This window comes from Camelus ferus, chromosome 10, assembly GCF_009834535.1.
Source record: "Camelus ferus isolate YT-003-E chromosome 10, BCGSAC_Cfer_1.0, whole genome shotgun sequence".
NCBI classification, from domain to species: Eukaryota; Metazoa; Chordata; class Mammalia; order Artiodactyla; family Camelidae; genus Camelus; species Camelus ferus.
Window position 1 is genome coordinate 62694862 of NC_045705.1, and position 250396 is coordinate 62945257.

Below are 250396 nucleotides of genomic sequence, written 5' to 3' on the forward strand. Positions count from 1 at the left end.
GGGTTTTCCTATTTTTTAAAAAATGTATTTCCTTTCTCTAACTTCTTTTATCTTTTGCATCCTTCTCACATTTTAGCCTCACTTTCCTTTTTTCTCCTCCATTCTCTACAGTCTAACATCTGACTCACCTACTCAAAGCTCCCCATCGCCCACGTGATAAATTCCACGCTCTTGAACGTGGTATTCAGCCTCCCCCTCCACCCCGCCCCGTGACCTGGCCTTTGTTCTCCTGTGTATCATTAGTGCTGTCGTCCAGAGTTTCAAGTCTTCATCCTACACTCAGACTGGAACACACTTCCTACTCTCTTAGCATTCAGTGTGGCCAGATGGCTGGTTTGGACCAATGAAATGCAAGAAGTAGTGACACCTGTCACTCCCAGAAAATGCTTTGATAACTAGTGCATGAATGGGCACGTGCCTTTCCCCCTGCTGTGGCAACCAGTGACATTGCAGATGGTGACACTTCCATCAGTCTGCATCCCTGGGTGAAGATGTCTCCAATCGGAGCCCCAGACAACTTGTAATGGACAGAGAGAACAAGAGAGGAAGGTTATTACTTTTTAAATGGGCGTTGCTTGTTAACTGCCCATACTAATGTGATGTGTCCTTTACGCCTAAGCTTGCCAGGTGACATACAATCCCTGTAGTCCATTACGATGCCAGTGGTGCCCTCTTTGACAGACATCCCCTCCTCCCCTACACCCACTCAGCAAAGTCCTTTTATCCATGGAGACGCAGTTCAGTTGCTACCTCCACCAGGAAGCCTTCCTAACTTTCCACCCAAGGCAGCATTAGGCGTCCCCTTCCCAGGATGCCGGGGGCAGGTCTCTGTTACAGTTTGGTCTCATTTTTCTCTCTGACTTTTTGTTTCCTGGACTACAAGTCCCCTACTAGCCTATTCAGAAAAAGCTGGCTCCCAAGGCGACTGGCTTGTGGCAACAGATCATGGACTAGACTTCAGAGCACCTTCCTCCTCAGCCTGGCACCTGCATTCTGGACACAGTCCACACACTGTCCCTGCCCTCCAGGGTCCATCTGTGCAACAGGCATTTTTCGGACTCGGCTTAGAGCACCTTGAAGAAATGTTCACTGAAAGAATGAATATTTCCTGGTAGATGAGATCCTTTCTCAGTCCCCCCCATCCCCCACCCCCTCATCAACTCTGCATCGTTTCCTGGTCCCCCAAGCCCAGGACTAAGGAGCAGCTGGAATTTGCAATCAGATCTGGATTCAAACCTTGGCTCTATCACTCCCAGGACATGCATCCTCAAGGGAGATACTTAACCCCTCTCAGCCTCAGTTTCCTCATCTGTAAATTTGGGAAACTCTCAAGTTCTGACAGATTCACAGACACAGAAAACAAACTTGTGGTTGTCAAAGGGGAAGCGGGGAAAGGGATAAATTAAGAGATTGGCAGCTACTACTGCATATAAAATAGATAAATAACAAGGTCTTACTGTATAGCACAGGGAACTACATTCAATATCTTATAATAACCTATAATGAAAAAGAATATAGATACATAAAACTGAATCACTATGCTGCACCCCAGAAACTAACACATTATAAATCAACTATACTTCAATTTAAAAAAAAACACACACACACACGGAAATGCATTCAGTGTCTATGGGCTCCTCAAATGGGTCAGACTCTGTGCCTGGGAGACCAGAGTGGCCCAGCTCAAGCCCTCCTTGAAGGGGAGACATTTGAGATGACACTGAATCTTGAGAAGAAGCCAGCCATGCCAAGAGCTGGGAGAAGAACATTCCAGACGGAGGAAACAGCCATTATAGAGGCCCAAGGTAACTAAGCTCAGTAAATGGCTACTTTCCCACTTCCAATCTTCTTTCCACAGCTGGACACACTACTGTGTGTGGGGACATCCAGGCCACAAGTCACACACCATGAAAGCCGTTACCCTCCTCCCCAGAATGGCAACCCCGGGGCTGCCTGCAACCTGAGGAATGGAGATCAGGGCTGTCCCAGAGCTGAGTCCACTTGGACCCGGGGCTGTGGGGATAAGCTGGTTATCACCGGGGACATTAAGTCCCAGGGACACCACCAGGGACTCTGACCCTCTCAGTGCGCCTGTCCTCCTGGGTGGAACCCCTCAGGGCACTGACAGGGTCAGGAGGAAAGCAAACACTCTTGTCTCCTTCCCCTGTGCGATTCGGGAGCCCCCGGCCCACACTGCTCTCTGGGCAAAGTCCCTTTTCCTCCATTCCTTCTGGAAGCGTGGCCATGGAGGCCAGTGTCAACACCTGACTCTGAGGCCTGGTGGCTGGAACTCCACTCACAATCAGTTGGGACCCAAGAAATGCCCAGCCTTTCCCTGTGGGGCTGCCTGGTCTGCCCTTTTTCTCCAACCAGATTTATATAGCAAAGTGCCCATAGAGCTGGCGTGGTTTCATCCCCATCACGGCCTTCGAAGCTCCAAGGTCTTTCTTGAGCATCTAAGAGGCGACAAGTCCCTTGAGTCCAGGCTATTCCAAGCCTCCTTGCTCAGCCAGGTGTTCCCTGAAGAAAGAGGAAGACATTGTACCTAAGTTGCCAAGGGCTGAACAGAAAACGTTCCTTGCAGTGAACGCGGGCCGATGCCACCCAGTCTCACGAGGATCCTATAGGAACGAGAATAGGGAGCCGCAGGGATGCCGAGCTGGGCACGCGTCAGGGGCTGGCTGCACTTCTGCCTCCTGTCCCACTCCAGCTGGGCCGCCCCTGCTGCGCCTGGCACCCAGGAGAGCTAAGCCCAACATCATTTTCCTGCAAGAAGGCAGGTCTGACAACAGATGCAGGGCCAGAGGAAGGGGAAGAGGAAAGGGCTTCCTCTCTGGCACCTGCAGACCTCTGAGAACTGCCCCCAGAAGCCAGCAGCAGGGGACACAATGAGCTTTCTCTAACCTTTTCCTTCCCAGAGCTCCTCCCAGCCTGATAACCAGAGGCCCTGGGTCCCAGTGCTTCATTAACTTACTTGCAGCCTTTTAGTAAGTCATACCCCCCTCCCCAGGCCTCGGTGTCCTCATCTCTGGGGTGGGGAGACTGGACTTGCTCAAGATCAGCAGTTGCTCCAGACTGAGTACCAATGCGAATTAGTGGACGAGCGGCTGTGGTCAGGGTGCTGGACTCAGAATGGGGAGTGGCAAGCCAGGTGCCACACAATGGCTGTCTGTGAGCTGGAGGACCTCAGGGGCCCTGTCCACTGGCACATTCTGCCGCTCAGGTTCTGTGAAAGATGAGATCAGCTAGTTACGGGGCAAAAGTTACCAGCTGAGGAGGGTGTGGATTCTCCAGCAGGTTTATCCGGACGCTGATGTATCAACTCTCCTAAAGGAACTCTAGGTATGAGACAGGCCAGGAAGGTTAGATAAACCATATGATGTTTAACATGCTTTGAATGACCTGACCTTTTGCTGTCCAGCTTGGTGTGATGCCAAAGGCTAAAGTGTACTCAAAGGGCCCCGGAACACGGCTGCCCTCTTTCCTGAGGCTCACTAGCAGCGGGTCTCTCCACTGCCTCCCTGTCCGGAGCAGGAATTCCAGCAAGAAGAATGTGACCTCCAGCACAGTTCACCAGAGCTGGAGCCCTGGAAGGTACCATTCCTTTCCCAGGGCTTCTCCCTTCCTGGGAAGGAGTCCCTCCTGGTCCCATGCAAGCCGCCCTCCTCTTGGTTACTCAATTGTGAATTCCTCCTCCCTTCCCTCCAAAATATCCCCACAGCCTCACTCCTTGGCTCCCTCCCTACCCAGGCCCTATCCCTTAGCTGCCTTAAAGAAGAGAAAACCAGGGAAGGGGATGCCCAGTTTATTTTTTCTGAAAATATCCTCATCCCTTCTACCTCCAGGCCCTAGTGTGGCTCATCAAAGTCTCCAGCTGGATCACTGAGCAGCCCTGGGGAGGGAGGAAGGGTGGCCTGGTCACAGGAGAAGGTCTGGAGTAATGAACAAGTGGGACTTCAACAACCCAGCTAGTGGGGACCTGCCCAAGTCTGCTTTTCTTGGGCCCTTCCGGGCCCAAGACAGAAAGTTCAAAGTGGACTTTTTTAAAACTTCTTATTGAGAAAACGTTTCAAGCATAACTAAAGTAAAAGAGAATAGTATCATGAACCCTGTATTTCATCACTCCACATCAAAAATGACAACACTACTGTCTTAGTCGGCCCAGGCTGTCATACACTGGAGGCTAGAAGGCCAAGATCAAGATGCCAGCCAACTGGGTTCCTGGTAGGGACCCTCTTCTCAGCTTGCAGACAGCTCTCTTCTTACTTTGTCCTCACATGTGATGGGGAGGGGATGGGGAAGGAGACAGAGAGAACCCTGGTGGCTCTTCTAATAAAGGCGCTAATCACAATCCCATCATGAGAGCCCCACCCTCAAGACTCCACCTCAACCTAACTACCTCCCAAAGGCCCCACTTCCTAACACCATCATATTAGGGGTTAGGGACTCAACCTATGAACTTGGGGGTGGGTACAATTCAACCCATAACAACTACACAATTTTTTTTTAATCTAAACCCTCATTTTAAGATTTGTCACTATTTATTCATTTTTGCTGGGGTATTTTAAGGCAGAGATGATCATTTCACAAAATATATAACCACAATGCCATTTTGTTCCAAACAAAATTAACATCTACTATCCAGGCCATGTTCAAATTTCCCCAGTTTTCTCCAAAAATGCCTTTTAACAGTTTATTTATTCAAATCAGGATCCACAGACTGTACACATATGCTGTGTTTAGTTGCTGTCTCTTGAGCCTTTTAATAAATAAGTCTCTCTCCCTTTTTATGCCATCTATTTGTTTAAAAAGTGGGAGGGGTGGGATCATTTTTCCTATAGAATGTTCCAAGTGTTGGGTTTAGATGATTGCTACCCTGTTATTTTATCTATGTATTTCCTGAAAACTGGTAGTTAGAGCTAGTCTTGAGTTAAAAAAATTTTATTGGATACTTCATATGTAGTTCCATATATTTTTTATTACATCACTACAAGAGGCACAGAATTTCTAGTTGCTCCCCTTTGACAGATGCTAAGATCAATCAGTGGGTCCTGATGTAGCCAACTTCATCCATCCATAATAAACTTTCCCTTCGACTTTTCATCTTATGGTTTTAGCATCCGTTGATGATCTTTGTCCCGATCCATTGTTTCATTAGGATGTTGCAAAACAGAGGTTTCCTAATTCTACCATTTCTTCTGAATTTACCTGCTGGAATTCTTCAATTAAAAAAGTACATCCCTTCACTGATGATTTGTAGCTGCATGAAATATACTTCATACAGAAAAAAATTGCATAAATACTGATGATTTTTTCCTTCTCTCTCTCAGTGATAAGAATAATAAGTTAGTACCCTAACAATCTGTCATGGCGGCAAATTAGATGTTGTATAATATCACAAGGCTTTCTATATATTTAATCTGTTTCAGTCAATTTGATGTGACGCTCAAATTGTCCCACTTTTGACCAGTAGAAGCCTTTCATATGGATTCCTGAGCTTTTTGTCCAGCCAGCAGTGGTCTTCGAAGGCCCTCAATGTTCTGGTCCTTCAAGGTTCCCAGGCTTATGTTGTGCATTTCTTGACACTGCCCTGAAATCAGCCATCTATTCAAGAATCTCTGGATCCTCTAGTGGGAAATGGTATTTAGAGGCAACAAGCCAGGCCTCAGGATAGGCACTCTTTATCAAGTTGCCATTGCTCTTAAGCTTTTCAGTGGCCAGAATTAGAAAGTACAGATTTTCTTAGAAAAATGAAAATAACGAATTAGTACAAAATTCTAATTCAAGTTTTAAGATTGTGGGGTTTTACTTTAGCTTTTTTATTTTACTCTTAAACTGCTTTTCTCCCATCCACTGAAAGACTTGCTTCGTAACAACATTAGTATAATTACTTACTTGCCTTAATCTATAACAGACATACGATACTTTCAAAATCACAGTAATACCAACAGTAAGGTGGTTGCACATAGTTTCAGATTTCTTTGTTTATTCCTTTATTTTTGGTTTTGGCTCTTTTTAGTGGGGGAGGAGGGATTGTTTTTGTCCCTAGAAAATATCCCACTATGAATGTAGAGTCAGAATTCAGTATTTTAAAGCCACTTAAGTCATGTTTTGTTCTTACCAACTTGATACAATTAGGCTCATTTGTCTTAGTCTGTTCTCAATGTTGACAGATACGTTTATCTATTTTTTGATTCTGTAACACATTTTACATGATTGCAAAGTCAAACTATCAAACAAGAAAAAGCTCACTTCTATCCCTGTCCCTCCTTCATAAATTACAATTTTTATTCGTTTTAGGTTTGTGCTGCCACTGTTTCTTATTGAAAATATCCATAGATGTGTATGTAAAAGCAACAGACTATAAGCACTATTCTAGTCCCTCTTTTTTTTTTTTTAAACAATGTACCCTGGAGACCTCACCCATTCCACGCCATTCTCCATCCGCATTATACCCAGTTATGCAGATGCCTTATAACTTATTCAGCACTCCCCCACTGGATGGTCACTTCAGGTACGTTCCTAATCTTTTGCTTTTACAAATAACATTGCAGTGAATAGCTTGTGCATATTCCTTTTTGTATTTCTGTCACTGCATCTTTGGGATAAATTCCTAAAAGTCGAATTGCTGAGTTAAAGGCCACATGTGTGTGTCATCTGCTAGATGCTGTCAAATCCCCTCCATAAGGATTGAACCACCAAAACTGAATTTTGACAACATACAAAAATGAGGAGTAAGACGCAGTGCCCCCCTACTCCATCTATCACCCAAGCTGGTGACCAGGTCAGCTTCCCATTGTTCCACCCAAGGGACAGGCCTGGACAGATCTCACACAGGAACACTCAGGTCCCGGGAGTTCTGGAAAATTCCATCATCTTTGCTTTGGCTGGATTAACAGTATAACAGGTGGCCTGATCATCTCAGGTTGAACAGAAGCTCTGAATGGTGTTTTATTTTTTGGTCTTGGTTAACAAGACACTTAAAAATTATTTATTTCTTTTTATGTTTGGTTTGGCAGACAAAACGTTTCAAGGCATGGATCCTATTAGGGAATTATAGCAGATGCTCAGCAAGTGGAAATTATTAAGTTCATTGGTTTATCTGACCCCGGTGGTCTTTCTTTACACATGGAAGGAAAATTAACACAATTAAGATGCATTCAGTCTCTTATTCATTCAACCAACACAAATTGAACACCTCCCCCCAACTCTGTCTTCTTTCTACTCCCACCTCTAGACCAGAAATAAAACCCTGCAAAGGAATTTGACACAATATTGTAAAATGACTATAACTCAATAAAAAAAGTAGTAGTAGTAGTAGTAGTAGTAGTAGTAGTAGTAGTAGTAGTAGTAGTAGTAGTAATAATAATAATAATAATAATAATAATAATAATAATAATAATAATAATAATAATAATAGTAAATAAATAACCTGCACAGCCTGCAGGCTGAATCCAACACACAGTTGCTTGAGGTTAGGCTCACAATATGTTTTTCGAAAAAAAAAATTAGTTGCTAATATTTAAAATCAGAGGATTTTACATAAATATCCAGACTTCTGATTTCTCTTGAAAACTTGGCCAACCAGCCTGCTTTCCAGCATGGCAGTCGCCGGTTGGAGTTGAGCAGAGGCAGCCCCCCGTGGTGGGGCATGGGCTGCCCCATGCCCATGACACCCATCTAACCCCTCCATTCATTTCTCTTGCCTCCTGGGCCATGAGTTTGTGAGAACTGCCTTGGACTGCAAGCTCCCCAAGGACAAGGACTGTCTGTCTCTCACTTGACTTTAACGTTCCAGCATCTAACCCAGACCCCAACATTTCCTCCGGAAATGGCTGTTGGATGAATAAAATAGCTTTTGGATACATGCATCACCTTCCTTCCGATGTTAAAACTGTACAATTGTAATGTTACTCTAGCCTAGATCTTTGAGGCAGATCAGCCTCCTAGGTGCCCCTGACCTGTGCCATCTGTCCCACCACCTAAAGCCACTCTTGCATCAGTGGGCTGCCTCCAAAGTCTTCACTTTGCCAGTTGACCACTCTTCCTCCTAGCAATCTCCTCCCCAGCTGAGGACAGTGATGCACACATCATGGTGTTGCTAGGAAGACTGCATGAGATCACGGATGTCAAGCATGGCCCCTAGCACTTCTCTTTATCACATTTTGGGCAGTGTTTCATCTTCAAGGTAGTAAGATTCTCCCTATTGTTAGTCCGTGCGGCTTGGTTTGGTTTTTCAGCCAAGCCCCAAGGAAGAAATTATAGTAGAAATGTCTGCATTCTGAGAATTTTCTAGGTGCACTCCCCACGGATACTGATGGAGGAAAAGATCTTATCAAAAGGCTTGTATTTCTTATCAGGTCCACTAGTGGCCCTTTAGGGTAGATTAGAGCATATATAACCAAGAACTCTTGGCCGCCACTGCATGCTCAGAACCCACTCTTTTCTAAGTACTTGAACCCAGGAAGGAAGCATGAAGTGGCTTGGTATCCTTGGGCTGGTGGCTCTCTCAGAGTGCATGATCGTGTAAGTACAGGGACTGGAAATGGCATCACCTCTCTTTCTGGATTTTTCTTGTCATCCTCTTATACTGCCGCCCATCAGGGTTAGAGGGGAATGTAATTCTTCGACTGTCTTAAAGTTCAACTCTCACTTACTGATGAGTAGCTTGCCAGGGGCACTGGAGGGGCCTAAGGGTTTTGGGGTAGGCCTGCAGGGTTGCACAACTCAGCGGAGAAGGGTGCTGGTTCCATCACGAGCTTTGTGAAAATGGCCCTCCTTGGAATTAGTCAGTGCACAGCCTGTGCAACTGTAGGTGTGATTCTATGAAACAGCATTTCTCCTGCATTTGCTTCTAGGTCCTCTGTCTGCTCTCTCTCCATTTCTGTGTGTTATGTGGCTCTGTGTCTTCATCTCTGTATCTCTCTTTTATCTCTCCATCTCTTTGGATGTTTCTGTGCATGCAGAACTCTCTGTGTTTTTTCCTGTTTTGATTCTTCCTAACTTCTCTAGCCTCTTATTATCCTCCGTTTATTCCCCATCCTGTGGCTTCTTCTCTCACCCCTCTTTCTGCTTGAACCCTGGAGAAAGATCAGGAGGGCTACTTCTAGGCCATTTTACCACTAATGAGTAGTGTGACCACAGCCAAGTCACAAACTCCCTGCATTTCAGACTCCTCCCCTGTAAAAAGAGGGTAAAGATTCCCCTTCTACCTCCCTCCCAAAGCTTCTTTGAGAAAGATACAGTGAGATGACATCAGCAATAGTAATGACTGTCACTGTTGAGACTCTCTGTACACTAGGCACATTATATCCATCATCTCACTTAATACCCAAAGCAGTCTATGTCGGGGTGTGGGGTATTATATTTTACTGATGGGGAAACTGAGGCTCCAAGTGATCATATGGCTTACCCAAAGTTACACGACAGACCCTAGGTCTTTTTAAACCTGGGTCTTTGCCATGGTCTTTGCATTGTGTCCAGATAATAAGATGGCATACATAAAAATGCTTGGAAAAAATATGCAGTGCCATTGCAATGTAAGGTGTGTGGGTCACGTTATAACACAGACAGTTAATTGCTGCCTCTTATTTGTTTCCTTTATCCAATGCTCTGTGAAAGAATCCCTCTAACAAAGGTCAAGCCCATGCGAGAAAACCTCAGGGAGAAAAACATGCTGAAAGATTTCCTGGAGCAGTATACTTACCGCCTGAGCGACAACACGGCTCCTGCGAAGAGAGTCTATACTCAACCCTTGAGGAACTACCTAGATGTGAGTGTGTCTTGGGATGGTGCTCCACAGCGCCCCCTAGAGGTCTGGCCTAGCACTAGGGTTCTTGCGGAGGTACCAGCCGGGATGTTGGGGCTGGGGGCTCCTGCAGGAGGCAGAAACACTGGGGAACAAGGACTCCGTCCCCAGAGGAAAAGGAGGTCCCACCCTCAACTCTTGGTCTGTGGTGACTGGGCTCCGCAAAAACCCGGTAGCAGGTAAACCTTCATCTCTGCACCAAAGATATGTCATTGGTTTGAGGGAGATTGTTCTTCCCGCACTAAGTGAACCACTGAGTTACAGGTGAAGGGTGAGCTATGTCTGACCAAATGGTAAAGCCAATTGCCAGTGGAGGTTGAAACCCCAGGCAGAGGGAGGTCAGCCTCCACAGACCCAATAATGACACCAGAAAAAGTTATTGAGTTCCTATAGTGGGTGACACTATAAAAATCTAACATCCTGGTTATTGCTATTGATTGTTAAAAAAAAAAAAAAAAAAAGCTCTCATCTCTTCTTTAAGATTGCATAGCCCAGCCTGAGAGACACGCAAAGAGTAAATAAATGTCAAATAAAGGAGCCAACTGTGTGGTGTTGACAGGACATGTTTTGAATTCGGAGGTAGTGGTCTGGGGTGACCCAGGAGGGCCACCTGGAGAAGGCAGCACTGAGGCTGGGCCTTGACAGGGAGACTGGGGAGCTGCTCAGAGGAAGGCACTGGCTTGAGCAGAGGCTGTGTGGTGGGGCAGTTGGGAACCCCGAGGGAGGCTGCGCCCTGCCCTAACCACCCTTCCTTGGCCCCTTTAGCTGGTTTACATCGCCGACATCAGCATTGGAACACCCCCTCAGAATTTCAAGGTTGTCTTTGACACAGGCTCAGCTAACTTGTGGGTGCCCTCCATCTACTGCGACAGCAAGGCCTGTGGTGAGTGTTCCCGCAGCCCACCCATCTCAGGCTCCCCACCCCCACCCCGTCTGGGTCCTGAGGACACTCACCTCTTGTTTTGTAGCTAATCACAGTGTCTTCAACCCTCCACGGTCCACTACCTTCTCGCTCGAAGGCCGATCTTTCGAAATCACCTATGGCACTGGGAAGATAGCAGGATTTCTCGGCTATGACACCGTTCGGGTAACGTGGAAACCAGAGGCTGAGTCAGGGCTGGCCCTGGGAGTGACCGCTGCTTGCAGGACAGACAGCATCAGCGGGGAGGGCCTGCCTTTTTCAAAGTCCCCCAGTGGCTGACTGCCCGCCTTGCGGGGCTGTGTCCCTGTGGAGATAGTCCCCCTGCTGACATACAAACTCCCGGAATTGTGACTTGGGGTGTGGATTTGCAGCTCCTTTGCCCACAGTTACCTCAAGTTTCATTTTGCTGGGAGCCAGGAATGGGAAAGAAACCACCCACTCTTATATGCTCAGACTGTGCCAGACACTGTGTTGGGCACTTTCACTATAATAACTCGCTTAAGCCTGCAACAACCCCGCACAGCAAGTACTGTTACTATTTCCATTACACAGATGAGGGAACTGAGGTGCAGCGAGCGAGGACCTTGGCCAAGGTCATGCACCTGGTAAGCAGCAGAGCTCGGCTGGCCAGTCAGGACCCATGTAGGTGTAGGGTATTTGGTGGGGAGAGGATGGAACTGATCTGGGGGCCCCTAGGAGCAGCCAAGGGCTTCAGGCACCCAGGCATGGAAAGCAAGGCACCACAGATGCTGGAAGGACTTAATAAATGCATTCTTACTTTAGGGGTCCTTTGAGAAGCTAATAAAAAACTATGGCTTCCTCTTACCCAAAGTGCCAGAGTTCTCTCTCTATCCCTCTCTCTCACATACACCACCCAAAAATGTGTTTCCCAGGCAGAATTTTCATAAGAACCCTTGGCAGCTACATAGAGTTAGAGTTAGGGTTAGGGTTAGGGCAGCTACATTGTATAATGGACATCTGTCTCCCTGGGTGGATGCAGAATCCAGTGAATGGCAATGAATTCACCCCATTTCTGTCATCAAATTGATTATCATGATGCTAAAGAGAACATTACCCTGCCTCTACTCATTTTGCCCTCAAGTGGGAACTATTGTGCCTGAGTCTCAGTTTCCCTACCTGGACAGAAGGCATAGGGCCTACTGGACAAACTTCCGATGACTTTTGCAGGAGGAGCATGTGTGGGTTAAAACCCACCAGCCCACAACAGCAGAAGCTGCCTTCAGGTCCTGGCTTGGTTTAACCATCAGAGGTCAACCCAGAGCACAATCTGGCCTCAGTTCTCCTCTGCAGGGCTGTCAGCATCTCCCCACCACCCTCCTCCCCAGCCCAGCCCCAGCCCTACTTCCCAGACCTTGACATGGGGACACCGTCCTCTCCCACAGATTGGGAACCTTGTCATTGGGTCCCAAGCATTTGGCATGAGCCAGAAGGAGCCTGGTATTTTCCTGGAACATGCAGTCTTCGATGGCATCTTGGGCCTGGGCTACCCCGCCCTCAGCATCGTAGGGACCACCCCCGTCTTCGACAACCTGAAGAAACAACGTCTCCTTAAGGAGCCCATCTTTGCCTTCTACTTGAGCACGTAAGTCCAAGCTGCCCAACCCCTCTCTCTAAGCATCTGTAAGACGCTTCTAGGGGCATGAAAAATTATAGACCACCTGATCAAGAAGTTTCCTGAGCGATCATCTAGTCCACGATTTGCCAACTCTGGCCCCAGGGCCAAGTCTGGCCCCACCACTGGTTTTTGTAAATAAAGTTTTATTGGAACACAACCATGCTCATGGGCTCAAGGGCAGTGGCTTGGTCCAGGGAGGTGGAGGGAAGAGGGAGAGGGGAGAGTGTCAGGATACAGGTGGGAGGAAAAGGCAATAGGATTTGCTGATGGGCTTGATACAGAAGGATGGAGAGAGATTGGCAGGAATGCTTTCCTTCCTCACTAACATTTTCCTGGGAGCCCAGGACCAGTTGTGTAATTTGCAGGAACCAGTGTAAAATGAAAAGGTGAGGGGAGGGGGGGCTTGTTCAAAAAGTATGAGGAATTTCAAGAGAAGGATAACAGAAGCTTGGGCATGGACAGCACCAGTTCCTGGCCCCTGAAGCTAGCCCCATGTGAGCCTGAACCCATGCCCGGAGTGCCCTCGGGCCTCAACTTTTCTGAAAAATGACAGGCTAGAAGGGGCGGCAGCCGGATCCCTCCAGCACGGTGTCCTCTGACGGTATCTCCAGACACTGACCGCCAGAGACCGGGCCCTCTTCAGAAAGGGGATTGGTCAGGAGCCCAACCTGATTCAAATCTCTTATGTACTACTTGTTAGCTAGTGACCACCCTTGGTCAGGGACTCCACCTTTCTGTGCCTCAGTCTCCACATTTGTAAAACAGGGATCAGAGTCGTGTCTCTGATATGTGGATAAACAGAGCCCTCAAACAGTGCCTGGAGTGTCGTTGAGCTTGAGAAAAGCCACCCATTATTCTCCTACAGTGAGTCCTCTCTCTTCCTCCCATCCTCAGCAAGAAAGAGAATGGCAGCGTGGTGATGTTTGGTGGGCTGGACCACTCCTACTACAAGGGAGAGCTCAAGTGGGTGCCAGTCTCCCAACGCCTCTACTGGCAGATAAGCATGGACAGGTAAGCCCCTCCACCTAAGGGTGCCTTCAGGTGATGCCTCCACATGTGCACAAGGACATGTGCAGGCACTCACAGACACACCCAGATACACAGACGCATAAAAACACATACAGAGGCACACACACAGACATGCATATAAACACACAGGGAAAGTCCTGGACAAACAGGGAAAACCGATCTCCTTAGAAAGAGATTCCCCAGCAGTGGAGAGAGGTGAGGTGCATTCTCGAGACCTGAAAGTAAATCATACGAAGAAACATCCCCACTGGCCGCCACTCGCTCCATGCCACCCACCCTCTCCCCTGATCCCAGGCACACAGTGGGGCAGGGGCTGTGACAGAGAGAATCAGAAACCTGGAACCTAGGACTGGCCTGAGAACAAGGGGCAATAATTGACGGGATTCTACGTGATACCCTCAAACAAAAGCTTCAGTGCTCTCTGGAGGCCCTCTAGGCTAGCTCAGGCATCGTCCAGCCGAGGCCTCAGCGTCTGAGCCAGGCAGGGCTGGGGTGGGGTGGGGTGTGTGGCGAGAGACAAGCTCTCCCAGGGCAGCCTGCAGCTCCCTTCTACCACTCTGAGTATCTGCTGTCCCAGAGAACCTCCATCTTCACTATGTGGGTTGACCTATTATTGGTCAAACAGCAGATCCAGGTCTCTGGTTGTCCCTCATTCACTCATTTATTCATTCATTTGACAAACATGCTGCACACCCACTGTGTGCTGGGCCCTTGAGGGAGGCATTGAGAATACACCTTGCTCTTACAGACCGCATCATCTAGTAAGGCAGAGTCACACAAATAGGGAATCACCATTTGGGTACGGGACAGGTTATACAGAGAGTGACCAAGAGAGGAGCGTGACCTAGTCCAGGGGAAAGACTTCCCTGAAAAAGCAACAATTAAGCTGGAACCTGGAAGATGAGGAGAAATTAATCAGACAAAGGGAATGGGGGTATTCTAGGAAGGACGACCAGCAGGTGCCAAGGCTCCGAGGCAGGAAAGAACCTGGTACATTCAAGAACAGAAAGAAAGTCGAAGAAGGTTATGTGACCATAGGAAAGGGAAGCAGAGCCGGGGCATGAGCTGGAGGGCTGTTCTGGAGACAGTAAGGGAAGGGGCAGGAGTGGCGGGAGACTTCAGAGTGATCCTGGTGTCCACTTTGTCCCTCTGTCTCTCAGCATCACCATGAATGGGAAGATTTTGGGTTGTAAAGGCGGCTGCCAGGCCATTGTGGATACCGGGACCGCAGTGCTGGTTGGCCCAACCAACGTGGTCACCAACATCCAGAAGGCCATTAACGCCAGGCCCCTCACGGGTTATGAGGTAAAGGGTCAATCCCCAGGATCATTTCAGGGCTCTCCCCACACAAAGAATTAGTTGAGCCAACCTCTCTCCCTCTTTCTCAAACAGTACTTTATCGGATGTGACGCCATCAACACCCTCTCCGACATCATCTTCACCATCAACGGCGTCAACTACCCAGTGCCAGCTCACGCCTACATCCGGCAGGTGAGGGGCTACTCCTTGAGGCTCGTTCTCAAATCTGGGACTTGCAGGAACCTTTGGGCTTTTGCTGGGAGGAGGGGGCCCTCTGCAGGCCGAGCTGCACCATTACAGCTGCTGCTGAGCCCCATGGCTGGGCCAGTGCCTCCCACAAAACCAGCCTCTTGATAGCAAAGCGCGGTCTGGGATATCCATCGTCCTGAAATAGACATGGTGAAACCAAATAGACATGGTGAAACCATCCTATGATGGCATGGTGCTAGGCACAAGGAGAGGGGAACGTTAAGGGTCTCTGCCCTCAAAGAGCTTCAGTTCAACGAGGGCCCTAGGACGGATGACCACGGAAAGTCAGTTCTAGCAATCTCTGAAATGGGCCAGGTGACAAGTGAGGTTGGCTGGGGACAGTCCTGTGTGTTTTCCTGCCATAATAATGAACAGTCTCCCTTCTCATTTTGAAAGTGGCCTGTTTTGGATGATAAAAGATATGGTTACCCTAGTCCTAGGCTGCAATTTCCCCTTGCTAAGCCCCAGTTCCGCCTCTATGGATTGGGGTACCAGACCCCCTCTGTGGGGGAATTGGATGCTGCCGTGAATAAAGGGTACACAGTGACCACACTGCTCCTGACACGTGGTCGAGGCTTCATGAACGTCAGCTCCATAGGGCCTCAGAGGAGGCTGAAGGGCCTCAAGGCTTTGAGGAAGAGAAAGAATTTCAATCATTCTAAACCTCCAGCCTCATGGAGGCAGGTGGAGGCCTGCTTGGGTTGAGGTAAGTCAGCAAATCTACACGGGGCTCCAAGCCAATGGCACCCCAGGGGGCTTCGCCGAGGGTGCCTGGGGCAGATCCAGCATGATGAGGGCTACAGAAGGGGGAACCCCCAGGGAAGGTCACCCAGTCCAGGCCTGGAATGGCCAAGGAGGGTGAGCATGGGTCCAGGAAGGCTGCCTAGAGGGGGCTGACAGCAGTCTTAAAGAACAGGTTTGTAGTAACCTATAATGAAAAGGAATATGAAAAAATATATATGTATATATCTGTATGACTGAAATGTTATGCTGTACACCAAAAATTGACACAACATTGTAAACTGACTATACCTCGATTAAAAAAAAAAAAACACCAAGAGAGACAAAAAACAGAACACGTTGTGGGGAAGGGGAGAAAGAAAGGCATTCTTTACAGTGAGAGCAGCAAACACAGGCAGAAGGACAGGACCAGCAGTTGTGAGGGGAACTACTACGCCGTTCTCATCCTTGGATGGGCCTCCCGCTCCCGCAGCTGATAATTTGGTTCTTCCCAAAGGAAGGAAATAAAACCAAGAAGCTGCCAGCTCTGGATATTGATAAGGAGGGCAGGTGAGGGCTCAGGCTGACTGGTGTGTATTTCCACCTCCCCCAGAGTCTTGAAGGCTGCTGCTACAGCAACTTTGAAGGAGGCTCAGAGAAGCTGAGCCAATCAGAGCTGTGGATCCTGGGTGATGTCTTCCTGAGGCTGTATTTCACCGTTTTCGATCGAGGAAACAACAGGATTGGCCTGGCTCCTGCAGTGTAAATGTTCAGGTTGCTTCAGGAAACAACCAGATCTCCCTGGCCCCGGCAAACACACAGGCATGCACACACGGGGCATGCCTGCCCAGGGACAGTGGCTTGACCTGTCTGGTGCTCTGCAAAGCCCTATTCTCAGTAGATAATAAAAGCTATTATTCTCAGTGGTGCTAATATGAACAGGTACCTGGTCGGGGAGGAGCATCCTAATCAGGCAGGACTGCAGAATCTAGTCTCAACAAGTGAGAGGAGTACAACTTCAACTGGCTTCAACGAAAGGGGAGGCTTATTGAAAGGACCCCGCGATCCAGGACACAGCGACCAGAGCAGAGCCAAAGAGCTCAGTGCTAAAGCCAAGAAACCAAAAGCCATCAGCTCACTCTTTCCCTCAATCTTTCACATGTCTCTCATCTTTGATTATCTTGGCCTGACAGCTTCCTTTCCTCAGGCTTCTACACATAGTGAAGGACTTTGCAGCCACCTGCTCCAGGGTTTTATATCCCTAAGGCATCTAACCCAGAAGGGAAGAAGCTCAAAAAAGATCAGGGTACAAGGGATGGCTCTGATTGGCCCACCTCAGGTCACGTGTCCAGCCTTGGCCCAACCATCGTGGCTGGGGAATGGGATACTATGATTGGCTTTACTTGGCCACATGGCCTTGAGAAAACTTACTGACGATTTCCTCCAGAACCACATGGCTGGAGCTGGGGAGAGGCAGCCCCAAAGAAAGTGGTGGACAGCTGTTCTAGAGGATGGAAGTATTTGTGACTCCTCCACCAGCTTGGCCACCATCTCATTCAGAAGGATGTTAAGGGGTCATAAAAATTGATTCTATTCTTCCCATCTTAGAGGACCTTTGGCAATGAGGCCTCTCGAGCCGGGATGGTTCCACGTTGTACCTCCACCCCAGACACCGAGATATCTGCAGTGTCCTTTCCAGTCCCACTTCCCAAGTGACAGCCCTTGTGGATGCCTGAGCCATTCTCACTCCTCTGGGGCTCAGCATGGCCCTTCCCTTGGCCTCCAAGCCTGCTGGGGAGGCTGCTTCTCGTTCGTGTACAGGGAGACTCAGGTGTTCAGCCTTTCTGAGCTCCCTCCAGGGGCAGAGCTACAAACCATTTGGTTCGAGCTGCTGCAGTTTGACAAGTTTGGAGGAGAAACATCACTTCTTCCCACCTGGAGACCCAGGCAGAGGCCACGGCGGGGGCAGCAGCGGGCAGAGGCAGCAGGAGGCCCAGATGGGAGAAGCGGCAGGAAAGACTAGATAAGGTGGAAAACACACTCCGACTCAACGCAAGGAAGGGGCTTTACTCAGGAAGCTGAAGGAGTGTCTCCCTTCCTTTGTCATCTTTTCATTCAGTACAAATTAACTGAGTACCGACTATGTGCCAGTTACTGCGGTGAACCCGGGGAATAGAGGGCCGACTAGAAACCCACCAGCGAGTCATGGAGACAAAAAAAGAGACAACCCCCAAAGGTGAGGGCCAGACAGAGGAAATAACAGAGGTGTGGGTAGGAGGCCAGAGGAGTAAGAGAGTTCCTCTTCAGGGAGAGGGTGGGGAGGGCGGGGGACTGACTTCCGTCTTGCCGCCCCACCCTGAAATACACCCTCAAACCCTGCAGTTACCGTCTGTGGGCACATCTACTGTATGTCTAGGGTCACGTGTACCCAGTCCCTTTGGGATGAGCATGAGAGGAGGTGAAAGAGGACACAGAGCTGATAAAGGATGGGGCAAAGGTGAGATCAGAACTGGTATTTTTTTAACAGTAAATATCATGAGCTAAGCTTAACGGAGACTCAAGTGAACAGGCTGCAAAACTGATTTTCCAAGTAGTTCTTTGGATGGAACCGTAAAGCAACATCTCTGCTGGTGAGAAACCACCAGGAAGAATAAGAATGATAGCTCTGGCTGATTACATACACTATCTCGCCGTCTCCCCACACCCCCTGCAAGGCATGGCCCCCATGGTACAGATGTTGGATGTCTCCGAACTTCTGGCTCCGGTACCCAGTGGTGCGCACATAGTAGGCCCTCAATAAATACATGCTGAATAAACTGAATGGATGAATTAGTAGGTGCTTCCATTAGAACACACAGCTGCATCCTTATCCAGAGACATGCATGGTCTCAGCATTCCTTACTGCCATAGCATCACCTGGAAGGGGTCAGGCTTTGCTCCCCTAGATGAGCCTAAGGCAGGGGCTGGAGCTGGTGTCTGTTAATGATCCCACTATTCTTTTTGTTTTCAAGTCTTTGTGTTTTTGTTTTAATGGGGGCACTGGGGATTGAACCAAGGACCTCCTGCATGCTAAGCATGTGCTCTACCACTGAGCTATACCCTCCCACCAACCCCACTGTTCTTGAGGCTTTGTATTTGTAGCCTGTACCACCAACATGAGGATAAATTCTGATCTTCAAAGCAAAAATCCTCCCCCACCCTCCACTTTTATCCTTTACCAATTGCAGACCAAAGTGATTTACAGCCTTTGGTGAGAGACAAGGGAGGGAAAAACAGGAGAAAGCCAGGTTTTGAACACTTCTTGTAAAGCTGTAAATTGGTATCATCTATTGGGAGAGGACTTGTCCTTAAAATATGTGTGGCCTTTGTCCCAGCAATTTTGCTTCTCAGGTTTATGCTTAAGCAGTGGTCTGAAGCACCCACAAACATAAATAGGCAAGGATGTAGTTCTTAGAGCCTCTTTCAAAAGGGACCATCTGGGGCCTCCTAAGGCCCAGTAAACATCAAGTGTCCCAGCATAGACAGTCATCATGCAACCGCCTTAAAATCCTGTTTTAGGAGAATATTTATTGTTATGAGAAATTTTTCCAATATGACATTGAGAGAAATGAACAGAATACAAAACAGCATGATCCCAGGTTTGCTAAGCACGTGGAAGTCAGTGTGTGTACATCCTGGAGCTCTTCTGCCTAGGTTCAAATCCCGGCTCTGACTCCTACCAGACACACGATCCTAGATACATTCATCTCTCACCATCAGCTTCCTAGTCTGTTTATTTGGGGTAAGAACAGTTCCTCCTTCACTAATCATCAGGAAAATGCAAATCAAATGACAATGGGATATCACTTCACACCTGTTAGGATGGGCCATTATCACAAAGCAAAAGATAACAAGTGTTGATGAGGTCGTGGAATCTTGTACACTGTTGATGGGAATGTAAAATGGTGCAGCTGCTGGAAAACAATAGAGACTAAAAATTAAAAAGAGAATTACTATTTGATCCAGCAGCCCCACTTCTGAGTATGTATCTCCCAAAGATTAATACCAGGATCTCAAAGGGATATTTGTACTGTCATGTTCACTGTGGCATTAAGCACAACAGCCAAGATGTGGAAGCATCTTAGATGTCCATCAACAGATGAATGGATAAAGAAAATGTGGTAGAGACATAGAATAGAATATTATTCAGCCTTTAAAGAAGGAAACCCTGCCACTTTCAACAACATTGATGAACCTTGAGGATGTTATGCTAAGTGAGATAAACCAGTCACAGAAGGATGACTGTGGTGTAACTCCACTTATATAAGGTATCTAAAATCGTCAAACTTGTAGAAGCTGAGAGTGAAATGGTGGTAGTCTTGGGCAGTATCTATAGTTAACAGTACTGTATTGGGCACTTAAAATTTTGTTAGACTGTAGATCTCATGTTAAATGTTATGACTACAATAAATAAATAAATACCTTTTTAAAATGAGTAGTCCTTTCTAATTGGAAGGAAGACAGTTGGGGGTTGACTGCTAATATGTACAGGGTTTCTTTCTGGGGTATTGAGAATGTTCTAAATTTAAACCAGGATGATGGCTACAACTTGATGAATATGCAAAAAACCCCACTAAACTGTACTCTTTAAATGGTAGAAATTATGATGTTTGGAATATATCTCCATCAAGCAGTTTTACATATAATGTATCTAGAAAAACAACAGGAAAGAATAGTCCCTAACCTTCTAGGACCATAATGAGGATTAAATTAATCTATAAAAAACCTTTAACACAGTATGCCTACCACATAGTAGTGTGAGCTGTTACTGTTTTATACGCACGCCAGAGAAAGACCAAAAGTGTGTAACTGTGGTTATCTCCAGGTGGCCGCACCGTGGGCAATTTTTCCTCTCGTCTTATGCTTTTCTTAGATTTTTCAGGATTGATGTTTAAGATCGGGGAAAGCTAAGCATTATCTATAAAAGACAGAGGCTTCCAGCAAAGAGGGGACCTTATTTTTGCTGGAGTTGCCAGCTGGAGAAATTGATTCGCAGAAGAAAAAAAAAAACCGTCCTGGAACAGATGGTGAAGGATTGACATCTAGTGGTCAAGGTGGATATTGCATTCACTCTCCACACAGTCTGACCCCTGTGCTGGTGGACCTGGCCAGTGAGTCCATCTAGCTGTAAGGGTTATTTAGCAATACGGAAACGCTGTCACATCAACTCACCCACTTTTAGACCTGCTAATCACACTTTGGCAAATATATTCCAAATATATATATATTTAGCTATAAATTATTTATTAGTTATAAATATTGTCCCAGGGATTTGATTTATACTAGTAAAAGTTGGAAACCACCCTAAATTCTAACAGCAGGGAAATTATCACCAGGAAGGAATCTGCTTCTGGCTCTTAGGGCAGGGAGGGTGGACTATGCTTGTATAAAGAAAAGTGCAAAGCGGAGGGTGTAGCTCAAGTGGTGGAGCGCATGCTTAGCATGCATGAGGTCCTGGGTTCAATGCTCAGTATCATCTCTAAAAATAAATAAATAAATAAATAAATAAATAAATAAATAAATAAACAAACAAACAAATAAATAAATAAATAAACAAACAAACAAACCTAATTACCTCCCTCATACACACACCAATAAAAAGAAAAAAGAAAGAAAGAAAAGAAAAGAAAAGTGCAGCCCGAATCTCAGGTCACAAACACACTCATACCCCTCCTTCCCTTCCCAACAGGCAAATGACTCCTCCTCTATCTCAAATGTCAACTCTCCCTAGCCTTTCTCTGGCTTTCACTTCCCTCCAGCCTCACCATTTCACATAGCATGTCACTTACTTCTTCTTTTTTATTTTTAGTAGAGACACGGGATTGAACCCAGGACCTCATGCATGCTAAGCAGGTCCTCTGCCACTGAGCTCTACCCTCCCCCTTTATTTCTTTACCTTGTGATTATCTGTCTCCTTCCCTGGAGTAAAAATCCATAAGAGCAGTGATCTGGGTCTGTCTTGATCCTGGATGAATCCCCAGGGCGTCACCTAGAGACTGGGACATCATAGATGCTCCATAAATATTTTGGTGATGACTGTTATGTGAAATCAACATTAAGAAAACACCACATCATAAGTTCGTGCTGAGTAAAACCCTGCAAAAGCAGGAGGTGTGGACATGGCTGATTCTAACAGTCTGTTTGGGCCGCAGTAACAAATACCACAGACTTGGTGCCTTAAACAAGAGATATTTATTTGCTCACAGTTCTTGAGGCTGGAAGTTGGAGGGCAAGGTGTCTGCAGGGTTGTTCCTTGTAAGGCCTCTCTCATTGGCATGTAGACAGCCTGTCTCCTTGTGTTTTCATGTGGTCTTTCCTATCTCTGTGCACGTCTGTGTCCTAATCTCCTCTTCTTATAAAGGCACTTATCAGATTGGATTAGGGCCCACCCTGCTGACCTCATTTAATCTTAATCATCTCTTGAAGGACCCTACCTTCAAATACAGTCATTCAGAAGTACGGAGGATTAAGACTTCAATGTATGAATTTCTGGAGGGGGGTGGCGGGGAGGAGACACAATTCAGCTCACAACACCAATAAACACAATAAATCCTGGGACGTGTCAAAAGAACGAGTCAGCTTAATGGACTCCCATGGGCCAAATATGGGACTATTTCAGCATGAAAATAAACAATGATAGTGATGGATTGTAACTCACTAATAAAAAGAGAATCTGTGAGTCCATACTGATCAATAAACACAAACAGATAAACAAATAAACAAAAAATAAATAAGATGAAAGGAAATCTCTTCCCTACCAGAGAATGACAATTTTTAAAATGTAAAAGAAATCAGTGTTAGAAAATTACAATTCTACAACTATCATTTCAATAATTTATTCAGGCAGAAATCTTCAATGGATGCTTAAAATTTGGAGATTTGATGTGCCACAGTTTATGTATACAGTCCTAAAATATCTCTCTGCCGAATACCTTAATAATCACAACCCGATAACTGTGATGGAGAATCTTGGCAGCAGACACCACCTTAACCAAGGAATCAAAGTTAATGTCACCAGTAAAGGGACAAATCAACATCATGTGCCTCCTGATACAGTGCACTGAGAAGGACGCAGCATCGCTTCTGTGATGGTCCTGCTAAAAAACGCACGATCTGAATCTAACCATAAGAAAACATCAAACAAACCCAAATAGAGCAACTTTCTGCAAAACTGGCCTGTACTTTTCAAAGCTGTCAGAGTCAGGAACAAAGGCAGGCTGAGAAAATGTTCCATATGGAAGGGCAGAGAAGTGACCAGATGACCAAAAATAATATGTGATCCTGGGTTACATCCTGGAGCAAAAAAAAAATCACTAAAAGGGACAATTTTAGGTCTGTCATTGAAATTTGAATATGTACTGTGTATTAGATAATAGTATTGCATGTCGCTGTTAAATTTCCTGAATCTGATCATTGTACTGTGATTATGTAAGCAAATGTCTTAGTTCTTTGAAGAATCACACTAGAGTTTGGAGTAAAGGTCATGATGTCTGCAACTAAAATTATTCAACCAAAATGATGATAACTGTGTGTGTGTGTATGAGTGTGTGTGAGTGTGTGTGTGTGTGTGTGTGTGGACAGGGTAAATATGGCAAAACGTCAGTAATGGGTGAATCTAGGTGAAGTATATATGGTTCTCTTCTTGCAATTTTTCTGCAGATTTGTAATATTTTTAAAATAAAAAGTTTTTTAAAAATTTAAACGTTTCCTGCCAACAACAAGAAAAAAGAGAATATTAAAAAAAAATACTTACCTTAGGAAGGGGGTTATGCATGATTTCATCTCTCATAACGTTGTTTTGTTACCGAACAAACGCAAGTTCATGTGTGTTTATGAGGCAGAACAAACTGAAATGTCAGAGTTTGGAGCAGAGAAAGTCTTACTGCAGGGCTAAGCAAGGAGGACAGCTGGCCTGTGCCCCAAAAAACCCTCAAACTCCCCCAAAGGGTTTCAGCAAAGTGTTTTTAAAAGACAGGTAAGGGAGGGGCGCCAGGGTATGTGATCAGCTCATGCACAATTCTGATTGGTTGATAGTGATCAAGGCGCCAGAAGGTCTAGGGGCCACGTGCTCATGATCATCAAGTATGTTAATTTCTTCCATTTGGTGGTGGTTTTTAGCATCTGAAAAACTCAAGAAATATGCATGAGATACTATTACCTGGGTACTTTAGAGAGGAGCTACAGCAGAGGCTATGCGGAAGGGGTCTGTCCAGGGAAGACCCCATAGGGTCCTGCTCAGTTACAGTTCCAGTGCTTTAACCATGAAGAAGGTCACATTTCTTCTGTTCCCACAACAGCAGCGCATTCAAAGGGAACAGCACATGCCAAGACACAGGGGCCAGGGAGGGCATGGCTCACTAGGAGAATTCATATGGCCCAAGCTTACGTACCAGAAGGCTGGAAGGCAAGCGGTTTCAGCCCAAATCATAGCTCTCAGCATTGAACTGGGAACTGTAACACCTCTCTGCCTCCATCCGCCACGCCCATAGGACCCACTGGCAGAGGTCTGCCTATAGCCTTACCTGAGCCAGCCATGGGGGCGGTAGTCTGGGACAGAGGGGCCAGAGGAGGCAGGCTTAGGACTCCCCTCCCCATAATGAAGGCCCTCCTCCTGCTGAGATTGATAACGTGCTCAGCTGGTGTTGCCAGTATACCAGCAGTGTGATGGCTGAGCCTCCAGCCAGACTCAGAACCCTCCTCTACCTACTCTAGCAATCAAAAGCCATTCCAGAGAGTCAGCTGGGGTGCTTAATGCTCAAACATTAGAGCAATGTGTGCCAGGTCCAGGTCCCCGTGAAAATGGGATTCCCCCAGGGGAATTTTAACTTCCAGTTGAAATATTAAGACAGCTCAAATGCCTCCTCTTCCATTATGCCCTCCTGGATGCACCATGGAGGTGAGCTCCTTTTTCTAAATGACCCATAGCACTGTCTCTTTCCAGTACCCTGCCTTAGTTAACTTTTACTATCATTTTCGGTCTCATATTCTGCTAGTTTAAAATTAAGTCTTATTCCTTCCATTCAAATGTGAACCCATTGAGGATAAAATTCACAGCTGACTCATCTCTGTTGAGCTTACTACCTGGCATGTGGAATGAATGAATGAATGAAGCAAAGGACTCGTGAGAGGTCTGGGTACTCAGGAACCCAGCCACGGTGGGTGGGCAAAGCAAGAAGTAAGGGCATGAGAAGGTAGCAAAGACTTCCACGTGGATTGTGACCCCTTCCCTCACCTCAGCCAAGGCACGAGGTCGCCTGAAGCTACTGCTCCTGCTGCAGACCCTTTGGCAGGGAGGACTAGGTGGCCCGGCTGCTTTGAGAATGGCTTTGTCCATCTGGAACAGGAGAGTATTAAATATTCTCCGGTCACACCCCAGCTCCCTCCGCTATAACAAAACAAGATAAAGAAACCAGTCCAAAGCCAGGGCCCAGGTCACCACCAGAAAGAATAGGACCTACATCAAATGAGATTGGATCAGAAAAGGCGTAGAGGATCGGGTCCAGAGCTGCATTTGCCAGGGAGTAATGTGGCATTAGCGATAAGGAGGACAGAAGAGCTGGGGCCCCGTGGAGTGGGACCCATTATCAGTGGAAACTTCACTTCTGTCCCCAAGTGGGGTTCATCCCAGACCGCCATCTCAAGTAGATTTGTGCTGCGGCCCTGGGCAGGTCCAGTTCAGAGGAGGCACCATGAGGAGGAGTGAGGGGCAGCGGGGGCCTTCAGAGAATCCCTGTGTCCCTGCTGTGGGACTTCAAGCCAATGCCTTGGTTATGCTCCAGTTCTCAGGAATTTTCCATACCCTGGTTAATATCTCCATCCTCCGCCAGCCCACTCCCAGGTTCCAAAACATTTCTCTGTCTGCCTCCAGTTAACCCCTACTCTGCCCCGTTCCGAATTTCTGCCTCCCCCAAGCCCTTCTCTTGCATTTTACCCAAAGCAGGTGTCAGAATCCTTTCTGAAGGCAGACCAGCCTGGTTGTGGGAGGTGGGGGTTGAGGCTCCTGGCTATGTCTTTCCCTTCTGGGAGTCCACAGGCACAAACCTCTGCCCCCAGCAACCACTGCCTCCTCTCTGCTCCTTGACTGTCCTCAAGAGCTTGAACCACAGTGCTCTGTGCCCTCCCTACTCAAAGGCCCATAGAGTTGGGGCTATCAGAGCCCAGCATGGCTCTTACTCCCCATGGTCCTCGTCCCTGAAGGCGAGTGGGCTCCTGCTGTTCCCGAGGAGAAACTCATTCATTCATTCATTTATTCACTTGATTAATCTGTGTAGAATAGCTATTCTTCACCAGCTGTCAGATGGAATCTCAGCTTCTGCCTGCATACCTCCCAAGGAGCAGAGCTCACTACCTACAGGCTCCTTATCCATTATCAGCAACTGCATTTGCTCAAGGCTGGACCACAGGGATGGGCTTTGGGAGCTCTGGAATTCGGTGTGTGTCTCATGGGCTTAGGAACCAGACAGCCTGGGTTTGAACCCCAGCTCTGCCCCCGGCCAGCTGTGTAACCTTTGAATGAGTTACTGAGTGTCTCTGCACCCTATCCATGAAACAGGAGTATCTACTTCATAGCCTTGTTGAAATGAGACTTAATTCCTGTGACACTCGTGCCTTTATACATGTTAGCTATTATCATGCTCGCGGGCATCTATGCCTTGCTGTCTTTGATTCTGATCAGCCTCCTTGTACTGATGCCTTGTCTGGGTGGAAGGGGATAAACATTCTCTCTCCCACATGCCACTTACCAGTCCTCGGAGGTCTGGAAGCCAGACTCAATTAGAAGTTTCCTTTCCTGAGGGTGGGGGGTATAGCTCAGCGGTAGAGCATGCACTTGGCATGCTTGAGGTCGTAAGTTCAATCCTCAGTGCCTCTGTTAAGGGAAAAGATAAAATAAATTAAGAACAAAATTAAAACTTAAAAAAAAAAAAGAAAGAAAAAGAAAGAAATTTACTTTCCTTAGTGGATAAGGAAGAGCCAGAGCCAGAATGAAGAGACTACTTGCTCTTTTATTTTTTTTTTATTATGAAGCGTAAAAATCATGTAAAAATATGCTGAAAGCATACATACACAATTTAATGCATCACAAAACACAACAAGTAACCCCACCCAAGCCAAGAAATAGAACAGACCAACCCCCAGAAGCCTCTCACATGCCTCCATTCAAGAGAACTTTCACACTCCTTTCTCCCAAAAATCTCTCAGGCCCACACTCCTTTCTCCCAAAAATCTCTCAGGTCTGGCACAGTCAGCATTATGACCCTCTGAGCAGAAAGCAGAACAGAGGAGTCAGGGACACCAGCTCTGCCTCTCACTGCTTTGCACTCTAGGCAAGCAGCTGAACCTCTCTGAGTCTCAGTTTACCAGCTACAAATCTGTAAAATGGTACCACACAGTCCCCTATCCATCTCCCGGGGAGAAACCATGTGAGTACCTGGTCTGACACATGTAAGTGCTTGACACCTGCAGACACTTAGTATTATTAATTTGGGTGGGGACAACCATATGGTTGTCTCCTAGGGGAGATTTCTAGAAAGGCTGTGTCAGTGGCCTTGAGATCAGTGAAGTCCATGGGACCCAAGGCCACGATCACAGCATGTCTGTAGCACGCAGTAAATAATGACTGTACGCATGCGTCAATTACATAAGATTTAGAACAAAGAAAATAGAAGTACGCATGCGCTAGAGATATTCTATAAGCCTTACAAACAAAGAAATTCACGCTGTGCATGTGCTGGCAGAAACTAGATAAAAAGCAGGACAGCTGCACCATTGCGCACACGTACCATCTTGTGGAAATAGAATAAAGTGCTGTAAACTCCATGTTCATCCGGGTGAAGTCTGTTTTGTGGTATGGCAGCTCCTTCATGCATTTTTTCAGTTGGGCCGCTCACCTCCTAGAATCCCACTTCAGCCTCCCTCGGCTGACACTTGGCACTGTGAGTGGGATGAGGTGAGTACCCCCTCTGAACCCCCTGCCCCTGACAGGGATGCTCAGATGAAAACTATGTGGCCCCCTACCTCTCTATGGAACCTGGTGGCAACCTATTTGCTGATGTGGGCTCAACCTGAGGATTGGGACACAGTGGTGCCCTGGCCAGATGACGTCTGGAGGGCGCCAGTCCCACTAGCCCACTGAGAGGCAGCCAGGAGGGTGGCCTGGATGTTCTTGTCAGTTTTGCAGCTGAGACCTCAGAGAATTGCAGGCACAAGTGGAGCAGTTACAGCGCAGGGAAGAGGAACTCGAGCAGGGGACTTGGCACAGCAGAAAGGTATTCGCAAGGCCCTAGCTCTGCCACCTCTGAGAGGGACTATGCCTGCACAGCTCCAGCCCCACCGTCCCCAAGATGGTAAGCCCAGCCCCTCCCCCCATTCCACTGCGTCTGCTGCCCGTGGTGAGGCAGCAGGTGGAACTGGAGGAGCCCATGGCTCAGGGGGGAATTCCTGCAGGACCACAGCGAAGTGACACGACAAACCACCTATACGTCTTATACACCAATGGAATTGCGAGACCTGGCAAAGCAATGCAAGCAGCATATGGGTGAGTCAACCGCCTCATGGCTACTGCGCCTTTGGGATGATGGGTCTGGCCAGACTGAGCTATCTCCGAAGGAGATGGGCAAGCTGGCCAGCATAACAAGCGACCCTTCGCTGCAGCAGAGGCTGCAAACTATTCCCCAGTCTAATGCTGATGCTGGCAACCATACACTGATAAGCTGGTTAATGGCTGCTGTGCACACTGTGTGGGAAAGTGCAGGGGATTTGCCTGAACATGTGAGTAAATGGACCACGTATTTGGACTTAGCACAAGTTGTCCGAGAAGTGGGCATGCACCAGGTGATGTTTTCTTTGCATTTCTGTAGTTCAGATGATGAGCTCCTTACAGCTCAGATGAAAGATTTGATTTTGGCTAATGGCCCAGCGGGAACGTTTGGGACTATGGCGGCACTACTAGCACCGTATGTAGACCGCCCCATGCATGAAATAACTGAGGCTCTGGCTCGTCTAGGGGACATAGAGGTGTGCCAAAAGGGGGTGCATACTGCCAAGACTCAAGGTAAGTCCAAGATGTCCTCCCGTGCAGTGACTCAGAAAGGGAAGTTCACACAGAGGAGGAAAAAGGGGAATGCTCTGATTTTGGGAGGGCCCCAAAAACTAGATCGCTGGCAGATATGGTGCGATTTACTGGCAGCTGGCTTGGACCATGTAAAATTAGGTGGCCAGCCATTGGAGGTGCTGATGGCCTTATGGAAGAAATTACGGCCCAAGCAACAATATACTCTGTTGCCAACCTCCCATCAGGCCCGAGAGGTGGCCTTTGCTGATTTCCTCAGACTAGGAGGAAGGCCAAGGCCTTTGGGATGTGGGGCACCCCGACAACTGGAGGCCACATGTTGAACTGACTATCCACTGGTCCCCCATGAATAAACAGCGAGTACTGGCACTAGTAGACACAGGGCTGAAATTACATTGGTGCATGGAAATCTGGAGCATTTTCGGGGACCATGGGTTGACACAGAAGGATATGGAAACAAGCAAATGCGTGTTAAATGAGTGACTCTGATTTTGGGCATTGGCCGTCTGCCCCCTGCTGCATATGAAGTGCGTATCTCCCCAGTAGCTGAGTATATTCTGGGGATAGTCATTTTGCAAGGATTGCAAATACAGACGACTCAAGGGGAATTACGCCTGAGAGTTCGTGTGGTGAAAACAGTTATACGGGGGCATCCTCATCATGCACCTTTGATTTTGCCACAGGCCACACGAGTGGTGAATGTCCAGCAATATCAATTGCCTGGAGGCCATGAGGAAATAAGACAGACTATCCTGAAGCTTGAGGAAGCCGGCATAATTCAGGTGACGCATAGCCCATATAACTCTCCAGTGTGGTCAGTGCAAAAGCCAGACGGCTCCTGGAGGATGACAATGGACTATCAGGAACTGAATACAGTCACTCCCCCCGTGCACACAGCTATACCAAATATAACAGATTTGATGGAGCGGCCGTCCCATGAACTGGACACTTGTCACCATGTGCTTGACCAGGCTAACGCATTTTTCTCTATAGGTATAGCTGCTGAGAGCCAAGAACAGTTTGCCTTCACCTGGGAAGGCAAACAATGGACATCTGTTGTGTTGCCGCAGGGATATCGGCACAGCCCCACACTGTGCCATGGCCTGGTGGCCAAGGACCTGGCTACATGGAGCAAACCAGATACTGTTCATTTGTTCCATTATGTAGATGACATAATGCTAATCTCTGATTTGCTTTCAGATTTGGAAGCCAGTGCCACAGCGCTGCGAGAAGCCCTGGCAGGCTGGGGGCGGGCCGTGAACGAGGACAAAGTGCAAGGACCTGGATATTCTGTCAAATTCTTGGGTGTTGTCTGGTCGGGTAAGACAAAAGTGCTGCCTGAAGCAGTAATAGACAAAATCCGGGCATATTCCCGCCCTGCAACAGTTAAACAATTACAGACTTATTTAGGTCTTCTGGGACACTGGCGGGTGTTCATTCCTCATTTGGCCCAAATAGCTAAACCCCTGTATAAACTGATTAAAAAGGGAGAAGTCTGGAATTGGTCTGATGAGACCAAGTGTGCATTTGTTGAATCTAAGAGGGCAGCGGCCCAAGCACAGGCGCCGCACACTATAGATCCAGACCTCCCTTTCTGGCTAACAGTCCATGTGGACAATGCTGGATATGGTTGGGGCTTATGGCAAAAACATGGGCGTGCCCATAGGATTCTGGTCTCAGCTGTGGAAAGGGGCTGAATATCATTATTCTTTGATTGAGAAACAATTGTCAGCAACTTATGCATCCTTGATAGCCACCGAACCCCTGACGGGGAGGCAAGAGATCCAAGTGCAGACCACATACCCTGTTGCAGGATGGGTACAGACATGGGCAAAGCAACCCTGATCGGGAACTGCCCAGACCCCAACTCTGACGAAGTGGGGTGCTTATTTGGAACAGAGAGCCCAGAACACCGCTAGCCCCTTGGCTGCAGAGTTGCAGCAGGTGCTCAGGCCTGTGAGATTTGCTGCGCCTGCCGTACGGACGCTTCCACAACAAGGGATGGACCCTGTGCCCAGTCCCTTTTGTGAAGGAAAAGGGCTACCCCCAGGAACTGCTTGGTATACTGATGGATCTTGTAAGGGCAGCCTGCCCACTTGGGTTGCGGTAGCACTGCACCCTGCCACTGAAGCCTTCTGGTATGAGACCAGAGAAGGCCAGCCCAGCCAATGGGCTGAGTTACGGGCAGTATGGATGGTGTTGATGAATGAACTTAGCCCCCTGCAGGTTTGCATGGATAGTTGGGCTGTGTATCGAGGCCTCACATTGTGGACAACCCAGTGGGCCCTACAAGACTGGATGATTGGGCACTGACCCCTATGGAGACAACAGATGTGGAAACAGTTATGGGATAAAGGCCAAGAAGGTCAGTTTACTGTTTACCATGTACCAGGGCACCACCCAGCCTTGGCACCGAGCAACGATGCTGCTGACGCATTAGCCCAACTTTGCCATATACAGGCCATGGTTCCAGGACCCAACATAGGTCCCTGGCTCCATAAGAAACTTGGTCATGTAGGCTCATACACAATGAGGCAGGCAGCTGACCAGTGGGGCCTACATCTGAGCCACAGTGAAGCCAAAGATGCCGTGTGGCAATGCCCACAGTATGCTAAGCACCACCTGCACTGGCAGCGATGGCCCCAACAGATGGGGAGGATTGCATGGGGAATTCAGCCATTGCAGGTATAGCAAATAGATTACATAGGCCCATTTGCTCCTAATACGGGCTTACGGTACCTGGTGACAGCGGTGGACACCGCTACTGGCCTACGATTTGCTTACCATGTGCCCCGAGCTACACAAGACGCTACTATTACAGCATTGGAAGTTTTACGGGCCTATTATGGGACTCCCTTAGAAATACAAAGTGATAGAAGGACCCCTTTTACTGCCCATCATACCCAGGAATGGGCCCAAAAAAGTGATATTAACTGGACATTGCATGTGCCTTACCGTCCCCAAGCAGCAGGAATGATTGAACTGGTACAATGGCCTATTAAAGGACAAACTGAGGGCTCTAAAACCACAAGGGCGAGGCTGGAACAGTGTCTTGCCACAGGCGGTACATCTTTTGAATGAACAACCTCGCCATACAGGTATGAGCCCACTAGAAAAGTTATTGCAAGGGACTATTCGGAGGCTCAGAGTTGGGCCCATGCAGGATGCCTCCGATGTCTCAACAGTGGGGCACACGTTAATATTACGCGCCCTCAGGGTGTTGAACTCGGGACAACAGGACACCCGGACATGGAAGAATCAGGTCCAGACTGAAGGCCCCTGGCTAGCCCTTTTGGAACCATCGGGCAACACATGCCTCAATTACATAAAGATTTAGAACAAAGGAAATAGAAGTACGCATGCGCTAGAGATATTCTGTAAGCCTCACAAAGAAATTCACACTATGCATGTGCTGGCAGAAACTAGATTAAAAAAGCAGGACAGTTGCACCATAGAGCGTGCGCACCACCTTGTGAAAATAGAATAAAGTGCTGTAACTCCATGTTCACTCCGGGTGAAGTCTGTTTTGCAGTATGGCAGCTCCTCATGCATTTTTTCAGTTGGGCTGCTCACCTCCTCGAATCCCACTTCAGCCTCCCTCGGCTAACAGGCTGTCACCATTTCTCCCCCCAAAATTCCAAAACTGCAAATGAGATAGACACACAGAAGGGAAGGGTTTGAAGAGCATCTATTTCAGGAGGTTTTCAAACTATGTTCCTTCGATTTCCAGGGCTTCAATAGGGGTCTTCATCCCTTCTGCTGCCTGAGCAACTCGGCTGTCCTTTTTCTACAATGGCATCACATGCATGTAAGGTTTTATGTAAAGATATTTTGCTGCTAAAAAAAATTACATTACCAATGTAAAACTCCTACAAATTGTAATAAAAGACAAACACCCTAATTTTTTTAGTGAGCAAAAGACTTGAGCAGACACTTCCTAAAAGAAGACATACAAACACCCAATAAGTACATGAAAAGGTGCTCAACATTATTATTCATCAGGAAATGCAAATTAAAACTACAAGAGGCTATCTCCTTACACCCACTAGAATGGCTAAAATTTAAATGGCTGACATGCTAAATGTTGATGAGGATGTGGAGCAACTGGAACTCTCATATGCCTCTGGTGGGAGTACAAAATGACACAATCACTTTGGAAAACTGTTTAGCACTTTCTGCTCAAGTTAATGTGCCTGCATATCCTATGATCCAGCAATTCCATTCCTGGGTCTACACCCAACAGAACTGCATGCTTAGGTTCACCGAAAGGCATGTACTAGAATGTTCATAGCAGTACTGTTTCTAAGAACCCCCACACTGGAAGCTACCCAAATGCCCATCAACCAGAGAAGAGATAAATAAAATGTATATTTACGTGACAGAAATATATAAACAGCAATAAAAATAACCAATTTGTAACTGCACATAATACCGGGGTGAATCCCACAAACATAATTTTGAGCAAAGAAGCTAGACACAGAAGCATGCTTGTTATATGGTGCCGTTTATCTAAAATACAAAAATAGACCAAAGTAATCTTTGCTCTCTGAAGTTAGAGTAGTGATTGTGCTTGGTTTGGGGGTCTGGGTTCATGACTGAAAGGGATCCTGGGGAGCTTTGGGGGTACTTGTAATGCTGTTTCTTGATCATGGATATGTTTGTGAAAACTAATCAAGCTATTCCTTATATGCACCTCAAGAAAAGTTTTTAAAATAACGATGTAGACTTAAACCATTGGAAAATATGTGAACACTTATATTTCTTTTAAAAAAGGTTGTGCTAGCCAGGTGGAGACACAGCCCCACCTACCAGAAGGCCCTTGAGACTCCCTGAGCCTACAGCCAGCCACCCTGGGACATGGCCCTGTCCACCACAGGGTCTAAGACATACCAGTATTCCAGCACTAGCCCCAGGACCTCAGGGCCCTGCAGCCAGAGACCCTGGAACCCAGTTTTGAATGCTAGTGGGCCAGCATTAGTCCTGGGATCCCCTGGGCTTCAGCTCCACCCACTAGCAAGCTGACCCCAGCTCAGAAACCCCAGGACCCAGCTCTGCCCACCACTGGGCTGACATTAGCCCCAGGGCCAGGCCTCACTTACCAGTGAGTGGTATCCCCTGGGCCCTGGCTCTACCCACCAGCAGGTCACCATCAGCTCTGCAACACCTTGGGCCCCTCAGCCAGCTGCCACAGTATCCCACCATCAGGCTGATACCAGCTCTGGGACCAAGCCCCCAGGCCTTGCAGCCAGCAGCTTTGTGACCCAGCTCCCCCTACCAGTGGCTGGCAGTCTCTGCACAAGGCAGGACTAGGCAACCAACCAGACTGGGGGGCAGCCACAGTAGTCACCCCACAACAGAATAACACACAGCCCAAACAGAGGGCACCCCTAGAGCACATAGCTCTGGTGACTATAAGGCAGTGAGCTGCTGGCATGCATAGGATGTCTCCTACACAAGTCCACTTCACCGAGGTCGGAAAATGCAACCAACCTACCAAATACATAGAAATTAAAATAGCAAATTAGGGAAAATGAGGAGACAGAGGAATATGTTCCAGACAAATGAACAAGATAAAGCTGCAGAAGATCTAAGTGAAGTGGAGATAAGCAACCTACCCTTAATGATCATAATGATGATCAAAGAACTGGGGAGAAGAATGGATGAACAGAGTGAGAAGTTAGAAGTTTTTAACAAAGAGTTAGAAAATATAAAGAGAACCAAATAGAGATGAAGAATACAATAAAACAGAAATGAAAAATACACTCAAAGGAACCAACAGTAGACTAAATGATACAGAGGAAAAATCAGCAAACCGGAAGACAGGGTATTGAAAAGCACTGAAGCTGAACAGAAAAAAAAAAAAAAAAAAGAATGAAAAGAAATGAGGACAGTTTAAGGGACAACATCAAATATACTAACAACCACATTATAGGAGTCCCAGAAGGAAAAGAGAGAGGAAAGGGGGCAGCAAATATATTTAAAGATGTAATAGCTGAAAACTTCCCTAACCTGGGAAAGGAAACAGTCACCCATGTCCAGGAAGTGCAGAGAGTCCCAAACAAGATCAACCCCAAGAGGACCACACCAAGACACACTGTTGCTAAAATGGCAAAAATTAAAGAAAGAGAAAGAAAATATTGAAAGCAGCAAAGGAAAAGCAACAAGTTACATGCAAGGGAACTCCAATTAGGCTATCAGCTGACTTTTCAACAGAAACTCTGCAGCCAGAAGGGAGTGGCACCATATACTTAAAGTGATGAAAAGAAAAAATCTACAACTAAGAATACTCTACTTGGCAAGCCTTTCATTCCAATATGATGGTGAGATCAAAAGTTTTACAGACAAGCTAAACCTAAAGGAGTTCAGTACCAGCAAACCAGCTTTACAAGAAAAGTCAAGGGGACTTCTCTAATCAAAAAAGAAAAGGCCACAACTAGAAACATGAAAATTACACAAGGAAAAACTCATTGGTAAAGGCAAACATATGTAAAGGTAGTAAATCAACCACGTGTAAAGCTGGTAGGAAGGTTAAAAGACAAAGGTAGTAAAATCATCTATATCTGTAATAAGTAATTAAAGGGTACACACACAAAAAGATGTAAAATATGATGTAAAAAACAGTAGATGTGTGGTGGGGGAGTAAAAATGTAGGGTCTATGTTTATATCTGAATTATTTACAACAGCCAAGATATAGAAGCAACCCAAGTGCCCATCAATAGAGGAACGGATAAAGAAGATGTAATATATATAGCGATATATATATATCACAACATATATACATACATATGATGGAATATTACTCAGCTATAAAAAAAGAATGTGATCTTATCATTTACAGCACTGTGGATAGACCTAGAGGGTATTATGCTTAGTGAAATAAGTGAAACAGAAAGACAAATACTGTATGATTTCACTTACATATGGAACAAATGAACAAATATAACAAAACAGAAATAGAGTTATAGATACAGAGAACAAACAGGTGGTTGCCAAATACGAGCCAGGTGGGGGAAGGAAAGATATAGGTGAGGGAGATTAAGAGGTACAGACTTACAGCCGCAAAATAAATGAGTCACAGGTATGACTGTATTTCATACAGCGTGGGGAATGTAGTCAATGATTATATAATATCTTTGTATGACAACAGACCGTAACTAGACTTACTGTGGTGATCATTTTGAAACATATAGAAATACCAAAACACTCTGCTGTGTAACAGGAACTAGTTTAGTGTTTTCAGTCAATTATCCTTCATAAACAAACTCATAGAAAAAGAGATCACATTTGTGGTTACCAGAGGCAGGGTTACAGGCAAAGGGGAATTGGGTAAAGGCAATCAAAAGGTACAACGTTCCAGTTAAAAGATAAGTATCAGGGATGTAATGTACAACATGATAGATACAATTAACAGTGCTGTATGTTACATATGAAAACTGTTAAGAGAGTAAATTCTAAGAGTTTTCAAACACAATAAAAAGAATTTTTTCTCTTTAATTTTGTATCTATATGAAATGATGGATATTCACTAAAATTGTTGTGGCAATAATTTCATGATGTATGTAAGTCAAATCATTATGCTGTACCCCTTAAACTTATATAATGCTGTATGTTAATTATATCTTAATAAAATTGGAAGATTAATTAATTAATTAATTAAAATCAGGTTGCAAAACAATACGTACTGTATTATATGGCCCCATTTTTGTAAGTAAGTAAATATATTAATTTACAACATTAATCATGGATAGCTCTGGGTAGAGGGGGGTGGGGATTGAGCCATTTAAAAATCTTTATTGATCTATAAATATCTACAGTGAACTTACACTATTTGCATACTTGGACCAATAAATGTACTTATAAATGTAATTTTTAAAGCCTGTTTAAAAATTAATTATCAGAGAAATGCAAATCAAAGCTACAATGAGGTATCACCTCACACCAGTCAGAATGGCCATCATTCAAAAGTCCACAAATGACAAATGCTGGAGAGGCTGTGGAGAAAAGGGAACCCTCCTACACTGCTGGTGGGAATGCAGTTTGGTGCTGCCTCTGTGGAAAACAGTATGGAGATTCCTCAAAAGACTAGGAATAGACTTACCATATGACCCAGGAATCCCGCTCCTGGGCATATATCCAGAATGAACCCTACTTCAAAATGACACTTACACCCCAATGTTCATAGCAGCATTATTTACAATAGCCAAGACATGGAAACAGCCTAAATGTCCATCAACAGATGACTGGATAAAGAAGATTTGGTATATTTATACAATGGAATACTATTCAGCCATAAAAAATGGCAACATAACACCATTTGCAGCAACATGGATGTTCCTGGAGAATGTCATTCTAAGTGAAGTAAGCCAGAAAGAGAAAGAAAAATATCATATGAGATTGCTCATATGTGGAATCCAAAAAAACAAAACATAAATACAAAACAGAAACAGACTCATAGACATAGAATACAAACATGTGGTTGCCAAGGGGGTAGGGAGTGGGAAGGGACAGACTTGGATTTCAAAATGTAGAATAGATAAACAAGATTATACTGTACAGCACAGGGAAATATGTACAAGATCTTGTGGTAGCTCACAACGAAAAAAAATGTGACAATGGATATATGTATGTTCATGTATAGATGAAAAATTGTGCTCTACACTGGAATTTGACACAACATTGTAAAATGACTATAACTCAATAAAAAAATGTTAAAAAACAAACAAACAAACAAACAAACAAACAAAAACACCTGTGCCCAGGTTCTAGAGGAACTCCACAGATCCAGGACTGGGAGCGGAAACATTCTCTGTGTTGTTGGATGACTACGTGCCTGGGGTGAGACCTTAATTGAAAGCTCCCAGGGGACCAGCTGTCCCAAGGCCTATCGGATCAGTTCAATAACACTTATCGGGCTTAATGTTCCATCCCAGCCTTGCCATGATTCGGTTCTTTAGATTTCATTCCATTGCTTTATTTAATATGCTCATAAAACATTTCTGAACACCTGTGCCCTTGGCAGGGGACACCCCACATTACTGATGCAGTTCCCAAGGCTCCTCAAAGCCGAGAGCTAGGTGAGGCTAATGGCAAAGTAAATGTTGTTGTCTAATCTTTCTGCCACGCCACTCTGGCACCATGAGATTGCATGACTTCCCTGCTGGCAGCCATGGAACGGCCCTGTCTGACGATTAGACCTCATGGAGAATGCTCAGTCCTGGAGTCAGGATTCTACTTTCCTCACAAGAGTTCCTCTGGGGACTGGAAAAGATGGCTTCTCTGAGTGTCCCTGGGATGGAGGCTGTGGCCATCACAGAATGTCCACTGTACACTTTAATCAATGGATGGAAACCAGGTGGATGTGTGTGGGCACAGAGCCTGTCCCAGAACAAGAGCCTCCCAACACCAGAGCCTTCTAAGACCCCGCTTCCAGTCCCACCCATGTTCCTACTTAGTTATGTGAACCTGCACTGATCACTTAACTCTTCTGAACTGTGTTAATGGGGATAATGCAGGAATAATACTTTTTCAAAAGATCATGTATCTCAAAGCACTCAGAAAAGCATGAAGAGCCACAGAGGGATAAATTAAGAATTTGGGATTAACAGATAAACACTACTATGTATAAAATAGATAAACAACAAGGACCTACTGTATAGCACAGGGAACTCTAGTTAATATCTTCTAATAACATGTAATGGAAACGAATCTGAAAAAGAATATATATACATATATATATTCAGTATAATGATTCAGTTATATATATAAAATATATATATTATATATATATAAATTGCTGTATCCCTGAAATTAACACAACATTGTAAATCAACTATACTCAGATTTAAAAAATTTTTTAATTAAAAAAAGCCACAAAAATGCAGTCCTTGTACTGATGGGAGTTTGAGGTAAGTGGACCAATGACGTTAACTCCCTGCTTCTCAGGTCACTCACATTGCCTGAGCAGAAAACCACCTTGCAGGAGGACACAGAAAGGCTCCCCCTACGGAGAAGAGTGGGAGGCAGCCAGGTGGGTCTTTGTGGCATTTTCTAGGAGGTTTCTAGCCCTGTATTAGTCTTCTCTTGCTGGTGACAAATTAACACCAATTTAGCAACCTGAAACAACTCACATTCATTATCTCAGCGTTTGTGTGAGTCAGGAATCCAGGTGTCGTTTGGCTGGGTCCTCTGTTTTAGGGGAAGGCTGAAGTCAAAGTGTCGGCTGGGGATGTGATCTCATGAAGCTTGACTGGAGAAGGTCATCTTCCAAGCTCACGGGGTTGTTGGCAGAATTCAACTCCTAGCAGGTTGTCAGACTGGGGGCCTCAGTTCCTTGCTGGCTGTTGACTAGAGGCCATCCTCTTTTCCTGGCATGTAGGCCTCCTCATGGGGCCTCTGGCTTCTTCAGAGCCAGCAAGAGGAAAAGTCTATACAAAGCATCTGCTGGCAAGACAGAAGTGACAGTCTCATACAATGTAATTATGAAAGTGACACCTCACCTGCTTTGCCATATCCTGCTAGTCAGAAGCGAGTCACAGGTCCTGCACACGTTCAAGGGGAGAGGATGATAGGGGACCATTGGGGGCCAAGCATAATTGGGGGCCATTGACGAGTCTACCATTTATTGGGAATTGGTGCCACCAAGCATGTAAGCCTCCCTCTAAAGAAGTCTTCCCGAGACTTCAGTGTCTGCATCAGTCCAAGTGCTTCCCATTGGTGCAATTCAAAAGCCTCTCCAGGTGGGAAGGAAGGGAGCCTCCCCCTCTGCCCTCTCTTGACCCAACCACGAACTCTTCCAAGGCATGGCCTACTTCCATCTTCTTCATGGGTGTACCCCCGGCAACTAGAATATGCCTACCGAGCACATAGCAGATGCAAACTGAAAACGTGTTGAATGAATGTGTGCACGGATCCTGCTGGTTACTGCCTGAGGAGTCTTCTTTCTGCTTCCCAAACGTATTTTCCTTCTGTCCAGAATTCCCATGTGGGTCCCACAGACGAGCTGTCCACCCCCGCTCCCCCACCACAAATTGATGCCTAATCTTGGACTCCAAGCCCTGCATGCCAGGTCCGAGATGCTCAGGGGAGCCTGGACACCCCTCCTAGATGGACTCTGGCCACCCCTTCCTTACCCCCAGGATGACATGAAAGAGCCCACCTGGAGGATCCAGCACCCAGAGGGTCTGAGAAATGTTCACAGTTCCAGCCAGCTGCTCAGAGATTCCCACAGCCTGCCAACCTCATCACTCCTCCTATAAGACGTGGAGGAGAAAATCAGAGTGCAGACAGATTTTACTCATGGTTCAAAGGACCAAAATGGAAGCGGGGATGATGAGTGGTGGTTCCTTTCTTTTGTCATTGTCTTTAACGGGATTACAACATTTTATTTGAAATGAATCCAATGTGTCCCCTTCCAAGGCCCCCATGGGCAGAGCCTAGTACCCGGTATTGCCTCTATTCCCCTCCCACCACATCGTCATCACTGGCTGAGCACTTCACCTGCTGTAAAGTCAGGTGTGTCTGGTCTGTTGTCGCTGAGTGAAATTTACCTTTTCAGGCATTCAATCTAGAGATAGAAGATCTTCATCAACCCAAAAAGTTCCCTCCTGCCCCTTTGTAGTCAGTCTCCTACTCCGGCCCCAGCACCTAGAAACCACTGACTTGTTTTCCATTCCCATTATTTTGCCTTTTCCAGAATGTCACACAAATAGAATCCTACAAATGTAGCCTTTGCAATCGGCCTCTTTCACTCAGCATAACGCTCATGAGATTCATCCCGTAGTTCATTTGTTTCTACAGCTGAGTGGTCTTCCATCGTGTGGCTACACTGCTCATTTGTCTGGGGACCAGCACAAGGACATTGAGTTGATTCCAGTTTGGGGCAATTATGAGAAAAGCTGTTATAAATAGTTATGTGCAGGTCTTAGTGCGGACATACGTTTTTCATCTCTTTTCAGTAAATACCCAGGAAGGGGGGTTTCTGGGCCAAATGGTATGTGCATATTGACTTTATAAGAAACTGCTAAACTGTTCTCCAAAGTGGCCGTACCATCTCGAGTTCCCACCTGAAAGGGAGGAAAGTTCCAATTGTTTGGCATCCTCGTCAGCACTTGTCACTGTAGCCACTGTTACGGGGATGGCTGGTGAGCACTCTGTGCCTATGGAATTGGTGGTACTATTGTTCCCATTTCACAGACAAGGAAACTGAGTCTCAGAGCAACTGGATCACCAGCCCCTGATCTTGCTGCTATTTAGAGGCAGGGCTGCAATTCAAACCCAGATGCAGGAGGCAGAGTGTGAGAGAGAAGAACAAATCTGATTCCATATTGGATCTGTTTCTTTTTCTTAACCTTTGTATTCTATTGCTTTTGCTACAAGTTAATCACTAATGAGATGATGCCTGTAAGCTTAAATTATCCATAATGGCCCATCCATCTCTGGGAACCTCGCCTCCCAGGTAATGAGCATTAAGCTAAAATATCTTTGTTTAGCTCACAAGAAACATCCTGACCTGCCTGTGAATGGGCTGCAGGAGGGGAGAAATTAACACATTCCCTCCGGAGGCTGACCAGGAAATGTTTGACTTTACTCCCTCCCCTTTTAGTATAAAAGAAGCATGAATTCTAACTCAGGTTCAAAAAGATGGTTCTTTGGGACACTAGCCCACCATCTTCTTGGTCTGCTCACTTTCCAAATAAAGTCGCTATTCCTAGCTCCAACAATTCACCCCTCAGTTTATTGGTCTGTCATGCAGCAAGCAGTATGAGCTTGGACTCGGTAACAAATGATTTTCCTAAGATTCTCTCACAGCCTCCAGTAAACATCTGTCAGTGGGTACATAAGGGAGCAGACATAGGAAATGACAGAGACCTGGATTCAAGCCCCTGCTCAGTCACTTCTTATCTTTGTCACCTCAGGCAAGTGGCACAACTTTTCTGTGCCTCAGTTTCCTCATCTATAAAATGGGGATAATAACCTCACCTACCACAACGAGCTAAGAGTAGTGGTCGGTGAACCTGAGCTCCCCAGCCTCCCCTCACCACCAAAGAAGAGAAACACATGAACAACGAGCTTCTGTGTCAGTTACCGCAATGGCTGGCAAAGGGCAAAAAACAGCTAATTATGAAATCATGACCCTCCTCTGAGCCACAGTCCCAAACTGCTCTCAGCTAAGCCGAGCTCACATGAGATTAATTAAAATGCTGTGTTGAACACTTCCATGCACCATATAACTCACTGAGGGAGATGAAAGATGAATAAAACACACGTAATGTTCTTCATGGTTCATTCCCCACATCTCAGTCCTGAGGGTTCCCTGACTCACCCTGCTCCACCCAAGCTCAGTTGCCTCCTTTTCTAAGTTGAAAAGGATGCACAGAGCCTCCTTTCTTTCTTTTTTTTTTTTTTAAAGTATTATGAACCACTTCATATATGCGTACCATACAAAATGTAAAGAAAAATGAGTATCCACTGCCCAGAGGAAGACACCAAGTACCTCTGGAGACCCCGCTGAGCTCCCCCAGGACATGACCCTCCCCCACCCTCCCAGTGGGAGCCTTAAGCCAGGGTTTCCATCTGCTGCTCCCAGGACCTAGGCAGGCATCTTCAGGACCATCTTCTCCCCCGTTAAAGTGCTGAGATCTGCCCAAAGGTGTGTGTGTAGATCAAAGGAGAAAGCTCAATGGGGAAGAAAAGAGAGGAGAGAGGAAGCAGGGGCCAAAAAGATGTGAAAATGGAAAATATGGGTCAGTGAACCGCATTTGGGGCACAAAGTCTTAATGAGTGAGTTTGAAATGCAAATGTGCTTTGAACGAACCACCACTGGTCCTGACCTTGAGCTGTACAGCCCACCCCTCCATACTCAACCAGATGCACTGGGGGAAATTTTGAGTTTTTACAGAATATATCTCCCAATGCTGGAAAAACCAGGGGTGGCCCAGGGAATCTGATTTGAGAACAAGACCCGCAGACAGGGCTCCACTACCTACTGGTAACCTCTCTGCCACCTCTCTCACTCCATCACAATTCCTGAATCAAAGTGCTCGCTCCGCTTTGTCCACTGAATAAACCCCACAAAGGAAAGAATCCATTGGGTTGGAAACCATTCTCTTTCAAGAAGCAAACCTTTCTAAGTCCTTCACACCCTAGTAAGAATTTGCCCAGATTGCTTTGCTCCAGTGCAAATGATTCAGTCAAGTTTTAAGCCTGGAGCACCTGGGAGTCAGACCCAGATGGGGTCTCAAAGGTAGAGGCTTTGAGAAACCCGAGAAGATAGAGAGCAGTGGTAAGAAAGAGGGTGCAGAATGTGAGGGGCACGGATTCCAAAGACCAGCTCGGCCTGTTTCAAGTTTGCTTCCTCCAGGAAAGGAAGCCTTTTTCCACTTGCTCCACTCCCTCCCACCTCTGTACAGCACACACCGCTTTCCCAAGACTCAACCCAATTGCCATGAGAAGCAAGTGCAAAATAAGGCTAGTTAGACACAGAACCACCCCGTATAATGACATTTCTGTAGGGAAATGTGTTCTGAGTCCCAAACCGCGGACCTATGAATGTGCTTGGGAGCAGCTGCCACAGGCATGTGACCTGTCACTTTCCAAGAATGCCAGCCGACTGTCCCACCAGGACAAATCGGGGTACAAGGAGCTCCTTTGACATTTCTTCCATGTTAAGTGTGCTTCGGACCAATTTTGTCAAAATATTCAGCTTGTCAATTTTTGATGCGTTATATTACTTAAGAAATATGCCGCCCTGTCATCGCTCCCCCTGTGCAGATCCATTCTGGCTGTGGGATGTGGTCACAGTGGAAAACAACTCACCTGGAAAGCTCCCCAGAACGTGGCTCAGGGCAGGAACAATCATATCAGGAAATTTTCTGTTTGACGTCAGTGTAATGGGTAATGTTTGGAGACGGGTAAGGCCCACCCCCGAGGACTTGGTCTGTATATAAGGAGCGGCTCCTGCCTGCTGCTGTACGCCTTCCATCCATCTTCCCTTCTCTGGAGACTGCAGAGCACGGAAGAACCATGAGGTGGCTGTTACTGCTCGGCTTGGTGGCGCTCTCCGAGTGCATCACCCACAAGTGAGTCTGGGGGACACGCTGCCTGGAGAACTGCTTCCAAAGCTCTCCTTTCTCTGCCCTTTTTTTTTTTTTTTTAATGGAGATACTGGAGACTGAACCCAGGACCTCATGCATGCCAAGCATGCGCTCTACCACTGAGCTATACCCCCCTCCCCACTTCCCTGCCCTTTTGGGGACAGAGCACTGCAGATACGGTTAACCGCCCAGGCTCTGCAGTCCAGCCTGGGTGAGGTCCCCAGCTCCAGCACCGGGCCAGGTGACTTTGGGGGACTGCTGACCCCCTCTGCATCCTTGTGCCCCCAAAACAGGAGTATCTCCCCTCTTGCCTTCCTTCTTCCTCTCTTGGGCCAGCTTCCGTCTCCTTCTAGGGCTTTTCCAGCACCCCATAAGCAGGCCCCTGGCCGAGTCACCCCTCTTCCTCCAAATCATCAGTTTGCAACTGCTCCACCACAGGGTCCCGCTCGTCAAGAAGAAGTCCTTGAGGAAGAACCTGACTGAGCAAGGCAAACTGAAGGACTTCCTGAAGATCCACCACCACAACCTAGCCAGCAAGTACTTCCCTGCCACCTCAGAGGCTGCCAACTTCCTGGACGAACAGCCGCTTGAGAACTACCTGGATGTGAGTGTGCGGGCAGGCAGTGGGCCGGCTCCAAGGCCTTGGCCGGGAGGAGAGAAGGGGGTCCCAGGGGTCTTGGAAGATGGCCCAGGGCTCTGAGCCCCCAGGCAGTAGTAAGCCAGGGGTCCACTCCCTGGATCTCAGAGGCACAGGGAGGCAGGAAAACTCACAGTCAGAGCTGCTGCTCTCATTCATTCGTTCATTCCTCCGGTGCTTCCGTATACAGAGCACCTCCCACGTGTCAGGCACGGTGCTGGGCCCGGGGAAGCAGCAGTGAACAAAACCTCAGGAAGCTCACAGTCTGGTAGGAGAGACAGACGGTAATCAGTGAGCCTCACAAAGCGTGACAAGTACATGTGCGGCAGGTGGCAGGCAGGGACACCTCCCTGGGGCAATGAAGGAAGAGCAGGGGGTCCAGAAAGGACAGGAGAAGTTCCCAGAGAGTTCGATGACTTGTGCTAGACCCTGTGACAGTGGGGAGCAGAGCGCATTTGAGGAAAAGAAGCCAGTGTTCATGTTCAAAGCCCAGTCAGACATACTGGGGGAAATTTTGAGTTTAAGGTCACTTAACAAATATTTCTTTTGGAGGGGGAGGTTAATTAGGTTTATTTATTTAATTTTTTTTAATGGAGGTACTGGGGATTGAGCCCAGGACCTCATGCATGCTAAGCATGCACTCTACCACTTGAACTATACCCTCCCCCTTAACAAATATTTCCAAAGCACCTACCATGTACCACAGCTGGGGAAACAATGGTGACTCAACAAAGATATTGGAGTTTATATTCTGGTGGGGAAGAAAAATAAGAGACCAAGAAATAAGTATGTAAGATAATTCGTGGTAATTACAAGTGTTACAAAGAAAAAATTACTTAATTAGAGTCAGGGGAAGAAGAAGAAGAAGGCAGGGGCAAATTTAGATGAAGTGGTCAGAGGGTCTTTTGGCTGAGTTGACATCTGACTGGAGTTCTGAATGATCAATGTGAAGGAGCCAGCCAGGAAAAGATCTAGAATAAACATTTTCCTAGCACAAGGAAGTGCAAGTGCAAAGGCCCTGGGGTGGGAATGAGCTTGCCATCAAAGAATAGCAAGATCACTGTAGTTGGAACAGAGTTGGTGAGGGAGAAATTGCTTCCACTAAGAATAAAAATTCTGTGAGGATGCCCTTTCTTAAAATCTGCACCCAGATCTAGGAATAAGAGATCTCAAGGGATTTCTGTTTCGAAGGTGACTTGTTTATCTCTTCATCAACAATTTAATGAAAATACACTCTGCTGGGTGCTGTAAGGTTCCACCCCAAACCGAGGGTGTGCATTTTTGAGAATGGAAAGATTAAGACATACAAGGCAAGAGCTTAGGAAGGGACAGTAGATAATTATTACTGTTTATAGTGCTTAGAAGAGAAAAATCAGAGGGTAACAGGAAAGTAATCAGGGAAGACTTCAAGGAGGAGGGGAGAATAGGCTGGGCCTTAAAGGATGGACTCACTGGATAGAGAGAAAGGCAAGGAAGCCAGCGAAGGGGAAGGCAGGAGATGACTGAGAAGATGGCTCAGAGACAGTCCCTGGGGAGACCAGGTTGGTGAGTCCCAAGACAGTGAGCTGTGCTGTCCCCACCCCGGCAGACGGAGTACTTTGGCACCATCAGCATCGGAACCCCAGCTCAGAACTTCACCGTCATCTTTGACACTGGCTCTTCCAACCTGTGGGTGCCCTCCATCTACTGCTCCAGCTCTGCCTGCAGTGAGTGCCCAGCCTGCCCTGTCCAGGCCCCCAGCACCAACCAACCTGGGAGCCCTGAACACTCAGGGGCCTCAAATCGGTCTGATTGCAAGTCTGCTGGAGTCACTCAGGAATCCACTCAATAGGCATTTACTCAGCACCTACTATTTAGGTGCCCTGGAGGATGAAGCGGGGAATCACATGTGGTCCCAGCCCCCAGGGAGTTCAGGGCCATGGCAGAGGGTATGAAGGTGCAAATCACTGTGCGCAGCCATGGGCCTGCTCCACTCAGCATTAGCCTAGGGAGGGAGATGCCGGGGGGGACCCTCGAGAAGACCTTCCATCAGTGAGATGGTCCCAACTGGTCCAACCACACAGAAAAAGGAACCTGGGAATGCAGGGATCCAAAGTCTGGGGAAAAGGTTACCTTTCTTCTCTGAAGCCCCACCCAGAACCAAGGCACCCAGCCCCAGGAGACATCCCGGCCCATGACACTCACTCAGCTTTTGGAGTCTGACAATGTCACGTCTTTCTCTTGCAGCCAACCACAACCGCTTCAACCCTGAGGAATCCTCCACCTACCAGGGCACCGACGAGACGCTCTCCATCACCTATGGCACCGGCAGCATGACAGGCATCCTCGGATATGACACTGTCCAGGTGAGCACCCGCTGGCTGGCCTCCTCATTTCACCCAGCCCTGGGGCCAGCTTCCAGGGGACTGGAGGCCACAGCACCCCCTGCCCCCTGGCCCACACTAGAACCAACTTCTTCAAGCAATATGGGTCTCAGTGATCAAAAATGTAACCTGACCTGGGGCATGCAGGAAGTGGTAGAGATATCACAGACATTTCTAGTGGGGGCAGCAGCGGTACAGGGGTGGGGTGCCTAGAGCTAGAAGCCAGCCTCAGCCCCACCCAAGCTGAATGCTATGGAGGAGGGTGGGGAGAAGGTAGAAAAAGGCTCAGTCCTCTATTTGTACCTCTTCTTCCTCCTTCCCACCACCCTGCAGCCGCCTTGAGTCACAAAAGCTCCCCAAGCACACAACCCTACCCCCTACCCCACTTTCAGGGCTCAGCAGGAGTCAAGGGCTCTGATTTGCCCAGGGTCTGCTTTGCATCCGATCTTCAAAAGCACAAACACACGGTGACCATCTGTTCTGCAGCAAATTCTCACCAAGTCGCAGACTGTGGCCATCTGGAGATCAGCATCAGCTGTTCCCTCCAGTGGAATAACAAGCATTCCCAGGGATAATCCCTCTCCACTCCTTCCAGTCTGATGCCCAGAGGCCAAGTCCTACAAGAGAGGAACCAAGGACGCTCTGCACGCAGGGCTGGCACCCTGCAGGGTTCTGCAAACACAAACTGATTGTGAACATCTTGGTTCCCCCGACTCAGGTTGGAGGCATCAGCGATGTCAACCAGATCTTTGGCCTGAGTGAGACAGAGCCCGGCTCCTTCCTGTATTATGCCCCCTTCGATGGCATCCTGGGTCTGGCTTACCCCAGCATCTCCTCCTCCGGGGCCACCCCTGTCTTTGACAACATCTGGGACGAGGGTCTGATTTCCGAAGACCTCTTCTCTGTCTACCTGAGCTCGTAAGTTGGGGCTAAGAGGTCACAGCCGGTGGCTTTTGAGGGCTGGGTGGGATGGAGAGAATCTTGGCCAGCAGGAGATTGGACAGGTTCATGTCTAAGGCTCGAGAGGTATGTCTTTGGAGAGAATGGTGCCCAATACCCCTCTAATGAACCATCTTCATTGGCTTTACTTTACTAGCGAGAGCTTGCCGTACCCAAGGCAAATACCATTAGCTATTTGTTTTCCAGCACCCCTCCCTCCACCCCACCTCCCCTCATCCCGTCCACCATTTCAAGAGTATCCACTTAAAATCAGGGCCAAAATTCAATAGCAAAAAGTGAAAAGAAGGTTTGACTGAGATTTAACATCTTGAACAATGAAATTTTTCAATAATGAAAGCAATTTCTTGAATTAGTTAACCCAGTCTAGGATCCACGTATGACTATGAGTTAATTCGAAGAATAAATAAAGAAGAAACCGAGTGTTGATGTTCCTTGAGTAGAGGTTCAGGCCAGAATAGCTGAGGGTGTGTCACTGACTTTGCCGAGACCCACACATCCTTCTCTTTTGAAGCGATGTGTCATGATTGATGTTTTTATTTAGTTATTAACTGTTCTACTGTGATCTCATCATATCACATGGACTGTCAAGATGTTTACGGGAACCATGGGGTAGGATGAACTGAGTGGGGTCACAGGCTGCCTGTGACCAGTTCTTTAGGGATGAATTCCTTTCTATCATCTACATTTGCTTCCTTATCTAACCTGAAACTGAAGAGATTGAGACAAGGAATATTCCAGTAACAAGGACTCCTGCCATTACAACAGGAGGGTCCCTTTAACCTTTTTTCCTCTGGACCACTTACTATTCAAGCTGGCTCTTAAACATAATTTGCCTTTAGGGATACTTAGCTATTTCCCATGAAGCCAACTAGATCAGTTTCTCAGCCTTAGCACTATTGACATTTTGGGACCAGATAATTCCTTGCTGTTGGGGGCTGTCTGGGCAGTGTAGGAGGTTTAGCAGCCTCCCCGGCCTTGACCTACTAGACACCAGGGGCTCCCGCCACCCCCACCCAATCAGGACAATCAATAACATCTTCAGACGTTGACAAACCATGAACTTCACTATCAAGGCTTTCAGAGCAGAAGCTGCTGTTCATTCCTCTTGAGGTCCCCATGGTAGCAAGAGTGAGTATGTAGTGGAAACCACACACTTTGGAACTAGAAAGATCTGGGTTCTAGTCTTGGTTGGACAACCTGGCTGTGTGACTTTGGGCACGGTGCCTCACCTCTTTGAGCTTGTTTCCTCACTGTAAAGTGGAAATAATAATAGTGACCATGGCATGGGCCTTGGTGTGAGGATTAAGAAACCCTCTTGGTCACACACTCAGCACAGCCCCTGCCACTGGCAAGAACCCAATCAAGAGGGAAGTGCACACAGAAACTCAGATGTACCAGGTCCAAGGGCAGAGGCAGTGGTTTCATAGGAACCTGGGCCAGGCCTGCCTGCTGGATTTGGAGGTTCTCCTGGGGACGTAGGGGATGGCTGTGCCTCACTCAGGGGGCATAAAAGCTAGTGGTGGATATTCTGGTAGTGTTCATCTACATGAGCTTTCCTGGAGGCTGACATCTTGATTGGATCATTAGCACCAAGACCTAGCCCCACACAACAGCCTGTAGGGAAGCCTCAGGCCGAACAACATACAGGGTGGGAGCACAGCCCCACCCATCAGCAGACCTCCTGAGCCACTAACACCCCTAGACATTGGTGGGCCTTACCCACCAGAGGCCCAGGACCAAGCTTCCCCCAGCAGTGGGCAGGCACTGGCTCCTCTTGCCAGGAAACCTGCATAAGCCTCTAGTCTAGCCTCATCCACCAGGGGCAGATACTAGAACTAAGAAAACAATAACCTCAAAGCCTGTGGAAGGAATCCACAAACACACAGAAAGCTGGGCGATATGAGGCGGCAAAGGAATATCTCCCAGGCCGAGGCACAAGATAAGATTCCAGAAGAAGAAATAAGTGATGAGGAGATAGGCAATTTATCTGAGAAAGAGTTTAAAGTAATGATAGCCAAGATGTTCAGAGAACTCAAGAGGCGTACAGATGCACAGAGTGAAGTTTTTAGCAAAGAGTTGGAAAATATAAAGAATACCCAAACAGAGCTGAAGAATAAGATCACTGAAATGAATCACACACTAGAAGGAACCAAGAACAGACTAAATGAGGCAGAAGAATGGATCAGTGAGCTAGAAGACAGATTAGTGGAAATCACTACTGCAGAACAGAAAACAGGAAAAAGAATGAAAAGGAATGAGGGTAGTGTAAGAGAACTCTGGGACAACATGAACTGCTCTAATATTCACATTATAGGGGACCCAGAGAGAGAAGAGAGAGAGAAAGGACCTGAGAAAATTTTTGGAGAGATAATCACTGAAAACTTCCCCAACTTGGGAAAGGAAACAGTCACCCAAGTCCGGGAAGCGCAGAGAGTACCACACAGGATCAACCCAAAGAGGAGCACACCAAGGCACACGGTCATCAAACTGCCAACAATTAAGGATGAGGAGAAAATATTAAAATTAGCAAGAGAAAAGCAACAAATAACATACAAGGGACTCCTATAAGGTTATCAGCTGATTTTTCAGTAGAAACTCTACAGGCCAGAAGGGAGTGGCACGATATATTTAAAGTAATGAAAGGGGAAAATTTACAACCAAGAATACTCTATCCAGCAAGGCTCTCATTCAGACTTGATGGAGAAATAAAAGCTTCACAGATAAACAAAAGTTAAAAGATTTCAACATGACCAAACTAGCTTTACAACAAATGTTAAAAGACCTTCTCTAGTCATCAAACCATAAGAAAAGAGAACAAAAAGAAGGAAAAAAAAAAAAAAAGAGACCTACAAAAGATTGCTTTGGCTGTTCGGGGTCTTTTGTGGTTCCTTATAAATTTTGGAATTGTTTGTTCTAGCTCTGTGAGGAATGTCAGGAGTATTTTGATGAGGGTTGCATTGGATCTGTGGATTGCTTTGGGTAGTGTGGCCATTTTGATAGTGTTGATTCTTCCAATCCAAGAGCACAAGAAATCTTTCCATTTCTTTGTGTCATTTTGGTTTTCAGAGTTTAGGTAACCTCGTTTACTTCTAGGTATTTTGTTGTTTTTGATGTAATGGAAATGTCTCTGCCAGTTATAAAATTCTAGTTTTTGAAGTGAAAAAGAAAAAGTGAATGAAGGGCTGCAAATGGCAAAATATTCTTCTTTTTTATGGGTGAGTTGTATTCCATTACATATATAAGTATATGTGCTGCATCTTCATTATCTATTCAACTATTGATGTGCACTTAGGATGCTTCCATATCTTGGGAATTATAAATAATACTGTTGTTAATAGCAGGGTGTATGTATCTTTTTGAATTAATTCTTATTTTGTGTTTGGCTTTATTCCTTTGATAACTATGTAAGTTTAAAAAGCTAAAGCTCTAAACATTCTTAGAAACAATGAACAGTACATATATGTAAATTAATAATATATGTACAGTAAAAAAAATGATCTATCAAGCCATGAAAGACATGGAAGAAACTTAAAAGACATATTACTAAATGAAAGAAGCCAGTCTGAAAAGGCTACAAACTGTACAATTCCAACCAAACAACATCCTGGAAAAGGCACAGCTATAGAAACAATAAAAAGATCATGGTTTCCAAGGGTTTGGGGAGAGGGAGGGAGGGAGGAATGAATAGATGGAACACAAGGGATTTTTAGGGCATTGAAATTATTCTGTATGATACTATAGTGGTGGCTACAGGTCATTATGCATTTGTCAAAGCCCACAGAATGTACAACATCAAGAGTGAGCCCTAAATTAAACTATGGACTTTGGTTGATAATAACGTGCCCATGTTAGTTCATCGATTGTACCAAATATGCCGCACTGATGAGGGGTGTTGAGGGTAGGGGAGTGTATATGTGTGGGTGGGGAGGGCTATGTGTGAACTCTCTATATTTTCTGCTCAGTTCTGTTGTGAAACTGAAACTGCTCTAAAAGAATATAGTCTGTTTTTAAAAAAAAAAAAAAAAGGAACCTAATCAAGAATAGCTCTTAGAAAAGAACTTCTAAAAAATAAAGAAAAAGAAAAAGAAGAAAGAAAGAAAAAGAAAAAAAAAAAGAGTGGCTCTTAGCATGCTCATAGCTTATGTTCAGGTGAATGAGTGAATGAATGAATGACTACCTGTCTTCCCCTCCACTTTCCACAGCAATGACGAGAGTGGAAGCGTGGTGATATTTGGTGGCATCGATTCTTCTTACTATACAGGAAGCCTCAACTGGGTGCCTGTTTCTGTTGAGGGTTACTGGCAGATCACCGTGGACAGGTGAGGTCACTGAGGACTGGTAATATACTGGCGTGAGCCCCAGATCCCACTTCTTTACAGACTTGTAGTAAACTCAGCATTCCAGGATTCCCCTGGAACAGCCAGAACAGGGAAATGTGCTCCAGAAGGAGAAGGTGGAATTTGGCCGAGCCAGAGAAACCCAGGGAAGGGCACCTCACCGGAGGAAGCGTGCTGTCTGGGACCCTCAGACACTCTGCAAGGATGAGATAGCCACTTTCCTTCTGGGCAAGGAGGCAGGACCATCTACCAGCATCCCTGGGAAGTGGAGGACCCCCTGTCCGCACATCTCAGCATTTAGGGGGCCTGTGACTTTTGGTCTAGGGTCAGGGTGAAATGGCTGAGACGCTGTTTCAGGTCATTCCCTCCCACCTTCCCCTTCAGAGCCTGTCTGTCCCCTAAGCCGCCTCACTCACCATCTGTTCTGCCCCCAGCTGGCTGGCTAGGGTGACCCATTGCCCAGGTTTGGCCAGGAGTGAGCAGTTTCCTGGGATGCCAGACTTTCACTACTAAAACCAAGACAGTCCCGGGCAAACCAGGGCGCACTGGTCCTCTTCCATCTACCCATGAGAAAACCTCATCAGTTTCTCGAACCCCCGCCCCTGCTGCCCTAGTCTTCATCACTCCCCACCATCCACCCCCTCTGCCTGTGATGTCCTCCTCCAGCTCTTCGCCTCCCTAGCAACCTCTGGGTGTCTGCATTCCTGAGAAGCCTTCTCTGGTTGCTCCCTACCACCACCCTCACCCTGGTTTGTGTTCCCGTTCCCCTGCCATGTGCCCCACTTATCCTCTGTTCCTCAATCATAACTTCTCTTTCCAGATAGAGTGTGAACTCCCTGAAGCCAGAAACTGCAGCCCCCTTGTTTGGCTTTGCATCTCTGGTGCCTAGCACAGAGTAGGCACTCAGTACATCTCTGTTGAGTACATGATGCCTAGAATAAATGCGTGAACAAGAGCAGCTGAAATGTTAGACACTGGCCAATGGATGGGGAAGAGGGACCGTCTGGGGTCACCTACTTCCTCCTTGGGGAGACATACCCCCTGGGGGCTCAGGGAACCCTGACTTGCATCTCGTTCTCAGCATCACCATGGAAGGAGAGTCCATCGCTTGCAGCAGTGGCTGCCAGGCCATTGTTGACACCGGCACCTCTCTGCTGGCCGGCCCAACCGACGCCATTTCTAACATCCAGAGCTACATCGGAGCCAGTGAGGACTCATACGGTGATGTAAGTCCAGCCCTGACTGCCCTGTTCTCGACCCAAGCGGTGGGGCTGCCGCAGGAGGAATGAAAGCCCTTCTAACCCTTGTTCTTTCCAGATGGTGGTCAGCTGCTCCTCCATCAGCAGCCTGCCCAACATCGTCTTCACCATCAACGGCGTCCAGTACCCTCTGTCCCCCAGTGCCTACATCCTGGAGGTAAGGGGGCTCAGGACCTCCTACCTAGGTGTGTCCGCAGAGGATGTGGCTGCATACATACCCCACTTTGCTCAAGGGAAAGTGCACTTCCACAAGCTGATGCTGACAACTGCTCTGGACAACCTCCGGAGAGAAAGAATATGTGAAAAATAACTGCCCGAATGAGACTTTGGGTGCAGCACCCCCTGGGGGAGTGGGGCTGGGGTGGGGAGTGAAGCAAACGCTGAAGATGTGGCAAGAGAATTTCTAGTTGGACTCCTGAGTCCATGCTCTGGGACGCACTCACTAGCCCGTGGATTCTGAACAAGCTGGCAACCTCCCTCAGCCTCAGTTTCCTTGTCTAAAAGCTGGAGCTTTCCCTGTGCTCAGGGTGAGGTTAGGGTAATCACGTGAAGCTGACCACATCAAAGTACAAAGGGTTGGGCAAATGGAAATCACACCCTCCAGAGGGTCAGGGCTTCTGATGCTCTTACTGTCTCTACCAAGCCACATGTCCTTAGTCCGATGAGCTACGGGAACTCTGCCTTCCATTGTAATGCCGGGTGGAAAACTAGTTTTGCCCAATGAGTCAATGTTATTCAGCAAGAAAATCGGATACCCAGGCCCCTCCCCCAGCGATGCTGATTAATTAGGAGGGGGTAGGGCCTGAACCCTGGTTGTGGGGGGCGGGGTGCAGGCATCAAAGCACCCCAGGTCATTCTAATAGGCAGCCAAGTTTGCTGGCCCAGTGACTTAGTGAATAGAAAGGACCACAAGCTGATCCACTTTGCCACTGGACGGAGTCAGAATAATGAGAAAAGGCTGCATCACCCGCACTTCCAAAATCCTTCCCAGCAGCTGAGTTCTCCCTAAACCCCTCAGCTCTGATGCTGATGTCAGGATTTGTGCATCTGCCAGAAACACTGGATAATGTCTAGTAATCCCTGGAAACCAAGAGTGCAGCGAGCAGCTTGTACAGACAGATCCCAGGCCGGCAAGGTCCTCCTTGCACGTGCCTTGCTTATTCCCCAGCGCCTGTCACTGCTGGGTCTGTGTCCTAGCTCCAGTCTTATTCTCCTTTTCTTTCCCCAGAGCGACGACAGCTGCACCAGCGGCTTCGAGGGCATGGACCTCTCCAGCTCCGAAGAGCTCTGGATCCTGGGTGACGTCTTCATCCGCCAGTACTTCACCGTCTTCGACAGGGCAAACAACCAGGTCGGCCTGGCTGCCGTGGCCCAAGCCTGAGTCTTTCCGGCCACTTCCCAGGGAGATCCAGCCCCAGTTCTGTGCCCGCTCTGAGCTGTAGACAATTCTCCTGATTGCTTTTCCCTATGGGATTGGGGAGGTGGAATCTCGGCCCTGTTTCCTGTCACGCCAATAATGTAGAATAAATTATAATCTCCTGAAAATGGCTTTGTGGGGTTGCTTCTTTTCGTCAGTGTCTCCTTCATGTCACCAGAGGAAGACGGACGGGCCTTGGCTGGTCTGACTGGGAGCATCATTCATATAAAAACTTGGGGACCAGAAATGCCAGGCCTGTTGCCTCCTCGTAGAATCGAGCACTTGACTTCTTGGTTGAGAGAGTAACTTATTTTTCCCAAAGCCAGAAATTGATCATGAGAAAAGGAAAGACGTCGAGGAGAGGTAGCCACTGATGGTGACATTCCTGAGTAGGCCAGGTAGGGCAATGTTGTCCATAAGATGTGGGCTGGAGAGGTTACAGAAGCTGACACCCCCAAATCTACCAGGCTGCTCCGTAATGAGCTGATTGATGCAGAACCCCTCAACACTCTGGGGGCAAGACACTGAGCTGATCTGTTTCCCATCAGTGATTTAAAGAGGACGGTTTTCTGATCCCTGAGGAGAGATTGTTGAAAGGGAACTGAGCAGGCCTCTAGCAAATCTGCCCTAGAAAGGCAGACAGGAAATATCCAGAGCAGCATTTCTCAGAATGGGTTTTCATAGCAAAACGTTCAAAGAAAAACAAAGTTTCAAAGTAAGTATGAAACATGCTACATTCTAGGCGCTTCGTGGAGGTTCACAAGGCGCCGTTCCCAATCAAAGTCTCTGAGAAGTTCTGCCGCAAAGTGGTCTGTTTCACTTTGACTCAGCTCAGCTTAATCCCAGTTCCTCTTTTGCTGATAAACCTATTCCAGTCCTGTGCTCCTCAGCACGCATGTTGCAAAAATTCCCATAGCTCCTGCCTCGGCTGGCTTCCAGGCTGTCCACTGGAGACACCAGCCCGAGGGCTGGAGCTGGGTCTCCCTGCTGATGGGGACTGACTTTGGGGGGGCCCAGATCAAGATGACTTTGGAAACTTGTCACATCATTCCCCAATTTGTAATTTATTGCATAAATACAAGATGTTGGGATCGAGGAATGGTTGGGGTGAACTCTCGCACCCAGTGCCCCAGGTCTCCCCAGAGTCACTTCGACCCTTTCCAGCCCATTTTCTACCAGCTGTACAATCTTTTTGAAACATCAGTTTGATCACACCCCTCCCTTACTGAAAACTTTCATTAATGCCTTGCCATTGCACTTGGAATAAGACAATAAATCTTTGGCATGTCTTCCAGGCCCTGTACGCTCTGGTCACCACATACCTTTCCTGCCTCACCTTGATCCCACTCACCCCGAGCTCCTGCAACCCTGGCCTTCGTCCACCTCCACAAATACCCAAGCTCCTCCCCACCTCCAGAACTTTGCACACACTGTTCCCTTGGCCTGGGCTGCTGTTTCCTTTTTCTTGACCCGCTAACCCCTAGCATCCTGCAGATCTCAGCTTACACATCCTTCCCTGCAAAGCCCTCCCGGACCACCTTCTCACCGAGCCCGGCCCTCCTTCCATTTATGGCACTGGACACAGCTGGTGATCTGGCATTTATGGGAGGGTTTATGTCAGATCGACCAGGACAGAGACTGGGATCATTTAACTGTTGAAGTCCCAGGAGCAAGAGCTGGGCCTGGCACACTGTAGGTGCTTGATGACTGAGTGATGAATTCGGAATGACTTTTTAAAAGGAAACAAATAGGATAAGATGAGAGCATGGATCTGATTTGATAGAGGCCATGCATAAGACAGAGAGGGCTCCACTCTCACCCCCAACCGGTATTCTGTCCTAGTCATGTTTGGTCATGAGACAAACAGGTGGCTTTTCAGGTGTCTGGGGATGAGTTTCACCGTGTCTTGGCTCCTCTGCTGTGTTTGTGTTTCTGCCGTTTCCATGCCCCAGCAAGCACCTCCCATGCCCCAGGCAGTATGCTAAGTTCCAGGGATGCAGCCGGGTCTCCCCAGACCCACCTTTTCTCCTGCCCCTGGCCCCATCCTTCCCGCCTCTCAGCACGGGCAGCTGCAGCTCAGCCTCTCCCTCCCAGCCCTGCTTCCGCTCCCTCACCCTGGGATTCCTGAATCCAGACAGAATCTAAAAAGTCTCCCCATTAGACAGATCATTTGTACTAGAAAACTCCCTGCTAACATGTCTGATCTGACACTTTGCTCTGCAAGATAAGATGGATTCACATTCCTTTTCCCCATTCGTCTTTCCCCATTTCCTCAGGGCCTCAGGGCTCTAAACTCAGCTCAATCCATCCTTTCCACTCACACTTGTCCGGACATGTTATTTTCATTTCACAGGTCTCTGCCCCACTCATGAGGGGAACCCTGGCCCTCCCAAGAGCGGATTCCTGCACACCGCTGGTAGGAGCATCCGTTCGTATAGTCCCTAAGGAGTGCCGTTTGGCGCTATCCATCAAAATTAGAAATGCGTATACCTTTTGGCCCACTAACTTCACTTCTGGGAATTTATCTTAAAGACAGACTTGCACACGTGCAAAATGATTTAAGTCGGAGGTTATTCTTTGTAGCATCTTTCGTAAGAGCAAGATTTGAAACAACCCAAATGTTCCCCACCACCACCCCCAGGGATGGTTGTATGACTTCGGCTGTGTGCACACAGGAGCCACCCCGCAGCTGTACAAAGCAAAGAAAGGAGTACATTCGCTAGGGACTGGGGTGCAAAGATCTTGAGAAGAGACTGTCAGGTGAAAAAAGCACAGACAAACAAAAGCAGGTGACAACAGGGCCTACACCAGTCTATCTTTAGATTATAAAGAAAATAAGATTCACTTGCACATACATAAAGGAACCAAGAAAAGACACCCGAGAACCAGGCACCGTAGAAGCGGGTTGTGGGAGAGGATACGGGGTAGGCATGGGAATGGGGACACTCTTCACTGAATACAACTTAATATATTTTTATTTCTAATGATGTGGATGTACTACACAGTCAAAATAAGTTAATGAAAGCATTTTTATATATATTATTTTTATTTTTAATTTATATATTTAAAACTTTTTATTTTAATTTTTTGGGGAGAGGAGGCAAGTAGGTTTTTTTTTTTCTAACAGTACTGGGGATCGAACCCAGGACCTTGTGCATGCTAAGCATGCACTCTCCCTCTGAGCTATGCTCTCCCCAGTGAAAGGTATTTTTAAACCTCTGAAAGTTTTTCCTCATTCCAAATATACTGTGGTTTATCCTCAAGCTGGTTTGTCTAATAAACTCCAAAAGCAGGTCTCTAGAACCAGGCGTGAGCATCTGGCCTTCAGGAACTCCCCGGGTCCAGTGAAACAGACACCGTGGAATGGGCTTCTGGCCCACCCTCCCCATACCCCTGCACTTCTCAGAACCCTAAATGGGGGCTCCTAGGTAGGGGAAAATGCAAGGTGTGCTCACCCAAGAACACCCCCCCCCCCCACCGGGTTGTTGGAGCCCAGGCTGCTGAGAATTCAGACCAGCTCATCCACTCGTTAAAAGTACTATGTACCCATCTCGGGCCTCGAAGGTACTGACCTCCTGGTGCCAGCCAGCCCTGGGCAGGGGGAGTCATACTGGGGCTCACTGTGGGCAGAATATGCCCCAAGTCAGGTCCCACAGGGGCCTCCCAACATGTCACAATGACCCTGCCTGCCCATGGTTGGGGGGAGACAGCTCAGAGCCCCCCAGGGGTCCTGAGAAGGGACTGTGCTGACCACAGTGTGAGGTGGTGAGAGCCCTGGCCCAGCTTGGGGTGCTCTGTAGACAGCTCCTGCACCTCCTGCCCTGGGGCCTTCTTATGCCCTTGGGTGGGGCCAGCTGGATGTGCTGGAGAGCCCACTGCCCAGGAGCAAGAGAGGGACCAGAGCAGCATCCTCAGGCCTTCGGCAGACAATTCTGAAGCGTGTGCTACATGACCTCCCAGGAGGTCCACAGAAGGGCCAGATGCCAATTGCCCACAGCAGTGCCCTTTACCAAAACCTGATGAGCCTTCTTCCCTTCTCCGTCTCCCTTCACTTCTCCATCTCCCTTCCCCTCTCCATCTCCCTTCCCCTTCCCTCACCCTGCTCCCTGGGATCACCTCCCTGGGCAGCGGCTCTCATCCAAATCCCTCTCTCCAGGTCTGCTCCTGGGGTGCTCAAACTAAGATAAGGTGGTCACAGCACCTTCACCTAAACTGCAGCTGTCAACTGTCTCTCTGAAACTCCAACAGAACAACCCAACCAAATGCAACGTGAAGGGGAAAAACCCAGACTAGGAGTCAGACTAAGCTGTGCAAACTTAGGACACCCCTAACCTCCCTAGGCTTCTGTGGTCTCAGCCATAAGCATGCGGGGTTGGGGGCGGGAGCTGGGTGGTCCCAGATAAGCATGTCCTTATACTTGGTCTAACCTGGGGAAGTGTTTACAGCTGTCCTCTAGCCCCCCCACACCCCAGCCCTTTTTTAATGTTCAAAATGAATGCCATTTACTTGAGTTCTATGGAGAGGAGAGACTAGACTAGTATTATACAACTTGAATTGCACACTTTATGGAATTGAGGGATAACGATGAAAATTGGCACTGGCTTTCAGCCACTACCAGGGTGACAGTGGCTTGTTTGAGAAGCTGCAGCATGGAGGCAGCCAGCGTGCTACACTTTCATCCTGAAATCAGACCCCAGGAGGCATCGTGAAGCCGGGTAGGCTGTGCAGGGTCCCAAGCACAAGCCAACAAGACGTACGCAGTCTGTATTGCACGCCACCATCCCAACTCCACGAGGTAGGACTGCTGATAATACAGATGAGGTAGCTGAGACCTAAGGGCCCACAGGACCCCGGACCTCACTCAACCACACCCTTGGTATCTTACCAGACAAGATGGTCTCTAAGTCCTTTGCAGCTCTGAAGCCTTTCGTTTCCATGCTCCTAATTCCAAATTCATTGTTCTCACCATCATGCTCGGATTAGGAGCCCTCACTGCACTAGCATCTGGGCTGGATACCCTGGATGGCCTTCGCAGCCAGTAGCCACCGCAGACACCACCCGGGGAGACGCAGTGAGCAGCAGGGCAGAGAAGGGCCAGCGTAGGAAGGTGTGGGTGCAGTTCATCCTGCAGCCCCCTTGGATTTCAGTAGTAGCAAGTTGGTGACTTGGTGACAGCACAGTTCTCTGTCTTCCATCCCCATCTCATGTCCCCCCATCAGTGTTAGCACTGTCCTCTTTCAACCTGTCGTGGAAACTGGGCTGCAGCGACCAGATGCCCCCCTTCAGGACTGACATGTTTTCTCCCCCAGCTGCAGAGAAGGTGGTTGGCTGACAGCTCTCAGCCGCCAGGCCTCATAGGGAACTGTCCGGGTGGATGCACCCTGCCTGGGGGGACCCAGGTAGAAATATTGGTCAACATGGGGGCACAAGTCCCTGGGCCCTTGCCCCACCTCAGACACTCTGAAGGGCCATCCCAGACTCTGAGCCTCACAGCCGGTGGCTGAGACCTCGGGGCTGCCCGGCCCCACTGCTCCCTCCTGCTCCCTCCCGCCCCTTCCCTCCTGCTCACAGACATGAAGGCTGAACACAGGCACTAAGAAACCACTTCCCTCCTAGTTCATCTCAGACGTTCCCTCCCAGGGAACCTAACCTGCAAAACTGCCTCCAGCCATCTTTTCTCTCCTCACTTGAGAAGGCTCCTAGCAGCAGAGGCCACTGGGTGCTCACAGAGACCCCTCCGAATCTAGCCTCACACTGGTGCAGGCTTTTCCTCCAGGCTGGGGGTCGAAGTGGGTGCTAGGTCACACCTGCGGGCTTAGAGTTTTCCCAGCTTTCCAAAGGCAAGAAAGCGAATGAACAGGGCAGCCTGGGGGACACCGAGATAGCCTTTAATCAGGGAACCTCAGGTAAGGACGTGGGATGGCTGGTGACACAATCCCCATGGAATCCCATCCCCCTCTGACCCTCCTCCTCCAGCGGGAGGACTCAACCGCCCCGACCTTTCTCAAGACAGGCCAGCCGTGCCATCCAGGGAGGATGCTGACTGTGGAGGACACACTGCTGGATTCTCACAGCACATCCCAAATGCTTCCTGGGGACAAGGCTACGTCGGGTCCTGGGGGCTTTCCATCCCCACCAGGAGTCCTGCAGGAGTGAGCCTCCGGCTTCAGCAGCCTTGTCGGCCCCCAGAGCCGCCCTGCAAGCTCCCAGGGCCATTGGCAGTCTTCTCTGTCTGGAGTCTCCTGGGCATGGCCCTGAAATGGAGGCCTGCTTACCCAGCGGCCTCCTCCTCCCGTGAGGTCCCCACGGCAGGCTGCGGGGGGTCCGAGCTGGCCGTGGCTGCAAAGGCTGCGGAGAGTCTGCGAGGCCTGAGAAAGGTAATGGGGCCCTTCGTGGAAAGGGCTGAAGCTTCAGTCAGGACGGTGGCAGGCAGAGAGGGTCGTCTGGACGCCGTGTGGGCCCCAGCGGTTGAGGATGAGGGGTCTGGAGTAACAGGAGGTGGCCCAGGAGCCCCAGGAGAGGCTGGAGGTAGAGAGGAGGCTCCTGGAGGAATTGAAGGCCCTGGTGAGGGCCGAGGGGGCTGGGAGGCCCTAGGCTCCCCTGGCAACTTGCCCCCTGACCCCAAAGGGAACGAAGGCGAGGCCTGGGCTCCTGAGGGGCTCACAGGTAAAGTCTGCATGTTAGACAGGTTGGTTCTTAAGAGGAGCTGGAGCAGTTGGAGCGCTGGCCTCTGAGGTGATGCCGCTGGGGGCCCCGGGCAGGAGCTGCAGTTGACGGGGGCCTCAGTGTCTCCCCGGGGGCTCCGAGCCGCCTTGCTGAGCTCCATGTCCCCACGAGGAGAGAGCCCCCGGCTTTCCTCCAGGGAATCTAGAGAGAGAGGTGATGCAACAAGATGCACAATGGTTCTCCCTGCGGCTGAGGCAGTTCTGGGAGTAGCTGCACCAGAGACAGATGCCCAAGCTCTGTCCTCCAAGGGTCCTTGCACATCTGGGGTTGGGGTGGGGAAGTTCCTGCCTCCAGGGAAGTAGACGGAAAAGGAACCATGAGCAGACAGAGGCAGTCCACCAAAGGCATTGGCTGTGCGGCCTTGTGTAAGGCACATCACTCCCCTGAGCCTCCATTTCCCCATCTGTAAAATGGGCTTCATGGTAACAATGACTGCACAGGGCTACTCAGTGAAGATGGAATGAAATGGTGCTTGACAGATCTCAGCCTAAAGCCAAACATAAACTATGGACTTTGGGGGACATTTATGTCAGTGCAGGTTCACCAACTAGCAAATGTACCATCTGGTGGGGGATGTTGATGGCAGGGGAGGCTGTGCATAAATGGAGGGCAGGGGGTATGTGGGAGCTCTCTGTACCTTCTGCGCAGTTTTGCTGTGAACCTACAATCACTCTAAAAAAAAAATCTATTGAAAAAATTTGTTTTTAAGTCTCAGCCTGGAACCTGGCACATCATAAGGGTTTAATCCATGGTGAGAGAACTTGGAAGGAAGAGAGAATATTAGAGAAAATATTGGAGGAAGGTATGATCAGGGGGAGACAGAGGCCAGCTAACATATTAAAAATTGGAACTACTACATTATTAAAATGATCAAAAGGTAACCTATAACCTTTAAAAATTGTGAATCACTAGGTCATGCACCTGAAATTTATATAATATTGTACATCAACTATACATCAATTTAAAATATATAGATATATAAATCATCAAAAGAACAGTCACACTACTCTGTGAATATACTGAAAACTACTGAATTGTGTACTTTGAGTGTGTGACTTGTATGGTATATAAATTATATCTCAAGAAATATTCATGATCTAAAGGAAACAATTCATACTGTATTTCAATAAAAAACTGTTTCTCCTTAAAAAGAGTTCTCTGTACTGACAGGCATATGTAGGATAGATAAAAAAGATTACACTGTATAGCACAGGGAAATATATACAAGATCTTGTGGTAGCTCACAGCGAAAAACAATGTGACAATGAATATATGTATGTTCACATATAACTGAAAAATTGTGCTCTACACTGGAATTTGACACAACATTGTAAAATGACTATAACTCAATAAAAAATTGTTTAAAAAAAAAGAGTTCTCTGTACATATGACTGAAACATTATGCTGTACACCAGAAATTGACACAACCTTGTAAACTGACTGTACTTCAATAAAAAAAGAATGCAAAAAAAAAAAAAAAAGAAAGAAAGAAAGAAAAGAAAGGGCTCTCATTAGGAAGAGGCACGTGGCAAACGGACGTGAGGCTGATGCTCCAGGAGAAGGAACTAGGCTCTGCATCTCACCTCTTTGGGCTTCAGTTTCCCCATCTGGAGGCAGGAGAGCAGAATGGGAAGGAGCATAGGCGTAAGGAATCAGAGGGACCTGGCTTGAGTCCAACACCACCACACAGTGTGGCCTCAAGACAGAAACTTCTTGGAGCCTCCATTTCCCCATCTGCAAAATGGAGCTAATAAGAGCGTGCAGGCTGGAACGTTCCCAGGGCATTTAAATGAGATCATGCAGGTCAAATGCTCCCTACGCTGCCTGGCACCTTAGCCTCTAGAAAGCAGACGGAATAATACCTATCAGCTTGCAGAAGGGTTTGGGGTGCTTAAGGTGAGATCGACTCTGTAATCACTCAACAGTCCCCAACAGAATGACTGTATGGGATCAGGGTGCCTCCAGCCCCACCAGTCTCGACAGCAGCTCTTCATCCACAGATCTGAACAGCTGCTCTAAATAGAGAACATCCTCTTCAAAAGATCAAAGGAGTTAAAGAGACATTTTATACAAATGGAAATCCAGGCCACAAATCCATGGAAAAATTCACTGTATTGCTGGAAGTTTAAAAAACGTAAAAAAGCCACATTCAAGGTTCTTGATGGACATGTTGAATTAGAAAAAATTAAACTCAAAACACACAGTGTAGAGCTGGTAGGTATGTGGGGAACCAGCTCTCTGTCTAGGACTCCTGTCTGGTCATGTGCTGTCATGCCGGAGGAGTTACCAAACCACTCCTGACGCCCTATGATCTAGTTACTCCATTTAACTGCAGGGTCCGAACACAACTCACAAAATTTGAAAAAAAAAAAAAAAAAAAAAAAAAAAAAAGCTGTCTGACCAAAGGTTTTTCACAGTAGGTCCAAAAAAAAAAAAAGAGGAAAAAGAAAGAAACCACCTAACTATCAACTAAAAAGGCAAGGGGTAAGTAAACCAGAGTATGGGAGCTTTTTTCAAATGGCCAGCTGAGGGCTACAGCAATACTTTGAAACTGTGTGTTACAGTAGGTTGTCCACGTCCTGTTTATATCTCTGCAAAAAGAGCCACGTGGATGAACACTAATGATGGAGACAGACAAATAAATGAGAATAATTTTCAGGAGTCAATGCAGCATAGTAGCTGAAAGCATCAACTCTGGGCTCAAATCCTGGCTCTATCAACCAGCTGCGTGACCTTTAGGATCTCTCGTCACCTCTCTGTGCCTCAGTTTCCTCACCTGGAAAATGCTAATAGGACCTATCACAAAGAGTTGCTGTGAAAAGGGAATGAAACAAGATATATGAAGACAGACAGATGGCCAACAAGTACATGAAAAGATGCTCGACATCACACATCACCAGGGAAATGCAGATCAAAAAACCACAATAAGATACCACCTTACACCTGTTAGAATGGCTGTCATCACAAAGACAAGAAGTAACAAGTGTTGGTCAGGATGTGGGGAAAAGGAAACCCTTCCATTGTTGTTGGGAATGCAAATTGGCGCAGCCACTGTGTAAAACAGTAAGGAGGTTTCTCAAAAAATTAAAAAAGAACTATCATATGATCCAGCAAGTCCACTCCTAGGTCCATATCCAAAGAAAATGAAAACATTAATTCAAAAAGATACCTGCACCCCAGTGTTCACTGCAGCATCATTTACAATAGCCAAAACATGGGAACAACCTAGGTTTCCACTGATAGATGAATGGATGAAGATGTGGTATATATATATATATATATATATATATATATATATACAATGGAATATTACTCATCCACAAAAAAAATGAAATCTTACCATTTGTGACAACGTGGATGGATCCACAGGGTATTATGCTAAATGAATAAATCAGACAGAGAAAGATAAATACCATATGATCTCACTTATATGTAGAACCATTAAAAAAAAAAAGAAGAAGAGCTCAAAGATACAGAGAACAGATTGGTGGTTGCCAGAGGTGGGATGTGAGGGGTGGGCAAAATGGGTGAAGGGGGTCAAAAGGCACAAATTTCCCGTTATAAAATAAATAAATCATGGGGATGTAATGTACACATGACTATAGTTAATAATATTGTATTGAAATACTATATTTAAAAGTTGCTAAGAGATTAAATCTTAGCAGTTCTCATAACAAGAAAAAAATGTTTGGTAACTTTGTGTGGTGACTGATGTTAACTGGACTTACTGTGGTGATCATTTCATAATATATACAAATATCAAATCATTACATTGTACCCCTGCAACTAATATAATGTTATATGTCAGTTATACCTCAATTTTCTTTTACCTTTTCTGTTTTTTAAATTGAAGTATACTATATGTTTTGTTAGTTTCTGATGTATAGCACTGATACAGTTATATGTATATATACATATATATATTCTTTTTCATTATTGGTTATTACAAGATATTGACTATAGTTCCTTGTGCTATACAGTAGGATCTTGTCGTTTATCTATTTTAATATATAGTAGTTTGCAAGTGCTAATCCCAAACTCCTAATTTATCCTTTCCCCCCTTTTCCCTTTGGTAACCATCAGTTTATTTTCTGTATCTGTGAGTCAGTTTCTGTTTTGTAAATATCTTCATTTGTATCATTTTTCAGATTCCACAAATGAGCAATATGATATTGGTCTTTCTCTGTCTGACTTACTTCATTTAGTATGATAATCTCTCTAGGTCCATCCATAATGCTGCAAATGGCATTATTTCATTCTCTTTCATGGCTGAGTAGCATTCCATTGTATATATATCACATCTTCTTTATCCAGTCATCTGCTGATGGACCTTTAGGTTGCTTCCATGTCTTGGCTATTGTAAATAGTGCTGCTATGAACATCGGGGTCTATGTACCTTTTCGAATTAGAGTTTTCTCTGGATATATGCCCAGGAGTGAAATTGCTGGATCATATATACCTCAATTTTTAAAAAAAGAAAAGAAATAATATATGGTGTTCCTTGACCCATAACGGGTGCTTGGTACATATTAGCAATTATTCCCCTGCAAAGTGGATTCAATTCCTAAATTCTAATTTTTAAGAAGGGAAGAGAGCAGAGGAGGAGATTAAGGAAGGAAGAAATGAAGAAGAAAAAGGAACGATAGACAGACTTGTCAGACGGCACGTCACAGGCAGCATAAACAGCACAGATGAGGGTCAGCAAGGCCAGGGCACACTTCGTGCTTGCCGCGTGACCTTGAGCAGGCCATGTTCCCTCTCCAAGCCTGGGTTTCTCACATCCAGTACAAGTTCTGTGTCTCTGGGAAGAAGAGCAAAGTGGAACGAGACGATGGTGAAACTCCACGCTGCAGAGGCCCACTTACCTGGGCAGGAGGAGCAGCAGTCCCCAGCGGGTGTGGAGGGGTCTGAGCAGGCCCTCTGGCAGGGCACCTCCTCACAGCTCACCTCTCCCAGCTGGGGAAGCAGAAGGACACACATGAGAAAGCCCAGAGCAACTCCCTGCCCAGAGCAGCGTCCTCGGGGATTTCTGGCACCAGCAGCTGGACCCACGGAAAGATCCGGGGCGGATGCTGCAGTACCCAGCCCTTGCCTGAACAGGTGAGCCCAATGGAGCAGGGCCACCTTAAGGAAACTTACAAAGGGAGAGGATACCATCAAATCTGAAAGCGTTCTGGCAGGTAATTAAAGTTGAAGAACGGCAGGAGGAAGATGCGGGGATACTGGCTAAGGGGTTCCAAGTTTGGCCAAGGGATGAAAGGCTAGAAGCCCTGGCCAGGAGGCTCCAGGGTCCCCAGGCCCAGCTCACCTGGCATATGCACTGGGTACAGGGCTCATCGTCCAAGGTGAACACCTGGCCATTTCCCACCTTCCTGCCCTCGTAGTTGCAGTCTGCAGGGGCAGAGGAGACAGGCGCTGTGAGAGCCAAAGCCCACCTGGGAGCCCCAGACATGGGGTGGCTGGTCCCACTAACCTAGGCACACCGGGCAGCACTCCCCGTCGGGGTGGAATGGGTAGGTGCAGGTGATGGGGCAGTCCACCGGCGAGCAGGCCACCGATCCTAGCTGCAGGACACAGAAAACACATAAGGCCCTTCATTCAGGGAGGCTGGAAGGACAGTCGGGAAGGACAGATCACACAGCCACTGAGTGCCCATCAGAGCCACCAAGGTCAGGGAAGAGGTCCTTGTCAGAGGTGGGAGAGGAACTGTTCACTGACAGAGTCTGTCCTCCCACTAGAACACAAGCCCTACGGGACCAAGAGCCTGGCCTTGTCTACGGATCTTATCTGTCAACAGGTACCTGTCAAACAAATCCATGAACCACCCAGGGACGCTGAGCACTAAAAACGTAGGAGAAAGGACCCAGAAGCCGAAGCTCCCCAGAGCACATGGCTATGAATGAATAGGGCCACTCAGAGGCCAGAAATGCTCACCCTGAATTTCTCAATCTTTTTGTAGACCTGTCTGTTTTCACACAGCGTCTGTACCCACCACCAGCAAAGAAACTCCATTGGCACGAAACAATTTTGGCATGACAAGCAATAAGGACTTTCTTTTTTTTTTCCATTTTCCAAATACTAAATGATATCCCTATCATTTAGGGGTAAAAGTGTGCTTTCTGAAGCAGATTCAGAATATGAGGATTTGATTCTTGGCACTGTGACTGACTAGTTGTGGGGTCTTGAGCAAATGACTTGTCTCTCTGTGCTGCATTTTCTCACCTAGCAGATGGGGATGGAGGTGGTACCCAAGTCATAGGACCCCCCCGTGGATTAACTGAGGTTGAGCTGAGAGCAGGGACTGGCACTAGCAGAGGCTAAGAATGTGAGTGTATTAAAGATTCCATACAGAGTCCTGGGTTTGAGTGCATCACCCCCACTCTCAGCAGGAATCCCTGGGCCGCATTTTATACCATAAGGAGCTGGCCCCCAAGACCCTTCCTGGTCACCAGAAGGGGAGGACTTTTGCTAGGTAGGGTTAAAAATATTTCTCTGACCCTGAACAAAGATTCACCCTGGGCAGGGCTGGAGGGAGCCGGCTTTCACCATGACCCAGAGTGACCTTTCTCTTGGAGGTCTCTGGATTTTGCCTCCAGGGTTCAGGAGCTGGTGGGAAGATCCTGGGGAGTTTCTGCAGACAGGGGTCAGGTCTGTGTGGTCATACCAGGCATATGCAACTCAGACACGGGTCCAGCATGGATGGGAAGGTCTGGTTGTTGTAGAAGATTCTGCCTGTGTAGGTACAGCCTGCCAGAGAGAGCACGCGGTAAGCACCAGCCGGGGCATGGCCGGCCTTCCCCAGGGCGGGAGTCCAAGGCCGATCTGGGTAGCAAAGGTCAGGCCAGCTGCCTCCCCAGGCACTTGCCCCGGGAGTTGGGGAAGGGACAGAACACTTTTAACTTCAAGATTTTGAAGACAAGGTCCTACTGTATAGCAAAAGGAACTATATTCAGTACCCTGTAATAGCCTATAATGACAAAGAATATGAAAAAGAATATATATATATAATTGAATCACTATGCTGTGCACCAGAAATTAACACAACATTGTAAACCAACTGTATTTCAATTAAAAAAAAGTGATAATGGGCACTTTTAATTTTTTGTTTGCTTTCTGTATTTTCTAAATATTCTATAATAAAATGTTACTTCTGAAATAACAGAAAAGGTAAAAAAAATGACTATTAAAACATAAGGGGTGCTCTTCGTTTCCTCTCCCTGTTCTCTAATCATTTCCAGATACAGTTGCTTGATCACCCCACCTAGGCTGCAAGCTCTGCATATCTTCACATCTGCTTCCAGCACCCAGACAGGGCCTCCCTTGGGCAAACTGCTTTCTGGCTCTGAGCCTCAATTTCCTTATCTGTAAAATGGGCTGGGTCCCCAGGGTCACTGAGAGGATGACCAGAGATAAAGCATGTTTTTTATGGAGAAGCCTGACACAGGGTGAGCCCGGGGGCCGGGGGTTGGGTAGGGATGGCCAGGGAGGGTGCTCTGCTTCTCCCCCACATCCCCGGGAGGGGAATTACCTGCAGAACAGTCCGGGCAGCACTGTCCAGGGATCCGTATCGGGTGAGGGCAGGAGTCCACACAGTCTGTCCTCTTGCAGCTCACTGAGCCGTCTGCCTGAAGGAAGGAGGAACTTCACCAAGAACCCACCTGCAACACCAGTCCCCACCTCCCTTCCCACCCTGCTCCACCCTGCCCGCCCCCCCAAAAGAAAGGTTAGTGCTGCAAACTGGCCAAGATTTACCCTAAAGAGCACCACGAGGCAGCTAGGAGCTGGCAGGGATCCCCAAAGAGATCCAGCCTCTTGGGAAAGGAGGTGTGAGCCTTCCAGAAAGGCGTCCCTCATCCCAGGAGGGGGAAGGTCAGAGCTGGGGTCTTGGTCTCCTCGGCTTCCTGTTCCTCTCCCACAGAGGCCAAGACTGCACTGTGACCCCATCCAAATTCTCCTCCCAGAGTTTCCCTGAAACCCTGGCTCACCCCAGATCTATGGAGTACAATAAAATACTATTTTTATAGAAAGGTATTCCACCGGAAATGTCTTTCAGAGATGAAAGCACCATATACATTTCTTTTTTTCTAAAAGAATCTGAATGTTTATGAACCTTTTATGTTACTTTCTTGTCATACAAATGCCTGAGATCAGTCCTAAAGGAGAAAAAGGCAGCGGATATACTTTCCTCCCGACTCTAATTCCAGTGAAATGTGTCCAAGTTTTGCAAAGGTCTAGGACTTTTTAACAAATGGTGCATCAAAGGGACTCAAAGGCCGTTCTTCTCATAGGCTCATGTGCACGTGAGTCACCCGGGGATTAAAAGGCAGATTGCTGAGTCCGGAGGCCTGGGCAGCCTGAGGGTCTACCCAGCTCCCTGGTGATGCTGATGGCACTGCGGGTGCAGGGATCTCATTTTGAGAAATAAAGCTCTAACCTCTAAGGGACTCAAAACTCCTTTAAAGTTGAAAAGAAAGCCAACCTATACTTAAACATGAGCTAAAATGATGCTGTGTTGGCATTTCTGTCAATCTGACGCTAAAACTCACGCACCCTCACCTTATCCACTTCTGATGAGATGAGGTCACGTGATTCGTGTTAGGGAAGGAAGCCTTGCAATTTCGCAGCTGAACTAGAGGGCTTCGGGCTGCCCCAGCTCCCTTGGTCATCTGTGCCCGGGGAAAACCCGCTACCAGGATTCCTACTTTCATCTCTTTATGCCAGCAGGTCCCCACACAAGCAGTGTGTCACACACCACTCTGAAGACAGACCGCCAAGCTCTGTCCTCCTGAAAGTCTAACGAAGACAGAATAAACTGGATCCCAGCCCCTTCTGTAAAAATGGGATTTGACAGCATGGAGGCGAGACTGGGGCCGCCAGCCTGGGGTGGCCCCGCTTCTGGAGGGGGGAGGGCCGGGAAAGCAGCTGAAGGCGCGCAGGTTGTCATTCACCTGGCAGATGCATAACTCACAGGGATCACCGGGAGACCAGATCTGTCCAATCGGAAACTCAACCCCGTTGTCGTCGAGAGAGCAGCCTGGCCAGGGGACAGCAGGGGAGAAAGGGCGCATGGGCAGAAGTGCCAAGGAGGGTCCTGAAGGCCCATGGGACCGACGGCACTGCCCCGCCAAGGACAGACAGATGCCTCGGCTCACTCACACAGTGTCCACGCAGCCACCTTCCCGCAGCTGCCACCCGCTGGCTCAGATGGTGAATTTTTTCCCTGCCCAACATGCACCCAGTATACAGGGACACACTCACAAATGTGAGCTTCCGTGCACACCCACAAACACAAGCCATTCACACTCACAGAACCCACTCCCATATGGACACACACACACTCACACAGATACAGCAGACACACAACAAAAACACATACACACTCAAAAACACACACAGATACAACTCACACGCAAACACATGGACACACGTACACAAACTCACACACAGATGCCACTCATACACAAACTTAAAACAGACAAATATATACACTCACAGACACACACACATCCTTCCAGACACACTTAATGCAACACACACGGAGAACACACACACACACTAACAGTCTCAGGGGTGACGCTCAGCCTCCCTCCTCTCCAGCCTCCAGACCCGGGGGTGGGTGCAGCCTGGGATGCAGGGCTGCGTGGTCCTCACCTGTCATGGGTGTGGGCTTCCTGCAGGTGAAGCAGCACTGCCCAGGGCCAAGCCACCACTCCTCGCGGGGACAATCCAGTTCTGGACATGGCGTGAAGGAACATTCCACCTCCCCATTCTGGAAGAGAGCCCAGGGGCACGGACCAGAAAGAGCAAAAGAGGAGGCCGGCAGGCTGCCATCATCCTCCTAAATGTGATGAATCTCCAGCAAGCCAGAGTGGAAGGAAGGGCGAGTCCTCCACTGGGGGTTGGGGGTGAGGCTGGAAGAGGGTACAGGGAAGGTGCCGCTGTCTGGCCAGAGGGTCCCTGGCCTGCCCTAGCTGCTGCCTCCAGCATCTCTCCGCCTCACTTCTGCAACAGCTTCCTGTTCTCACTCCAATCCACTCTCACCCTGCAGCCAAAGAACTCTCTTGTGGGTCAACCTGATCTCATCACTCTGCCACTTAAAACTCTCTGGCACCTCTGCCAAGTCCAACCCCTCTGCCTGTCTGGCAAAGCCCTTCATGACTGAGTCCGAGGCAGAGGCTGTCACCCCAAAGTACCACCTTAGCTGATGGGGCTGTGTCCTCCAGGTGCCTGGATGGTTCCTTCAGCCCCACTCCCTCGCCTCTAGACACACTCACCTCTGCAGAGCAGCTTACACTCCAGAGCTCCCCTGGGATCAGCCTGAGACCCCGTCCTCACTGGACCTCTTCCCTTGCCTGTCCTGCTCCCCCCACCAGTGTCTCCTGAGAGCGCACCCTCCGAAAATCACATGAGAAGCCCACCCCACGCCCTGCCTCTCAGAACCCAGCCCAAACTGGATGCCCGCCTCAGCCTGGTCTCCCCTCTCTGGCATCCTGGGCTCCGGCCAGAATGGACATCTTCAGACCTTACAACACGTCGTGCTCTCTCCTGCCTCCTGCCTTCTGCTCATGCAGTGCCCTCTGTCAGGCACACCTGTCTCAGCTCCCACCTGACTAGTCCTCGACATCCTTACCATCTCTGCTTAGCATCCCTCCCTCCTAGAACTAAAGAGCTCCCCCCGGTCACCTGTTCATTGCCCACCTAGCTGCGTGCCCCCTGACAGAGGGGAAGGGGGCTGTCTTGTGCTCAGCTGCATCCCCAGCACTCAGCATTGACCCAGGCATTCAGTAGGTGCTCAGTAAATAGCACTGCTCAAGGACAAACTTCAGGGAGGCAGAGGGGAGGCCTTGGTGAATGCTAAGGTCCCTTTGATCACTTTGCTTCGTCAGTATCCCTTTTGCTGCACGGCTGCTCCTCTCCTCCTGGACAAGGCATCCTGGGGAAGTCCGGTGCCCTACCCCCTCCCCGTCACCCATCCTGGAAGAAGCCCCTACCTGGCAGACACAGGTGGTACATTCATCACCAACCCCGCTGAACACAGCCCCGTCTGCATACCACCGACCGTGGAAATAGCATCTCACTGCAGAGAAAGGAAGAAGCAGTTCACGGTCTTTGCGCAGCTAAAGAAAAGGGGGAGCAAATGGGTGGGGGGGTTGGGGAAGAAAACGCACCTCCATGATACCCCACAGCACTCCTACACCCAGGACCCCAACCGTAGCCCCCCTCCAAACTCTCAGCTAAAGGTACACTGGTACCTAAAAATTGACAGAGAATGAGCCACATCAAAATTAGGTCCTAACTGAGAAGGCAAGGAGGCCCTGAATAATTAGAGTCAGAGAAAAGAAGAAATGAAAAAGATGGCCCTGTTTAATATGGTATTTGTCTTTCTCTGTCTGACTTACTTCACTTAGTATGATCATCTCTAGGTCCATTCATGTTGCTGCAAATGGCACTATTTCATTTTTATGGCTGAGTAGTATTCCATTGTGTATGTGTGTATATGCATATATATATATATACACATATGTATATACCACTATGCTGTACATCAGAACTAACAAAACATTGTAAATCAACTATATGCCAATTAAAAAAAAAAAAAAAAAGACAGCCCTAGACACCTAAAGCAAAGTCTGGGAACGCTGCTGTTCCCTAGAGGCTGGGAGGATTCAGTGGGAGCCTCTCATCTGAAGATCCCCACTCCCACACTGGTAAAAACAGCCTAAAAAACCTGCGCAGGCCCACCTGACTTCTGTCACACTGCTCTGGGTTCAAATCCCAGCTACACAACTCACTTGGGGCAAGATACTTAAGGCTCGCTAAGCCTCAGTTTTCTCATCTGTAAAATGGGGTTAACGGTTCCTACCTCCTAGGGAGTGTACTGCCTCTTCAAAAACTATTTTAACTAAAAATAATATAATATTCAAAAAATAGTATTAAATACACCAGAAATTGACACAACATTGTAAACTGACTATGCTTCAATAAAAAAACAACAGTAACAAAAATAGTATTAAAAAGAACACTATGTGAGGGAGGGTATAGCTCAGCGGTAGAGCTTGTGCTTGGCGTGCACGAGGTCCTGGGTTCGATCCCCAGTACCTCCGTCAAAAAAACAAATAAATAAAAATTTCAAAAGTAAAATAAAAAGAACACTAGCTTTGAAATCAGATAAGCTTGAGCTGAAGCTCTGCTCCTTTACTAACTGACTGTGTGTCTTTGGGCAGTGAGGACCTCTCTGAGACTCAGTTTCCTCACCTATAAAATGGGGCTATTAATAGTACTCCCTCAGGGCTGCTCCATATGGACTCTGAGATCAAGGACTGGCAAGCGCCCCACACAGCCGTGGCCCAGAGCCGGCAGTGACAGCAATGAGGTCATCTCAGGAAAGAGAGCCATGTTTTAACAAAGGACCAACTCATTAGTGGGGAAGGGGACACCCCTCCCAGTCTCGGGACAGAGCCATGCCAAGGGTGGATTCAAACCCCTTCCTGTCAGTGTCGAAGGCACCACCCCGGGCGGGGGCAGGCCAGGCTGTGAGCCCAATCTCGTATCCAAACTACTGTGCACACGGTAGGTGCTCAATTAAAACAGGCACTTTGAAATGCTTCCCTTGATCTGGGTTTCTAAAGCAGAAATCAATCTCCTCCTTCTGTCCTCCACTCATCCTTCCCCCAAAGCACCTCCCCGACACACTAAAAGGCTAAATGCCCTCCCCCAACCAAAGAGCCACTTACCTGGCACGCAAGTACAGCAGTCCGGCTTCGGGGAGGTCTGACAGGGGCCGGGAGGACACTCAGGGGAGATGCAGGACACATTTCCAGCCTGAGGAGGGGAGAGGTGTGGGGAGCCCGGGGGGGGGGGTTGGGGGGGAGCAGGTGGAGGAGGGGCACCAGGCTCTCTGTCAGGCCCTACTGTCGTTCCCTATTTCCACCACACTCAGGTCTCCTGTCCCACACAAAAGCCTCCAAAAGGAAGCCGTCCAAGACCTTTAAATGTCACTATGGGCTCACAAGGATACTGTGCAGGGACCCAGTACCAGGGCTTATTATGGTGTGGTTTAGAATATCCCCCTTTCCAAGATGAGCAGACCGGAGAGCAGAGCAAGCTGCCTAGTCCTCCATAGCATTCCCCCCATGGCATCCCCCCCATGGCATCCCCCCCATGGCATCCCCCCCATGGCATCCCTCCATGGCATCCCCCCCCAATGGCACCCATCCAATAGAACCCCTCCCACAGCATACAGAAGTTCCGGAAGGATGCTGAGGATGCTGAGAACAGATGTTACTCCACCAAAGGCACCTTCCTGTGCATCTGAATTTTGAACCAAGTGACCATATTGGCCAAGAAATTACATTTAAAACTCAATTTTAAAAATTGGAAGTTACGAAAAAAGCCCCAGGCTTGGGAGACAGCCAGACCTGAGGTCCATGGTCTGCTCCTACAAGTCATGTGACTTTTTGGGCAAAGTATATCCCCTCTCTGAGCCTCGGTCTCCCTGTATGTGAGATGAGCTGTGAAGGGCTCCTCAGTCAGGGGTCACTGAGGACTGTGAAGTGTGGTCATGCACACCAGCGTTTGACCACTACACCTGTGTGCGTGGCACAGAGGAAGGGCTCAACAAAAGGGGGTAGGAGCTGTCACCTGCCCCCCACCCAACCTTACAATGCAGCTTCCACCATTCCTGCTTGACCAGGGGCCGCTTTTAAAGATGATCAGAGGCAGTGAGAGTTGGTGGACAGAGCCTGGGTTTTGGATGCAGACAGATCTCTGCTCAAATCCCAGCTCAGCTACCTCCCAGCTTCAGTCTTTTCATCTGTAGAATAGGGGCAGTAAAGCCAACCTGGAAGAGCTGCCAGCAGCCTCAAGTGAGGAACTAGATGGAAAGCACCAAGCCCCCTGCCTGGTACACACTGTATGCTCATAATCCAATCCATGGGACAGCATCTGGCACTTAGTAGGTGCTTGAAGCAGTGGATTTGCTTAAAGCAAAATACTCTTTAACAAGCTAAATCTGGTCATGAGCCTTCTCCTTCCCGATGTGGACACCTTTATGGTGCTGGCAAATATTTTGCCTGGAGAGAAAAACAGCCTCCCTGGTGGGAAGTTTCCGAGGGAGTTTCATCCCCTCCCCTTCCTAGACAGATGGACCCTGTGTGCCTGTTGGCTCTTTTCTGCTCAGCAGAAGCCTCCCTGACTCCACAGACTACAGGCTTCCCTCCCCACCCGACCCCACACTTTTAAATTCAACAGGTTCCGACCAAAATCCACAACCCGAGAACTCTCTCACCATTCAGTCAAGCTCACCTTTAACATCCAGTCTTTCCTCCTTCCTCTAAAACCCCCCAAAGGTTAAGAAAACACCCGCAAGGCTTTGGGATCTTGTGATGCTCACCAGACAGACACAGACGGTGCAGTTCTGGTTGGGAGGTGAAAACACGTCCCCTTCAGCCCGGATGACGCCACTGTGAAAACAGCCTTTGAAAGACAAACAGGAATGGAGGCATTGGACCTCTTCAAAGTAGAGGAAGCTTGAGGGCTTCATTACTTTTCCAGGCAAAATGTACCTGGAGGCTTCTCCTACCAGCCTGGATGCCCCAGGAGTGGCAGATCCACACACTCAGACCTGTGTGGTCCTAGGACCCCTGGGGAACTACAGGAGATATTCGCATAGAATGCCCTGGGAGGACTCCGTTCATGTCTGATAAACCCAGAACCGCTGAGAACATGGCATTTTATTCCCATAAGGCAGGAAAGGCAGCCAGACAGCTCTGGGTTCAAAACCTGGCCTGCCTGCTAAGCCCCCGAGCGACCTTGGACATGTCACTTAGCCTAGGACTCTTATGTCTACCGCAAAATGGAAATACACCACGTGCCCTGCAGGGGGCTTCAAAGGATGCACACCCGCAGATGTAATGCACCCAGCACTTTACATTCAGGCCTTAGTATGCGGTAGGGACACAGTAAAAGATCACAATTATCATTTTCATTCTAACCCCTAGGAAAACTTTTTCACTGCTGCTCAAAGTGCAGCGGAAAAGCAACTGATCATGTTGGGGGGGTTGTTGTTCACAGAAGCACAGAAGCTCAGGCCTGTCCCTAAATCCACTGAATGTGAACCTCTATTTTAACAAGATTCACGTGCAGTGAGTTTTGAGGAGCTCTGCTGAAGGACTTGTTAAGATTTGGGGTCTTTATCCTAACAGCAATGAGAGGCAAATGAAAACCTGTCAGCAGGTTGTTGGAGGGAATCAGAAAGGGGGGAGAATTCATAAATGATTATTCCTGCAGTGGGAGGGGGTAGGGACAGAGGAGGCGACTGCTGAGTGGGTCTGGAGGAACTTGCTGAATGAATGAATAAATGAATGAATGAAGCTCGAAAAGGATCCTCAGGAGATGAAATGTTCCCCCTTGAAGGGTACCTCAGCATAGACCAGTGGCTCTTAAAGTGACTTCTGACTTAGCAACACCAGCATTGCCTGGGAATTTGTGAGAAATGCAAAGTCCTGGGTCCTACACCTGCTAAATCAGAAGCCCCCAGGGGGCGAGGCTCGGGGAACTCGCTTCAGCCTTTCAGCTACAGAAAGGCCAGGGGAGGGTGAGAGGCAGGACCACGTGGGACACTCACAGCCTCCCCCAGACCAGCTCGCACCTGTACATGACGGGCAGCAGCCCCCATCTCCAGAGGGAATCGGGTGGGAACAAGCAGCTTCACACATCACCTTCTCACAGGTCACTTCCCCATCCTAGAAGCAGAAACTGGAGTTCCAGCCACCACCAGGCCCCAGATACTAGACCAGGGACAGCCCGAGGACCCCTCATGCCCACCTGGCACCAGCACTGGGAACAGCCAGGCTCTGTCCAGCGGCTCCCCGACTCATACATGGCTCCCAGGTGCCAACAGGCAGGGGGTGCTGGTGCCAGGCGTGTGGCTTCCGGGCCCCTGGGCATGGAAGGGGTCACCACCACCTTCTCTTGGAGTTGTGAAGGAGGTCTGAGGGTCCACAAGAGAGAGGCACTGGGCACGGGGATGGCCGTCGGGGTGGACAGCAGCTGCGTCGGGGCAGAGGGGGAGGACACGGGTAGTGCAGGTGTGGGGGATGGCAGTCGGGTGGGCCTGACTCCCACTGGGGGCCCTGGGGCCCCAGAAGGAGGGCTGTGTCCTGGGGAGAGGGCGGGCCGGCCTGCCTCTGGAATCAGCAGTAGCATCTTAGGGGGGTGCTGCAGAGGCTGCAGGATGGCTGATGGGGCCAGCACGGCTTTTGGGAAAGCTGCAAAGGAAAGAGAGGTGTCTTGAGGGAAGCGGCAGGGGTCAGAGGCGAGATTCAAGGGGCCTGGACTCAGCTCCAGCGCTGCTAGTCACTCAATGTCTCTGAGCCAGTGTCTTCAATATAATGGGTCTAATACCACCAGTTTAAACTCAAACCGAGGGAGCGGCGGTGACGACTAGGGGAGAAGACTGATGAAAAAGTACCAAAGGAGCAGACAGAAGTTACCAGCTGGTGATGCTGAAGGTCCAGCTGCCTGAGACGCTGCAAAATCACACTCTTCTCCCTTCCCTTCCTCGACAGCCACAGAGGAGACTCAGGTTTCCTGAGCCAGGCAGACCTTCTCTAAGCCCTCAGAGATCCATTCTGGGAATGACCCTTCCCTACTTCTGTGTCCTGACAAGTCCAGAGTGTGTCCCCTCCTCCACCACCCAGATGTGGCTTCCTAGGAGGAGATGCTGAGGTTCAGGGGAAGGAAGAGAGCCTGGCGCTGGGAGAGCGGGGCCGGGGAGGGGCCAGCTCTGGAAGCGCGGGACCTGGGGCCGGGGCGGGGCCAGCTCCGGGAGGGTGGGGCCTGGGGCCGAGAGGGCGGGGCCGGCGCTCACCTTCACAGGACACTCGGTCAGCTCGGAGCCTGAAGCCAGGTCGGCAGGTGCACAGGAAGCTGCCCACGGTGTTATGGCAAGAATGGTGACAGACTCGCCTCTCCAGCGGCCTCCGACACTCGTTTACATCTGCGGGAGAACCTCGCTACCAACGGCTGCCTTGTCCCTGCTAACGAGTCCTTCCTCCATCCCTTAGCCCAAAAGGCTTGGGGGAGTCTCCCTGCCACGTTCTTATGGGGTCCATCCCTGCCCCAGGGTGCGGATGTGACTTAGAGGGCCGGGAGTGGGGCTGAAATCTGGTGCTAGTCCCTTGGAAGGTTCATACATCCAGTAGATGCACCAGTAACTTATGCCCCAGCACTGTGAGCAGTGATTAAGTGCTGGCTGGTGGGGATGGGCCCCACTGGGGATCTCATCTCCAAACCTTCCACCATCCCACTGTCAGGCACTGTCGAGTGGTGTGGGCCCTTCTGAAAAAGTCTCAAAAATCACTGCACTGCTCAGGGCAGGCTTCAGGACAAACACCCAGCTCTGCTAGAACAAGGTCTTTTTTCAGGCCCATGGGACCCCACCTTCAACCCATGAGCCAAGCTCCAGCCAAACATGCCAATCCCTTTCTGGAAATTTCTGCTAATGGGCTGAGAAAACAGGGGTCTCCTTCTAAACCAGAGGAACCAAGACATAACGTGCTTTATTTACCCAGGGGAGCAAAGGCAGCCAAGAAAATGGGTGAGCAGAGAGGAATCCTTGGGGTGTATCTGGGAGAGGGTGGAAGAGAAACATAACAGGATGAAAGTGGCATGGGGCCAGGAAAAGTCCAAGACAGGGTCTTCCATTAGGAGCCACGCCAACCCCGGGGGAAAGGCCGGCTCTGAGCGCTTGCAGGCTCCAGGGAACCAGGAGGTCCAGGCTGTTGCCCTTTCCTTGTCCCTGGGCTCAGCCTGTCCATCTTCCTGATTGGCAGCGTCAGTGCGAAGACAACAGGGTCCCCGGCCTTACCTACACAGGAGTGCCGGTTGCCGTGGAGATGGAAGCCAGTTCGACAGGAACACCTGTAGCTGCCAATGCTGTTTTTACACCTCTGCTGGCAGGGGGTCCCAAGGCATTCATCAGTGTCTGAAGGGAACAGGACACAGCTGGAGCTTATTTCCCCCTGGAGTTTTGGAAATAGGTGGTCCTCCCTGCCTCCCTTATTGACATCTCCTACCAGACTCTTCACCCATCTCCTTCTCACCACCCATATTCAGTCTATCAACTCCTAAGTCCCCCCTGGACTAGTCCACTTCTCTCCAGCCTCACTGCCACACCCGAGTCCACCCAGGGCACCTTTGTCTCTAGCCTGGAAGATAACAACAGCCTTGTGTGTCTCTCTGCCTCTCCCTGTGCTCCTCCCAAGCCACCCTCTACACAGCCTCCTGGATGTTCTGACCAAAGGGCACCCTGATCAGGCTGCTCTCTGCTTAAAACCCCTCCAAGGCTCCAGTAAGCACAAATGCTGCACCAGAGCTCATGAGCCCTGGGCTGCCTTTCCCACCTCCCTCCTTGTCCCTTTCTCTTTACTCTGGCCTAAATTCTTGCCATCTTCTAAATGCTCCTGTGGCCCTCCCCCTTTGCCCATGTTCTCCTTTCTGCTTGGAATGCCTTCCCATCTTGTCTGGCTGGAAAACTTTTACCCATACCTCAAAACCCAGCTTTTAAACCACCTCCTCTGTCAAAGCTTCCCCAAGCCATTGTTTGAAATTATGAAAAACTGGAAATAATCTACATGTTCATCAATAAGAGAAGCATTAGTAAACTATAGATATTTGCATTGCAGAGTACCAGGCAACAGTTAAAAAGAATAAAGCAAGTCTGTTGACCCTGATGTGAAGATATCTTCAAGACAGATTGTTGAAGGGAAAAAAACAAGCAGAGGACCAATGGGGATCAAATCTCAGCTCTAACGTGATTGTGAGCAAGTTCATTTTTTAAGCCTTAATATTCCTATCAGGCAAATGGAAATAAACAGTACCAACTTCACCGGATAATTTTGAGAATGAAATGAGAAAATGCATTTTAAGTGCTTCACATGGTGCCTGGAACACAGGAGTTCAACAACTGTTAGCCACTCATCTCTTATTATCCTATCTCTGTAAATGCACGTGTGCCTATGTATCCCGTACTAGGGAGGGGCAGGCAGGGCACTCATCGGGTTGATAACCAAGTGCTACAGATGAATTATGTTCCCTCCAAATTCATATATGGAAGCCTGACCCCCAGTGTGATGTAAAAGGAGGGGGGCCTTTGGGAGGTAATTAGGTTGAGATGGGGTCTGGAGGGTGGGGCCCTCTTGATGGGATTAGTGCCCTTAGAAGAAGAGCCACCAGAGAGCTTGCAGCTCTCTCTCTCTCTGCCTTGTGAGGATGCAGAGAGAAGGCAGCCTTCTGCAGGTCAGGAAGAGAGCCCTCACCAATAAATGAATGGACCAGCAACTTGATCTTGGACTTCTCAGCCTTCAGAATTGTAAGAATAAATTTCTGTTGTTTAAGCCACCCAGTTTGTGGTATTTTGTTATAGTGGCCCAAGCAGATACTAAGATACTAGGGTTATTCTCTAGGGAGAGCAGAGCTTGGCAGTGAGAGAGAGGGCCTGAGGCTAGGGCCATGACTTCTAAAACTTTTTAAATAATCTACAAAAATTTCAAACACACAGAAAATGGTACCAAGTATCAAGGGGAGCTTCTGTCTTTGCTGCCTTATTAAAGAGAGAATGTTTCCTTGGTTTCTATAAATAAAAGTCATTTTTACAGAATGAGTAATTACTTTCTTTTGTTTTAATTGAAGTATATAGTCAGTTATAATGTGTCAATTTCTGGTGTACAGCACATTGTCCCAGTCATGCATATATATACACACATTCATTTTCATGTTCTCTCTTTCATTAAAGGTTATTACAAGATAGTGAATATAGTTCCCTGAGCTACACAGAGGAAATTTGTTTTTTATCTATTTTTTTATATATAATGGATAACATTTGCAAATCTCAGACTTCCAAATTTACCCCTTCCCATTCCCTTTCCCCCAGTAACCATAAGATTGTTTATTACGCCTGCAAGTCTGTTTCTGTTTTATAGATGAGTTCTCTCATCCCGTTCCCTTTGAAGAAAAGATGCCTTCTCTTCCCTGGGTTCCCACAGCACTTACCCCTCATCCCAGCCTCTTTATTCTTCCCCTGCCCACCAGGTGGGGGCTGCTGGAGGGCAGGATGTTTTCCTACTGTGTGTCTCCAGAGCCTGGCCCAGCACGAGGCGGGTGGATGAAGTGAGTCCATCACAGCGTGCCTCTCCCACAGCCCTGTCCCCTCTGACCTCCTCCATCTCAGCGGCCTCCTCCCTCAGGTTAGTCTGCTCTGCCTGCCCTGAGCTCTCCCCTCAGCCTCTCCTCCACTCCCAACCCCTACCCTGTAATAAAGGCACTAGCAGTTTCTCCTGAGTCGTGATCCAGAGAAAAGACCCTAGAGTCAGACACACCTGGATGCAAGCTGACTCCTCCTCTTACTGACAGAATGGCTTTGAAGCCTCAGTTTCCTCATCCGTAAGGTGAGGATGCTAACAATATCTCCCTCAGGGGTCGGGGTGAAGGTGAGACACGATCATGCCTAGAGAGCACAGGTTGGGACCGCGAGGGCCCTGAGTACAAGGTCAGAGTCTAACAGCAGTGGCGACGCCATCACCATGACCCCTCCCAGAGCCACTCACCTTGGCAGCTGTGGCGGTCAGCAGACAGCTGCATGCCCGGCCCACACTCACACACGAACCCGCCTTCCGTGTTCACGCAGTGGCCCTCGCAGGAGGAGCTTAAACACTCGTCGATGTCTGGGGAGACAGAAAACATTCTTGAACAGCCCACTCTGATCGTGGTTCGGGGGCAGGGAGAAAACCCACCCCATAAGGACTCTGTGTCCACACGGGGCCTACTCTTAGCAGGGTGGAACCCCCACCCTACCCCAAGGAAGTCATCTGGCTACGAGGGAGCCCCCAGGAAGAAGAGGCCGACGGGCCAGGCCTCTTTTTGACCCACACAGAACAGATGACAGAGAGGCTGGCAGAGACAGAATCATTTCCAACGGTCCCACCTACAGGGCAACCCCAAAAGGCAGACGGGAGTGGGCAGAAAGGATGATTAAATTCCCTTAAGTGTTTCTGGAGCACTGCCTGTGTGCAGCAGACCTAGAGGGGTGGAGGGGGAAGCTGCCGAGGACACAAGTGTGACTAAGACACTGCTGACTCTCCAGATGGCTGCAGCCTGAGAATGTAGGAGCCACAACACACGCCCACGAGAGGCCAGCATGTGGCCGGTGAGACGTGCCCCATCACGGACCGCCTGGCCACAGCAGGGGTGCAATGGAGGAGAGCTGGACTGGAAGGTCCAGGAGGTGTCAGGAGGAGGGAGCCGTCAAGCAGAGAGAGTCTAAGAAGCTTCCTGGAAGGATGGGGAATGCTGGGGACTCAGTCTGGCCAGAGATTAGGTTCCTGTCCGAGAAGTGGGAGGCAGAGTTGAGAGGTGGCGGGTTAAGGCTTGGCTGTGGAGCGCAAAGGGGTCGCCAAGCCTTCTGCCCAGGGTAGGGGGACTGGATCCAAGTAGTACTTTAAGGAGGTTCAGATCAGGGGCGGGGAGAGGGGAGACAGCTCTGCATTTCAGCTTCAAGGCATCCCTTCCTATCTGAGAACCATGGCGGCTCCTGAGGGCCTATGGGATCAGCTCTGCCCACTCCAGTCGGCCCCTGAGTCTTCATCCAGCCCCCTGGTCCCACACCTGCTGGTCACCTCCATTCTCCTCTCTTGCTCTTCCCACGGCGGGCCTTTTGGGGCCATACTCACTACCTCTAAGGAGCTCACCCTGACTCACCCCATCCCACGGGGCCCCTCATGGTGGTGGCCAGTGCCCCCCTGCCCTGCGCTTGCTTTGACATTGGGCTCTGGCTTTTCCCTTGGTCCAGTTTGCCTCGGCCATGTGTGTGTGGAAAGGACTTCAACCAAAACTCCTTCATGAGACCCCTGACCCCGTAGTTCTCCTTCTGGGAATAATCAGAGAGGCCAACCAGAAGCCTCTTTATTGCAGCATTATTTATAGCAGCAAAACATTGCAGACAAGCTAATGATGGATGGCACAGAATTAGGGACTTGAATTACAGCAGCCACATCTGGAGCCGTTAAAAATTATGTTGTAAGGACAACTTCCTGCTCATGACACCAAGTTAAGTGAGAAAAATAATGAACGAAAGCAATAAAAAAGGTATGATCCCAATTTTATAAAACACACAAACATGCCTGACACACATAAGCACAGTCACACACACTCACAAACACAGACACACCCAGAGGAAAGGGCAGAAAAAAAAATAACTTCATTTTAGTAACAAATATCTATGGGTAGGAACTTCAGAGAGATGTTTATTTTCATCTTTCTACCCTTTTACTTTCCAAATGTTCCAAAATAAATTATTTTTTACTTTTATATTCAGGGGAAGAAATATTATTTTTACAAAGTTCAAATTGAAAAAAAAAAAAAGGCTTTCAGCTCTCTGGAAAGCTATGTAAGAAACTGGTCACAGTGGCTGCCTCTGGGGAAGGTCACAGACTTCACCCATGGGAGCTTTTTTAAAATACGAACAAATAATACTTTTACAAAATAACCATTGAGTTTCGTTTGTCTCAAGTTTCAAATGTCACTTTTCCAAGGGAGCCTTTGGTGGTCAGACATCCACTCCAGTCCTGGTTCCCTGTGCCCTGTGGGCCCTGGCACCGTCCACTCCACAAGTAACGGTCCCCTCACAGGGGACTGTCATCGTCCTTACTTGTCTCCCTGCCCCGTATTCTGAAGCAACATAAAAGCAAGGACTGCCCCCGTAACCCCAGCCCCAGCTCAGTTCCTGGCCCATAAGAGGAGCCCTGTGAGTATTTGTGAAGTAGCAGAAGGGACAAATTTCATGTGTCCACCTGCCTGCCCACCCACTCTCAAACTTCAGAGCTGCTCCACGCTCAGCTCTGCTCTGGCATCTCTCCGGAAACCATCCTGGCAGGACCGGGACCACCCACCCTCTCCCCACGGTCCCCAGGCCTCTCACCGGTACACCTGATGCCGACAGCTGTCTCTGTCATGGAGAAGCCCACAGGGCACACTCGGGCCACCTCCTGACAGCCGCCATGGTTACAGGTAAGGTCACAGCCATACTCCCCGCAGGGTCCGTGGGCTTCTAAAACAGGCACCGCACCCATGAGCATGCACCAGGCCACAGTCCCAGCAGCCCCCGCCTCCCTGGGCTCCTCCTAAATCCTTTTGGGAAGTTGGCTCTGCAGGCAAACAGGCCTGAGTTTAAATCCAGCTCTGCCACTTGCTGGCCGTATAACCCTGGGCGAGTCACTAGCTTCTGTGCCTCAGTTTCCTCATCTATAAAATGGGAATGAGAATGCCTATCTAACGGGGTTGTTTGAAGACAATATGCCAGGGCACAAGTGCCCAGGGCCTAGCACATAATCTCAGTGAAAACTGAGTTCTTCCCATCAGCATTGCCCCACCCCACCCCCAGTTACCTGGGCAGGTGGCCCCTTGCTCTCCATCCTGGCAGGAGCAGACGTTGGGAGCGATGCAGATGCCACTCCCACAGCCAAAGGAGCAGAGGGCTGAGAGGAGAAAGGCAGGTGAGGGAGTGGGGGCTGGGGTCCCCAATCTGCCCCTCAGGCCAGCCCAGGGAATGAGCGCCCTTCTGTGGAGGACGTTCGGGGCACAGAGACAGGCACTTACGAAGGGTGCAGTGCCCACTGCCCATGGAGGGTGCCCAGCCAGGGCAGCAGCCACTCCCGAACCCTGAGAGGCAGACGTGGGGGCCCAGCCGGCGTCTGCAAGAGAGGAGAGAACACCTTCTACATTCTGTACCAGAGGGGAGGATTCCTCTACAGGGCAGTGAAAGCCTTCCAGCCAGTCAGTGAGTCAGTCAGTCAACAAACAGTTCTGGAGACACCACACCCCTGCCAGAGGAATAGTGGGAAGTTTCCAAAGAAAAATGACCCAGACCATCAGTCCCTCCTGGAGGCAGGACAAAGATAAAGGTGTAGGAGAACAGACACTAGTCTCCTACAGATGCCTGCCACATGAACACAGAGCAAATAGGGGCCACAGAGCTGAGGAGGGAAGACTGCAGTGGATGAACAGCCCCAGGGACGGCTGCCTCAGGGCCTTTGCACTTGCAGTTCCCTCTATGACGAAGGTTCCTCCCCAAACACATAGTTCCGTCTCTTCTTTTACCCAGGTCTATGTTCATGTCACCTTCTCAGGAGACCCTGCTTGCCCACCCTACCTTGCTTTATTCTTCTTCATAACACTTACTCCCTGGGACATTAAATTATGTATTAGTTTGTTGATTTATTCATTGCCTGGCTCCCCAACTATTCCCTGAGGACAAGGGCTTCATCGTTTTTGCTCACCTCAGCACTAAGGGCAGTGCCTGGCACATAGTAGGTTTTCAGTAAATGGCTGTTGAGGGCAAGGTTGAGAAGCAAAGCCAGCAGAAGAGAGGAGGGGGGGGCGGCAGCTCCAAGGGGGCTGGAGAGATGTCATTCCCCAGGTGACAAGTCTGGAGTTGGGGAGGGGGCACCAGCGAGCTGCCCAAAGGAGTGAAGGGGAACCCAGAGCGCCCGAGGCTGGGCGAGGCAGCACAGCCACGAACAAACCACTTTCCCCGCCTTCCAGGGACAGATAGGAACCAGGTGACAACAACATAGTGTGACAAGTGCCACAAGGCAACAGGCTATGGAGCCCCAAGGAGCGTCTGGGTAGGTTTCCTGGGCTGAGGTGGGAGAGAGGAACAGAGGCGGCTGGTGAGAGTGGAGGAGTGTTCCAGGCAGAAGGAGCTGCACGTGCTCGAGCCTGAAGGGGGACGGAGACCATGACTAGAACTGGTTCTGTGATAATGAAGCCCAGCCTGGTTGGAACTGGGAATCCTGGTGCAACAGAACAGGGACAAGAAAACCCTTCCCAACAGTGTTCTACCTGTGTTTGGGGGCTGATGGGAATATTCTGCCAGTCAGGCCATCTACGGAGCACCCACCAGGTGCCAGGCATGGCAGAAGGCACTGGGGACATGAGTGGAGAGACAGACTCAGCCTGCTCTGGGGGAGAATAACCTGTGTCAAAAGTGACAAGTATTCTAGAAAGGGAAACTCAGGGCACATGGCAAAACAGAAACGTCTGCAGAAAACTGTCCCTGGAGCCTGTGAGAGACTTTTCCCTCTCTGAAGTCATCACAGAAAAAGGGGCCCTGGAAAGGGGTGGGGGGGTGCGGCAGGGATGTCTCGCCCGCTGCCCTTGCTGGAGCGATTATGGCAGCAGCCAGCGAAGGAGGAGCCGGCAGCTCCTGTTCCTCAGATGGGGCTTTCAAAGGGACAGGGGTGCCACCAAAGCAGCAGATGGAAGGATGTCCGGGAAGCCGGTGGAGCTTCACCCTTAGGTGGGCGGGGGCCGAGCACCCACCACAGAGCCCCAAGGAGCCTAGGGAGGGTGGTGACAGGGAGACAGGTGGCAGGCAGGAAGGCTCTGACGCGCCGCGGATCCAGGCCTATCTGAGCAGGAACTGGCGGTGGCTGCAGAACACACGTGCGGCTGCGAGCCTCGAGGGGCCGCCCCCCTGCGCGCCCCTCGAGGCCGTGGCCGCGGGCCAGGCCGCCCGCTGACACCGTGTTCCCTCGCTCGGAGCATCACGCACACACGCCCTCGGCCCGCGACGGCACGGCCTCCGCCGGGAGGAGACACAAGGGGAGGGCGGCATCAATTGAGAAAGAGCAAGGGGCAAACACCCCACCCCCGCCCGCGCGCAAACACAGGCGGAAACCGAAACATAACCCAGAGACCCCGGCGGTTCCAAGGTCCACGGCGTGCGCAGAACCTGGACACAGGGAGCCCCTAGTCACAGAGCGGCGGGCGCCGCGGGGCAGGCCAGGCACTGCCTAGGCAGAGCCCCGGGCACGTTCGGGAGCGAAAGGCAGCCAGTCTGGAGACCAGTGGCATGTCCCGGGGTCCCCTCGCCAGGGGTCCGCGCTCCACTGGTCTCAAGAGTGGCTCAGGCAGCTCCTGGATCTCCGTTCCCCGCGCCAGGTCCTAGTCAGGACAGCCCGGCCAGGGGCGCAGAATGGGCACCCGCTCAGAGCACAAACTGCTGTCCCTTTGTCCCGACCCCCTGGGCTGCGCCCGCGCGCGGACAGCGGCCGGTCGGGGGAGCCCCGACCGGCGCCTGCTCGCGGATCCGGGACGCCCCTTCGCGCCTCCCGGCTCTGCGCTGGTAGCGCTCTCGCGGAGGGGCAGGGCAGGGGCGCAGGGCGCTTACCTCTCGGCCCCGAAGTGCCCGGGCGTCTTCCTCCCGGTGTAGCCGCGGGCCGGGGTCCGCGGCAGCAGGAGCGCGACGCAGGCGGCCCGGAGGAGCAGTCCGGCCCACATGACCGGCGGCGGCGGGTCCCCCCGGCTCGGCTGGGCTCCGGCGCCGCGCGCGGGGGAGGGGGCTGCCGGCCCTCGCCCCTCCTCCTGGCGCCGCGGGGAGCGAACCAGCGAGCCCCGAGCTGGCACGCGGAGCCGAGCAGGGGAGCTGGGGACGCCGAGAGGAGGGGCCGGGGGCCGCGAGGGGACGCGGCCGACGACTGGGGGGGGGGGGGGGTCGTCTCTGGCACCTCGGAACGAAACACACAAAAGGCAGCGCCGCCCGCCAGCCGGTGGCCTCCTGGGGAGGCGCGGAGCCCGGGGCGGGGGCAAAGATCAGGGACCCCTGGGGGCGGGGTTTCGTCCTCGGCCCACACCCCCTGCCCGGGTTTGGGAGTCTGCTTCCTGCGACTGGCTGTAGGCGTCATATTGAGGCCCAGAGAGGAAAGAGACTCCGGGAACAAGGCTGGCGCTGGAGGCTTCGCGTCCCAGGCTTTGATGGTCTCGGTGGAGCTTGAGATGCCTGTGTTGTCACGAGAAGGTGGCATGCTGGGTCATTTTAATGCTGGGCAGTTCTAGGCTGGCCCCCTGCCTGACAGCAGGTCTGCACCCTCACCCCTGAGTGCGTGAGTCAGTGGGTCCACCTGCTCCCTGGGCAGGGGGCACTAGCGGGGCTTGAACCCACAGACTCCTCTTCTGCAGCTGCCCCAAGCCACAGTCAGAGAAGGGAAGCAGGAAAGTGGTGAGCAGGTGGTGGATGGAAATCAGGATCATTCAGCTGGGGAAGAGTTGAAAGGAAGACCAAAGTCTACCTTCTGCTCTGTGCAGGAACCTTCCCTCACCACCCAATCCCAATCAGTCAAGCTTTTGCTTAAACACTTCCGGGGATGAAGATCTCACGACCTATCAAAAGGCTGATACAATTTTGAATAACTACCTTTATTAGGAAGCATTTTTTCTTTCCAGCTAAGTAACTCCAGTTCCTTTAGTCCTACCTCCACAGTAGCCCTCCCACTGGCTACCTCAGCCTGTCACTAAGGTCCTTAACATTGGTGGCCACAGATGAACATGGTGTGCCAACAGTCTGGACTCTTGCCTCCTTCCTTCCTTCCAGACACCATACTTCTATTAACACTGCCTAGTATCACTTGTCTTTTGGGGTCACCCCATGATGCTGTTAGTTCATAACTTTATGTTTACAGTAAAGGAAAGCCTCAGGTCTTTTTTGTTGTCATGTTTTTGTGTTGTTATCACAAGCTGCTGAGCCGATCTCCTCACCTTGAACCTGTATGATTGAGTTTTTGCAGATGTTCTAATTTAGGCCTGTTATCTCACCTAGTTAATCTTGATCCATCTAAGCAAACTTAGATGGATCAGCAAGTAGGTTGCCCAGATACTCTGTTATCATAAGATGAATACAACTTCCATATTTATGTCCATTCAGAATCCTAAGGACCCCAGAATTTTAGGGCATCTTTCCTTTCTATTCCAACATCCAAAGGTACACTTTCCCCCTACCACTCACACTGCATTCCTGTTACTTTCAAAGTGCTTCAGTGCCCACCTTCAATGTCCACACCGTCAGAAATCTAGCCCTGAATTCTTCAGTGGAGATAAACATAAAGCCCTTCCTTCACCTGAGCCCACAAAATCTATTGCACCACTGCACTTACCACTCCCACCTAGATCACCACTCAGTAACAAACACGTGCTCCTTCTTGGCCCTAGAAGCTACCCACAAATTCTCAACACATTTACCTAGGACAAGTTTCTATTCACACACTTGTTACCCCTTGTGCCACTGCCTCCCATCCTCCAGCACACCTCAGCCACCTCCATTCTCATCTTGACTACCTTATGTTGCTCCAGCCCCTCCATCTCACCCCTGTGACTCTGGCAGGCTTTGTTCCATAGTGGGCAGTAGGCAGCTGGAATAACTGAGCTGGAACTTTGTGCTTACAGAAAATCCTCAGCTACCCTCAGGAGGAGTTTGGAATATTTTAAGACAGAAAATTCCTACCGGTGAACTTTGAAAGAAACAACTTTCTAAACAGCCCTTGACATTTCTTTCATTTCCTGTTTCTCTGACCTTATGACATTCACCTTGCCTCCTCATGTCAGAAGTTTGCTTCTTTAGTTTGGTTTTCACTATTTTTATTTTTTTTCTTGTCTTTTGGGTTGACCTTGAGGCTTCTCAAAGTTCGGACCCTGAGAGTCACTCACTTAACATCATTCATCTTCCAGGACTAGTCTGGACCCTAACAGTTCTTCAGTGTTTCCTTCTCAGGTCTGTGGCTTGTGGCTTCTCGGTAACAAAAGGGACCCTCCGCCGAGGGTGGAGGATTCAAGTTGTTGTTGGCTGTAGAAAGAAGGCCTCTGGCTTGTGACCCTTCCAAATGGTCATGTGATGAGTCAGTGTTTCTATTCTCCCAAAGGTCCATTCGTGCAGAGGCCTGGAGTGAGACTAGCTCATCAGCGCCTACATGGAAAGGAGCCATTCCAGCTGGCTGCAGCGAAGCTCCAAAGGCAACCTTTCACCCCGGGAGAGGTGATTAATGGTTTTAAGAGGCGATGTGGGAGTGTGGCAGCAGAATGTCAGTTTCCAAAGGATTGCTGGAATTCAACCCGGAGTGACTATACCCAAGATCTTAGGAAACAAAAAACTGCAAGGACTCTGATTTCCAAAATCAAGACTGAGCCACTGGGAGGTAATACCCTTCTACTTAACAATGTAGCAGGTCTCTGTGGCTGCAGGTCAGACCACTAAAAAGCACCAGAATAATAATCCCACCAAATTCTGTCTTTCTGACCTTGGCACTTTATAGTCAATCCTCCTATCTAGGATTAAATTTTTTAAGTAATCACAATCTGGAGACTGTTGCTTGCCTGCCTCATTTAAGCTGGTCTCTGGCGTGGGGGCAGGACTTTTCAATTCAAACCATGACTTGAAGAATTCAAATCACAGTGTTGAGTTTCAAGTTCAAACTGTGGTTTTTGAGAGATGATTACTTTTTCCCTTAAGACCCTTAACCCCCACCCTCAGAAACCCCAGGAGAGTAAGGGGAAAAGAATGGTAATGAAACACAAGGAATGCCCCCAGGGAAGGAAACTTGCTCCAGAAGACCCCCAAAGCAGAGATGCTTCCTTGTTCTTTTCCTTTTAAGCTAGAATCTCTCAAAACCACAGTTTGAACTTGAAACCACAATTTTCCTGACACTGTATCAAAGGCTGGTCTTAAAGGAGCCAGCCAATATGCTTGGGATCAACCCTGCTCTGCTGCTGGGACAGAGAGGCCTTTATTCCCACTGGATCACGGGTGGAAACGTGGGCCCAGACACTGACCCACAGCTGAAAGAAGACAGGCTCTGTTTGCTGGACAGAAGGGTGAACCCCAAATGTGTCCTACTCCTATGTTTTCAAACCTAAGGCATCAAAGGTTTACTCAATTTAACCAAAGGAAATAAAATCAGAATCCAAAGGGCATGTGGCAACAGGCAGCTGGGAGGCGCGTGAGGAACAGCGCCTGGGGGGCTAGCTGGCTGAATGCTGCGAACACATCTGGCTGTAACTGTAAAATGACGTCAGGAAAAGCAGCCCAAGGAACCCCCACGCCCGGCATGCTACTAACAGGCAATGGGGAATCAAACGGTGACCAGACAGTCAAGGGCAACCAAAGACTTCTGTATTTTGAAAACCGGACACTCATCATCCTTGGGATCCCACCAAGAGTGATCATATGGTAAAGAAGCGGTACAGACGTCATTCCACTACTTGAGAGGAATGTTTCAGCAGCAAGGACAAGGGACTGCTGCAGTGGCCATGAAGGAGAAACTGAGCTTGCAGTGAATTGGGCACAGTGTGACTGGGATGCTGGAGAGCTAGGGAGGGGGAAAAAAAGCAGAAACCAATGGATCTTTCTTCTTAGACTCTACTTTATTTGGTAAAACTCAAAAACTAACCACCAATTCACGTCCCCCCACCTTCTTCCCTCTGAAGGAGGCAGTTCCTCAGAGACAAAAAGGCTGTGGTTTGGAGATCATCCACCATCTGCAGGTTTTATACTCAGGCAGCCCACGGCCTGGTGGTCAGGCCTCCAGACCCAAAGCTCTCAGAGGCAATAGCAGAAAGCAAAGGAAGCTCTCACTTCAAAGACAACGAACCCCTCCCGCCCCTCTTCCCCGCCCTACCCACAACCTCCCCACACCCCCAACCTAAATAAAAAGATAGCAGAGGACAATGCATGAGTGTGGGAGACACACACACACAGCGCTTCCTTTCAGCCAAAGAGCTGCAAAATTGCTCCCTGGAAGGAGGAAAACTGGCTACACCAGTCAAGGCTTGGTGGCCCAAGGTGATGGCTAGAATCACATGAGACTGGTAAAAATCCAGGGAGAAAATATTTCACCTTCAGCCCTTTCCCAGGTCTCCAGTGAACTGGTTCGAGTTCTACGAAATCCCCATTTCCACAAAGGTGGGCTGTGGCTTCTGGGGCAGCCAGGAGACAATGGCAGGGGAGGAGGAGGAGAGCAGGAGGGCAAAGCCTTCAGAGAGGGTCTGGGAGAGGGGGGTCCCCGCCCTGGGCTAGTGGATCCGGGTTAACTCCTCCACCACCTTGATCAGGTCATCTGCGGTGGCCTCCCGCTTCATTCCGCTGCCGTCGTCATACTGCAATGAGGGAGGGGTGGCTGTGAGGGCCGAGGGGGTGCTCTCCCTCCCCTGGGGAAGGGATGCCCACAAAGGAGGCGCCCCACCCCACCACTTCCCCAGCAGGGAGGAAGGACTCATCGTTGGAAGCCCACACCTCTCCTTGGGGTCACAGGTTAGCATGGTCTGATGATAGCAAAGCCGCCTGGAGGCTGCCACCTGGTATATAATTTCCCCTCCCCCAGGATGTTCCTCACAGGCACCATCTCCAGTGAGCAATAACCCCAAACTCCAGCACTGTGGAAATTTCTCTTCCCTGCAGGATCCTGACCCTGCCCCCTTCCTGTGGGTCTGGCAGAGATCCCAGACACACCCAAACATGCCCTCGTTGCTCAAGTACAGTGCCCAGTGCCTGGTAGGGGGATCCAGGAGCTCCAGAGACATCTCCCTGCCCTCAGACTCCACCTTCCCACATGGGTAGAAGAAAACTTTAAAAGGCCTGCTGGCGTGTGGGACTCAACAGAGGGGAGGCACTGGAGTTCTAATGGTCTCCTGGCACACCTGACCCTGCAACGGACTCACGTAACTGACCCAGGACTGAACACTGCACAGCTCACCTGTAGGTTTGCCACAACCTCCTGCATCTTGGGCCTGCTTATATCCAGGAAACTCTCAATCAAGTCTCCATCGATGAAGCCTGTGGCTGGTTCTGTCTTTCGTTCAGTATGAAAGGATCTCCAGGTGGACAGGTGAGTTAAGGAACATACCGATTATTTGGAAATAATAGATACCCTTACCCTGAGTCATCCCCACTTCTGAGTAATCACGATCTAAAGCAATCATTGAGATGAGAATTGGAAACAACAGTTTCAATTAAAAATCACATCACTTTTTGGACAGTCTTGAAATTGAAAGACCTGCAAAATCATCACCTAATTAAATGGCTCTCAAATAGGATAATCTTCAAAACATATCTGTTGTTTAAAACACAGCTAAGACTCTTGGTGCAGAGCCTGGATCTGTCTGGATGTTATTTTTACAAGTGCTCCAGGTAAATCAGATGTCTGCTTGGGAAGAACCACTCTAGCCTTAGCCTACATAGATAAACAAACTAAGGCTCAGAGAGACAAGAAGTGTGTCCGAAGTCCTGCTGGTTAGCAGAAAACCACCCATCGGCCTGTCCCCTCCCTCCCTGGCTACAGTTCGGCCATACTGCTTGTAACAGAGCGTGACCAACCGCACAGACTCACAGCAGGAGCCCCTCCCACCTCCTGAGGGCTCCTTATCTTTCTCCTGTAACAGACTTCCAGCAGTACTTGGATCCTGGGTGTCCCGGGGGGCTGCTCCCTGGGCTTCTGGAGTTTGCAGTTTCTTCTCTTTTCCCCTCTTCTTCTGCTAGCCTCTCTAGCGAGGGTCCTCAGACACTGCTGCCTCCAACAAGATCTCTGAAAGGATGTTCCTAAGCTGTGATCTACATTTGCATTTGACACATGACACCAGGAAGGCCAGAGGCAGATACATTTCAGGAACATGAATGTCCATTTTCAAGATGACCCAGTGAAGCTGGGTGGTAAGTACCTGGGGATTCATTATACTAGTCTCTCTACTATTGTGTTTGAAATTTTCAATAAGAAAAAGTTTTAAAAAGCCTTTTCCCCCAGGAACTTAGTCAAGACAGTTTCTAAGCTGACAGTAGTTTCCAGAAGCTGCTCAGGGTAATGCTGTGCTCTGCCTGTGCCAGGACGTGCTTCCCAGCAAGGGGCGCCCCGGGAAGGATATAAGGAGTGCTCAATCTTGCCCACACTTTTGATGACTTTATTGAGTCGATTCTGCATGTCCAACAAGAGGTTGTACCAGCTCTCTGACAGCGAGGTCACCAGGCCTGAAGAAGCAGAGGGAGCAGGGAGCTGCAGGGTGCTCCGGAGCCCACGGTGAGCATGGCCAAGGGCTGCCCAGGCCGCAGCACGAGGAGGCTCCTCCACAAACACAAAGCCCCGCTCTCCCCTCACCCCTTAGGATGGAGCGGGGATCTCAGGAAGGATGCTTGTAGGGGACTATGCCTGCAGGGGTCACCCTTACCAATCATGCCGTTGACCGTGCCGAAGAGCACCGAGCCCTGTGTGGGGGTGGAGGTCTCGCCCAGATTCTGCATAACCAGAGAGCCGTGGCAAAAGACGTTGACAAATTCGCCCAGATGGAAGAGCCCGACCTCCTGAAGGTGCTGCCGCTCCTCGTCAGTGGTGGCAGCGCTGAAAGGCAGTGCAACAACTCACCACCCAAACCTCCCGTCCCCGCCACGGGGCTTCGCCAAGGACCACGTGCAGCGGGCAGATTCCCTGGTAAGCCCACACACTCCACAGCGGAGGACACGCCAGAAAAGGCTCATCTTTGTGGTCTGATTCTCTCGTGAAAACACTTGACCTCTATAAAGAGAAGCAACTGAGTCTGAGAGAGGACCCGCCCCCCGACTCTCCCCAAACCCCCACACGTCATCCACCGCACCCAGGGGCTCCAGCTGCCCCCCACCAACCACTCCCACAGCTGGTCACTCACCTATCCTTCTGACACACAAACAAGTTAAAGGCATTTTCAGCCCCCAGGAAATTGTCATCATCCAAGATTTCCACAGCACTCATCCAGTTGGGGTTAAAGTCTCGAGCAATCTTATGAAATAGACAAGATACAAAAGGAAATACAATGAGCAGTGCTGGGACGTGGCCAAGAGCCTGCCCTGTCCCATGTCTAACAACTGCCCCTCTACAGAGATTCTCCACCAAGTCTCTGGCCAATGCAGCCAATTTGGTTGTAAGTGCCCAGAAACAGAGTTGAAGGTCTCTAAAAATACTTAATGGATACAGAATGCATGCTCCAGGGACAACGTTTCTGCCCCCACCGGGCTTGACTATCCCTCACACAGAGAGAGACACCTGCAGGGGGCCCAGCCTAAGCAAAAAACCTGCCCCTCCCTCAACTACCTCTTCGAAGTTGCCCTCCATGGGCTTGTAGGCCAGCAGTAGCACCGAGCGCATCAGGTCGCCCACCAGGATGAAGTCGCCCTTGGTCTTCAGGTAGAGGGCCATGATGTTGTTGTAGTGATTGCACTCGGTGCGAAGCTCCTTCTCTGTCGTCCACTCATAAAGCCGCACCTGGACGGGCATTGCATTTCTCTCAACCCAAGGGGCCCAGGAGTGCAATGTGGGATGCACAGTGGTTTGGTGTGGTACTTGGATGAACATTGTTTATTTCAATGTTATATATTCACGAAAGATGAAAACAGAGTGAGCACATGAAACTAATAACACAGTTTCCCTTCACATAAAAAAAAGAGGCAGAGTAAAGAAAAATATAAAATAAACAGTAATACAAGTAACACTATGGATGTGACAAAAGATGGTTTTGTGCCCGAAGTTCAGTAGCTGACCTATAGAAATATCTCCGGAAAGAGAGGATCCATCTCCAATTTCCTGACCAGAATGGAACAAGATCCCTCCTATACAGATTGCCTTTTCTGAACCCTTCTCAAAACTCACACATTCCTGGCACCTTTTGATGTGAAAGCAACAAGCAAAGAAAACCAAAGGGGAGAGTCCAACAGAGACCAAAGGACTGAAGCACCAGAGTCTGCGTCCTCCCCTCGACGCAGTGTTTCCTCAGTGGTGAGCACCTCTCCAAAAGGAGGAAGACACTTTATCACCAGCAGACAGACGTACAGATGCTCAGCACAGCACAGCCCTGGCAGAGACTTCAGGGTCCAGGCAACCCCCCCACGGCCTCTGCACATCCGGAAACTCCAGGACAACACATTAAGCCATGATTTCTCAAGGTGTGCCCAAGGAAACCTAGCTCCAGTGTGCACTCCAAGAGCCATCCACAAATTACAATGGCTGCCACACCTCCACCGCTAGGGTCAAGGGTGCCCAGAACACCCCAATCTGGGATGAGGCCAGCCTGGCTGAGCCTCCACACCTCTAAGAGTGGAGTGAAGAAGGAGCCAGGAGTGCAGCACACTCCTGGAAACACACCCCACACGTCCCTCTGCATATTCCCAGCCTCCCCTCCGCTATGGCGATAGTCAAGACCAAGGTCAGATACCACCGAAATCCAAGGCTCCCACTCTCAGCCCATCAGGTCCCAGACCCCCACTGTTAATGTGGTAACCACCAGCCACACATGGCTACAAACACCTGAAATGAGGCTAGCTCAAACTGAGATGTGCTTTAAGTAAAAAATACACACCAGATTTGGAAGTCAGATAAAAATGTAAAATATCTCACTAAAAATTTTTATATTAATTTTTCTATTGATTAACTACATGTTGAAATTTTAGATCTACTGAGTTAAATAAAATACATTACTAAAGTTAATCTCACCTGCTTTTTACTTCTATTCATGTGGCTTCTGGAAAGTTTAAAATTACACATATGGTTCTTTTAATTCTATTAGACAGCAATGGACATCCCGTAATCCCACCTCACATCCAACCCCTCCCCAATTCCTGCATCTGTTCACTGTACCCTCTGGAATATACAGTCACTACTCAGGGGCAACCTGTTCTCTAGCTGGTCCCTTGTCACTCTAACTGAAATGTGGGTCTTTCAAAGGGCCCTGTGGCTCTCTCAACGTGGCAATTCTCTCTCCGACTGTCCTTCATACACTGGGACTGGAGGAAAGGCAGCCTCCAAGCATCTTGCCGGCCCTTTCAAAATTCTATCCTGTCTGCCTCCCAATCATGCCAGTTCTGAAGTTGACACCACCAGACCACTACCGCTGTCATCCCTGGAGGCACTCATCTCCACCCCTACCTACCACGCTCTCCCCACACAACATGCCTGTAATTCTTGGTGACGTTAATATTCACTGACAAGAGCCTTCCAATACCCTGATCTCTGACCTTTTCTGACCCTCTCTCCCCCACCCATCCTGCCCATTCCTATGGTCACCCTTAGAGCGTGTCATTAAAAGCAACTCCAGAATCTTGGGGCCCCAATTTCACCACTTCTCAGACACCGAGTCCAGCACCACAACCCTGGTCTCACAGATTCTCAGCCCCCTTCCCCCTTGATCATGCTCACTCAGCGAAACCAGACTTTGGTGAAATTCTAATCTTCAACTACAAGCTGAGGAAAAACAACCAACCAGGATGACAGGTGTCATTTTAACCTCAAGACCACGCACCTGAAGTGGGCTCCTGTACTTCTCAGTAACTGCCTGTTCCTAGTCCATTACTCTTCAGGTCCTGAAACGGATTCAGACCTCCTTCCCTCGCCTTACAACTCTCGTATCGCCTCTTCCATCCTTCCTCTCAGCAACTTCACAGAAGACGGACACAGTCAGAAGAGGATTTCCACCTACTTCCACCATCTTGAGGCCGACACTGTGCACTCCATCTCTCTCGGACATTCAAAACATGGCTCCAGTGGCTCTTCCCTGACGGACCACTGCCATCAGCGAGAAACCTGCAGCAGTATTTCCTAACTTAAAGAGTTCAAAACTCTCGTGTCCTGACACTCCCTGTAGTTACCCCATTACTCTCTTCTTCACCGCAAAACCCCTGGAAAGGATTCCTAACACTAGCTGTCCTCACCTCCTAGTCCTGGTCGAACCCTCTTCAATCAGGTCTCCATCCCCACAACTCAACCAGAAGAGCTAAACCAATGGCTGATTCTTGATCCTTATGTTACCTGACGTACTGACAGCACCTGCAGTTTATCAGCTCCTTCCTGCTTGAAGCTCTCTTTCCATTGGCTTCCAGAAAGCTTCTCTCTCTCGGTTGCTCTCCTACTTCACTAGTCGCCTCCTCTCTGTTTGGCTGGATCCTCCTTCTCGCCCCACCTTTCAAAGGCTGGAGGGCCCCTGGGCTCAGTCTTCAGATCTCTCCTCTCCCCACTCTCAGCAGACAGCTGATCCCAGGTATCTCATCCAGACTTCCAGCTTTCCACGCCACCCAACAGCTGCCATGCTGGTATCTCCAGCCAACCTCTTGCTAGAACCTATTCTCTCTCTCATTCAGCTACCTACCTGACATCTCCACTAAGATGACTACTGAAGCTCAGCATTTTCAAAGCCAAACCTCTGATTTCCCCTCTTCAACACAAGAAGAAATACACATTTCTCTGCCCCCAGTTCCTGCAACAGAGCTCCTAAAACCCTTGGAATTTCCTAGGTGATAGGAGTTCTTTGTTATAATGATGTGGCTATCTGTAGCTCCTGGATAGCAACAGGATGGGGGCTGGTCATCAGAAAGACCCGGCCATGATTAGAAGCTTGGAACTTTCAGCCCCACCCTCCTCTCCTCCAGGAGAGGAAAAAGGGACTGGAGATTGAATTAATGATGGATCATGTCTATGTGACGAAGCCTCCATAAAAATTCCAAAAGGACATAGCTCGGAGAGCTCTCAGGTTGGTGAGCACAGCCATGTACTAGGAGGGTGGCTCACTCCAGCTCCACCAGGACAGAAATTCCTGTACTCAGGACCCTTCTAGGGCTTGCTCTATGTATCTCTTCACCCGGCTATCTGTCTGTCCTTTATAGAAAACAAATCTAAGTAAATGTTTCATTTCAGCCAACTATCAAATCTAAAGGGGTGGGGGTCGTGGGAACCTCCAACTTCGTAGGCAAGTTGGGCAAGTTCGGGTACCTATTACTTGGGACTGAGGTCTGAAATAAGGGCAGTCTTGTGGGACGGAGCCCTTAAACCTGTGAAGTCTGACATTAACTCTGGGTAGCTAGTGCCAGAATTCAATTCAATTATTGGACATCTAGTTGGAAAACTGGTTGGTGTGGGGGTAAAAACCCCATACACGTGGTGTCAGAGGCTTGAGTAAACAAAGTTTTCCTTTAGCCCCCAAACCTGCTCCACTCACAGTCTTCCCCCTATCGGTAAAGAGCAACGCCACCCCTCCTGTTACTTGGGCCAAAACCCTAGCCCTTTATTCTCCTCTCCCACCCCACCTTCAATCCATCACGGAAGCCCCTTGATACAGCAGAATCTGCAGAATCTGACTACACTTCACCTCCTCTATCAGCACTCTGCTCCCCACGGCTATCAGCTGCTGTCTGGATTACCCCAAGGGCCTCCTAACTGATCTCACTGCTTCAACCCTTGGTCCCCTACAGTCTTTTCCAAGATGTGAAATGAGCTTTTCAAAATATAACTCCATCATGTCACTCATTTGCTCAAACCCTCCAGAGGTTTCCATCACCTTCAGAGGAAACCCTGAAGGGCTTACACACACAGCCAATCAGGCCCCACATGTGCTAGCCCCTGGCTGCCTCTCTGACTTATCTCCCAGCACCCAGCAGCACCCTCCCATGCAGACACCAGGCTTGCCGGACTCCTGGCCCTGGTCTTCTCCCAGACAGAGGCACGCTTTGCTCCTTCCCTTCCTTGAGGAACCTGCCCAAACGTCACTGTACGAATAAGACCCTCCTGACCATGTGACAAAACAGCAACTCTGCCCTCCCACGCGCGCTCTGGCCCGCCTCCAGCTTCCTGCCCACTTTATTTCTCACCATGTATTTTTCATCATCCCCGGTACATACATGCATGCTACTTGCTCACAAGCCCCAGAAGGGTAACTCTTTGTCCATTCTGTCTACTGCTACATTTGGTAGTCTTCCAACTACCAAAACAGTGCCTGGTACACTACAAGTGTTCAGTTAGTATCTTTTGAATGAACGTCTAGAAACCTTCAATTCAAAGCATTTACATAATGCTTCTTTACTCCTGATCGTCTCAGAACCTTTAACATGCTATGATGCACTGTGAAGCTCCAAGAGGGGGAGACAGGAGGCAGCATTTCCCAAATCTGTCTGACCATGAAACTTACTTTAGAAAATATTTTTTGCGAGGGAGGAGGGGATCATGCCAGAAGGGAAGTGGAATATTTCACAGGACTGGTATTTCAGGGATGCACTCAGGATAACCTGGTTTGGCTCATTTCGTTCCATACAGATGGAACAGTCTCATGCCATGACCCATTCTGAGAACAGGGGCCAGCCCCACAGCGCTCAGGATGATAATACACATGGGGCTTGACATAACCAAGTCTGGGGTCTGGTCTAACTCCAGCTCCCCATATTCCCAGCTCCATCCTCCATACCCACTACTTTGTTATCCTTAAAATCTGATACACAGGCAGCTCCAGAAACAAGTGAAAAAATACTCTGTGAACAATGGTGTGTGACCCGAGGCACGACACCAGTGGGACGGGCCTCACCGTGCTGTTGATGCTGGCTAACAGCTTCCCATTGAATTCCACCATGGAGTACACGGCTCCTTTCACCTCCTTTTCAGCCACCGTCTGCAGTTTTCCTGTGGGAAAAATGATACTTTTGAGTCTTCCTTATGAGCCCACACTTGAATCAAAAGAATCTCCATTTTCCCTCTAGTTCTAATTTCTGCCCCTAAAACCACTCACATGAAAGCAGGAAATAGAGTCAGTGAATAGGGGGGGTTATCCACCACCCAAGTATGAGCCCCAACATAATGAGCAGTGATCCCAGACAGTGCCCTCGCCCTGAGACTCCAGATGTCTCTGTCAAGATGGAAACCAAATTCATTCCTAGCCATCTAATCTGAGATTTCGGGGCTGAGAGCTAGTCTTTAGAACTATCCTGGGTAGCAGAAATGAGAGAAGATGTAGAAAAAAAGCACTGATGCTGGGTAAAGGACCTAAAAGGCTGAGCAGCCCAGTGGAAAACACACCAAGGATTCCCTAATAAGATTCCTAATTCTCGTTCTGGTCACCAGTTATCCATAGTTCACTTCTCCCCTTTTTTTCTTCCTTTCAAAGAGTGAAAAAGGAAGAAACACATGATAGATTTTTTTTGTGCCTCTGCTCATACACTCCAAAACTCATTCAGACCACCAACAGCTTAAAAGAAGCACCTTGAGTCACAGGAAATCAACCCAAATTCTTCTCCTTAACTGAGGCTGAAACCTAAGAGCCTGCTGACTTCCCCAGTTTCAAATCTCCCAAAAGCCGGAGACTGTGCTCACTTACCGTCTGAATACTGAAAGACCACAATACGACCCTGCTTGGGCTCTGCCTCTTCGGGATACACCATGGCCGTGCCCACGATGAAGTATGTGTTGGGGTCTTTGCCCAACTTGCAGGAGACCAGGCTGAGTGCATACTCGTTCTGCAGAAACTGGTGGGCATGAAGCACTAGAAGGAGAGTAGCAGAGAGGTGACTGGATGACGACCCCCACACACGCGCACTTGTGTGCTTCTGTGAGGCCCTCACTCAGCTCGAAGCAAAGTACAGGAGGCATCTGCCTCCTGCTATTCCAGTCTCCTCGCAAGCTCATTCTGACATGAGGATGCCCAGCACTCTCGTCTCACAGTCCACTCAGAGGCCCCACCCCTTACTTCTCCTCCTAGAATGGTCTGCCAATGTCTATCAGATTTTGGAGTATATCAGAGCCCAGAAGAGCCTAACTCAAGGAGGACATAGGTACAGAATGACAGAAAGAGCTCAGTTGCACCTTCAAAGGTGTGCTGGTCAATGATAAGGAGGTTATGCACCTCCACCTCTTCTCCAAAGGAGGTCTCGTGAGGGGCTGTGCTGCTGGAGAATAGCTTGCTGGAGCTGACGCTGCTGGACAGGGCCTGGGAACAGAGAGAACACACATCAGCCCTCTCAAAAGCAGAATGGGTGCTGGGAGCAGCAGTGTGAGGATGAGAGAGGGTCAGGGAACAGGGGATGAGTCTGAATGAGAACTTAAGGCTGGCCGGTTACACAGAGCCCAAAGAACAGAGAGCTTCAGAGAGGACACAGGGGCCAAGGATACGGATCCAAATTCCATATGGAACTGACACAGCAGTCCAAAATACCACAAGAATCTGAGAGTCATTAAAGAGCACTAAAACAGTGATGCTACATCAATCAAGCTAAGGAGAAATTCAGATGAATGAATAAAGGGACAGATTTCCACCCTCTCCACGGGGAGAGTAGGAGAGCACTTCAAATAGAAAGAAAAATGACCTTCTGCTCTGGGTTAAGGGAAGAAGCCATACCAGATACGTGGGAGCAAGAAAGGCAGAGAAAACACAGGATAAAATGATCAGCTAACGTCTCCACTGATTCTATAATGTGCAGCACTAGATTCTCCTATCACTTTGCAGATGAGAAAACTGAAGTTTAAACCTTCCCAAGGTCACATAGCTAGCAAGAAACTCTGAAGCCAGTTCTGTCAACTCCAAATCCCATGCTCTTACCTCTTATACTACACTGTTATGCACACATGACCCAAAGTACCCAAACTGATGACAAGAGAAAAAGCGGGGAGGGTACAGCTCAAGTGGTAGAGCACATGCTTAGCATGCATGAGGTCTTGGGTTCAATCGCCAGTACCTCCTCTAAGAAACAAAATAAACAAACCTAATTACCTACACCCCCCCAAAAAAAGTTTAAAAATATTTTTTTTAAATGAGAAGAAAGAAATATCCTGCAAGGAGGAGCAAAATCACTGACTGCTCATTTAAGGGTCTTCTCAATCCTCTAAATGAGGGTGCCAAATCCAGCTCACTGCTTGTTAAAAGTTTTCCTGGAACCCAGTCATGCCCACCTATCAGGGCTGCTCTCACAATGGCAGAGTTGAGTGGTTGTGACTGAGACCAGATGACCTGCAAAGCCAGAAATACTAACTATCTGACTCATTACAGAAAAGTATGCCCCTGCTCTCACGCCATCTTTCTTTGTCCATTGCCCTTACCTGGGTGCTGGCACTGGGCCTCAGAGCAGTGGTGCCCCCACTCGTGTCCTGGACTTCAATACGGCTGGAGAGGACCCCGAAGCACTGGGACACCTCCTGATAGCAGATCTTCCTGGAGAGAGAGTACGGAACAACAGGGCCTCTCAGGACAAGTCTGAAGCGCTCCACGCCAACTCCCAGATCACCACCCTCTGCGGCTCCCGTATGCTGCCCTCACCTGGGAGATTCGTAGAGGGGAACTGTGCGAATGTGCAGCTTCTGGATCTCGTCGATGGTGCCAATGGTGAGGGTGCTGTTGTTGGCCAGTGCCAGGCTGGAAAGAAGGTTCTGGGTTTAGATTGAGTAGACCCAAGGAGGGAAAGGATTCTATGAGGCAACTCCATGAGGGGAAGAAAAACAAGGCAGAATTATACTACCTTACTCCAGGGCAGTGGTTCTCAACTACGACTCTATGCTAAAACACACCTAAGGCAGATGCCTGGTCTGACCCCTGAGATATTCCTGCTTAACTGATCTGCTTGGGCCTAGGCTAAGATTTTTAAGAGCTATTTATTTATGCTAAAGTCCAGCATTAGAATACAGAACAGTGGAAACTATCAAACCATGCTGGCATCAGGATCAACTGGAGGGCACTTTAAACTAGTCTGCTGGGCCTGCCCCCAGACTTTCTGATGCAGTGGGTCCAGGGGTGAGGCCTGAGAATTTACATTCCTACTGAGTTCCTAGATAGTGCCAGATCTGCTGCTGAGGGACCACACTTTGAGAATTCCTGTTCCAGGGGAATAAATGATGAGCCCTAAATCAGGGGTTCTGAAACTTGACTAATTTGAATCATTTGAATCACCTGAGAAGTTACTCAGGATTCCATTTTTGTCAGATTCTAAGAAGGATTCAAAACCCATCTGTACATTAACAAAGGTTTCCCAGGTATTTCTACTATGCAGCCAAGATTTTCTGCTGTACATGTCCCATCTCAGCTATCCACTGACTTTGACATCGGGGAAAGGCTGGAGGGGAAGGGTTTGAGGAAAACATCACAAGACCCTCAATCACTGGCTCTTGCTGAGGAAAGAAAAAGAGGCTCACCTGTCAGGATAGCCATCTGAGTTGAGGGGACACATGTAGTTCACTTCCTTGAGGTTGACATTGGAGAAGACCAATTTGTGGTTGCTGCTGTAGATGACAGTGGGGCGGTCAGAGCAAGCAAAGACGTTGGTCGTAGAAAGAGAACGGAAGGTCCTCAATACCGTGGGCTGGGTGCCGAGAGTCACCTTCTTACGGTCGCTCAACAAGCCTACAGAAAGAATGGCATCAGGAGAAAAAAGGAAGGAGAGGAAACAGGACAAACAGCTGGATTGTGAAGGTTCAAGAGCAGCACCCTGATGCCAGCAACTCCAATAACCCAAAGGGCCCCTCAGTTGAAGTGCTACTCTCACCTGTCTCAATGTTGAGCCCGAAGTAGAAAAGTGCCCCATCTCCCAAGGCACAGAGGAGGTAGTGGCTACTCTCAAACGTGGTCATCAGGATGGAACGAGGAATGATCTCTGTGGGAAAGAGGCACACTGAGCTCTTGTTCCACATTCTGACTCTGATCCCAACCCAGGTCCTCGAAAGAAACACACCTCCACCCAGCATCTCTTTGTGCAGTAGCTCAAAAGAGGGCAGCTTCGAGATACGGGCCGAGATGTCTGTCCAGAGGCCAATGGCACAAAGAGGGGACAGACCATTGCTGTCCCCTAATGGGGTGATGTCCAAGCAGGCCACTTCATGTTCCATCTCTGTGTGGCTGAACAAAGAATAATATGGCAGAGGGAGGAATCCAAGGATCAAAGAAGTCTCAGAGAACAGGGGAGGAAAAAAAGAGCAGAGAGATAAGCACGCACCTGATCTGTCGGAGCTCCTGTGGATGGATCTGCAGGTAGTAGAGGGCCCTTCCCACGGCTACCACTACCTGGTTGCTATTGCAGGAGGCCACACTGATGTTCTTGCCCTGAGGCTCCTTCCATTCACTGACCAGAGCTTTGGGTTCTTGAGAGACCAACCTCACAGATGCTGAAGTAATCTAGAGAAAGAAGAGCAATGTTTCCAGGCCCCTGTTGGGATCTACACAGGGGAGGAAAGCTGGCAAGCACTGCCCTCGTGGGACCCGAAGAATAAGCTAAGTCAGTCCTCCTGGGCCACGTAGATTCATTTTTCCAAAGTCCTGCAATGATTAGTTATGTGAAGATGTTATTTTTAGTTGAAGCCCTGAAGACTGGCTTAAGGCAGCTGACAGCTTACATACCTGTAGCCAGCAAAAGAGAAGGCCTGTTTCATTCTGAGTAAGACCTGGGTAACACAAACTGCACCCTGTGGAAAGGTATCAATGGAGTGAGACCCTCTGACTACCAATCTAGCCATTTCCCTCAACCCAAAAATCAGACCTCTAAAATATCAAAGTTCTTCCATACTAACCATTAAAATTGCATAGAATTCTTTAGTAAAAGCTACAAAACTGTATTAAAATACATTTTATACATTTATCTCATTACTGAAATAAAACAAAAAGCAGGTTGATAATGCTGTTACATATTAATACATCTTACTTCTCAAAATTGAGTTTCTATTTAGAGAGGGAAGCGCTTTAATAAGAGATGTGAGCTGGGGCCAGTCTTCAAGCCACTAGTTAGAAAACACGGACAAAGCAACGAGTCAGGATCTGGGCACTTCCCACACTTGTTCCAAAAACTGACAGAACCTTCCTTCTGGTTTTTACCAAATCCACCACTGCCTCTTGGCTAAAAGGAAGAAGAGGATAAAAAGATGGAGACAGTTCAGTAATCCTCAAGCCCTCAACTGCTTTATCCACCACTGGCAAAAACTGACACTGGTCAGAGTGGAGAACAGCTCAAAAGGTGAGGAGAGTGTGCAAAAAACCAAAGAGCATCTTAGTCACTCCAAACCTAAAGACTGCCGGGCCACTGGGAGGTGCTGAGAAAGCAGGCTCTCGCGGCTAACCATTGCCAAAAGGATGACACCCATATCACAGACAGATTCAGAGAAAAGATTTGAATAGAGTTAGAGCTCTGGATATAATAATTAGTATCTTGAAAGTGCTGCAAAAAGTCTTATATATGGATGCTAGCATATGACTAATTTTTTTCTTCTTTGTGCTTTTCAATATTTTCCAAATAAGTATGCATTATTATTATTATTGTAATGAGGGGGGAAAATGTGTCTCAGAAGACAGGATATAATACATGCTAAAAGAATATCCACCCCGCCCAAAAAAACACATATATGTGTATACATACCCACATTCATATATATATACACACATGTGTGTATATATATACACACATGATTTATATATATGCTTATATATATATATATATACATGGACATATATATACACATATATATACACACACATATATATATGCACATATATACATATAAAAGATCCGAGTCTATAAAAGAAAATATGAATGAATACAATATACAGTCATCCCTCCGTATCTGCAGGGACGTAGTTCCAGGACCCCAGTAGATACCGAAACCCACAGATGTTCAAGTCCCTTATATAAAATGGAGTAGTACTTGCATATAACCTACTCATATCCTTCCGTGTACATTAAAGCATCTCTAGATTACTTGTAGCACCTAACACAATGTAAATAATTGTAAACACAATGTAAACAATGTGTAAATAGTTTCTGGTGTACAAGAAATTCAAGTTTTGCTTTTTAAACTTTCTGGAGTTTTTTTCCCCCAAGCATTTTTGATCCACGGCTGGTTGAATCCATGTATGCGAAACCCACCAATACAAGGAACCAACCATACATACATTTGCAAAGGAAAATTAAGGCCAAAAGGAACAATCCCAAAGTTAAAAGAGCTAAGTTGCTCTCAGTAGTAGGCTACCAGGTAATTTCAATTTTAGAGCCATAAAAATTGACTTAAAATCCAGTGGTGCTCTCTATGGCACTCTAGGTCAAATTCAAGTAAATGGGGCCTGCCTTATTCTCAATTACTACCTGGATAAGTTGTTGATGAGCCACGTTGCCACAGAAGAAAGTCTGCTGATCATCCACAAAACCCATCAGTTCAGTTTCTTCCACTTCCTCTCCGTTTAACATGAGAACTCTGCAGCAGAATGGAGGGCTGGGTCAGCCAGACCAGCTTCCACACCTTGCAACTTTCACATGAGCACCCGGAGCTGGCACCAGACTCATCTTACCTTGTCTGGCCCACAAAAGAGAGCACCAAAGTGTCATCAGTCTCCCGGTTAGGATCGGACCGCAGTGGCCAGAGGCCTGGAACAAAGATCAAGGATTAAGATGCACAGTAAAGGCCAACACTCAGCTCCTCGCTCTCTGTCTAAGGAAAGAGCAGCCTAATCCCACAGGAAGAGCAAGAAATTTGGAGTCATCCTGAGCTAAAAGAGCCTCTCTATTCGTCCCTAGCTTTAAGACTCTGAAGAAGTTAAGACATTTTCAAAACTGTTTGAGCCTGATATTTTAAAGTTTTTCATTTGACTTTGGATGGGAGAATACATTCCCATGACTCAGAATCAAAATTTACCTTTAAAATACTTAACACAAAAGTCTCACCTCTGTACCTCTCCCTCCAACATATCCCCAAAATAAGTAATCAACAACAGATTCCTGTTTATCCATTTTTTTTAACTTGAAATAGGTAAATGCTGTATTGTAAACCGATATAAATATAAAATAGCTCATCACAAACTGCACCTTGTTCTGTCATCTAACATATGCCTGAGCCCTTACAGGACAGCAGTTCCTTGTTTTTGACATCTGCATGCTATCGAATTGTATGTATGTACCAGTTTATTCATAAGTCCCCAGTGATGGACACTTCTCCAGTGTACTGTCGTAACACACAATGCCGCAATGAAAAATCCCGTTATTTGTCATTTTACATAGATGATGGTCTGTGGGGTAGGTGCCCAGAACTGGGGTTGCTGGGTAAATCACTAAATGCAGCTATAGTTTCAGTAGATATTGCCAATGAGCATACTTATTTCCTCACAGCCTCACCAACATAATGTGTTATCAAACTTGGATTCTGGTCACCTAGTAAAGAATGGTATCACTATTTTGTTTTGATTTGTATTTCTCTTATTACAAGTTAAGCTGGTTAACCTGTCCGTTCACGTACTTTGCCATTTCAGGGGGAGGAATTTTGGAGATCTTTCTAGAAATTTTTTTATAAATTAGGGAGATTAGGCCTTTGTCTACAATATGAACTATAAACTCTTTTATCCAATTTGCCATTTCTTCCAACTTAGCTTATAGTGTTTTGTTTTTGCCATGCAGATGTATTTTATTTTTATGTTGTTGAATTTATCAATCTTTTTGGTTTCTGTGCTTTGGGTCATAGTTTGAAAGACTTTCCCCACTGTAAAATTAGAATGGAATTCACCAACTTTCCTCTTTTGTATGACTTCATTTTTTACAGTAAGTCTTTGATCTACTTAGATTCTAACAACATATACATTGTGCAGTATGATGGACCCAAACTTACCTTTTCCAAAATGACACCAGTTATACCAACACCATTTATTAAAAAGAATCATCTTTATCTCATTGAACTGAGATACCACTACTGTTGTACACTAAAGTCCCACATACAATTGTGTCCATTCCTAGACATTTGAATCTGCTCATGGGACTCCTATCTATTTGTGCACCAAAACCACACTTTTAATTACTAAGGTTTAATAGTATGTTTTAATAACTGGTAGGACTAAACCCATCTCACTACTCTTTTTTAAGTTTTCCTAGCTTTTCTTGCTTATTCTGTTTCCCATTCAGACTTTGACTTGTCCAGGTCAAGGAATAAAACTGATTATTTTTATTGAGATACATTAAACATAAAAATCAAAGACAGAAAAGCTTTATGTGTTGACTTAAAAGACCCTGGCATGTCTTTTTCATTTAATCAATCTATCCTTTTAATCCTTCAAGAGTATTTTAAAGTTTTCCTTGTATAGATTTTGCACAATTCTTGTTAAGTTCATCCTTTGGTATTTTACCTTTTCATTGCTATTGTAAATTGCTTCTTTCCCTCTACTATACCTTCTAATTGTTTTTACACGAAAGCTGTTGATTTCAGTACACTAACTTTATATCCTACTTTAATGAATTCTTATAGTCTAGTTTTTCAGTTGATTCTCTTGGGTTTTGTAGTTTTATGATCTCTTCCTAATTTATAAACTTCTATTTCTTTATTAATCTGTTCTCATTCTTTTTTTTTAATATTCTGAATTACATTTTTTTAGATGTGCTTCCTATACTACTTTGAGTTGATTTTGCCTTATGATCCAACTTGACTATCTTTTTTTAGGTGAAGTTTAGCCCATTTACATTTACTGCTATCAGATATCTGATATATCAGACACAGATACTCATACAGATGTTTGGTAACAGTTCCGTCATTTTTTTTAGGTTATGTTTACTGTATATATACTGTAAAAGTCCTCTGCTATGTAGTCTTTCTTTGATCTTTTTTATTAAAATAAATAAATAAAAATTATCTTGGAATTTAGCAAGATTTGTATTTTCAGTTCTAAAAGTTACCTTTATATGATATTTTCAATCTCCTCTTTCTTTAGAGGTTCTAGCAGTTCCTTTATATAAACAACATTAAATTTAACTTGTAATCTTTTCCTTCCCCATTCTTCTACTCCATTACTCATTTGGGGCAATAATATTCTCTTTTTTTAAGTTTACTTTGGTACTTAAGCTTCTACCACTTATTTGTCATTATGACCTTTTTTTTTCTTTATTCTTCATTTGATCTGCTTTCCTCTAGCTCCCACCCAAGTGTCTTCATGACAAGTAATGAGGCCAAAGCCCGGGGTCACTCAAATAAGGTCTGCATCCTATGTCCATCAAACGGCTACCTTTGATGCCTGGTAGGTCAATGCTGGCATGCTCGTGGATTCCAATTCCATTCCGGATGATCCGCAAGGAACCTTCCTTGAAAGCTCCAGAGCAAGTGACCAGCTGCAAGTAGAGAAAAGGTTTCTAAGTAATCCCTTACAGAAACTAGAACAATTAGATGGACACCCAGAAAATAAACAAACGATACCTAAACCCAAGGCCTCTTTGTTGTAGCGCTAGGTTTGAAGACGCAGACTTAGAAGAAGTTGATCTTCAAAGTCTCCCAAATTTATTGAGAAGACAGGATATCCTAGACCAAGAAGCAAAAAGCTCCTACCACTGCTCTTAGCAAGCTTGCTTCTACCCTGGGAACCTAGTTCACTAGAAAGAACACAGGATCTGGAGGCAGGCACACCTGCCATTTAGTAGTTATATGACTTTGGACAAGTTACTTAATCCTTCTGAGGCCTCAGTTTCCTCACTTCTGAAATGTCTAACAGGGGTGCTTGTGTGATTTTAGATAATGTACATAAAGCGCCTGGCAGACGAAAATAGGCACTCAATTAATGGCAGTTATCCTCGCATCACTAGAATTACTGAGTGAGGCTCTTAAAGGTTATCAGCAGTGCACACTCCCCAGTCTAGATAAGTCTTTGCTAACCCAGGAGGACACAGTTTGTGTGGGCGTATCTACTATCCCTTTCCAGGATGACCCCTTTACCTGTCCCTGCCCCTGCCTCTCCAGGTCCACCACACACATGTCCACGATGGGTCCTAAATTGGTAAAGGTTTCCATGGCCACTACATAGGAGCCTTGTTCATTGCTGTCAACATTGAGCTAAAAAAGAAAGAACAACGTTAGTCCTGGAATGATCCAGACCTACCGTAAAGAGATAGCTCTCATCCAAAAGAAACTCAGTCTTACTAGATCCACCCTTCTTGTGCCTTATTAGATCCTTCTAGAAGGGGAATGCTGACTAAGGAACATGGCTGGTGACCTTTAGCCAGGGATTTCTAATCTGGCAGTCCATGGATGGATTTCAAAGAAGCAGTTTGGAAATTAACGTAAAATGTTTACATGCATTTCTCTGCGGAGAAGGTCCAAAATTCTCATATTCTAGAAGGGATCAAGTGCATTAGACTATGACCTATTTGAAGGCAGAAGCTGGGTCTTGTTCATCATTGTATTCACAGCACCTTGCACAGTATACTTGTTTTTTTGGTTTTTTTTTTTAACATTTTTTATTGATTTATAATCATTTTACAATGTTGTGTCAAATTCTAGTGTTCAGCACAATTTTTCAGTCATACATGGACATATACACACTCATCATCACATTTTTTTTTCCACAGTATACGTGTTGAATGAACATTTAGGACAAAGAGCTAGTCAGGGTAGGATGCTAAATCAACTAAGGAGAAAGCTGAATAGTAGGAATACCTATGAACTGAAGAAATTCTAAGAGGCACTAAACACAGGAAACACTTGATGATGAGGCAATGAAAAAAAGAAAAAGTAGCAGCAATGAAGACAGCTGAAGAGAAGCCAGAAAGAAAATGTCTTCTCACCTTCACAAGCTGGGAGTCACCAAGGCGAGACCCAACAAACACAACACCATTATCGAGGTATGTCAAGCACTCAGCAATAGAGGTCTAGAATAAAATCAACAGCGTGAAAGACATTAGAATGAACTTCACGTGGGATCCAGACACTGTCCTACCCACTTCTCAGACATGTGCTGAGAAAAATCACAACTGCAGCCATGATTCCCAAAGCAGCTCTCCATTTCAAATCCTCAATCACACTCAACAAATGTTCCTAAATCTACGAAGTTTGTGACTATTTATCACATCCCTACAGTCAGAAAAGTCTAATTTATCTTGCAGGTGTCTGCTCCACATGATCATTTCAATCCCAACAGTTCCAGTCTGCTCAAAATAGCTAGAGACCGCTCAACTAAAATTCACTGCATCGCTCTTAACAATACTTTTTTGGAACCCCCTCCCATAACTGAACATCAGTCTTAGATTAACCTTTAATTCTACACTTTATCCTTTGTTTCTCTTCCTTTTAATACTTGAGGTAGTGTCCCACTGCTTGTAAGATTCTCTACAATCTACTCATTCTAAAACCAACTTCCATAGTAGCACTGAGCATTTGTTGTTGCTCGGTAATTCCCAGTTGCAGTGTGGGACCACACATCTGGGGTCACTAGGCTTCTAGGAGAATGTAGCAGAGTAGGGACAAGGCCTACCTCCCCAAGGAGTTCCACACGGAGATCCTTGAGGGTAACAGTGCCATCCATCTGTTCCTCCTTCTCCAAAAGCAGCATGAAGAGCCGTCCTTCCATGTCTCCCAGCAGATAGCGGGAACCATTTGGGTCCACACGATTGTGACACACAATTGTGCTTTGCTGCCAAGAGAGAAGATACAGTCATTAGAGATTAAGTGTCTTCCACAACCAGAGTTCAAATCCTAGAGGACCACTTCCTTTTCCAAACCCAGCCACTTCATGAGCAAGGTATCCACACAGTTCACATTACATGTATGACTGAAAATGGGGACACTTTTATTTTGAAGACAATGTTCTAAGGAGCTCAATATACCTGAAATGCTTATTTACGTATTATTCTACAAAAAAACAGAAATAGACAGAATAGGAAGCAGCTGTAGGTATTCACTGGACTGTGGATACTACCACAGATTTTGTTTTTATCCTCACTATCACTAACTACCTCTGATCATGAATGTCACTATAGATTTTCTTATTTATTTTCAGAAAAGAAAATAAAATTAAGCTTTTATGGTGTATTTTTATAACTTGAAATTTTAAAGCTTGAAATTTTTATGGCTAATTTTTTAAGTCTATATATATTTTTTTCACTATATTACTTTACATGACTTAAGCTCTGAAAACATTGACATTCAATAGAATTGTGAAATTTTTCCCTTCTTAAAGTTGCCCCAGACAGCAGAAAGGGTAAACCAACTTTGATTATCATTTCTCTTCCTTAGCAAGGAAGCAAGCTCTTTGTAAGAAAATCAAACCAATCCCTCTTTGTATTCCCACTGACCAACAAAGTATCTTATATACATAGTGAATAACTTAGTGACAGACAACTGTGAATCTCCTTTTGACAAATGGAGAGAAAGGGCGGGGGGGGGGGTCGGGGGAGGGCAGGGGTCAGGGGGCAGTAAGAACAAGGGAAGAAAAAAAAGAAAAGAATGCTGCTCACCTTAATGATAGGAGGGGCAATCGCCAGGTATTTGTCACCATTGTGATAGGTGATCGATTCCTGTCCAATGATGATGGCGCCTCCAAAGGGCTCTGGGACTGCAGGAGAAAGAGCGGCGTTAGAATGCTCAGCATCTGGGATTTGCAAAACCCTGAGGCAGCAAGGGCACTGATCAGTTATCTCTGAGGCAAACTTTAAGATGATCATTATTTTAGACATCAAAGTCCAGGGAACATGATAGCCCTTTTCTGAGATTCCAGTCTTAGAAATTTTAGGCTGCTCATCCTCCACTCCTGGGAATATTTTTATTGCCATTCTTTCAATGTTTCTGAGACTCAAGGTGTGGGCAGTCTTCCCAGTGTTTTTCCATACGCATTCTTCCCATTTCTCTTCTAAACTTCAGATCCTTTCTAACTAAAAGCTTTTACTTTTTCCCCTTGTTCCTTAGCTTAATTTCCCCCATTTCAGGGCTACCATATAGAAGAGCTAATTAAAGAGTTTTAAACTTCCCTACTGTTACCTACTAGGTGAGACACACAACAGCATTAGGGGAAGAAAACAGGACAGAGAGCAAAGAGGTCTGGATTTCAGCCCAGGCTCTGTCAGTGAGGTACAGGTATATGGGCAAGTCCCTTGGTCCTGTTTTCCTCATTTATGAAATAAAGGAGCCAGATAAGATAAGCTCTACTGGTCCTTTTCAGATTTTAAAAATTTTACATGCAAACATAAAATAATGAAACTAATTTCCATATGTCACTCTGCAAATTAACCTCACTGTTTTATGGTTAACCCCTCTACCGCAAATAAAGCTATACTTTTTGGGAAGAGTAAAAAACAAGACAACCCAAAGATAGAAATGCAAAAAGCAAAGGAAAGCACGTTTACAGACAGGAGACATGAGGGAGTGCTAAAGAATGCATGTGCTCAATAGCACTTGGGCACTGAGATGAAGGGGCAGAGAAGGTGAGGAAGGAATAATAGGGAATTGGCCCAGACCTGGGGTGGAGGCACATTTCCCAAATCCCCCAACAAACCTGCAATCACCATGGAAGCTTCCGCTTCTACGTTTTCCTGTTTCCAAGGGCCCTTATTGAACTCCTTCTCGCGCAGAGACACCTCATAGGTTTTCACGTGCCGCCCCTGAGGGTCCTAGATGGGGAAAGGTGAAATGGTTAACCCCCAGGAAGGGTGAACCCTGGAGGGGGCCTGAAAGGAACAGGTTACCAGCATCCAGCATCTGGCACTCCTGCCACGCCAGCCTTCCCATCTTTATCCATCAGCATGCCGACAGCCCCCAGATGAGCCTCTTATGGTCTGGGGAGACTGCGACTGAGACCAAAGGCTTCTAGCAACTGAATCAACCAAGGCTTAAAAATTAGAAAGGTAAACTTGTCACACTGCATGAACCACTACAGAGACGTAACGTACATATGTGTACATTTGTGTGTTTGTATGTGTATGTATAGGATATACATGTATATGTGTGTGTGTGTATATATATATAAACATATATATATTCGATACTCCTTGTCTTCAATGAACTTACAAACAGCTAAAGAGAAAAACACATGAGAAGTTACATACATGTAACAAAAATTTCAAATTTGTTTCATACAATTCTCAGAAGCATTCTGGTGGGGTGACAGTAGAGAGAAGAGAGCCTGCTGCTCCTCTGAACTTAGTCGAAACCTCCAGTCCTGCCCCTGTCAACACCATCCCCTGCCCTCCCACCCTTTCTGAATCACGACTCACTTCAGTCCTGGAACTGTCAAAGTCACCTTTAAGAGACTAAAAGAGCCGGCATGGCCCCAGGGGACGGCCTCATCAAAGGCCACACCAGGGTCTAAGAATTTATGGAAGGAATCTGACAGTGGGTTTCAGGTCAGGGCCCGCATCTTAATCACTGTTACAACTCCTGAAGCACTCTGCATGACTACCTTGCAAAACATGGTGTTTTTCAAGTTGACTTTAGTGAACAAAACAGGAGAAAAACTGATTTTTAGTTGAGGAAAGGTTTTCCCATCAGTGATTATGGGTAAGACTCAACTTCACCATAAATTTGGATCTGGGCCTCTGAGACATACATAAGGAAATAAGATCCTTCACGACCAGGAGCCCTGAGGCTGCCCACAGTCAGTCTTGAAACATCGACATCAGTGTTTGAATGACCTGATATTTACAGAACTAAAGAAGGGAGAGAAATTCTAACTTTTTATTTCTGATATTGGTATTGTAAAAAAGATTAACACAGCTATCAAAGTGTTCATATGTCCACATACAGTAGTTGGACTAAGTTTCCTTCCATTATTTATTCAACTACATGCTAGTGAAATAACCTCATGCTGTAAGGCCCTTTGTTCAAAGGCTGAAATTTTATCAAGATATGAGCTCTGCCACCCTGCTCCACCCCCCTTAACATATCTGGCCTAGTGAACAGCTGCCCAGGATCAGTTCTGCTAAAGTCTGAGGCACAGACTGAAATAGAAGTCAAGAGCCAGCAGTCACCAGAAAGTGAGTGCTCATCAACAAAACGCACTTCTGGGAAGACATATAAAGCACACTCAAGACATTTTCTCGTTGCTTGTAAAGGCAATTTCCAAATCATTTCTCTACAGCTAAGTTTTAATAATCCTCTGGCATGCTAGTAAGAGACAAAGTATAAACTGGGTCACCCTATAAAATCTCCAAGGCCCACAACCAGAGTGTAATCTCAGGATTAAAACCTGCTACAAGCCCCAGACTGCTTCCTGCCTCCACAGTAAGTACTACTGCGCTCAAGATGCAACCAAAATCTGACACATATTAATTATATCATTCAAAACACTTTAGGCTAACAAATACATTCAACACTTCTGCCTACCCTACCACGAAATCCAGACATTCTGATTAGTCAAAATGAATGCCCACTATGCCAAACCTCCTTCTCCCGTACCTGGTAGACAAAGCAGATGGTAGGTGCTTGGCAACCATATAGGAACTTGACGTCAATAACATGCAACTCCTCCAGACGGATGTTAAAGGCCTTGAGCTCTTTATTGTCCCGGTCTAGTGGAATAACCTTGAAAAGGCCATCATAGAGTCGCAGGCCAATCATTCGGCACTCGGGGTCAATGATGCCAATAATGCCTGTCTCTGAGGGGCGGCCAATACGGTCCTGAGAAATAAAACTGGGGTTAGGGAAGAACCTAGAGTAACAGACGACACTGGCCACCACCTTCCCAGGGTGATTTTAGGAGTGGTACTAAAACTAGTGGCATCTTTTTGACATGCCAGGAAGCCCAAATGTCAGCCCATGCCTTTTTGCAAAACACTGAATCTCAATGAATTATTACCTTGTCCCCTGGACTCTGAGTAAACTACAGAAGTCCTTAGTGTTTTCTTGTTTCTCTGATCATGTAGAGAGAGAGCTGCCCCAGCACTTTAATTTTCTTCACCAAATCATGACAACCCTACCTGGAAAACTCTCATCAGGCGGAAGCAGCCACCTCACCTGGACATTGCCATGGGCTCGAGTTATGATGTCAATGCTCTCGCCACTCTGTTTATACTCCAAAATGCAGGCATTGTACTTAGCTGTCAGGATAAACAGTAGGTCCTTGCTCTCCCCCTGGAAACCAACATTTTATTATCAAAAGAGATTCCTTTTTGAAAACAAGAATAACTGTCCAGCCCTTAATCATTTCTTTAAGTATGCTAAGTTCTTCAAGAATTTTCTTTTCTCCCTGAAGAAAAAATCCACGGTGAATATGCAACACACATTAGTTATACACCCCGCCTAAGGGTGTGTACAGAAGGCCAGAACTGAAGCTGGTAAACATCTGGTCCACTTTCTCGAGTCTCCATCTCTCTGCTCTACAAACACGGTATTAGTCTAGTTCCACCTCCTCTAATCCCAGTTATTCCATTCAGATTTCAGAAGATGAATGTAGTAACACCTCCCCTAATCCCCTCCAAGCACTTGGAAAGAGAGAAAAAAAATGTGAACAATGGAAGCTCAAACAGATCTACAAAGTCCTTCTCATTAACACAAATTCCAACAAAGTGAGTACTTTGTTCAAAGGCTTAAAATTAAAATTTTGAACCCATTGCTTTCTTGTCAGATTCAGTTAAAGACATAATGAAGCAATGTGGTGATTATTTAGATGAAAACACCTGAATTACAATAACGATAATAATAATGTGATAAGTCTTAACAGTGAATGCTTGTTATACGCTAAATCCTGTGTTATTAAATCACTTAATCTTCACAATAACAGAGAGATACTATCACTCCATTTTGCAGATGGAAAAATAAGGCTCTGAAAGGCTACATGACACCAAAAGTTGGATTTTATAAGGAATGAAACCAGGACTGCCCTAACTCTAGACCCTACTCTCTGAATCACAATGATGACCCACAGCATGGTGACCCACATTCCAAACTGCTTTAATATTCCTTTCTAAAGAAGTCAACTTGATAAATTTTTCCCTAGCGAATCCCTCCTGCTACTTCTTGGATGCCTGTTAAATAAGAATGTAAACTGAAATCTGCCATTCAAGAACAGAAGTCCTAAGTCCTACTGCTCCTTCTTTCCTAAGTTCTACTGCACCCATTGCAAGCAAGCAATGACATGAAACAGCGTAAACCCAATTACAACCTATGGTTCTCCCTTTGTTGCTGAGCCCAACCCAGAGCACTTACCTTGGGCCTGAAAAGCTCCATGACAGCAATCTTCCCATACATGCCCACCTCTTTGACAGGCCGAAGCCCCTCGGCAGTGACCACATAGATCTCTAATCTTGTATTTTTGGCAATCAACAGGTTCAAGTCTTCAGCTGAAGTAAAGTGTCCTGAAAGAACAGATCCTCTAATTTTGGAAGCCAAAACACTACCTAAATAATCCTAACACTTATACCTAAAACCTCTATTCACTCCGTTCTCACCAAATCCAGCACCTCAAAGAGTCTTACTTCATACATTCGGGAAAGCTCCTTCCCTAATCAAACTAAAAAAAGTGGACTGGGCCTAAGAGCAGCATGCCCTTCAACTGACAATGACTGTGAAAACCCTTCAGATGGCTCTGTGCCCTCGAATTTCACTTTTCCTATTGCAATGGCAGACTTGTCCTCTAATTAGGAAAAGCTGGAGAAAGTGTTCATCTCTATTCAGTCCTTATCTGAATTTTCACAACATTTTTACCAAACAGACCAGGTTAAATGAAGAAAATTCTCAGAGCTTTATAGTAAAACATTGTTTTGTCCGCACCTCTTGCCCTCCCAGCCGTCTACCAATGCCCCATCCACACTCTTTCACTGCCTCCAACTCTGCCAACAACAGTTTTCTTTTAGAATCATGATTAGGATTTACATAATCATGTAAGTTTGAAGTCTTCATATTCTGCTTAAAACTTGGTACAAGATGATTATTCCCGGGCTCTGGACATTTGTGTCCTTAACAATTCTTGCATAAACAAACAAGGCAAACCCAGCACTGGGCCGGGCCATTCCAAACCCTCTCCTCCAGCAGCTCGCTCTTGTAAACAACAGCCTCAGGCAAAGCAGACTCCTCTCTTTCGGGTGAGTGCAGACATTTCTCACATCCCTCCACCTCCTGCATCTCCCAGGCTCTTCTTACATGAAAATTCTTGCCCCAAAGTCGCCATCACCACCGCCTCTTCCCCGACCAACGAGGCCAATCTCGCGACCCAAGCAACAGCGAACAATCAACTCACACTCCACTCTCTGTCCCACTTGGCCCGTCCCTGTCCTCGAGGCTAAGTGACCTCCAAGAACGAAAGGGGACCCTCAAGCTCAGCTTTTACTCCCCAAAAGGCGCGTGTTGAGTCAGCTTCTTTAAAGTCGTGGGCTGCGGGAAGTTTCTCGGCCGCCTGCGCCTTCCATTCCCCGGGCCCGGTCCTCCCCGGCGGCCTGGGGGCCGCGGGCCTCCCTAGGCCTCGGTTTCCACCAGCTCCCTCCCTCGCCGGGGTCTCCTGCCCTGGCAGCCTCACCGGTCACGCAGCCATTCACGGCGGTGGGCTTCTGCGCCGTTACCACGTAGTTGTACGACATGTCGAGGCCTGGGGCGGCCCAGCGGGACACAAGCTCAACGATAGAGAGATGTACACGAAGAGACAGGGGGCCCCCACCCGCGCGCGGCGAACTCCACTGCCTCTGCCTCCGCCCCAGATACACGTTGCAGGCCAGAGCGGCCTAGGCGCAGGGCATCACGGGACAGCCTCATTTGGCCTCTTGGAGGACTCAAGGAGCCGGAAGCGGCCAACCAAAAGAGGCCCCGCCCCCTTAAGGCTCCGCCCACCCCTATAGAGCCTGGAGTACCCGGATGAGGGCACCCCGTTGTGGGGCCTTTGGGAGGCAGCGGCGGTTAACGAGGTGGCTGATGCAGGCGTGAGCGAGCAGTGGAGGTACACCGACACCCCCTCCTGCCTCGGAGCTGAGCCGCCGACCTCATCCCTAGTCCGCGCCCCTCGCCCTTCCCCAGACTGTCCACTCCCGGTTCCTTGCTCCAGGAGCCCACTGGGCTGTTCTCTTGGAACGGGAAGGTATTGAAGAGGCCTAGAGAGGGGAGGAAGGTAACATCAATTTGTGCACCTCCCAGACTAGAACCAAGGTCCGTGCCTCCCTCCGCCTAGCCCTCCCCGTACCTCTAACCCAGCCGGTACCCTGCCCTGACCCTAGAATGACCAATCACTCCGCCTCATCTGGCGGGTGGAGGGGGAGGGTGGAGGCACTTGGACGCTCACCTCGCGCCTTCGCGCTGTATTCAGTAGGCCCAGGAGGCCACTTGCCCAGCATTTTTAGTGCCCCCGTGGCTGTGTAAATTCTGACCTCAAGCAGAACACCAGAATTTTCCTAGTGAGAACCTTAGTGACCTGGGAAAGCAAGTCACTGAGCCCTGCAACTTCCAAGCAGCTGACAGGCCCTGCAAGGAGTACTAAGCAGAGTGGCTTGGAGCACCCGTCTGCAAGACCACAGAGGAGGCAACCCATTTTACAGAGGAGAAAGCTGAGGCACAGGGGAATTCGTTTACCTAAGATCCCCCAGTAAGTCAGAGGTAGAGCTGGGTGCTGAGACAGGCATAGATTTTTCCCATGGCAGACACATGCTGTGAGCCCAAGACCCTGGATGACGGTGAGACACCTCTGAACCTGGCTGAACTGAAGGGGACTAAAATATCATTGTGGTTTACGTGTGTGGTTTCCCAAACCAGGGACTTTCTGGTTTGACTTTGGAGGCTTTGAGTTATCAATAGAAAGAACACAGGCTTTGTAGAAAGACTAAATGTGAGTTTGAGTTCTGGTGCCTACCAATTGGCCTCGGACACATCACTAGGATTCTCTGGGTCAGTTTCCCAGAAACAAAATGGAGTCACAGACTCTGCTGCCTCCTTCCTGGTGTGGTGCCAACAGCAACATGAGCAAATGTGTGAAGATCTTTATGAACACATTTGCTGCATGTGATGCCCATGTAATAGATGAAGTTACTCTGTAGGTAGTTTTGCACCTTGGTGATAAGGTGGGCACTACTGAGTGTAAGGCAGCCCTGTGCCCAACACAAATTGATCAGTGTTCTGGCTGCCAGGTGTAGGCCTGAACCTTGGTTAGCCCCATGCTCTTCTCCATCCCCAGCCCACGTTCTAGAGTTTGGACTTGGATCAAAGTCTGGAGCAGCTCCCTAATTACTAGGGCCCTGGAAGCATGATTGTGCCTGGGCTTGAGTGCTTCAGCAGCTCATGCTGTTACCTCCTTCTGCAGGTACTGCTTGCCACGTTCATTGTGCTCAGGCCCAGTAGCACCCACAGGATCGCCTATCCTCCGGCAGCTCAGTGGGAAGGTGTGAGCTCAGCTTCCTGCAGAGCCTCCCCACCATGGTGAGTCCCATGGGAGCCAGGGCAGAGAAAGGGCACCATGGTCTTGAGGCAGTAGGAGTGCTAGCCCTGGACATGCTGGAGTTCCTTGCTCCCTGACCAAGAGATGCTGCTGCCTCCTGAGGTTAAGAGAGGGTCATCCTGCCTCTCAAGGCCTGACTTCCCTTCATTTCTCAGCTGGGCCAAGCCAGGCCTGGCTGCAGCCTCTGAGTCCCTCCAGGGCCCATCTGTCCCTGCTCTGGGTCATGCATTTTGATTCAGACATTAACAGCTACCTATTCTGTAATAGATAGTACCAGTCACAGGAGTTATAAGGAAGGACCTGGTGCCTCTTCCTGAGCCTTGGGCATGTGTGGGCTAGTGGGATCTATACTGTGGGAGGCTCAGCATGTGCCCAGGCAGACCTGGGTTCAAATTTCAGCCTATTACCAACCAGCTGTGTGACATTTTACCAAAGACTTGACCTCTTTGAGCCTCTGTCCTCATGTGCAATATAACGCAGATTAAGCAGTGAGGTGCTGATCAGATCAAAGTCCTCGGGGCCTCACATAGTTACCTAGTCAACTTTACTTTCTTTTTCCATCCCCTCAGGCCACAAGGAAACAGAGATGGCCCTGGTCCCCAAGCCCTCCTCTGGCTCTAGTTTGGGAATGGTTGCAAATCCCAAACAGGACAGACTGTCAAGGGTGGCAAGGGGGCACATTCTTGAAGGGTGGTGACACTGGAGGCTGTGCTTGGAATTGAGACCAGTTCACAAATTCATTGCATATTACAGTCCCTGGCAGTTTCTGAGAGCCACAAGCCCGTGCCCTTCCTGGGGCAAGACCTCAGTCTCCCTTCAGCCCCTAGGGAAAGCAGCATGATGAGGCCAGAATGGAACCAGCTTTGGAGCCAGCTAGACCTGGACACATGCTGACTGTGTGACCTTGGGCAAAGTCATTTAACTGTGACTTGGTTTCCTTCCATAGGGTTGTTGGAAGATTAAATGAGATGTGCTTAAAAGCACTGAGAACGAGACCTGGCTCTCAGTCACTGTTCTGGTCCCTGCCAGACCCAGAAAAGGCCAAAGTTTGCAGGAAGGAACCGGGTGCTGGCAGGCTTCAGAGAGGAGCCTTGGGGAAGTCTCAGCTGCAGGCGGCCTTTGGCCACCAGGCGGCATTGGGAGCCCAGCCCTCGCGGACCTTATTGGGCACCAGTTTCATTCTCTTTGGACAAAGGCAGGAGCTGCACACTGCCTGCAAACCTTGTTCAGCTAGTCTCAGCTTTTCAGAGCTTGCTTGAAGTAGGGAGTAGCTCCCTTTGATTCAATTTTTAGTATATAACAGGCATATACTCTAATTTATTAAATCCCCATTTGGCAGAGGAATACTTAAAGCTCAGAACAGTGAGGTATCCTCATTGAGTTCTCACAGCCAATGAGAGGTAGATGTGGAATTTGAGCCTAAGTGCCCATGACTGCAGAACCCAAGCTAGCCTCCCACCCCCAACCCTTGTGCTGCTTCCCTCTGCTGCCCCCCCCACCCCCAGCTTTGTCAGCTAGCTGTAACTCTCAGGCCAGCCTGCCCACAGCTCTCCCACCTGAGGCTCCCCATGGCCAAGTTCCTCCTTTGGTTTGTGAGACCCTGCCCATTGCTCCCTGGTGATCACGTGACTGACTGCTCCAGTCTTTCTAACTCACTTCCCTCACCATACTATTTCACACCTCCAGACCTCAGCATTTACTCTCCCTCTGCCTGGAAATATCTCCCTTTCCCTCTCCCCATGCCTCTCACTCCCTTTTACCTACCCAACTCCTACTTACCCTTCACGGACCCTTCCAGGATCCGTTAAGGAAGCTGGGGTCCCCCCTCCCTGTGCCCCCGGCACTCGCGCATTCCTCTTGGGTAGCACTTCCCACAGCATTTGGAAGTCTTTGTGTTTCCATGGAGGCAGGACCAGTGTTTGTTCTCTCTTTACACGAAGTGTCTAGCACTGGGCCTGGCACATCATGAGGCTCAGGAAGTGTTTGCCCTGCATCACAGCCCAGTCGGAACAGCAGATGGGTGTGAGGCCTGTCTGGCCCCCTCCCCTAGCAGAAGAGCCTCAGCCTGGGGCTTCTCCTTTGACAGAAAGCTCTTGGGCTCCAATTTTATTATTTTTTAAATTATATTCAGGACTCCAGTTCCCCCATTTTCTTTGTATTGAAGCCATTTTTCAGGAAAAATATAAGCTATAGTCCAAAACACTCCATGAACTAGTCATTGAATAAGTCACAAATTAGAAGTCACAGAAATATCCCCTAATATAATGATCCCTAACCTAAGGAACCGCTGTGTCCCTGGAGCTCCCAGGTGGGCATAGGATAGGGTGCTTAGCCATAGCAATGCGACTGGGCGGGATGGGGGTGTCCCTACCACATGTGGAACCTCCTCCCGCTCCTCTTCCACAGACTTCCAAGAAGCTGGTGAACTCGGTGGCAGGCTGTGCCGATGACGCCCTTGCTGGCCTGGTGGCCTGCAACCCCAACTTGCAGCTCCTGCAGGGCCACCGTGTGGCCCTCCGCTCTGACCTGGACAGTCTCAAGGGCCAGGTGGCACTTCTGTCGGGCGGGGGCTCTGGCCATGAGCCTGCCCATGCCGGTGAGCACCGTGGGCCAGAGGTGACAGTGGGCACCAGGCAGAATGGACAGGGTCTCCTGACAGATCTTCAGTGCTGTTAAAGAGGTTCAGGACAGAGCCCAGCCCACAGTCAGGAGCCCGGTCCAAGCTCCAGCTCTCCCACTCACTTGGGCTGTGATCTAGGGCCAGTCACAGCCTCTCTCTGTGCCTCTGCGTCTACACCTGTAAAAGCACAATTTTGGACAAAATGATCTCTCAGGTCCTTCCAACTCTGAGAGTCAGTGATTCCATCAATCCCTCTGGCCTTCCAGGCCCAGCTGGCCTGTCGTGTCCTTCTCTGTGAAGCCTTCCTGACTTTTCCAGCCTAGAGCAGTATCCCTCTTCTGAATTCCCACTCTGCATTCTCACATCCAACATGGACAGTCCTGGATTGTTTCCTGGATTGTTCAGTGCCAGGCATGTGAGCTCTCCCTGAGCACTCCTAAGGGACAGAGACCAGGCTTTGTATCCTCTGTATCTTTCCTGACTCCCATTAGCAAATCCATCTATCCATTCAGCAAACATCAATAAGCACCTCTTCTGTGCCTGGCACTATTCTGGCCACTAGAGGCGCAACAGTGAACCAGACAGACGAGGTACCTGCCCTCATGGAGCTTCTGTTCTTCTCCAGGGAGAAGACAGTAACCAGTAAACATGTAAGTGAAAGAGATCATTCCAGAGCATGTAAGTGAGGTAGTGAGGACAGGAGAGCAGGGTAAAGGAGCAGCAAGTCACTGCAGGTGGGGTGAGTGACTGCTTTGTTTGGGAGGCCAGGGAATGGCTCTCCGAGGACATGAAAGCTCTGCGGAGAGTGACCCAGGTGCTCTTCTAGCACCAGGCACACAGTAGGGCTCACTGAACCACAAAGCCCAGCAGCGTGGGAAGCCCCGGGGACTGCAGGCACAGCTCCCCGCCCGGCCTCCTCTGCCCACCTCTCTCCGTCTCTCAGGCTTCATAGGGAAGGGGATGCTGACGGGGGTCATTGCGGGAGCCGTGTTCACCTCCCCGGCAGTGGGCAGCATCCTGGCGGCCATCAGGGCAGTGGCCCAGGCGGGCACAGGTAAGCCTGGCGTGCAGGCAGGGCTGCGGTGGGGAGGGCAGGCACTGATGGGGCCCCGCCGGCTGCTCCTGCAGTGGGGACCCTCCTCATCGTGAAGAACTACACTGGGGATCGGCTCAACTTCGGCCTGGCCAGGGAGCAGGCCCGGGCGGAGGGCATCCCTGTGGAGATGGTGGTCATTGGGGATGACAGCGCCTTCACCGTTCTGAAGAAGGCAGGCAGGCGGGGGCTCTGTGGCACCGTGCTCATACACAAGGTGAGAGTCCCCTACCAGGACACACTGGCCAACCTGTCCCAGCCCTCTCTTTCCAGGCAGCACTTGGTGCCTAGAGCTTTCCAGCCAGCCCATGCCCCAAGGAGGCACTCCCTCCCCAGTGCTCCCTGATCCAGGATGGCCCACCATCCCCACGGCTACCTAAGCCAGGATACAGACATTCATTCTCCCAGACCCTTCCCTTCCCTCCCAACTCTAGACCGTTGCCCCTTTTAAACACACATCTTCCTCCAAGCCCTGCCCTTCCTGTCTGTCTTGCTTCAGTGCTGTCTGCTGGTGCCCACGTGGCTGCCTCCTCACCGGCCTCCCCTGCCTGCTTCCTGTACCCACCCCCACCCCAGTCTCTTCACTACGCTACCCCAGAGATGTCTTTCAAAAATGTGTATCTGACCAGGTGGGTCGCCTGCTGAAAGCCCTCCAGGGTTCCTGGAGTCAGCCCAGGCTCCTGGGTCAGGCACCCACCACTCACTTGCCCCTCCTCCCTGACTTCCCATGTTCCTCTCCCATCATCCCTGCAATCCCCTCACGGTCCATTGACACCAGTTCTCTGTACCACTGGGCTGTGGCTCACCTTTGGGGCTTTGGTGCTACTGAATCGATGGCCCTGAAAATTCTCTCCCTGTCCAACCCCTCTTTGGCCGGGCTAACTCCTACTGTTCTGTGGAGGCCCACCTCTGATGTCTCTCCTTCTGGGAGGTTTTTCCCTCCCACCACGCCAAGCTGGTTAGGAGTCCCTCCGTAGTCCTCCCACAACACCCTCTCATGAACTCCCTCATCGGATGTGCCATCTCACGTGAAATGTTCAGTTTGTATGGGTCTGCTTCCCCAGTCCCTCCCCAGACTGAGTTCCTCCATGACTTAGTCACCATTTTTTCCCTTTTTAGCAAGTACTAGATACTTGGCCAAAAGTGGGTGGGTGGTGGGTGAGCCACAGTGTATATACCATGAAGAAAGAACTCTAGGAACTGGGAAACTAGCCACCAACTGGACAAGTCACCTCCCCTCTCAGGGCCCAGTTCTCCATTTGTAAAGTTCCTCTGGCTCTGGGATTCCTGAAGATCCCTGGCAGGTGCCCTAAATCTGGCAGGCTAGGTTGATGTGGTGGTACTAAGAGATTCTCTGTTCCCAACTAGAAACTCAGCCCCAGCCTACCTTCTACCCACTCGTGGTACAGTGACTCCTTCCCTCCGGGGGCCTATCTCTGTGTGGGCGCAGGTGGCAGGTGCCCTGGCCGAGGCAGGTGTGGGGCTGGAGGAGATCACAAATCGGGTGAGCGTGGTCGCCAAGGCCATGGGTGAGTGCCGGCCCGGGGATCGGGAAGAGGGTGGGGAGGTTGTGGCCAACCTTGGACTAGGAGCAGGCTCCCCGCAGCAGCACAGGAGGCCTTCCAGGTCACTGCCCTGCGGCTGTGGGAGGGTCTGCCTGAGGGAGCTCCTGAGGCCTGGTGACCTCAGGTCCCAGAGCCGGGTTCTCTTGCATCCCTGAGATGAAGAGATGGCAGCCAGTCTTAGTGAAGAGGCTTCCGAGGCATTGCTGCCACCCGGCCCGATGCCAAGAGCAGAGTGGTCACCTGTCATACATACCTCATTTCTCTCAGGAACCCTGGGAGTGAGCTTGGCCTCCTGCAGTGTCCCTGGTTCCAAACCGACCTTTGAGCTCTCAGCTGATGAGGTGGAGCTGGGCCTGGGTAAGCTCGTGGCCTCCCATCCCGCCATGCCCGCCTCCTGGGTTTTGCCCACATCTTCTGCCCTGGGATCCACTACCTGGTCCTCTCTGCTCACGTGGAGCTGTTGCCTGGGGGGCTCTTATTATTTTTAAGTGAGCACATGAGGCCCTTCTGGCCCAACCTGCCTGATTTCTGCCAGCTTTGCCCTCCACACCCAGGGCTCTGGCCACACAAGGCCCTGCCCTCCTCCTTGATTTTGCTTGCACCATTCCTGGGTCTCCTGACCCTGCCAAGATGCAGCCCTTCTTTCAAAAGCCATTCAGAGGCCAGCCCAGCTGCAAAGCTTTCCCTCTTTCTCCCCCATGCTTCCAAAGTGATGGGCAGAAGCGTCACGTGGGCTGGCTGTGACTGCCTCTAGTTAAAGCTACTTGACTAGTTAAATGTTAAGTCCCAGCTGTCTCCACCAGCAAGCCATAGCTCCCAGGGAGCAGAGACCGTGTATCTTTCATTATTTTGTCCGTTCGCCCTGACTCCCCACGTACACAGTGCCTGGTCTAGTGCCAAGCACTTAGTAAATCCTTGACCAGAACATGCTGAGTGAGTCCCCAGGCCCTGAGCAGGTCAGTAATGACAGTGTCTACCTACAGGGATCCACGGGGAGGCTGGCGTGCGCCGGATAAAGGTAGGTGGACTCCCTGGCCCAGGCTGGCCAAAGACCTAGGCCCCCGACGCACTTACTTCCACTCCGTCTGACAGATGGCAACGGCCGACAAGATCGTGGCGATCATGCTCGACCACATGACGAACTCCTCCAACGTGTCCCACGTACCTGTGCAGTCCGGTGAGGAGCTGTCACTGTCTGTCTCCCAGCCTTTCCCCTCCTCTGGGAAGGGGGCCCAGAGGGCCTCACCTGTTGCCGTGTCTGTCCACAGGCTCCTCCGTGGTGCTGATGGTCAACAACCTGGGTGGCCTGTCATTCCTGGAACTGGGCATCATAGCCGATGCTGCTGTCCGCTCCCTGGGTGAGCCCCACTCTGGAAGGGGACCTCCTGATCCCCAGAGCTTATTCCTTCCTGCCCTTTGAAGCTGGACATGAGAAAAGCAGCTGAGATAAGGTCTTGTGATGGTCCAGGGCATGGACTGTGCAGTCAGTCAAGCCCGAGTTAGATGGTCACTCTGCTACCTACTTGCGGGGTGCCTTGAGCCTGTTTCCATGTCTATAAAGGAGGGAGGGGGATAAAAACAGTACCTGCCTTATGGGCTTGTTGTGAGGATTAAATGAGATTAAACATATATAAAACACCGTGGTACCTGGGACCTGGTAAGAACCCAGTCAAGTGAGACTTGTAATTACTCATCTGCCCCAATAGATGGGACACCTCCAGGGAATGTGGTCATTCAGGGCATCATTGAGGGGTGCCCTGAGGAAATCTGACCATCTCCCTACTGAATCTCAGGGCCTCAGCTCCCAAAGTCTTTATTTTTCTCTTATTCTGTTTCTTTCTCTGATGCTCTGGGGGAAGGTACCCGTCCGTCCCTCCTTTCCTCACACACTTCCGTGCTGTGGTGTTGCAGAGGGCCGTGGGGTGAAGATTGCTCGTGCCCTGGTGGGCACCTTCATGTCAGCCCTGGAGATGCCTGGCATTTCTCTCACCCTTCTGCTGGTGGATGAGCCCCTCCTGAAACTGATAGGTGAGACCCGGAAGCTGGGGTCAGCCAAGCTAGGGTTCCCTGGAGCTGGAAGGAGCCAAAGGGGACTTGGAGAGACCCCATCAGGACTGACTAGGACAATCAGGACCCTGTGGAGAGGCCCTTTCTGGTGTCCCCAACCGTCTCCAGCTCTGACTTGATTCTGGAGGAGTTGGTATTAGGATCCCCTCAGGGACCCTCCCCCTTCCCTTGTACGCGGTGGGCACTCAGTTCCTGCTTGTTGAGATGAGGAGAACTGGGCTACCAGGTTGGAGTCCAAGCCCCACCTGATCCCGGGCCAGCCAGCCTGTCTCTAAGAGAGTCACCCTGCTGTCCCTAGATGCTGACACCACTGCATCAGCCTGGCCTAACATGGCCAAGGTCTCCGTGACTGGGCGGACGTGGATCCGAGCCGCCCCCACCGAGCCCCTGGAGGCTCCTGACTCCACTGCTACAGGAGGTACCAAGCCGCGCTGTTGGGGAGGGTGGCCCAGGGCTTTGGCCTGAGGCCCGAAGGGTTCAGGGTGTGCAGAGGGGTGTGCAGGGGCCCTGGCACCCATGCCTCCCACACGGGTCAAGTTCGGTTATGAGAAGGGCCAGGCAGGCCTCTTCCCCACTGTCCTCGCTCTCCAGGCACAGACTCAAAGCAGATGGTGCTTGTGCTCGAGCGGGTGTGCACCACCCTCCTAGGCCTGGAGGAGCATCTGAACGCCCTGGACCGAGCTGCTGGCGACGGGGACTGTGGCACCACCCACAGCCGCGCTGCCAGAGGTCAGTGCCAGGGCCTGCCTGGGGCGGGAGAGGGTATGGTATGGCTTGTTGATCCCGAGATTTTTGTATTTTATGAACCAAAGCAATTGCAAAAACATCTGGGGTGCTTACATGGGGTTGGCAACTTTTATTTTGCCAAGAGAGGTTGTTCTCAAAACCTAGCACTTCTTCACCTATTTTAATAAAAAAAAGATCGTCCTAACACTACAAATGTAGGAAGGTTGTTATCGCAGAGTAAAATGTAATCTTTTACAGTAAATAATAACGTTAGATTCAAGGGAAGCTCATTCTGTTCTTATTTTTCTCAGCTTACCCAGACTAGGGAAAAGCTCTTAATTATCCAGCATCATTCAGTCAAGAAAAATTTATTGAGTACTGACCACGGGTCAAGTGCTGCCTTGACTCCATGGATACAATAGTGAGCAGAGCAGATTAAAATCGCTGCCCTCATGGCTTATGTTCCTGTAGGAGAGACAAACCATCAAGGTAAATCAGTAAAAGATGAAAAAATGAAGCAGAGAAACAAGGAGGCTTCACCTGGTGGTGACCACCAAGGTCCCAGTCAGTGACCATTTCCCACCCCTCTCCAGACTGGACGCAGGACATAGAAAGGGAGCCATGGGAATGTCTTCATGCTGGTTCCCTCAGCCTCTCCCAGTGCCCATTCCTTCTGCCTGGCAGGGAGGCCTGGGTTCTTGGCTGGGGTGCAGGCAGATGGGAGGGAGGGTCTCTGAATACCTCGCCATCTCTGCCTGCAGCAATTCAGGGCTGGCTGAAGGAGGGCCAACCCCCTGCCAGTCCCGCCCAGCTACTCTCCAAATTGTCCCTCCTGCTACTAGAGAAGATGGGAGGCTCCTCTGGGGCAGTGAGTGCTGGCAGCCCCCTGGGGGTGGATGGCTGACACGGAGGGGCCCCGGGTTGGTGGAGGCCCAGGCCAGCCCCATGTGCTCAACACTCTGGTCCTCCCCAGCTCTATGGCCTGTTCCTGACTGCGGCAGCTCAGCCACTCAAGGCCAAGACTGATCTCCCAGCCTGGTCTGCAGCCATGGATGCTGGCCTGGAGGCCATGCAGAAGTGAGCCAGAGCCCTGTGCCTTAGACCAGGGGTGGGCTTGGGGAGGGGGTTGAGGTCCCCTGCTCCCAGCCAGGCCCTCCCCTGACCCCTAAAGTGATTCCTTGCAGTGAGCCTTGTCTGTTCTCTTCCCTGCCAGGTATGGAAAGGCTGCCCCTGGGGACAGGACTATGGTGTGTATTTGGCCCAGCCCTTCCCCCCTTTGAGCATAGAAGCCCTGAAGGCCACCCTCAGTGGCAGGGCCTGTTATCAGCCCCTCTCTCCCTCACCTTGTCCAGCTGGATTCTCTGTGGGCAGCAGGACAGGAGCTTCAAGCCTGGAAGAGCCCAGGGGCTAATCTGTTCCAAATCCTGACCAAGGCAGTCAAGGTGAGTGAGGCTGGGCCCAGCCAGCCAGGGATACAGACCTGGAGCCACTAGGCTCCCATCTCCAAGTTAACATCCTTCCTGTACCGCAGGTTCCTCCTCTAAAGATGGAGGACAGTACCTGTGTCTGAGGGCTGCTGTGGGGCTGAGGAGACAGAGCCCCAGCACAGGGTCTGGGACGCAGCAGGCCTTCAGTAAATGGTGGCCCCTTGCCCTGCTAGAAGTGGGTGGGAGGTGACCTCTCCCACCCTGGTGACAGTGCAGAGGGTCCTGGCAGAGTGGGACAGGAGGGTCTGGGGTCCATGGTGGGAAGGAAGCCTGGTACCCTCTTCTTTAACCTGCTCCCACACCCCACCCCTCAGAGTGCAGAAGCTGCAGCAGAAGCCACCAGGAACATGGAAGCTGGAGCTGGAAGAGCCAGCTACATCAGCTCCGCGCGGCTAGACCAGCCAGACCCCGGGGCGGTGGCGGCTGCTGCCATTCTCCGTGCCATCCTGGAAGCCCTGCAGGGCCAGGGTGCATGACTGCCTCCCAGGGCCTCAGGGCCTCTCACTGCTGTGCTCAGCGACCACTGTCACTGATTTCTGGCTTCTAAGTCACCCTCCCCCACCTCTCGCCCTCAGGGCCTTCCCTCTGAAGCTTCCAGAATTACTCCATTGTAGAAACTGCAGGCCCCGAGTGGGTCGCTGCCCTCTTCCTCTTCAGGGAGGGTTAAGTCCTACTGTCACCTGGCTCTGTCCCCAGCCAACTCTGGGCTTCTGTGAGGAGGCTCTCCCCTCTCCTGGGTGGCAGCCCAGCCTAGAACTGTTAAGGACATCCACACATACCAAGACTCCCTGTGAGAGGCCTTCTGCACCTGAACTCAGCCGGTGTGAAAAAGGAAGCTAATAAACCACACTGAAGCAGAAGAGCTGCTGCTGCCTCTGAGGGACCTTTAGCCAAGCGTGTGAACAAGTAGGTGCACTAATGCCCCAGGGACTAAGACCCGTGCCCCTGGCTGAAGTGATCATCTCCCACCTCCCACCACCTGAAACCCACAGGCAGGGTCTGTGCAGCTGGGCCGACTCCACTGGGATCCCCCTTCCTGTCCTTCCAATACACACCCCACACCTGATGGCGTGCTTTTCTCAGCACTAAACAGAACATACTGATTGTTTAGGAATCAAATGGGCAGGTGGGTCACCAGAAGGAAAAGAAATCAGCACATTCTAAGGCTTGGTGGTAGAACAGAAACTGCGCCCAGGCCAGCCCGGGTCTTTAGAGCAATCATCGATGGCCCCCGGGAGGCCGGGAGGGGCTGCTGAGTCTGCGGGGTACACGGTGGAGACGGCGCAGTGCACGCCTGGCCCAAACCTGGTGCCAGGGAGCAGTTAGAGGCACCAACATGGACTCACTTCAGACACAGCTGTGACTTTTAATCCTCTTTCTGCTTCAAACTAGCTACGAAAAGTCAGGCTTATTATTTAGCCTTTTAGAATCTATAAATTCAGAATGATGCCCATCTCATGCGGATGCAGAAAGGAGTCAAATGAACTGACAAAGTCCCCAGCATGGTCTAGGTGCTTCCTCACTGGGAGTTACTATGATTGCTGGTGTCTGCGTCCAGCTCCTTCCAGGTCATCTGCTCCACCACCAGGTGGCATCTACAGCAGGTCACATTGGGAAGGGGGCCATCACTTATTCTGCCCAAACTTGGCTGCAGGCTTCAACCCCTGGACTTCTCTTTCTCTGCCTGGGTCCTTGTCTGTCACCCACACCATGAGTCCCTAACCACAAGACATGGTTAGCCGTGTGCCCAGATGCACACAACCAGCAGCTAGGAAGGAAACGCTGGCATCAGACACTTGGCCTGTGGATCCCAACTCTGCCATTTCCTGGTTGGGTGACCTTTGGCAAGTCACTAATCTTTTTTGAGTTGTGTTCCAGGTTATAAAATAGGAAACATTTCCTTCCCCATAAGATCACCAAGTGCTCAAGAGCCATTCACTGTTAAGGACACCCACACATACTAAGAGTCACATGCGATTCCAGGAAGACAACCCTGTGGATTTTGGGGGCTTTCTGGTTTGCCCTTCCCAGGTCTGAGGGTCAGAACTATCCTGAGGCTTTTGCAAGTTGCCCCAGAGTTCATTTAACCAGTGTCACTTCAGCAAAGACTCTGATTCTTAAAAACACATTTAATGAAAATTAAGCTTCATAAGTGAAATGCCTACCCGTTATGGAAAGAGGGGGAGCTGGTCCCAGGGCCACGGTGCCTGGCAGTCATTCCAATGGCTTTTGAGGGTTTCAGCCACTCCAGAAGTTCAGTCATAGCCTCCTGCCAACATCTGGCCACGTGGGGTGGGGTGGGATAGACAGTCAGCCTCATGGCCACCTGCCAGGGAGTAAGCCCATTCGGGACCCCAGGTGTCATGCTGCTTGTCACCTAAGCACAGCAGGATGGAGCCTGGGACCCAGCAGGGCGTGTTTGGAAGGCAGGAAGAGGCACAGCGCCAACACTGAGGAGAGGAGCAAGACCCGCCACCCCAGCTTGTCAGGGAGAAGAGCAACGGCTCACACTCTGGCTTAACATCTGAGACTGGGTCTGGCCAGGCGAGCGGCCATTGTGGGTGCAAGTTGAGGCACTTTGACACTCAGCAAGGAGCACCTCTGGAGGTGGCCGTGGTTCCCAGGGCTCCGATGGGCACAACACACCACAGCTCTGGCACGTTTCATGCTGAGCCGGAGAGTGAAGGAGCTGGGTGAGGGCCCTGCCAAGAGAGCAAGGTGGAACCTGCCAGGGCACAGGCAGGGGAAGGAAAGGAGGTCCAAGGCACCCCTGCTACTCCTCGTGGGACAGCTCGGGGCAGGCTGTTCCCGGGTTCACAGGGCTGCCTGTCAGTGACAGGCATGTCTGTCACAGGGAAAGGCTGGCGTCCAGGTCCCAGTTGCAGCAGCAGCTAGAAGAGGCGGCGCCACAGGGCACGGATGATGCACGCAGACATGACAGGGCAGCAACGTGAAACAGCAGAGGGCAGCCGGCTCCTCAGCTTCGCCTCTGCGGGAGCGGCTCCGCGCCGTCCGGGTCCTCCCATCGCTGCGCCGTGTTCCCACCCAGCCTCACATCCAGATGGGCTGGATGGAGAAACGGCAGGTGAAGCCTGGCCCAGGGCGGGCGGCCCACACGAAACGCAGGCCTCAAGGGAAGGCTGGTGGGAAGGCCGCCTCCCTCACTTCTCACAGTGCGGACTGTCCCGGAGGCCCAGCTCGTCTGCGCCGTCGGGGTTTTCTACCACATCCAAGGGGCCAGAAGGGGAAATCGGCTTGACTTCATACGAGCAGGAGCATCGTGAGCAGCCAGGGCAAGGAGAGCCTGGGAAGTCAATGCCAAGAAGGGCGGAGAAGCCAAAGCCACCAAGGAACGCAGGTGGGCAGCAAGCTGTGGAGAGAGCAGGCCCAACAGAGGCCAGGGGAGCGTGGGGCCCGGACCCCAAAGCAAGTCTGTTGCTGAAACTGGACAGGAGCCCCAGGGAGAGCAGAGCTTCTGAAGAAGTCAGGACCACACACCAACTGCTCCCAGGAACCCCTTCCTGTGTCACTCCCCACCACGCAACAGGGCCTAGGAAGACAGGCAGATGAAACACCGGTTAGTGGCTTAACATCAAAATGGCCCCTGACCTGCAGGAGATATGCCAGCCCTGAGCTGCTCAGACAGACCCCCAACCTGCAGGGTCAGTCCCAGCCCACACCACCGCATCTTTCAGGGAGGCCCAAAGTCCCTCCACCAATGCACACCACACCCCATTTCACCATGTCCCTTAGGTGCCTAAGTACCTCGAACAGACAAAATCTGCCCCAGGCACTCAGCTTGTCTCCAGGCACCCACTAGATAAGCCCCAAAGCTGGAAAAGTAGAAATTACGACACGCCCTCATCATGCTCGAGCTCTTCTTTGGGACCACATTTCCCCTCATGAGACCACAGCAGTTTGGGGAGGGGAGTAACCCCTGTCCTCTCCCAATGGACAGGCCCCCAGGGGCTCCCGAGCCTGAGCAGCTGCACCTCCCGTGATGGCTGGGAGGTGCTGGTTTGCTACTGGTGCTCCCCATCAGCCAACTTCACCCCACCTTCCAGCTACTTGGTTTCCCCCCATTTTACTGGGTTGGCCTCCCCGGCGAGGCCCAAGCCTTAACTGGGTGACCCTTCTCTAGACTCGGCTCTACTCCAACCTGGAATGGGAGACCAAGACCCCATACCTGTCTTTCGGCCTGCATCCCCAGCTCTGGGCGTTTCCAAGACGAGGCCAGTAGGATATAGAGCACCAGCAGCCCGAAAGACCACCACCAGCATCCCAGTACTGTTGGCAAAGACAGCCTCACTGGGCAGGTTGGAGTACAAGCTGGTGCCATTTTTCCTGAAGATGACAAAACAGTGTGGGCCCTTAAGAAACTTTTCCACCTGTTTTTGCCCAGTGGGAGACTCAGTGCACTAACAGAGGATGACAAAAGCTTCCCAGGGGCCCCTGTGTCCTGGAATGTTAACATACCCTCTAAGGCTCTGCCAAAACAGTGTCTACAGGATGCTGTGTACCTAAGGAAGCTGAAGCTCCCAGGGGTGAAATGAACTCGTCCAGAGTTACATAACTACGAAATGGCACAGCCAAGATCCAAACCCAGGTCTGACCTCAAATCTTGTTTGCTTTTCACTGTGCCCTAACTATCTCAAAAAATGGAGAAGGGTAATGGTTAGGCATGCAGGCTCTAGTTCTAACTCAAAGCTCTGCCCTTTACTGGAATTTACTTAACCTCTCTGTCCTCTGTCCCCTAATTTATCAGTGGCAGTCACGTTATCAATGTGTAGGGTGTTTAGAGGATTAAATTTAAGGTGCTTAGAATAGTTTCTGCCACATACTAGGTTCTAAATCAATTTGATGCTGGATAAGTATTTGCTGACCAATTTACTAATCTCAACCTAAAGACTGACTCCATCACCTTCCAGATCAGGAAGGAGCCCGATCCCAAGGCTCCCCTCCCTTGGATGGGTCCTATGATTATAAAGTGCATTTTTTGAGGACTCTGTTCTTTCCCCTACACCTTAAGAGCTGGGGGCCCCACTCCACTCACAAGCTGAAGAAAAGCTTCTCATTAATGCCGGAAACAACAGACGCAATGGCCAGAGAGAGAATGGAGGCTCCAAAGAAGACGTGGAAGGGTTTGAGGAGGCTGCGCAGCTGCAAGGACGCCCAGGGCAGCAGGAAGACCACAAAGCCCAAGAGCCACTGTGGACACAGGAAGTACCTGATTGTACTGTGACCAAAGGTGCGCCAGGGCATCCACCCCACCAGCGTCCCCACCTGTCAGTGACCCTTCACCCCTTTCCCAGCTTGAACTTCCCACCAGGCATTGCGCCAGCACCACACCTCACTGCCTCACTGTGATCTGTTTCTCTTACACAAACAAGAATGTTACCTACATGGAATGCTTAGCTACCCAACTCTCCTGCAAACCCAGCCATCCTTGTTTGTCCCTGCTTCCTTCCTGTCTGGCTCACAAAACTCCTTACTTGTACAGAGCGGACATCAAAATAAGAACACTCCGTCTAGAACCGCTTCTAGTTGAGAGAGAGGTGGGAGTGGAGAAGGTGATGATTCGGAGTCAGTGTGGTGTGCGCTACAACAAACTTAGCTCAGAGTGCTCTGGGACCACAGAGGGGCAGCGTGAGGGGTAAGAGCGGGAACAAGGTGAACGCGGGAACCACCAATCTCCCATAGCCTTTCAAACTGCTGATTCTACAGGATGTGTCCTGCGAGGCTACTGCCAGGCAGTGAACAGAGGGACTATTTGGTGCTGATGCAAGTGAAGCCCCAACCAGAGCCCACGGCTGCCAGCAGCAGTGGGAACCCAAAGGAGGACAGAGAGAACCCACCTGGCAGGCGAAGAGGAAGACGGCAGTGATGCCCAGCCAGCTGTGCAGAGAGTAGAGATGGGGGATCTTGCTATGGTTGTGGAAGTTAAAGACGGCAAACAGCCCCAGCACAGTCAGGATGAAGGCCATCAGGTGCATGGCTGCATGGCCGATTTTCCAGGGTAGCTTGGGCCCTACCCATGACTGGGGCAGGCGGTACACCAGCGACGCTGCAGGAGAGAGCAGTCCCAGGGTTTGTCCTCTCCCACTCGCTCACCCACACGTTAGGGGAATTACCCTGACGTGATCTCAACCTCCCAGCAAGGGAAGAAGGAAATGCTAGGACATCAGTATCCACTCCTCAGCATCTTCCATCCCCGCATCATTTCTGGGAAAGCCATTAACCACGAAGTGGGGTGAGAAGGGACCAGATAAAAAAGGGAGAAGCAGGTCTCATGGATGCCATTCTGTCATTACAACAATAAATGCAACTTTTACAAGTCAAAAAGCAATGTCACATTCATTGTTTCATCTAAGTGAATTCTCACAACTGAGGAAAGCTGTCAAGGCACAGGCTTTAAGGTTAAAACCTAGGTCCAAATGCTGGCTCTGCCTCTCAGCTATTTGGCTTCTTCTACCTAAATCTCAGTTTCCTCTTCTGTAAACTGGAGACAATAATAGAGCCCACCTGACAAGCTTCCTGTGAGAACAAAATGAGCTGATGTATGTGATGTACACAAGGTGGGCTGCTATTATCAATGTCATCATATTCCCCTTTTACAAGTGGAGAACATGAGACTCACCTGGGCCCTGTGGCCCAGCTCTGAACACGTCGAGCAAAGATGGGCCTGGCAGGAGTACACAGATCCCTCCTGTAAGGACCTGGTTATGCCATGAGAGGCTTCAACCTCCTGCTGTCTAGAGCAAGGGTTGGCACACTACAGCTCACAGGCCAAATCCTGCCTATTTTTGTAAATAAAGTGGCTTTTTTCCATATGCCCAACCATCATTTATTGAAATGAACATCCTTTCCCACCGCTCTGCAGTGCCACCTTGTCTGCCTGTCCACTTATTAATACCACACTGTCTTTATTACAGGAACTTTATAATAAACCTGAAGAGATGGGAGAATAAGCCCTCCAACTCTGCTCTTTTTCAAAACCTGCCTGACTAATCTTGGCCCTTTTCATTTCAAGATAATTTAAAATGATTGTCAATTTTCACAAAAATAAGCACTGAGACTCTGGGATTGAAAGCAACGTACAAAACAATTTCAGGAGAACTTCCATCTTGATGATGTTTAGTCTTCCAATCCACTTACACAGTGGTATACCCCTCCATTTATTAGAGCTTCTTTAATTTCTCTGAATACAGTTTTGTATTTTTCTCTGTAGAAATCTTATACAGCTTTGTTAGATTTATTCCTAGGTTATTAATGTTTATGGGTGCTATTATCAATCAAATCGTATTTGATATTAAATAATACTTTAAATCGTATTAATTTTTTAAAATTTCACTTATTTTTTTCTGGTTTTATTGAGACATAATTAACATACAGCACTGAATAAATTTAAGGTGTACAGCATAATGAGTTGACTTACATACATCATGAATTGATGACCACAATAAGTTTAGTGAACACTTGTCATCTCACATAGATAAAACACTAAAGAAATAGAAAAAAAATTTCTTCTTTGTGATGAGAACTGTTAGAATTTACTCTAACAATTTTCATACATAACATTCAGCATTGTTAATTATATTTATCCTATTGTACATTACATTCCTAGTACTGATTTATCCTACAACTGGAAGTTTGTACCTTCTGACCTCCTTTATCCAGTTTCCCCCACACCTGACCTCTGGTAACCAGAAGTCTGATCTCTTTTACTATGAGTTTGTTTTTGAATTATAATTAACCTACAACACTATATTACTTTCTGTTACGTAACATAGTGATTCAATATTTCTGTACATTTCTGTCTATTTCTGGCACCATCCCAAGATAATATGTAATTACTGACTGGATTCCCCACACCATGCATTTCACACCTGTGACTCATTTATTCTGTAACTGGAAGTTTGTACCTCTTGCTCTCCCTCACCTACTTCTCTCTTCCCCCCACCACCATAAATAAAGCTGACTGGAACACAGCCACTCGTGTGTTTCCGTGTTGCCTCTGGCTACTCTCACAATACAATAGCAGAGCTGAGTAGCTGGACAGGACTCGCAAAGACTAAAATATGTACTAGCTGGCCTTTAACAGAAAAAGTTTGCCAGCCCCCATCCAAGAGCATCTGTGAAGCTGCCCTTTTCAGATGCTCCTGTCCTCACTACTTCTTCCTCCAAATGACACCTAGGCCCAGAGACAACCCACCCCACCCCACTCCCATAGCCCAGAAGCCAACACTGACAAAGGCCAGGCCTGGAGAGGGAGAGCTCTGCCCTGTACAGGCCTGGGCCACACCACGTCTCCTCTGCTGACCTCGTACTCACCAGCACTGTAGAGCACCACCATGCCAGTAACCATGAGTACCGGGTGACAGTTGAACATGAGCACGGTGCCATCCCAGGCAAAGCCACTGTGCCAGTACCGCATCCAGTAGATGGTGAAGAGGATGCACATCAAGCCCAGGGAGCACAGTGCCAGGACGGCCAGGTAAAACCACCTCACAGCCATTCTGATCAGGCACTCCTAGAAGAAGCAGAAATCACATCCCTGCTGGCTCAGGCGTGCCCCACACGCCGGCTAAAGGAGGTAACGTTGACCCTGCTCTTGGCAAGAAGGGTGGCTCCCCTGCCATGGGCACTGCCCCATAAAGCTGGGTGGAGTTGATCTCTGGTTATAAACCATGAGTGAGGCCCCACCCCAGCACCTGGCTGCGTACAGGGCAGCCAGCTCAGGAGAGAGGCCTCCTCTGCTGTGGCCAGATGCCAAGGCTCTAGGTCCATAGCCTGGGATTAGTCTCCTCTCACAGGACCAGATGGTAGAGAATTACCACCCTTCCCTGCAAAAAGGACAGAAATCAAAATCCAGGCTAGATCACACAAATGCCCAAGCCCTCAGTTCTAACATAAGGAGGCAAAAATCACGATCTTCACACTGCTATTAAGCTAGCCAGGGGAAGGGCAACGGGGTCCCACTTCTACAGCAAAGTTCTTCCCCAGACTCGGGGGCTAATCCTCCCCCTGGGGGATAAGATAGGTCTTCTCTTGAGTCCCCATACTCCACACCTTGAAGTGGGCAAAAGCCCTCAGCTGTCTGAAACTTCTGCTTTCTCTTCTCTGGGGAAAGTCCAGAGGAGAAGAGAGGAAGCAAGAACTCATGGTCTAGAAAGCAAGTTTATTTTGAGGTTTCCACATAAACTCAGAGACCAAAGTTCTGAGGTAAACTCAGAAACCAACTCTGGTTTCAGGCATGGTGAATGCCTAGCCCCCTAAGAAGCTGCTCTGAAAAGCCAGGGTTGAAAAGCATGCAGGTTGGCAGCAACCACAGGACGCCCCTGCATTCAGCCTAGGCACAGTTCTCAAGGCAGGCACACTGCCCCACGGACTCACACCAAGAAGGCGACACACTGGCTTCCTGCAGCAACACCCCTCCATCTGAACCAGCTAACAGAGAGGAGTCCCCTAAGCTAGCCAAGAACTCCCAAGGAGATAAAACACTTGATTCCTCACCTTTACACCTAGTGGTAGACTGAGAGAGTGATGACCTGGACTCCAGTTCTTATGTACTGAGCCTCCTGGAGCAAATCACATAACATTTGTAGGATTTAGACTTCTCATCTGAAAGAAAGGCATGGCAATAGAATTTACTGAAAGGCAGCTTTGAGCAGACATCACACCATCCCATCACACACGATCCCATTTACTCCTCTTGCCAACCCTGGGGGGAGTTATCCCCATTTTATAGAGGAGGAAACTAAGGCTCAGAAAGATTAAATACATTTGGACTCAGTTAGTGGGTGAGGAATTTCAAACTCTTGTCTATTTGGTTCCAAAGCTCATGTTTTTTCCTTGACCACATGCTGTCAGAAGGTCAAGGGAGAAAATGTACGTACGGACATTGTGAGAGTGAAGTATTATAATGTTCTTAGTAATGTACTGTAGGAGTAGTCATGTGATCTCATCCTAACTACTAACAAAACCCTGAAGCTCATGGCCTCTTCCCTGTGCCTGCCCAGGCCTCTCAGTGGTCCCAATTCCATGCTGTGACAGCTCTCTCCATCCCAGTGTCCCCCTAACCAGAAACAGAGGCTGAGCTCTCACACGGTGATCCAAGTTGGCAGTAATTTCTGAGAAAGCAAGATCTGAGGTCTAGGGGAAAAAATAAGCTTCCATGAGGTCAGAGGGAGAAAATCATGTCTCCTCCTTTTTAGCTCTGACCCAGCTACTGAGTTCAGAGATTTACTACCCCACCTCAGAGCTGCCCCTTTAGTTCCCATAAGAGCAGTGGAAATTTCAGGTCACAAGATTTTCAGTCACCCCCCCACCCCGCCCCAGTGAAGTGTCAGCACAAAGGAGCTCTCAATCAGTAGGCGCCATCCACTTGGACAATATCTACTTTCACTTTTTTTCCTTTGGTAAAAGGAAAAAATAAAAGTGAATATAATCCAAGAAACTGTACTGCACCCCCCTCTCCCCAAAGAGGTCCTAGATTACTGCTCTGGGACAGACTTAGAATAGACAGTGGGGACACTTTCCTGACAGACGGCTGGAATGTTCTACTGTGCGAAGTACACCTAAGAACCCTCCCTCTGTCCAAAATAAGAGAGCAAAAGGACAGAAAAAGGAAGAATGCAGTGACAATTGCAATCCAAACGCTAAGAATACCCTCTCATTTGTTCTAAGAGAGCAGAAAGTGCTATGATTTCAGAATGTGCTCACCATGATTTGTTCTCCTATTCTGCCCCCACTCTGTAGAGCCCCAGTCTAAGACTGAAGTCAGCAAACTTCTGTAAAGTGCCAGAATGTTAAATATTTTAGACTTCACAGGCCATACAGTTTGTCACAACTACATCATCAACTCTGCTAATGTACTGCAGGAGCAGTCATAAACAATACCTTCACAAACAAAGATGGCTGTGTTCCAAGAAACTATTTACGGACACTGAAATTTCAGTTTTTATATCATTTCCACATGTCACAAAATATCCTTTCCATTTTTCAATCACTTAAAAATGTAAAAACCATTTAGGTGGGCCAGATTTGGCCTGTGGGTCACATTTGTTGACCGCGATCTAAGGAGTCTACTCTCCAACCCAATATACTCAATTCCTTAGCAGAAAGGATTCTCCCAGGCTGCACTAAAACAGATCAGGCCCCGGGGTCGGACATGGGTATTTCCTGTTCAGCGCTAGCCTTTGGGAAAAGGCTCTATTCCAAACTCTCACAATTACTTAGAACTACAAACAGATAAAGGAACAGAAAGTTAGTCTGTTGCTCTCCCTTCCCAGATGAATGGTTAGGGCTTTAGGAATTCTGAGAACCAGACGTAGGACTCAAGTCCTAAACTCTTATTTTACAGATCAAAAACGTTAGGGCTCAAAGAGGGAACGTGATTTGGCCACGGTGAATGGCAGAGCTGGTTCAAGACTCCAGGTTCACTCCCCCTCAGCTCCAAGGGCTCCTCACTTTCAAACGTAGCTTCTGTAAAGTCAGGGACTCAGGTGTGAGGGGCCCTAAATTCCAGTCAGGGGGTAGATAAGCAAGGACACCAGAGTGACTACAGACCTGCCCTTAGGACTGTGCTCTGGTCTGACTCAAGTGTCCGGAGAACCGCTCCAGGAACCCAGGGATCGATCCCTGACTCCTTCCCCGGGACCAAGGGCCCTTCCTTGGGTGAAAATTAAGGCGAGGGGCTCCGCCTGCTTACTGCAGCTTCCGAAGACCTTTCGTTTTTTACAATCAACACCTGTGGAAGGGAGGGCAAGGAGAACGGTGTCCATTTCCTAAAAGAGAAAACTGAGCCCGATCGAGGGGTCGCGACAGCGCAAAAAGGCAGTAGCAGAGCCAGCACTCGAACCCAGGTCCCTGAAATCCCAGCCCGGGCCCTTTCTCACCCCGGAACCACAGTGGGACCCAAGGGTGCCGGGGTCTCCAAAACCCGCCTCTTGCCACCCGGCGGCGGAAACGCGGCTCCCGAGGCTCCTGGGAGATGGAGTGAGAGACTCGGACGAACGCCTGCCACCACCAGACACTGCTGCCTCACAACCGACAGGCGGGACTACCCCGTCATCTTATAGACCCACGGTACTTCCGGTCGCGCGTACGGCCGCCTGGGAAATGAAGTCCACAGCCGTTGTGTCACCGGCTCCCCGTGCGCCAAGGTGCCGACCCCAACTCCAGTTCCTCCGCGGGCACTTCTTTCCCAAGCCTGAGGTTCCCGAGACAAGGAGCACCGTCACGGGTCTGCCCTGTCCCTCATCCCCCAGCCCCTCGATTCTATGGAAGCGGAAATATTCGGGCTAACACGAAGCCTTTCGCCAGGGGCTGGCTTTCGGCAAGGCCGCGCGCGGGGTGAGCGGGAGGCCTTGGTCGGCAGCTGGAAGCTCTGGAGCAGGGCGCGGCGTCGTTGGAAAGGCAGGGAGAAGGGTGGGCCCAGGAAAGCGGTGGCCCAAACATGGCGGCCTGGCCAGCCATAGAGCGGGGAAAGAAAGCGGAGGACAAGCGGATAGCGCGGCGCAGACTGAGCCCGCGTCCGCCATCTACTTCCGGAATTTAAAACCGGTTTCCGGAAGCTGGGATGGTGTCCCCATGACAACCGACGTTGGGCCTTTGAGGTGAGAGTGATGAGGAGTGGGGAAAGTATCCAGAAGTCGAAATTTTTGTTGTCTGTTGTTTTGGTTTTAGTTTTTTGCTAAGGCAACCCCATTTTAAAGTGGATTGGGAAGGGTGAGGAAACTGCTCTGGGGACAAAGGGAACGCGGCAGATAGCGGTGGACAGACTGAGATGACCGCTTCGTTACCTTGCGAATCACCGCTGCCCTGACCCGAGACGGTCATCCTTCCAGAGATGGCGGTGGGCGGTTCTATGTAATCTCACAACAGCCCCGTTTGGTGCCCTGTGAGGTAGTGGCTAAGGGAACGGGTTTTGGTATCACACTCAGTTGTGAATCCTGGCTCTGCTCACCACCGGACTTGGAGGAATGACTTGAACTCTGACCCTGTGTCCTTACCTGTAGAATGAGGATAATTCTTTCCCACCTTGCAGAGCAGTTGCGAGGATTAAAGGAAATTATCTTGGTGACAAGTTTATCATGGTGCCTGCCAGTAAGTAGGTAAGAGCTATCAATATTATCTGATGAATAAGGAGACCCGGCTCAGAGAAAACCACATTCGTACATCCACTAAGGTGGGACTTCTCCACCAGGTGAGGTGAACGAGGTTTCTTTAACCTCTCAGAGCCTCTGTGTAAAATGGGGTTTTAAGCATAATATCAGCTCTTTTTCAAGATGGGTGTAGAATTAAATAAGGAAATATGAAAAGAGTTCGTAAACTGTAAGATATTTTGCAGATGCTAATTTAATCATTCTGTAACACTTCAAAGCATATTGAAATTTGTTTATAGGTTTGATCCAGCTGGAGGGGATCACAGGACGCCCCCAAAGCAGCTTCTGGGTCTTGGAATAGATAAAAATAAAGGCCCATCTCCCCTTACCTGGTGCCATTGTGTTGCTACTGTAACCTTAAATTTTAAGTTTTGCAGGAGAGCACTATTTCCTCTCAGCTTTTTCTGCCTACACCACTTCCCACTTCTCCTGTGGCAACATTTTCCCTGCCTAGTTATGTATAAGTCTGTCAGGTTATGTAAAAGGTAACTTTGTGCAGAAGTTAAGAGCACAGACTCTGGACCTAGACTGCCTAGGTCTGAATCCTAGCTCTGCCAATTACTAGTGCTGTGACCTTGGACAAATTATTTTACCTTCCTGGACCTCAATTGTCCTATCTGTAAAATGGGAAAAGTAATAGTGTATCTTCTACCTCATGGGGTTTTGGGGAGATTTAAACAATGTTAGGCTGAGAATAGTCCCCTGATATATTCTAAGTGATATACAAATGTTTACTGTTGCAATTAGTATTAGAATTAGTATTGTTACATGTTACTGTAGTATCCCATGATTCCTTTGGATTCAGAAGTAGAAAGAGTTCTGCATTTAGAGGGTTCCAGGTATGGAGTAAGGTTTGAGGGTAAGGGTCCCTGGAAAGAGGGACTGATTGGGTTTTTTTGTTGTTGGTTTTGTTCACTGATGTATCTCAAGTATATAGAACAGTGCCTGGCACATAGTAGGTCCTCAGTAAATATTTATTATATGAATGAATTTCTAACCTCTGTTTTTGTCTCAACAGGCCCTTGTCTTAAAGCAAGGGAGACAGCTCTGAGTCTCAGGAACTACAGCTTCTCCCTCAGTGCCTGGACGAGTACCAGGAGCTATTTTCTGGGGACCTGTGGAATGTTACCTTGGGGGCCCAAGAAAGCCGAAGGAAGATGCTCCAGACCAGTAACTATAGCTTGGTGCTCTCCCTGCAGTTCCTGCTGCTGTCATATGATCTCTTTGTCAATTCCTTCTCGGAGCTGCTCCGCATGGCTCCCGTCATACAGCTGGTACTTTTCATGTGAGTTCAGTGTCTGGGACTGGACAGCTCAACCCAAGCAGTTTGAAGACCCTGACAATCGTGATTTAGCCTTTTAAAGTTATTAAGAGAGAAACGTCAGGGAGAATAGAATTGCAGTGTCCTAGGTATTCCGTGGTCCATAGATGTGTCACAGGGCCTGTTTTTATAGAATTCGAATAAGAGTTTGGGACTCGGGGAGCTGTGCACATAGAAAATGAGGGTCAGACTGCTGACCCTGCCATTTTCTCCACCTGCAAGTAGAAATACTATCTTATCTTGCCGTGAAAGAGGATTACAAAATGGCAGGTAAAAAGGATAATCGTATTATTAATATATGTGAATCCCATAGGATGGAAGCTATTGGCATTTCCCTCCCACAATGATTTATAGTCTCCACGAGACAAGTTCTAAACAGAAAACAGGCTGCCTAGATCTGAATCCTAGCTCTGCCTCCATCTTCCTTCACTCACCAAGTGTTCATTGGCCAGCCAGCCAGTATTCTAGTTGCAGTGGTAAACCTGACAAGTTCCTGCCTTGATTAGGTTTCCATTCTAGTGGAGAGAGACAATGAATACATTACAAAAAGATAAAAAAGATAATTTCAAATAGAAATAAATATCATACAATGGCTATAAAGGATCTGGGCTGGGGAAGGGAGGGTTACTTTAGGGAGAGGGTTGAAACAAAAGTCTTTCTGAAGAGGGGACGTTTGACCTGAGACGGGAATGGCACTAAGGCACCAGCTCTGTACAGAGCAGGGAGAGTGCACTGCTTTCTTGCTAGAGGAAGATGTCCGGCGGGGCCAGGTTATGTGACAGGCAGGAAACTAGCTTCTTCTCACGGGTGCCTCGGAGCTTTCTTGAGTTGAGAGTGTCAGCAGGAAAGCTTTGTAGACACAACTCAACTGATGGGGCCTGCAGGTAGTTTTAGCTTCATGTCATTTGGAGCCCAAAGCCCACGCTCCCTCTGTGGCGGTTTTAGGGGACTGTATCACAGGTAAGGATAGACCTCAGGTGTCTGGCTCTTGGGTCCTCCCCAGGCCTCCATGTGGCTGTCCTTTGTTTTCTGTGTCTGCAGCATCCAGGATATTGCAGTCCTCTTCAACATCATCATCATTTTCCTCATGTTCTTCAACACCTTCGTCTTCCAGGCTGGCCTGGTCAACCTTCTCTTCCATAAGTTCAAAGGGACCATCACCCTGACAGCTGTGTACTTCGCACTCAGCATCTCCCTTCATGTCTGGGTCATGGTAAGAGTCAAGCTCTGAATTCCTGAATCCTTAAAGGGCTAGGACTATCTCTTCTCTGGGAACCCCGCATCATTCTTTCACATCTCACAGAATCTTGATAAGAAATGGGTGAAGTGAATGTGGTCCATCCTGGAACTAGGCACGTGAGAATTTCATAAGGCACTTTTGCCCAACCTTATATGTTGAAGAACAGCCTTATCCAAGTGTCCAGGGACACATCTGGAACGTTCAGTTCACTTTTACCCCAAACAGGGCTCCCAGGGCTAAAACAGGAAGTTGAATCTGTTTCATCATTGACTGTTTGGGCAGGTAAGTGTTGCTACAGGGTATTCTTAGGCATCTGTGTCCCGTGGGAACTAGCCAAGCAGGAGTGCTGCTCACCCTTTAGTGCTTCGTGCCCTCAGGTGCATCCCCATCACATACCCTGGAAGAACCAACCCCCAGAATGCCTCCCTTTGGTTCTAACATAGGCCTCAAAGCAGATCCACTTTTCATGGTTTCAGATTTCTTCCATCTCTTTGGGGATCTCGTGTGTTTCTCATGTACTCATTTTGAGGGAACACATTAAAACTTCAGGGGTCCCTAGTCATTGCTTTACTAAAGCCACCTTCTCAGACTAAATGTCCTATTAAGTTGCCCTTGTGAGTCCACGGGGAGAAGTAGAGCTCACAGGAAATGAGCAGAGCAGTGCCCAGTGTGCTTCCCGAAGAGGATTGTCTCTGCGCTGGTCCCTGGAGCCAAAATAGGTCCCGGCTTTGTGCTGTGAAGCTGTTAATCTGATTAAACCCTGAACACACCAAGCCTTTATCTGACAGGAGCTGAGCCTGAGGTTTTCAAGGCAAGACAGTGACCTGCTGAACCCCTGAGAGGATGTGTATCCTTTTTCCTAGGCAAAGGCTATAGAGTGAAAAGGAATAAACGGCTTAGTTCAGACTTCCTCCTCAGGGTTAAAAGGGAACGTGAGCCTCCTTTGAGAAGCAGTCCTTGCGCTTGTGGAAAGAAGTGGGGGTGAGATTAGCCTGATATTAAACCAAGCGGCATCTCTGCAGCTAACCAAGTTGGAGATGTGAGGGCCCCATCTGGCCATTAACCCTTCTGTGTCTCCTCATCTCCCTCAGAACTTACGCTGGAAAAACTCCAACCGCTTTGTCTGGACAGATGGACTTCAAACGTTATTTGTATTCCAGAGACTAGGTAAGGACCAGAGCAACCCCAGGCCTCAGTTTGGTCCCACCTATGGCTCTGGCAGCAAGGGTCTTGATCCTGGCTTCCCAGCCCGTCCCACCAGCGTGGGATGAGTGGCACAGCCACACCAAGAGCAGGAGAGGCCACTGCCCTCTGCCCTCTCTGGGAATTACGGGAAATCACAAGGCAGGGCCCCTTAGCCGCATCCGGTGATGTTCTCACCCTGAAACAAACACTCAGGAGCATCCCTGAGGCTTCTTTCCTGCTTATTGTCCACAGTGGCGGTGTTATACTGTTACTTCTACAAGCGGACAGCCGTGAGACTGGGCGATCCTCGCTTCTACCAGGACTCCCTGTGGCTGCGCAAGGAGTTCATGCAAGTCCGAAGGTGATCGCTTCTTGTCACACTGGTGGATGCCTTTCCTTCCTTCCAGAAGCCACATTTGTGGCTCTGCAGAGGGGGTGGTTGGCCCCATGCACTAGGAAGGAACTTGACATTCCTAGTACAGGCTCAGGCCAGTTGAGAAAGAAGATCCTCCCTCTAGCAAATTAAAGTGTTCCCCAGTACAGACTGCAGTGCGTGGTCCCTTCCTGGGCTCCTCCCGCAGCTCTGCCCCCTTTCCTTTCCTGCCTCCACCCGTCTTCCGCACAGAGGGCTCCGTGGCTTTACCCCTGGGAAGCTTTTCACTGAGCCTGGTACAGAAGGAGCTCCCAGCTCCTGTGGTCCTAACTATCACACCTCAGAGATTTAGATTTTATACCCAAGGTACTTTTTTTTTACATTTTATAAATAGGAAATAAATTCTTTTCCATAAATGATAGAGTCTCTGCCTCGCTAGATGTCTTCATGGTTAAGAGGCACGCCAAGCCCTAGCGTTGGCATCTACTTGATCCAGTGGGCAGATTGAACCACAGAGCACGTATTTATTTATTTAAATATTTATTGAGTCCCATTGTGAGTGCAAGATACTTCTGCAGAAATTCAAGATGTAATCTGATGCCCACCTCCATCCCTGGAGTTCCAGATGTCTGCGTTTTATTCAGTCTCTCCCCACCTCCCCCCATTGGAGCCCTAAATTGTCCTTAGAAGAGTAAAAATCTTCCCTAGCCTATTTTGGCAAAAGACATTTTTAAAATTCATGTGCCCATAGTGTCAGTTTTCTTTTGCCAGGATAATGTTGCATAACAAACCCACCACCAGACTTCAATGCAAGTAACAATAAACAGTTCCATGGCTCTTGAGTCTTGGGGTTCAGCTGATCTGGCTGGGTTTGGGTAATTTTTGCTGGGCTTGCTCATGTGTTTGTGGTCAGCTGTGGGTCAGCCAGGCAGCTGCAATGATCGTGAGATCCTTGACTCTTGGCTAACCTAGGCTGGCCTCAGCTGGAATGACCGGGCAGCCGGCTCTGCTTCACATGACTTACCCTCCAGCAGACTAGCCTGGGTCTGTTTACAGCAGTGGGTAGCCAAGGAGCAGGAGAACTCGCCCTGGGGTGCAATCCCATGTCTTGTCTTGTGTCTCTTAGACTCCCATTGGCCAAAGCGCTCGCGTGACTGAGCCCAGTGTCAGAGCTGGAAAGCACCACCAAGTTTCCTGGTAAAAGACATGGGCACAGGAGGGCCGCTAATTCAGCCAGGCTAGCCCACCAGAAAGCTGCTCTGTGAAACTCATTATTCTGAGACACTTTAGCCCCCGGGGTTGGCAAACATTTTCTGTGAAAGGCCAAATAGTCAATATTTTAGATTTTGAAGGTCATGTGGTCTCTGTCGCAGTTGCTCAACCCCAGCATTGTAGCAGGAGAGCAGCCAGAGATAATAGGTAAATGGATGAACTGTGTCACAGATTATTTTTTTCTTTTTTTCAACCATGTAAAAATGTAAATCTAATCTTAACTTGAGGGCAATACAAAACAGGCTGGATTTGCCCCCAGGCCGTGGTATGCTGACCTCTGGTTTAGAAGCCTAGAATGAAGTTCTGGGGAAAGAGAGACTGTAATCAACTGTGCTGACAATATTTTATCAGCTATTTTAAAAGAAAAGGTATAGTGTTCAAAGAAAATACTTAAGATCCCGTATCCTATAATCAGAAGAAGTGATCCAGAAAGTCTTAACAAGCTACTGTCTATACTTACCATACTTTCATCTCTAAAAAGGAGAATGACAACAGCCCAATTTTGAATCTTTTCATAAAAGCTTTTAAAGAAATATTATAGTCCCCTTTGCTCATCACAAACCCTGAAAGAGGCAGTTTTCTATGCCCCAAAGTGAATCAAGGCCAGATTGTTCTCTGTAGCCTTTGCAGCTAGTGAGTACAACCAAATGCCTGTTTCCTCACTCTCAGTATAAATGGCACTTTGTGGCCCTAGGGGTCTCTGGGAGGGTCTGTGTGTGTGTGTGTGTGTGTGTTTCCCTTAGTAATTAATTCATTCACATGATACAAAATTCAAGTTATGAAAAGGTTTATGCAGTTAGTCTTCCCACTGCTACATCTCAGCCACTGAGTTCCTTCCCCCTCCCCTCCTTGACAATCTACATGTACTTAATAGACTTCTTATGGATGACAGAACATTTCGGGAACTTTTTTTTTTTATCGCTGTTGCAGAAGCCACCCTGCTGGCTCCACAGCCCCAGGGCTGGCAGCATGCAGAGCACCAGGCCCACCCTGGCGCCAGCCCAGGAGGTGCCCCGGGAAAGGGGCACAGGCACCTGCAGGGCTCTACCTTGTGCCACGGTGGCCACCACTGCCGTCCCTGGGCGCGCAGCCAGTGCTGGCCCTCCTCTGGGCCCACCGGGGTCCTGAGTGTGGGGCAGGGGCTTGCCCACCATCCAAGTCTCCAGAAATATTTTTACAAAAGAAAAAATTGCCATATCCTACCCCAGTCATTTATTTCAAATCTGTGACAGTATGTATTTATATTTTATACAGTTGTGATTATGAGGAATATGCCATAAAATAGTTTTCTTTTTTCTTTTTCATTTAGCAATTGGAATATGTTTTTAAGATGTAATGTAAATTGACTCCTCGGGGACAGTTTTCAGAGACCAGTGGAAGAAAATAAACACTTTAAAAGTGCTTAGAGACTTTTAGTAGGTTGGAATTGCTTCTGGCTGACCAGTGCTTCAGTCAGGAACCAGAAAAACTAGATAAAATATAAAAATTGTCTTTTTAAAAGGCCTGAGGAAATTGCTGAAGGAAAGAGGATTGAAGGGCCCCAAATTCTAAAGTAGAATCATAGAAAACATGAGCTGACAATTTGCAGATTTTCCCCTGGGAACATTTGTTGATTCTGGGTTTGAGCAAGAGGCTAAGAATCCAGGCATTTAACCAGGAAGAGGGCTGTAGGCGGGGACCAGAGAAGCCAGGTGAGCTCAGTGGTCCACAACACTGAAGGACCAAGTTGGGGACTGGAGGAGTCTTAAAAACATAATACATTTCTCCTCAAAATAGCTACCAAATTCAGAAGCTGTGTAGGGCAAGAGGCTATAGAAAGCTAAACCTCAAACCTCCGACAAGGAGACTAGGTTTTGGGGCAGGCTTATGGTGCTGATGATGAGAATTCAGGACCCACCTGGGGAGGGGACTGGTGAACACACCGGGTTTTCAGTTGAAAGCCTGGGAGGACTCCTTACTAGGAACAAGATGGAACAGGTAGACAGAGGCTTATCAAAATCACAGTGCAGCCTCAAACCATATAGTCCCTGAGTGGACTAGGGTGATCGGCCCCCATTCTGTTTAGCAGAGGAAAGAGTGGAAGAAAAAACATCTAGAGACACTGTAAATGTTTATACACAATTTCTGGATCTAAAAAATCACTAACAAGAGAGGACCACATTACTTAAAATCAGAGTAAAAGTAGAAAATAGAAACAGGTGAGCCAAATATTGGAGAAAGTGGACAAGGAGTTTAAACTATGATTGATGTACTCAAGAAATAGAGGGAAATATGGAGGAAATAGAGAAACCATTTAAATTACACCTAGGGACTTCTAATAATGGCTGAGTTAAGATGCTGTGGGAATGACCCCTCCACAAATAATGGCTGTAAAATACGAACATAATATGAAAAACAGCTACTTGAAGACACTGGAAAATGAAGGGAAGCAGAAAGTTTGATGGGTAGTTCACACTCAGAAGAGAATCATGCAGAGAAAGTTCCCTATTTTTGCTGCTTGTAACTTGGCAGCTGACAAAGTGGTGTATACAATATGCTGGTGGAAAATCACAGTACCAGAGTACTGAGCCAGGGCAGCTGAAGCCACTGGAGAGAGAGATGGGAGTCCAGAAAGGAAGAGCCAAAGAGGGGGGCACGCTCCAGTCCTGTCTGCCCACATCTCCGCCCAAGCTCTGGACCACAAATGTGCAAGTCAGACTCAGTGCAGCTCAGCTCAGCTAAGATTGGAGCTGCCACTCAGTAAGTGTGACTTGCAGTCTGTATCCACCCGAGCTAATCGCCTGGTAAAGGAACCATCACTCTCTGGAGACAAAAAGATGCCAGAGCCTCCACAATTTAACATTCAAAACTGACACCAATGCAGAGATGATCCAGTCTCACAGACTAGTCAGATAATCAAACAGTCAAACATATGTAATTGGGGTCCTAGAAGGTAAACAGAAGGAAAAGAGCAGAAAAAAAAATGTAAAGAGATAGCCAAAATTTACCCAAATTTGATGAAAGAAATGCACTGATTTTAGATACTCCACAACCCACCCTGATAAACACAGAAAGGCCACACCCAGGAACATCATAGTCAATTATTGACAGCTAAAGCCGAAGAGCCAATCTTGAAAGTAGCAAGAGAAAAACAACACATAACACAGTTTTATTTGGTTTTGGTGGCTTAAAGTGATGAACACTTATTAGCTCATATTTTCTGAGGGCCAGGAATCCTGGAACAGCTTAGCTAGGTGGTTCAGGGTCTCCCATGAAGCTTCAGTGGAGACGGGCTGAAGTCGTCAGAAGGCCTGGCTGAGCCTTGTAGGACCCGCTTCCCTGATGGTTCACTCACACGGGTGGTGGCAAGAGGCCTCATCTCCTCGGTTCCTCACATACACAAGAACAACAATTAACAGCTGCCTTCTCAGTAAAAATCAGAGGCCAGAAGAGAGTGTAACATCTCTAAAATACTGAAAGAAAAAGAGGGTCAACTCAGAATTCTAAATTTACCAAAAATATACTTCAAGAAAGAAGTTGAGATAAAGACGTTCTCTGATAAAAGGAAACTAAGAGAATTGGTGGCCAACAACCCTGCCTTATAAGAAATGTTAAAGGATTTATTTGGCTTGAAGGGGAATGATAACAGATGGAAATTCAGGTCCTCAGAAGGGAATGGAACACATCAGAAATAGTGTCTGAGTAAATATAGACTATTTAAAATGCTTTTCCTATGAATTTCTTTATAATACATATATAGAATACAAATTTTTTTCACATACACAGAATATTGACCGCTATGTATCAAATGCTGGGCCATAAAACAATTCTCAGTACATTTAAAAGAATAAATACATTTAAAAGGGTAAAGAGTATGCTCTTTGACAATACAGAGTGGAATTAGACATCAGTAACAGTAAGAGAGCTCAGTGGTTCAGTCTAAGTCCAATTAGGAAACAGAAACCACACAGTAATTTAAACATGACAAGTTTAATATATAGAATCATTAAATTATTATAAGGAATTATAAAGATGTAAAGAGAACTCTAAAACGGTACCTGAAGGGCTAGACCTGCAAAAAAAAAAAAAAAACAGAGTTACCTGAGGGCTGAGGGAGAGTACCCAAGGTAGGGTCCCCCACTCCCAAGGCTGGGGTTCAGACCTCACTGCAGCCCACTGGGTGATGGACAAGTTCACTGGTCTGCCCAGGCCAGAGCCAGTTCACAGCTGCCAGACAAGAAGCAACCCTCCAGGACTCAGGCAAGCTGAGGCTGATGAGATGATTCAGGAGTGTAGGGACCTGACCCATAGGCACCAGGCCCACAGCACACAGTGTCCACATAGGGAGGATCCCAGGAAACAACCCTCCAGGGCACAGGTGAGCCAAGGCTGTTGGGCAGGTGCTCCAAAAGAGTTGGAGTGTCCTGTGTGCACAAGGCCTGGAGTGCAGGATGGCCACACAGGGCATGGCGGACCAGGGGAATCAAGCTTCTGGGGAGAAGAGCCAAGGTCGGTGGGCAGACGTGTGGAGGGAGTTGGGACACTGCTGTGGACACACACCGTCCAGGGCACAGGTAAACAAGGCTGAGGGGGCAAGTGCACAGAGTTAGGGAGCTGCCACAGGTGCAAGGCCTGGAGTACGCAGTGTCCTTGACAGGAGGGCCACAGCAAAGTGGTCACCAGGCCTGGACCAGGTGTGCTGAGGTTGCCGAGGGAGTGTGTGCACTTGGCATGTGGCTAGAGCAGAGCACCACCATTTACCCTAGATGTCCCTGTGCATAGTGATAGACCACCGTGCAGGAGCAAGGAAAAGCAAACCCGAGCTCACTGGAGCCGGAAGCCAAGCCCTTTCCTTCCTCCAGTATCCCTCCAGCGCCCTCTGCTGACAAAGTTTGCCATTGTGCTCACTGCAGGGGAGAAATGCTCGTCCAGTCTGTTACCGCAGGACAGGTTTTGAAGGGTGAATGTGAAGCTAACGTCCATCTTTTTGGCTACTCAGCTCCCGTGCACCACTCTATACATAACTGAACTTACATATTATATTCCTACTAACAATATATATCTATCCTTCTTAAAAGTGACATTCTCACGCTCCCCTCAACATGAGAAGACATACAGTGCCAACAGTCACTGTATCCATAGCCAGCTACATTAATTGCTCCACAAATTTTGTCAGGGTCCCACTAAATGTTTTATTACCTAAAGACTAAAATATAAAGTTGACCTCCAATAAATTGTAAATGAAGAGGCAAAAAAGAAAATGATCAGTATATACAAATAAACATGCCTACAAGGAGCAAAGAAACACACACAAAGCTACCACAGCGTTTTTGTAACTGGTCACTTTTATAACTGGTCACAAGGTCATAGTTGATATTCATGACTCCCTTCTTCAATACTCATTCCATATTTCCCTTGCCCTCAGGTAGAGCTTCTGTTGCTGCTCTGAGGTCTTTACCTGATAGAGTGACCCAAAACCTTCATTCCTGAAGGATCTGAGTCCTGCTTTTGCGGGGTCATGGATATACTAATAGGTACCCCCAAGGAGTCCTCTGGGTTCCAAACATAGTCTTCCTTGCCTCCGTTATGTAGTAGCAACCCAACTTCCCCAGGAGACTCAGGACCAGCAACCCAACTTCCCCAGGAGACTCAGGACCAATCACTCTAGCCAATAGACTGGACCTGCTCCTCTCCTTTTTTCTTGGTCCATTGGTTTAGTGGCATAAGGAACCCAAAATGGCCAGGTAGCAGTCTCATCTGCCAGTTCAATGGTACCGTTGTTTTGTCTCCTTGTGGAACAAGACTCACTTAGGAACAAAGATGTCCAAATCAGCAGACTCAAATTTTTCAGGATAAGAGGCAAAAACTCTGCAGGTGGGTTATTAGGTATAATAGTGAGAGGAGTCATTCCCAGTCCCATCCCTTGATGCCTGGACCCATGTATGCTGGCCAGGGGGACGACCACGCCCTGTAATGGTCTCTGACTCAAAGATATACTTCATTCTGTAAATTAGAACCCCCATCCTTTCAGGGTGTTGTCTCCCTGCTGGTGCCAGAACTGAGCCTTTGGTAAGCCACTCAACTTTTCAATTAAACTGCCTTCTTCCAGGTGATGCAGTATGTGTGGTGAGACCAGTTAATTCCACAGGCATAATTATGCCGACTGCCGCACTTCTTTGCTGTGACGTGAGTATCTTAATCAGAAGCAATGTTGTACAGAATGCCATGAGGAGCACACCGTGTCTCTGTTGGGAGGACCCCAGGAAAGTTCAGTTTTATGAAGTGCACCAAGGCTGGTGGGTGGGTGTACCAAGATGAGGCACTACTGCAAGGGAAAAGTCTGGACCGTGTGGTGTTCACACCAGGAAAGCCTTGAGAAACAACCTTCTGACGGAGCAGCAAGCTAAGGCGGGTGGGCTGGGGTACCCAGGGGGTCAGGATGCTGCTGCAGGTGTGAGGTTGTGGCAAGGTGATCACCAGGCCTGGGCTGGGGCTGAGAGATCACTGAGCCCACCTCCTCTTGGCACACTGCTGGGGTGGAGCACCTCTGGATGTCCCCACACAGATGCACACATGACAGACAGGCAGGGGCAAGAAAAATGAAAACCCAGCACATTGGAACCAGGAAGAAAAGCCCCCTTTTTCCTGCAGTGTCCATCCAGTGCCCTCTACTGACAGAATCTAACATCATGCTCACCGGAAGGGAGAAATGCTCACAGTTCTAGTCCATTACTGCAGAATAGATATCGAAGTGTGAATCTGGGGCTAAGGAGCAATATGTTGATAACTGCCACATCAGAAAACCACTAAATATTTAGAAGTTAAATTATGCACTTATAAATAATCATAAATTAAAGAAGAAATCATAAGAGAAGTCAGAAACTGCATAATAATGAAAACACAACATTTAAAATGCATATGACGCAGCTTTTATTAAAAAAGAAGAGGGGGGAGGGACAAATGAGGAGTTTAGGATTAGCAGAGACTAACTACTGTATATAAAATAGATAGCAAGCTCCTTCTGTTTAGCACAGGGAACTATATTCAATATCTTGTAATAAGCTATAGTGATAAAGAATATGAAAAAGAATATATATAACTGAATCACTATGCTGTATGCCAGAAACTAATGTGACATTGTAAATCAAGTATACTTCAATTTTAAAAAATCCTTGAGAAATTGGTAATTAAATTGAGTATTGATCATAAAAAAAAGATCTGAAACCAATGGTCTAAGTTTTCAAGTAGAAAAAGAGCAAATTAAACTCAAAGTAAGTAGAAAGAAAGAAGGATTAAGACCAAAAGTCAACAGAACGTGATAAATAATAGAGAAAAATATATGAAACCAAAAGTTAATTCTCAAAAAGTTAATTGATATATCTTCAGCTAGACTGATCAAGAAAAAGAGAAGACACGAATCACCAATATTAAGCATGAAAGGGGGTGTTCCTGTAGGTCCTATATTTATTAAAAGGATCATAAGGGTATTTATAGACAGCTTTATGCCAGTAAATCTGACATGTTTTATGAAGTGAACAAATTCATCAAAAGAGACAAATCACTAAAACTAGCCCAAGAAAAAGAAAGAAATTGAATTCATAATTAAGTCTTCCCACAAAGAAAATTTCAGGTACTGGTGACTTCATTGGTGAATTCTATCAAACATTTAAAGAAGAAACATCAATCCTACAAAAATTCTTTCAGAAAATAGGAAAAGAAACATTCTCAACTCAAATATCCTTACCGAAACAAATATATCATGTGAAAAAAATAATAAAACCTGTAGATTCATACCCCTAATGATCATAGATACAAACATTCATAAAATTTTAGCAAATTGAATCCAGCAGTGTAAAAAGGATAATACATCCTAAGTAAAGTTTATCCCAGGAATGTAAGGTTGTTTAATACCTAAAAATCAATGAGTGAAATTCACCAAATCAGTAGAATAAAGAGGGAAAAGCACTTGCTCATTAAATAATTGTAGCTGTGGCAAAACTCAACACTCAATTATGATAAAAATTCTCTGCAAACTAAGAAGCGCACTTCTTGTACCTGGTAAGCTCCTCCGAAGTACCTACAGTTCATATCATGCTCAATGGTGGAAGGCTGAATATTTTGTAAAAGTCAAAAAAAGCACAGATACCCATCTACACCACTTCTATTCAACATTGTACTAGAAGGCCTAGGCAGAGCAATAAGAGAAGGGAAAAGAAATAAAAGGCATACATATCGGAAAGGAAGAAGTAAAACTGTCTTGATTTGAAAATGATAATTGCGAACATAAAAAAATCTAAAGAATCTACAAAAAGTCATTAGTACTAACAAATGAATTTGATTTAGTAGCACACAGGACTCAAAGATGCAGCTAAATTAATGTGTAGAGAAGAATTTATAGCCTTAAAACACAAATATTAGAAAAGCAGTGCGGCTGAAGGTAAGATGTTAGTTTCTGTCTCAAAAAGAACACCAAGTCAAACTTGAAGAAAACAGGAGGAAGGAAATGATGAAAAGCAGAAGTCTGTAAAACAGAAAACAAGTATAAAGTGAAGAAAAAAAACAAAATCAAAAGTTGATGTTTTAGAAAGAATAATAAAATTGCTAAACACCTATCAAAACTAATTAAGAAAAAAAGAAATTAAAATTATCAGGAAGGAAAAAGGCGACATCACTATATTTCCTACAGGCATTAAAAAATATAAGGATGTTATGAAAACTTCACACCAATATACTTAAAAACTTATTTTTAAATGTGTAAATTTTTGAAAACCACAAATTTGTCCCAAACTACCCAAAAAGTAGAAAATATGAACAATTATACATGTATATATTTGGAAAAAAATATATGTATATATAAAAGAAATTTAGTTCTTTTTAAATTTCCCACAAAGAACATTCCAGCTTTATATGGCTTCATCAGTAAATTCTTCTGAAGAAGAAATAAACCTATTTTACACAATGTCTTCCAGGTAATAGAAAAAGAAGAAACAGTTTTGTGCTTCATTTCCTGAAGCCAACTTTACATTTGATACCCAATGTGACAAGGTTCTTATAAGAAAGGGAAATTACAGACCAATCTCTCATATAACATATGTAAAAACTTGAACAAAATATTAGTAAGTGAAATTCAGTGATCTATAAAAAGGGTAATATGCCTGTCAGGGATCTCTATGACCACCCTCAGGCTTGACGATTTGCTAGGAAGACTCACGGGGTTCAGCATACAGTTCTATTCATGGCTATGATTTATTACAATGAAAAGATTCAAAAAAGCGGGGGAGGGGGCCCAGATGGTAAGTATTTAAGCCACACAGTCTCTGTTGCCACTACTCAACTTAGCCTGAAGGCATGAAAGCCTGTAGCGTGAAAGCAGCTGTATACAAAATGTAAATCCCCGGGTGGAGCTCTGTTCACTTGAAAAACCTTTACTTTCAAAAATAAGCAGCTGGCCCACCTTCCTTTTAGAGTTGGACATTGGAGGCTCACAGCAGGACCCTGCCTATTTTCTCTCATCTAGCAGGCAGTGGGGGCAGATGTGCTGGCGCCATTTCCACCCGTCCCAGCCTTGCTGTGTGCCTTGCTCCCCTGACACTCAAGAAAGCCCTCCAGGCTTGCAGCTAATTTCTACCAATGGGAGGCACAAGCAGGGGTCAGGGTGCAGAGGAGAAGGGAGGGGAGGAGGTCAGATATTAGTTCACCAGTTTTTCAAACTTTGCACAGCTCCTCGTGGGAATTCTCCATACATGTTACTCTCTCTAGGTTCAAGGAATTGCTTCTGCTCCTTCTTCATGCCTAGAAATAACAATTATTGCCCCACCTCCATCCCAATTAGCTAGGAGTACAGCTCTGTCCTTAAAGGTCAGTCACTCTAAATGCAAATCAAGACCACAATGAGAAAGCAACTCACAACTGCCAGAAGGGCTATTATCAAAGAGACAACAAATAACAAGTGTTGGCTAGGATGTAGAGAAAAAGGACCCCTCATGCACTGTGGGTGGGAATGTAAATTGGTGCATCCGCTGTGGAAAACCGTATGGAGGTTTCTCAAAAAATTAAAAATAGAACTACCATATGATCCAGCAATTCCACTCCTGGGTATTTATCCAAAGAAAACAAAAACACTAATTCAAAAAGATATATACACCCCTGTGTGTTCACTGCAGCATTATTTACAACAGCCAAGATATGGAAGCAACCTAAGTGCCCATGAATAAAGATGTAATATATATATATATATATATACACACATACATACATACATACACACACACACACACACAATGGCATATTAGCCATAAAAAGAATGAAATCTTGCCATTTGTGACAACATGGATCGACCTAGAGAGTATTATGTTAAGTGAAATAAATCAGAGAAAGACAAATACTGTATGATTTCACTGATACGCAAAATCTAAAAAAAAAAACCAAACGAACAAATATAACAAAGAAACAGAGGCATAGATACAGAGAACAAACAGTTGGTTGCCAGAAGGGAAGGAGGTAAGGAAAGGAAAGAAATGAGGGAGATTCGAGGTACAAACTTGCAGTTGCAAAACAAATGCATCACAGGTATAAAATGTACAATGTGGGAAATAGAGTCAAGTATTGTGTAATATCTTTGTATGGTGATAGATCATAACTAGACCTACAGTGGTGATCCTTTGGAAATGTACAGAAATACCGAATCACTGTCGTGTAACAGGAACTAACATGGTGTTGTCAGTCAGTTATACTTCACAAACAAACAAACTCATAGAAAAAGAGATCAGATTTGTGGTTACCAGAGGTTAGGGGAAGGGGGAACTGGGGAAGGGGGAACTGGATAAAGGCAGTCAAAAGGTACAAACTTCCAGTTATGAAATACACAAGCACTAGGGATATAATATACAACATGATAGATACAATTAACAGTGCTGTATGTTACATATGAAAGTTGGCAAGTAAATTGTTAAGAGTTCTCATTACAAGGAAAACATTTTTTCCTTTCTTTAATTTTGTATCTATATGAGACGAAGGATTATTGTGGTAATCATTTCATGACATATGAAAGTCAAATCATTATGCTGTACATCAAACTTATACAGTGCTGTATGTCAATTACATCTCAATAAAACTGGAAGAAAAAAGCAAAACCAAACAAATAAACACAAACTCAGCAAAGGACTTGAGTAGACATTTCTCCAAAGAAGATATACAAATGGTCAATAGCTGCATAAAAGATGCTCAACATCATTTAGTCATTAGAAGAATGCAAATCAAAGCCGCAATGAGCTATCACTTCACACCTACTAGGATAGTGATAATAATTCTAAAAACTGAAAATAAAAGGTATTGGGGAGAATGCAGAGAAACTGGGACCCTGGTACATTGCTGGTGGAATGTAAAACAGTTACAGACACTGTGGAAAACAGTTTGATGATTCCTCAAAAAGTTAAACACAGAATTACCATAAGATTCAGTAATTCCACTCCTAGGTATATATCCAAAAGAAATGAAAAACAGAGACTTACACAGACACTTGTATGCTGATGTTCAATGCAGCACACACGCGCGCGCGCGCGCGCACACACACACACACACGAATGTTATCCAGCCATAAAAAAGGAACTAAGTTCTGATATATGCTACACGAATGAACCGTGAAGGTGGGGCAGGCAGGGGATACGCTCAGTGGTAGAGTGCACACCTAGCATGCACAAGGTCCTGGATTCAATCCCCAGTCCCTCCATCAAAATAAGTAACTGATTATCTGCCCACAAACAAACAAACGAAACATGAGTGAACCTTGAAAACATGTTAAATGAAATGCGCCAGACACAAAAGGCCGCCTATTTTATGATTCCACTTATTTAAAATATAAAGAACAGACAAATGCATAGAAATAAAAAGTAGATCAAAGGTTAGCAGGGATGGGGCAAGTGGGAGAATGGAGAGTTACTGCTTAACGGATACAGAGTTTCTGTTTGGGATGCTGAAAAAGCTTTGGAAACAGTGGTGATGACTGCCTAACACTGCGAAATTAACTATGATTGTACACACACAAAAAAGGTGTCACTGTACTCATATTACCTGATTTGAGTGCCACCTGACTGACCAACGGGCCAACAGCCAGGTCAGCCTACGTCCACTCAAAACCCTTCTTTCTACTGCACACTTTTACTGCTCCAAATCACAGACAGGCTTCCAAACCCAGTCTCCCAATTCCCACCTCGAGTACTTTGTTCTTCTCAACTCCCACTGCACGTCAGGGGTCACGTGGTGATCGCGGTTAGTCTTCCCATCTCATTTCTACTCCTTGAAAGGAGCCTCTAATTTCGACTAATTTTGGTGTCTTCTAATTATCTGGTTCATACATCGGACGCACAAAACCCTTTGCCCTCCCCAAAAGACTGCTTGTCCCGCGCCGCATTTGCAGAGCACTGTCGCGCACACCGTTTCTCATTTTCAGACCGTCGTTTGTACAGAGAATCGTGGGGCTAAGGCCTGTGGTCACATCACCACAACTGGCCATTTTTGCCAACTCGTTGTAAACTTGGATGGGGAAGCTCGGGAGCTGCCTCCGCCCCCGGGGTCCTGCGCTCCGTGAGCGGCCACTGTTCGCCAGTAGGTCCGCGGCCGAAACTCCAGTAAAGGCCGTTTGCGTCCCACGTCCGCCACCCCGCGCACGCGCGGACTGCACCGAGCCTGTCCCAGCGCCAGGTAACCATAGAGTGCGGCCGGCAGGCAGAGGGGCCAGAATCCGGGGCCAGTCCGTCCCCAGCTTCCGGCAGCACCTCGCTGGGCCGGGGGCGGCGGCAGCCGCGTTTGCAGTTTCCATGGGGACTGAAGATGGCGCCGCGAGGTGAGATTCTCGAGGTGTGTGAGTCGCTGGTCCCGATCCCGTCAGGCCCTCCCTTTTCTCCCAGTGTTCGGCCTAAACCCTCCATTCTCGGGTGTTAGGGGGACATCACTCGTCACTTGTCCAGAGCCGGGTTTAGCTGCCTCACCCACCCTGAGTGCCCGAAGGTCTCGAGGTGCGGGTCTCCGAAATACCCCCAAATCCTTGGCTGGCCTGTTCTAAGCCAGCTCAGCTAGAATTTGCCGCGTGATCTCAGGCCAGTGCTGGTCTCTGCGCCCCGGTTCTCTTCCCACATAGTGACGAGGTTAGATTTTAGAGGGCCTTGACTTTCACCCCTGAAGCTGAAAGAGTCGAGTTTGAGGGTGAATCTGGAAAGAAGGGGATGGAAGGGACGCCTCCACACCCTGTACACGCACACGCTCCTCATTATCAGCAATCAGAAGTGCCCCAAGTGGCTCTTTCCTCTAGTTGCGACCTCGTGTTTCCTCCAAGTTAGAACCATTCAAATAACTGAGGTTGAGCTGCTCTCCAGCCCGTCTCTCTTCTCTGTGCTCTTATTTTCAGGTAAAAGGTTGTCCTCCACCCCACTGGAAATCCTGTTCTTTCTGAACGGGTGGTATTATGCTACATACTTCCTGCTGGAACTCTTCATATTTTTGTATAAAGGTAAGGTCTGGCGTTTGACTACCCTTGCCCCCACATACTTTCCCCACTTCAGCCCAGAGCCAACTCCCACCAAAATCTGCTTAGGTTTCGTTCTTCTCTGCCCCTCTGCAGCTCCTCTTCACTGCAGGGGAGAAGTCTCTTCATCAGATGGCTTCCTTGAGAAAGATTCAGCAGGAAGCCCCTCAGCAAAAATCTGAGTTTGGGAAATGTGGAGTTTCTCCATTCTGAGTCTCCTCCATCACCTCACTTGGCTGAACTCCTTTAAGCCCATTGGTGACCCTCAGGAGCTATTCAGCAGCCTGTGTACCGATGTACATCTGATAACTGTGGAGAGTGGAGCTCCCCCCCCCAAACTCTTGGAGTTAGGAATAAAACCCTATAGTAATGAGCCTGCCCTAATCAGACATAGCTGCACCATGAGTTAACAAATCCTGCAGCAGGCTAACAGATCCTGCCCGTGTCTCACTAAGTAGCTCATGGAAAGCTGATACGACTCCTGTTCTCTTTATTTCCAAGTGTGTGAGAGTGCATGGTGTTATACGTTGTGTGCAACTTCTGGCTTTTGTATTGGCAGGTCTCTTGCTACCATATCCAACAGCCAATCTAGTACTGGATGTGGTGATGCTCTTCCTTTATCTTGGGATTGAAGTAATTCGACTATTTTTTGGTGAGTGTTGTCCAGAGACTATTTCCATTCCTTCTGAGATGAGCTGCTATCTGTAACTTGATTAACAAGGAAAAGTGCATAACCTAGGTTCACAATAAGAGACTGGATCTGCTGGTATATCCCATTACTTCCTCTCTGAAGTTTCAAGCTGCTTCGTATTTTGCTTCAAGATTTACCTGTCTGTTGCTCTGTGGGGTCGGAGCTGGGCAAGTGGCTTTAGATATTAGATAATTCCTTCCCAGTTGTCTAACTGCTACAGGAGTGCCTGGTTCCTCTCACTGGTTGCTGGGAACTGAGATTCCCTCCACTCCTCTGAATGAGGATTTCTCTGGGAGAGGTTTTATGTCCCCAGAAATACAGAGCCATCCCTTATTAATTAGAATATCTCATCCCTGAAAACAGTGTTAAAACACACACTGAGGAAAACAAACAATTTGAACATATGTAACAAAGGAAAAAGGAGGCTCACATAAATCGCTAAGAAAAAGACAACCTGCTTTTAAAAATTAACAAGGGACACTAAAGGGCAATTCACATAAGGATAATTACAAAGGACCAATAAACATGATAAAATGCCCGAACTCACTAATAAAAAGCACATTGAAAACAAGGTAACATTTTCACCCATCAGATTAAAAATATTTCCAAATACCCAGTATTCGAATGGCTGTGAGGAACAGGTCTCTCTGGTCCCACACTCTTGTGGGTATTTATATTCCCACACTCTCTAGCAATATAAATTAATATAACCTTTTTGCTAATAGTTTTATCATATAAAATTCATATTCTTAGACCTAACAATTTCACTTCTAAAAACAGGTTGAAAAACACAAACACTTGGACAGACACACAAAGATATCTGTGTGAGAATGTTTATTGCCATGTATATTGTAACATCAAAACATTAGAAACAACCTAAACATCTATCAAAACAGGGTTAGTTAAATAAATTATGATCTTGAGTCAATGAAACTGTTCATCGCCATTAAAAAAGAGTAAAGTAGTTACGCATAGAAAGATGTCTAATTATGTTAAATGGTTAAGTAAGTTGCAAAACAGTATGCAGAGTATGATTCTATTTTTATAATAATTAGTAATATGTGACTATACACATAAAAAAAGTCTGAAACAGTATACATCATAGGCTATCTCTAGGAGGTGAGTCACGAGATCTTAGTTTCTGTATTAGCTGAAAAGTTTCTAATCATTATATATTATTTTTATAATTTAAAATATTTTCCTTAAATAAAGATCCCATTGTTCCCTGACTGGGAGTCAGACTGGAAGCAGGACCTTTCAGTAACTCCAAACCTACAGCTGTTCCAAAGCATCTAGTTTTTAATGCTGTGGGACCCCGTTTATAAATCTGCACATCCCTATTCAGGACCATTTTTCTCTACTTGCCAGTTCATCCCATCCCACCCCTCTTTCCGCTGAGGCCAAAGAAAGCAGGCCACTTGGAGGTGACTCCATGGCCTGTGTCTGACAGGTACAAAGGGAAACCTCTGCCAACGAAAGATGCCACTTGGTATTAGTGTGGCCTTGGCCTTCCCATCTGCCATGATGGCCTCCTATTACCTGCTGCTGCAGACCTACGTGCTCCGCCTGGAAGCCATCATGAACGGCATCTTGCTCTTCTTCTGTGGCTCAGAGCTGCTGCTTGAGGTGCTCACCATGGCTGCTTTTTCCAGGTACTTCTGTTTAGGGATCATTTCCTGTCACCTAAAGGTTGGGTTCCCATCCCAGGGAGGGATTCATTGTTCTAAAGCCTGAGGGGTCTGGAGGGGAAAAGGGTGTCTCTGGGACTGCCTTTCCCATTTAGGGTAGATAGTTACTTAGGGAAGGTATTCTCCTTGTGCTTTGGGGCCACAAGTCTTGGAATATAGAACAGTTCGGGCCAGCTGCTCTCTTCCACTGGTCTTTTAACATTTTGTTTTTTCCTTTCTGCCATCAGTATGGACAGGATTTGAAGTACAGAAATTTCAGCCAGCAGCCCTCACTGGCTGAGGCCACACATACATCTGGTACTTTAGCCAGACCAGTGAGAAATGGTGGGTCAGTGGTGTCCTGGGAAAGGTTGCAGCTTTTCCTCAGCACAGACATTTGGGCAACAAATGAACATAAGGCCACTGGGCACCATCTTCCAAACCAGGACCGTCAGCCTAAGAGACTCTTCTACACTTCAGTATAGGGAGGGGCAAGGCTGTGCCCATCTTGGCCCTTCTCAGAACCAGTTCCCTTCTGACCTCAAGTTCTTCTCTTTGATCATCGTGGCCAGAGCATCTTATGTGGACTGTGTAGGCGCCTTGGGCTTCTGGCAGGACCTGAGCCACGCACTCCCTGTGTGTGCTGTGCCACGTGTGTCCCACACAAGCACACCACGCCTCAGGACGGTGCGCTCCCAGGGCGATGCAAAAGCCTCTTATCCCACTTCTCAGAGACTGAGCTCCAGAACTTTTTTAGTAGCTTGTAGTGTTATTTTTCTACTCTCGTCATGAAACAAACATTATTTTATAATAAATACATATTTTCCTTTGTGGGGGTTGTAGCCTTTTCCTTACGGCACCTGCCCCTAGAATTTCGTCCACTCCAGGAGAGGGTGGAGACTATCCCAGCAGTGTGTTCTCAGCTGTGCTTAGTGATCCAATGTGGACAGCGATGAAGGTGTCCCACTGAGTTTCTTCCTGCAGCTCCAGCCTCAATCCCTAAAGTCACTGCCAACTTCTGTATCTTCCTCAGGTCTGTCATCCTGACTGCTTGTACTTGTCACCTCTGCCCCAAAGCCAGCATCTTGTCTCTCATTACTCTTAGAGATAATTGTCACCTTTCCAGAGTGAGGCATGAGTAATTGGAAGAAGCATACTCTAAACTTACCAATATTTTTTGGTCATTTGTTTTAAAATTTCAAGTTCACGTAAAAGGAACACATACTTTTATTATTTAAGCTGGAGAAATGGTGCCCTAGGTGAGTGTGTCGTTCCCTTTTCCAAGTAACTATCTGAAACTTTCTCATCTTGCATAGTAGAGGCCATTTTTTTTAGCCCCAAGAAGCCACCAGGAGCCATGACAGAATCCACTTTAGGAAACTTTGATCCATATGGCCCCTCTACTGTCAGATAAATCCAAGAATATCTGCTCTTACTCAAAGTAAAAAGTAATTGGCCTTTAAGCATTTCATGTTGATTTTTAACTGCTTATTTCCTGTGATCAGGCGCATTCTCATCCCTATGAAGGTCTCCACCATCCAAAGCACTGATGCTTTTTCTTGTTTCCTATCCTTTCTGTGTCCTTGTCTCCCAGCTGCTTTTTGGGTCCATCCAGAAACTATAGCAGACAGATCTAACCAAGCATGAAGCAGTAACAAAAAATCCGATAGGAACTTCCCTGACCCTTCAGTCACGTATCCCACTACTACCTTGATATTCTGCTGCTTCTCACAGTGCTTTTTTGTCTAGCCCTGCTTTGAAGAAATTGCTGACATCAAACTGCAGAGGAACTCTTTCTCCATGGCCTCCCTATTCCATTTATTTCATAGGTTAAGGTCACCCTCCAGCAACACAGAATGGAAGGCTCAGTTGGAAGTTTAGAGGTGGCTTATATTCAAAGGGACTTTAGAGATCAACTTAAATCTAACCCCTACTTTGCAGATTTAGAGATGAGGAAATAAAGCCAAGCATCACACAACTGGTTACTAACTGGTTAGAAACCTGGTCTTGTGTGTCTCAGTCTGGATCAAGGAAGTTCCATTCCTCAACAGATACCACATGAGAATGAACGGTTGAAAATGGGGATAGGATTAGGATGAGAAAGTCCTCTGATTTATTTTATGGTTATCTGAAAGCTTAGTGCATTGTTTCCCGTGCACGGCTTTTTAAGTGTTCATTCTTCCTGATGCTTGTTGGAGACACCTGTGTGGATGCAGTTAGTCACACCAGAGTAGAACGTCATACAACGGAAACTGAGGCAGTGGAGGACGGGAATCGGCGCAGCTAGTCTTTCAGTGTTAATGTGTCAGAGGCTGTAGTCACTGTAGCGTCAAGGGAAGCCACTATGCCCCATACAGACCTGAAGGACCAATATTCTGGGACAGTGGAGAGCAGAGCAGCCCTGGTCACAGGAGTGGCAGAGCCCTGCTCAGGTATCCATATTCATGCCTAGAACTGTCAAGTGACTGCAGCAGCCGTCTCTAGGGCTGAAGTCTTGGCTCAGTTCAGGAAGCACTTAGGACACACAGATTCAGATTTCTGGTTCTATGCTGTGACAGCAACTTGTAGGAGACTAATATTCAGTCATTGCCTGGCAGAGTATATTTAGTCCATACAACAACCCTGTGAGGCGGAAAGACTTGGATATCAGTCGATTTGGGTACTGGGCATTCAGCTTAAATAGTAAACTGGGATTTGAACCTAGAGGTGACCCAAAGGTCATTCATTCCCTTTCTATACCACCGTGGTAGCCCCTAGAAGAAACTGAAGATTGTATCTGCTTCTCTAAACTAGCAGTCCTCACACTTCAGTTACATAAGTCATCTGGGGCATAAAAAGTAGGTTTCTAGACTTCAGAGACTGATGCAGCACAGGAAGGCATTTCAGCAAGCACGGCACATGAGTGTGATGCAGACCACGGAACTCAGCTTGAGAACACTGGTTTACGTTCTGAGAGGCACTCCAACTTTCCTTCATTTCACGTCATAGACCCCCAGGGTTACTTGTTTTTACACTGATTGATCTAGCCTTTACTGGTCCCAGTAACATATTACATATCACCTGGTCTCTGACTTTTTATTGTTACTTGCCTCTTGTTCACCTTGCTTTTTTAAAAGCCAGCTTTCTGGAATCCCAAGGATTACTCCACAACATAAGCTTTCTAATCTGTATTTCCTCATACTTAGATAGCAATTCAGTTTACATAACATGCTCACATTTGTTATCTGGTTCTTAAAACATCTCTGTGTGGTGGGCAGAACAGCACTTCCATCTTACAGATGAAAAAGAGACTGCGGTTATGCTGCTTATTCAGTTAGACACATGGCGGAAGCAGGCACTAGTAAGCACATCTTAACGCCAAAGGGCAGGTTCTTCCCTTTCTGAACTAGGTGACACATTGGAGCTAAACTGTACAAGGTAGGACATTTATTCTGAGAATAAGTCTTAGGAATCTTTAAGGATAAAGGATGACTTGGAATTCTTCTTTAACTAGGCTGTTTAGATGGCTAAGGAAAAAGGCTAAGCCTCAAGGGGCACCTCCAAAGGTTTGCACAAGAGGTCCCCTAGGAGGTGTACCACACGCAACTACATGCCCAATGTGCAATTCCAGCTGAGAACTTGGGTTTCACTCCCCTCCCAAAGCCTCTACATCAGCCCCTGCCCATGTCCCAGACACCTCAACAAATCTATTCAATGCAGAATCCATGAAACAGCTCACACCCCATTTATTATTTAAAAATATTTTGTTACAAAAGGAAAAAAAATACAATGCAGTATAAAAGATTGACAGCGTCATCAAGTTTATTACACAATTTTCAACCTATCAGAAAGACAAACAAATCACCGACAACAGGGGGACGGGGCCTTGGCCTTTTTGAGGGTTGGGTTTTTTTTCCTTTTGCTATCAGGAAATAAAACTAAAAATTGTGTCATTGAGTAAAAACAAAACAAAAATGGGGAGAAAAAAATTCTCCGGGTAAACGGCTTTTCTGGTATTCTATATATATTTTTCTCCTTAAACTGTCACCTTACTTGGTTTTCTCTACATTAAAAAGACACCCGGAGCTGCTCTTGAGGATAAGCACATCACTTAACACTTGGCCGGCTAGGCAGGGTGCCATATTCTGAAGTGGAGGTGGGGATGGGGTTGGGGGACAGGGGGAAAAAAGCTACAAACCTGTAGCCTCTGTCCCAAGGGAATGTGCCTCTCCAACCCTGGGGGGGACTCCCTCAGTGACTGAGGGCTATGTCAGAAACGTGCAGGGAACAGAGGAAGGGTTCGGTCCAACTAAGTCTCTCCCCTCTGAGCCAGAAGGGTCTCCAGTGACCCTATGTCTCACATGCCACGTCTCTTCTCATGTTAGATGTCATGTGCCCTATAGATGCATGCAGAAGTAGCATCCATCACCCCATGGGTACTGCAGGACCCTGTTGCTGCTTCTTCCTTCAGCAGCAACCACATCACAGTCTGGATGTTATAGGAAAAGCAATTCCATTTGCCTGTGTAGAAAATGGCCCCCAAGTGGTGGTCCTTAGAACTCTGAGCTGAGCTCATTCAAATTAGGCTCCACTTCTTCCTTGCTCCTTATCGGAGGCAGCAAGTACCTCCAGGCAGAGCGAGGGGAGCTATTAAATCAATAGTCAAAAGGTGGAAAAATACCAAATTTGTGACTTTACCTACTAGTGCCAGGTTATCCCACAATAAGTAAAAGTATGTACCTGGAGGATGCAAGCCATGCTCACATCAAACCTGAAAAAAGAAAAGCCTATGGAAGTAGGCCATATCCTGCCCAACTTGCCTCCTTCCCCACTCCTAGAACTTCACAAGGGTTCTTCACTGCTGAGGTCTGATGTCCCCAACTCCCAATGGCAGTACCTTCCTCTAAAACAAGGAAGCAGCCTTCTTGGGGGAAGGGCTCCACCTGTGAAATGGAAAAGCCCCAGGGAAAGGGAACACCTAGTGGAGCTGGTTATTGTATGAGGCAACTGAGCAACAAGCAGTAGAGGATAGTAATTGGTTCTGCCAGACTCCCCACCAGAAAGCAACCTCATGAGGCTTCCCTGCTCGGGAAGTCCACTGAAGAGGCTGGGCAGCAAGGAGTTAAAAGGGTTTAGCCCTCTGGGAGGTCAGGGAAACAAACCATCAATATGTAAGAGGGAAAAGCAAGAACAGAAGCTTTTCATAAGGTAATTTCTGTCCTCATGGTCCCTCCTCAAAGGGCTGGGAAGAAGATAAAGGAGTTAAACAAAGAAGTGGTATGTTAGCAAGGGGTCTGGACCCTCTTGGCCCCATCATACCTAGTGCTGAGGGCAGGACCCTGGGCATATTTTGGCACACCCAGTCACTCTCCTAGATCCCACAGGAAGGATCCATTTTCTATGGGAAGGATGTCTTCCCATCAACCTCACCACTGAACTGCTGGAGAATCAGAAACTCATACGTTTCCTTGGACAAAGCACCATTCTCTATGGAGACCAGGGACCTGGACATGGTTTCCTCCTGTCTGCCACCCTCCCAACCACATGAAGTCTTTAGGTTCTTTCCCCTGGCAAAAAGGAGTGGGACTGGGAGGGCTGCCAGGCAATCTTCAATCCTGTAGGGCAGAGGGTATTCCCTGGGTGTCTGCAAGGGGTTAGGGGCTTGGAGGAAGGGGAAGGGGTGGAGCGGCCTCCGTCCTTTAGTCCTGATCAAGGTGAGGAGATGCAAGTCCATTAAAAAAACATCTGCTTCCAACCAGACTCCTGCAAATGAGAACATCAGAAGAGAAGAAAGAAAACACAAGTTAGAGGTTACTTTCTGATTAACAAGGGCTTATATAAATTATACTGGCATTTTCTAAAGCTACAACATAAGAAAGAGGGGATGGAGAAAGAGAGAATGCAAGCCTGGGAAAGTAAAAGACAGCAGAACTGTCTGGGAGTGTCTGGCACTGCGAGTAGTGAGGAAATGGTCGGAGGAGAAGCTACAGTGAACAGAGGAAAAAGGAGTGACATCTTACTTTAACGTTAGGGGAAAAAAGAGACAATGAAGTCTCAAAGCAGTCTGAAGAGACTTTGGCTGGAAAAGTATGGAAACTACTACATTTCAAGAGAAGTTGCTATAAAGGAGCATGGTGAATTTAAATACTGTTTCAGAGTATCTATTCTGAGCAAGTCGTAGCTTACCTTAGGGGAAGGGGAAAAATCTGGAAATGGGAGGTACAATGGTAAGAAAACAAATGTGTACATAACCAAATCCATTAACCCCCAAACACCCAAGAGGTTCTAGCAAGGAGCATGTACTTAACACAGGAAAACTCCTAAACTTACTTTCTTTTAAAGAAGCATGCACGCACACACACACAGAGCTAGAGATGTTCCAAGTTGTACAAAAACTCAAGAGATTTTAAGTTTTTCTCCAGATGACAGCTGTGGGTCAGGGACCAAGAAGCATACTAACACTAATCAGCAGTGATCTGGCCAGGCCAGAACAGAAAGCAGAGCACAGAAATAAAAGAAAATAATCAGTAGTCACCATCCAAGAAACCTAAAAGTGCAGTCAAGAATTTCTGCTGAACAGTAAAGCACTATTAAGCCACTTGTCACATCTCGACCAAACTTAAGGTGTCTAGCACACTCAGCCCTTGTTCCAGTGTTGTAGTATCAATCTGCAGAGAGTGGTCTGGTCAATCTTACCACATAGAACAGAACTGATAGTGAAAAGGAAAAAGGATTAAACTCAGGCTTACGATTTCTACTAATGCCCAAACTGACAACATAGCCTACACATAAGTGCTCACCCTCAATGTATGTATTTCTGTAACCTAGAGGAGCTATCCAAGAGACACCTGATCCTTCTACATTCCGCAATAGCACTATTTCAGCTTGGGATCCTCAGAATCTGTCATGGCCTCTGACTTCTCTAAACACCTATGCAGGCAGGTATCTGTCTCATTTTCTATAAAGCAAACTTAAAATCACACCATTTGGGTTTCTGAAGCTTTGCATTAGATCAAAATTGAACAGAATGCTCAGTTTTCATTGGACCAGAAGGATAAGAATGAGGTGACAATGACTATATTTCAAGCAGAATAATGTCCTAAAATAATGAGACAATAGCCTACAACTACAGTAAGTCAAAGCCACTGACTACCCAAGAATATCCTCGAATTCCAAAGCATACACACATATACCACAAGAGATGTAATTTGGGAACTGTTCCTACAAAACAAGACTCACGAGGATAATTAGTGCATCAGAAGTAAACTACAATTGAGCCTTCAACAATATGGGTTTGAACTGCACTAGTCCACTTACATGCAGATTTTTTTCCCCCAATAAACAGGAGGTTGGTTGAATCTGTGGATGTGGATCCGTAGAAACGGAGGGCTGACTGTAAAGTTATACTCGATCTTCAACTACACAGAGGTCAGCTCCCCTCCTCTATGTTGTTCAAGCTGAACAGCACCCAATTGTCGGAGGTTAATGGCTCCATTTTAGTAGTAATGTCTGAATGTAGACAGGAACCAAAATGGGTCAATCACACTGTAGGCCCCAGAGGTGGAGCCCATCCTGAGCAAGGATTGGATAAAGGCTGCTGCCTCTAGATGGAACACATCTTTGCTCTCAGGGAAAACCTGTCTATACAATATAAGTACTATTATTTTTCTAGCAAAAAGGTATACACAAAGCCTGCAAAGTTCTCAAGGTAAATGAGGCCCAGGCATCACCTCCCCAACATGAAATACTCCTAAGTCACAACTTGCTAACTACAGATGGAATTAAGAGTCCCCAGAAGAGAATGTGAGAAATTGCTATTTTTTGGGTGTCAGGCTCAGTTCTTTTGGACTAATTATCCACATAGCATAACCAACATATCTAAGGGGTGACCAGGAAAAATGGGGAATTAGAAAACCTGCCTCAAAAGTTAATCTTACTAACTTGTCATAGGCCAGCACCAGCCAAACGACTGTTTTCTGGAAACTACTGGGTTATAGGACTTTTCAGTTATCCAACTTGAATCACACTCATAATGGAAAACACAATTCCATTTTACAGATGGAAAAAATGAAGCAAGATAACAGCTAAAGCCTCAGGTTCAGATCCTCAATCCTCAAAGTACTAATGGTCAGTGGATCCCACAATTTCTCTGTCAAAAGGCTGTTAGGAGCAAAGTCACCAGGAATAGTGACATGCAGCTACATGTTCTTTTATGTTTTGTTTGGGTTTTTTCTTTGGTTTTTTTTTTTCTTAATTAAAAAAATTTTTTTTGTTTTTGTTTTCTTTTGTTTTTTCCAATTTTTTATTCTTTTAAAAACTTTTTTTGTGTTTTTTGGGGGGGTTTTGTTTTTTTTTTCTTTATTTTGCAGTTACATGTTCTGACTACTAAGCTGAGTGTGGCTCCAGAGACTGTAATTCATGCTTTGCACAAACTAAGCAGTACCTCCCTGGTCACTCTTATCTCAGCGCCAAAGGACACACATGATAGGCTGCAGGATGAGGGAGGGAGTGACTGATGCCAAACCCACAAGCAACACCAGCAACTGTGCTAGTTCAAACAAGAGGACGGAAACACTGCTCCTGGGACAGAAGGGGTGAGACCGATCAAAAGACCTTTTCTACCCCCTCCCTAAGACTGAATCAGACCAAAGCTGTCTGTGGGCTCCACCTCTCTCGGAGTCTGCTCTTCTGGAGGATATATGGGCACCTCCCCAAACTCAGCCTATTGCAAAATCTAGAAATTCCACAGCCTAACTGCTGATTTTCTGAGGGGTATCTTAGATTTCTGTGATGTCAAGCACTCCAAGACTTTGTGGAATAAATGAGTGGTTTAAGAACAGAGAAGGGAGGCAGGTAAAAACCTGTTAACTTTTCATTTTCCCACTTACCTGCTTTCCATAGAACAAAAAGAATTCCCCGCAACAATTCCACTTAAGTTAACAAAAGATAATGCCAAACAACAAAGTAGCAGTCAGTAGCTGAACATAACAAGACTCCTTCTCTTGTTTGTTAGTAGGTTGTCACTAGGCAAAATACCACAGTTTTTCAACTGTTTACAGTCCAGCTATTGCCTGTGAACTACAGGCACCCATAGGAAGTGGGGAGGGTTTCTTATCTCTTTTTCATCCAGTCATCCATCTATCCACCTCACAGATACCAAACACAACTATTCCTTCTCTTCACCCTCCTCAATTACCATTACTTCAGACCACCAGCTCAGCCAAAAACCAAGAACATTTTCCTAATGCACTTGATATGAAACTACAAAATTGAGAAGAGACCCCACAGTCAGCTGGGATCATGCAATAACCTTCAGGAACCACAAACAGATCATCTTAGCCAGTGTCTAGATTAGTTTTAAAGATCTCCACAGAAACAGTCAACAACTGCTCCTGCTTGCTTATATACTAGAAACAATCTCTGCTGGAAGCTTGTCTTCAGTTGGGATTGCCAAGCTGGTGGGATATAACCTGGAGCCTGTCTGAGAATGAAAGTAACAGAGCTGGAGCCCCTAGATCCAGTCAAGCCTAACTCAACTTTTAAATTACTTCGGTTAATATAGTTCCCCACCCTCAATTCTCCTGCTTTTGTTTTGCTTCATTAAAAAAAAAATTGCTGTCACTAAGTTCTTCCAAAACAAATATATCCTGCCACTGAATTATCCTCCACATCGATGCTCAAGCTCTAAAGGTAATTTTTTTTCAGATCAGCTTTCTCCTCTCTGACTGAAGTATCTTGACTTTCAAACTCTAATAGATATTAATTCTTAAAATCATTAGTGCTGCACCTTGAAACCTTGCACGTAGGCGATGATCTTACTTTTCTGTCTTGATCAATTTTCCCATTTTTTCATTTGAAAGTTTGGAGGGGTTAAAATATAACAATGATAATAACAATAGCTATCATTTATTGAGAACTTACTATGTGACAGGTACTATGAGTGCTAAATGCTCTATATGGACTAGCTCACTAAATACTCAGCAATCCAGTAAGACAGTTGCTTTATTGTCTTCATTTACAAATGAGGAAACTGAGGAACAGAAAGTAGTGTGGCTGGAGGAGCTGGGATTCACACTCTGGCATCTACCTGCCGACACTGTGTTCTTTGCCACTACACCATGTCGTCTAGGATATAAGGTTAAGGCAGTCAAAAAACAAGCAAAAATAGCTTAATCTCAGGTCCATCTCAGGGTGAGACTCCTCAGAAACAAGCAGAAAATCTGCCCTCCTGAATTTTTCATAACCAAGTCCTCCCGTCCCCTTTACTTGCTCTATAAGGAGAGAGAGAAATCTTTACTGTTTCTTTCCTTAGAGATTATCCACCAGCCAGCAGTCGGGCTCTGTCCCACCTTTCTCAGTGGTGCCGGTCCCGTTCTCTATCCCGGTGTCTCTCGTGCTCTCGGTTCCTTTCTTGGAAATAATCATCATGCCGATCTTCGTTATGAAGCAGGTCTCGGTGCCTCCTGCTGCTCTCCCGGGACCGGCTAGGTGACCTCTCTCTGGACCGATGTCTTTTCCTATTAGAAAGATCCTTCAGCCTCACTCAGAGGACCTCCCTCTTCTTTCCAAGAGTATTGGGTTTTGGTATTTTCTAGTATTTGTCTAAAGCTTTCTTCTATTCTATCATGGGCCCACTGTCTGAGGATGTTAAAGCTCCCTGAGGACTAGTCTTTTTGGAAAAACAGTAACAATTAAATTTGTTGAGATCTTACTAATGTATCAGGCACAGTGCTAAGAGCTTTACATGCATTATCTAACCTAATCTTTACAACAGGTCTGTAAGAACTACCATTGTCCCCTTTTTAAAAATGAGGCTTGGAAAGCTGAGTAACTTTCAAACTCAAAGTCATACAGGTGGTTAGGAGCAGAACTGAGATTCAAATCTGAGCATGTACGGCTCCAAAGCCCACAAACTACACCAGTCTGTCTTTTTTTCTAAATAGGAACCACTGCCTCACCCAAAAGATTCCAGACATTACAACATTTATTAATGTAAATGTTTGATTAATTTCTTCCCCTTAAAGACATGAGGGCTAGGTCTGCTCTTTCAGCCAGGTCCTTGCCAGATACCCTGGGCTCCTTTCCTCCCCCTGCCAATCCCTGGAAGAGTGCTGCTCAGGGCTGGCTGGCCACCGAAGTAATCAACTCACCTGGACGAGCTCCCGCTGGCACCCACACTGTAAGACTTGGCTTCAATGCCATGAAGACAGTCCTTAAGAGAGGAGATGAGGACACGGCAACGCTCATCATTGGCGACCCGGGACTGTTTGATAACAGCAATGGCTGTGAGCAGCGTCTCAATGGCGTCACTGTAATCCCCTGACAGGGGATGGATGGGAAAGGCCAAGGATGAGCAGAGGCAGTAAACTAACTGACAAAAAGGAGAACTTAGGACAAAAACCAAGGGTAACTAGCTGTCCCACAAAACCACGGTAAAATGGATGAGGCAGAAGTGGCAGGTATAAAACATATGGCACCTATATTCCAACAGTCTGGAATCAGACTGATGCTCTCAGGTACTGCTAGTGGATGTATAACCAGCACAGCACTGCCTGAGGGCTATCTGACAGCATCCATTAAAATAAACAATGTGCATACTTTTTGACCCAGCAATTCTAAAACTTTTCTATTTCTGTTCTCAAGTATGTATAAACAACGTTTGTCTCAGTGTCATTTGTTGTATTAAGGAATCACAAACAACTTAAAAGCTCCTTCGATAGGGTTTGAGTACATAAATTATAGAACACTGGTTCTACAGAATACTACATAGTTGTTAAAAAAGCATGAGGTAAATCTGTATGTAAACAAAGCAATCCAGGTGAAAGCGCTTAGCACAGTGCCAGGCACACAGTAAGGCCTCAATAAATGTTAGGTATTAGTTGATATAACATATTCAGAATACTTTTTTTAAAAGCTGCAAGACAGTATTCCATTTCTGTAAAAACAATCAGAACTGTATATATGTTGTTATATGCACAAGAAAAATCTGGAAGCTAGACATCAAATTGTACAAGGTGGTCTTATTGATGGTTCTTGTATAGAGGCCTTTCATTAATTAACGCTGCATATTTATATGTCTGAAGTATTTTAAATCTATAACCAGATATGTGTATACATTCAAGTATTATATATCTAAAACATGTATGTTGGGTGTGTATATACACACAAACATATTTTTAATTATGCTGCCATCAAGAACTAGCTCCTCCATTCCTCACATCTGAGCAATGCTTGGGGCTCAAGGACAGTGGCAGGAATGGGTACTTGCAGAATGCTTTTCCAAATTAAAGTTTTTCTTGCTTTTCAAGAGTATTAAGGACAAGATAGTACAAGGAAAACATGAAACCAGATGGGTCCAGTGATAACGAGGACTAGCAGCTTCCTCTGTGCAAGGCAACAGAACAGAAACTATGGAGGAACTGCGATAAGTACACTAGGATTTTGGCTCTACCAGGGTAGGGAATTTTTGCCTATTTTGTAAGCATTCAATAAATATTTGTGGTTTGAATGACTGGAATGAGACCAAAACAAAGGGAGACAGAGATTAAGCTACTGATCATCTCAATGTGAAGGAACTGATGGAAGAACAATGATTGTTTTCTTTATATCTGACTTGCTACAGTGAGCATAGATTTTTTTTAAATTCATTTATTTATTAATGTATTATTTAATTATTTTATTGGGGGGGGTAATTAGACTTTCTTATTTTCAGAGGAGGTACTGGGGACTGAACCCAGGACCTCATGCGTGCTAAGCATGCGCTCTACCACTCAAGCTATACCCTTCCCCTAGATTACTTTTTAATTTAAAGAGATTTACTCAGATGTTAGTGAAGGTTTCTGACAGGGAAAAAAGAAAGAATATATATACTTTTTGTCTTTAATCTATTTTGGATTCAGATTCTGAAGCCAAAGATGAGAAATTATAGAAAATGAATGATAATGGAAATAACTTACTTCTTAGAAGATCTGACAATCTACATCTACATTCATGTGGGAAACTCACAGGGAGTATAATTAGTGTTACGATGTGAAACTTAGACCAGAACCCAGAAACTTCCTATATTCTCTTCTCTTAGGAACTAAAGATTCTGTGCCCATGGCTCTCAAAGACATGGCTTCTGGTTCTGCCCAGTTACTACTGACAGGAGGGCAAGTTATGACACCCGATAGACTTGTCTCTTCCTAGGACAGGCTACACAGAGGCCACCAGCTCTGCCTCGATCCCCAAATGTAATCAGATTCCACATCAAACCATCATCTAGTTGAGGCATCAGTCCTAAAAACCCAGGGTCAACACTTGGCATTGGACTCACTACATAGATACTAGATCCACTGATCAACCATGAAAATCAAGATCTCCATGAGGCAGGAATTTCACTCTACAACACCACAATGAGATAATATTAAGTTACTTATATTCTAGGCACTAAGTTGGTTTTGATGGGGCAGGTCTAGACACAGGCTAAATAAATAGCACCAGAGGAGCTTCCCAAAAGCTAAGAAATCAGGTTATGTATTGCTTTTCAAAATGTGCCACTCTTGAGAATCTACCAGTGCTCCAACTTTATCTTGTTGAACTTCTTGCCAATGGAAATAACAGAACAGTGGGAAAACTAAAGGTAAGGAGAAGGCAGCAAAGGTAAGGATGAGTTACCTGCACTGGCTCCAGATACCGCTTTGGAAATGGCACTGCTGGAAATTGCCCTGTTCCGCTTCATGATCTCTTCAAATTCTGCTTCACTCACTGTAGAGGGCGGAGGGCCCGAATCTCGGCTGCACAGAAATAATACCATTCCTGATTGCCCACACCCCTTATTAATTTTACCATACTCTAGAATACCATGTTATTTAATTATGCTGTCCTGAATAATGTCTTAAATGGTTCCCAGCCTGTTCACATGTTTTATGTGTTCATGCTCTCTTCAAAGATAGGATTTATGTCAAATAATTTTGTAATTTTGGCATGACCCAATAGTGCTAGACATTCATAGCATTCCTAACAGTGACAGAGCACTCAATTTAACTGATCGCCTAAAAGGGATATGAAGGACATGGTTTGAGTCGAGAGGTAAGATACAAACAAAACACCACACAAAAACATTCTCTAATAGTTAACTATTTCCCAGGACTCAATACTATGACAACAGAGTTTCCACAAGGAGAAACACAAGAATTCAGTGCTCAGTTACTTCCTCAGGGAGAACAAAGTGCTTAACACACTGTCTACCCTACTATGCCTGGCTCAGATCTGAAAGGAACAAGATAGTCCTTACCTGCCGTGGTGGTTATAGGGTGCTGAGGCCTTCATGTAAGTATCTGGTGGAGGCCCCACTGTGGCGTTTGGTGGGGGGAAGAAGGCTGGATTGAGGTGAAGGGCAGGTGGGATGGCCCCAGGGGGAGGTACAGCCAGATGAGGAGGTAATCGAGGAGGAGGGGGCATGAGATGCTGGTAGTGGATGCCAGGAGGAGGAGGAGGGACCCCAAAGCTTGAGGAGAGAGGTGGTGGGGGTGGAATTGGGGGTGGGGGCAGACCCATGAGGGGAAGGGCTGAAGGAGGGCGATTGAAGTAGGGCAGCACACTGGGAGGCTTATCCACACGGGCAGATGAGGGTACAAGGTTCTCAGAGGGTGTGGCCCGTCCATCAGCAGAATCACTAGAATCCCTGGAGTGGGCCCGTGGAGGTATTCCTATGAAGCAAAACACAATCACTGTTACTGCCCAAGCTTTAAACATAACTACAGGACCAGCTCATCCTTCAGCAAGAGTCATCTGACACCTTACTGAGGAAGGTGACAGGTAGCTGAGAAAGAAGGTAAAATCATCTACTGTTTTCCCTTTGGCCTCAGACAAAAAAGTCAGAGGCAACTTAGTTAAGACACAAACACAGAAAGCAATATCACTCAAAATTCTGTATGTCAAAGAATGCGCTTTACCAGAACTCTTACTGCTTCACACTTAAATTATCCTTAGATTTGCTTTTACATTTTTAAATGCAGAATGATCCTAACAGCCCATGAAAAAAAATGACTGTTGAAGTATGCTCATTACTGTTCAGCTGAACTCAAACTGATCTGAAATCTCATGTTGCCTAGTAAAGAGTTCAGGGACTCTCTCCTTAGACTACTAGTAGTTGACCTTCCTTATCCTGCTATACACTTGAAATTTTCTCTTTGCCATGGCACTTTGGCCAGGGAATTTGGGGGAAGACAGGAAAGGGCAGGGGATGGACAACACTTCTTCCATACACATGCCAAAACTGGTAACTGGGATGGGGAAGAGACACAGAACAAAGAACAGAAGACTGGAGGTTAAATGAGAGAAAATGGGAGAAAAGCCAAGAAAAGATCTGCGCACAGAATGAGCAGATGGCACGCAGCTGACATCAGGGACTCCTAGCAAAAGCTTGGTACAAACATGCCTCAAACCTGGGAAACTCCCACTACATTTTAGTGGCCCCAAACCCTCTACCTCACAGGGCAGCCTATCAGGAACATCTTCTTAGCATGCTGATACGGTGTTGTGCACAACAGGTGCTCAAAACATGTTTGTATACAGCTGGAAACAGGACTCTGACACTGTCAAGTCTCTTAGTTAAACTTGTTCTCTTTTTCCAATTTAATAGTCTAAGCCTGGTTAACATGGACTCCCACAGAAGAATGTGATCACGTGGCCTTGGGGTCTTAGAGGTAGAGATGCCATTAGCAGACAAGTGTGAAGAGAAAGAAGAGAGCTCCTTACACAAAAACTTGTTAGTAAAGTCTAACTCCTGATTAAAGCAAAAGGTGGAATTAATTCCCTTGGCAACCACCTTGGTTTCTCTAATACAGTCTATCCCAGTGCCTATCAGAGCATTCTCTTTTTTCATGTCTCAAACACATGGCAACTTGCTTCTTCCATGAGTTCTCTCAAAGTGAAGAAAGTTGTTAGCAAGTGTGATCCTCTGTAAGTTAGCCACTTTCCCAGCTACTGTTCCCACATCTGCCAGGGTTCTTTTTGTGTCTATTACTACAAATCCCAAGAACAGTAACCATTTTTCAGCAGACTAAGCCAACAAGTTAGTGAATTAACAGAGTCCATCAACACAACAGAGCAGAAAAACACCACTCAGTCACCACCTTTCTTCACTTTCGGTAAAGAAAGGTAACACTGAGGAGTAAATAGCCTTGTGGTGCTAGGACTGTTATCAACAGTGCAGCTGTGAAATTATGCATCTTTAAGAAAATCGAAAGAGGGCTGAATCACAGAAAGACTCTGAAACAGAATGGACTTCGAAAATTCAGGTTATCAGGGAAGAAAAGCGTGTGCCTTCTAACCCAGAGCAATAGGAGTTCACAATACATCCGTCTAGGCTTTCAATCTAGTTATAAGAACATAGCTTTTCCTACGCAAGAGTTAAGTGGCCATATTTCAATCAATCTATACAAGGTCCCAGTGGACTTCCCAATCAATACAAGGCACTATTTTGAGAGTAAGACCTAAGCAGTGACAGAATGTGGGTGATCAAACTTTGCCATCCCTCCACTGTAGTAAAAGAAAAGTAACAGCAGTTGTCTGTTTCAGGCAGGGCTTAGTAGGGCAGCTGCACCTTGTAAGGTCAGGACAGTCCAAGGCTGGTCCTCAGGTTTTGAAGGTTCAGAAACTTGAATTTAATAGTTCACCCAGGGGTGACTGGACTCTAGGAGATTGATTCACGCTATCCAAACTCACAAGAGACTGATTCATAAATCAGAATGCCAATTTATTAATTTACAATGAGAAATATAACTGCCAAGCAGACCGGAATACTTGTGTCGGCTGGTCAGCGCATTCTCTTCCCAGTAGGAGAGCCTAGTTGGGAAACCAAATTAGTATCAGAAGGCGGCTTGGTGAGCAGAGTCAGAATAAAGGGAGTAAGGTGAGCCTAAGAGATACTATCTCAGGGTAAGGCAGTATGATGCAACTTTATTTACTAACAGCAAACATTTGCCAAGCAGACTGAAATAGCAGGTAATCGAGAGGGTACCCATTCCCCTGGACAATGCTGGAGAAACACTGTTAAATTCTTACTCTCCAGCACTCCTTTTGGTCGATTCCTTACAGAACATCCTTCCAATGTATGTTTATAAGATTACAGCCATCTTTATGTACCATACTTGTATTTTAGGATGGTTGCTTCTTAATACCTTATAGAGAAGCATGTCTTACAATTAAGCCCATTCACTCTACACTGATTTTTTTCAGACAGAGACATAGTTTAGAGCTGATGGGAACTTTATACATTGTATGTCTAGTTCCAGTAGGGAAGTAGGCCCTAAATAGTAAAGCACCTTGCCCAAGGTCACACAATGAGTTAGTGGCAGAATCGAACTGTAACCTGAACCTACCTGACTCCCAGCATAGTGCTCTTTCTTTCTTGTACACAAGCCTCATTTTTTTGGCTTACCTACTGCCACGCTGCGACCCATAATCACCACCACCCTCCCCAAACCCCTCCACATTGTAGGCCAAGCCTACACCACAGAAAACAAACCCACAAACTTCCCCCACTTCATACAGATTGTCTCCACGTACCCCCTCTTGGGACTCGGACGCACTCACGTTTCCGAGCCTGTGCCTCAAACTGTGACAGGTTCTGCCGGGTGGCCGGCCTCACGTCCACTTTTTCTCCATTAAGAACTTTTCCTGGCAGAAGTTCCAACAATTTGTGGACAGAGTTTTCAGAGGCAACCACCACCTCAGCATACCTTGAGGAAGAAAAATTTTAAATGAGTGAGATCTACTAGACAACCAAGAGAGGAACACAGAAATTCCCTTTCATTTTTTGTGAAAATTGGTAAAGCAAAGGATATCTTGCTAATATTAAACACAAAACTACCAACAACAAAAAGGTGTCAGCATAAAATTTTTCTATTTATTTGGAATTAGAAACCAGTTTTCTCTGCCCTTCAATGGATGGATGTTCCCCTACATTGCAGCTAGGTCCCCATTCTAAGGTAGTTTACCAAAACCAAGGCAGTAAACTGGGCCAGGGGTGGGAGGGATTAAATTACAGAACCCAAGTAACAGTACACATCTGTTATCCCAATGGTTACAAACTAACAGGGGCTTCTCAAATCCAGACCTCACCCTTTGGACTGGCCATTTGCTCGATTCTCTGCAAATTTCAACTCCACCACATCATAGACTCCTATAGAGCGAATAACCTGGATCAGCTGCTGGTCTGTGGTCCACTGGGGCCGGCAAGATGGAAAAGGAAGAAATGTCAAGAGCTACACCCCCTGCCCCAGAATGTTCCAAACCCTTCCCCCAGCCCCAGAATGTTCCAAACCCTTCCCCCAATGCTAGGATTCTAGTCACAACCATGACCTCCCACAGGAAACCCAGAAGGCCACCAAAATTTCAATTGGTGCAGGCTTTTCCTATTGTCCTCACCCATACAGAATTCCAAAACCACCCACCCCTGCCCCAATCCCCATCTTCAGAGACTAAGAGGATTAAAATCTATTTTAACTTTGATTGCCATTTGGGCTGGCTGGTCATCAGTTCAAACACTGATTACTAGCAGCCTTTAACTGTAGATCTGACAGGCTAGAGTTGACCACTGTCAGCAACTTCCCCCTCAGTATATACATTTAATTTGAAAAAATCGCCTCCCACCACCGCCCCAAAACATGTCACATAGTAACTTTTGCAGAACAACAGTCACCACCTACCCTGAGTGTACTAGAGCTACCAAGGTCTTTGATCCCTCTCACCCATCATTATCACAGAACCATCTAATGACCACCATGAGTTCAAGGTGTTCACTCTGAAATCTCATCCCACAGATGACCCTGGTAGACATAAAGCCCCAGAGTCAGGGGCGGTAACAAGATGGCAGAAAAAGCAACTACCCACTTAATCATTGCTTTCTTCGGCACCAGTACGTCCTCAGGATAGTTCTCTTTCAGAGATCAATCCAACCTGATCCCAGGAAAAAGAAATCCAGCCCCATCAGAGCACAAAACAGTGCAACAGTGGTTTTTGAAAATGCCATTACCTCCCAGTGCTCTCCCTCCAGCCCACCCATAAGCTTTTTTAGTTACCCATGCTCACCCAGGAGAAGCTGCCCACATAGACAGCAGCTCGTCTGTTACGCAGACCACTGTAGGTGTACAGAATTGCAGGGGTCTTGTTATTGGGCTTGGGAGATGGCTCCTGGCGAACAGGAGGAGGTGGCTCAGTACTGCTGCTTCTGTCATCTGAGGGCTGTGAGGTGGCTGTCAACACGTCATCATACAGGTCAATCTGATCTGTATTGTTGAACTCTGGGTCCTAAGAGATGAGGGGTTGGCAAAGGTGCATTTGAAAACCTTTCATTTTGTTCATTCTAGCTTAATTTACTTTTATAATCCATGGTCAAATATTTCATAAAACTACAAAACTTCCTTGTTCTACTCCAGGAAACCAGATAAGAAAAACTTTCCCACTTAAAACAATTTTAATACTTAATTATGCTTATGTAGGTGTTCCTCCCAAGACCCTGTTAGTAGTCTGCAGTGTTTCTAGCTTTAATCAACTGTGAGACTCAAAAGGTACATGATAATTAAACAAGCAAACCAAGAATACAGCATCTGCTACTACTATCAATGAGGCCAGCTTCTCAAGATCACATCTAAGATACACTAATGAAAATCTATTTTCAACAGCTTATGCTATTTTCAAAATCAAGACTTACACAAAACTTACCATTCTATTTAGTTAAGAAACAGAACATTTTTATTTAGAAATAGAAAGCAGGAGAAAAACATGTTAAAGTGGGAACCAAAATGCAAAAAAGAATGGGAGTTACTGGTTTAAACTATTTGATTTACATAAATGACTTAGGGATGCTCTAAAACTTCAAGCACATAACCCCACCTTTGTATTAACCATCAAAGAAACAGAAAATGTAGTAATATATAAATACTATAAAAATATAAAATAAAAAATAAAGTGAAAGGGAAGGGAATAACTGAGGGATTTTCCCTTATAAGCTCTAGTTCTCAAATGACATGTAGATTCAATACATTACCATGACATTTATATGAATAATCTTCAAGCAATACCAGAGATGTTCAATGATACACAAAAACAATGAAAGTTCTCTAAAATATAAGGGTCAGGAAACAGGACTAGCACCTATATCATAAGCAGCGTTACAGTAAACATTTACAATATGAACGTGTACTCTGGAAGACAGGTGAAATATATTTTTTGCCTATGTGATATATTACCGTTATGGACTGAATGTTTGTGTCCCTCCTCCCCAAAATGCACATGTTAAAACTCTACTCCCCGATGTGATGGTAGTAGAAGTGGGGCCTCTGGAAGTCTTGAGGGTAGAGCCCATGAAAGGGATTAACACGCTCATCAGTCAAGAGAGCTTGTCTGCTCTGCTCTGCTCTCCATCACGTGAGGATACAAGTTGGCAGCTGGCAAGCGGAAGAAGCTGCTCACCAGAACTCAAACCTGATCTCAGCCTTACACCTTCCAGAATTGCAAGAAATAAATCTGTTATCTATAAGCCACCCACAATGTTTGGTATTTTGCTATAGCAGCCCAAACTAACATTTATATCAAATATCCTAAAACCAGAAGAACTACTATTGAGGGATCTTAATGTTTCAAAGTTTGCAATATCATTATCTCAGGGGTTTTTGTTAAGAGTCAGAAAAGTATTTTTTCAGGTAACATTCTAAAACATCCAAGCAGTGCTAAAGATAATACTGTCAAAATGAGAGACAGGGAGAAGTTCAGAGTGTTTTAGGGAAACTACGACTCATTTACGTCATTGCTGTCTTCTGAAAAAGGGAAGAAAGGAAGAGCCTACATTAAGCGAGTAAAAAAAAGAACCTGTATTAGGTAACTTGTTTAGTTTCCTGAAGAAAGAGAATCATTTCCCCTAATGCAACTCAGGACAGGAAGCTCCAGTAACTTTCTCCTTTCAATACCATCACAAGAAATACTTATTCTGAAGTGAGACTAGAGGAGAGGCTCACTGCAAAATGCAATCTTAGACCTACATACCATTAGAAACTTTTGAAAACAATCCTTTATCTGGAGTACAACGGAAGAACACGCACACCAAGATAATACTACTGGACTGTTCTGGTAACGAGGGGGAAAGGATTCTATTTCCTGAGCCATGTAAATAGCTTCAAATATTACAAATACTCTAAGAAACCCCACAAGAGAGGAGTCTGAACCTGGTAAAAGTATCAAAAAGAGAATGGCAAAAGAGAGAAAACTTTTTCTCTAAAAAAGTTCTAAGTTACCTCTGTAACTTAAAAGCATGAAAAGGAATCAGTGAGGCAAATAAGCACAGGAAGACTATTTTTAGGCAGTCAAACCTATAAATAAGGACCTTGCATAAAAAAGGATGTGAAAAATGGGGAGAAGCTAACATTGGAGAGCACAGGGTGGATAATAAATTAAAAAGGTGAAGAGAGCTGGGGTTAATAATTCGACATTTTGTGTGTAAAATATTCCACAGCCTTACGTCTCAAACAATCCTAATTCTAGAATTTATTTATTCACATACTAGGTATGATTTACCCTTGTGTTTCAAGGTAGAGAAAGGATTCAGAAATCACTAGATTCTCCCCAATGCTCTAATCTGCTTAGCACTACCTCACACTACGTGTCTTATTTTTTTTTTTTTTTAATAAATCAAGGATTGTGAAATGGAACTTAAAGGGAATAAGGAAACATCATCTTGGATTATCAGTGAAACCAAATTGGGATTCCTTCCCTGCAGTATCTGTGATTCAGAGATGTGTGTCTGAAAGCTGTAATAGAAAAAGTATTTCTGATAACTGGGTAGTGAACATGCAGATCTGGACAGGTGAGAGATCAAATGTATCACCAGGAAATCCCCCATATCATAAGCCTAAGCAAATAATCTACTCTTTCAGGGTTCCTCAGAGAATATGATAGACTCAATTCTGGAAGACCTTGGTGTATGGATTACTTTACCACTTTAAGAAACACAAAAGGATTCAACGAATGCAAAATTGTCACAAGATTTAAACGGTCTCTCTGGGCCACAGAGCCTCAGTTCAAAGAAGTTTGTGGGAACTGTTCTCGTGTACAAGGCAGACCTGCTGAGGATTCTGTTGAAGATTTTATTGAAGAAACAATGTACTAAGTTGTGTTTGGACTTAATCTGCTAGCAACACCAATTCACTTTACTCTTCAGATGCTAAAACAGAAAAACAGATTAGGGCCTGAGGTTTTTCTGATTACCAAATGAGCTGATGATTTATGCAGTTGAAGTAAAACTTAACTCTACAAATTAAGTGAAAAATACAATGTTTTACAGGCACTAATGTTGAAGGTTTTATTCCAGGGATATCAAAAAAGATGTATTTCATATTGAATTACCAGGAAGGATTTTGTGTTGAATAGCATAAAAATAACTGAGATTGTCTCATGAAGCTTCCTGGTTTACAAGAGAATTTGCATAATTCTGAATTTAAATAAGGACTTCCCCACCTGTATGCTCATGTTCCTACCTGACAGCCCTTTTCCTGTTATCTAAGGGGAGTAGTAAAGTTTAGGATTTATTTTTTTCAAATCAACCATTTGATATCATTGTTTCTTTTAATTGTAACTAAAGCTCAAAGTTTTTGACTTTATAACTACTATTTCCACAGTCCTCATCTCACTCTTCTTCCCTTAACTGCCCACTGTCTTCAACGACCAGGAATGGAAACTCTTGAGCATAGAAATCCATTTTCCCCATTTGTCTCACTAATCCTAACACTAAGCCTAGCAAACAGAAGTAGCTCAATAAATGTCTATTGATGAAATTAAGGAGGAAAACAGGGCACACTGTGTAGAGGGCTTGTCTCAGCACAAGAACAGAATGGGGAGGAACACTCAGAATGGCAGCTCTCAGTCACTTTTCCAGAGTTGTTCTCCCCAGCCCAAGAGAGCACTGTCAATCCCAAGACTCTCAATATAACAGCAGTAAAACAGCTCTGCAAAAGAGGCTTTTGCAGCACATGCTGTAAGAGATTCGGGAGTCAGCACCACAGGGTTCCACCTAGGAACTGTATTTATTTTCCCTGGGGAGCAAAGTACACGTGACAAGGTTTTTGTGCATGGGTAAGCCTGGGGTAAATCAATGACATTCTTAAAACATTCTAAAACACAATCTCTACTGGTTGCCTTGCTGTTAACAATTCCAGCCAAACAGAGCCTTTACCACTTCCTTAGCAGCCTCCAAATTACACTAAAACCAGCTTTGCTAAAAATTAACTCATTCATGCAGAAAAAAGCACCCCTCCCCAGACTTCCCCCAAGACATAAAACATTCAAAATCTATACTTTCTTCAACTTACCAAGTATCAAATATAGTCTGTTTAGTGTAAATGTCTACTAGGTTTTACACACCCTCTTTGGCTTATCTTAGACTCATAACAAAGTCCTGTTTAACTAAAGAGACCAGAGAAGAAATTGTTGAGTCCAGTGACTTCTAACCTGACAAAGCAGAGACCATTGGACGAGGCCTGCTTCTTGCCTGCGACCTACAAGCTATAATGCTCAAGAAATTATGAAATCTCATTTCTCAGGCCAAATATGGTAGATCTGTGGTCAAGGACATCATTCTACCCATATGCCAAAGTGAATCAGCAGCACTGTTATTAACCCAGAGATAAGAAAATTAAGGGGAAAAGGTTTTTTATTAATAGAAAAAGACTAATGGAGCCTCTTCTTGCTATCTTGTATTTATCCGACTTGTTTGAAATTTTTTAAAAAGTTTCCTAAGAAATGTTGATTTAACTGGCAACCACATGTAGATGACTTGTTTGCATGAGAAGACATGGGAGGATAACTAATAAAAGTATACCTGGTGAAGCTGTATAACCGTTAGAAGGTCATTACACTATTCTGCCAACTTTGTGTATGTTTTAAAATCTCCATGTTCAAAAAGCATAAAACAGTAAAAGAATTTTTTTTAATGTAAACTTAGGCCAAGTATAAGAAATGCATATATCAACCTCTTCTGTTGCTTCATATCAAAGTCAGGGTCTAACCAGAGCACCTTCCTTCCCCAGCCTATTCCTTTTATCCTCTTTCAGGTCCTTACATATACCCAGTGAAAGATGTCAATGGGAAGAACCAGCTTACTCAAGGAGAATAGTGCTGAAAACAATCCAGGCAACATATTCGTAAGTTTTAAATAGAGACTTTGGAACATTCTTGAGGTTTGACCTCCAGAGCTCAGAACTGAACTGTATATGAGGTTACTGTTTCAAGGGAGATCAGTGCGTTATGTTCCTTGACATGACATAATGAGACCAACAAATCCAACTTACAGCATGTGAATGTGTTTACATCTGCTTAATTGGTTCGTCCAACACCTTTACCTCTCCCCATCAAACAATTAGATTCATCAATAAAATGTATTACACTAAAATGCCTAGGGCTTCTCAAGACTGGAGTCAAGCTACTTCTGGAAGTAAGACAGAAAACAATTGGAATGCAGCTGAAATTAAACGTTAAAGTATCTTTTACACTGTCCCTTGCTCTGCCTTATGGAGGAGGAAACTACATTTCTCCAGCAGCAGTTTGGGAGAATCTCAAAGGAACAGGTATCAACATTGTCCTCACGAATACTACAGCAAACATAATTCTGATTTTTAAATCTGGTTAGTCTTTGAGGAGACTGACATCCAACTTTGGCTTCCTGGGGGAGCAAGTTCCACAGGTTGATTCACCATTCTATTAAACCTGATTTTTATTTGCTCTTAAATCAAAGCCTTTAAAATTAAGCCTGGAAGCTTAAATTAACATAAAGTGGAATGGTCAGAAGTCCTAAAGTCTGTGCTAGAGGGAAAATTTTAGACCTGTCAGAGGCGTGTTCAGGCCTAGTAAATTCTCAATGATTGACATAACTTGGAACCACTGCAAGTCTGCTGGAAGTGATTCTTCAGCTGATACAGGAAAATCCCAATGCTCCCGATGACCCCTCACCTGATTGAACTCCTCGTCAGCATATATATCAATCAAGTCCACTCCTTCTGACATGGCTCCAGAAGGAAGATCTCGAGCCCGGAGGTTGGACAAGGTAAGAAAGATGCCACTGCGATATCCAGAAGAAAAGGAAGATTTAGAAGGCATGAGGGTCCTGGGCTGGGAGGAGAGCATTGGTTGCCAACCACCCGTCTCCAGAGACGCAGCATCCCGGCAGCCCGAGCTCGGCCCCACCCGCTCCGCCCCGCCCCCGGCCTCGCGCCGCCCCTCGCTCTCCCAGGCCGCCGGGGCTCGCGGGGCTCGCTGCCCATCACCCTCGGGCCCGACCGGAGTTGCGCCCCGACTATTCGCGGCGCGACGAGAAAATGTCCAGGCCTCTGCTCCTAGGGGCCCTCGGATGGCGCTGTGAAGAACGACGGTGGCGAAGCCCGCATCCCCAGCCCGCCGCAGCTGCCTAGGCCCCAAGCGGCCCCGGCTGGAGTCCCTGCGGGTCCCAGAGCTCTAACCACCTCCGCTCCCCACCCAGGCCTAATCCTCGCCCCCGGCTAGGCCCGCCCCGCTCCCTCCCCACAGACCCGGCCCGACGCCCTCGGCCCCCTCCCTCAAAGGCCTGCGCCTCCCGCCGCCCGCCAACTCCGGCTGCCCCAAACTCAACCGACCCCCTCCCCGCCTCAGCGCCGTCCCCGAGCCCTCTTCCGGCCCAGCCGGCCCCCGGCCGCGCGCCCCCGTTACCGGGAATATGGCGGCGGCGGCGGCGAGTCCGGACTAGGCCCGAAGCGCGCGAACCGCTCTCGGCCCCAGGTCCCGCCCCCCGCCGCTGACGTCACACGCACAGCCACTTCCGCCATACGCGAGGACGCATCTTCCGTCTCAAGTCCTCGGCGACGCTGCCTGCAGATCCGGTGTCCGGAAGTTTCCGGAAGTGGCCGTCCGCCGGCTTCCGATGCGGGTCGGAAAAAATGGCTGTGGCATCCGTGTTCCCGGCTCTTGCTCGGGTGAGGAAAGTGGGGATTCAAGGGCCCTGAGCAGGCCACAGTGGGAACTGTGTCTTGTCTTCCTCCGCGGTCTTGGAGACTGGGAGAAGCATCCAGCTGCTTGATAGCCCAGGACAAGGGCAGACCCAAGGGGAGGTCGATCTTGCAACGTAGGAGATTCGGGTTGTGTCCACCCTTGCCTGAACCCACGATGTGCCTGTCTCATAATATCTGTGAACGATCAGGCTTCGTGGGAGACCCAATTCAGATTTCACCTATTTCCCAGGTGGAGCTGGCCAGACAGCCTCTGGGCGCCCCTTCACTCTGTTCTTAGGACTCTCTGTTCTTTTAAAATTCTCTAATATTTGTCATGGTTTCACATAGCTTCATAAGATTTTTCTTCTTTTTGAATATAGGCTGTTAACATTGTAAACTTCTCTCTTAGTACTGCTTTTGCTGAATCTCATAATTTTTTTTGTATGTTGTGTTTTTTTTTTGTTTGTTTCCATATATTTTCTAATTCCCCTTTGATTTCTTCTTTGATCCATTGGTTGTTCGAGAGTGTGTTGTTTAATTTTCACATACTTGTGAATTTTTTGGTTTTCCTTCTGCTGTTGATTTCTGTTGTGGTCAGAAAAGGTGCTTTGTATGATTTCAGTCTTTTTTGTTAAGACTTGTTTCATACCCTAACGTGTTGTCTATCCTGGACAGTGTTCTCAGTGTGCTTGAGAATAGTGTGTATTCTGCTGTTGGGTGGAATGTTCTGTGTATGTTTGTTTGGTCCATTTGGCTTACAGTGTTGTTCAAGTCCTCTATTTCCTTCTTGCTCTTCTGTCTGGATGTTCTGTCCATTACCAAAAGTAGATTTTGAAATCTCCAACTATTATTGTGTTACTGTCTATTTCTCCCTTCAGTTCTATGAATATTTGCTTCATATATTTGGGTGCTCTGATGTTGACTGCATATGTATTTGTAATTGTTATATCCTCATGGTGAATTGACCTTTTTATCATGTCCTTCTTTATTTCTTGTGACAGGTTTTGACTTAAAGTGTGCTCTATCTGTTATAAGTAGGGCCATCTCTGCTCACTTTTGGTTATCATTTGTATGCAGTATATTTCAAACTTCCACTTTCAGCCTACATGTTTCCTAACATCTAAAAATGAGTTTCTTGTAAAGGCATATAGTTGGATCTTGTGGGGTGTTTTAATCTATTCAGCCACTCTCTCTTGATTGGGGAGTTTAATCCACTTACATTTAAAATAATTATTCATAGAGGAGGACTTACTATTGCCATGTTGTTAATTGTTTTCTATCTATCTTGTAGCTTTTGTGTGCCTCTTTTCCTCTCTTGCTGCCATCCTTTGTGTTTCATTAATTTTTTTTTTCCTACAGAGATGGGCTTTGATTCCTTTCTCATTTTCTATTATATATAGGTGTTTTCTCTGTGGTTACCATGGGGCTTACATAAGACATCCTATAATCTATTTTAAACTGATAATAACTTCAGTCACATAGGAAAACTCTGTTCTTTTACTCCTCCCACCTTATGTTACCACCTTAGGTTATCAACGTCACAATTACGTATTTTATATTGTGTATCTATTAGTATATTTTATAGTTTTTTTACGTTTTTGTCTTTTAACTTCTAAGCAAGAATTAAAAATGATTTACACACCATTGTTACAGTGTTACAGTATTCTGTGTTTGTCATATATTTACCTTTACCAGTGAGCTTTATGCTTTCATATGCTTTTGTGTTGCTATTTAGTGTCCTTTGGATTCTACAGGCTTCTTCAATTTGGATTTCCATTTCTTTCCCCAAATTTGGGAAGTTTTGGGCCATTATTCCTTCAAATAAGCTTTCTGCCCCTTTCTGTTTCTTTCCTCCTTCTGGGACTCTCATAATACTTATATTGATCTTCTTGATGATGTCCCATAAGTCCCCTAGGCATATTTCTCTCTTTTTTTTTCTTTTTCCTTTTTTTTTGTCTTCCTCTGGGTAATTTCAAATGATCTGTCTTTGAGTTCACTGATTCTTCTGCTGGATCAGGTCTACTGTTTCACCTCTGTAGTGAAATTTTCAATTTGGTGTATTCTTCAGTTCTAAAATTTTTTTTTTAATATTTCTCTTTGTTGATATTCTCATTTTGTTCATGCATTGTTTTCTTCAGCTCATTGAACGTCTTAATGACAGTTATTTTGAGTTATTTGTCAGGTGGTTCATATACCTCTGTTTTCAGTGTTGATTTCTGGAAATTAATTTTATTCCTTTGTTTTGCTATTTCATATCCCTTGCAACTTTGTGCATAGATCCATGCATTTGTAAAAACAGCCAGCTCTCCCAGTCTTTTTGGGCTGCCTTTGTACAAGGAAGGACCTTTGCTAATCAGTCCAGCTAGAGCATCTGGGGGGCCTCTCAAAACTTCTTTGTGGAAATGTCTCCTCTAGACTTGTCCATGCAAAATCCCAACTAGGGATTTGCTGGTTTCTTTTTTCAGGAGCTCATAATCTCTTGCTCCCTCTGGTGTCTACTTTTGGTAGTGCAGGTTCTCGAGCTGCCACAAACCTCCCAACTCTCCTTCTCAGCAGCCCCCAGGCTTCTACAGTGTCCGGTATTCCTTGAATGCTGCAAGTTGGCCAGGACAGAAACCAGTCCCTTGTGCAGCTCCTTGAAAAGGAGGAGCTTTGGATGCATGCTCTGCTTTTTTCTTTCCATTGGCCTCTGTCTGCTGTCCCATGGGTCCTCAGGAGCAGCAGCAAGCCACCCAGCTCTCTTGTTTTCAGAGGCCCCCAGGTATCTAGAGTGTGTTGAGTCCTGTGAGCGCTCTGAGACAGGTGAGACAGAAACCATTCTCTCAGGCAGCTCCCTGAAAAGCTGGAACGTTGGATACACATTCTAACTCTTCCCTCCCCAGGAAGAAGTCAGGAGTTGGGGGTTTTCTCCTGCTTGTTTTGTACTGAGCCAGGGGTAGGGATGATGGTGAGTAAGTATATCCTAGTCCAAACCCTCACCTAGTTCTCAGCAGCCCCCAACCTGGCACCCTTTCTGTCACACTTAGATTCAAACAAGACAGAAACTAGTCATTCAGGCACCCCCCTGAAAGGCTGTGTGTTGGACGTAGGTTTCAGTCTTCTTGCATCCCCAGGGAGAAGCCAGGAGCTGAGAATTATCTCCAGTTGCGCTGGGCTGAGCCGGGAGGAGGGTCTGTGATGAATGAGTGCCATGAATTTTCCTTCCAGCTGTAATGCAGCTGGTTTTGTGCTCACCTGGGGTTCAGGAGCTTCTTAACTGGTTTATGGATTTCTCATAAAGGGAATTGGTCCATGTATTGTTGGGGAGTTGGTATCTCCATGGTAGAAGAGGGGTGTGGGGCTTCCTATTTCATCATCTTGCTGACATCAGCACCTTCTCACATCTTGGTAGTTTTTGCCGTTCTCTAGATGGCAGACTTTGGGGGATTAGGGACCATGCCATCACCATATGCTCAGATTTTAATACAGGCAAGTGACCAGAATGCAAACCATATTTTAAGAATTTTAAGAAAATGCAAAGGAAGGAGAAAATATTTCTGCTGAAGAGTTTCTGGGAAGGCACTGGTTAAGAACACGTTTGCAGTTAGGGCTGGGCTCTAGTCGTTACTGCAATTACTCTCTGAGTCTCAGCTTTCTAAGCCATAAAGTGGGGACAGTATCAGCACAACAAAATTTTTTTTATTGAAGTATAGTTGATTTACAGTATTTTATAAGTTTCCGGTGTATAGCATAGCAAGTTACCATTTTTAAAGATTATACTCCATTTACAGTTGTTACAGGAATCAGCATAACTTCTTAAGGACTAAATAAGATTGAATACATCTTGTACCTAGTAAGTGTCGAGTGAATGGTAGTCGTTATTACAAAGGTGTTCTTGGCTTGTGTGGCTTGTGTGTTTCAGATGCTTGCTCTGTCTCGGCGCCACCTGGTGTCTCCTTCACTCAGTGTGACATCATTCAGACGCTGCTACAGAGGTGACAGCCCAACTGATTCCCAGAAGGACATGATTGAAATCCCTTTGCCTCCGTGGCAGGAGCGAACCGATGAATCCATAGAAACCAAAAGAGCCCGCCTGCTCTATGAGAGCAGAAAGAGAGGAATGTTGGAAAACTGCATTCTGCTTAGGTAGGGGAATAGGAGTCTTGGTGTCGCTTTTCTTTGACTAGAGACAGCTTTTTCAAGTTCTTTCTCTTTCTCATTTCTAGCCTCTTTGCTAAGGAATATCTGCACCACATGACAGAGAAACAGCTAAACCTCTACGATCGCCTGATTAACGAGCCCAGTAATGACTGGGATATTTACTACTGGGCTACAGGTACTGGGCATGAGTAGCAGCATGGGGTGAAAAATAGGGTGACTTGGGCTGACTTGAGCCTGGAATTGTATCAGGGCGATTTTTTTTCCTTTTATCATGCAGTAGACACTCAACCCAAACACTATTCACATTTTTCCAAAGCGAGCAAAATTTGTTTTATTAGTTAAAGTTCTTTGTTTGCAAGCGATAGAAACCTCTTCTGTCTAGCTTAAGCAAAAAGGGGATTTAGTGGAATTTTATAGGAGGCTCACAGTATCAAAGGGGAGGTTGAAGAAAAACCAGGCTGGGAGTGGAGTGGACCAAGATAGCTCTGTAGGGCTGCACAGCAGGCGGGTCTTGGGAGTCACATTCTGGCTGCCTTTGTGAGGAATGAAGTCTCACTGTGTGTAGTTAGATTCACTTTGGCTGTGAGTTAAAAAAAAAAAAGTCCAAAACAATAGTAGCTTAAACAAGACAGAACTCTCTTTCTCATAACAGAAGTCCAGAGATAGACTCTCCAGAGTGCAGAGAAGGGTTTCAAAGTCACATTGTCCAGAGTCCTCTTGACTTGCTGCTCCTTCACCTTCCCTATTTGTCATCTACCTCATGACCCAAGATGGCTGCTGAGGCTCTGTCTGTCATAGCCACATTTCAGCCAGGAAAAAAATATGGCGAGCACACCCCATTTTTTATGGATCCTTTTCAAGAAATTATACATCGTAATTCCACTTCTTTTCCATTGGCCACAGTTTAGTCACTTGGCTGCACCTGGCCATAAGAAAGAAATAATGTAGTCTATTCCATGTGCCCAGATAAACTGGGGAGTCTATTATCAAGGAAAAATGGGACAATAGATATGAGGGGACATCTCATCCATTTCTGTCACACTCTGTATCTCCTGTTTTTGTGTTTCCACTGAATATTTGTATCATAAAGTAGAAACCATTCTATGGGTTCCAAGTATGAAGGGTAACAATACAGGGTCTAGAAGCTTATATAACCATTAGAAAATCCACAAAGTGTGAAATATTTACCATCTGGCCCTTAATAGAAAATGTTTGCCCCTGACTTGGCATCATGTATTTGACATTCATTTGTGTGGCTGTATCAATAGTTCATTCTTTACTATTGAGTGGAATTCCAGCGTGTGGATGTACCACAGTTTATCTACTGAGCAGTTGAGGAACGTTAGGGTATCTCCAGTTTTAGGCGATTATGAATAAAGCTGCTGTAAATCTCTGCATACAGGGTTTTGTGAATTTAGGTTTTAGTTTTTCTTGGGTGACTGCCCAGCGGAAGGGTTGCTGGGTCATATGGTAAGTGTGTGTTTAACTTCATAGCAAACTTTTTCTCTGATGGGCCAGGTAGTAAATATTTTGGGCTTTGCAGACCATACAGTCTCTGTCATAATTATTCAAGTCTGCCATCATGCGTGCATACAGCCATGGACAGTATGTAAACAAACGAGGGTGACCATGATCCAATAAAACTTTATTGGTGAGCATTAAAGTTTGAATTTCATATAATTTTCATGTGTCGTGAAATATTGTTTTTTCCCTCAATCAGTTAAAAATCGTTCTCAGCTCACAGGCCAGACAGAAACAGGCAGTATGCCATAGTTTGCCAACTCCTATGCTAAGTGGAAGAGGCTAGACTCAAAGACTACATACTGTATGATTCCATTTATATGATACTCTAGAAAAGGCAAAACTGTATGGAAAGGACGCAGACCAATGATTGCCAGGGGCAGGGTGTGAAGAAAGGAATAGATGTTCCCTTTCGCTTGATCTTAGCCAAAAGGCCGAGAAGCAATAGATGTTCCCCTTCTTTACCAGTGCTTGGTATGATTGGGGTTTTATTTGTTTCTGTTTTTAGCCACTCTAAGAGGCTAATAACAGTGGTGTGTATCACTGCAGTTTTAATTGGCATGACCCTAATGACTAAGGATTTTGAGGGTCTTTTCAAGTCATTTGCCATTCATAACTCTTTGGTGGTGTGTCTCTTCAAATTTCCCCCCATTTTTTTTTTAATTGGGTTGTTTGTTTTCTTTTCCACTCTAAGCATTTGATGCTATAAATTTCCCTCTAAGTACTGCTATAACTATATGTTACAAATTTGGATGTGTTATGTTTTCATTTTCATTCAATTCAAAATAGTCTCTAATTCCCTTGTGACTTCCTCTTAGACCCATGAGTTACTTAAAAGTATGTTTAATTTTCAGATATTTCCAGATTTTCCAGATATTTTTCTGTTATTGATTCCATTGTGACCATGGAGCATTATGTTATACAATTTCAGTTCTTTTAAATTTTTTTGAAATTAATTTTATGGCCTGAAATGTGTGTCTTGATAAATGTTCCACATGAATTTATTTGAACATAACATGTTGTTCTGCACTTGCTGGTGAAGTTTTCTGTAAATGTCAAGTAGGTCAGGTTGGTTGATACCATTCTTCACGTCTGGTATATTCTGACTGATTTTCTCTATACTCCGTATCAATTAATGAGTGTTGAAATCTCCAGCTATAATTTGGGTTCATCTAGTACTCCTTTCAGTTCTCTCAGTGTTTGCTTTATGTGTTTTATAGCTCTGTTATTCTATGAAGACATATTTAGGATTGTTGTATCTTCTTGATGAATTGAATCCTTTATCATTATATATTGCCTGTCTTTATTGCTGATAGCTCCGAAGTGTCTGATAGTAAGGTAGACGCTCCAGCTTTCTTTCGATTAGCTTTTGCATGGTATGTATTTTTCCATTTATATTAGTTTCCTTTTGCGTAACAAATTACTGCAATTAGTGACTTTCAACAACAAACGTTTATTAGCCCATGGTTCTGTAGGTCAGAAGCTGTGGCCAGATCTTGCAGTCTGAAATCCGTGTCATCTATTGTACATTCCTGCCTGGGAGCTCATTCCGGTTGCTAGGAGCACTCATTTCCTGAGATCCTGATTGTCTTGCTAGCTGTCGATCTCTTTCAGCTTCTAGAAGCCACTCTTAGGTTCTTACCATGGCATCCTCCATCTCAGCAGTGGAGACCCTCCCTCACATGGACTCCCTCTCGTGCTTCACAGCTCCCTGACATCCCCTCCTGCCACCAGCTGGAGAAAATTCTGCCTTTAAAGAGCGCATATGATTAGGTCATAACCACCTGGATAATCTTCCTGTCCTGAGGTCAGTGGTGCCATATAACATAACCCAATCATGGGAGTAAAGATCATCGTATCACAGTCCTGGGGATTACACAGGGCTTATATACAGGAGTGTGGGAAATACTGGGGGCCAACTTAGAAATCTGCTTATCACACCATTCTTTTAATTTATCTTGTCTTTACATTTAAATTGAGCTGCTTATAGACAGCATATATAGTCATTCTTTTTTTAATCTAATCTTATAGTCTCTGTCTTTACATTGGTGTGTTTTGGCCATTTATACATAATTAATTTGTGGGGTTTTTTGTTTGTGTTTCCTAGTTCTGTCTGTCTGTTCTTTATTCTTTTTCCCCCTCTATTTCCATGGATTTTTTTTTTGAGTATTTAAAATTTCATTTTATCTCCACTGTTCGTTTATTATTTATATCTCTTTATAATTTTTTTAGTGATTGCCCTAGGGTTTACAGTATACTGTAAGTAATCACCTTTAATCAATCATCTTTAATTAATCACAGTCTACCTTCAAGTAATATTATACTGCTTCATGTATAATATAAGAACTTTTTTTTTTGGCTTGGTTTTTTGTTTTTGTTTTTTTTGGCAGGGGAGGAAGGTAATTCAGTTTATTTATTTTTAGAGGCAGTACCTGGGATTGAACCCAGGACTCTGTGCATGCTAGGCATGTGCTCTACCACTTGAGCTGTACCCTCCCCCTGTAAGAACTGCCACTAGTATACTCCAATTCGTCCATTCCACGTTTTGTCCTATTGTTGCCATGCTTTTCAGTTTTACTTATGCTGTGAGTCTACACTGCTTTTCTGTTGTTTCACTTTAGACAGTTATCTTTAGATATATTTAAAAGAAGGAAGAGGATACATTGTATTTTGTATTTATAAATATATAAGTTACATGTATTATATATAAATATGTGTGTGAGATAATATCCAATGTGTATTGCAATGTGTAAAGTACATTATATTTTATATTTGCCTTCATTTTAATCATCTCTGGAGATGTTCATTTCTTTATGTAGAGCCATATTTCTCTGGTATCGTATTCCTTCTGCCTGAAGAACTTCTTTTAATATTTCTTGTAGTGCAGGTTGTCTGTTATGAATTCTCTCAGTTTTTGCCATTTTCAAAAGGTATTTTCAGTAGGTATAGAATGATAGGTTCACCATTTTTCCTTTCAGCACTTAAACATGGGCACTCTTCTTTTGCAAGGCTGTTTTGGGTAGGATGGAGTCAGCCTGGTTAGGAGTTGACCTGGGTTTGGATCTGTGTTTTATATCTTCCATCATTGTTGGAAAATTCTCATCCACTTTTTCTTCATGTATTTCTTCTGCCACAGTTTCTTCATGTATTTCTTCTGCCTCTCTTCCTTCTAGGATTTCGGTTACATTTAGTTTAGACTGATACTGTCCCACAGCTTTTGGATCCTGTGTTTTGTGTCTCTCACTCTTATTTTTCTCTTTATGTATTAGTCTGGGTAATTTACACTGGATAATATCTATTGATCCATCTTCCAGTTCACTAATTCTTTCCTTAACCATGTTAAACCTTATGATGAGCCTGTTGAGGTCATTCTGCTTATGGGCTACTATTTTTCTTTTTAACATTTCCATTTGACTTTTATAGTTTCCACCTCCCTCATCTTTTTTTCATATATTTTTCCTACTTTTTCCACTAGCACCTTTAACATGATGGTAATAGTTACTTAAATTTCCTGTCTAATAGTTCTAACATCTGGGTCATTCCTGAGTCTGTTTCTGTCGATTGCTTTGTCCCTTCACAGTGCATTGTTTTTCATTTTTCTTTTGTCTGTATGTATTTCATAATTTTGGAGTAAATGTTAGACATCATGAGTAAGTCAGTAAAAACTGAGGTAAATAGTATTTATGCTTAGAAATGGGCATGCTGCTTCTGCCAGGCTGTTAGAATGGGAATCGAGTCCGTCTAGTTAGGAGTTAGGCTCACTTTGGATTTTGTTATTCCTGGGTTCTCTTCAGTTCACCACCAGCCTCTGTTGCTCCTGTGTGGTCAGGGTGGGGGCTGAGTTGCCAGAGGGTGTTTCTCAGTGTTTTGTTCTACCCTCAGCTTTCAGCCTTCCTGTGTCTCTGTGCCTCAAAGGGAATCTCTCACTGTGTTCTTGTCCTCCCCCAGCAGTAGCTTCCTATTGATTTCCTCTTGGTGCTTGTTGGTTTGTGGGGGGTGGGGGAGATCTGGAGGGTGTTTTCTGTTAATCCTGGTCCAGCTTCAGTCCCTGTGGCCATGGGTCTCAGGGGTGGCCTTTCCCAGTGATCCTACTGATCCCACAAGGGTAGAGGATTTTTTTTTTTTCTCTTTCCCTCCCATATGGGTCCTCACATGTGGCCTGTAGGAGACAGGATTCACTGACTTACTCCAAGTCACTTGAGGCTTTTGTGCAAGGCTTTCTCCGGCCTCCTGCTCTGGACCGTCTCTGTCACGAGCACACTCAGTGGAGGTTTGTTGAGAAGAACATGCACATTGGGGCAAAGTCTCCTTGTGTCTGTGGCTCCCAGAGATTTCATACTCTCCTGCTAGCCTACACTTGGCTTTTGGCAGTTGGTTAAAAATTTTAGCTGAATTCTTACCTGTTTGTATGGTGCCCAGTGCTCTTCTTCCTGTGCAGGTGAGCAGGTGCTCATTTCCAGTTTCTCCTTTCAGAGGCTCTTTCTTAGATTTTATTCTATTTGGTTGCCCTGTGACCTCAGCTCTCTGATGACTTCAAGAAAGTTACGATGTTTCTAGTTTATCTGACTTTTTCATGTTGGGATGAGTGCAGTCTTCTCTCCAACTTTCAACATCCTGGGGGGAAGCCTAAATCTCCTTGACCTTATTTTGATTGTCACAAAAAAACAGATGCCAGGCCCACTAGATGCCAGGCTCTGTGCTGAGTGGGGGGAAATCAAACTTGGTTTCGGGGAATTCCCTCTCCTTGTATTTCGTCTTGCTAGAAGGGAAATTTCAGAGCACATTACCTGAGCTTTCCCAGTGGGAGTCTTTGCTTGTAATTTGAACCTTAAGTGAGTGTCTCAAGGGTGGAAAGAAAGTTGGAGGCGAACAGCATCCCACCAGACCATCCCTTCCATGGCCAGAGGCCGGCATCCTCATTTCTTTAGCTCTTTAGGGCCTCGGTTGCCTGTCCGTTTAAATCTGGTTCTCCAGATTCTTGTCAGTTTTGTGGACCTCTAACAGTCTCCCAGTAAACTCCTTTTTGCTTAAGTTTCCTAGAGTTATCAGTTGCTGTCACTTACATCCAAGGACTTTTGCCTCAGGACATTTATAGACTAGAAAGGAAACACAGTACCCAGAAAACAACTGAAGTACCAAACGCAGAGCATAGCAGTGGATTGGATGGGCCCAGGGTCGGCAAAATTGTTCATAAAAGACCACACAGTAAGTGTTTTAGTCTTGCAGCCACACGGCCTCTGTTGCACCTACTCAGCTCCACCAGTCCTGCAGGAAAGCAGCCACGGACAATATGTGAGCAAATGCGAGCAGCTGTTCCGGGAAAGCCCTGTACAAATAGAGGCTGCTGTAGGTTCATGGGGCCGGCTGCCGTGTGTATTTAGGGGAAGGATGGCGCTGGTCTGTGTACCTGCCGTGGTTCTTGGCCAAGGCCAGAGTTTGGAGTTTCGAGATCCTTCTACCTGAGAGATGACTGACCAGCATAATTCTTTTTGCCCATCCTTCTCTTGCAGAAGCAAAACCAGCCCCAGAAATATTTGAAAATGAAGTCATGGCACTGCTGCGAGACTTTGCTAAAAACAAAAACAAAGAGCAGAGACTGCGGGCCCCAGATCTCGAATACCTCTTCGAGAAGCCACGTTGAGCTGCGCACGGCTGCCCGCCTGGCCTGGGTCCACGGGCGCTCACTGCTTGTGACCGAGAGTGGCCTTGGTTTCCTGCTTCTCCTTAGGTGCTCAGCCCGCCCAGACTGTTCGCCCTGCCTCCCATGGTGGACCTACCTCCCTCGGAGGACATGTAAATAAATGTTCAGTGTATCTCACTCTAAGACCTTTTCGTTCTGTCTGAGCCTCAAAAGCAGCTTTTCCATGTTACTGGCCCTCAGGCCTGTTTCTCGGGCTCCTGTCTGCGGATGCAGGGCTTGGCCACTGCGGGGTGCTGTAGGGGAAGAGATTGCGCCGGCTCCTTGCTTCAGCCAGAGATGTGCACAGTGAAAAGGGGCAGCCAGCTGCGCTGCTGTGTGGAAAGTTCCCCGGTGACTCTTCCAGCCTGGTATGGTGCTGTCTGCCGAGGGAAGCTGATCCAAGCCCACTGAGCCAGATCCTTCCAAGGCCCAGCAAGCAGAATGAGGGGGGCTGGCAGGGACGGCGAGGGCGTGCCGCTTAAGAGGCAGCGTCCTCGTCCTCAGATTTTCTCTCAAATGCTCACTCTGTAAACAGAATGGTGATTGAACATTAAAGAATATTTTAAAAAGGAGAATCCCAATTCCCCAGCCCTCACACAGTAATTTTAATTTTGCCTGTTCTCGTATAATCCACAGTCATGTGTTTGTAGAGTTTTAAAAGGTCACAACCATAGGTTTTATCTCCATGTAGCACTATAGCAAACTTTTTCTGTATTTCTGCAGTCTCCACAATTCTTTTAGTTGACCAACGAATAACGCATAAGAAATAACATTTACAGTGAATCAGTTGAAAATGTTTAGCTCTAGGGCCGAAAGACTTCTGCATCACTCAGAAGGTGGTCTCACTGGGGAACTTTGCCCTCAGAGCTGTAATCCAGTCAAAACGGGGCCAGGACCATCTAAAGGTGTGGCTCAGAGGAAGGCAGGGCAGAATTGAACACAGGAGCTGCACACAGGCAGGAAGGACACATCTCCAGCGTTACTGAGCTACGGGGTTCCCACAGAGCCTCCACACAGTCCTGCCTGCCTTTGGTGTCCCTGGCTAAGGGAGGAGAGACCCAGCCTTATTTACGTACATGATCTCAGGGAGCATCACAGCTGTCCTGCAGACAGTTGGTGTTACGCCTGTTTTGTAGATGAGAAAGTGGGCTCTGAGAGTGATTTGTCCAAAATCAAGTAGCTATTCAGTCAAAAAGCCAGGCTCTTGTTCAGTTCAGTCTGCCTTCAAAGCTCATGAACTTTCTGCCAGAATACACTACCTTACTGGTAGAAACTTAATAGAAATCTGCACTTTGAGAAGTTATAGCAGAGGAATGGGACACTTCTGAGACATGACTGGTGTGTCATGGAGGGGACAGAAAGCTGCCTGGCGCCTCCCACAGGAAGCACTTGGTCACCCAGGGTAGCTGTCATAAGTGAGGAAGCAGTGCAGGCACTGGTGACAAGTCAAATCCTGGCTCTGCTGCTTACTCGATGGATAAATGAACTGGCCTGAGCCTTGGTTTCCTCATCTGTAAAATGGGGGTGGTGATGCTCCCTATCTTAATTATTTGTGAAGAGAGAAAGCACACAGAACTCTCCCGTGGTCCCCAGCACACAGTAAGCTCTTGGGAGATATTAGGTGTCAGCATTTGGTCATGGCCTCAGCCTGAGATTTAAAACCTGTCTCCTGACGCAAACTGCCTAACATGTCATCAAGGTCACCAGGGCTTCATGCAGATGGGAAGCTGGGCCTGTTAAAGGACCATGGGGTGTCTTACCAGCCAGTGAAGAATGGAGAGAAAACAGACCCTGCTGTTGAGGCCTTTGATGGAAAACTCTGTAGCCTGCTCACCTCAGCAAGGAAGGGGAGTGAGACGGGGCCAGAAGCAGGCATCGACCTGGGAGATTACCGCAGACTCTGGCCAGTCTCTCGGGCCTCATTTGATGTACGGTGTGGAGAATGTCAGACAGAGAGTTTATGTAGAGAGACGTCCGGCCCAGCAGAAGCGCACGTGGATTGGGCAGTGACTTATCCTTCTATCTTGGACACTTAAGCCACAAACCCCAGCAGCCAAGTATGCAGTTTGTGTTTTTTACCCCAGGGGGGTTGATCTCTCCTTAACCCTGATTTCGTCTCATTTAATATAGTGTTCAGCTGCTGGCCGCTCTCACCTGGGGATGGCATACTTCAAAGGAATTGTTTTTTTTTTCCAAGCTGCTGGCTTGTGTCATCTCTGAAAGTGAAGGATCTTGCTAACTTCAGCTGCTCGGTGTCAGACCCAAGGGTGCTATGTAAACAGTTTTTCCCTTTATTAGGCATTAAGTAAAACTAGGCCGGCCACAGTACATTTTTTAAAAATTAATAAACATACAGCAAGGGCCAGTGGCCCCTCCAAGGATCCATGATGAACAGAAGCTGGACTCATTCCTCTCCCCTTGACACATCGTTGCTCGCTGACCTCATTCAGAGCCTGCAAGGGCATCTGAGCGTCCGGCCCTGCCCTGCTCCATCTGAAGCAGTCTCGTGAGTTCTGTCACACAGGCTCCTGCATCACGTCAGACTGGGGCTGTAAAGGCTGTCCTCTCCCCTTCATTCCCTCTCCCTATCATTTTAAGCCATCAGAGTCCATAAGCCAAACACCTTTTGCCCGAGCCCTGAGCCTCCGATGGGGCGTGTCTGTCAGGGTCATTACATAAGCACCTCTGAGTGGCGTTGGCCATTGGAGGTCATCTGGTCTGTCTGTTTGGCTTCGGCCGGCGCGGCCCTGGCACTAACCTCATTCCTATTAAACATCCCCAGGGAAAGATTCCACTGGGAGAGTTGAGAGTGTCACATTTATCCTTCAGTCCATCTGCTGCTGTCCCGGTGAAGCAAGGAGTGCCCAGGCTAAGGAAGCTCACACAGCCTCAGACGGCAAGCAGGTCTGGGAGACTCGGGCTGACAGCTTCTTATCAGTGCAGCCTGTCGTGTCTGAGGGCAGCGGACTTGTCCTGCAGCCGTCAAGCTGATGGTGCTGCTCAGCCTCCAGCTAAGCCATGTCCAGAATTGAAGACTGGTGTTAGGATCTTCCCAGTCAGGTGGCATGCACTGGTGGAACAGGTGGCCTGAGGCAAGGAGTGTTCTTTTGCCCTTAAGAACCAATGACTGCCAGCAGTCAGGCATTTTAGCGTGGATGGTAGGACAGATGAAGCTTTCCAAGATAAATAACAGGCTTCCAAAGAGAAGACATGTAGACAGGAAATCTGCTGTCTTGTTACCTAAGACGTAGAGTATTTTGCTGAGTCCCAGGTCTCGCGCGAATCCAGATACTCCTGCCAAGGGGGAGAATGTTCTCTTTACAGTGGACAATATGAACATTTTTACTTAACCACGTCACAGCACGTAGTTTTAAAAAGCAAATTATGACATTAAGAGGTGCGTTTCGCAGTGGATTTCAGTTTCATTAGTTAGTAGGTAATGAAATGTTCACGTTCGGTGATGTGTTGAGGAGAAATAGAACAGAGCGGTTCAGGACAGCTGCTTGGAGGTCAGACCTGCGTTAGAAACCTGGCTCTGCCATTAGTCAGCTGGGTGACCTTGAGCTTGTTACTTAATGTCTCCACGCTTCCATGTCTCATCCACAAAAAGGAAAGTAAGAGAACCTCCTGACATGGGGGTGTAAGGACTAAAGAGTTCCTGCGTGTGAGGTGCTGAGCCCAGCACCAGGCCCCTGAGTACCACTCGTGACCATGGCTCACGGTGTTGTTTGCCAATGGTGGGCCCAGCACCACTGAGAGCTTTCCGTGGGTGGCATCACTCAGTCCTCACGACAGGAATGTGAGGCAGACCCAACTCTCATTCGTTCCCCTTTTGCAGATGAGGAAAGGGAGGCTGGATGAGATTAAGCTGCTTGCCCGAAGTGGCAGGCAGGAAGCGGTGAACTGGAATTTGAAGCTAGGCAGTGGGCCTCCGGGGCCTGTGTGCTGAGGCCCCGTCTGCTACCTTGAAACATGAAACTATCTTCATTACTCCTCTGCTCTGGCCTTGTCTTGGTCCATGGAGGACTGCTGTGCAGAGGACTTTGCAGAGACCCTCTGTTGGTTCCCTGTGGCCCCCCCCACCCCAGCCCTGACCCTTGCAGAGATGACATCACAACCTCAGCAGCTCCAGCCTAAACCACCTGAGCCCTCCACGCAGCACAGGTGCAACCTGGCTCTCCAGGCGACAGTCTAGAGCTCAGAGAGACTGCCCTTGGGTTTGTGGGGAGCCAGGGGGCAGGGCTCAAACTCTGCCCTGCTTCAAGGTTTCGTTCTTACCCTGAGCCACAGAGATGAGGATGGAAGCTTTCTGGGTCCTGCCATCACTGTCCGTCCTTTCCCTCCAAGCCACAGGCTGTCTCTGAGAGCTGGATGTGGCTGGTGGGAAAGACCATGTGAACCCCATTCCAGGGTCTCTGGCTGAGTTGCCCAAACTCCTTCACACCCACTGGCTCCAGCACTTTTACTGACAATCCAGTGCTGGCTTCTCTGAAGGGCATAGCGTCTGTTGCTAGGCCGCTGGTGAGCAGGACCTCTGCTTCCCTGTTTCTCTTTGCTCCCATCCCTCAGACAGTCATGCAGAGGTAAGAAGGTTTTAGTAGATCTTACATTAGGTACTGTGTTTCCAGTGCAAATAGAAACAGGCAGTTGACTTGGTCCTAACAGGAAAAGTGATGCTCAGAAATCTGATTTGAAAGATACACTGTAATGGTCTTCACTAGATGCCGGGGATCAGAGAAGGATGTATCTTGTCTGTCTTTGAGGAATTCACTGTTTATTCTTTCACTCTATTTCATTGATGGACAAGCAGAGGTTTTCTGCACCCACCAGCACTATGTGCTAGGCCCAGTGCCAGACCCAGGAGTCAGGGATGAATGAGCTGGAAGAGCCCATGCCCCGGAGGACCCCTGAAGAAGGAATGAGTGAACAGAAGAGAAGCAAGGGTCGGTCTGTGTATCTCAGGCACTGACGGAACTGGGTGCAGGCCGTGGGACATCCAGCCTACTTCCATGTGTATCCTAGAAATAACTTCTCTTGTTCTGAATTCACTCTCACCAATCAATTTTATGAGTTCTGGTAGATTCTTAGCTTCTGTAGCCACACCCTTTGCCATGTGACTCTGCAGGGCCATCCAGTCTGACTCTGGGGTCAGCCAGGGCCTTGCTTGGCTAACAGGATGTCAGTTATCATGAAGTAAGCAGAGCCTTGTAAAGCACTTGACAATTGGGCTTGCCCTAGCCCTTGTACCTCTGCCACCACCTGAAAACCTGCCCAGGTTAGCTTTCCAGAGGATGAGAGGCATGTGCCCAAGTCATCCCTGTCCTCAGCCAAAGTCAGCTAATAGGTGAGTAAGTGAGCCCAGTCAAGACCAGAAGAATTACCCAGCCAAGCCCAGTCCAAATTGCAAACCCAAAGATCCTGAAGCTAAACAAATGCTTATTATTTTAAGCTACCAACTTTGGGGGGTGATTTGTTATGCAGCATTATAGCAATTGGTAACTGATAAAGATGGTAACTGGGCTTCCCATGTAGATTTGTTTATAGAGAAAAAAAATCACCAGCTGGCCAGAATGAGTGAGTTTCCTGTCCCCTGGAGAGGCAAACTTCTCAGTTTAATACTCTTTAAAAGGTGGCTGCTGCTTAGTGTATCAGACTCTTGTGAACTTAGTATCAGTTTCATATGAACACATGTAATTCCTCCTCCGCAATTTGAACCATAGCAATAACAGCCAACATGTACCGAGTGCTTGTTCTAGACCACACACTGAGCTAACACAGTACCTGCACTGACTCACTCAGTTCCTATAACAGCGCTGTGAACTAGGTTGCAGGCCCAGAAGAACTGAGTTACTTGCCTGTGGTGACATTGGCTTAGCACTTGGGCGGAAGTGATCAAAGAAACCGACGTAGGTCCCTAGAAAAGTAGATTTGTGTTCTGCACTAGCAAAATATTGGGTAAAGCTAATGCCTGCTCTAACTGGGGAGGTACCCCACGTGTTTTCCAAGCTGGCAACCCATAAGGAAGAGGCTGGAAAACAGAAAACTCGTAATCTGTGTTGGCTACTATTGGCTGCATTTATGAGGATTTACAGGAAAGAGATGAACTCAGCAAAGCATTGCATGGTGTTCAAGTAGGAATGAGAGGAAATAGAATCCAGAAATCTTGGGCCTTTCAGGGCCTTTCTACACCCCAAGTAGAGACAATGAGCTGTAAGGGGGGAGGAAATAGCTCAGTGGTAGAGTGTGTGCTTAGCACACACAAGGTCCTGGCTTCCATCCCCAGTACCTCCATTAAAGTGAATGAAAACCAAATCACCTCCCCCTACCCCCACACTAAAAAAAAGAAAGAAAGAAAAAGGTGAGATGTAATCGAAGCTTTGGGCAACAAAGGCCCAGTAAAACTTACCCTTTGGATGAAGTGTCTCAGGACAGATCAGATTAAAGGTGTGCCTCTTGTTTGTTGTTCCAAATAGCCTCAAGATAACCATCGTGGAGAAAGGGAGAGGTGTGGAGGGGAACCAGCAAAACAAGTTAGGCTCAAGAATTAGGTCCAGGAAAAGACTCTGGGTGAGGGTAGCTACTTTGCACCCCAAGTTCTCCAGAGGGTTGACTGCACCCATCTCCATTTCCTTGTCTCTTATCCATTCCTTATCTTCACCTCTCTAGCTTTCCACCTCATTATTTTATGAAAGCATCTCTCACCAAGGTCACATAGGACCTCCCTGTTGCTAAATCCAATTGACATTATTCAGAGCTTTACTCTGACCTCTGACCAACAATAGAAACCTCCCCATCCCTTGGTTTTCATGCTTCAACATTTCCTTGGGTTTCCTTCCGCCTCTCCAGCCACACTTCTACTTTGGTAGCATATTGCCCCCAACCCAGTCATTAAATTTGAAGTTCCTCACGATGCTGTCCAAGGAGCCCTCCTTTTTTCTCTCTAGGGATTCCACCCACACCAGGGTATCCGTTACTACCTGTATGTGCACAATTCTCAAGTCTTTGTTTCAAACCATACTCTCCTTTTAGCTCCAGCCTACACGTCTGCCAGCTTGACTCCCCCAGTGTGTCGCAAAGGTCCTTCAAACTCAGCACATCCATAGGGAACCAGGCTATTCCTCCTCCTTGTTCCACCCACCCAAACCTCCCTAGTCTTCCTCTGTAGTGAAGGGCACCAGCATCCATCCAGTCGCTGGGAATTGTCCTGAACCCCTCCCCCTCCCTCCATTACATCACCAAGACCTGTTGACTTACTTCCAGAATAGCTCTTGAATCCATCCACTTCTTTCCATCTCCAGCATCATCATCCTGGTCAGAGCTACTCCCATCCTTCAGCTGTACAACTGCTCCAGCCATCTCACAGCCCCTTCATATCTGTTCTCTGCCTGCAGCCCTGAAATCAGTGTATTCCAATGTACTGCTCTGACCATGCCTTCCCTCTCCTGAAAACCCTTCAACTGCTCTTTTTAAAAAAATGAGAATTCTTAATATCACCCTTAAAGGGTCCCACATGGGATGCTAACATCTTCAGCTTCATCTTGGCCAGTCTCTCAGTTTCTGTGCTCCAGCCCCTACTATGCTCCTTCAACCTCTCCTCTCCCCAAACCTTCTCACCACAGGGCCTTTGCACATGCAGTTCCCTCTTTTCTCCCTTTCCCTCTCACCCCTATCCTCTTACAGATCTCAGCTCAGGTGCCACTTCCTCAGAGAAGCCCTCCCTAACCTCAGTTTTAAATCTACCTTGTCATTCTCTGATGAATACCTGTCTCCCCACTGGACTTTAAGTTCCAAGAGGACAAGGACTAGATCTATTTTTGGTCACCTGAGATTCCTAGTACCTGGTGCATCACTTGGCACATAGAAGGTGTTCCTAATCATTTGAGAAATGAGTGAAAAAAAAAAACCAATTTAATGTATCAGTTGGATCGCAGAGCTCAAAGTAAACCCTCTTCAACAGCGAGAGCCATGGGTCTGCAGGAATCCGAGGCCTCTTGGCCCTCCTGCTGTTCTGAGACTTTCCTCCCCTGTCTAGTTCCAATGGTTCAGTGTGCTTGAAGGATTGGTCCCCTTCTTTCCAGGTGGCTGGATGCCCTTAGACTGGGAAGAAGGGTTTTTAATGAATTAGATCTGTCTCTCTCACTGTGGAAAGTGGAGAGTTCTTGGTTCTCTGCCCAGGCCTCTAGAGGACCTGGGATGCTAAAAGAAGCAAACTCCCAAAGCTAGGAGTGCTTCAGGAAACATATGTACCAGAGGGCCCTGGAGTCCAGGCCACCGGGGTCCATCCACCCCTACTGAGAGTGGGCCTCGTGTTTCCCACAAGGAGGGTGTGCTGGAGAAGCAGAAATAGCTGGGAATCCTGTCTGTGTGGGTGCTCAGTATTTGCTCTCTGCTTTTTTACCCCTTGTTCAGTGTGGTGGGCCTACTTAGAATCTCTCCCCACCACTTTTCCCCACACAAGCACACATCCCCCCTCGCCCCAGTTGTATCCTTCAAACTGTTTCCCCAGGTAGCAGTGTTCTCAGACGCAGGGAGGAAGGCGGTGCTCACTGTGGCTTTCCCTGGCTTGTCTCATAACCAGCCCCCTCTCGGAGGAGACTGTGGTATTCCACTTCTCCATGAGGAAACCGAAACTTGGAGAGCCGTGCCCACAGCCACACAGCTGGGCGGCAGCAGCACAGGGTTTACATGGAGGTTTCCCCAGAACTGTTTGGCCTAGAATTTCATATCGATGGAGTCATACGGTATGGACTTTTCTGTGTCCCTGCTTTCACTCAGCAGAATGTTTTTGAGATTCACTCATCCATGTCATCGCACACATCAATATTTGTCCCTGTTTATCACTGGGGTCATGTGTATTCCGTCATCTGACTCTACCACAGTTGGTCTATCCAACTGTCCAGCGGATGGACACCTGAGCTGCCAGCGTTGGGCAATTATGAATGAAGACATCGCACACAGGTCTTTCTGAGGACACATGTTCTTATTTCTCTTGGTAAACATCTAGAAGTAGAATTGCTGGGTCATAAGAAGATATATGTCTAGTTTCAAAGTGACTGCCAGAACTTCTTCCAAGGTAGATGCACCATTTTACACTCCCACCAGCAGTGTACGAGAGATCCAGCTGTCCCACAGCCTGGCCAGCATTCGGTGTTATCAGTTGCTTAAATTTTAGCCATGCTGATGGGTGTGTATTGCTGCCTCACTGTGGCTTTAATTTGCATTTCCTTAACAATGAATGATGTTGAATATTTTTTCACATGCTTATTGGCCATTCATATACCTTCTTTTGTGGTTTCTCTGGTCAACTGTTTGTCCCATTTTAAAATTTGGTTGTTGTCATTTTATTATCGAATTGTAGGAGTTCTTTATATGTGCTGCATACCAGCCCTTTGCCGGGTACATGTTTGCAAATCTTTTTACTCAGTCTATTCATTTTCTAAACGGTGACTTTTGAAGAGCCGAGGTTGTAAACTTTGATGAAGTCCAATTGGTCAGCTTTTTCTTTTGTGGTTATTTCTTTCCATGACCTGTTTAAGAAGCCTTTGCTTATCCCCAAGTCATGAACACATCTTTATATCTTGAGTGAATTTTTAAGTATGGTGTGAGGTAAGGTTTGAGGTTCTTTTTTTTTTTCCATGTAGGTATCTGGATGTTATTCCAACATCATTTATTTATTTATTCATTTTCATGTTCTTTTTCATTAACGGTTATTGATATTGAATATAGTTCCCTGTGCTGTATGGAAGAAATTTGTTTTTTATCTGTTTTTATATATAGTGGCTAACATTTGCAAATCTCAAACTCCCGATTTATCCCTTCCCACCCCTATTCCCCTGGTAACCATAAGATTGTTTACTATGTCTGCAAGTCTGTTTCTGTTTTGTAGATGAGTTCATTTGTGTCCTCTTTTTTCTTTTCTTTTTAAATTTTTTTTTAGACTCCACATGTGAGTGCTATTGTATGGTATTTTTCTTTCTCTTTCTGGTTTACTTCACTTAAAATGATGATCTCCAGGTCCCTCCATGTTGCTGCAAGCCAGCATCATTTATTAAAAGGATTTCTTTTCCCATTGGATTGCTTTGGCACCTTCATCAAAAATCACATCTGTAACTGTAAAAACAAACAATAACAAGTGTTACTAAATTTTAAAATTTTTAATAAAATGTTTAAATGAAAATTAAGTGCAAATAAAAGTAGTCTAACTGAGGTTCAAAAATTCGTATTTTAAAATAAGTTCCTCACAGAGAAAAATGCAACTGGTTAGGACTTAACCTGTCATCAAAGGATACTTGCTTTAATATTATTTATTTATTTACTTATTTTAATAATATGTGGTCCTTTGGGGTTTTAAAAAATTTTTTGTGGGGGAAGGTAACCTGATTGATTGATTGATTGATTGATTGATTGATTGATTTACTTACTTATTTATTTACTTATTTATTTGTTTTAATGGAGGTACTGGGGATCAAACCCAGGACCTCATGCATGCAAAGCAAGCACTCTACCACTGAGCTATATACCCTCCCCACCCTGTATCATTTTAATCTAAAATAAAGGTGAGAGTCTCCATCAAAAAGCAAATCTCTGTTTTTGGGGGGAGTTGCATCCTCTTTCTAAGCAATTCTCTTTTTTAAGCTGTGATATTAACGAGCACTGAGAATGCCAACAGCCATATGTATGTAGGTGGAGAGATTGAAAGATTTTGGCTAGCTTCTCCAATAAAATTATCTATCAGTTTGTCACATAAAAAATGGTTGTCAATGCTCCAGGAGTAATGTTTGTTGTGATGATCCCTGCCACCTACACTGTGCGTTGACCATGTGGCGTGAGAGCCGCACGGTCACGTGGCCAATGTTCTGGTCAGTGTCAGGAAGACAGCCGAGACCATGCTTCGTTTAACTTTATCCTGAGACTAATAATAGTGACATGTGCTTATCGTGGGAGGCATGCTTCTAACTTAGCTCATTTATTTCTCATAAAGAAAGGTAGAGGCACGCTGACCATCCCACTTGAACTGGGAAACTGGGGCGCAGAAAAATCATGCCACCTGCAGAGACAGCTCGGCTGGTGAGGGGTAAGGTGGGACGGGAAGCTGGCAGTCTGGTCCTTTGCGCTATTGCCTTCTCAGAGGACAGGGCTTTCCTTGGTGTGCTGCCTATGTTTACTGTTCCTGTTACTCTGCAATTTAAGTGTATGAAAGGCTAAAAATCTACTTGCCTACATCCCGCCTAAAACCTCAGAGAAGGTGCCCTCTTTCAGAACCCTACTGCTCTTTGGGGACTGCTGCCTATGTCCTCCCAATCACCGCCTCTCCAGGCCACTGCCAGGGTGCAGCAGCTACCACCCACTCCACTCAACTAGCCCTGCGTTACCTGCCTTGAGCTCTAGCTCTGGTAACACGCGAGATCCCACTTCATAAAATGGCCTTCGTCTATGAAAACAAGCCTTCTGATTCAGCTTGAGACTGATTTCCTCGAGGCATTTCAGAGAGCTATAAACAAAGAAGTGACTTACTCAGATCTGTGCTTTAGAGAGAGCATCGGGCCAGAGAAAAAGGCTTTCCAAGCAGAGGGACTGCATGTGCGAAAGCAAGGAGGTGAGACTGGGCGGGGCATGTTTGCAGAGTCTTGAAGTGGTTGGACGAGGGAGGCTGGAGCAGAGGGCACCTGGTGGGAAGGATTAGAGATGAGACTTGGAAGGGAAGGTGGCCTATTTTCTATGTCTGGATAAAACTTTTAGACTTAATTCTGAAATAAAATAATACAATAATGTTTACAAATTATAATGTTTAAAAGTTAGGATGGGCTAGCTTGCAGGCTTCGGAGTCAGCTGGTCTGGGGCAAGAGCATGAATGTGTGTGTGTGTGTGTATCACTTGCCACACATCAGGCAGTATCTAAGCAAGCACATTACGTGGAATCAACTGTGATTAGATAGAACCCAGCCATCTCAGCCTCCAATACCCCTGCTCATACTGCTACCCTATATGGCCCCCGTGTGGCGTGGAGAGATTGTTTATGTGTAACTCTCTCCTGCGCCAAGTCCCCTGGAGGTAGAGACCATATTTTACACTCCATTCTATCCCCTGTTTCAGCACAGTGCCTGGCACATCATTGATGTTCATTCAGTGCTCATGGTATGGCTAATTGACGGATGGAATACATGTATGTGGGGGCTCTTTATGGAGCTATCTCTGCTGGATGCAAGACCATTTAAGCGTGCTGCTGATGGAGCTTGTTCATGAGACCTAACAAGTTGTTGGAGAATGTCTGAGTGTTTGATGAAGTTCTCTTAACATCCCAAACTTCCCACACTCTCCAGATGTTTCCTCTTCCTCCTATGCGTGTGATAGTTACTATCTTTCTAATAGATGCACTTGTCAGGTTGGGCTAGACTATGATAAGAAATCGCCTCCCAAATTTCAGTTGCTTAGCAAAGCCAAGTTTCTTTCTTACTTGTGCCCAGTCCTTATCCCCACCAGTTTTTTTTTTTTTCACACATACATCATTCTTTACTTTATATTGTTTCGGTAATTTTTTAAAAACATTTTTTAATTGAGTTATAGTCATTTTACAATGTTATGTCAATGGCAACCACCAGTTTTACTTTCTGTTTCTATGAGTTTGTTTTTCTTAGATTATGTATATAAGTGAGATCATACAGTATTTGCCTTTCTCTGTCTGCCTTATTTCACTTAGCATCTGCCCTCAAGGTCCATTTATGTTGTTGCAAATGGCAAGACTTTCTTCCTTTTTACGGCTGAATAATATCCCATTATGTAGACACACTTAGGAACACGTATACATCCTACTGGTTCTGTTTCTCTGGAGAACACTGACTAATACCCAGAATCACATCCAAATTTCTTTCCCCAGAAGTCCTCAAATCTTCAGGTCTTTGCTTATTCTGCAGAAGCAAACAAAATCCCAGACCTCAGGGGCTAGAAGCAGCAAGGTTTCTCTCTCTGCTACATCCCCATCTACTAAGGGAAAGGTGGTTCTCTGGGGCAGCTGACCTCCAGGCGGTGACTCAGTGACCCAGGCTGCTTCTACCCACAGAGAGTGGAAAACTCACAGGCCCTGCTAAATTCCCCAGACCGGGAATGGTGCTTTCAATCCCTCACCCAGCACATTGGCCAGAACTGGCTACACGACCTTTATCTATCCCTTCACTGCAAGGGAGGCTGGGGGAATGTAAAATAATCATAAATACTTACTGAGTGCTTTCTGTATGTCAGGCCATGAGCTAAGCACTTAAATATTGTCTTTTCTGAACCCTCAGCCCAGCTGTGTGAGTTCTACAGTGACCTCATCATACAGCTAAGGAAACAGGCTTCCAGGAGTTCAGGATGTCCCAGAGCACAGCTTCCCTAAAAACAGAGCTGGAGATTCAAACCCAGATCTCTGTGCGTCCAGAACCCACCCTCTTGACTCCTGTCCTGGGTGTTCTGCTGATCACAGACAAGACTATCTCGATCTCATTGGAAAACTGGGATTGGCTTCTTATTTTCTGCTCCATCTCATTTCATCTTCCCCAGGAGTCATGAATTTTTAAACCTTGTGCGAGATCAACCAGTTCACCCAGAGGAGATGGTAAAAGAACAGAACAGGCAGGAAAGGAACAGCCATCAAATAAGCTCAGCCGAGTTCTTCCAGGAAATGTCCACCGAGGAGGGTGGAAATAAACCACAGGAAGTTCTGCTCACATGGTGGGAGGTGGGGGGAGAGAGTGCTCCACTCCTGGTAACAAGGGAATGATTTCCTTTTAGGAAAGACAGAGACAGAGAGGGATTGGACTTGGGCCATTAGCCTTGGGCTATTTCGGTTCCCGGTGGTGACAGCACAGTGAGCAGAGCCTCCAGTGCATTTTTCAAAGGTGGGACTGTTAGGACCCCAGTCCCTGGCATCTCTCCTGCCTCATTAAGGCAGCCGTCTTTCCTAGAGGCCCTAGTCACAGTGCAGAAAAGCTGGAAATGGGCCAGATGGGTAGTATTATCTGAAGTCATCCCGGTCTGTCTGCTTGCCTGCTCCCTGGGCCCAGTCTTTACGCCCAGAATGATCACAGCCCCCATCACTCACCGGTCCCACTGTGCAGGACTCACACTGAGCCCCTTTCTCACAGTCCTCATTTCATTTCAACAACAGCCCAGGGAGCAGGCAGCATCCTGCTGTTACAGGGAGGAAAGTGAGCCCTGGGAATACTGTCCTCAGTGGGGCCAGGATCTAAAGGCAGGTCGGTGAGGCCCCAAAGCCAGGGCTCCTACCCGAACACCAGGCTACTCAGAGTCAGTAGCCTCCGGATCCACTTCCCCCAACTCAGTTTATGAGGCCATCCTCAGAAGCGCTGAGCTCTTCAGTGGGGCAGCACCCGAGAGGCAGTTGTGCAAATCCAGGCCACCCTGCTACCCCAAAGCCCGTGGACGGGACAGCCCCATGGGCTTGGCCTTGCCCCAGCCAGCCCATCCTGCCATGACCCCCTTTATGCCCTGTGCCAGCTTCAAGTTGCTCCACACCAGAGGGTCACTGGGAACAGATGAGATCCGGGTGATCACGCAGTGGGGACACCTGGCCTGGATGAGGATTGTCAGGTGGGCTCAGAAGAATCTAGGTTCAGAAATAGTAGTCCTGTGGGCAGAATGAGGGGTTTGGTGAGCACTGTTCCCTGGATCCCAGGGCCTCCATGGACACACTTCAGGGTCTGGGCCAGAAGTCACTGTCGAGTGCGGGTCCAGCTGGCCCCGGAGGATCAGGAGGAGTGTGGCCTAGGGTGAGGCAGACTCTCCCCCGCGCTCCCCTGTAACAAAGCAGAGGGGAAGGACCTGGAAAGAGGGTGGCTTGGGCCCTGCTGTCTCATAGATGATGGGAGTGGGGAGAAACATGGAGCCAACCATCATTTTAGTACTTGTTCAAACAAAGAGTTCCAAGGCCTTGAGGCCAAACAAACAACACAACTCAAACTAAAAACTGTTCTGCCTCAGCTCCCTCTTTCACGGCAGCAGGAACAGAGAGGGTGGTTAATTAAGGAAAGTCACACAGCACTATTTGTGCCAGAGGCAGACCTCAAACCTGACTACCAGAAGAGACTCAGAAAGGAGCAGAGAGGTGATCTTGGCTCAACCAAGACATAAGCATCCCTGTCTCTTCTTTCTCCTAAAGGGGCTCAGCCCAGGCCTTTCCTGGGGGCAATACCTGATTCCATCTCTCCTGCAGCAACCCCCTTGCCTCGGGGCCCACCTGAAGCCAAGAAATATCACCCTCGTGCCTGCTGCAGCCTCCAGTGCAGGGACTTCAGAAGCATGAGTGTAATAAGTTCTAGCAATCCCACTTCTGGGTACACACACCCGGAAAACTTACAGCAAGGACTCAAAGAGATACTTATACACCCATGTTATAGCAGTATTAGTCACAATAGCCAAAAGATGGACACAACCCAAGTGTCCCTCTACAGAGTGGATAACAACGTGTGGTATATACATATAATAGAATATTAGTCAGCCTTTAAACAGAAGGAAATTCTGACACCTGCTACATCGTGGATGAACCTTAAGGATATTATGCTAAGTGAAATAAACCAGACAAAAGGACAAATGTTGTGTAATTCCTTTTATAAGAGGTTCCTAGAGCAGTCAAATTCATAGAGACAGAAAGCAAACGTGCTGGTTGCCAGGCGCTTCGGGAGGGGAGGATGGGGAGTTAGAGAAACTGAGGCCGGGAAGTGAGATGTCCAAAAGTCACAGGGTAATTGTGAGCACCAGGTGAGCAGTCCCTAGGCTCCCACTTTTTGTAAGCTCAGGGCCCTGGCCCTTCCGAGCACTCCTTGCCCAGGCCGGCCCCTCGGTTCTGGAGAACTTGAGGGGTGGCCTGTGGCTGGGGCGATCTAGTGGCTCTGCCCTCTCCAGCCTTTTGAAGGCAGCACTAGTCGATGACCTGCAGTTCCAAGTGGCGACCGCTGGGTGTCGCCACACAGCAAAAAACTACAGCATAAAGAGGATCGCCGCCGCCTCCCAGAATTCATCTCCAAGCCTTTCATGGGCTCCGACCCAAATGTTCCAAGCAGCTCAAGAGCTTCCCTCACAGCGCCGTGGGACGATTTCAAGAATTTCACCACCCCATTAGCTCTCCTACCAGGTGCGAAAAGGAAAACCTGGCCACAGCCTCCCTCGAGGCTGCCTCCCCCAGCTGACCCCCTCCTCTGCGCTCCGTGCTCCATCCAGTCACATGGGACCAGGTACTCTCACTTTGCCTTTGCTGGGTCTTCCGCATGGAGTGCCCTCCCTCATCTCCGCCTAGTGCAGGCCTCCTGCCTGCTAGACATTGTGCACAGGGTATTTCAAATCCACCCGCACCCCTGCAACAGCTCAGCTCAGCTCAGGCCTCTCAGGCTCCTGAATTGAGCCTTCTTTGGCTACTACACACTGCCTGTGTCTGAATCCCCCTGGACTGTGGGCTCCCTGAGGGCAGAGCGGTGTGGAATTCCCATTTTTAACCCTTGAGCCTAATCCTTTGCCAAAGCCTTTCCCTAACCCTCAAATGGCACTTACCAGCTCAGTGTACCAGCTACAGCCTCACTGGTCAGTACCATCATTACCCCCATTTCTCAGAAGAGGAAACCAAGGCAAGAGTAAAATACACCAAGTCTTTTAGTTATTAAGTGGCAGAGCCACTTTTAGTTATTAAGTGGCAGAGCCAGGGCCCATGCCATCTGGCTTCACAGCCTGAGCTCTTGCTTGTAACCCCTTCTCTACGAACACTTTGTGGAGAGCCTCACCCTCCCTCTGCCCTAGGTGAGCACCCACCCCCATCTTGTGTTTTGCTTGTGGCTCTCAGGCGAGCCTCTGTCATTAGACTGGGAGGTCCTGGCTGGAGGGCTGAGCATTTACTTCTGTCATTGCAACTTTGGATCCCTGACAGCATCGTTCCTCTGGAGGATGGGTGCCTGCCACACTTCCACTGGGCCCTGGTCACCACTGAGTCCAGGGCCTCTCTTTCTGTGGGAGTCAGGTGTAAACGCAGTGCCACATCTGGCAGGCCAGTCACCTCTGGGTGAGTGCAACAAGGTCATCTCCTGGGCCAGGGGCAGCTCCTTTTCCCTCGGCCTCCCCTTCATTCACACCTCGCTGTCCCCTAAGAGCAGGGTGCACTGGAGCTGGCTCACACAGTTCCTGAGAGCTGAAGGTGAAACTTCTGGGAAATTGGCCAGCTGATTGTTGAACTCAGCCATTGTTTAAAAATTCCATTATATAAACTTACAACTTAATAAATTATATTAAAAATGAAGTGATAAATACTTCTAAGTCATCACCTCCTCATTACATTTCTGTATTTTTCTGTCATTTATGCCCTTGGGGTTTCTTCCATCTACTGTATCTGTATGGTGGAAATACCATATAGTGGTGGGCTCCTGACCCCATCTTCCCAGTTCCCTTCTCAGGAACATTGCTTTGGTAGTTTGAAAGCAGCCATGATGGGAGTATTTACACCACAGAAATTGACAAATGCAATAAATCAGGACTCTTCCTCCCCACCTCCACCGCCCAGCCCCCCTCCCCAGAGATCCAATTGGTCAACGTTCACAAGCCTTAGAACCAAGGAGACAAAATGGGCCTGGGCCGTCACGGAAGGAGCAAGGGGCTGTGGGCTGTTCCCACATGGGTCCGCTATCTGCCGGGTGCTGAATCCACACTCTCATTAAATCTTCCAGCAGCCCTAGGAGGCGAGTCCAGTGACAGCCCTCAGTGAAGATGAGGAAATAGAGGCGCTAAGAGGATAAGTGTCCCATCAAAGGGGACAGATCGGGTCTGAACCACACTCTTCACTGCTGTGGTTTATTAGTGCTATGATAACAGCACCCAGTTCACAGGGCGGTTTGGGGGATTATGTGAAGTACTGTGTGTAAAAGGGCTTGGCACAGCTTTGGCTCTGGCAGGACAGAGCAAACATTAATTTACTGACAGGCTTAAGAGTGGGATCTGGACCCACCTACATTTGAATCTCAACTCTGCTATTTTCTGATTGTGAGATCTCCAGCCAGTCAAGTCCCTTTGCTTGTCTAAGCCTCATTTTCCCCATGTGGATAGAGGGATAATAATAGCTACCTGGAAGAGCTACTCAGAAGACTGGAGATAAAAGATGTAAAGTGTCTGGTGAGAAGTGGATACTCAATAAATGGGAGTGATTGTTCGGGATTATCTTTTATTCCATGTCACTCCGACAGCAATTTTGCCAGGCTCTGTCGAGGGACACCACCATGGGGGCCAGAGCTGTGGAGGCAGGACCTTGCCTGAGCAGCTCCTGGCCTCCCCTCCCTGGCCGGGTCAGCCCCTAGTGGGCCCTGGCCTTAGAAGGGTGTCAGAGGCTTGGGGACGCTGTTGCTAGGCACCCGTTGCTAGGCAACGCACTGTTTCTCCTGGCCTGGCCACCTCCCCAAGGGCTCAGGCTTCTCTGGAGCAGCTCCTGCCTCCTGCAGCCTCCTGCCTGACCTCAGAGCCACTGCGGAGGGCAGGTGAGGGTGGGGCCAGCTGTGACTGGGCCCCAAGAGAACCGAACCAACTTCTAGAGGGAGGCGGGCAAGGTGAGGGAGCACAGGGAGAGACAAGGAGCCTGGGGCTGGGGGTGAATTTCCAAGCTGGGGTGGCCAAGAATTCCCAGGGTGGGAGGTTGTCTGGCCATTCAGTCCCCAGAAGAGGGCGTGTGGGGATTAAGATCAGGGGCTGAGGAGTCAGATACCCTGGGTCTGAATCCCACCTATTGTGAACTAATCATTCATCACTTGGAACTTCAGTTTCCCAGCTGTAAAATGGGGGTGGAGAGGTGGGAGGAAGGTGATGATAAGGTGTGAGGAAGGTGAGACACATGCAGGGTACATAAGTGTTGACGATTACTAGTCCTTTCTTCAGTTTGGGGTGTGGGTGTTAGTGGAGAAGGACAGATGAGAGGGAAAGGCCGCTGGGTGGGCATCCATCACCTCCCATGTGGTCTCCACCGCCTGGGCCTGGGGATGGTTCGGGGCCCTTGGGCCTGCCAGACCTGAGGGGTGCCTTGTGTTTCCTTCCTAGGCCCCTGGGGCCCTGCCCCACAGCATCATGATGGGAAAACTCCCCCTGGGGGTGGTCTCCCCTTATGTGAAGATGAGTTCGGGGGGCTGCACGGACCCCCTGAAATTCTACGCCACCAGCTACTGCACAGCCTATGGTGAGGGCACCGTTTTTATAGGAGCCACTCCCAGGTCACAGGGTAGGAATGGGGATGCCCTCCCGCTGGGAGAGGAGCAGCCCCTTTGGCCTGTCACACACTCAGAATGACTAATCTGTCCCTTAAGCCCCCCAAGGATTGTGTCCACACATGTACCATCAGGCTGGCCCTGGCCCGCTGCCCTGGCCCGCTGCCCTGTCCCCCAAATCTGTCCGTGTAATTCTGCCACCCTGACTTTGACCCTGTCCCTTCAACTCCATTTCTTGCTCTCCCATCCCAAAAGGCCAGGCTTTCACAGCCCCCTTCATGCTTGTTACTGCCCCTGCCTCTGTGCCTTCCCCATCAGAGGGACCCCTGGGCTCCTGGCAGTTGTGGGTGGGGGTGGGGGATGCTGGCCCTGTCCGAGAAGCCCCACTCACTGCTCTCCCCCTCTGCTGACCTGCGGTCCTATCTTCCTGCTTCCCCTCTGGCAGGTCGGGAGGATTTCAAGCCCTGCATGGGCACTCACAAAGGCACAGGCTACAGATCAAATTACCGGCCCATGGTCTCATACCAAGCCAATCTCGATGCCCTGGACAACCCGGCCACGGGGTATGGTCTGTCCAATGCCTCCTCACCCCCTGCCCGGCCGGGCCTTAGCCCTCAGGGCCAAAGGAGCTCATCAGACCAACTCCAGGCTCCACGCACAGGGACCCTGAGCATTGCCTGGCCTAGGTCTGGGGTGCTGGGGGACTCAGGGCCTGGCGCCCAGCCTGGGGCCCAAAGGCAAGCAGACTCCTGAGGCAGCTGTGGAAGTTTGAGGGAGGTGGGAAGCTTCTGGAGATAAGCTTTGCAGCCTCCAGATGACAGAGACAGGTGGTCCTGGTGGTAATAGCTCCTGCCTCACCCTCAGGGAACAAGTCGACAATAAGTTCCAGACAGAGACCAGTCAGAACTACCGTCCCCTGGAGGTGCCTGATGGCAAATACCCTCTGCCCTGGAACCTGCACCAGACCAACTCTGGCTACTCTCGGGAGAAGCCCAGTGCGGCCACCCCTACCAAGGAGGTCAGAGCTGGGCCAGCGCCAGGAGAGAGGGGGAGCCATAGACTCAGGTGGAGGAAAAGCTGGAGGGTGGATAGGGTGGGGATCCCTTCAACAGGTGGGGCTGCACTGCCAAGACTTGGTCAAGGCTGAGATGACTGGGCACGGAGGAACCACACTGTGGGCTGGAAGTCCACTTACCTTTACCACCTTTGTCCTCATTCCCGTCTCCATCATCACTTCCCCCTCCATTTCCATCCCCATTCCTACCACCATCATCACCTCTACCATCCCCATCTCCAGTCCTGTTCCCTCCCCATCCCAACCCCATCCCCATCCCCACCCCCACTGTCTCCACCATCCCATCCACATTTCCAAGCCCACATCACCATCCTCTATGCCACTGTCACATTCACTTTTGTCATTATCCTCCCCAACTTCTTTGTTTCTATCATTGCACAACCATCATCCTTATCATCCTCACCACCACCAGAATGGATACTGTCATTCATTCATTCACTCATCCAATCAATATGTTCTAAACATCTCTTCTGTGTTTGAAGATGATAAGTGCTAGGAAAAAATGTAACAAAGAAGGGGCAGGGAGTGAAGCACCTGCAAGTCAGGGGAGTTAGAAAAGAGCTTGCTATGCAGACATTAGATAAACACTTGAGGGAGGTCAGTGTTCCTCTTGATGCAGCTGTGAGGGAAGACTGTTCCGAGCAGTGTGGGCAGCAAGTGCAAAGGCCCTGAGGTGAGAACAAGGGGGCAGGTGGCTGGAGTGGAGTGAGAAGCCGATGTCCTCGTGGGCTGCTGTCAGAATGTGAGATCTTACCCGGAGTGAGATGGGAAAGCTGCAGGGCTCTGGAAGGGGACATGGCCCAGCCGGGACAGAATCAGAGTCAGGAAGTTACTGCCATCCCCTCACCTGCAGGGTAATTGGCTGCTCCCTCCTCCCAGGTCAGGAAGGTCCATTTTGACACCCAGGACTATGGGCCCCAAGCCATCACCGGGGCGGAGCCCAAGGACGTGCCCCTGCTCCACCAGCAGCAGAACAAGGGCTCACTGGAGTGGGAAAACTCCCGACACGTGAGTGGGTGACTGGGATGAGGGTCTTGGATTGGGCAGAGGGGCCAGAGCACCCCCTTCTCCTCTCTCCTCAAGACAGGTTCTGCACTGACTCACCTTATCCAAGCTGCTGGCTAAATGTGGGCTCAGGGCACCCCCAAAAAACTGGGGAGACCCAAGGATTTGATATTTGGTATTTCCAAGACAGCATCAAAGTGGTCCTTACAGAATTCCTTGTGTTATCTTGGGATTTAACCCGTGAGCTCCCTTCTCTCCTGAGCCCATCCAGGCGTTCGGAGCCCTGGCAGTGCACTGTGGAGTGAGCACCTATTTCCTCCCATCAGCCTCTCTCCTCTCTTTGGGGCCCTCCTGGTCTGGGTGCCAGGGGCTCCAGGACTCGTTGCTCATCACGAGGAGTCCAGTGTGGGATATCACTTACTTTTCATTGTCACGGGGGAGCTGTGCTCTCATGGTGGAATCTGTGGTGTTGTGGTGCGCCAATCAGAGATTTGTGTGTGTTGGGGGGGTGTCATCCAGCTCTCCCATCTCAGAACACACACACAGGTCTACTCAGAGCACAGATAACCAAAGAGTCACCCTGACCCCCGCCGCCTTTGGGGCCTGGCCACTCTGGACGCCCCTTGCTCTACCCTCTGTGTTTCAGGGCCCGCGCTTCATGACTTCCGAGTATAATTCCAAGTATCTCAAGGAGCCGTCAAATCAACCAGGTAGGCGGGCAGGTGCCTGAGCTCATGCCTCCCCCACCGCCCACTATACCTCCTTACTCCTGACTCCTAGGAGAGATGCCAGGGGGCCCTAGAGCTAGCACAGGACTAGGAAGACACCAGCAAAAGAAAGAAGGAAAAATAGGCAGCTTGGAGAAGCCCTGTCCAGGGGCTGACCTCAGTGTCAGGCCTGCCGACCCCCAAAGGACAACTTGCTCACTTCGAAGGGCTGCTTGAGCCTGCCGGCCCCTGCCCTTCCTTCTGCTCTCCTCTCTTCCTCTCTGCCCTAGATGCTGGAGTCCCCCTGGGGTCCACGATCCTGGTGGCTCAGGCCTCCAGATCCTTGGAGCAGGCTCCCTCCCCACCTATGGGGACACTGGGCCACTGGCAGCCACGTGGGTGGGGCCAGCACAGGGGGGCTGTCTTCCGCAGATCTCTTGCAGAAGAAATCAATCGGCGCCAAGGAGGAGACTGGCTTCACTGGAGAGTCCACCAAGAATCCCATCATCTTTCAGCCGAACTCCCAGGCCCTTCCTGGGGACCCAGTAAGTCAGGCTGGGCCCCACTAGAATCTCAAGGTGATTGAAGACCTCCAGTCTGGGAATTTCTAGCTTAAATACACACACACACACACACAATATGTATTTTATATTATATGTGTATATATAAAATATAGCTCACATATATATGTATATGAGTGAGCTGTAGAAGCCTTCATTCAGACACAAGATGAAAGAGCTTGGGCAAAAACCACCACGGTTTAATTTTCCCACTTTATGGATGAGAAGACTGAGGTCCAAAGAGAAAAAGCAGCGTAGCCAAGGCCACTCAGAGTTGAGACAAGAGGCTGGGCCTGCTGGTGCCCATTCAGCATATTCCCTCCCCTCCCTTTTTCCCAAACTCTCCCCTTTCCTCAGTTACTCCAGTTATACCTGTTTGTGCTGAGCCTTCTTCTTTGCTCAGGACAAAGGAGCAGCTGCCTCAGCCAACCTGGTGCTCCTCTGTGGCCCCTTTCCAGGTCCTCCTGCCCAGCCGGAGTGTCACCAGGTCGGACTTTCTCCCCATAACCCACCCTCATGTAAGCTGAGCCCGGCTTGGGCAGGTCTGTCCCACAGCTGAGCGCCTCCTGCGGGGCAGGTGGGATGCTGCAAGGGGCAGTGATGCTCTGGTGCCAGGGGCTGCTTTGCTGCCTTAGGGGGATGAGTTCCTGCCTGTGCTGGCCAGAGGCTCCGAGCGGGAGACGGGCTTCAGCCGAGTGAATGAGAGGATCCTGAACCCCAGAGTGAGTGGCCTTGGGGAGCTCCCTCAGAGAAGGGAGCACCACGGGGAGGAGACGGGGAGGTTTCTCAGACCCGGTGGCATGGATCTAGGCACTGCGGGATGGAGAGAATCAGGATATTTGGAGATTTGGAGGAAGAACTCGTGGGTGGAGGGGGAAAAGCCTAGGGGCTGGAGAGTGAGGGGCTTGTTCAAAACAGTGACCTGCAGTCCTGGGGCTGGAGTGGTTGGGGCTTTGTGTGACTCTGCCTGCCCTCCCTCCATCCTGCTGCCTCAACCCTGGCCACCCAGTCACCCTTCTTGTGGCTCTGTCCCTGCAGGTGCCCACTCCTGGCCCAGAACCCTGCAGCATGAGCCACTGGCAATTCCAGCCCCCTCAGCGGGTGCAACAGACAAATGTTGCCCTGCTTGGCCGGGAGACCGTGGGGAAAAAGGTGAGGCCTGGGGTACCCAGCCCACACCCCCAACTTCCCACCCGCTCCTGACCTGACAAGTCCCCTCTCTGTGCCGCTTATGCAGGAGCCCACAGGCTTCAGCCTTAACAACCCGAGCTATGTCCGGAGCCCTTACGACCCTGACCTGGATAATCGCTACCTGACCACCTACAATCAAGGGTGAGCCCCATTCCCTCCCCACGTCTGGAGCTGTGCGCACGAATCCATTTTACAGACAGGGAGACTGAGACGAGGAAAAGTAATAAGCTCATGGTTGTGAGGGAAGAAGACCAACACAAGGTCAAAGTGGGTTCTCCCAGAAGCAGACCCTGAGCCAAGGAGTTGGGTGCAAGCCCTTTATTGAGGGTCTCGGGGAGGGGGCAAGAGGGATAGGGAAGGGATGGTAGCCAACGCCAGTGTGTTATTAACCCAGGTATCCCCTGGGGGGACTCTAGAAAACTGTGCAAAACACACAACTCAGAATGGTCCCAGCCAAGGAGCGAGAGAGCGGGACAGTAGTCATACACGGCGCCCATCAGTCCTTGGTTAAGGGCTGTCCCCAGGGGCCATCTTAAATCCCAGGTACCTACTTGCTCAGGCAAAGCAGCCTCCAGCAACCCAAGGGTAGCCTTCCTAGAGATTCAGTGCAGACCATTGGTGGGCAGGGGAGGAATTAGGAGATATGACGGGGTCTGGCTGGAGCAACAGAGCATCTGCTAAGATACTACATCCAGTCCATGACAGGTGGGCTCCATGTACCCTCAGAAGGTAAGCTCTGTGCTGTGGGAGCCCTGGACAAGGAGTGAGTGTCCTGAGCATCATGAAGCGCTTCCAGGAGGATGTGGCCCAAAAGTCATGGGGGAGGCTACCCGGGCCAGGCCTGGGTGGGCAGGGCATTACAGGAGTGGGATAAAGGAGGTTTAATTCTTAGGCAAAAGCCTCCCCTCATGTATCTGCCATCTGTGTGTCAGCCTGTGTCATCCATGTTCACACTGCCCCACTGGGTCCTCCATCTCCCAAGGTGCTCTCTCTGCTCCCACATCTTTGAAGCTAAACACCCCCTCTTTTGGATGGGGACCCTGAGGATCAGAGGGCAGAAGTGGTGCCTGAGTCTCTCAGCAAATCCGTGAAGCATGTGGCTGCTCTAGTTCCCAAGGACAAGGCGGGTAGGGCAGAGCCTCACTCTGGGCAGTTGTGGGGGTGTCAACCGTGTCCCTGCCCCTCCCTAGGCAAATGCCCTCCTCCTACTGCTCTGGATCCAGCACACCCCTAGGCCCAGCCATCTCTGCTGGGTCCTCCCCCCAACCCCCCTGTCTGTTTCCTGAGCTCTCACAGGCATCAGGCACACTGCCCCTTCCTGACGGCACCCAGAGCCCCATGGGTTGTAATCACTGATTTTCTCATTTATCTCTCTGCACCCCTCTTTGTAAGGGCTGGGCCCACATCTTACTCATCTTGGCACCTTCAGAAACTGGCCCAGTAAATGAACTTATTTACAAAACGGAGACAGACTCACAGGCATAAGAAAACAAACTACGGTTACCAGGGGGGAAAGCGGGTGGGGAGGGATAAATGAGTTCGGGACTTGTAGATACTAACTACTATATATAAAAGAGATAAACAACAAGGTCCTACTGTAGAGCACAGGGAACTATATTCAATACCTTTTAATGGCCTATAATGAAAAAGAATATGAAAAAAAATAGATACATGTGTAAATGAATCACTAGGCTGTACACCAGAAATTAACAAAACATTGTAAATGGACTATACTTCAATTTAAAAAAAAGAATCTAGAGAGGAGGTTGTAGCTCAGTGTTTGAGTACATGCTTAGCCTGTATGAGGTCCTGGGTTCAATCTCCATTAAAAAATAAACAAATGAACAAATCTAACTACCGTCCTCACACACACACAAAGAATCTATAGAGGATGAAAAAATTTTTTCAAAATGGAAGAAAAGTTGAATGCCTAGAGAGAAATGGGTGAGACAGGTTCCCCCCACCCTTCCCATCCTCTCTCACCCACTGAGGTTTTCCCAGGCCAGGGAGGGAGGCATCTCTTAAAAGTCCATTACACTCCAAAGCACTGTCTCAGCATTGGGGGCGGCTCAGGGGCAGAGGGAGGGTAGGCTTCCAGAGTGAGAGGTGAGTGAGTGACAGTTTGCCAGGTGGACGGGCCTCCAGGAGTGCCCGGCAGAGGGAACAGGGTGGGCAAAGGCCAGGAGGCTGGAGGATCTGAGGCTGACTGTGCTCCGCTGGAGCCGAGATTCCTGCCAGAGAAGGGCAGAGGGGCTGCAGAGGGGCTGCAGAGGTGGACAGAGACCAGCTTATCTCCAACAACACTTCCTGTGCCTCAGATACTTCGAGAACATCCCCAAGGGTCTCGACCGGGAAGGCTGGACTCGAGGTGGCATCCAGCCCCAGAAGCCCGGAGGCTATGCCCTCAACCAGCCGGTCACCCGCACGGAGGCCGCCCCCAGCCCTGCAGAGAGCCTGCGGCGCCTGCACCCCCACGTGGGCAGGTAGCATGCCCCCTTCCACTGTCCTCTGCTGCATCCGGACCTTTCCCCCAGCCTCTCCTCCTTCCTTCCTCAGTCTGTACGTCTGAGAGGCTCATTTCCTCTCTCTGGTTTGTTCACTGCCTCCCTGCCCAAAGGGCCTCCTGCCTCCTCTCCCCAGTGACCCCTCCTTCTGCACGGCTGCTCCCCTTCCCCTCCCCCCACCCTTGTTTTTCCCCGGAGTTTGGTGAACCTTCCCTGAGACCAGCACCAGCCTGCTCCCTGCCAGGCCACGTGGGGTGGGGTGGGAGTGTGGGGGACAAATCTGAATGACTGTGGTTCTGACTCCTTTCTGCTCAATTTAATCCCTCCCAAATTACATTTATACCAACAATGGCCCAGAGTTGGCAGGCAAAGACCGTTTGTGGCTTGGCTGCCTCAGCTGAGCGCTGGCCCTGAGAGGAGGGGCAGGCAGAAGAGAAGGTCCGGGCTCTGGGTCCCCATCCCTCCTTCTCCTGCACCCCTTCCTCCTTGCAGAACCCTGATCTCGGCTGACCCCTTCTACCGAGCCGCGCCTCACAGCAGCCACGGCAGCCGCTTCACTGCGCCCAACTGAGCCTGAGGCCGGGGTAAGGGGCTAGGGGACCCACACCCACAGCTGCTCCCTATACAGGGGTGTCCACTGTGGGCCAGCCCCACATCCTAAGCCCTGGGTCAAGCCAGCCTTGCCCAGGGACCCCAGCCCCAGAATGGAGGGGGTGGGAGATCTGAGGCATCTCAGGAGCACCACAGACCACCTGGAGCCTCTCAGGCCTCATCTCTGTTCCCACAGGTTTGCCGACCCCAGGGGACAGGAGCCGGCTACTGTCCCTAGTCCCACAATCCCCCGGGGCCTCCTCGGCAACTTTCTTAATGAAATAAAGAGCAGTGAAGCAGAGCAGTGTGTCAGTGCTGTCAGAGGTGGCTGGGAAGGGAGGGGTGAGGCTGGGGCCAGATTTGGAGTCAGGAAGGCCTGGTTGGACTCACCATGAGGCTACAGACCAGGTGCTTCGCTCTCGAGACTCAGTTTTCTCTCCTGTGAAGGGGTCTCCTAGGGCCTATGCTAAGTGCTTGGTCAAGGGCAGAAGGGAGGATGCCCCAGGGAGGGGCAGGTGAGCCAGAGTGGCGGGGGGCAGAGGTGGGCACGAAGTGGGTTGAGAGGCCTCAGATACCTGGTCTATAACGTGGGGCGAGGGATCAGAGCAGGACTGCCGGGGCCCTTCTGGGTTCCCGCCTTGGATGGTTTAAAGGAGAAGGGAGGACAGAGGGGCAGGAAGAGATCTCTCTCCAGAAACAGATGGAGGAGGGTCCACAGTGGATGGATCCCTGAAAACTGACACTGGGAAGGGCGGAGGCTGATCCCAAAGGCTGGTGCCTCAGTGCCTTTGTGAGAATTAGAACAAGGCATCCCCTAGGCAGACGCCCCAAGTGGGCGCAGGACATAAAGAGCAAAATTCTTATGGGAAGAAGAAAGCCTCCTTTCCTCCAGGTGCTGCAGCCTGAGGCCAGGGCCCTCAGCCTGTGAGGCAGGATCCAGGCCACCTTTCAGAGCCTTCTATCGCCTCCCCCCGGGGTGCTTTTGTGCAGTGCACAACTGTACAACTATATGCCGTGGCTCTGCTAGCACCAGCCCCTTATTTTATAAATGAGGAACCTGGAACCAGAAGGGGTACATGAGCTGCTCAAAGTTAGTTGGGACAGAAGGCAACAGCCGCCCCGGGCTAAGCTTATCGTGTGCGCCTTGCAGCCCAGCCTGCAGGCACAGGAGCAGACTCAGTGGTTCAACAGCTGGTCCCCCACCCTCCACCTCCACCCCTGCCTTTTAGTGGGAGTCTGTGGAACAGCTCTGTTGGCCCCAGGGCCTGGCTGTACCCAGCAGTCTCGAGCAGCTGGCCTGGGGGCTGTCCATGGCCTGGCTGGGGCTCCATGTGGGATGTGGGTGGCTCCAGCTGGCTCCAGCCCTGGAGGAGGGGAAGAGGGGACACGGAGTATCTTGATGACAAACCCAGCCACACTCAGGACCCAGTGACAGCCCCACAGACTGCGGGTGGGGCCTCCTGGTCCATGGTCCCCAACTTTAAGGGTGAATCATCAAACCAGAGACTTTCCAACAGGGCTGGGCTCCAACAGTGGTCTGGCCATAGTGAGGTGGGGGAGAGGGTTGGGGATCAACCAGCCCCTCCTGCCTAGAGTCTCACACACATGCACACAGACACACTCAAAAGCACACACAAACACAAGTAGAGATGCACACATACCCCTGACAACATGCACATACAACTACATGCAGACCGATAAATGCCAACAGACAAGTACACACAGACTCACTAACGTAACTGCACACAGAAACATGTGGAAGCATGCAGCAAGCATGTACACAAACACACATCTTCATATAAGCACCTAAGACGCTTGTACATGCAGACACACACACACATACAGGCAGACCTGCAGATACATCATAGACACAAACGTGCGGGCACACAAAGCTGAGTGCAGAGAATTCCAGGATAGACAGACACACACACACACACCCCTCCTCACCGCGTTTCACCTCTGCGCGTCCTTCCCCACCAGCGTCCTGTTACAGCTCGTGTTTCCTGCTCATCTGACCTCTACTGGCCCAACAGGGATACAGTGTCACGTCAGGGACACTGGAGCTGAGTTACACCCTCTCCCCATCGCCTCCCCCTCCCACCGTTCTGCACCCAGGCCACGTGACCTGAGGCCACCCCATGATACTTCCTGAGCTGGAGCTGTGGCCCCCACCCCTGGGCTCCCCTTAGCCTCTGCCTTCTCCCCCTGCAGCTTCTGTCCAGGCAGCCCAACCTGGCCCCCCTGTTTGGGTCCTGGGCCCCAGCCCGAGGGATTGTGTGAGGAGGGGATGGCTCAGGGCGTGGGGTGGCAGGAAGGGGGTCCAGCAGGGGCCCAGGTCAAACTTATGTGATTCTAGAGCCCCTGCCTGGTGTAGGACATGAATTTCCCCATTTCTGGATGAGGAGGCAGACAGAGAGGTAGAGCCACTCGCCTCAGCTCACACAGCCAATAAGGATTGTGGATGGGGGCCTGCTGATAAGGGGTGAGGCAGGAACTCAGAGTGGCAGTAGGCTGGTGGGGGCGTGACTCAACTCCAAGTCATCACCAGCTTCCTGACCTTTGCCCTCCCCATCAAGTCACTCAGGGCAGGCCCCCTGGAGGAGGGAACCTTGAATTAAAAGGGCAGAGTGGCCAGTGGTGGGCACTGAAGTAGGCAATGCTGGGGGCAAGGACCCAGTGGAGGGGCCAGCCCGAGGCTTGGCCAGTGGGGCGGAGAGCAAGGGATGCTGAGAGGCAGGCATCCCTGTGGGGAATGTGGGTTGGGCAGGGGCCTTGATGGCCGTGCTATGGAGCCCTTCTCTGTCTCCTTCATCCTCTATGAGGCTCAAAAAGGGAGCAGACCGCGTCTGTCTTGTTCACACTGAAACTTTAAAGCCCAGGACAGTGCCTGGCACTCTTGCAGGTGCTCAGTAAATACTAAATCATGGAATGAATGAATGAATGAATGAACAATGAACTCTGCCTGCCAGATGTGGGTTCTGGGTGTGACCCCCCCTGAAGTCAGGATGTCAGTGGCCCAGGCTCCCTGCATCTGTGTGGCCCAGCAGCTGAGACCTGTTGTGGCCCTGCCCCCTTGCTTGGCTGCTGTGGCCGTGGCCCTGGCCCCTGGGACCACTGGGCTTTGCCTTCCAGGTCCCACCTTCTCTCTACACATGCCCTGTGGCTCTCCCCTCTGGTCCAACCTCTCACCAACCCCAACAATGCTCCCCTGCAGTGACCTGAGGATCCCACATTCCAACCTTGATCCCCCGGCAAGACCCGGGACCAGGGCAGGGTTAGTGCCAAGCAATCCTCTGTACATCCCCAGGGCAGGGGGTGGCCCCTTCCCCCCACAACCCTGTGGCTGCTTATGTTAGTGAAACCCCGTGGGAGGGACTGGCCTTCGCCAGGTCACTCTCCTCTGTGCTGTCAGGTGAGTGTGGGAACTGGCTTCACTTTCAGGGGCCCATCCCCTCACCCCTCTGGGACTTCAGCTTTCAACCTGGCCCAGGCCAGCATCAGTCCGGCACCCTTCGCTCGCCCGGGCCCAGGCTGTCCACAGAGGGTAGCCGTCCAGGCCTGAGCTCTGCAGTCAGACTGCCTGGGTCCAAAGCCCAGCTCCTCACATTCCGAGGCTGCCTCCTGCCCCCAGCTGACCGTCTGAGCTACAGCAGTGCCCAGCCTGCGGACTAAGTGAGAGGACGTGTGTAAAGCACTCGGCACCTGAGTAGTAGCTGCATTGATGCTGGAGGGGAGGAAACTCGAGTCCCAGGTAGGAGTGGGGACTTGAAATTGTCACGCGGTCTGGTCTTTGTCTCCTCCCGCTTGGCCCTGGACAGGCCCCTGAGGACCCTTCTCTGGGAGCAGGCCTCCACTCATCTGGGAGAGTCTGGGTGTCCTTTGGGGAACACCTGTACATCCTTACTTGGAGGCCTCGGCTACCCCTGGAGGGGGCCCTGTCTCTGAGGCCAATTCTGCCCGGGCTTCCTGGAAGCTGCCTGCCCCTCCCTTCCCCTGTAAGCAGGCTTCGGTGTTCAGAGTCTCTCTTGGCAGTGAGTACCTATTGAAGCTGCTCCCAAAAGCTTCCTGCCCCTCCCCACAGATATTTTAGAAACAGTTCTGAGGTGTACAATGGTGATTAATCTTTATTAAGCCCCCACAGCCTGCCGGGTGCCGGGAATATTCCCTGGGACTTCATCATTTCAGCGAGAATGCAGAGGGACCCCCCTCCGGTGGATGTTTGAGGATGCAGGTGGGTGCTGCGCTGATGGCGCTGGTGTGGGGGTGTGGAGCCCAGGGGGCTGACGGGATGGCAAGATCGGGGCAGATGCGGGATGCCGTACCATTGGGCCCCACTTCTGACGCACGCAGACCTGTGTGGGGCTGCTGCCCGTCACAGTACTGTGGCAACTGATGTAGACGGGCACCATCTGGTCCGGGTCACGTGATGACCCGCAGAGTCACCAGCTCATGGGACTGACAGCTGGCCAGCTGGGAAAAGTCCGTGGGAACTGGAGGCCCCGGGAGAGTGGCGTGGGTGGCAAAAAACCCTGCGTGTGGAGGCTGCCGGAAGGTGGGTCTACTACACACAGACAGATGGAAGGTCTGAAAGTCAGAATCCCAACCCCAGTTTCCTCTCTGATCATCTGGAGGGATATCCATTCCCACGGAATTGTTCCCCAAATGGCAACATTTGCAAAGACAGGAGGGATCAGGCCCAGGAAACCCACACCTAGGGCCTCTGTTCAAGGTCAGAGGAGGGCCTCTTGGGGTCTCCCAGGCGTCCTGACACTCCTGGCTTCTCAGATGCTGCTATAGACAGGGTTTGCCAGGGAAGTTCTTTGAGTCATAAAACTTCACCCCAGAAAGGAGCTTTGGGAAAACCAGGTCAGCCTGAGCCAGAGAGGTGCAGCAAGTTCCCACAGGCTCACGGCTTAGTGAGTGAACGCTTGGGTCCCTGCTAGGAACACAAGGCATTTACCAAAATATCACCACACTGAGGGGTCTCAAGTGGGGCCCTGGAAGCTCCCTAGAGAGCCAGGTATCACATTTGCAGCCAGAGAGAAGTATGGTGCTTTGTTTTCATTTGCTGTGTAAGTGTGAGTGTGTGTGTTTGTCTGTCTTCAGAGGTCCCGAGGGAGAGACAGATCAGAAAGGCATCTAAGAGAGGCATCCTTAGAGAAAGGCTGGGCAAGATCCTGAAGGAGCTGGGCTCAGGAAAGACTTTAGGAGGCTCTGGGCCCAGCGACAAGGTGTGGTCCCTGTGGTCTCTTCGTGTCCCTTTGGTAGGACAGCCTCATGGCAGATTCACATTTTCCTGGTGGGCTCTGGCACCAGGGGCAGGAGGCTGGCATTGGAGAACATGGGCAAACTTATTCCTGAGCATATATGAGGCATCTGGCACTCTGAGTGTGACACTCCTGGGTATGACAGTGAAGGCTCTGGGGACATGAGGCAGTGGTCCCTCCACTGTGATCACATGACTCCTTTAGGGCTCTGACTGTGTGAGATTACAGAGCTCTTTGCAAGCAGCAGAAACTAATTTCAGCTCATTTAAGCAGAAAAGGAATTTATTAAAAGGATTTTGGAGCTTACAGAATCTTCAGGTGGACCCGAGAGCAAAGCTTAGAGGCCACAAAGCTAAGAACTGCAACCAAAATTGCCCCACGAGCCTGGACCCATGGGAGAGCACATGCCACCCCCAATGCGGGGCACTGGACGTTTCTCCTCCTGCTGCCACTGTCCCACCCCTCCTCAGAAGGGATTCTGCACAGTCCCTTCTGGTCCACATCTCTCATTTCTGATTCAAAATCTGTGGTGGGTGCTTCTGACGGGCGGCTCCTAGGTCACATGCCTGCATCCAATTTACAAGGGAAGCTGGGACTTCCCAGAATTTTCAGCTTCCACAGTAGTACATGTGGGTTGTTTTTAATAAAGCAGTTGGGAGTCTCCAACCTGGGAGAATGCTGGGAGGCCCAAAGAATTCAAATGTCCTTCACATGTGGATTACCATTGAGAAGAAAGGATGAACATTTCTGGAGAACCTCCTGTGAGTTGGGTGCCTATGCACCTGTAGGAATGCTGCTGGCCCTTAAGGACCCTTTGGGAGACATGAAAAAATATGCCTTCCTCTACTGCCCTAATAGGATACCAGTCTATGAGGTTCCTGATGCAAATACGGCCCCTTGGACGTGGTTCCAGCATACATAGTACCACCTGCTCAGCTGTGTGGATTTCACACGCACATACTCAAGAGCTCAGAAATGTACCTTGGTCTATCTGTAACTCAACTTAGCTGTGCATTTCTTTGCTTCCAGTCCAACTCAGTCCTCTTTGAATTTAAACTGTCTATTCAGGACTCAAATCCAACCAGGTCAGGATCTGCCCTTGCTCCCTTCCATTTCCCTTTCCAGGAAGGTGTAGATATTCATGGAGCTTGCTGCTGAGGGAGCAGCATCCGTCCATGTAGACTGCCCCTGAGAACTCATGGGCTTTGGTCATCTACACCTGTCCTCCCTGCACCTGCCTGGAAGCAACTGTGACACTCTGACCTCTGGTTGCCAGGGTCACGAAATCGACCTTCAGCTGCCTTCCCTGGACCACACACGTGGCCCTTCCAGGTCCATCAGTCTGCTCTCAGACACACCAAGTCCACTTTGGAGGCGCAGAAACTTCTGGATGCCCTCAACTCGTGACACGGGGGTATATTGAGGATTCTGGGGAGGGGCCAGCTCCCTCCATTTCTACTGTAGTGAGATTTCTCCATACAGGCAGAGGGGGTTGTGGGAGGACTACTGCATCCTCAGGATACACCTGGTAAGGGAAGTGCAGGTTCCCTCTGCCCTGATGTCCCCCAAATATATCTGAGACTTTTTCAAGCCACCTTCAGGCTCAGCCCAGAGCAAGAGGGCCAGGAACCCCTTTGCAGACCAGCAGCCATGTTTAGGATTGCTGCCCCTCCCCTTCCCTCCCACCTGCTGGTGGAACCTTTATCTCCTTTTGGGTGAGATTTTGACTTCTGTGATGACACATGCCTTCTCACTCTAGGGCTTACAGCATCAGCTCCCGGCTCTCCAAGTTCAAAGCCAAGCGTTTCTACTTAATAAAAAATCTTTCTCTCTTAAAACCCTCTCTGTGTTTCAAAGCCTCTTTTGCAACTCAAAGCCAAGGGTTTGACTCTTTGTTCTGAGTTCCCTTTGGAGAATGATGCCAACTTAGCATCTGAATGGAGGGGAATGGATATAAGGAAATTGCCTACAGCAGAGCATCAGTTAATAGTTCAAAATGATAATACCCAGTTCCCTTGTTATCTCAGGCTTCGTGATAATCCTTCTAGGGGAGCGTTTTCACACCCATTCGGGTGAGGCGAGTGAGGCACTTTCCCAGGAGCAAAATTTAAAGTGCCCCAAACTGAGGAATTGAGATAAGTAACAGTTTAATGCAATAATTTAAAAAAAATCAAAATTAATGCAAAAAAGTCATGATGAATGAGATATCAAGTTTTAAAATAAAGAGAGGATTCGTATCATGATTCTTCCTTTTGCCACAGGCTCCAATAATGGCTCATCACAGTACTGGTTCTAATCATGCTTTTATTCCAGTAAACAATTATTTGCAATCATTGCTGAGGTTTTTGGCACTCCCTTACATTTTGTACCTGGGACAAGCACTCCAACCCCCTCTCTTTCTCCAAATGGGAGAATTGAGGTTCATAGAGGGTAAATAGCTCAAGTGGAACAGATGGTCCCATGGAACTGGTGGGAGAGACACTCTCTGTTCATTTATTCAACACATCTTCCTTGAGTAGGTACAATGTAGCAAGCACTGGGCTCGGTATTAAGGAACATGGGTGAATATGGTCCCTACCCTCATGGAGCTTACATCTTAGTACAAAGGAAACAGACTTCAAATAAGTCACAGTTAATCATTTATTTAATTATAATTAGAATAAGTACTTTGAAGGAGAAATGTGGGAACTCTGTAACATGGGGGCTTAATGTGCTGTGTAGGACCTAGAAAGAGTCTCTGAGAAAGGGAGGTTTCAGCTGAAACCTTAAGGATAAATAATGTGAGCCAAGTACAAGAGGGACCAGCATGTGTATAGGTCCTGGGGTAGAAAGAAGCTGGTATGTTTGAGAAACTGAGAGGAAGTGTATTAGACCAGGTGAATTCTATAACAAACAGCCCTTCAGTCTAAATGGCTAAGCATATTAGAATTTTATTTCTCACTTGCTTCAGTCTAATATGGGTCAGATAGCTGGTCTCCAAGTGGTGACTCAGGAATCCAGTTCCTTTCCCCTTTAAATACTGCAGAAAAGAAAAGAGAGTTGAGGATTGTGCTGGGTTGTAGCATGTATCACTCCTGCCCACATCCATTGAACCAGTGCTCATTCCAGGGCCCCATCCCATCAACCTGCTGAGTGCTCAGGAGGAAGACGAGTAAAAGAGAAGTTGGTGACCTGCAGTAGCCCCTGCTGCAGGGAGAGGAGCCGGGCCAGGCAAGTCCTTGGTGATCACAGTTGGGACCTGAGTCTGGAGGCTTAGCACAGAAGATCCAACTTGCACTCGGCCACAGATCTAGGAAGTTATTAACATAAGGGCAGTTGCCAGCCATGACCACCATGGCCTCTTCCAGAAAGAAGAAGCCATCATGCTTAGGGCCATTTTGGAATGTGGAAGCCTACCAGCAGCCATTAGGATGGTCAGGTTCCCATGCCAGGAGGCATGGCCCTGGGCATCAAGTCAGCCTTACTCCCTTGCCCTCTGTTCCTCCCGCTCTGGTGTCCCCTGGGAGAGATGAAGGGGGTTTGGTGGGTACTGAATGGAAAATGACACTCTCAGTTTTCAACAGATGAAGCAGGTTACTCTCAGAGCTCTGGTTTCAGGGGCATGTGATCCCCAGGGTATGTCTAGGCTCCAGTTTCTAGGGACTCTGGCTAGCTGATGGGCAGCCACTGAGCTAGCTTTGTGAGTTTGGCTGTCTACCGTTGAGGGGCCGGAGACTGCCTGGAATTTGCTAACAGGCAAACCCTGAGCCCAGATCACAGCCCTAGGGGTCTCTTTGCTCTGCCCTCTTGAGCAGAGGTTCTGAGCCTGCTTGGGGCTTCCTAGGCTTACCTTGTGGGTTCTAGGACACCCTTAGTTGGACAAACACACTGAGCCCCAGGGCCTGGGATCCAGATCTCCAAGTAGGGCAGTCCTAGAAATCTTTCTCCTGTTTGCAGGATGGGGGTGAGCATTTGGGCATCCTAGCTGATTTTTCTGATTTCCTCCAGCTGAGAGAGGCAATGAGACGTAACAGGAAAAGCCCTGGCTTTGCAATAAGATGGACTGGATGGCATCCTGGCTTTGCCCCTGACCAGCGGTGTGACCCCGATTGAACTACTTAACTTCTCTGAATCTGTTTCCTCTTCTGTAGGGCAGGGGGATTTAGTACCTGCCTGGCAAAGCTATGGAGAAAGGTAAATTAGATAACCTGTAGGTGCTCAGTAATGATAACCATCATGATCACGTGAAAGAGAACCGAGATGAGAGGGGTATGAGCTGCACAAACTCCTTCCCCCAACACGCATGCACACATCTCTCTTGCAGCTGCAGCCAAATGGATCCAGTTAAAATGTGTGTCAAATCATGTCACTCCCTTGCCTAAAGTCCCTCTGGATCTTTCAACCAGAGTCAAAGCCAAAGCCTTCACAGAGGCTGCAGGCCCTCTACGGTCCACCCCCTCCTCTGTTTCTCTCCCTGTCCTCATCTGCTTCCAAGCATCCCTTGCTCCTGGGGCTTTTGCGGCTCTGGTCTGCCCAGGTGCACTCCCACCCCAGGGTTTTGGCATTGCCGTCCCCTCTACCTGGAATTTTCTCCAGACATCTGTCTGCTTGGCTTACTCCCCCTCTTTCCCATCTTTGCTCGAATGCCATCCTGTCAATGAGGACTCCTGGCCACTCTGTTTTCAGTGGGGTCCTCAGTCCTCCTCATCTCTTCTAGCTTTATCTCCTCCATAATCTGATCACTGCCTGACACACTGAAATGCATTTTGTTGATTATCTCCACTCACAGGAATACAACTTCCACAAAGGCAGGATTTTTTATCTATTAGTTCATATTCCTAGTAATTGCCAGTGCCTAGACATACAAGTAGGGGCTTAATGTTTGTTGAATGAATAACTGAATGCTGACAAGGACGCACGCTGTGCCTGGCCATATAAGGGGACTGGGCCATGGCATGAAGGACACTCATTTTTCTTTTTGCCGAATAAGGGAATTTGACTAGACCCTCAGGAGATCACGAACCGTGGGGATTGCATGTGTCATTGAGTGAATTCTGGCCTTCATGAACTTTTCTGGGAAGAGGGTCCCTGGCTTCTTGCAGACATTAACAGAGCCTGTGATCTCCCAGAGGATCTTAGCACCCTCCCTACTCTGACATTTCATGGTTGGCTCTAACAGGCTCAAATCCTTGTTTTCTAAGAACCTGTGATGCTAGCATTCCATGATCTTATTCAAGTCTTAGCCACCACACTCCTGGCCCCTAAAGATCAGGGGTGGGAACCAGAGGGGCCTTGGCAGGGTCAGCGGGGTGGAGACCGGGGTGCCTGTGTCACCCACCTTAGGATGGGTGACAAAGGAGGCTTCTAGATTCCATGTGCTGTTCCCTTCCTTTTATTTAAAAGAAAATAGATTTAAAGCAAATATGACAAAATGTGAACAACTGTCAGCACTGGGTACTGGGCATGGAGTGCTTATTGCAGAGAACTTTGTACTTTTTCTGTATCTCAAATATGCCTTTTAAAAATACAGATTTGGAGGTGGGCTGGACAATTCTAGCTAATGATTAGGAATGGAGAGGCCATCTCTGGGGGCCTGAGGTGCCTGTCCTTTGGGCGTTTTTCCAGTGCAAGTGCGGGCAGAGGGCTGGCCAGGGTCTGGGGCCATTCCTGGAGCTGTCGGAGCCCCTCCCCTTCCCTGCTCTCCTCTCTGCTCCTCTCGAGTGTCAGTTTCCTGTCTTCCTGGGATTGTGGGGAAAGGCTGAGAGGCCCCGTGCTGGGGGTGAAGCTAATTCATTAGTGACGCCTCGACAAGGACCAGGCGCCCGCAGTGCCAGCGTGATTCATCAGCACGGTTGCCCGGCTGCCAGCCTGCGTGGGCCCAGAACGCCAGCACATTTTACCTTTACCCACTGAGAAGGGCCTGGTGGGAGGCGAAGGTACAGCATATACCGAGAGCAAGAAAAAGACTTGAAGAAAGAAGAGGGCTGGTCCCCTGTACCCTGGAACCCAGGAAGCTTCTGCTAAGGCTGGTGCTGGGGCTGCAGGGGCTTGCGTGGCTCCTGCCCCTGCTGGCAGAGCCCCAGAGGGCTGCCTGGTGCTGGAGTGCCAGCTCCAAGCATGTTGTGAGGGGGGCTGGCTGGGCTTCCTCCTCCACAACAAATGTTCCCTTGGGGAAACTGCTTGTGGGGGCAGCAGGGGTTTGTGGGGTGGGGAGGTACTCATTCTTGTCTTGGCTGCCTGGCTGGGTTTTCCTCAGCTTGCTGATCTCTGAGGTGTCACCTCTTCCCAGAAGTTCTCCCAAATGAGTAGAAGGGAGAGGGTTGGACTGGGGCTTGGGTGAGGATTGGAAAGAGTGTATAGTCCCTCTGGCTGGGGCTACACCCCAGATCAGATGTTTGAGCCCCACTTCCTCTCTGCCTGGGTCCTCTGCTTCAGCTTGCATCTTGTTAGTCTCTGTTCCAGGACAGGACATCTGAAGCTAGTTCCTGGTTCACGGCAATGCCTGCCTCTGTGTCCCCCATCACCTGTGCACCCCCTGACATCCCTTGCCTGATTACAACGGCTATTGCTCTGCCCTTTCGTTCCTTTATCCAACCACATATATATTGAGGATCTGAGCAAAAGAAGCCAGGAGCAAAAAAAAAAAAAAAAAAAAAAAAAAAGTATACACTGAATAATTCCATGTATATAAAATTCAAGAGCGGGCAAAACTGATCCATCAGATAGAGGTCAGGATCCTGGTTGCCTCTGAGAGGTGGGGATTGACTGGAAGAGGCAGGTGTGGGGAACTGTGAGTGATGGAAATACTACAAGGGTGTTTACATTTGTCAAAACTCACCCAACTGTACACTTACGATCTATGCATTTCACTGTATGTAAAGTTTGCTTCCATCTTTTAAAGTGTTGATAATTTTCATTGAAATTCCCGGTGCCAGAAGGAAAAGAGATAAGCTTGCCTGTTCTGCCCAGCTTACATTTTAGGGGATGTGGTTTTCATCCTCGCCTTGCAATGGGCATTGCTGTCTGCCCTTGGGCTGGCCTCCCTGTCTGCCTGCAGTGGGGATGGGTCAAAGGGCAAGATGCTGTGCAGAGGTCTGTGCCTTCAGCCAATTACATGGTCACACCAGCTGGGTTCAAGGGAAGGTGGGAAGGTATGATGGAGGAGGCAAGATTCCTGCAGACTTGGGTCCCTGGCTGTACCCCTCTACTCACTGTGTGACCTTAAGCAAGTTGTGTGACCCCTCTGGGGCCACCTTCCTTATCTTTCATATGGGATTAATAATGCCTCTGTCATGAAAGTTAGAGGCTCTTCTATGAGAAAATTCATTGTCAGAGGTGGAGTCGTCCATCGTTGTTTCCATTTACTGATGTGGTACATGGTTAAGAGCACAGGCTGGATGGTCAGACTGCCTGGCTTCAAATCCCAGCCACTAGCCAGTGGGTTGACTTGGGCAAGTCACCCAGCTCATGTCAAATCTTTCAGAGCCTTAGCTTCTCTGCCTTTAAAATTAGGGGCAATGAGGGTACTTACCTCATAGGCATAAGGCAAGGATTTAAGGCAATGCTTAGCATAGTGCGGGGCACAGAGCAGGCGAGTGTTTCTGCCGGCGACTCTGGCCGGAGGGCTTGAAAAGGGAGGGGAGAAGGCAGCCGAAAACGGCTGTTGGTGGGAGTGCGTGCAACAGGAAGAGTTACAGAACAAGAGTGGTCGTCATTGGTGGTGCTCAAAGGCGCTCATGTGCTCCAGTCCTCTGTCCACCACAGCCACACGCAGACTTGGAGCAAAGCAGGAGGGACATGGCAGGAGACGGGAGTGTAGGTGCACTAACCAGGCACTGAGGGTGCCAGGGGCGCGGAGGGGGGCGGACCCAAGCCTGGGTCCCTGCAGATCCTTAGTTGTGACCCACACTGAAAAGGCCCAGAAAGGAACACTGTTCTGAGTTACTATCCTAACGTGACCTCAGCGGGAAGCCTGGGCGCACGCCGCGGGACATGAACGGCCGTCTGTGTCCGCGCCCCTCAGTCCCTCCTCGAGAGCCACTTTTCCCGAGTCCTGGGTCCCGCGCCGGCGTTTCCTCGGTCCTTGGTAACTTCTTTTTGGACTTGCTACTCTGGGAGCACACAACCACACACCAAACGGCTCGATGTGGCTGGAAGTGTAGACAATGTCGGTCGTCGGGTCTGTGTGGGCACGGGGCCAGGCTTGAGGGGAACGGATCTTGGGTTCCCTTGGCAAGCGCAGGTTCTGGGGCTGGTCGGGTGGGAACGCCGGGTGCGGACTTGGGAGCCTGGACCCGGCTCGGGCGGTACCTTGGCCCCGCCCCGCCCCGCCCATCCTCCGCCTCATTGGCAGCCGCACGCGCGTCGGGGTTGCCTGGGCGACGGGTCTCCAAGCTGCAAGTCAGCTCTAACCTGAGCCAGTCGGCCTCTGGCGGAGGGAGCAGGGGAGGCCGGTGGGCGGGCGGCCGAGAGCAGCGCGCGGCGGTGGTGCCCCAGGCGGGCGCCTCCTCCCGGCCCGGCACGGCCCCCGTCCCGGCGCAGGGGCAGGCCGGGGCGGGGGGCCCCGGAGCCGGCGCGGCCTCGGCCCCGTCGGGGAGGCCGGGGGACCGCCAGGGCGGGGAGATGCCCGGCGGCGGCAGCGGCCCCGGCCGGGGCCCGTGACCATGGGCATCGCCGAGTCCACGCCGGACGAGCTGCCGTCGGAAGCGGAGGAGCAACTGCGCAACGGCGAGCAGCAGTTGGAGCTAAGCGGGAGGCGGCTGCGGCGGCTGCCCAGCGCTGTGTGCGCTCTGAGTCGCCTGCAGAAGCTGTACGTGAGCGGCACAGGGCTGCGGGAACTGCCCGAGGAGATCGAGGAGCTGCGCGAGCTGCGCATCCTGGCGCTAGACTTCAACAAACTGGAGCGCCTGCCCGACGGCCTGTGTCGCCTGCCGCGCCTCACGCGCCTCTACCTGGGCAGCAACCGGTTGCTGGCGCTGCCCGCCGACTTCGCGCAGCTGCAGAGCCTGCGCTGCCTCTGGATCGAGGGCAACTTCCTGCGGCGCTTCCCGCGGCCGCTGCTGCGCCTGGTGGCGCTGCAGTCGTTGCAGATGGGCGACAACCGGCTGCGCGCGCTGCCCGCCGAGCTGCCGCGCATGACGGGTCTGCGCGGCCTCTGGCTCTACGGCAACCGCTTCGAGGAATTCCCGCCCGCTCTGCTGCGCATGGGCCGCCTGCACATCCTCGACCTAGACCGCAACCGCCTGGGAGGCTTTCCCGACCTGCACCCGCTGCGCGCCCTGCGTGTCTTCTCCTACGACCACAATCCGGTCACTGGGCCCCCACGAGTCGCCGACACGGTCTTCCTTGTGGGCGAGGGCGCCGTCGAGCGTATGGCCGAGCGCGACGAGCCCACGCCCCAGCCGCCGCCCCGGCGCCCAGCGCGGGCCTTTGAGGATGAGGAGGAAGAAGACTTGCTCATAGGGAGCGGTGGCTGCCGGACTCTGGGGCCCCCGGGGAGCAGCCTCGGAGCCCTGGAAGCAGCTCCAGGACTGGGCACCTGAGCCTGTGCTCTGAGTGATGGGCTTCGGCCACTCTGGGAGGAGGGGCTCTGGGAAGGTTTGTGGGAGCAGCGAGCCTTAACTTGTGGCAAAGGCAAGGTCACTTTGAGCCAGCTGCCCCGGGGACAGGCAGGCCTGGGGGCCATCTTCAGACATTACAGGGTTGTAAGAAGACTGCCCCCTGGCTGGTCCCTGGGCAGTCGTCAGGCCGAGAAGTCCCAGCTCTTTCCATTTCCTATAGCTCTGTCCGGTCCCTGATAGTCACTGACAACACAACAAAGGTACCAGCTTCCTCCTGAAACCAGGGTCCACGGAATCATCACCATGGCTGTGGATGCCCAGGGCGCCCACCAACCTCCCTCTCCTGGAGTTTGGATCTCCTAGGTCCACCCTTTCTGGTGCAGAAGCTGCTACCTCTGGGGTGGACCACATGCCTGCGTGAGGCAGAACTGCCCCTGGAGGAAGGCCTGGCCCTGGGGCAGGGCCTTGGAGTTGGCGCCGGTGCCCAGGACAGGTGTGGGAAACAGACTGAGGCCCTAACACTGTAGCTGCCCTTGCCTCTGCATAGGGGCTCATCGTGCATACCTCCCTACCCAGGCCCCCTAAATTTTGGGTGGGGGAGGGGGAACTCAGAAGGCAAAGTTTCTTCCCCTGCCTTTCACTGTTTTCTTCTCCCTGCTTGTGCCTGGGATCTTGCTGGGAAAGAGAACTCTCCCTCCCTTCCCCACAGCCTGAGCCTTCCAGCTGTCAAGTTTGAAAAGAAGCCACTGTGCCTCTAGGGCCTCCTGCACCCGAGAGAGAGGCTCTCTGCTCTGGGAGGCTGCTCCAGCGCCTCTCCCACTGCCTGCACTCTCCATTCCCTTAAATGGGCACCATCAGGGTGGCTGGCACGGCGTGGGGCATGAGACGAGCTCCGTGTGCCTCCACTCCGTCACCAGGAACAGCCTCCAGGGGTGAGGAGTGGGGCCTCACTTTGTAATTCCCAGGGCCAGATCTTTCCCATCCAAGCAATAATGGGAGGAGGGCCCAGGGCCAGGGACACTCAGGGACACTGTCAGGGGCAGGGGCCCCTCATGGTAGTGTTTTCTTTAGGAAGAAAAAAAAAAACTGGCTGTAAACATAAATTATATTTCTCAGAGACAGAATGTGTGTTTCCCACATGCCTGTTTATTTATAAGCCCTGGGAGCACTGGGTCCCGTCGCTGTGGGGACCCTGGTCTCCCTCTGGCACTGCCCTCTGTCCACATGCCCCAGCTCTGCGTCAGAGTGGCCATGGCTAACTGTTGTGTCCTGTCTGAGGAACAAGGGCTTGTCACCAGTTACAAATGGCTTTAGCTTCTCAAGACTACTCTCTTGTCTGGCTGTATCTTACTGTCTGCCCCCTGGCCACCGCCCCCACCCCCAACCCCTCTTCCTCAGGTCTTCTCCAGTTTAATTCTCAATAGATTTCTGAGTCTCAAGCTGGGCTGACCTTTCGCTATTCTTTCCCTGGTACTGACCCCCCACCCCATCTGTGACTCTGTTCTTCTCTCCTTCCATCTCCCTGGCTCCATTTTCCTCTCTGTCTCTCCCTCTTAGCCTCTTTTTAACTCAGTCATTACTTTCTCCCCTCATTGTTCAGAAAAAAAAAAAAAAAGTTAAAGATTTAGAGAAAAGGAAGACATTGTAAAACCTCAAGCCTAGAAGCCATCTCCCATGAGAAGATGCTGCCAGGCCACCATCACCATGGCAACAGGGCTGATGTCATATGTGGCCCAAAGGTCAGGCCTGTCCCAGCAGCTCTGCTGGCCGCTGGGGTTGGGAGGAGGCTGGATCTGAAGCAGTCAGCTTGCAGGAGTGAAGGCCTCCAATGGACAGAAAGAGCTCATAGAGTGGGGAAGATTGGAGACTGCCTCCTCAAGGAAGAAGAGGAGTCTGGGGCTTGGTGGTAGACCTTGTCCCTCTCAGGGCTCCTCAGGTGACCATGCTCCCCCTGTTGAGGTTCCATCAGGGCTGGTGGTCCATCCTGGGGTCTGGGAACTTGGAAGAAGGAACTTCCTCCAAGAGATCTCAGATCACTCAGGTGGGATAGGAGCCGCAGCCAACCAGATTGTCCTCTTGGCCCATGATTCCTATGGTGGCATCCCCCTGGGCTTAGAAACAGAAGGCATGGGTTTCAGTCCTAGTTCTGCTATGGACCAAGAGATCTTGAGCAAATCATGGCCCCCAGGCCTCCATTTCTCCATCCTCACACCAGGAGCCAGGGTTTATTTAGATCTGATGCTGCAGCTTAGGACTCCATGCAACCTGGTGTTTGTCTACCTTCCCTTCATGCAAATCTTAGAGGTAGGGGAGGGGGTGCTGGGGACTCATCCTGAAATAACTGTTGGCCCTACCAGCCTAGATTCCCTTCCTCTCTCTGGTCTGTTTCCCTGTGCCTCTTCCCCTGTGGCACTTACCCGAGAACTCTAGGGCCAGGCAGAGGCCCTTGGATGAGGTCCCTTGGGCCATCCCAAGGCACAAAGTGCCCTGCTTCATTGCACTGTCAAGGAGAGCACCTTAGCCACGGCCGCTGGCGAACCAAGCAGGGCTGCCAAGGCTGAGTTTCGCTCCAGGGAAAGAAAGAGGAGAGAACTCTGTTGGGACTCAGGAGCTGGCTTTGTTCCTTGCTTGCTCCTCACCGCCAGAAGCCACTTTCTCCTGGGAAGTGAGAGAGCTGGGTTAAGGCAGGTGCTGATGTCTGGTCTGAGAGTGCTGTGGAGGGTCTCTGTCTCCATATGGAAATAGGGGAGACCAGGGTAGGAAAGGGGCTATTGCTACTGACAGCAGGGCATCACAGCTCTCTTCAGTGATGAACCGAGCACTGTATTAGGAGTCCTAGCCCACCTGCTCCCTATCCTCAACTGCGGGTGACTTCTCACTTGGCCTTGGGGGAGAAGGGAGAAAGGGAGATGACTTTTGTAGGGGCACTGTAACAACAGCCACATCAGTGGTTCCCCACATTGTTGGGGGGGCAGTGAGGGTGGGTGGGCCACGGGGGAGCAGGGCAGGAAGTCCCCAGAGAGTTAAGAGTTTGTGCCAGGGATGCAGGGCAGAGGCCAAGGGAGTCGGCAGATCTGAGCAGGAAAGCAGGCTGTGGGAATGGGCCCAGGGAGGTAAGAGACTTGTCCATAAATGGGTGTTAGGCCTCCTAACCCAGTGCTCAGTCCACACCGCAGGAGATCCTCTCTCTGTGTGGCTGGTGGTCAGGTTTGGATGTGGAATTAGTGGGAATCGTAGTCAGTGTTCCTCCTGGAGCCTCCTGACAGCCAGACCTCCTAGCCGGCCAAGCAACGGAGACTGGATCCTTTTCCTAGCTCCGTGAAGGCCATCCCCCTCTTCCCGCCCACACTCAGGGACTTGGGGAAGCAGGAGACCAGGGTGCTTGGAAACTGGGGGCCACGCCCAGAAGCACCTCCCTGGCTTCCAATGCCCCAAAGTTTCCTTTTTTTGATTTCGTTTGTTTGTTTTTGTTTTATTTTGGGGGTGGGGAGGTAATTAGGTTTGTTTGTTTGCTTTTAATGGGGGTACTGGGGATGGAACCCAGTACCATGCTAAGCACACACTCTACCACTGAACTATACCCTCCCCAACCAGTTTCCTTAAGACACCGGGTCACTCTTGTTCTGAGGATGGACATTTATTAACACACCCAGGTGTGCCACACAGAACATGTGTTCAGACAGGGATCCCTGCCCAGGGGGGCTCACAATCTAAATGAGACATAACACGTACACGCAGGACACAGACACAGGGAGCGGGGCATCTTCAAGGGACACAGATGGTCAGGGGAGCCACAGGCTGGGGCATACAGCGTGTTCAAGCATTGTCCTTTTGATTGTCTTTGTGGGGAAGGGAGAGGACAGGGGGAGTGGCCCGAGATGGCCTTCCAGAAAGCAGTAGCATCCAGGAGGGACTTGCAGGACACAGAGAACACCAGAAAGAAGTGGTCCCAGGGAGGGATGGGGGAGTCTCTGCAGGCATGGATGAAAAGAGACTCCAAGAGTGAAGGCAGGAGAAAGGCAGAGTCCAGGAGGAGGCCTCGAGCCCACGGCAAGGGGCCGCCACCTCTGCCAGACCGAGCTGTCCTGCTTTCAAGCCTAGCTTTTCCAGAGCAAGCCTGAGCAGAAGTCCCAGCAAGGGGCGGTCTTGAGGCTACTTACCTGACCCTAGGGCTCCCTCCAATCTCTGAGACAGATCAGAAACTTTTAATGGAACATTTAAACCAGGTCGTCAGAAATTAATGTGACAGAAAGGGAGAGCGTAGGCAGCTGCCAGTGGGGGTACTTAGTGCGGTGTGAGGCTGTGGCTTCCGGCCCCAGGTGCTGGGGAGCAGGAGGTGGGGCGGCCCCTTCACTCCAGAGTGGGCAGGGGCCAGCAGGCGGACACACAGCAATGGAGGGCACTCATCTCTGTGTGCCTGTAACGATGTAGCACCTTCCTTCTGAAGCACCCCGAGAGCTTCCCCTGGGCTGTGAGTCGGAGGGAAGGCTGGGATGGTTATTGCTTTTTTGTGGGTGGAGGGAACTGAGACTGGGGGAAGGAAATAGCTTGCCCAGGGCCACTGTGTCTGGAGAAGGAAGACTCAGGCCCAGCTGTCCAGGCCCTCAGGCTGGGGCTGGCCGTGGGGTCCTTGGAGTTGGAGAGACTTTTTCAATCCTAAGGGATTAAACCAGAAAAGGGTGGAGAGAAGCCAGAGATCCAACCAACAGACTCAGAGCTCTACAGGGAACAGGAGGAGATGCTGGCCTGAAACCACAGTGGCCCTGCCAGAGTTCGGGTGGTGGTGGGGAAGGCAGAGGGTCCTCCTTTGGTTTGTCTGACCTGTCTTGAAGGTGGTAAGGGTCCCCTGGGAACTGAGGGAGGGGATGTCAGCCTGGGTGAGCTAGAGGGGTGGCCCTCAGGACCCGAGGAGATGCCACTCCCAATGAGCCTTGCTTCAGGCCTGATCCGGGGGGAATGGCTGCTTCTTTCTGCTTTCGGGGTTGCTGGTGGGTTCATATTCTCCACCTGAGGATGGGCTGGAAGAGCCTTATCACTAGTGAAGCAAAATCCCAAGGGTAACAGGTGAGGTGAGACTCAGCCCCAGGCTCCCCATCCCCTCACCCCACAGCCTCTTCCCCTGGTAGGTGAGGGAGGGCTGGGACCCACGGAGGAAACAGCCAAGGCCCTACTTTTTCACGATCCTTTATTAATCAGAACAGGCCTTGCCACAAAAAGCAGGGCCCATTCCCACAAAAATATGATTTTGCAAAGAGGAAATCTTGCTGGCTTAGAGGATGCATGTGGTGGAAAATTTTTGTATGGTTTTTTTTCCTAGTTTTTCTTCATTGCTCTTTGCTGCAATTTTTTTGTTGTTGTGATAGTGGGTTTTTGTTTCTTCTTTTTTTTTTTTTTTTTATAAAACACTTGCTCTCAAGGACTCAAACACAATACAAACAGCGACCACCAATCCCCACCCCTGGGGCCCCAGTGGGGCTTGGGACTCTGGGGGTTCCCCTTGGCTTTTTTTATGTGGCTGTTTTCCTTGTCCCTTCCCTGGCGTATGGCGCCGGTGGGCGGGTGCGGGGTCCTGGGGCAGGTGGAATTTGTACAGCAGTTACATGGGGAGATGGTCACGAGAAGGGATACCTGAACAAGATGACAGCTAAGTCTAGGGCACCCACAAAGATGGCAGATGACACCCATGAAGGGACCAGGGACACAGTGGAGAAGAGACAGATGGGCCCAGGCTGGCCTCAGCTATCCCTGGAGGCTCTGTGGGGGGAGGGGCAGGTGGGCCTTGCTTTCAGGCTTGGGTAATAATACTTTGCTCGCGGGTAGCACCTTCAGAATCCTCCTGCCTTGACCCCCAGGTCGGGTGACGGTGGCCTTACAACCTCCCCTATGAGGTAGGTGAAGTATTATTACCATCATTTGACAGATGGGAAAACTGAGACCCCGGGAGTGTGGGTGACTTGTCCAAGGTCCGAGGATGGTGACAGAGCTCAAGTGCTCTCCCCCTAACATCAAGTTCCTCTTTTCCCTGCTCTCCTATAGCCCTCTGCCGCCCCCACCCGCGCCCCATACCACCGGCCTCCTCCTGTGCCAACCCACCCTGCCCTTGGCCCACCACTTGCCACCCACCCCAGCATCTGGGAACGCAGGCTGCACATCAGGGATTGGAGAACCCCAGGCCGGGTTCATCAATGTGCCTGGGTGGGGTCA

General features: G+C 48.2%; 12 protein-coding genes, 1 long non-coding RNA gene and 3 other non-coding genes across 41 annotated transcripts; 9 read left to right on the top strand and 7 right to left on the bottom strand.

Annotated features, from left to right (window-relative positions):
* The first annotated feature begins 8425 nt into the window (after positions 1-8425).
* Positions 8426-16429, top strand: LOC102523690 (pregnancy-associated glycoprotein-like). The gene is given in 9 exon segments (XM_006173168.1): positions 8426-8526; positions 9622-9772; positions 10574-10691; positions 10777-10895; positions 12134-12333; positions 13261-13377; positions 14556-14700; positions 14788-14886; positions 16277-16429. Coding segments are annotated over 9 exon segments (1203 nt in total).
* Positions 16430-43694: 27265 nt separating this feature from the next.
* LOC102523948 (pepsin A) lies at positions 43695-54965 on the top strand. The gene is made up of 9 exons (XM_006173169.2): positions 43695-43849; positions 44303-44468; positions 46090-46207; positions 46728-46846; positions 47583-47782; positions 52027-52143; positions 53243-53387; positions 53479-53577; positions 54649-54965. Exons 1-9 carry the CDS (start codon positions 43794-43796, stop codon positions 54799-54801), a joined length of 1173 nt encoding a protein of 390 aa, XP_006173231.1. The 5' UTR covers positions 43695-43793; the 3' UTR covers positions 54802-54965.
* On the bottom strand, positions 43927-43998 carry TRNAA-GGC. Its single transcript has one exon. It is a non-coding gene; the product is annotated as a tRNA-Ala (tRNA).
* Positions 54966-60706: 5741 nt separating the features above from the next.
* On the bottom strand, positions 60707-88439 carry VWCE (von Willebrand factor C and EGF domains). 7 transcript variants are annotated; one of them, XM_032489530.1, is made up of 20 exons: positions 87791-88028; positions 85216-85310; positions 85005-85094; positions 84539-84667; positions 82170-82286; positions 79433-79549; positions 78434-78562; positions 77389-77831; positions 77213-77306; positions 75956-76038; positions 74298-74385; positions 72555-72640; positions 71215-71332; positions 70512-70597; positions 69092-69188; positions 68228-68310; positions 67037-67127; positions 66872-66954; positions 66429-66519; positions 60707-61704 (listed from the first exon to the last, which is right to left on the bottom strand). In XM_032489530.1, exons 1-20 carry the CDS (start codon positions 87898-87900, stop codon positions 61109-61111), a joined length of 2826 nt encoding a protein of 941 aa, XP_032345421.1. In that variant the 5' UTR covers positions 87901-88028; the 3' UTR covers positions 60707-61108. The 7 variants fall into 7 exon arrangements, 6 of the variants coding, with proteins under 6 accessions (XP_032345421.1, XP_032345423.1, XP_032345420.1 ...); XM_032489532.1 differs by lacking the exon at positions 84539-84667 and having other exon boundaries at positions 87791-88029; XM_032489531.1 differs by lacking the exons at positions 84539-84667; positions 85005-85094; positions 85216-85310 and having other exon boundaries at positions 61108-61380; positions 61502-61704; positions 87791-88439.
* On the top strand, positions 73596-73667 carry TRNAA-GGC. Its single transcript has one exon. It is a non-coding gene; the product is annotated as a tRNA-Ala (tRNA).
* Positions 88440-91788: 3349 nt separating the features above from the next.
* On the bottom strand, positions 91789-119553 carry DDB1 (damage specific DNA binding protein 1). The gene is made up of 27 exons (XM_006173170.3): positions 119353-119553; positions 118047-118195; positions 116856-116972; positions 116298-116519; positions 114400-114514; positions 113366-113463; positions 112384-112542; positions 111698-111781; positions 110850-110966; positions 110149-110251; positions 107461-107536; positions 107258-107366; positions 105125-105303; positions 104864-105027; positions 104678-104785; positions 104328-104535; positions 103459-103554; positions 103242-103353; positions 102012-102135; positions 101527-101691; positions 100741-100835; positions 95496-95666; positions 95074-95183; positions 94600-94769; positions 94300-94402; positions 93138-93261; positions 91789-92541 (listed from the first exon to the last, which is right to left on the bottom strand). The coding sequence occupies exons 1-27, from the start codon at positions 119411-119413 to the stop codon at positions 92458-92460; spliced, it is 3423 nt and encodes a 1140-aa protein (XP_006173232.1). The 5' UTR covers positions 119414-119553; the 3' UTR covers positions 91789-92457.
* A 90-nt stretch (positions 119554-119643) lies between these two features.
* On the top strand, positions 119644-131671 carry TKFC (triokinase and FMN cyclase). 9 transcript variants are annotated; one of them, XM_032489536.1, is made up of 18 exons: positions 119644-119766; positions 121117-121232; positions 123658-123847; positions 124815-124925; positions 125000-125181; positions 126333-126468; positions 126797-126886; positions 127513-127547; positions 127622-127706; positions 127798-127887; positions 128441-128557; positions 128895-129014; positions 129188-129325; positions 130084-130190; positions 130296-130399; positions 130536-130569; positions 130675-130764; positions 131124-131671. In XM_032489536.1, the coding sequence occupies exons 2-18, from the start codon at positions 121230-121232 to the stop codon at positions 131283-131285; spliced, it is 1794 nt and encodes a 597-aa protein (XP_032345427.1). In that variant the 5' UTR covers positions 119644-119766; positions 121117-121229; the 3' UTR covers positions 131286-131671. The 9 variants fall into 9 exon arrangements, with proteins under 9 accessions (XP_032345427.1, XP_032345430.1, XP_032345428.1 ...); XM_032489539.1 differs by lacking the exon at positions 131124-131671 and adding an exon at positions 130854-131084 and having other exon boundaries at positions 119672-119934; XM_032489537.1 differs by having other exon boundaries at positions 119675-119972.
* LOC116666495 lies at positions 130518-150892 on the bottom strand. Its single transcript, XR_004323387.1, has 3 exons — positions 150808-150892; positions 139738-139740; positions 130518-130528 (listed from the first exon to the last, which is right to left on the bottom strand). It is a non-coding gene; the product is annotated as an uncharacterized LOC116666495 (long non-coding RNA).
* LOC102508714 (cytochrome b ascorbate-dependent protein 3) lies at positions 132919-142847 on the bottom strand. Its single transcript, XM_032489553.1, is given in 9 exon segments — positions 132919-133700; positions 134996-135076; positions 135078-135153; positions 135863-136017; positions 136665-136873; positions 139141-139339; positions 140323-140430; positions 142378-142558; positions 142707-142847. Coding segments are annotated over 6 exon segments (933 nt in total). The 5' UTR covers positions 139325-139339; positions 140323-140430; positions 142378-142558; positions 142707-142847; the 3' UTR covers positions 132919-133472.
* On the top strand, positions 142845-156297 carry TMEM138 (transmembrane protein 138). Of its 7 annotated transcripts, none has more exons than XM_032489549.1 (6): positions 142845-142973; positions 144994-145260; positions 146338-146509; positions 147628-147703; positions 147974-148082; positions 149221-150767. In XM_032489549.1, the coding sequence occupies exons 2-6, from the start codon at positions 145133-145135 to the stop codon at positions 149246-149248; spliced, it is 513 nt and encodes a 170-aa protein (XP_032345440.1). In that variant the 5' UTR covers positions 142845-142973; positions 144994-145132; the 3' UTR covers positions 149249-150767. The 7 variants fall into 7 exon arrangements, with proteins under 7 accessions (XP_032345440.1, XP_006173234.2, XP_032345439.1 ...); XM_006173172.3 differs by having other exon boundaries at positions 142895-143426; XM_032489548.1 differs by lacking the exon at positions 142845-142973 and adding an exon at positions 143030-143163.
* Positions 156298-161841: 5544 nt separating this feature from the next.
* Positions 161842-189072, top strand: TMEM216 (transmembrane protein 216). Of its 3 annotated transcripts, none has more exons than XM_006173173.2 (5): positions 162033-162186; positions 162748-162849; positions 163424-163516; positions 165006-165207; positions 165471-165812. In XM_006173173.2, the coding sequence occupies exons 1-5, from the start codon at positions 162174-162176 to the stop codon at positions 165484-165486; spliced, it is 426 nt and encodes a 141-aa protein (XP_006173235.1). In that variant the 5' UTR covers positions 162033-162173; the 3' UTR covers positions 165487-165812. The 3 variants fall into 3 exon arrangements, with proteins under 3 accessions (XP_032345443.1, XP_006173235.1, XP_006173237.1); XM_006173175.2 differs by having other exon boundaries at positions 162146-162200; positions 165471-166057; XM_032489552.1 differs by lacking the exons at positions 165006-165207; positions 165471-165812 and adding an exon at positions 187119-189072 and having other exon boundaries at positions 161842-162186.
* CPSF7 (cleavage and polyadenylation specific factor 7) lies at positions 168931-191024 on the bottom strand. Of its 3 annotated transcripts, none has more exons than XM_032489546.1 (10): positions 190918-191024; positions 190186-190294; positions 184279-184497; positions 183310-183413; positions 182782-182927; positions 179477-179891; positions 178858-178976; positions 176352-176520; positions 175551-175718; positions 168931-170964 (listed from the first exon to the last, which is right to left on the bottom strand). In XM_032489546.1, the coding sequence occupies exons 2-9, from the start codon at positions 190237-190239 to the stop codon at positions 175556-175558; spliced, it is 1389 nt and encodes a 462-aa protein (XP_032345437.1). In that variant the 5' UTR covers positions 190240-190294; positions 190918-191024; the 3' UTR covers positions 168931-170964; positions 175551-175555. The 3 variants fall into 3 exon arrangements, with proteins under 3 accessions (XP_032345437.1, XP_032345435.1, XP_032345436.1); XM_032489544.1 differs by having other exon boundaries at positions 182755-182927; XM_032489545.1 differs by having other exon boundaries at positions 182755-182927; positions 190845-190945.
* On the top strand, positions 191024-202680 carry SDHAF2 (succinate dehydrogenase complex assembly factor 2). Its single transcript, XM_006173178.3, has 4 exons — positions 191024-191180; positions 195097-195320; positions 195401-195510; positions 202367-202680. The coding sequence occupies exons 1-4, from the start codon at positions 191145-191147 to the stop codon at positions 202495-202497; spliced, it is 501 nt and encodes a 166-aa protein (XP_006173240.1). The 5' UTR covers positions 191024-191144; the 3' UTR covers positions 202498-202680.
* A 10306-nt stretch (positions 202681-212986) lies between these two features.
* TRNAA-UGC lies at positions 212987-213058 on the bottom strand. Its single transcript has one exon. It is a non-coding gene; the product is annotated as a tRNA-Ala (tRNA).
* A 7906-nt stretch (positions 213059-220964) lies between these two features.
* PPP1R32 (protein phosphatase 1 regulatory subunit 32) lies at positions 220965-229685 on the top strand. Of its 2 annotated transcripts, XM_032490470.1 has the most exons (14): positions 220965-221036; positions 221590-221725; positions 222199-222316; positions 222618-222771; positions 223708-223836; positions 224480-224543; positions 224973-225085; positions 225559-225618; positions 225736-225822; positions 226139-226252; positions 226338-226432; positions 228610-228774; positions 229288-229379; positions 229583-229684. In XM_032490470.1, exons 2-13 carry the CDS (start codon positions 221617-221619, stop codon positions 229364-229366), a joined length of 1287 nt encoding a protein of 428 aa, XP_032346361.1. In that variant the 5' UTR covers positions 220965-221036; positions 221590-221616; the 3' UTR covers positions 229367-229379; positions 229583-229684. The 2 variants fall into 2 exon arrangements, with proteins under 2 accessions (XP_032346361.1, XP_006173241.1); XM_006173179.2 differs by lacking the exon at positions 220965-221036 and having other exon boundaries at positions 221376-221725; positions 229583-229685.
* Positions 229686-243046: 13361 nt separating this feature from the next.
* Positions 243047-245316, top strand: LRRC10B (leucine rich repeat containing 10B). Its single transcript, XM_006195921.3, has one exon. It carries the CDS (start codon positions 243296-243298, stop codon positions 244172-244174), a length of 879 nt encoding a protein of 292 aa, XP_006195983.2. The 5' UTR covers positions 243047-243295; the 3' UTR covers positions 244175-245316.
* Positions 245317-250396: the final 5080 nt, after the last annotated feature.

What these genes read in the sequence shown, in the direction of transcription:
- LOC102523948 (XM_006173169.2), top strand. Translation starts at nt 43,794, where the DNA reads ATGAGGTGGCTGTTACTGCTCGGCTTGGTGGCGCTCTCCGAGTGCATC. An exon ending in TCCGAGTGCATCACCCACAA is followed by an intron (nt 43,850 to 44,302) that starts GTGAGTCTGGGG and finishes GCTCCACCACAG; the next exon opens with GGTCCCGCTCGTCAAGAAGA. An exon ending in CGCTTGAGAACTACCTGGAT is followed by an intron (nt 44,469 to 46,089) that starts GTGAGTGTGCGG and finishes CCACCCCGGCAG; the next exon opens with ACGGAGTACTTTGGCACCAT.
- VWCE (XM_032489528.1), bottom strand. Translation starts at nt 88,424, where the DNA reads ATGCCACCTTCTCGTGACAACACAGGCATCTCAAGCTCCACCGAGACC. An exon ending in CTGCTGTACTTGCGTGCCAG is followed by an intron (nt 72,641 to 74,297) that starts GTAAGTGGCTCT and finishes CTTTCTCTGCAG; the next exon opens with TGAGATGCTATTTCCACGGT. An exon ending in GTGAGTTATGCATCTGCCAG is followed by an intron (nt 69,189 to 70,511) that starts GTGAATGACAAC and finishes TCCTTCCTTCAG; the next exon opens with GCAGACGGCTCAGTGAGCTG.
- DDB1 (XM_006173170.3), bottom strand. Translation starts at nt 119,413, where the DNA reads ATGTCGTACAACTACGTGGTAACGGCGCAGAAGCCCACCGCCGTGAAT. An exon ending in TGACCAGCACACCTTTGAAG is followed by an intron (nt 101,692 to 102,011) that starts GTGCAACTGAGC and finishes CTCTCCTTCTAG; the next exon opens with TGCTTCATGCCCACCAGTTT. An exon ending in TAGCCAGCATCAACAGCACG is followed by an intron (nt 95,667 to 100,740) that starts GTGAGGCCCGTC and finishes ATGCCCGTCCAG; the next exon opens with GTGCGGCTTTATGAGTGGAC.
- TKFC (XM_032489536.1), top strand. An exon ending in CCATGAGCCTGCCCATGCCG is followed by an intron (nt 123,848 to 124,814) that starts GTGAGCACCGTG and finishes TCCGTCTCTCAG; the next exon opens with GCTTCATAGGGAAGGGGATG. An exon ending in TGGGAGGCTCCTCTGGGGCA is followed by an intron (nt 130,191 to 130,295) that starts GTGAGTGCTGGC and finishes GGTCCTCCCCAG; the next exon opens with CTCTATGGCCTGTTCCTGAC.
- TMEM138 (XM_032489549.1), top strand. Translation starts at nt 145,133, where the DNA reads ATGCTCCAGACCAGTAACTATAGCTTGGTGCTCTCCCTGCAGTTCCTG. An exon ending in ATTTGTATTCCAGAGACTAG is followed by an intron (nt 147,704 to 147,973) that starts GTAAGGACCAGA and finishes TATTGTCCACAG; the next exon opens with TGGCGGTGTTATACTGTTAC. An exon ending in GAGTTCATGCAAGTCCGAAG is followed by an intron (nt 148,083 to 149,220) that starts GTGATCGCTTCT and finishes TGTGTCTCTTAG; the next exon opens with ACTCCCATTGGCCAAAGCGC.
- TMEM216 (XM_032489552.1), top strand. An exon ending in CTTCATATTTTTGTATAAAG is followed by an intron (nt 162,850 to 163,423) that starts GTAAGGTCTGGC and finishes TTGTATTGGCAG; the next exon opens with GTCTCTTGCTACCATATCCA. An exon ending in AGTAATTCGACTATTTTTTG is followed by an intron (nt 163,517 to 187,118) that starts GTGAGTGTTGTC and finishes CTACTCTTTCAG; the next exon opens with GGTTCCTCAGAGAATATGAT.
- CPSF7 (XM_032489544.1), bottom strand. Translation starts at nt 190,239, where the DNA reads ATGTCAGAAGGAGTGGACTTGATTGATATATATGCTGACGAGGAGTTC. An exon ending in CCCTATAACCACCACGGCAG is followed by an intron (nt 178,977 to 179,476) that starts GTAAGGACTATC and finishes ATTTCTGTGCAG; the next exon opens with CCGAGATTCGGGCCCTCCGC. An exon ending in GCCAGCGGGAGCTCGTCCAG is followed by an intron (nt 175,719 to 176,351) that starts GTGAGTTGATTA and finishes TCTTTCTAATAG; the next exon opens with GAAAAGACATCGGTCCAGAG.
- SDHAF2 (XM_006173178.3), top strand. Translation starts at nt 191,145, where the DNA reads ATGGCTGTGGCATCCGTGTTCCCGGCTCTTGCTCGG. An exon ending in TGTTCCCGGCTCTTGCTCGG is followed by an intron (nt 191,181 to 195,096) that starts GTGAGGAAAGTG and finishes TGTGTGTTTCAG; the next exon opens with ATGCTTGCTCTGTCTCGGCG. An exon ending in TATTTACTACTGGGCTACAG is followed by an intron (nt 195,511 to 202,366) that starts GTACTGGGCATG and finishes CTTCTCTTGCAG; the next exon opens with AAGCAAAACCAGCCCCAGAA.
- PPP1R32 (XM_032490470.1), top strand. Translation starts at nt 221,617, where the DNA reads ATGATGGGAAAACTCCCCCTGGGGGTGGTCTCCCCTTATGTGAAGATG. An exon ending in AGGCCCTTCCTGGGGACCCA is followed by an intron (nt 225,086 to 225,558) that starts GTAAGTCAGGCT and finishes GCCCCTTTCCAG; the next exon opens with GTCCTCCTGCCCAGCCGGAG. An exon ending in AGAGGATCCTGAACCCCAGA is followed by an intron (nt 225,823 to 226,138) that starts GTGAGTGGCCTT and finishes CTGTCCCTGCAG; the next exon opens with GTGCCCACTCCTGGCCCAGA.
- LRRC10B (XM_006195921.3), top strand. Translation starts at nt 243,296, where the DNA reads ATGGGCATCGCCGAGTCCACGCCGGACGAGCTGCCGTCGGAAGCGGAG.